Below are 288,358 nucleotides of genomic sequence, written 5' to 3' on the forward strand. Positions count from 1 at the left end.
GTTCTCAACCTGAGGCATGCCATGAATAGTGTTTAGTTTGCTGCATTCAAGCGTTTCGACATAGTGATCCAGCGTAAGGATAGAAAATGCAGAAGAGGCAACATTGTTATGAATCTGGTACACTTGGATTTGTTACTGAGATAATTGCATTTTTACTCTAATCTTGTTTTACTAGTTTTGGTTCAAGTGTGAGGGAAGCCCGAGATGATATAAATGCTAACTGTTATTTAGTGTTTATAAAGTTTCTTTTTACAAAATCAGTCTCAGGGATGCTTCTGGCAACATTTTATGTATGGAGATTATTCATGATTTTGCAGCACTAGTTCCTTTGCTACCGGAAGAAGGTATATTCCAAGCCATTTGAATCTCTTAGCACTTCAGTAGTCATCTCCTAACCTCCATAGAGTCAGTATTGTTTTTAATATTGGGGTTATTACTGGTGACTTTAAATGAGACTCATTGGAACTCATTCCAAAACTGAAATAGTCAAAAACTGATGGCTTATTCTCTGTTTACAAATGTCATCGGTGGGGGCTAAATTTAGAAGCAAGGCAGCAGTACCCTGGGTGAGTGCTCTCTTGAGATAATTTTTCATTGAAGAGAAGTAACCGAATTATTTTCCATTTCAAAGATGTTTATATTTGTGAGCAAAGGCAAAGGGGATGCACAGAGTAAGAAGCTATCTAAACACCATCTCCCCACACAGGGTGGACAAGGTGTGCTTCAATGAGCCCCAGGAGACCTGGTTGCCAGCAGAGATGGAACTGCTGGAGCGTGCATCACTGATCTGTGATCACACATCAGGGCTGAGGGGTGACTGCTTGTCTGCCTCTCCTGTGCTTGGTCCCAGGAGTTATAGTGCAGTCTCTTTGTTCCCTCCCTGCAAGTGAAAATTTTATGATAAAGGATGGTTTGTGTACTCGCCCTTCATTCTTTTGGGTTCTTCTGGTTTTATGACCACAGTGTTTCACTGTAGATTTTCTCCTGTCCTAATGCCTTCTCTTTGTCATTTATCATGCTGGCAGTTTAATAGAATTGCAAGCCTGGCAGATGGTGCTGGGACGTCCTTTCCACACAATGCTAAGGAGCTTTAACCCTATCAGGGGGCTCTTGACACACGATTGCACGAAATGGCACTAACGATCCTGATATGACAAAGCAGCAGCCAGGAAAGTAAAAGTGTACAGACATCAATTGCACGTGGTTTTACCGTCAGTGCTTCTGAGGAAGGGCCAATATGTAGGCAGCTGAGATCATGCACTTAGTTCGTAAAACTCATGAGAGGAGGTAAAGGGATGTTTGTGAAAATACCTTAGGAGGGTACAGCTTCTCTTCCAGATAATAGCAAGGACAGCAGGATCTAGCAAGGCAGAAAGAATATGAAAACAGTTACAGCCTAAGCAACTAAAGAGAAAACGTTGAGAATCCCAGACAAGGATCTCAGTGCTTTACATACATTATTGAATGTAACCGCTTGCCAACCTTTTCAGGCACTTGTTATAACAGCTTTACTATAGGCCAGGCACTGTGCTAAACACTTTGCAGGCATTGGCTTATATTTTTCTTCTCAATGACTTTACCTCTTAAATATCTCTCCTAAATCTATTCACTCCTGCGAATCTGTATTGCCACCATCCTAGGCCAGGCCACCAATACTATTTTAAAATCTTTTTACAGAAAATAAGGAGATTATGGGAAAGATCACAATACAGTAGGGAGTCCACATTTAAGGTGCACATACATACACATCCCGAGCAGACTGCCCTGATCAAGATAGGGGACATTTCTAGTGGTTTCCCTCTTCCCTTCTCAGTTATTACTCTCCCAAAAGAAAGCACTATGCTGACCATTATCACCATAGGCTGTTTTTTCCTGTTCTTGAACTTTATATAAATGGGATCACACTGTATATGTCTAGGGCCTGGCTTCTTTCATGTAACACCGTGTCTATGAGATTCATTCAGGTTGCTGCATAGATTAATAGTTTGTTCTTTTTCACTATTCTGTAGTTTTCCATTACATGAATACTAGAGGCCCCGTGCACGAAATGTGTGCACTGGGGCGGGGTCCCTCAGCCCGGCCTGCGCCCTCTCGCAGTCTGGGAAACCTTGGGGGATGTCCGCCTGCCAGACAATTTTGTATATGTGAACAGGAGTTTCTGTTCTGAAGTGCTGAGAATCAGGTTCCTCAAATGTATTGCTGCCAGGTGACAGGGCTTGGGTCCCTGCAGTTCTGTAGCTTCCAACTGTGTTCAGCGCACTGCACAAATTAGGCATGGAAGACATAATTTTCAGTTTGATGTGATGGTGAAAAATAATAAAAGGCTTATGTGCTTACATTAGAATAGAATAGGTGTTGAAGAGAAGACAAATGGTCAGTTCCTTGTTTACATAATACGTTATTTTTCTTTAGATGAAGCCTGGTAAGTCTGTCTTTCCCTGGAACTCTCAAATGGTTTCTTATGTTTTTTCAGGTCCTGTGAAGAAGAGGCTCAATTTCATGATTAGGTTAAGTTTCCCAAGTGGAACCATATAAACATTGAAATGATTGATTAGTTTTATTTAGCATTAGTTTTGGGGAAATGATACATTAATTTTTTATTTCCATGAATGTAAATGGTTTTGTTCTGAATTTGGTAAAAATTCAGCAATACATTTTAGAAGTTTGTTTATTGATGTATTTACAGAAAAATACACAAATCATATACAGCTCAACAAATCATTGTAAGGAGAACATGCCAGTGCAAAGTTGAGCACTTATACATATTTTATATAACTTTTTGTTATTGTTCTGCTTTTTTTTTTTACTTAATGTTATTTTATATAACTGGGCACTAATAGAGTCTAATGATCTCTTTCAAAAGTTATGTTATATATATATGTGTGTGTGTGTATATATGCATATATATACACACACACACATATATATTAGAGGCCTGATTCACAAAATTTGTGCAAGGGGCTTGGCCCTTGCAGCCACGGCTTTGGCCAGAAGGTTGTCCAGCTGTCCTGTCTAATTAGCATGTTATGCTTTTATTAATATAGATAATAGCTTGTGCAGTGTTTCTTCTCTTGTTTGCTACTTGAGTTTTTATCCTTTTGCTTTTTAAGTAGTCCTTTTAAAAAGACTGTTTATACAATTGACTTCTTTCTTTCTTCTGAGCTATTTTTCTGGAACATGAAATTACTTCTTCAAAAGTCATGAATTGTTTAAAGGCTCTTTTTACTCACTTTCAGATTGCTTGCTCTAATGTCAATGTATAGTACCTTGAATAATACTTATGTTTACCTGCACACTGATGGCAAACATTGGGTTTTATAATTTTAATTTTTAAAAAAATATATTTTATTGATTTTTTACAGAGAGGAAGGGAGAGAGATAGAGAGTTAGAAACATCGATGAGAGAGAAACATCGATCAGCTGCCTCCTGCACACCCCCTACTGGGGATGTGCCCGCAACCAAGGTACATGCCCTTGACCTGAATCAAACCTAGGACCTTTCAGTCCACAGGCCGGCGCTCTATCCACTGAGCTAAATCGGTTACGGCTATAATTTTAAATCTATATTATTTTGTTTCATAGGAGTTTACATGTATATATAAGAGACTTATTGTGGTCTATCTCCATCCATTATCTTCCTATGAGTGGGCTAATAAAACTGGCAAATTAATGCAGGACCATCTTCTACCTCTATTTAAGTTTGTGGGTGTATAATATAGTTAGTGTTAAGTTATTTGAATTTAAAATTAAACCATAGTACTTCAAAATTTTCATTAAAAATATCCTTCCACAGAGCTGCTAAAAAGTTCCCATAAGCAGGTTGCAGAAATCTGACCTGGGATTCTGAACTGATCAAAAGCATTTAGACTCATGACATTTTTTTTTCTATCTTCAAAAGATACAATACCATCCTTTGGGTGTCTTTTTTACTTTATATAGAAGAAGGGTAATGTAAACTAGATATAACCTATAATAAACTATTCATGGAACTTTCTGTTTTTACAAGTCAAATTTTAGAAGGCCACCTGTCCCCACAGGTTTTCAGGCTGTTAAAACCTTAGAGTGGGCACAGGGAGGAGATTTGCTATTTGTGGGAAAACGACGGGTCCCCATTCATCACTGGATGAATATGACTGGGGTCTATAACTTTTGTAAGAAAAAGAATACCAATCGTGGATACTACCTCTAATACCAAAGTGGTAAGCCAAGTCATTTTGTGTTGCAAACATTGCAATTCATGCTCAATCCCTCACTAGAGGCCGAGTATTGATATAATCAGTGTTGAAACTTCAAACGAATTGTTCCCGTAACATCTGCCAGGCAGGCTCCTCTCCTGCCAAGTGGTTCTGGGAGCGATGGGCAGGAGAGTGGAATTATTTTCGGCATACCTTTTAGCTGCCTGTAATGTGTTAATGGACTCGGTCGATAGGCAGCCATCCCCTTTGCATGCCTGTCTCGGCTGTGCAGCCAGAGTGCCACTCCTGGAGTCCTCGGGGAGACACGTGGAAAGGATGTGAAGGTGCTCTTCTTCTCATGAAACCAGAAGTGACACCTGACTAATGTGTCTAGACACAGATCTTCACCAAACGGGAAGCCCAGGTCCTGCCTCCCTTACGGCACGTGGGATTGCCGCAGGCTGTTCAGGCCACACTACACGTTCCTGACCCCTTTCCTCATTGACTAGAAGTGAAAAGGTGAAGGAAAAATGCACTTAGGGACACGGAAAACACCTCCTAAACTGACTTCATCTTAAAATGGATAAAATGTGAATAGTAAATGAATACATGGATTTTTGGAAAAAGATCCTCAGATTCATATTCTTGTTCATTTAAATTCTTGGAGTTCTTTTCAAAACTCTGTAAATTCGTTGTCTTCATTATAATATGTGTAAGAAACCATAAATTCATAGACCTTTCCTATAATAACCTAAGCACTATAGATCTAGAAAGCGTCTTAAAGCATTCAGTCCAATTTACTGTATTTATGTTATTATTTTGCTCTCAATCAGCCATGCTTGTGATAGAGTATAATCTCCATGAGGGAGGCGATTTGCCTAATTTACAGCAGTATTTAATCTGAATAAGAAAGTGCCAGGCATACAGTAGATGTTTTAATGAAATTTTGTTAAATGAATGAATGAACATCTATTTTTAAAATAAAAGGTACCATCTTAGTGCAGGCATCTCAAAGGGAACTTTAGTTTTCCCATTAGATCCATTGAGTTTTGCTTCATTTAATCTTTTTTGATGCTTACGGGAGTCAACAGGGGATGTGGTCTGTGGGGTTTTCACTGCATCAGAAAGATCCACAGTCTGGAAACACCAGGGACACAGTGATTGGATACATTCCCCTGATTTCGATCAGGCCCCAACCGCCCCGCTATCTTCATGGTAAACGGGTTTACCAGAGGAGCTGACCAACCTTCCCTAGAAAAGTGTTTCAATTGGTATTCGTCTCTCCTGCTTCTAACCTAGAACAATCCTGCGAAAACAGCTTGCTTGTTTCTGTTTGTTCCTTCGTGCAGGAGAAAAATAGAGTTTGTCCATATATTTTATATGTATATTTTTTGGGGAAACTGTTATCTTGGTCCTTCAATTTTTCTCTGCTAACATCAATCAACCATATTTACGGAGTCTCTGTCTCCAGCCCAGCAGTCTGATTTCCCATGGCTTTACGCCTTGTTTACAAGACCTTTGGTAACATTTCTCATTCTCTTCCGAAGCTCCAATTTGTTCACCGCTTGCTTAAAAGACGAATCTGCAAAGCTAGGCATGCAACAGCAAGTGCATTGGGAAAAGCAGCTTGTGCGCTGCTTTTCCAGGGAGCCCCAGGTTCCCCTTTATCCATAGCCAGGAAAAGGGATGTTGAGAAATGAAGCCTTCATGCAGATGTGGCAAGGGGAGGGGGTGACAACCATAGAGACAGGGTAAGAAACTTGATGCTTTCCAAAACTTCTCCTCTGGGCTATTTTTTCATATAAAATAAATAGCACCTTATAATCAAACTTTCAAAATATTGGACATTTTCTTGCATTATTAGTCTCTGCGTTAGAGAGTTATTGCTACCATTATGTGTGTAACAAACCATCCCCAAACTCAGAAGCTTATAGAATCAAGCTCTTACTCTCATGCTCAGGAGTCTGCAGGCTGACTATAGTCCATTGATTCAGCTGCTCCAGGCTGTCCCATCAGGTGGGTTTCTGTCTCCCCCACATGTTCTCTCATCCTCCTTGGGCCAGTTCTTAGGAAGAGGGACAGGAGTGCAGGAGGCGAGCATGTTGAAGGCTTCTGTTCGTGTGTCATCTGCTAATGTACTTTTGGTTCAAGCAAGTCACACGTCCAAGTCCAGTATCAATGGGGGAAGAGAAGGATATGGCACCCACCATAAGAGGAGGAAGGGAGTGAATATTTGCTGAACAGTAATCTGAGTAATCACCAGCCCATTTGATTGTAAAATTTACAAGGACAGGCCTTCTGTCTATTCTGCTCATCATTGTATTATCCCCAGGGCCCTGCGCATGCAGTGGCTCAATGAACATTAGTTGAATGAATGAATGAATGAATGAATGAGGAAGCCAATAATACAGATTGGGCAATAGCAAACTAAGAATAGTATTAATGGCATCTGAGGAGGATATTTTCTTTAAAACAAAAGCATGCATTTTAATAAAAGATATGTTAAAATGTATGACACAATTTGTACAAAGGTAACTGTAATGTGCACGCAAATATATTCCTGTGTCTTGTGTATTTGTCCCACTGTCAGCGAGTGTAAGAGCCACTCTTTTGACCTGATGACCCTTCCACACAGGATAAGCATGGGGGCCTCCTGCGACTCCCCGCGACTGCTGAGCCTGCATGACCCATGAGCCGTTCTGCCTGGAGCTGCCCTGACTGACCAGCCCAACCCGCCTGCTGAACATGAATCACCCGCTGCGATCGCTGCAGGCCACTTCCCAGGTTACTGTGCCCCACCAGCTGGGTCACACGGTTTGAAGCTGTACTTTAGGCTTCCCCGCTGTCTGCCGCAGTTAGAGTCAGCCAGGACAGCTCACGCTTCCGGACCTCCCTGCTGTGGTTGATCCTGACACCTGGCACCGATGGCGGAGCCCAGCTGCCGCATCACCTGCCACGGCTGGTGGCCCTGCTTGGGTCACGGACACTGTGGTTTCCCGCAGTCACTGATGAGTCGCCTTGGGAAGCCAAAGAGTTTATCGGGGCAGATCCACGTCTGGCTGTTAATAAAAGGTTGAACTATCTTAAATTTGCTCTGGATGGAAAGTTCATGCAGAGTGTAAGTTTGGGGCAAGCAATTTGTCTGTCCTGTTCAACATTATCCTTCCAGTGAGCTGCACAAGGCTGGCTCATGACTTACACAGGGTGAGGCAAAAGTAGGGTTACAGTTGTTTCTCTGGAAAATAATGCAATAGTTAATGAAGAATAATGCAAAAATAAACTGTTGCATGTACTCACAACTGTAAGCCTACTTTTTGCCCACCCTGTTTTCAGTTAGTATTCTGTGAATGTATGAACCGAAAGCCTATGCATTCTCCAAATCGTATTTAGCTTTACAATAAAATGTTTAATATGCTATAATATGATGTTATCAAATGAGTGATACTTTAAAATGAAATACATTTTGCTTTCAGAGTTCTACATTTAGAGCAGTGACTGGCATATAGTAGATACTATACAGTATTTGATAAAGTAGAATAGTTCAAAACAAGCATGAAGTGACTTCCCTGTTTTTTCCGATTTGGAACCAAGTACAAATAATCTAACTTCTGTGCCATGACTCCCTCTTCTCCCCTCAGAGAGATCCTATCACTAATATGATGTTAATGATGACGATGACAACAATAAGGTAATAATGACATCTAGGACTTATTGAGCATTTACCATGCAGCAGGCACTGTGCTAAGTGTGTTGCATGCATTATATCATTTAATTCTTAAAACAGATGGATGAGGTGGAGCATATTATTATTACCTTTTATCAAAGGAACCCATGGCTCTCTCAGATAGAAAATGATGAAGCGGTGTTTCAGATTTTAGTGTCCGTGCCTTTCAATGCTGTTTCCAACAAGGAAAGGGCTGTAGGTGGAAGTCCTCTTCAGTCCTTGTTGAGATGTTGATATCACGTGCTAGCTGAAAGAAGTGACAGGTTGTTTTGTTTTTTTAATATATTTTATTGATTTTTTACAGAGAGAAGGGAAAGGGATAGAGAGTCAGAAACATTGATGAGAGAGAAGCATCGATTAGCTGCCTCCTGCACACCCCCTACTGGGGATATGCCCTTGACCGGAATTGAACCTGGGAACTTTTAGTCCACAGGCTGACACTCCATCCACTGAGCCAAACCGGTCAGGGCAGTGACAGGTTTTTTAAAAATGCCTCTGAAAACTCATCTTTTCTGTCTTGAGAGAAAGTAATTGAGGTCTGTGGCCTTTTAACATGTTTTTTAGTAGTTTGGCCTGAACTCCAGAAAGAACCCAAATGTCCTTTCCTCTGAGGTCCTCCTTGGCTCAGACTGTCTTAAGCAAGTATGAAGAGAGATGATAATATCGTCCACAGTGAAGTTAATGAAGCACATTGGTTCTTCTACAACCAAGAATTCCAGGGAGGACTTTTTAAAGAGTTTCACTGAGATGCCAGAGGCTACGGTGTCTCTTGGGTCAAAGAATCTACACCATCAGCATCCCTGAGAGGCAGTAGAAGATGTGACTTCGTATCGCTCTAGGGAAGGGGATGTATTGAGGTTCCCTCCCGAGAACGCTGCCCAGAAGGGGCTGTGCACAGGCTGACAGCAGCTCTGCTAATCCTCCGTGCCTCTGACACTTTCCTGGATGGATTCCGTTGCTGAGCTCTGTAAGCAGCAGTTCCCTTGAGAACAGGGGAGAGAAAGGGGCCCGAGCTTACAGCTCTCTGATCTCCGTGAGACTCCTCACGGAAATGATGGGGTGCTCATCCTTCAAGATGACACCTGTGAAAGCCACATTCATCACTCACAGAAACGCTGTCCAGTCAGGGGGCAACGTGGGGCTCTGTTTTCCTGTTCTCAGCCTTAGCAGACGGCACACTTACCCAGGTGATATAATAGCATCTGCTTATCAAGGTCAGTGGGACAGTTGGGAGAACACTGTGTATCACCTGTAGAACAGTGACCAGGCCTAACTCTACCATTTAGAGAGTGGGGCAAGTCTCCTGGGCCCAGAGAGCCTGAATGTAGCCCAAGGGGCTTGCCTCCCTCCCTTCAAGGTCACCTTCCCTTACTGTACTTGATGAAAGGGGTTGTCAGTTCCTCTGGGTGGCCCTTAACCTGGCGCTTAACATCTTAGTCAGCATTACCCTGTTTTCTGCTCAAAATGACAGGACCGTGTGCCTCCCTCCATCGGAACCTGCTCCGCAGTGCTGTTCCCCCAGGAAAACAATAATTCCCTTTACTACTTTATCCTTAAATTACCCACAGAGCCCCTAACTGAAGGCTGCTGCGTGTACAGACTTTTAGCGATGGTTTTTGGGCAACAGGGGTTTTGTGTCCCACAGCACAGCATGAAACAATAACACTGGAAATGGAAAAACAGGCGACTACTGAAGAACACGCTATTCTGAAGTGTCTTGACCATTTATAGGGAATATTATTTTGGCTTCCTTACCTTGTTGGGGGTCTGCTCTCTTCTCTTCTCTTCTCTTCTCTTCTCTTCTCTTCTCTTCTCTTCTCTTCTCTTCTCTTCTCTTCTCTTCTCTTCTCTTCTCTCCTCTCCTCTCCTCTCCTCTCCTCTCCTCTTCTCTCCAACTTCTAGATGAACCTGCAATACCCAGTTCACTCTGCCTTTATTATGCCTTTATTATGCCTAGTAATTTAGTTTTCACATCTCCCTTCTTCATCCCAAATAGTTCTTGACCTGCTTTTGTGTGAGCAAAAGCTTAATAAGTAGTTTGGCTAGAGACAAGGCCTTACACGCAGGCCTCTACCCTCAACTATATAAAGAATGAGCAGGAACTTTTAAGTCACATTTCCCTCCTTAATATGGAAAGGGTCAAATTCTTTTGGAGGACCCCTTTACCGGTTTGGGTAAGAGAAAAAAATGGTGAGAAAATATATTAATTTCCACTTTCTTTCTATGTCCTTCCTGCAATCTAGAAGAAGCTCCCAGGAATAAAATTGTATCCCCTACCTCTGAGTTACATTAAGATGTTGACTTTAAAAAATTCCTACTTAAGCTTAGGGTAGAGATAAACCTTATTGAGGATATTACTGATTCTAACCAATTCTGGAAAGAAATTCTGCCAACAATGATATTAGCAAACGCGAGTGCAGCAGTTATTCTGTGCCAGGCATTGTTGTAAGCATCTTCCAAACTTATTTATATCATACAACAAAACCATTATCTGTGTTACCTGGAATACATCCCCAGTATTATCTGTGTTACCTGTAATGTATCACTTACATTACAAAGGTTCAGTGTGGTCCAGCTGACTTGTCCATGGTGACATAATTGATGACTGGTTGCGCTGGGCAGACTGGGTCCAAAATCTGTTCTTTAACTTCCGCATGATATTGACTTTCATACAAACAGAAAAGGATTGTAAGGTGTGTTTGGGCAGGGGATCTTCAGTTCTCCACACAGATCACTGTCTCTGTATATATTGTAGAAGTGAAACACTTTCTGATGGAAAAGAAATGTCAGAAAGTAATGAATAACAATTGCATATCGAATGAGCTGTTTTTGAGAAAACATGTATTTATGCCCAATTGTATCCTTTGGAAAGTCTTTGGCCTTCCTATTGTCTATGATATCCTCACCAAAGCATAGAGGGAGAGGAGTTTTCCAACACAAAAGGTCACAGATTCTTTGCTTTGCTGAAACTTGATTGATCATTTAATAATTGTTTCCATGAACCTGGAGAGTCAAGGGCGTAGGGCACAGTATTATTTGTTATTTTGTGCTAGTCACAACAACAAAACACTCTTTATATAAAATCTCAAAACTTTAAGAACTGCATTCCTGATTTGCCAGGGTAAACAATAGGTGCTTAAAGAGGTTCTCTCTTTGCATTGGCATGCTCTAGGTAACACATGAGGCTCCATGAAAAGAAGTGGCTCCTCTTGTTATGTATTTTTACAAAACTTGTAACACTAAAATATCTCCTTTGGAGGGGTGGTTTAATGTCAGTATCTCCTGGGTGAAAGGAAACTAAATGTTAAAGAGTTCCCAATCCATTTTGAGCATTTCCACCAAATTGTGAACTCAGTGGAAATTTGGAGATTATACCACCAGAGGGAGTGGGATTACATTTTTAAAATATCGTAATCCCATCACTAAACACTGCACTGGTTGATTTAGTGCTACTGTTAAAGGTGATTTCATACATGATTAAAAGCCAAAATCTGTCGAGGAAGAACAGATGCTCTGATACCTTTGACGCTGTATAATTGGATTCCTGAAACGAAGAAGTTCCTGGAAGAGCTGTTGTCAGTGCTCTGATATAAAAGACTTCAGGGGTTTGTCACTATTATCAGAATGTCAAGGAAGTGCTAAAGTGGTAGCTAAATTTAGAACACTAAGTGGGGGGGAGAGGTAATGGGGAGATAAGGACACATATGTAATACCTTAATCAACAAAGAAAAATAATCATGTCTTACAAAATATCTACTATCAGAAAAAATAGCAAAAACATATTAAGAGGAAAAACAAAACATAGTACTGCATATACATTTTATCCTAATTTTGTAAAATTCATGTATAAAAAGCACAGACAAGGAAAAAATAATTGAATTATCTAAATGCTAATAGTGACTATCTCTGTTAGTGAGATTATAAGCTATTTTTATCATGTTTTATAATTAAATAAAATTTAAAAGAAAAAAATATAAAACCAAGAAAAGCAGTTAAATTGTAAAAGAACCTGGAACTATAATTGGAAGTTATTTTCATCCACTTTTGTTTTTAATGCTATCACCTCGCTTGTTAGATGGAGAAATTTTCTTTCTTTTTATATATGTGATTCCAAAGTTCAAAATTAATTAGAGCTTGCAAATAACACAGACAACCAAATAAAATTCTACCTAAAAATTTAGAAAGAAATAGATGATCCTAGAGAGACTAAAAGGAAAATAGCTGAAATGAAAGCATATTAGTTCATTCAATGGGGTCCAGGAAAGAAAATGGTCAAGTTAATATAAACCTGATTTTCCTCTTTGCCATCTCAATCCTGTTGCACATTAGAATCACCAGAGAAAAAAAATTAAAATACCAATGATGAGCCCCACCCAAGATAATTAAATAAAAACTCTGAGGATGGAGATTCAGTCAAAACAGAGAACCTACTAAAAATTACATCAAAAGTATTAAGTCTACTTAAATGATGTGGTTATTTGTGCCCTGTGTGTGAGTTAGTTAACTTTTTTCTCTTTTTCGCTTCCAGAATTCAATTCACCCTTTTCCATCGAAATTAGAAGGTCCCTCCCAATTCCAGGGCTTAAAAGCCTAAAACGACAATAGTACTTCGTTTCAGAGGTTCAATGCTCAAATGACAATGGCATTTTAAGACTATGTTCTCCTGGTGCTGTAACTGTTGAGTGACCTGGCTACTGAAGAATGACCACACATGTAGTTAGTGACAAAGTCAGGATAGAATCTAGGTCTCCTGACCTTTCCTGCTGTTGCATGATGAGATGAGGTTCTCAAACCAATACTTTCCTGAGAAGTACAATGTCAAATACCTTGAAAGTGTAGTGTAAGCTTGGAATGTAAGTTTGATAACACTCACTTCAAAGTTTTCCCCACACTAAATTTATGATAATGTTTGAAGGGTATAAGAGGTTGGGGCCTCAATCGCCATACATCATTGTTTAGGAGAGAATCATGACTTGTTTAGTGAGGGATATTTTGACCCTACCTGGATGGAGGTGGCAGAGGTGGTATGTGCTCCAATGTAGGCATGAGTGCTGTCAACATTCATTAGACAATGTCAAAAATACCTAGATTTATTGCCTGTTAAAGAAGGTAAATGGATCTTCTTTTAAGAAGTAACCCAGAATATTTGGCTACAAGGACTTGTCTGTCATAACCAATATCAATCGATCAATCAATCATGCAGATATTCACTAAACACTCTGTGTCTGACACTAGGCTATCCATTGGGAATACAGTGAACAAAAACAGAGCCAGGAGATGCCCTTGTGAAGCATACAATCTATGAGGGAGACAGACAAATAAAGAGGGCTTTTCTGAAGAAGCGGCTTCTAGCTGAAGATGTGGAGAAAAGGGCACAGACAAAGGCTGGGGCAAAGGATTGGGGGATAAAAGGAACAACAGCACATTTAAAGAGCCAGAGGTGAGAGAGAGCATGACTTTTTCAATAATCTCAAAGAAGTCCATTTGAAACAGCTGGAATGAAGGGAACCGAGAGTTGCTGGAGATGTAGATGGAGGCCAAAGTCTGTATTCAACAATTAGGGGTATGGAATTCATGGTAAGAGCCCCAGGGAGCCTTTCAGGCATTTAAAGCAGATGTTTGTTCTAGAGAAAGTGGACGGGCTGTGGTTTGGAGAATGGATTAGAGTAGGGCAAACCAGTTTGAAAACTGTGTGGTAATCCAGGTTAAGAGGGGGAATTGCCTGGCCCTGGGAATGAAGAATGAGAGAACAAGACCAATTGGGAGCTACTATCTACAGGATTTGGTGATGTCTAACAGTTTTCATTTGAGAGAATAAGCATTTGTGAGACTGAAGGATAGATATGCCTGAGACTCCAAACTTTGATTTGGGGCTAGTTGAGAAGTATAAGAGGGTGCTGCATTTGAAGTGCATTATCAGTGTGATCCTACTCAGTAGTGCTTTAACAATGCGCCATCAGGCTATATGTTTTTGAATCTTCCTGTGGATGTGCTTCAGGCTATTGTTTAGAATGTTGCATGGAATCCTCCTTAGGAACATCCTGAAAAATCCTACTCTGAAGGCACACACCAAACGACTGGTGCTTCTCCTGACTTGTGAGCTCTGACTGTGATGAGCAATGACAGGCCCACACCTTTCTTTTTGGTTGGTGTCTGGAAAACCCCAAGTCAAATTATTTCTGCTTTTACAAAGTGAATTAGGCCTTGTGGCACTTACTGGCCTCATTCTGGCTTCATTTTCTGGTTTCTATTTTTAATTTGACTTTCTTCCCAGCTCTATAGTTGGTTATTATTATTATTTTAAACCATGCAATGTAGTATATTTATAAACCACTTCAATTTTTTTGGAGTGGAATTGAGTATAAGTAATTATTATAATATAAAAAGAACTTCTTTGTGCCAGACAATTAGGAAGCTAATTTTGGAAATATACTCCTAAGTGTTTAATTGTGAATTTGAAATTTAGAATCAAGTTGTTTTTTTTTAAAATCTAAGCGTTTCTCTTCACTTAAGAAGCAAAAACATGCATTTCTTAATCCTCTTTCCTCGGGATTATAGCTTGAGCATCACCAACTTCTTCCTTCTGAGTGAAGCAGAATTAGTAGTGTTTCTGTATTTGTAAGGAGTAACTTATCTTGTAAATTACAGTACTTCTGTAATTTTTCATATGCAAGAACATGAGTATTTTCAAAGCTTCATGAAAAAATATAAATGTGGTTATATTAGATTAGTGGTGTTCAGAGTCACAGAAATAACAACCTCTTTCCTTTCCTTCAATAGCCAGGCTCTGAACTACATACTAGAAATATGGATTTAAAAGATTTATTCTTGTCCCAGAGAAACTAGAAACCTAGGGTAGGGGGAGAGGGAGTCAACTGTATCTTCACTCTGCAGGGTAAGTGCCACCATTGGGGTAAGCACAGTGAACGCCTTAACTTTCCAGGGCTCCACTTTTTGTCTTGGTTGTGAAAACAGCCCTGCTAAGTCAAACTCACTGCATTTCCTTGTTCTGTGTCTCACGGTACCAGTGTTATGCAGACCCAGCTTGTGTGGGTGTCTGACTTCTTGCTCCCATTTTGAAGTCAGAAGGTTTGGAATTGTATGTTATGCTGCAGCTTCTATTCAGACAAAATCTCATCATTGCGGGTAACCTTTTAATGCCAGATTTTGCTTAATGAAGTTACTTCTACCACTACCTCTGTTAACCTAAAATTGGAAGATTGCATTGCTGATCTGGATTCAGGGAATTCTATTAAAGGATAGATTCTGCAGAAAGGAAATTCTCATCTAGTATCTGATAAATCTGTGTAGCAACATTAGCATTGACTTACATTGGTGGATGTGATAGAAATTAAAAAAAATGGCAACAGTGTTTTTTGCACAATCCCATCAAGAGGCAGAATCTATTTTCACCCCCTTGAATCTGGGCTAGCCTTGCAACTTGATTTGGTCAAGAAAATATTGCAGAAACAATATAGGACTAGTTCTGAATCTGGGCCTCAAGAGGCCTGCCTTGCAAGCTTGATTCTCACTCTTGGGACTTTACTGCTGTTTTTGAAAAAGCCTGGGCCAGCCTGCTGGATGATGAGACATGTGGTCCAGTCATCTCTGTCTCCCATGCACTAGAGATATGAAAGAAACCATCGTAGACTATTCAGTACCCAGTGGACTCATCTGCTGACCACAGATGCATGATCAGCCAAGCCTGGATAGACCAGTAGAACCACCCAGCTGACCAGTAGGTCATGAAAAATAATAAATGGTTGCTTATTTTAAGCCACTAAGATTTGGAGGTGTTTGACATGCAGTAAAATCCAGATAGTAGATGAGTATTTTGATGTTACTGCAGTGGAATGCAGGTGCTAGTGAACTGCAGAGCAGAGAAGAATGAGTGAAGGAAGGGAGTAAAAGAAAAAGGAAAAAGAGTAACATGCACTCACCACCTTCTATATGCCCAGTTGATATTTCTTTAAAACCTAAATCAATAAACAACTCTCCTGAACATTATAGTAGGAGATTACACATAAAGGAGGAGGTTCAAACCACCTAATTAATTATGATTGCCAAAATATTTGTTAAAATGAGCCCATGATATTTATAGCAGTAAATTTTAAAAATATAAGGCCCATAATAAGAAAATATATAATTCTATTCATTTACTCACAGCTAAAGAGAATATACATCCTTTGTTTATTTTGTCTTCCCCCTACTACCCAAAAGATGAAGGGTAATGTTTCAATTCAACTGGATACCAAATTGGATAAGTAGCCAGGTCCCAATTATACCAGAAATATAAGTCATATAATCTCTAGAAAACAGACTTCTTCTTGGGTTTCAATTTAATTTAACAGAGCCCTTGCTGGGTGTCCTTTCTGTCTGCTGAACTCAGGGTTCAGCTAAGGAAAAAGAAAGAAGAGGGAGAAGAAAAGTGCATGATCTGATTAGGAAGGGTGGGTGAAGGGATGGAGACATCGGATAGATTTGATCTGATTTCAGAAAGCCACATAGAAGGTGTCAGGGAAAGGATGATGTACTGAGAATGTAACCAACTTACCCATGAACCTTTGAACCATTGACATAGGCTCTCTAGCCTCAATTTCCCAGTTTGCATTGGGTAAGTTGTTAACTTTCTGTTCTAGAGACAAGCCAACCTATCCGGCCTGAGTGAGAGTTTGTGCCTCACACCTTCTTAAAAATAAAAATGATCCTAGTTCTTGATGAAAGGTTTTATTTATTACAATGATTCTTTCAACCCTTACCATGTTTTGATAGTTGGGTGTGTGCCAGTCCCTGCCAGTGAAAGACCCAGGTATTGTGTGGAAAAGACCACACATGGTGGGAAGAACTCTGGTGGGGTAAATACCTGACCCTCTAGGAAGGGGCGGTGCTCAGAGAAGACTACCCAGAGGAGAAATCCCTTTAGAAATAGCTGAAGGATGAGCTGCAGTGGCCAGATGAAGAAGCATTTGTTAATTTTCAAACTTGTCTCCCCCTCCCCCCTTTACATGGAAGGCAAGAAGAAACTGAAAAAAGAGGCAGGGGACTCCACATTGGTAGGTGGCAGGTTCAATAATCAAGGCTTGATTTGGGTGACCACAGGACCAATAGATCTTTGCACCTGCCCAACCAGAATCTTTAAAGTTTATATGGAGGCCATAACTGGGTTCAATCATGTATATCATTCAGATGGTCTCAAAAACACATTCCTCTCCCAAGGCTGTATTCTTAAAAATGGCTCCAGCCGTGGGAATGGTGGGCAGACCCTACATTCCAAAGACAGGGGAGAGGGTGGGGAGCCTTTGATTGCCCAGGTCCTGCGCTCAGGTCAACCGGTGGTCACCTCCTCCAACAGCCTTGTGACAACTATCCAAGCATGAATGGTCTTATCACTTAGCTCCACTGCATAGAACCAAGTGTTACTTATGCCCAGATAACTGTGCACTTTGAGTACTTTATTAGCTTAAGAATTTGAGGATTTCAGGACTATTATGAGATGTTACAAAATGTTTATGTACCCGTTGTCATGGAGTCCTGCTTTATAATTTAGAAGAACATGGAGAGCCAGAAGAATTCGAGACCTTTAGTCAGACTTCATCACATTCACAGGAAAGGAGACAATTGTAATCACAGAAGAGATTAATGTGCAGGCAGGTGGCACTCTCCAGCACATTGCACACACAGACCTAGCTGCACTGGAGAATAAAGGGCTAGAAGAGGTTTCAGGGTTTGGAGTGTGTGTGTATTCATCTTGAGGTTAATAAAACCATATCTCAGGAAGTTTGGAAAATGAAAGATTATTCATAATCCTATTCCTCTAACAATCACTTTTTGAATTTTGAATATCTTAACAACCTTTTCCCTAACAATACAAAGGCACGTTACTGAGTTGACCATCCTTACAAGACTGACTGATCTGGCCAATTGCTCTGTCTTGTGGGGGTCAGGCTGCATAAGTGACAACTTTTCAGGGGAGTCTGTTCAGCTCCTTTCTCCCAGGATCACACGTTTGTCCGCATTACTTCTGTCCCTTGCACGTTCGGGTTGCACATGCTCGATCCAAGCAGGTGCACTTTCATGTCTCAGCATCAACAGGGTAGCCCTGGGGCAGGAGGCTGGAGGTGCATGGCATTGGCAGGATGTGAGGCGCTGCCTGGCTGGGTGTGTGGAAGTCCATGGGAACCCACACAGAGTTGGTCACTGCAAAGGTGAAACTGGAGGAAGTGAATTGGAGCATAAAAGGTCTTGATGCAACCTTTTACCTTCTCTCTTGAAAGATGGACTCTTTCTGGTAAGTTAGGAGCCTCTTCTAAATCAGCTGGGGAGTCGGAAAAAAAAGGGAAGACAAATATCCACTTCAGTACTGATGGTCTGCATTTTTTCAAGTTATTTGAAGAGCAAGTTTTATTAAAGGGTATCACTGACACTGAAAATAATGATGAAATAAAACCACATGAACATATTTCTTGCAAATTAATCGTTCTTGAAGCTAAAGGCAAAGTCATTCTTGAGATTGCTTTTGGCAGTAGTTATTCAAGATGTAAATGTATTGAACATCTATTCAAGGCTCTCTGTCTTATTGATGAGTTTTAAATTTTCCGTCCTCTCTGATTTTTTCATACCACCCATCATGTTTCTTTCCAACAATTTATTTTGTTTTCAGTGTTGTTTATTGATAAATTGCTGCAGGAACTGCTGATACTTAAATATGCATAATACAGCCTTGAAAACAAAGGATAAAGAGAATAAGATTTGAAAACTAAATGTAGTGTTATGAAAGAAATTCAAACTCCTTTTGATTTTAATTTTTTAGTAACTTTATTTTTTATGTGTCAAGGTCATCTTGAACGTTGATGGTCGTCCTGTCAGAAAGAGAATTCCTAGTGTCATGTATCAGCTCTGGCCAGGATAAGATAATTGTTTTGTTCAGAACTAGAATCAGTCACATGGCCCTCACATAACCACAAGGAGGCAGGAGGTGCAATCCCGTGGTCTGCCTGAACTGCGGGAGAAACGTAAATGCATATGACCACCACAGCAGGTTGGCATTTTCAAAAAATCTTTATTGTTGAAAGTATTACATATGTCCCCTTCCTCCCCCTATTGACCCCTTCTACTCCACTCCACAGCCTACTCCAGACCTTCACCACCTATGTCCATGGGTTATGCATACAAATTTTAGTTGATCTCTTCCCACCCACTCATCCACCCCCACCTTCCCTCTGAGATTTACAGCTTGGCATTTTTAATAGGTAACGTTACAGAAGCCTTGTATGATAACAATATGCAGTAGGTTTGAGGTTGTGAGTGCATGGTGTTTTTAGATGTTTAAATTATAGTCTTATTTGTAAAATGAATATACAGCTGGTTTGAATGTATAATCACCAACAAACAGGGCTGCTCAAAAAGGTTATAAAATCTTTATTAGCTTTATATGCTATGAATCTTACTCTGAGCCCCTGTCCCTTATAGGAATAGTGAGAAATTCAATCTCAGTATTTCCGGGACTCTCTGTTGCAGGGTTATGCAGTCAGGATCTTCAGCTAAGCTCAAGCATCATGGAGACATTCTGGTCTTGAGCCCCCGGTCACTGTTGAGATGTACACTAGTCAGGCTCACATTCCATCCCTCTGGGCCAGTGGCTCTGCTGCCTGTGGGCCAAGCATGGGGGCACCAGAATCTCTGCTGAGGTTGGGAAGCCCAGGGGTAATGGCTCAGTCTCCCTCAGGACACCACACTGTGATCCCTCTGAGGCCACTCCACTTCTCTGGGACAGTGTCATCTAGCAGGACCCAAGTCCTTCCCATGCCTGCGGACCACCAGCCTTTGTCCCATTCTCAGTTTGAAGCAAACACTCTCTGCTCGCAGGTCTTCTCAAAGAGAAGAACTGCTGACCCTCGGCAGCTTCTCTTTCCACAAAACCCTTAAATTGTGCAGCTCACCTGTCTCATTGGCCTGCCAATGTGGTTCCAAGATCTGCCTCAAGTGATTATTGCCATGGTTGAAAGGATTAAAGGAGACTTTCTAAAGTGATTGCCACAAAGAAATTCCTAGTAATGTGAATGAAGTGTTAAAGTGTGAATTAACTTTAGTAATAAATAATGGTCAGGGCAGGGGTGGAGTGGGAGAAGAAAATGAATTTTTGTTGCGTACCTACTATGTGCCAGACCTTGGTAAGGTATTTTCATATATTATCTCACTTAACCACCACGACAACACTATTATGAAGAGAGTATGAGCCCATTTTACAGAGGAGAAAACTGAAGCTCGGAGAGTTCTGTGCATGCATAAGTCAAAACAATAATGGTAGCTAGCTTTTATGAAGCTTATTATATGCCAACCAGGGTTATAAGCTCTTTATGAATATAAACTCATTTAATCTTCACAATAGTTCCATGAGGTAGGTACAATAGCTACAATATTCCTATTTTACAGATGAGAAAACTGAATCATAGAAAGTTCAGGAGACTTACCTAAGGTCATACCCCTAGAAAATGGTGAGATTTGTCCCCAGGCAGAGTGGCTCTAAAGTTTATGATCTAAATCACTGTGTTATATGACTGAAGGAGAGGGAGGAGAAGAAAAGAGAAGAAGGGAGTTACAGAGGGAGGTTGGCAAGAGAGAGAGAGAGAGAGAGAGAGAGAGAGATAGAGAGAGAGGTTGAGGTTATAAATAATTTCTAGAATTTGAGTGTATTCTTTGAAATTAAGACTTTCTCCAAAGAGGTTCAATGCATTTCCAGAGTTGGGCCTCAGAAACAGTACTCAAATGAAGTCTGACTTCTTAGATACGGAGTGCTGAGCTCCCAGCCCCTTTCAGTCCTACCATGAGCTGAAAGGTAAATTAACAACAACACCTACCATTGCCTAAGGTTGGGATCAAAAAGCAGTGTCAGCATTCCACGTAGGCAGCTGGTTACTTGGCGGTTGAATACTCAGAATGGCTTTCCTGAAAATAGAATATGAAGACCATGTATTTCTTTTTTTCTTCCAAGATGTCAGTGCTTATCACCTTGTTGGCTAGGTGCCAGATGCTTTTAAACACCAACTGTGCAAACTACGTGGGGTCAACTCTTTATAAATAGTGTCGATGATTGTACAAAGCAAAACCTGGCCCTTTGGTATTAAAGCTTAAAAATTCTTGGCTCTCCAAACAGCCAAGTTCCTCTTGGCTCAAGGAGGGAGGTACATTATATTAGTTTCCCAGAGGGGAAAAAAAGGTCATATTATCTTCTTTCAGCATCTGTCATTGGTAACTCCAAACAGGTGGTTGAAAAGACTCAATCCCCAGATTTTCTGACTCCTAGTTGCTAATCAAAGTAAGGAAGACTAGATTGCATGGATCTTATTTTACTAACCCTTCCAAAGTATAAAGGCGATGTGGTATCCTATGACAGACTATCTATCCTGGAATAGAATTTATACCCAGTGATCATATTTAGTTTCTAATGTTATTACTTGGTATAGTTTTTTTCAGCATCAGACACAAATACTGTGACTATCACATGAGCTATTTTGTAAATGATTTGGCATTTTTTACAACACAAAGAGCTCAGTTCTGTATACTCAGTATAAATATCTAATCTGACTAGAACAGACTATCAAAATAAATATGGTCCAGATATCAAAAGTCCCTTGAAACCATAGACAGCTGCCCAGTGCTTACTGTATTAAAAATATTCCTGTGAAGTTGCATATAAACCAAATTTTTGTAGGTCAACTTATGATTTATGTAGGAAATTGATTTACTAGGGAAATTGGCCATGTAACTCTGGCTACTATAGGGAACCATTTTGTTAATCGAATAACTACCTTCACTCTTCATTTGTTTAATTGTATTTTTCCTTATTTTTCAGGATAGGTTTGAGGCATATTAATAATTTACATTTTGTAAACTGGAATTTTTGTATTTGCACTTGTCAAAACTGGTAGACTGAAGCAAACATATAAAAATGTTTTTTAAAATTCTCCTCTCAAAACACTTTCTATAATTTTTAATCTAAAATGACATTTGAAAGGCTAAAAACACTTTTATCAAATGTACCAAAGAGTCCTCATCACTAACAGAAATTTGCTTTTTAACGTATAATTGTAGAATTTCGATTTCATTTAAAAAAAAGTGTGCCCTAGAGCTGTCAGAGGGGAGATGGGTGAGGGTTGGGTAAGAAGGGTGAAGGGATTAAGCAAGAAAAAAAAAAAAAAGAAAAATTCATGCAGACAACAATAGGGTGATTGCCAAAGGGGTTGGGGGTGGGGAGAGGTAAAGAGGGTAGAGGGAATAAATGGTGATGGAAGAAGACTTGACTTGGGGTGGTAAACACACAATACAATATACAGATGACGTATTGTAGAATTGTATAACCTGAAATCTATATAATTTTATTAACCGATGTCACCCCAATAAATTCAATGAAAAATAAGAAAAAAAGTGTGTCCTAGAGTATAGCATCTGCTTGAATTTACTGTTTTAGTCACCCTATTATAGATGATTACAGAGACATTTGTAAATGCTCTGCCATTTTAAAATTAATTTCTAGGTCGGTCTGAGAATTTTTATAATTTCTTTTAGAAACATAGACTCTCATGGGTATAATATTTACTTTTCTTAAAAATATGTTGAATTTGCTGTTTGTGTGAATGAAATCCAGTTAAATACATTTCCACTTACTCTGGAAATTTCTGTAAACAAAGCAAAACTTGGGAAGAAAGCAAGAACTTATATAACAAGTATAATTTAGAATTTACATATATTAATTATGGTAAGATAAATTATAAACATTAATAGGACAAAGCCACTTGTCTTTAAAGTCTCTGTATATTTATATTACTGTTACATTAGAAGGCTTTTGCTTAAATTGTTTTTTAATTTTTTCTTATTGAATTTATATGTTAATATGCTACTGATTATGATGTTATTAAAACACATATTAGATGTAATATAGGCAAATTTGTTTTACAGAAACTAAATAAAAAAGACATCGATTAATGGGATCAACCCATTTTACCATGTACAATGCATACATTTTATATAAGGTTTGCCACAGAAATAAAAATAATAGAAGTTTGCTGAAAATTGCTTCAGGTGTGTGTGTGGGGGGGAGGGGGCAGGCAGTGGAAATGTAGAGGCATTATCCTTTCATTTTTGCTCTAAATGCTCAGCTCCCCACCATTGCATAGAGTTGCTTTTTCCTTTAACTTTATTTTGACCTTTTACTTCCTTCGACCCTTCCATCTTTCCTAGCCCAGAAGGCAGGTGTGGGAGGAAATTGGTTTCATTATGACCTTTCTCCCAGGCACAATTGTCTCAAAATCACTCCACTCTCAGGAATCTGTGCTAGGCTTTGTGTCCAGATAAAAACCCTTAACACATTGTGAAATGTAATACTGCATTTTATTTATTTATTTATTTATTTACTTACTTACTTATTTATTCCCCCTCCCCCTTGGCCTCTCCCAGCCCATGTAATACTGCATTTTTACATGTTTACACCTATTCATCTTTTTTAAAAAGTTTGCATATTTCTTCCTTCTGAAGGACCCACACACAACATGGAAAATGCTTGAAGGCAGAATGGTGTGATAGATTCATTGGCGGTTTCGGAGGGGACACTGAAGACCACATGCTTTTATTCCTCCCCCCTTTAGAAATGTGAAATCTGGCAGGGATGTCTGCAGCTGGCTCTGGATGGAAGGTGGACATAATGACCTCTAAGCTGATGAGCTGACACCCCACCCCACCCCACCCCCTCATACACCTTTAGTTTCTGAGATGAATCGCTGAAGATTATTTTTCAGGAGCTGTGACTGCAAACCACGAATGCAGAAATCATCCCACTGCTCTCTGACTAGCCGGTGGGTTTCCTGCCAAAGCAGAGTCACAGCCGAGGGGAGGAGGGGCGGGTGCTCACTCTGAGCACGGCCTCAAGGACGTTCTGGACTCGGATGGAAAGTGTGGAGGCTGTAGCTAAAACTTTCCCCGGCCCAGATAGTCACAGTTAGAAGGGCTTCCCCCTGATTGTTCGGCAGTAAAGAAGAGAATCGTCTCTCCTCGGGGCCTTTGGAATGGCAAAATAAACATGCCGTGCGCAGGCAGCTGCGTCTCCCGAGCCTGAGACGTTTTCGTTGGGAGGATGGAGGGCCCCTGGCCCGGACGGTCAGACCTTCGTGGTGGCTTGATCTCTTAAAGTCCTTGTGTCCATAATACCTGGATAACCACTCCATGCACCACCTGCTGGGCCTCATTTTCTTTTCATGCCCGACTATAAGACGCTGTCCTTTGGGCAAGTTTCAAGAACTGATGAACGCTCAGGGTGTAGACGTTAATCTTGCACATCAGCCTGGCCCAGATGGTGTAGGCGCCCCCGGGATCACCTCTCCTAGCGACAGTGTGCATCTCTCCGGTGAACAGCCCTTTCCCCACTTGAATCTCTCTCCCGCCCCCGACCCCACCCCTCCCCGCTGAGGCCCTACCACCATCTCACCCTCCCCTCCACTCACCCTTCCACTCCCCTCACCCTTCCACTCCCCTCACCCTTCCACTCGCCTGGACCAAACACCCCTCAGTCAGGTGGGTCGGGGGATGTCTACTCTTCCGGGAAGGGGCGCAAAAGGGTTAATGATGAGAGTCGGAGGCCCGGTGGGGCGCCCACACCCGCCCGGCCGCGGTGGGCGTCGGAGGTGAGGGGGCGCTGTTCGGGCAGCGATGCGCCGGGCGGCGGGCGGGAGAGCTGCCAGGCTGACGGAGAGGACGGCCGGAGTGGGGGCCGCCGCCGCCGCTGTGATGCGGAGCCGGTGCTGCGCCGGGCGGTGCAGTCAGAGCCCGGGCGCCAGAGCACCAGCTGCAACCTCGGCACCGGAGGCGGAGGCGGCGGCGGCACCTGCGCCAGCTCCCGGGCCCCGCGCTGCCCTCTCCGCCCCGCCAAGCCCGGGGCCGCCGCCCGGCGCTCTCTATGGATGTCAAGGCGGCCCCCAACGGGGTGGCCACCATCGAGGACCGGATCTTGCGAATCACCGGCTACTATGGCTACTACCCGGGTTACTCCAGCCAGAAAAGTAAGACGCCGTGGGGCTGCCCTGCTCGAGGCGCGGGGACGGGGGGAGGCGGGAGGGAGCGCCGTCCGGACACCTGCAGCCTTGCTGCGCCGCGGTTGCCACAGGAGCCACTGGGTGAACCGTATGTGCGCTGTCCTCGGTGCTGAACCATGGAAGAGACATGGGGGCCCCGTGGTTCGCTCCTAGGAGTTTGCAAACAGTCGCAGCCTTCGGGGCAGAGGCGCGGAGGGGACCGGGTGAGCTCTCTAGACGGCCGGCGGCCCTTCACCCCTGGCTTATTTACGACCCGCGGAGATGAACATGGCTGTTTACTTAGCGGGAAGTCAGCCCTTGGAGCTGTATTCTCCGAAAGCCCCTACTGGGTGTCGGGCTGCGGGCGGGGTGCCTGGTACGCAGGTGGATAGGTTCGGGGGTGGAGCCAGCCGGGCGGCGGGTCCAGACTTGGGTTCTGGCGCCCGCTGGGTCTGCCTGCTCTCTCCGGCTTGCGGAGACGTAGCCAGCGCGGGAATTACTCCGGTTAAAACGCCTTTGGGAGGGTCTCTATCCTGGGCAGAGCCAGAACCTGCTCAGGTCTCGGAGTCCGGAGTCCCGGAGCTGGGAGCCAGAGACCCGGGCACACGACGGGGGCGGGGGCGGGGGAGGGGCGGGGGCGGGTAGAGGCGCGACAGGGCCACCCGACCGCGCTGTCCTCCGCACGTCGCGGCTTCCTCTGAGCCCCATTCTGTTCGGTACCCACTCTCTTCTGGCTAAACAGGTCCTGCGGCGCGGGTGCTTTCCCGGTTCCCGAGCAGTTTTGAGGGGAGGGAGATGAGGTGCGCTCTACTCCGGCCCCCTCCCCCAACACACAAACCCACTGGCTGTATGTACTGGGATTAGTTCTGCCAAGCGACCGAATTGGAGCTCGCTTTTTGTTTCTCTCTTGGGGGAGTAAGCTGCGGCTTAATTCCCATGCAAGTGGGGTTTCACTTTTTCTCTTTCAAGGCATTTCTGTCGCAATGGATGGAGCTTAATTTATGTTTTTGCTTACTTTTAACCAGAAGGCTTGGAAGCTCCTGGAAGCGTTTCTGAGTTGTATTTTTCTGTGACATTTTGGGGTACAAGCAACATTGCAGTGCATCTGAAGCAGACAAACCTTGACCCATAACCAGAAAACACTTTTTTTTCCATGTAACTTTCTCCCCCACTATGCCCCATCTCTATTGAATAATAATTCGACAGCTTTCTTCCATGGGCTGTCTTTACACAGATATTTTCTATTTTAATATTTCATTTGGCTTCAGGAAAGGCCTATCGGATTTGGATGGTTTCTGTCTAGTAGCTGTTTTTAGCATTAGAGGCTTACATTATTCATTTTCCTACAAAAGTAATTATATAGTGTTAGAATTTTCTGGAAAGAAAATAACATACTGTGGAATGCGGTTTGAAGTCTTTGTACTATAGTCTCAAAAACTCATCCCTCCCCCCCCCCCCCCATTGGCAAAGGGTTTCTTTTTTAACCCTAGACACTTAAGTGAAGGCACTAGGATACCATGTGGAGGTTCTGTAGATGTCACCCATGAATATTTTAATTAGGAACCATGGATTTTGGCTTCTTAGAGAATGTAGAAGCTATCTGTGAAATTACAAAACTCAGGGTAGTATATTGTTATGATTTGTATAACAATGGAACTTTGGTTAATAAAAAGAACAAACAAAAAAGGATACTGGAAAAGTGACATTTTAAATAAAGACATGTTCATATTATCTTTTCGTACTTGCTGAAATAGGGACACAGTGTTCCATTTGCCCTACAGTAACAAGACAAAAAGAGGGATGGGCATTGGCCAAGACAGTAACCGAAGCTAAAAGGGATAAAGATGGGTTTGGCATAGTTATTTGGGATGGGCACTTAACCTAAGTTCAGGCCACGGAGTTCAAACAGTGAAGGCAGAGAAACTCACAAGGAGAGAGAATTGCATGATAGTCAAATGACTTTTAGGTTTCTTGTGCTTTCAGAGGTAGAAAGAGATTGCCATTTTGCACTGTGAAAGAATAGGAGAGGAGAGAACTGGAAGAAGGCCAGGCAGCCGAGCACCATGAAATAATCCAGCCCTTAATTCAGGCTTTAACTAGTAAACAAACACATTGAAGCAAACCAATACAATATGGTCAACTGATTTAGCTATTACCAGGAATGATCAACAGCTTGGGAGATGTCTGTGGGGATATATTTATGAAAACACGGTGGTGAGGAATATATAATATGTAAAGGCAAGGTGACTTTCCGGTTTTCTGACTGCTCGTGTATGAGGCCTTAAAGATGGGATGCTCTCCTGATACCCATGCTGTTTACCTTTTTAGAAGTAGGTGGGGACTCACCTGAGAATATGCATCAATGATCAGCTTTGTGTTAGTGCATCCTGATGCCACCCCTGCCAGTCAGGAAAATGAGTACTTGTCCAGAACAAATTCTAGTAGTCAGGCTGATATAAATTACATATATTTTATTCTGATACATATAAATGGTACGGAGATGATTAAAGCACTTGTCTAGCCTGGAGTTACTTATGGTCTGCTAAGGGAAATAGATCCTTCCTTCAACAGGTGTTAATTGAGCACCTCCTATATGCCAGGAATACATCAGTGAACAAAACAGACCAAAGTATTTTCCTTTTTAGAACTTAAGTTCTAATGGGAGCAGACAGACAAATAACAAACAAATTATCTAGCATATTTCAAGGTGGTAGCTGCTTTAAAAAACTACAACAGGGTAAAAAGGATAAAAAAAAATTCTGAAGGGGGTAGTGAATGTAGCAATTTTAAATAAGATGGTAATATAAGGCCTCACTGAGGAGGACACAATTGAGCAAAGACCTGAAGGATGCGAGGGAGTTAGCCATGTGGGCATCGGGAAGATGACATTTCAGGCAGAAGAAACAGCCAGTGCAAAGCTCCAAGGTGGAGGATACCTGGCATGCTAGAGAAAGAGCAAGGAGGCCTGCACGGATGAAATGGGGTGAACAATTGAGGAAGTGGTTGGAGATGAGGTCACTATGGATACAGGGACTTAGATGAAGCAGGGCCTTACAGGCATTGTAAGTCCTTTGGCTTGTAAGTCTTTGCAGGGTTTTGACAGAGGAGTGATGTGATTGGACTTATCTTTCAAAAGGACCAATTTGCTCTACTGGGGCAGGGGTGGAAGCAGAGAGAGTAGTTAGTATGTTTTTGTATGTTAGTATGTATTACTTGGGTGAAAGATGATCATAGTTTGAATCAGAGTGATAGCAGTAGAGGTGGTCAGATTCTGGATGTACTTGAAATTAGAGCCAATAGAGTTTCCTGATGCATTGGATATGGTATCTGCAAGAAAGAGAGGAGTAAAAAGTGATCCCATCTTTTCTGATTGGACCAAGTTTGAATTGCCAGTGGCTGCAGTGTGGAAGGCTTCAGAGTAGAGAAGTTTAGGGGGTTAGAAGCTAAGGATATCATTGATAACATTTTGGGAAGGTTAAGTATAGTTGGAGATATTGAATAAGCCTGGAGATGTCTGAATGGAGATATAAAGTAGAGATTTTCCAGCATTTGGATGCTATCTAAAGCCTAAGACTGATGAGATCTCCAAGAAAAGAATTATACAGAGAAGAGAAGAAGAGCAAGGACTGACCTGAGGGGCACTCAGACATTGAGAGATTGGGGAGAAGAAGGGAATCATTAAAAGAGACCAATAAATACCACAGGATCTCACTCATTTGTGGAACATAGAGAACAACATAGACTGATGAACAGGGACAGATCCAAAGACAGAGAAACAGCGATCAGACTATCAATCCCCAGAGGAAAAGTAGGGGAGGGTGGGGGTAAGGGGAAGAGATCAACCAAAGGACTTGTATGCATGCATATAAGCCAAACCAATGGACATGGACAACAGGGGTATGAGAACATGAGTGTGGGGGGGGGGGAGGTTGGGGGTTAATGGGGGGATGAAGACACATTTGCTTAACCAATAAAGAAATTAAAAAAAAAGAGAGACCAAGAAGGAGCTCCCAGGGAGGTAGGAGGAAAACCAGGAGCTGTGATACCCTAGAAGCCAGAGAAGGGTTTCAGAGGGAAGGAGTTAGCTGAGACCTTTAGCTGAGTGCAGAAAGGTCAAGTAAAATGAAGACTGATAACTGACCATGGATTTGGCAGTGGGGTGTCATTGGCTACCTTGACAGAGCAGGTAAAGTAGTATAACATGGATTAGAATGTGTTTAGAGAGAATTAGAGGAAGGAATTGGAAATGTGAGCATAGACAACTCTTCAAGGGTTTTTGTGCAAAGGGGAACAGGAAGAAATGGGGATAGTAATGTTAATAAGGTTTTTGTTTTTAAATGGCAGGTATAACAGCATATTTGCATGCATGTGAGAATGATTCAATAGAGAAAGAAAACTAGTGATGTTGGAGAGATAGGGTATCACATTTAGTGCACAAGGGAAGGGACATTGCTTTACTTTAGATGGATATAGGGCAGAGTGTGTGGGTGCAGGTTCTGGAAGATGGATAGCTGAGATGGTGGGAGTCTGTTGAGGTTTTCTTCTTGTTGCTTTAGTTTTCTCCAAATAGAAAGCAAGGTCATCTACTGAGAATGAGCATTTGGGAAGTTGTGATAGGGGTTGGAGGAGAGAGAAGGCGTGAATAGTTAAATAAGGAGAGTGTACAAACTGGGGAAGTACAGTAAGCTTATCTGGCTGCCTTAAAGAGCCCACTTAAAAGTTTCTGGTCACAAATTTAAAGTGAAACTAGCCACTAGGTTGCTGTATTCATGGACACAGTGTAGGCATGGAGCAAGTGAGGAGAAATATTTATCTAGAGTTTCAGGGGGTTGTGAATGTATGTAAGAAAGATATTATTATAATGATTGACCACAGAATTTAAAGCTGGTTAGTAAAGAAGAGAGGAAATAAAGGTGATTAGGGAGAGTGAAAAGTGGTTGGATCAATAGATTGGGAATCTCTGTGGGATCAAAGGCTAGTGGAAGTTAGCTGAAAGAAAAGGGGTAGTGGTTAAAAAACACAAGAGGGTTGTATACTATAAGGAGTCATTTCCTTTACTCAAGTCAAAGGATAAATCCATTTTGTTTTATTGTATTTCATTATCGATATATTTGGGGTGAGCCTTCTTCTTGTGTTTGTATAGGAGGCGGTATATTGTGTAATAAACTAAGCCATAGTGGTTAGGAAATTGACTCTAGTGTTAAACCATCCAGCAACTGGCTCTGAGACTTGGGACACTTCTGGTAGACATCAGTTTCCTTGTCTGTAAAAAAGAGGGTAAAGTCCCTGTCTCAGAGCAGCCATGCAGCAGGTCAGCTTTGACAGCCTTCAAAACATCTCACCTTGTGCGGAAGAATCGTACCCAGTAAACTCTAGTAGTATGTTGCCTCTGCGCACTCGACCTTTTATCTCAGATGGTGGCCAGTTGCCTCTCTGTTTTATGTCAGCCTTCTGTTCTTTCTATTCCCCAGTAAGTGACCAGGTTCTGTGGTTGTTTCCTATTGGTAGTTGCATAGTTATGGTAAAACCTTTTCTCCTTGCACTGATCCTATCTCTGACCATCTCATGTCCAAAAAGAACTCTACTAACTTCTGGCTCCTGTGGCTCTCTGAGTTCGCTAACTGCTGCTATGACTTACCATTTCCCAAGGTTCCAGCTTCAGCCATTTCTTCTCACTCTTTCCTTTCCCTGAGTGAGCTCATTCAGTCCCATGCTTCCATGTGTCTGTATTTCTAGGTCCACTTTTTCTGAACCCAGACCCGTATTTCAAGCTACCTACTAGAATTCCCACCTGGATGTCCTCCAGGTATGTCACACATAAAACTAAATTTATCATCCTGTTCTTAAATGTGCCTTTTCCTTATTGTTATGTTTCTTAGCTTCTAATATCTATATCCAACCAATTGCCCAGAAACCTGGAGTTATCCTCAAATTCTACCCTTTCCCCATATCCCATATTCCCTTAACTGTACTATATCTATCCTACCCAAAATAAGTGCTTTCTGTCACTATTGTGACTGCTTTAGTTCTATCCATCACATCTCAAATTCTTCTAATCCAGTGTGTACACCTTAACAACATTTAATTCCCTAGAATGCAAATCTGCTCACCTCATTTTCCTGATCAATTTCCTGAAATAAATTTTCATTTTCTGTGGACTGAAGTCCAAACTTTTGAGCATACCACAATCTGAGTCCATCTTACATTGTTTTATTTTAGTACACATTCCCCGCCTCCCTTCCCTCCAATTTCCAAAGTAATGCATGCTTAGTGCAGAAAATCTGGAAGGCAGAGAAGCAAAAAGAGATTAAAATAAAATTACACATAATTTCACCACCCAGAGGTGATCAGTGTTAACATTTTGGTTAACAGTATCCTTTTCTATATAGACACATGCAAATGCTTTTTATTTCATGCCGAACATTTCTCTTGTTGGTCTATATAATAACAATGTATGCATAGTCTTTCATATATTTAAGCACCTTAATAAACTTAAGTTGATGAATTTTTAGTCCATTTTTCCTTCTTAATTTCATATCCCATGTGTTCCCCTCCCCTGCCCCCAACCCTGGACATAGTCTCATTAAACAGCTCATTGTTCTCATACCCTTATTGTCCCCAATGTATTATGACCCCCAATGACTTCCTCTCCTGTTTCCTTCATCACACTCTGGAAAGCTCCTATTTATCTTTAAAGGTTGAATTTAAATGGGCAGACCTCTGTAAAGCTTCCCAATTGCCCTAGGCTGGGCTAATCCTCTCTGCCTGCTTCTGCAATACTGTGTCCTCACCTCTGCTCCAGCGTTTAGCACACTGTTTTGGGCTGTTTGCACCAGGCTACCTCACCCACAGAGCTGGGGAGGGCAAGGACTTATTTTTACTCATTGATTTTCCTCTTAGGGGAAGTGACTAGTACATTCTGAGTGTTCAATAAAGTTTATTGTACTAGTGAATGAAGGATTACAGTTGCCTCTGAAGAAATTGGAGAGCTAATTATTTTCACACAGAAAAAAAGAGTACAGGAGGGTAGAGATTGGAGGAAAATAAAAAAGTTTGCTAGCTATGAATGAATCAAACAGATGTGCCTATTCAAAGAATGAGATTACATCAAATGGTATTTTATGATCACTTTACCATTGTGGTAGTAACTTCTGCATTTGTGTCTTTCCTATTCTATATAATAAAAGGGTAATATGCAAATTGACCTTAACAGCAGAACAACCAGAACGACTGCTGGACCAGTCACTATGAGGCACACTGACCACCTCTCAGTCTCTTCCCCTGGCCGGCAGGCTCAGATCACCTGATAGCCACCCACTGCAAGGGCAGGGCCCGCAAGCGGGTGGGAACAGCCGACCTCTAGGTCCCTTCCCCTGGCCGGGGCCATGAGGCACTGATCACCCGATGGTGAATGGGGAACCAGGGTGGGCGGCGGCAGGGGGTGGGGCTGGCTGTGGGCAGCTGGGGAAGATGGCCCTGATTGCAGGCCAGGCCTAGGGATTGTACCTGCACATGAATTCCATGCACCGGGCCTCTAGTTTCCTTCATAATGTTTTCTGTACTTGAATGAGGGGAAAGTCAACTTTTAAAAATACAGAGTAGTGCCCTAGCTGGTTTTGCTCAGTGGATAGAGCATCGACTTGTGGACTGAAGGGTCCTGGGTTCGATTCTGGTTAAGGGCACATGCCCAGGTTGTGGGCTTGATCCCCAATAGGAAGCATGCAGGAGGCAACAGATCAATGATTCTCTCTCATCATTGATGTTTCTATCTCTCTCTCTCCCTCTTCCTTACTCCCTGAAATCAATAAAAATATATTTTAAAAAATACAGAGTAGTATAAAGTTACTATAATTATAATAAATAAAATGTAACCCCCCCAGAAGTGGTTATTATTGGTCTTCATGGTAACAATATTTATATAAGCTTTAAGCATTCTAACTGGAGTAAGTTATAAAATTGTCTTTTACTGATGAAATGAATACACCAAACATGTCTCCCAGTTCATATTCTGTTTATACCCTAATAATAAGCTTTATGTTTCTTTGTATATATAGGTAGCATTTTGTAAACAGTTATAATTACCATTAGTATGTAGTATTGAGAAATTTTTGTAACGAAGTTTTTAACTATGACATATAAGAGCTATGTTGATCCTACATAGCATTGTACATGCTATTGATGTTGGAAAATGTGGTAGTTTCTACAATGTTAATTTTTATGTGTATTTTTCATTTAAAATGTAAATTTAGATATAACTGGGTATTTATATTATAAAATACTACGTCTACTACTAGCTAACAGGTGGGTTTAACATTAAGTTCAGATATACTTTCTTCAGACTTGTTTGAGGCCATGAGGTCTAATGCAAAGTCCACCAGACTCTGCTGTGATACCTGCTAGCCTTTTAAATTTATGTAAGTTGATCTCTCAAATCAATAATTTTGTTCCTGGAAAATGGGAATAATAATAGTTGTTTCACAGATCATTGGGAGGATTATGTAAGATAATGTATATAGAATGTCTGGCACAATGCCCAGTTTAATATGGAAGCTGTTATGATTATGGAGGAAACTAGTAGAATTGGTTTCATAATATCTAAGAGCCTTACTCACTTTTTTTCTCCATATCCAATGTTGTTCTGTGAATTGTTGAAAATTGTGTTACAATAACTTGAAAGATAATTTACTAATTACTCAAGTTCAAAATGGCTTTTATTTTTGGATATTGCCTTCCAGTCCTTACTCATATCTGGCTAGCCTAGTGCTGTAACTGAAAGGGGCAGTCTTTCCTGGATTGTCCATAGGGATAGTTTACAATTGTCTAGAGGCCATTTGTGATGAGGTTATTTCCATTGGTCCAAAAAAAAAAGGAGAGAAATCTAGGGCCTATGGATGAAAGATGGGTCTGTATGTCTGGAGATTTAGAGGGGAGTGCAGGGGTGAGGGATGTGGGAAAATGAGGTGGGAGGGAATGGAAGAGAAGAAGGGTAGAATCCCAACTGAAGATGGGTGGCATGGGATGGGGTGGTTAGGGTTAGATAGGATTGGGAGGAAAAACAAGTGGAGAGGAAGTGAAGGCTGAAGATTAATTTGGGATCCTTCTGTTGGAAATTGTATTGTTCCTTTTATATGTGGAGTCTTAAAGGGGAAGTTCCCTGTTTAGTTATTGATATAAATATAAATAGGATATTTTATGTTCTACGTTAAAAAATACATCCTTATGTCATAAACACATTTATATATTTTTCATAGTCTTAAGTGTAATAGTTATAATTTTTTAAAAGATTTTAAATTGATTTTTAGAGAGAGAGGAAAGGAGAAAGAGAGGGAGAGAGAGATATCAATGTGAGAGTGAGACATTGATTGCCTCCCAACATGGGCATGTGCCCTGACTGGGAATCAAACTGGCAACCTTTAGGTGCAGGGGCGACGAAACTCAAACAACTTAGCCACACTGGCCAGGGCAATAGTTATATTTTTTTTATATTATAAAGTATTTAACTAACAGATACAGAGTAATATAGATAAAAAGAGAAATATTTTGTGACCCTAACACAGCTAATGTTATTTTGGTTAATTTCCTTCCAATCTTCCTAATGCACATATAGCTTCACTCCTTGACAAACAAGTGGAGAGGAAGTGAACTACAGTGTAGTCATAATTCTGATATGTATACAATTTTGTGCCCTGCTTCTTTTCCACTTAACATTTTAGGACAAGCATTTTCATGTTTTTTAACTTAGCTGCTATGAGAGGTTGGAATTAGATTTTCCTTTTAGAGACCTTGGATTAAAAAAATTGGGCAAGCTGGTTCTCATTTATTTGAGACTAAATGAAATGGAGAGACTGGAGTGTTAGTGAGGGCTTCTTTATTTTCTAGTCACAGGATTGCACTTGAACTTGTGTAAGCAAAAATGGAAGCCACTGGAAGGATGCTGGGGTCTCCCATAGATTTTAAGGGCAGGGATAAAGAAAAATAAAGTAAGATAATCCTGGCTGGGTGGCTCAGTTGGTAGGAGTGTTGTTCCATACACCAAAAGTTGTAGGTTTGGTTCCCAGTGAGGGCATGTACCTAAGTTGTGGGTTTGATCTCTGGTTGGGGTGTATATCGGAGGCAAATGATAGATATCTGTTTCTCTCTCTCTCTCTCTCTCTCTCTCTCTCTTCCTTCCTCTCTCTCTAAAATCAATAAAAACATATCCTAGGGTGACAATAATAAAAAGGAGGGTAAGCTTGCATAAGTTTCTAGGGGGCTGTGGTGAAAATGGGAAGCCCTTTTCTCTGCCTCTCATCTATTTTTATGGCACACGTTCTCCATTCTTCTCTCTTGCTACAGGCTGGTTTTCTCTCTTTTCTTGTCCAAATGTTTGAAAATAGCCTCTGCCAGCAGTTCCAGTGCTTATACGTCCTTTACTCAAGAGAGCAGACAGATTGAGCAAGAGTCTGGACTTAGAAGTAAGTCCAGATTCCTGGGGAAAGGGACCTGACCCAATCTGTGTCAAGTGCACACTCTTGATCCTATTGACTGTTGCCAGAGGCTCTCTCCTGTAACCGTACTGACTGTGGGGGAAGAGGACATTAAGGGAGAAAAAAAAATGATGGCCTGGACAAGATAGTTACCTAAGTAGCTATTTGGTTCACAGAGATTTGCATAGAAAGTTTTTCATATCAAATTGTAGGCTTCCTTCAAGATTGATCTTTTCTTTCCTCTGGTCCTGATAGCCCTTAGATTGTACCTAAAAATCATGCAGTGAAGTTACAGACACTGCATTCCTACAAACTGAGAAAATCCAAGGGCCTGTTTAGTGTATACAGTTTAGTGTCTCTAGGGAGTTCTGTTTAAAAATTACCCAGCCAGTACTGCAGTCTGCTTACTAAGTTTCATTGAAGTGCTATTGGTTACCTCAAGTTTGGAAGAAATATTTCCTTTTCTAGGTCAGATAGGGCAACACATCAGTTTCTTTAGACTGTCAAGGCTGACGTTTAACATTGTATATTTGAAACAGGGATTGACATTACACTATTCTGTAGTCTTGCATTTTATATATTTTGTCTTGGACTAAGGCCAAGATGGCAATAGTGAGGTGTCAATAACGGTTTGATGGTCCTGAAAACCAGGCACACGAAGAATTCTTTATCCCTTGAGAAAGCTGTTTCCTTAGGGTGTGAGAGCCTGCAGAGTTCTGCTGCTGACATCTTGCTAAGCCCCAGGTCATGTGATTTGGTGTCTCTCGTGTTTGTGTTCATTCCCACATTAAATCACAGGCATTTCAGAGGAAAGATCCAGATCGAATGAGTTGGGTGCTGCATGGAGCACCATCTTCCCTCCTGAGTTACGGCGGCAGTTCTAAGGAATCCGTGTACACACCTACTTCTTAGGGACTTTTGAGAATGAATATTAGAAGTTGAGAACTTTTAATTTCTTTTTTAAAAATTTATTGATTTTTTTTCTGAGAGAGAGAGAGAGAGAGAGAGAGAGAGAGAGAGAGAGAGATTTACTTGCTGTTCCACCCATTCATGCATTCATTGGTTGCTTCTTTTACGTGCCCTGACCAGAGACCAACACACAACCTTGGGGTATGGGAACGACACTTTACCAATGACCTACCAGGCCTGGCCAGGGTGAGAACTTCTAATTTCTCCTTCATTTTTATAGCAATTGTGAGCACTTGAAGCAGGAGCTTCTTATCTTGCCCCTTTCTAGTCCTCATCCACAGAGCAGCCTTTGTGATCTTTTAAAAGCATTCATTGAATCATGCCATTCCTCTTGGTTAAAGACCTTAGTGACTTCCTGTGTCTCTACAGGGTCTAATATGGCCGGGTTCTTCAGGTGGCCCCGCTCTCCACGCCCTCATTATGCTTTGCTCATACTGGCATGTGCTCCAGGCCCCTTTTCTTTCTCTGAGCTGGTGAACAAGCTCCCCTCTCTCCCTGGTGTTACCTGGCTGGCGCCTGGCCATCTCTCAGGTCTCATTTTAAGTGCCACTGCCTCAGAGAGACTTCTTTAGCTTTACGCCCCTCATATCTCATGCACGTTTTTTGTAGCACTTACTACAAATTGCAGTTGCTATTTATGTTGCTCTTTTTTGGGTAGCACTTACTACGAACTGCAATTACTATTTTGGTTGCTTTTTGTGTCTTTCCTGCTCCTTCGTCTCTTAGCTCCCTAAAGGAAGGGATGGGTCTATTTTCTTCAACACCCTGTACCCAGCACACAGAACAGTGCTTATACACTCTATAAATAGTTGTTGCATGATTAACCTTGTTAAAAATTCAGTAGACTTTTTAAAAAATCAAACACTTTGTGGGGAATATTTTTAGACTTACAGAAGAGCTGCAAAGATAATAGAGTTCTTGAATACCCTCACCCATTTCCCCCATTTTTATCACTACATTTCCAATGTGTATTTGTCAGAACTGAGGAACTAATATTGGCACATTACCACTAATTAGCATCTAGGCTTTATTTATATTTCCCTTGTTTTCCCATTAAAGTTCTCATTCTGTTCCTGGATCCAGTCTGGGATTCTGCATTACACTTAGTTGTCACATCTCCTAAATAGGATTTTAATACATTGAACTTGAAAAGATAATTTCAATTTTATAGGAACTTCCTGGCCTAATTTTTAGGACTTGGATCAGTTCACATTTGAAAATTGAACTGCTAGTGTTCAAGGTGACATTGATTAAATTCATGTTTGAAATGACCTATGACTTAACATGGTAATTACATAGTATCTTAAAGGACTGTTCCATAGTACAGAACAATGATTTTTAACATTTTGGGAGACCCAGAAATCTTTGAAATCTAAATAAAACTATAAATTATATCCCCCCATGCACATATATGCCAAACATTTTTAAGCTCCTTATTTTATTACACTAGAAATTTATTACTTCACAGGAAGAGGCTATAGAATTGATAATTCCAACAAGTTGTATCTGTTTTATTTTATTTTATGACGGGAGCAAAATTTAATGGCAATGCCTGAAAAAATTAAAAGATTTCAAATTTTTTTAACTAAAATAAACATAAACTCAGTTTTATTCAGAAGTGAATTTTAGTAAGAACACTCTTGCAGTTTGGCCTGCATAAGAAACTGAAATTTTGGAGTGGTCTTAGGCATGGGAATATGCAGCTCATCTTTGACATCCAGTTGACTTCATCTTGATTAAAATTTTAACACCTTCTAAAAACTCTAATTTACAAGGAAAGAGGTAGCAAATAAAGTTAGAGATCCCATAACTTATTTTGCAGGAAGAGGGTGAATTTGTATCAAGAAACACCAGCATTCTCATAAATTCTTCAAGTTGAATTAATGCCACATCCTTTCACTTGTTCTCAAGTCAATGAAGTCATCTTTTAGGTGAGATCTACTTCATCCGTGCTGTCTTTGTTGGCAGAGAAAGGACGATGGAATCATGTTTCAATTTTAAGGTGGCCCATGCAGAATTAACCTTCAAATATACCCTGTAGTGTATCCAGATGTCTCCAGATTGTTCCTCTGCACAGGTGTTCTATGACATGTTGTCATTCTGGATCCTTATTTTTCTGAGGAGCTGAGTTTCCAAAAAACCTTGTGGTTTTCAGCTGCATAATAATAGTGACTTTAAAGTTTTTAGTGAAAAAAAGTGTCGTGTTGTTATCTATAAAGTAAGCAAAGTGAAGAATCAACTTTTCCTGAATGAACTGACTTCTACAGATGTGTTTTCCTTTTCTCTCTGTTAAAGAAACAAGATTCAACTGAGTAAATTTGAAGTTTTAACTGGTTTTATTCAGCTATTCATGAGTCAAACAACATCCTACCTAGCAACTAGAAAGGTGCTCTGAGGGATTGTACAATACAGAAGGTTTTTATAGTAAGAAGGATAGGACAAAGGAGCTACTATCAAAAGAAAATAAAGGATTATTTTTAGACCAGAACATCTTTTGGAGGGAATGGCAAGGGTTTTTATCATTTATAGTACCTCTTCTTTCTATGGAGGATGGAGAGGGCTCATGTGACAGATTACTGGTGCTTGACCAGAAAATTCCAGACTGATTAAGATTACATTTCCGGGAGAGGGCGAAACTGCAGTTAGATCAGATATTAAATCTAGGTTTGGTATCATGGGCCTTTAGCATGAGTGATGCCATTTTGGCCTGCGATTTTCCCTTTAACATCTCAAAGGTGATACAAATGCCTTCCCAAATGTCATTCAAAGGTTTCAAGTCAGGGTTTCTGGAAAGATCTTAGCTTACATGTAGTCAAGGAAAACGCGCATTCTGTTCACTGGCTCTGATGGAATTGACTTTTAAGGCAATAGAAAAGGTTTCTTGTGGATCATTAACAATATTTTGAGTGTCACTATGTGCTTATGTTTAAGGTAGCAAGTTACACTGATATGCAATCTCCAGGTATAGTTTGTTAAACATTGCAACCTTTCATACCTCCTAAAAAAAACCTCACAGAATGGGCATACTCTGTAGATGACATTCATACACAAATAACAGAAAACCAGAAGTCGGAAGCAGTGTGAGATATACAGTTATTTGCTAAAAGGACAGAGCATAGTTGCTGAAATCTCCAATATTTGCATTAAAATTATGGCAAATGAGCAAGTTTGGGGAAATGACTTTATTTCATAAAGGCACTGATTCTATTTTTATCTCCTGCTGCTGCCCACAGTCTAGTTTATCTTTTTCCAAGGCACCCTGGTTCTCAAGGTCTCTCCAGGATGCATTTGTCTGCAAGTGAAGAATGCTCAACTTATATTGGCTTAAGCAATAAGGAAATTTATCTCCTTTTATAGCAGGGAGTTGAGAGGTGGGATGTCTGGCTTAAATGGTTTATGTTGTAACAAATTACTAGATTTTAACTTTTTCTTTCCTATTTTTCATCTCTTTGTTTGTGTGTTCTACTTGGTAAGATATTTTCTTAATTTTCAAACTCTTCTATTAAGTTTTTCACTTAAAGTTTCATTTAAGGTTGTAGTAGCTATCTTGTTTTCTGAATATTCCTTTAAAATTACGACATCTTATTTTTGTTTTATGGCTAGGATAGCTTCTTTTATTCCCTGAGGATTACTAATATTTTTTTAAGTTTCATTATTTTGAAGGGGCTATTTCTTCCCAGTTACTTTTTGAAATTTAAATATTATTGGCCAGTATTCTTGGATGATGGGTGATTTTTGTTTATCTGTTTATATTCTAGACTAGTATAGGGCTCTAAAACTACTCAGAAATGGTGAAAATGGTAGAGGAGGTCAAGAAATATGAAGGGTCTTACCCCATTTTCATGTAAGCCCTCTACAGTTCATGGATCCTAGTAGAAGACATGATATTCCAGGGTCAGATACAAAGGACTTTATTACTCACAGTTAAGCAAATAGCATTAGCTTCATGCTTATGGCCCCCCTTGCTCCTCAGCTACCCCAGGGACTTCCTCACTATGTAGTAGTTTTGAGTCACAGCTGAGGAATCCTGAGCTTAAGGAGTCCTAATTATTTATAACTAGAGGCCTGGTGCATGAATTTGTGCACAGGTGGGGTCCCTTGGCCTGGGGCCGATGGGGGCTGGCTGGCTGGGTAGGGACTGTGGGAGGGCTCCAGGGCATGTCTAGCCCTCTCACCCAGTCCTGATCTGCTGGACCCCAGCAACAAGCTAACCTACTGGTCAGAGAATCTGCCCCCTGGTGGTCAGTGAGTGTCATAGCGACTGGTTGAGTGGCCGACCAAATAGTCGATCAACCAGTTGGACACTTAGCATATTACTCTTTTATTTTATAGGATGGCCTACAACAAACTACCCAACCTTTGCTCCAGACATTAGCAGAAAAACCTGCCTTCTGTTCTAGAGGGAGACACTATCTTGACCTTCCAAACTGTTCATCTCAGGGTCTTGAAAAGGTAGTCCAGAAAAAAGCCCCAGATCCTGCATGAGATGTTTAGAAATGGAAGAGAGACAAATTGTCCCCCAAGAAAGGCTTGTCAAACAGCTGGGCTGTTTCCTTGGGAACCTTCAATATCATTTTCTTAACATCAGGTCACTTGGATCATAGAAAGCCTTTCTAATCTCCTGACTAGCTGCTAGCATTCTGGGAACCCAGTAGGAAAGAAGCATTGGCACCTCAGTGAGCAGTGTGCATAGATTCACTTAATTTGGTGTGGTACCCCAACATTCAACCATACCCAGTGTCCCTGTAGAGTGTAGACCAGGGGTGGGCAAACTTTTTGACTCGAGGGCCACAATGGGTTCTTAAACTGGACCGGAGGGCCGGAACAAAAGCGTGGATGGAGTGTTTGTGTGAACTAATATAAATTCAAAGTAAACATCATTATATAAAAGGGTATGGTCTTTTTTTTTTTTAGTTTTATTCATTTCAAATGGGCTGGATCTGGCCCGCGGGCAGTAGTTTGCCCACGACTGGTGTAGACTCTTGTTGGGGTCACTCCAGAGAATAAAGCACTGGCCTTTGCCAGAGTGAAGGGAGGCATAGTCAAATGCTATACAGAGTGAGGGTGGAGATTAAGAAGCCTTTAGCCTTCTTCAACAGACTAAACCAAGACCACTGATTTTAGGCTCCCTGTCCTCCCTTACAGTGGTAGCTGGTAACTTTGGAAAATTCTGTGTTGTAAATTGGACAAACATCCATTGTCTTTACCCTTAGTTTAGGTTCCTGTTTCCTTAGGCCTGAGAAGTCTTTTACCACTTTCCAGCTTCTAAAATGTTACTGTCTTCTCTCTGATTCTTGCGAATTTATGCCTCTAAAAAATTCACTAATTGTCAATTTAGTGGAATTTTCTGAATGAGCAAATAAATATGTGTGTATTAAATCTGCCATCTTTCCCAGGAAAAATCATTCTACTTCTTATTTATATTCTTTGAAATCTTCCAACATAAACTGGATCTACTATCAACCAAAACAAATGCCTTATTCATAGTGATGGAGTACATTATCTCATTTTCTCCCAGTGGGAAGCTATTCTAGATGTCATAACATGAGGGCCAAAAATGTTGTGCACTCTCTGTTTCTTGATCTGAATGCTGGCTTTGTGGATGTGTTTAGTTAATGAAAATACCAAGCATTGAACTTAAGGTCTGTGTCTTTTCCTGTATGCATGTTATATTGCAATACAAATTTTTTACATTAAAAATTATACATAACATGATTGCAGATCATAGCAGTCAGTCAATTTACCCCTGATTTTAATAAAACATTGAGTTGTAACTTAAAAACCTTTTTCAAATTTTCAAAGTAGCACCAAATAAATAATTACTTTTGGGAGTTCACTAAACTCTTAAGTGCATCCCCTAATCACTTATCCGCATGAAGAAAGTAGTTCTCAAATACTTTGCTGCATATTGGAAACTCCTGGGAGTTTTAAAAAAGTACTCCAAAGCCAAGGCTGCATTCCATTCTAATTAAAACAGAGTCTCTAGGGTGGAGACCCAGGCATCTAACGCTCCCCAGGAGTGTCCGAACAGCCAACACTGTGAACACGGGTCTAGGGCAGTGGACGGCAAGCTCATTAGTCAACAGAGCCAAATATCAACAGTACAACGATTGAAATTTCTTTTGAGAGCCAATTTTTTTAAACTTAAACTATATAGGTAAGTACATTGTTATTAACTTAATTAGGGTACTCCTAAGGCTTAGGAAGAGCCACACTCAAGGGGCCAAAGAGCCACATGTGGCTCTCGAGCCGCAGTTTGCCGACCACGGGTCTAGGGTAAGGTTTCTCAAACTATCTGCAGTGAAGAACCAGCTTCTCTTTTAAAATGTTCCACTCATTATAGATCAAAACTCTTGCAAAATCAATACAAATGAGCTGATAGAAAAAAGAATCATGCCCTGCAATATCACAGCAATGTCAACTTGCTGTAGAGTTTTTTCCGTGCTTCCTCTCATTTTCTGTATTTATCTTGCCACAGACTGTTAACAGTCCAGGGCCAGTATCCGTCTGGAGAGCACATGCTGAGTAGCACTGACTACTCAGAACACTGGGGTCCTCTGTTTCTCAGCACGAGCTGAATATCCATATCTTCTCTCTGTGGACTGAGTCTCTGGACACCTGCAGGATTGGGTTGGGGCCTGTAGTGTGTACGCCCACCCGTTTTCTGCAGCCCCACAGACACAGTGCATCCACTCTGATGCATTTCTGGGCTCTGAAAGCATGGGGTATAAACCATTGTTATAACTCATCTGTTTGCTTCAGATTTTCCAAGTATTGTTTCCCTCAGCTATATTAAGTCAGGATGAACTCTTGACTACTAAAATCTGAGCATGTGATCTCATGTATATTTGTAGTGGATCGAATCTGTGAGTTGTGTGTACAAGTGAATTTTAGAGAAAAACCCACTAAAGACTCTCAGGAACAAAAAAATGACTTCACTTTTAGTGATTTTGTACCTTGGGATAGAATGCAATGAAAACTCTCCTGTGACTTGGGCTGGAATCTCCAAAGGACAAGTGGAGCTTCCCTTGGGCACCTGTGGGGGCCCCTGTTGTGTTTGGGGCTGAATGGGAGCAAGTGGGCCACTGTAATCTGCTACCTGAGACACTTGGCCCAATAGTCTGGCACCATGGGAATTCAGCCATGTGGAAGGAACCCCATTAGTTTTATGAAGCATGAAATGGAACTCGAGGTTTGGAATTGGTGGGACCTTCATGCTAGGGAGGAGTGCAGAATGACTCAGACGGATTTTCCGATGAGGACATCTTCTCCTCTTCCCTTAGGGAGATTATTTTGATGGGGATACGACTGAATTCTAGTTGAAGCAGATTATCTGATTAAAGATGTCTCTCTCTGCCTCTGTCTCTCTCTGTCTCCATCTCTTAATACTGGCTCACCTGTTTCAGAGGAGATGACACAATTATGCTTATTAGGAACCTAAGGCCACACCGTATGTGGTTGATTTCACTCTCAGGCTCTTGCATGGTCTTTACTAAAGCTGTCTTCAATGGCCTTCTTGCTCCTCTTGACTTCTGTTACATTCTGATTGTATTTGCTGGGAGTGTAGATTTCACAGCAGCGCTCCCTAGGGGTGTCTTAGGTCTGTCTCCCAGAGAGGAAACAGAAAGGAGAGATGGGATATACTCTATGACTTTGGACTTGAAGCCTTTCCCAGCTCAGGTTTGGTTACTTGATAAGGGATGAAAAATGGAGGCTGAGTGTTTAACATACTTGTTTATGGAGTTCTATATTCCTTAAAGTCTTAGACTCCACATAAAGCTCATGCATTTAAAACTCCTAGCACATGTCACATCTGGCACACGAAAGCTTACTAGGGAAGAAAACCAGGAATGGGAATCTCAGCATAGGCTACAACTTAAGAAGGAGTTAGTTATCTTGTGGCTTTAATAGGACATTATAGCCACATATGTACTATGTACAGCCATGGCAGGATTGTAACAAATGTAAGGCTGAAGTATGTGCAGAGCAATCTCTGAGGATTGGGTAAAGATGAATGTTTATGAGGTTTAAACACCGGAGCCTTAACTTATTATAGTGCACAAAGGATTCAGGCTGTGAATTCTGAATAATGCTGCTGCCACTCATATACCACTTGTATAGCATGATGGTATAGCATATAGTATATTATTTTTACACACTATGAGGCAATAGCATGTATGATTTCATGAAAACTCACAACCTCTCTGTGAAGTGGACATTATGATCACTATGTGAAAGATGAGCAAATTGAGGCCCCACAGGGGTTACCTTGCCCAAGGCACAGCTACCAGGTGGCAGGGCTAGAGTTTGAATCCAGAGCTGCCTGTTTCACAAACCCATACTCTCCACCAAGAGTAACAAGAAGTCAAAATTAAAATTCAGATCCTCACGTGGTGCAGCTCCTCTACCTCCTCCCTAAGTTGGAGAAGAAGATAAACTGCTGCTTCATTTTTATTTTTTTAAAATATATTTTATTGATTTCTTACAGAGAGGAAGGAAGAGGGATAGAGAGTTAGAAACATCGACGAGAGAGAAACATCAATCAGCTGCCTTCTGCACAAACCCAACTGGGGATGTGCCCGCAACCAAGGTACATGTCCTTGACCGGAATTGAACCTGGGACCCTTCAGTCCTCAGGCCAATACTCTATCCACTGAGCCAAACCAGTTAGGGCTGCTGCTTCATTTTTAGCAGTGCCCTTAACCCACAACGAATGCGCAGCTCTGGCCAAGTTAGCCTCAGGATCCTCAGTGGGACCTTTCCCTCTCTTCCAAGTCTGAATTTTACCTCCATGGACACTGTGCCTGCAGGCTCTTTATAGAAAGAAGAGGTGAGATTGAACAAGATCACCTTGAGAATCAGGCTGTGTGTGTGTATTAGAATGTGGAATCTCAACCTTTTTTAGGAAGGAATTAGGAAGGGCAGTGGAGAGACAGGAAGAGATTGCCCCCCTCTTGAGCCCCACGTGGCTCAAGATTTTATCTGTATATATGAGGGGCTATCTTTCTAGTGACACAGGAAGACTTGCTTCCAGAGGGAGCTTTTCCTCTTGAGGAGTCTGTATGTTCTGCATCCATGGGTTAAAAAGAGATAAGCATAATAAAGGGACGTAAGGAGAGGAATGTGTCTCTTCCTGTGGTGAAGCACAGATGTCTGTAGTTTTGAGTTATTTGTGTCTGGCGCGGTACCTGGTAACAGTATTTGTGACTTTTACCCATACATTATTCTAAGCTGTCAATGCTTGCTCTAATATCTAATATTTCTCTAGCTATAACAAATCATTGGCATGTTGATACTGATGTTGCTGTTGTCCTTTTCAGAAAAAGTGTTCAATATTCCTTTAATATTGACTCTATGGATCCTAGAATCTCACCCTTTATTATTACTGAGGCTTCTACAAGATGCAATGCAGACCTCTATCAATAGCCTTGAAAATGCAAGTGTGGTTGTAGTGATGCCTCATTCCAGCTGAGATTTGAGTATCATTAGATTCACTCCGTTGTAGGTAAACCATGCTTGCTTCCGATATTTCTCTGCTCTGTTTCAGAATGCTCTTAAAGAGGAGAAATTTAAAAATTCTCCATTTAACTGCTGTCAACCCATATATAGAAGGAATATATGAAAATGTAGGGAAAAACACACAAATGTTTTGTGATTTTTCTTTGTAATGACATGCTATCAGCCATGTTAGTTATCATTCTTTGCTTGGTTATTTTTCTATCCTTTTTCACACTCTCAGAATAAACAACATAGAGCCTAGCATTTCTGTTATAGAGAAAGGAATGAGAGAAATACTACAGGATATAGAATTTGCTATAACCAGAAAATAAATCATTATTATTGCCAACATCCAATAGGGGCACCAAAATAACTTGGTATGCCTAGTATCTCCTTTATATAATTTTTAAATATTAAGATGGCTGACATTCAGTAGACAAAAATTTCTAAGTAATTACCTGATTTTTTAATTCTAATTTTCCATTCTTTTAGTTTTGTAGAATCACATCCCAGAATTTCAAGACAATAGCAGGTATCTTGTGAAATATGGTTACTATCTTTAATGCTCATTTTGGCCCCTAGTCCCTATAGATTTATAATCCTCACAGCTGGATTTAACCATTTTACCTCACCTGTAGATTTGCCTTTCTCCATGGTCCCTGGCAGCAGTTCTCTATCTTTTTTTTTTTAATTGATTTTTTACAGAGAGGAAGGGAGAGGGATAGAGAGTTAGAAACATAGATGAGAGAGAAACATCTATCAGCTGCCTCCTGCACACTCCCCACTGAGGATGTGCCCACAACCAAGGTACATGCCCTTGACCGGAATCGAACCTGGGACCCTTGAGTTTGCAGGCCGACGCTCTATCCACTGAGCCAAACCAGTTAGGGCAGCAGTTCTCTATCTTTAAGAGACTGGGGACTGGTTGGAACTGAGAAGCAGTAGGCCAGTGGATCCCAGGTTCAGTGCCCTGTGAACATGATTCTGATCTTGTGCCCCTTCCAAGTATGGAACCTTGCCTGTTTCCATTTGAGTCAAACCCTTCTGCATCCCAGTGGACCCAAACGCCTTGAGTGGGTGTGGGGTCTCCAAGACCCCATTACCTCGATCCTTATTTTGGTTTTCTGCCTCGGACTCTAGAGACTGATGCTTTGCTTTACACCTTGACACACGTGTTCTCATAGACTAGAGATCTGCCAACTAACTCAGGCCTTTGCCTGATTCCCACTGCCTATTGGCCAGAACTTCTAGACTGCAACTGCTCACCTTCTTGGATTGCCTTCCATCACCTAGGGGTTCAAACTTCCCTGGGTCTCCTGCTTAGCCCTGTGTTCCAGTGGGTTAGCTATAACTGTGCAGCTAGTCATTGATAATATGGTTTGTTATATATTTTCTTTTTCAAAACCTAATAATAAATAAGATTTATTTATCTTTTGTTTATCAAGGCACCCCCAGTATTTGAAATAAGACAAATTTTAAAATTAAATGGATAAAGAATAAATAAAATAATTTCTTAAATGAGAGATTCTTAATCTAAAGACATCTTTCTTTTTAATGAAAGTCTTTATAAGGTTCTTTAGCTACTCGGGGGTCACTTGTGGCCCTCAAAAGATTGAAATAATCACATGCTTAAGATGTACAGTTAAGAAAGGGACACATGACTTGCTCTTTTGAAAACACTCATGCTTTCAGGGCATTTGGATATTCTGTAGCAGCCTATTGATAACTATCAATACTAAATGATGCTCAGGTCGTCTTAAATAATGTGTATAGGGTTTCTCTGTTGGGATTCATAATAGGGTGATTTGATGGTTAACTTTCAGCTCCTGGATATGAATGACTCAGCTTTTGAGAGTCTAGACCTGTGGGAATCAAAGTCAAAGTTCATTTCCTCAAAGCCTCATTTATGTGCTTTTATAACTATAAGATTGTACTTTTTTCCTCCCTTCAGAAAAACCTTATTTTCTGATAGCAAAATCTTTACCTAATTAAGTTGCTGGGTAACAAAGCTTGTTGTTCCTTCTATTTTCAGCATATTTGCTATAGTTCCTGACAAATTTTATCCATTGGAGCTTGAGTAAATATTCTGTTACTTTGGAGTGCATGAGTATTGATTTATTCTGTACGTGATGGAGAACACAGTTCTTGGCATTCAGATGGCACTCGATCAGACAGATATTTAGTGAACAAATGAATATCATTACTTTTGGGAGAAAATGTAGTGAAGTGGCTAAAAAGAGCATTTATTTTGCATCAGTGCACTCTTGGGTATGAGTTCCAGCTCTTCCATCTAGCTTTATGACTTTGGAAATAGAAATATTAAAAGTTTTTTCCTTTTTGGATTTTGTGAGAATTAAGTCAGATAATATTTGTAAAAATATTTAGCACAGTGCCTAAGGGCAGAGTAGGTGCTTTAAAAAAGTAACTATTAATATTATTATCATTAGCATTAGTGTTAGTCTAGAGGCCCAGTGCACGAAATTTGTGCATGGGGAGGTTGGGGTGTCCCTCAGCCCGGCCTGCACCCTCTCCAATCAGGGACCCCTTGGGGGATGTCCGACTGTTGGATATCCCCTGCAGGCCTGGTCCCCCGCAACTGCCCTCCCCTGCTGGCCTGGTCACCCCCAACTGTCCTCTTCTGCTGGCCATCTTGTGGTGGCCATCTTGTGATAATGTGAGGGTGTCGCGCAAGGGTACGAGGACCACCTAAGCTTTTATTAGTGTAGATAACTTGTCTGGATTGCTTATAAGAGAGTAGAATAAAGTGTGCATATGTGGCTTTCATTTAGATCTTAGGTAATATATTTTGGGACATGTTTTAGATTATTGAGTATCAAGTGCTGGCTGTGCATTTTCAGTACCTCTTGTGAAATATTTAAAAAATACAGGTGCCTGGCTTCAATTCAGGTCTTTGGGTTTGGGTTCAGGATATGCCCTTGGGTGTGCAGGTTATGAATTCAGCTCATCTGCTTAAGAGCTCTGAGGATGCTGGACTGTCAGTCCTAGAGGTCAGAAGCCACAGTTGCCTTTTACATCTGGATATTCCTAGACTGACCTTGAACAAATGAAACTCCTTAAGCCCCTGTGTCCTTATTGAAGAATTAATTTAGATAACTTATGGGTACCTGTATGATTTTGAGTAATAGGTGTGCAACAAGTAGTTATTGTCCCCTGTGTGTGTGTGTGTGTGTGTGTGTGTGTGTGTGTACACACACTGCATCCTCAAAAGTGACCTCTATAGGAGGAGGTCATGAGAGGATGTTTCTACAGGTTGATCTGTGAGCTACACCTGGGCAATGGAGCAATCAGAGGCTCTTCACCCTTCCCTGCCCTTGAAATGCACATTCTGGCCACTGGTCCCACAGCCAGAGTCATTTTCAAGAACAGCCTTGCGAGAGTAAGGTGTTATGGAGACCGTCTGGATTGAGTACGTGACTGCACCCTGTTAAGCTTTCTATGTAAACTTTTAAGATTTGGCGGGTGGATGTGCAGATCTACTCACCTTGTGGCCACACAAGACAAGCCTCAAAGTAAATTCCCTCGTTTATTAAACCTGCCACCTACCAATCTGGATGGCCTGCCCCTTTCTTCAGTCTCTTCTTGCCCTTTGTGTTTGGGGGCCAGTTTTAGGTTTCACCAAGGAAGATTTCCCGAGTTTGTGAACCAACACCCGTACTTATTTTTCTAGTTCTTTCCTTTATGCTATTCTACCACTCACATTCTCTAGTCCAGCCAAATAGATTTATTTACAAATCCCTGAACTTGTCCTGTATTTTTCTGCTTTTCACTTCTCACCTATACACGCCTCTATGTTTATGAGGTTTTCCCTGACCCACACAATGTAAAGTGATCACTTTTCGAAAGAATTCTAATGGTTGCATTAATTTTGGCACCTGGTCATGTGCTACTTGAGACTTTTTTTCCTATTATTAGACTGAACTGTCAAATCTCCTATTGTTGCTTAACTCTCCTTGCTTCTATAGATAGAACTCCTCAGCTAGACTGCATTTTAAACAAGCACCAGACCTTGAAGGCAGGAACAATATTAAATTATATTTACACATAACAAGAGTTCAGTGAAGATGCATTTGTTTGGGAAAAAAATTGACTTTATTTTTTTCCCCATTCCTTCATTTTCATGTATGGTTTTTGATCAAGAGTTTTTTGTTGAAACTCTTAGACATGCATATTGCTGTCCCCCAAATGGACAATAATTTGAGCACATAGAATGCTGAGGGAACAGCTGAGTTTGGGGGACCCTCAGGGTCTAAGAAGTAGGAGACATTCTCCTTCTTCTTTGTGCCTGCCTGGTGAATTCCCACTTGCTCTTAAAGCCTCATTTCTGTCCTCTCCACCCTCCCAGAACCTACCCAGGGAGATCAAGTTCTTCCTCCACCTGAATTCATAGAACCTCTTTTCTGGCTTTGTATCCCTTTGTTTATTCATTTTATTTCTCTCATTGGCCTGTGAGTTACGGAGGACAGAGATTTTTAGCTTAGTCATCTTGATATCACTGGCATTAAGCACAGTATTTTGCCCATACAATGAACTCATGAACTATTGAGTCAGTAGTTAATCAGTAAAAACAATGGAACTCATATTCGAGATATAGAAATGGGATGTGGCAAAAAATGGTAACTATCAAAAGAAAAGCGTGTACCACATTTCCAATGAGTGATAAAAACAATGAGCTGCAGGAACTTGGAAAGAGTGCTGCAGGAAGCGTAGGGAAGAAACCTTGGACAAGGTAGAACTTGGTGGAGGGGTCCGATTTGGCTTCATGGAGACTGAAGGGGTCATTCCCGGCAGAGGAAATGAGCCAAGTTAAGGAACGGGCAGGGCTTTAGTCAGAGCGTTGGGTTGCACACAATAGCATGAACTCCAGCTAGTCAGTCAAAAAGGAATTTACTAAAGGATTTAGAGAGCTCCCACAATCTCTGCACCAAGAGTCAGACTTAGATGCTAAGTAGCACCCCCATAGCCTAATATTAAGGACTCTGGAGATGTGATTTTTTTTTTGGCTTTTACTTAGGAAGGTGGGAAAAATGAATGAAGTAATCAGGACACGGTAGTATTAAACTACGTTAGGCAGACATACATGATTTGGTGCCTGGGCATGTTTGGGTGACAGTGACTAGGTCAGAAAACCTGAACTAGCAGAGGGCTCTTGACAAGTATTAGGGAATGAGTTGGAGAAGATCAGTGAGAGCCCAATCCTAGAGCTCCTTGAGTAGTATAAGATGTGAGCTTTTCCCTGTGTGAGAGGGGGGCCACAGGAGCGATTTGAGTGTATGTATATGGGGGTAGGGGTGAGATATATTTTGGAAAATGTCATATTTTGGCATTTCTTGAAGGCTTGGTGATTTAGTCACAAGAGAGAGAACACTCATGAGGAAGCAGGATCAGGAACCTGGCACTAAAGTCCTTTCTGGGGAAGATTGGCTTTGGAGAGGCGGGTGTTAGCTTGGGTGACAGTGAAGGTTCAAGAAATGATGGGGTGGGGTGTGAGTGCCATCTGGCTGTGAAATCAGTCACCTCATTGATTTCCAAGTTTGATTCAGCTGATCTGGTTGGCTAGATGGTGTCCCTTTCCTCCTTCCACATCCATGGGCACTTCTCCTGAAGCTGTGAGATCAGTAAAAGAAAACCTTCCCCAAAAGAGGATGTTAATATAAGAACATTCAAGCCTGTAAAGAAGTTTTGTGAGTTTATTTGAGCCAAATTGTTGACAATTGCCAGGAAGCAGAATCTCAATGCTTTGGGATAATGCTCCAGAGAATGGCAGGTTTTCACCTTGTTTTATACATTAAAATCAAGAGGAGGGTAATGGGTTACAAGAAATCCATTGGTGATAGGTTAGAGAGGTGGGAGAAAGCAAAGCAGGGAAACCTCTGGGACTGGATAAAAAGTAAAATGATAGACACATATTTCTTTTACTTAGGTGGGTACAAGCTAGTTAGCAGTCAACAATGAACATAATTACAGTAACAATGAAGGAATGTGTGGTGTGGGTCCTAGTGACCAGGGCTTTTGGTTGTGCCCTGAGGGATCTGGAAAAAAGGGAAGTTACAAGTCACCCTGAATTTCAATGATTAATGTTATCCTCCATGCAAAAAGACAAAGACTCATTTAAGGTAAAGATTGATCTTGTCGGAAGATACCGGCCTAGGACATGACTACCCACCATAACTGCTTTTAGTTAAAGTTTTAATTTCAGACCATCCCTGTGGTTACTTTAGGTCTTTGAGTTTGCAAGACTGCCATGCAGGCCTTCCCTGAGCTCGTCAAGTGAGCAGGTGGCCCCTTTTGTCCATAAGGAGGTCTACCCTTTGTTCAAGGGCATGTGAGTATGTGTGTTCCTCTTCTCGAGCACTAGGAGAATTCCTCTAGTACAGTGGTCAGCAAACTCATTAGTCAACAGAGACAAATATCAACAGTACAATGATTGAAATTTCTTTTGAGAGCCAAATTTTTTAAACTTAAACTATATAGGTCGGTACATTGTTATTAACTTAATTAGGGTACTCCTAAGCTGGCCTTTGCTAAAAATGGCCTCAGTCTGATTGAGGTATGTTCGCTGAGGTCGACCTCTTCCAACTCTTCCATCCACACTAGTCTTGTATACTTGTTTCAGATAGACGAGTGTGGATGGGAGAGTTGGAAGGGGTCGACCTCAGCGAATGTACCTTAAAACAATGTACCTCCCCTGTGCTGCATATCCCGCGGCCCGCCTGCGCCAAGTGTCCCGTTGCCCGACCGACTGACACCCCCCACTTCTTCTAACACCACTTCTTCAAAATAGACTCGCCCAGGCCGAAAACCGACCTCTGCGCATGAGCCACGAAGTTTCAATCACACTGTACGTGCGTGCCCGCATGTGGTATTTTGTGGAAGAGCCACAGTCAAGGAGCCAAAGAGCCGCATGTGGCTCGAGAGCCACGGTTTGCCGACCACTGCTCTAGTAGAACCAAACAAACTCTCAAGAGGTGATGGAATGAATGAATAAGTGAAGGGACCCAGTAAGAGGCTGTCCTTTCCTCCTTTGTAGCTCCCTTCGGTTCTTGCTGCTGCTAGAACAATTTCCCCAGATTGTGAATTCTATCAAGTCCAGAATTCTTAGATGGTTCCCTATTCCCTATGGCAGTATCTCCAAAGTGTGGGACAAATATCCCCAGTGAAATGCAAAATGATTTAGGTGGTTCATAGGCATGGCATTAAATAATATTAAATTACATAGAAATTTATTCCTTTGAAAATTCTTTTTTAATCCTTCTGCTTTTGACAATGAGTAAGTGTAACACTAGTATATCTAACACTTTCTAATCTCCATTTTTAATAAAAACAGGCCTCAAGCTAAGTGTTCCAAAAGCAAGCAAATCATGCCAAAATTTTTATAACATTATTTTCCTTTAAAAATTTATGGCAAGTAATTTCAGTTTTTATATATGTCAGTGATATAAAAATGTTTTTAAAGTACATCAACAGAGGGTAATAGAAATGTAATAGATGGGTAGGAACATGTATCCTTTTAAAAAAATTAATCTTTATTGCTGTATTACAGATGTTCCTCCCCCCTCCCATTAACTCCCTCCACCTCCCACCCCGTGGAGGCCTTCACCACATTATTGTCTGTATTCTTTTTTTTAAAAAAGTGTTTGTATTGATTTTAGAGAAAGAGGGAGAGAGGGAAACATCAATGAGGGAGAAACATGATCAGCTGCCTCCTGCATGCCCCGTACTATGAATCAAGCCCACAACCTGGGCATATGTCCTGACCGGAAATCAAACCAGCGACCTCTCAGTGTACTGGACAATGCTCAAATAACTGAGCCACACCAGCCAGAGCAGTGATATAAAATTTTAATGTACTGGACATTAGGTGATATTTAGGAGTTATTATTAACTATTTTGGGTATGATTGTAGTTTGGGTGTGGATGGTATTGTAGTTATGTTTAAAAAATCCTTATCATATACATATATAAATGACAGTATTTGTGATCTGCTTATCACAGATGAGATAATTCAGCTGTGTGTGTGCTGGGGGAGATGGTACGGTAAGGGGACTATAGAGAAAACAGATTAGATATGGGTTGATATTTGTTGTGTTGGGTACATGTAGGTTTATGTCACTACTTTTGTATACATTTGAAAATTTCCATAAGAAAATGTTTAAAAACTAAAAGAAAATTTCAATGTTAAGTAAACCAATTGATACAAAAAAAATCTATTTATAGAAAAACAAAAGCAAATAATCTATCTATACTAATAATAGAGGAATATGCAAATTGTCTGGGATGCCATCACAGTAACAGTGACAACCAAACAGCAGGCTGCGTGGGGTGACCAGGCCAGCAGTGGGGTTAGTGAGGGATGACCAAACAACTGAACAACAGGCTGCATGGGGCGACCAGGCCAGCAGGCGGGGAGGGCAGTTGGGGGTGACCAGGCTGGCAGGGGGGGTAGTTGGGAGTGACCAGGCTGGCGGGGCGGGGGGGGGGGGGGGCAGTTAGGGGCCATCAGGCAGGCAGGTGAGCAGTTAGGAGCCAGAGGTCCCAGATTATGAGAGGGATGTCCGACTGCCAGTTTAGGCCCAATCCCAAGGATCCCCCAAGGGGTCTCAGATTGGAGAGGGTGCAGGCTGGGCTGAGGCCCCCCCCTTCCCCCTCACGAATTTCATGCACCAGGCCTCTGGTATATATATAAAAGCCAAGAAACTGGAACAACTAGAATGACCAGTTGCCATGATGTGCACTGTGGCCAGCCAACCAACCTGATTGGGGACAGGGACAGTCAACCTCCTGTGGCCCCTCCCCCTGGCCAGCCCCGCCCCCAATCTCCCTCTACTCTGATTGGGGGCAGGGCTGGCAGCCAATCTCCTGTGGCTCCTCCCCCAAGCCAGCCTGGCCCAGCCCTGATCAGGGCAGGCCAGCCGGACCACACCTGTGCACAAATTTGTGCACCAGGCCTCTAGTAACAATATAAATGGAGTGTGGATAAGGCATTAGTCAAATTCCTGAAGTCTACAAAATACTGGCCTACTGGAAATAGTTCAAGCTTCTCATTGGGGAATCCAAAGTCCTCATTTGAGTCTTTCTCACCTCTTTTCTTGTCACTCCAGATGAAACAGTATCAGTCACCAGGAGTTTCCTAGAGCACCTTGCTCTCACACACCGTCTGTCATGATGCAGACTGTTTTGTTTCTTGGAATGTCTTCCAAACATGTTTGCTTGGAAAATTCCTGCCCATTCTTTAACTCTCAGCCCAAACAATGCAATTGAAAAGAATGGAAAATTCTGAGTGATCCTGAAGGAAGAGTTGAAATCACTGGGGGCTAGTTGTAGCTTGATACCAGCATAGGGTGGAGCTGAGGGTAACCCTAAGGTTTTAATGGTGGATTGATGGCAACTTTGACTGTCGAGGGAGGCTGCAAGGCAAGGGGGAGGTGCTCCTGGATAATCCCTGGTAAGTGAGGTTTAGGCATGTTGAATTTGGGGCGTCCTCCAGGACTCCAGGATGTGATAGCAAAAGAAACTGGGCAGAGGTCATTTCTCCAACCAACCTTTGCGTATTCAGCAGATAATCACATGGCAGAAAGATCATAAAATTTTTGTGCTTCCCTCTCTCTTTCCTGTCAGTCATATTTTCAGTATTGTTTTGCTGACAGACAATGAGGCAGAGCAAAAGAAGGGAGAGGGTATGAAATGCAAATCAGTCATTTGTTGCTTTTTAGGGGTGTTGAGAAAGGCTGGGGGATGGGAGAGTTAGAAACTACAGGTTTATGTCAACTTTTTCATTATAACAGAATTATAATTATATTCCCCGTCTATTATTTGATCTGACATCAGACTGTTGAGAGATAGCTGTAGTTAATATGGCATCACCATCGCTTGTGAACTGTGGGGGTTAATTGGACACATCCTGCATGACCTAACTGGACTCTATGGTCTTTTAAATACCTTGGTGTTTAATGAAGAGCATCCATATGATTACAGCATCTCAGGGAGAATGGGGTGTGCTTTCCTCCAAGCAAGGGTCACCACCTGGGACTAGTGAATAACAGTGGTTCTGTTTTCAAGTTTCTGCAGCAAAGAACAGCATTTGTATTGGTCCGTTAACACGTCCCCAAATCTATTTTGGATCTTTGATAGGCAGCTCGCTGTACTGACATGCTGGGCAAGAAGGATTTGATCTAATTTTAGTTAGAGTAAATATGATGCTGCCCTGCCATTGTATTTGGACTTTCTATTAATAGGATGATGGTTTGGTTATGCTACTGTCTGACTCGTCTTCTAGTCTCCCCTCCCTTCACTGGCAGCAGAAATCAGGGATCTGTTCTACTGAGAGATTTCGGAGATTGTCATCATTTTAGGACAGAAGTGTTTTCTGTATGTTTAAAACTGAGAAGTGCATGATTAGTACTTGGGGGCTCCTTGTGTGCACAGGATTCAACACTATTTGCACTCTATAATTTATGACATTTGTACAGCTCACCGTTAGGGCTTGCACAAAGCAGAGAGAATGAATCTGTAGAGGGAAACCTACAAAGCAAACTGTGAATATACCCAGATGCTGCAGCTATTCAGTGACGTGCAAAATCTTGCACTAGATTGTTTTGTGTGAAACAGACTTTACTTCTCAGGACCCATTTCTTCTCAACTTTTACCAACTCAGTCCTTTTGGTGTTGACATTCTGTACTCTGAAAATTTAAGATGTCAGTTGGTGACTTGTTCTTTGGTCAAGTGTTTCTTAAAAATGTCAGGCTGCCTCTTGCCTTAGATGGATTTTGGAGTCTGCCGCTGATGTTATCTCAACTTATAAACTTTTAATGATGTGTGCTATTTTTTTATGTTTTACTTAAATCAGCACAAGATTTTGTAAATAGATTCAAATTTATTTTAACATATGAAAAGAGAGGCAACACAATGATTCGTATAGTAAATGAAACACTTTTTCAAATTGAGGCTTTTGTTTGGTTTGGGTTCTTGTTTAATGTGCATTTTTATGATTTGGTGTGAAGTTAGGGCTCATAAAGGTGATTTGTGAATGCATGAAAAAATAAGAAGAAATGCATCAGAGTTGTGCATGCCATCTCCACGGTATACTTAAATACACTCAACAGTGTCCTAAGGAGCAAAGTTAGCTTTTATCCAAATTGAAGCCAATGAGAGGTTAGCTGTGGGAATGGCTGGAGTCTGTATTTGAATTTACATTTAACATGGATTGTTGCTCCAAAGGATCCCTGTGGCGGTGTGGATAGATTTATGCCTGTCAGTTGAGGAAAGTACTTCTCATTTTTGGGTATTCATCAGAATCAACTTAAGGGATCCTTTTCACAATACACATCTCCCAGGCCTTGAACCCCAGAGATTCTTAGTCAGTTGTTCTGGGACAGAGCCCAGACATCTGTGTTTCCATTCATCAGAATCACACGGTGAGTTCTTACAGCACACTGGTGCCTGGGGTCCATCCAGAACACCGACTCAAATGCGTTGCAGTACAAGACCTGGGATATGTGTTTTGATGTTCACAAAAGGATGAATGAAAAACCCCTGGCTTATCTAGCAGGCATGGTCTTTGCAAATGTCATTTAGGGATAGTGTTGAGGTACTCATGAGAGGCCACGAAAGAAGATGAGAATTCTGTGTCTCCAGTGAGAATACCCTGAGATTGGATGGTAATGATGATGATGATGATGATAAGGATGATGATGATAACCAAGTGATTGTAAGCTTTATATCAGTCTTGCTTCTATTAGCTCTAAATATAGGACTTTTGTGCTTGTACTTCTTCATGCTTTTGTGATCTTTGTCTGCTTAATTAACATCATTCAGTAGATACCCGCTCTCACATTCTTAAAATATTTATCATTAACTAAATGAACAAATTCTCTAACAATTATGAGGAAAAAGTAAAAATCCACTGGCTTTGTGTTGGCTAGGCTGATAGAAACCAGCACCTGCTATATTTCATGATATTTTCTGAAGGATACATTTGCTATGAAATGTGAAACTTCTTTATTGGTGTGTGCAATTTTATAGATTAATTTCACTTTTAGTATGCTATTATCAATTGACCATAACAGGATGTTTATCACCATCATAGTTGTATGGAGAATCTGAGTTCCCTTTTCCCTCATCCCAGTCATATATAGAACCAGACCATGCAAAAATTGAAGGTGATGAAAGTGAGACAGTCCAGTAAGCCAGGACAAGTGGAATAGGGAAACTGAGAAGGTAGCTGAACAAACTGGCAGAGCAATTTACTGCATATAGAGAAGGTCACCTCCCTAGAAATTACATCTAGGCCTCAGTTGTATTTTAGCCCCAGACCCAGAAAAGCAGCAAAACCAGGTTGGCGACACCAGGACCAGCTGCGATGACTAACCAATCCGTGGAGACCAGGGCCTTGGAGGAGCACACCTAGAAAACTGATGAATATTCTGCTAAAACCCTCCCCTGAGACCTCTCCTAAGAGTCCACCTACGAGAAAAAAATAAAGCCTCAAGACAAAGGACACAGTACGTGCTCTCCTTCCTGGGAGCAGTCCCCATCATTCCCTTTTCCCTCTTCTTCCTCCACTTTTCCCCCACAGGCACGCATATCCTAAATTCTAAGGGGCCCCATGAGACTTGCAATCTGGGGAGCAATAGGCAGCAACAACCTGGTGCAGGCTAGTCCCCTGAACCTATTCCCAAGGCCCCCTTTTTCTGACTTCCCAGAGAGCTAGGGCAGCTCAGCCCAGGCTCTCCTGTTGCTCCTCTTATACTAAGCCCTTTCTTGTTTTACTGTCCTCAGCTTTAATAAACATTCCCTCATAGTCACCTGGATTCTTGCTGTGAAATTTTTCCTACACAAAGTCAAGAACCCACCCACTACTGGCCAGCCCTAGGCAGACCCGCTCAGGCCTAGGTCCCCTTTCAGACAACAAAAGCATTGGGCTAGGAAGATCAGGACTAGAGTTCTAGTATTTTCTTTTTCTATTTATTAGTTCTGTGACCTTGGACAAATCACTTGAAGTCTCTGGTCTCATTTTCCTCAGGTATAAAATGATAACAATATGCCTGCACATAGAGGGCTAGACCAGTTGAACTCACGAAGACCATTCCAGCTTCCAGTTCCTGTACTGAGTCTGCAGAGGAAAGATGAGTGGCCAAGGCAAGGTCAAGTCAAACAGGGTGGGCTTCAGAACCCAGGAAGACTGTGCATCCCCTCTAGTGTTGTCCTTCAAACGCTGGCTGCCTCTCCAGTCTTGTTCCTGGTTGCCATGGTTTTCCAGGTCTCCTGGTTTGTTGATTCATTGTTTTACTAAATAATGTGTGATAAAGCCTCAGTGGGACTTTTGACTCACTTGTGAGGGATTAAAGACAATTTCTCAGAATTGTTTGCTGGCTTGGAGAGTTGCAGTGCTAAAACCATGTACTTGTTAAGACATGGATATACATTTATGATTAGGAGGAGTTTTAATGAAACATTCATGACTAGTTCCTCCATTCCTCTGGAAAAGTAAATTCAATCACAGTAGGGTTTTTCACTCAATTGCTTATTAGAATGCATTCCTCTGCCTGGGTAATTTGAAGATATAGTTAGTTTCTTCTGTTTTGCAAAGATATTATTGGACCCACAAATATCCTCTGTTCTCCTGAGAAGAAAAAAGCTTTAAAAATTTCACTCTCCAAATTACTAGAGTAAAGGGAAATGATTACATCATAATATTCCCACTTGCTGCTTGAGAATTCCACAGACAACACTAACACTAGGTGAATTATTTATCATGGTGGTTTGTGCAGCATAGATTGCTGCCATCCTGCAAGTCTACTTGTCTCTTACTAGCTGCCTATGGATGGTTTCAGTTTGCCACTGTAGACGCACTCTCTGCCCTTCTCCACTCTCCTCTGTGACCTGAGAGGCTAAGCTGTACCACTGTATCTGCTAGTGTCTTAGTCTGCTCAGGCTGCCATAACAAACCACCATAGACATTTATTTCTCTGTTCTGGAGGCTGAGATGCCCAAGATCAAGATGCCAGCCATTTCTGCTTCTGGCAAGGAATCTTGCTGGCTTGCAGACACTGCTTTCTTGCTATGTCCTCACATGCTGAAGAGAAAGGACTCTGATTTCTTCCTCTCTTTAAGGGCACTAATCTCATCATGGGGGTTCCACCCTCATGACCTCATCTAAACCTAAGTACCTCCCAAAGGTCTCATCTTTTAATACCTTCATACTGAAGGTTAGGGCTTTAACATATGGATTTGGGGGGACACAAACATTCAATGCATAGTAACCAGGTTCCATTGCCCTGCCCTCTGGAATGAAGCTGTGCTGGTTTAATGGAAGGCACTGGGTAGGAAAGGCTGTAGGAGAGTGAAGTCAGGCTGCTCTTCTTCTTGTTCCCACCTGTTGGGCTGCATCTACTGTTAGGCATCCTTTACTGTCTCCAGTGATTGTCTTGTTCCCTTCCCCTTCATGCTGTCCTGCTGTCCTCCTCCAAGTCTTGACTCTGCTCCGTTCTTTTGTAAACAGCCACTTAGTAAATACCCCTCAACTCCCCATTGTAGAGCACAGTCTATTTCCTGCTGGGACCCTGACTGATTCACCATCTGAAGAGTCAATTACAAAAGATCATTTAAGAACCTGCTTGCAACATCAATCCTTTGTTTATTGCACTCGGTGTTATCCCAATATTTACTAGTACTTCTTGATTTACTCAAGAGAAATTTGGTTGAGAAGCCACCAACTTCCTTGATTCAAAAAGACATATTCCTCTATTTTCTGATTTAAAAATAACAGTCATTGCCAGGGGAGGGTGGGTGGGAGATAATCAACCAAAGACCTTGTATGCATACCAGTATATGCATAACCCATGGACACAGACAACAGGGTGGTGAAGGTCTAGGGTGGGGATGGGTTGGATGAGGTCAATGGGGGATAAAAGGGGACATACGTAATACTTTCAACAATAAAGATTTAAAAAATAACAGTCATTTCATGATGGGCATCTGACAAGATGAAAATTTTGTATTTTCTGGTGGGATGATAAGTTGCTATAAACTTGATGGAAAAAAATATGCTAATTTATAGGAAGGGCCTTTGAAATATTTAACTTGATGACCTAGTAATTTTATTTCTAGCAATCCATCCAAAGGAAGTAATTGGAATTGCAATGATATGTGCACAAATAATCACATAATATTGTTATTTATAACAATTCATAATAATAGAAATAACAATGTTCAGCAATGGGCTCTATGGCTGCGTTGACAAAAGAGAGCAGACGTGTGGAAGTGGTGTTGGGCCAGTTTCCAGTCCTGGCCTTAAGAAATTGGTACCTTCTGCTTCCTGGCTCTTAGAACAATTGCATTTGGAGCCATGGATTGCCATGTAAGAAGTCTGACTCCCCTAATGGGAGACCACATGGAGAGACCCTGAGAGTACGTAGAGGGTAAGAGGAGCCCAGTTGAGCCCAGCTTTCCAGGCTGTGAATGAAACCATCTTGTATCCTTCAGACCAGCCCAGCTTTTAGCTGAACACCATTGAATGACCCTATTTGATACTCGTGGGCAGAATTCAAAAGATGCTTGTTGTTCTGGGCCACATAATTTTAGGGTAGGTATTTATGCAGCAATAGATAATTAGACCGCTAGGAGGCCCCGTGGGCATTCAGCTCAGTTAGGCAGAAGACCCACCACCCTTTACAAGGGAACAATACTGTTTCTTTGTTGGTATTTGAATTACCTATTTTTATTTGGAACTAGAAACAGGTTGTGTTTTTTTTAGCATGTAAGAGAAAAAAACTTCAAGAAACTATAAACTTGTTAATAAACAGAATTTTTTAGGGAATGTAGAGAATTACCTAGTTTACCTAGTCTTCTTCCCATAGGTCTGCTATTGTCTGCTGACTCCTTACACCTGCAGGATAATCACTGCTGTTCATTGCTGACCTTGATTTTCTGTACTTTGATTTTGATTCTTATTTTAGTGTTAAGTGTTGCACAGGTGATAATGTAGGAGGACAATGAGGTAATTGATGGAAAAGTGCCAGGAGACACAGTTAAAAGATGGAAAACTTGCAAAGGACACAAAAATTTACCAGTGGGAAGGTAACCACAGAAATCAGACAGTGCAACATGCTCCTAGAGTCTAGGACCTAGACAGAGGTGCAGGCCTCCCAGACCCCCAAGTCTTCCACAGGGACTTCAGTGTTAGAGAAAGGTCAGTTTGGCCTGAGGATGTCCTGGGCTCACAGTTACATTTTTTGCCTCTTTGTTTGTGTCCTCTTGCCCATGGCTAAGAATAGGATAAGAGGAGTGAGGGGCCCCAGGGCATAGCATTTAAGGAGGCCCTCACTTTCAGGGGCCTGCACATGCAGAGCCAGTGGCTGATCATGAGCTCCTCCTTAAATTTTGCCCCCAAATCAGGCCCCTTTTCCAGGCTCTCCCAACTTTCTGGATTTCCTGTAAGACAGCCTCCTCACCAGACTCACTATGGGATGCAGAACAACTCTGGCATATTTATGGATGGTAACTTCAGCACCAGGTGAAATGGAAGTCAAATTTCCAAGCACCCCTGGATACTGAGAGCAGAACTACCTGTAGGCTTGCTGCAAGTTCATTTTTGGACATGTATTTTCTAATATTGTAGTTGAATATTTGATTCAATTAACCGTTCCCAACCACAGCGAAAGACAGAGAATTGACTGTACGTGGATACTCATGGTTGTCCACAAATTATTAGGCGAACTTCCCTACTTAGGTTGTTGCTCCAGGCCCCTTATGATCTTGTTTTAGTTTTTAAAAATGCCCTTATTGCTCTGGCCAGGTAGCTCTGGCTCAGTTGGTTGGAGTGTCATCTCTACACCAAAAGGTAGCAAGTTTGATTCCTGGTCAGGGCACATACCTAGGTTGTGAGTTCAATCCCTGGTCAGGGTGCATACAAGAGGCAACTGATCAACGTCTCTCCCTCTCCTCTCTCTCTCTCTCTCTCTCTCTCTCTCTCTCTCTCTCAAATTAGAGAACATGTCCTCAGGTGAGGATTTTTTTAAAAGGCCTTATTACCTGCTGTTGCAGTTAACATGGTATATGACTACACTATCATCCTACTATTAGAAACCTATTGGTTATTTAATATTTGCTCTTTCCCAGTCATAGACTAAGCTGTAAAGTAAATTTCCACACTTTTATGAATTATAATCACTATTTGCTAGAAGAGACACCCTTAGAATCCAGATTCTAGTATAATTTGACCTGCTAGCACAAAAATCTGAAATCCAGGGGATAGGTTGAATGTGTGGCTTTGAAAATGTGGCGACATAGCATTGTTGTAGCAATTGACTTAAGATTTTATAAGGAACAAATCAGGTACATGACTCATCAGGCAACAATGGCAATTATGAGTGAACTAAGTCCTAAAAAATATGAAATAAAAATATAAGAAAAATTAAATAGGACTAATAACTGATATAGTAAATCAAGCTGAAAATATGAAGTCACATTAAAAGTATGGTGTTTTATAAGCTTTATGGGGTAGCAAGCTTTCTCTTTTTGTTAATACACATTTCCACAGGGGTAGCTATATTAAGAAATCTTAGGCCTTTCTCTACTTTAGATTTACATCTTTACCAGGTTTTTTAATACTTCAATCAATTTAAATTTGTGAGGCTGATAATCCTTACAGAAGCCAGTGCCTTGTCATGGGATCTGACACTAACAATAACATCCTCAGGGGCCTACTCGTTTCACACTCTAAAGCTCAAGCAGTTTTATTTGCTACCAAAAAGGAAGTTTTTTCTCCTTTCTATTCACACTCACTTGGCAAATACTTTCAAAAGGGAAAAAATGTGAAGTAATATAGGTGGCTGGGTTCTCTGAAGAGAACAATTAATTTAAGTTCAGAATAAAACATTAATTACTGAGATGTCTGTGCTGTGAGACACCTCTGATCATTGGTGAGAAATATACCTTACATTGACTTATAATTTGTCTCCCCTATGACTTGCTTTCTGGGCCATAAAGAATTAATTCCAACTCTTACATAAAGTATACCATTTTTCTCTTAACATTTTGTCCTCAACTGCTGTCCTAAAAACTCTTCAACCTACTCTTGATTATCTTAATTTATTTACAATGAAGTGGCACAGATGATGTGCAGATGCATGTAATTATAGTAATCATTATAATAATAAGCCTATATTGAAAGAAACACTGTACTAGTTTTTTTTTTTTTATGATTTCTTTGTGTATGTGTGTGCTGGGATTGGGGGTTACATAAAACTTTTCCTAGCTAAAGGTTATAAAAATTCTGTATTTTCTTCTAAATATTTCAAGTTTTGTTTTCTGTGGATGATGTGGTATAGGCATCCAGGTTTATTATTTTTCTCACATAGATAACCAGTTGTCCCAGTATATTCATTGACTGATTCATCCATATATTGTCTAAGATATTTTCAGTTCCACCACTCCTAGGTATCAGGGTTGCATATAGGCATGGGTCCATTTCTGAATCCTCTATTCCAGTGGTCGGCAAACTCATTAATCAACAGAGCCAAATATCAACAGTACAACGATTGAAATTTCTTTTGAGAGCCAAATTTTTTAAACTTAAACTATATAGGTAGGTACATTGTTATTAACTTAATTAGGAAGAGCCACACTCAAGGAGCCAAAGAGCCGCATGTGGCTCTCGAGCCGCAGTTTGCCGACCATGGTTCTATTCCATTAAACAATTTGCTGATTCCCTTACCACACAGCCTTAACTACTATCTATATTATAAAAGGCCAGTGGCCTAGCGCCAGAATGCCAGAATGACCAAATGACTGGTCACCAGGAGGTGCACTGACGGGTCTCGCTGCAGTCTTGCGGTGCGGTGGGCCTGGGGTCCCACAATGGCGTGGCGGGTCTGAGTCTTGCGTGATTTCACACGCTGGGCCTCTAGTATGTTTATAAGAAGCCTTGCTACTCAGTAGGGTTAGCTTTCTTATCTTTTTTTTCAAAATTGTCTGTTATTCTTGGTTTTGTGCTCTTCCATATAAAGTTTAGAATCAACTTATCAAATTTCATGAACAATTTTGTTAACATTTTTGTTGGAATTACATTGATTCATAGACTAATTAGGAGTTCTTTCCATCCTTGAACATAATCTGTCTGTTTATTCATGTATTTTAAATTTCCCAATAGTGTTTTTGTAATTTCCTCCATATAATATATCTTTACATAACTCATTGTGAATGAAATCTTCTTTAAATTTTATTTCCTAATCCAATATCATGGGTATAAAGGAATGTTATTTACTTTAGAATGTGGATCTTGTATTTCACAACTTAGGCAATCTTTTTATCAGTTCTTTATTCACAAATTTTCTTGGATTTTCTATATTGACAATCATAACATGTACAATAAAGGGCAATTTTATCTTTTCCTTTCCAATTCTTATTCTTATCAATATTTTTCTTGACTTAATGTATTGCTATTATCTCTTCAGAATATTAACTAGCTGTCTTAAAATCAGGGATCCTTGTGTTGAAATTGAGTTTAAAGAGGATTTTTCTAGAGTTTAACCATTAAATGTGATGCTTGCCATAGATTATGGTAAAAATCTTATGAGGTTACCAGCAAAGTTGTTGCAGTCCAATGAAATGTGTACAACAGCAGGGCTATTTCAGCAAGCTCCAATCATTTTGCAACTGGAGCTGAAGCTGTGATCGATGTTTATCATCACATTCCTCTCTAACCCACTCTAAAACTCATTCATGCTTAGACAGTGTTTAAGCAGGTCTAAGTTGCTTGCCTGGTCAATGACCCAGATCTTTATCCCTTAGAGATTCGAGTCTTTGTCTATTTTAATTACTAACACCTGTGGGCCATAGTTACTGAGATTTTTTATTTAATATGATCACAGGGCACAGAAATACTCCAAGAAACTCACTAGTTTTCTCCTTTCATCCCTATTATGTAGTACCAGTCCTAGAACTTTATTTATTATAATCAAGGTTAATAACTCCCACCTTGATAGTGATCCTTTCTTTGGCTACTAGTCTACTGGAATGAGGAGCCCATATAACTAACTGGATGTCATAGCTTCAGGTCCGCACTGCATCCTCTGGGAGAAGCTTTCCCCTCTCTGTGAACCAGGAGTTCAGAAGCAGGTGCAGAAGCACACATTCAGCAAGTAGGTCACTGAGAGGAATGGTGACAGGGCCCAATCCTACTTCCACCTGTTGGTTCCACACCCATGAATTCTAGTTATCGGCGACAGAGCGCTCTGCTACTCCAGCCTTGATGCTATGAAGGTAATTATTTCCTCCACATCTCTGATGATTAAGTGGCACCATTTAGCCCCTGCCATCTCCAAATCCAGATACCACAGATATAGTGATGGCCAAGTCATTAGCCCAGTCCCACACAGTATCTCCTACTGTCAATTTTAACCTACAGAGGATAGCCATTGCTTCTCAGTGAGTTGATAGGCCTCTCACCTGAGCATTCTACCTTTGGGTTTTTTTGGATAATACATTCAGGTAGTGAACTCTCCAACCTCGCTTAAATACATGCTAATATTCTCACCTTTCAGGGCCTCCCGACTCCAATTTCAATATTTTGCGAGGAAAAATTAATATATCTACCTAATATACTGCAGGTTATTGTCATATTCAATTTTCAAGAGACCATTCCAGGAACATTTTTGGACTAGTCTCAGGTGATTTTGGCAAAATGTTAAGCTCCCAAATCATAGGAAAATGTTCATATACCAATAAATTCATTTTTTGTGGTCAGTTCTTTTTTTTTATTATTTTTTATATTGAATTTGTTGGGGTGACCTTGGTTCACAAAACCATTCAGGTTTCAAGTGTACAACTCAACAAAACATCATCTGCACACTGACAAACTGCCCCAAGCAAAGTCTCTTTCCATCCCCGTTTCCCCCACTTTGCCCACCTCCACCTAACCCCTCACCCCTTTGCCTCTGGCTGACACCACACTGTTGTTTGTGTCTATGTGTTATATATGTATTTTTGCTTAATCCCTTTACCTTCTTTCATCCAGCCCCCCAAGCCCCCTCCCCTCTGTCAGTTGCCATTCTCTTCCATGTATCCATGCCCCTGTTTCCATTTTGTTTGTCAATTTATTTTGTTCTTCCACATCCCAGCTATACTTGCATCTCCTGGTCCAAAACCTTGAAGATTCATTCTCATATGTATTCTTCATTCTCCAGGTTCTTACTTGCACACATTGGCAGGTCCTATGAGCATGCATCATTCCTCCTGGATCAGGGACTTTATTATTTTCCTGGAACTGCGGTTCAATCTAGTATGGAGGCAGGAAGTGCAAGTGGGAGAGCTCTTGAGGTGGACAAGCCTTACTGTGTGGAGCACCTGTCTCAGGTGAGGTCTTTGCAGAACTCTAGGTGAGAAGAGGCTGTTCTCTAGAAAGAGGGAGGGTGCTGCTTCTCCCTTCAGTCTGACATATGTTGGAAGACGCCTAGTGGCTCCATATAAGTAGACCCTGAAAGGGAGGAAGAGAGGAAAGGGTACAGTTTGTGCTCCAGCAGGGCCCCAATTTTATCTATACTGCAGATTTGTACTTACTTTGGATCTTGACATGTAAAAGGGTCCAGCAAACATTCCATCTCAGAAGCTATATTTAGGAGGTTTTAATAGCATGGCTCCCTAGGGTCCCACCAGGGAATACACATCAGTGCTTAGCAAGGCTGAGTGCCAATGTTGCTCCCCTTGCAGGCGATTGGAACAGCAAGACTTCTTTCTTCTTAAAAATTAATTTCTGGGTCAGATTCACAATAAACTCAGATGCTTGACTTACTATTCTTTTAATTGGAGAGCATTTACTGCAGATTTAACTTGCTGTCAGCTGCCCTTCGCCTGTCTTGCAGAAGCCTCTGACAGTCACACACCACATCCCTAGGTCTGATGAAACTGTAAGCTTCGTTTATGTTTTGCAATATCCTTCTTCCATAGTTCCCTCTTTTTGCATTTCTTTTCTTCACATCTGCCTCCCCCCGCCCCATTTTTTTTTCTAGGAAAACAAAGTACAAAAAGATGTAAAGATGCTTTCAGAGTTAACGTGCTTTACAATCTAAGGAGCCTACAGAATATCACGTGCCTTCTGGTCTGTGGTGGTCCTTGGAGGGGGAGAGGGGATATTTACTCAGTGATTGTTAAATGGCAGGCATTGCATTGGGCCTCTTGATATACAGTGAGTGGCCAGATTATTATGACCACCTGACGTTTGTAGGCAAATTAGCCATACACTGCATCGTATGGGATATGAAAGCCAAAGGCCTGTTTGAACACATTTGCTGTCTGCAGTTACCAAGATAAAACGTCTCCAATTCGCACAGGAACACAAGGATTGGACAGTCGAGCATTGGAAAAAAGTCATGTGGTCCGATGAATCACGTTTCCAGTTGCATCATGCAGATGGCAGAGTGAGAATTTGTCGGAAACAGCATGAAAGCTTGCACCCCACATGCATGAGTACAACTCTTCAAGCTGGTGGGGGCAGTGTTATGGTTTGGGGCATGTTTTCCTGGCATGATTTAGGCCCTTTAATTCATGTGGAACAACATCTGAATAGCACAACATACCTAAGTATCGTTGCTGATCAAGTTCATCCTATCATGTTGATGGCGTATCCCAATGGAGATGGCTTCTTCCAACAAGACAATGCGCCTTGCCACGGTGCTCGTATTGTGCAGGAGTGATTTCAAGAACATGAGGGAGACTTTACCTTGCTTAGGCGGTCCCCACAATCACCAGATCTCAATCCAATTGAGCATTTGTGAGACAAAGTTAAAAGAGCAACCATCAAATCTCACAGAACTGGACAGTGCTATGCATCAAGCATGGTGTCAGATTCCTCGCATCACCTTTCCACATCTCGTGGAATCAGTGCCAAGAAGAATCGCTGCAGAATTGAAGGCAAAAGGTGGCCCAACAAAGTACTGATGGGGTGGTCATAATAATCTGGCCACTCAGTGTATATTTTATTTAATTCTCATAGTGACCTTTCAAGACTACTATTCTTATTCTAAAGATGAGACAATCCAGTAAGTAGAGAATCTGAAAGTGAATAAGGGAGAACTACCCAATCCAAATGGTAAGTAATGCAAACTTGAATTTGGAGGAGCTGCTGCTTCAGTTGTAATTTCAGATCCCCAATCAAACTTCACTGTCCTCTCTCCAGCTTAGCTCAGCCAGGGCCTCTGCTGCCCACACTGCCCTCCACTTTGAAGTCAGAAGGTTTCTGGAAAATATCTGTTTTGTTTATTGTCTCCAAAACTGGAATTTGGGGCAGAAGATTTTCTTAATAAGTCAGTTTATCACCTGACAGTATTAGTATTGCCTGATACTATGCAAATTTATGCAAAGCACCATCTTGCCTTAGAGGACTTAAAAAGTAAAATGAGGCCACACTTTCCAGGGTAGTCTGAATGGTCACTTTCACTTCTCTATGGGGTGGGATGAACCCTTTTCTTTGAGCCTCCCTTAGACTTATGCAGTTTAGAGTCCTCCACCCCAAGCTAAGGTCTGGCCCTTTTGCACAGCGCTCTCTGAAATTCTGCCTAGAGCCAGTGATGGCGAACCTATGACACGCGTGTCAGAGGTGACACGCAAACTCATTTTTTTGGTTGATTTTTCTTTGTTAAATGGAATTTAAATATATAAAATAAATATCAAAAATATGAGTCTTTGTTTTACTATGGTTGCAAATATCAAAAAATTTCTATATGTGACATGGCACCAGAGTTAAGTTAGGGTTTTTCAAAATGCTGACACGCCGAGCTCAAAAGGTTCGCCATCACTGGCCTAGACCATGAGCAGACACTGACAAAGGTCAAAGATGGAACTATCAGTTTCAATTGGAACAAGAGCTATCCGGCATTCAGGAACTTTGTTGCAGGAAGGATGGGCTCACAAGACCCTGAGTAAAAGACATCAGGTGGTGATGTTAAGAAAGATGAGAACAGAGGCTAAAACTGGGGATAGTCAATGGTGGCAAGGGACAATTTGAGGATCTCCCTTCCCTATAATCTGTGAGGAGCCAATAAAGGGTTAAGCCTCGGACTGACCTGTTAACAAAATCACAAACAAGTCTTCTTCTTAAACAACCCAATCTGAGAGGTGGCCGCTGATTTATACGTGCTGTCATTTAAAAAATAAAAATGGGAGAATTTGCTGGAAGCCGGTCCACCCTTGCTGCTTGACACAGTCGCTGCAGGGAAGAAATATCTGCACAGCTTATGTTTCAAGGGACCTGGCATATATGGCATATGTTTGCTCCCCCTCTTAGCGCTATGTGTTTTAAACAGGACCACCTCCCCGAGAAAGGTTGTTTCCCCAGGTGTGGATTTTTCCCTGGAGTTAGGGATTAACAGGACTAAGACTGTTGGCAATAAATTTGGGACTTGTTGTGCCCACATCCCCAGGGGTCTGCCCACCAAGGAAAGCACCAAAGCCTATACCCCTGGAGACCCACCAACATAGGACAGTCCCAGGGAAGGCAAGCAGAGAGGCTGGGAGGACATAACTTTTACTGAGGAGGATAATCTCCTTCAATCACTTCCTTGTAGCTTATCAGTAGAGCAGTGGCCTTGTAATAGCCCTTATAATGGAACACAGAGATTAACCTAGACAGGATTAAACTCAACAGAACTAGATTAACAAACGCCCTAACCTTTGGAATAGAATTGATAGGATTAAACTCAACAGAACTAGATTAACAAATGCCCTAACCTTTGGAATAGAATGGATAGGATTAAAATCAACTGATATAAATACAGATGTAACAGGACAATAAAGACCGAACCTGGCTAGAGAACCTCCCTATGCTGATCAACTGAACGCTGTCTCATGTAATTCCTTCTTCGCCGACTCCGTCCACACCTTTGGGAACCCCTGGACCTGCTGGGGCTGGACCCCAACAATAATCTCCATCAGTTTCCTTAAACTACTGTAAACAAACAAACAAGCAAAAGTTAAATTCATTTAACGAATATATTCCAACATTGCTATTTAAAGTGTGGTCATCTGCAGACCATTGACATCACCAGGGCACTTGTTAGGAAAACACCCTCTCAGGCTTAACCCCAGGCCTACTGAGTTAGAATCATGCCTGGGAAATTCCCACACACCCTGAAGTTTGGGACGCACTGGTTTAGAGCATCTTCTCTGTCCCTGTCATGGGCACTGGTGATAGGGACCAGTCGTCAACCAGATGGGTAAGCTCTCTGCTGTCATGGAAAAGAGATGCTAGTGGGGTGGGGGCGGAGTGTGGAGAGAAACATACAAGAAGCAAGTAAACAAATATGGTAGCGAGATAACATAAATGGACAGGGGACACTTCCTCATCTTGTGTCAAGTGTGAAAAAAAGCATCTTCAGAACACGTTGGTGTTTTTAATTGATCTATATCCCGTAATCGGAGTAAAAACTAAGCGATTACAATCAGGAACAGAGAGCCGGGCCTTCCCTTCCAATCTGATTGCTACCCTATGAATATGGAAGAGTGGAAGCATAGATGGAAGAAGCCCCCAGCAGAGGTGGTTAAGAGAAAGTTTAATTGTACGCTGAAAGGAAATGGAAGTGGAATAGCTGTTGATGCCCCGAATCAAGCAATTTCTATGTGTAGGGAATAAGAGGCTAACCGCCCTAAAGCCTAGACATGTTAAATAAGATGTCTAACAACATGCAGTAGCTGGAATGCTGGCTCACACGGAAGGCCTGGACTTACCTGTGAAGTTTTGGCCGAGGCATCAAAATAAATCAAAAGTCCATTCCAAAGGGAATATTAGAAAGGGAAATCTGAAAATCACTTCTATGACTCATTAAGACCCTCACCTATGTCAAGGATAAGTGAATTGAGGTTCAAAAGTAAAACAGTTTTGTCTCAAAAAAAAAAAAAAAAAAAAAAAAAGAAGGAAAAGCTGCATTCTGATTTTACCCACGCAAGAGAAAGATGTAGGGAGGTTCTCATCCCTTCATCTCAAATCTGAGGCGACTCCACCAGACACCCAGGGAGCTTACAATGTGACCCTGTGGGTAGAGAGGCTTGGTAGACTGGGGTCTGTCACCCAATCTCCTATCCCCACCGAGATATGAAAGGAGCCAGAGAGACGGGTGGTAAGCTGCTGCCACCTCCGACTAATCACACTGCCCTCTGGTGGAATGTGGCTCCTAGGGACCAGATGTGGAACCAATGGCCTGGAAAAATTTTAATGGGTTTCAGCCAGCGTGAGACCTTGGCAATAAAGGCTGGGAGATGTATACAGGTGGTGGCTAGGGGGTGGGGCGTAGGGGACAGAAGTGGAGGGTGTTGAGAATGGGCAGCCAAATGCAAGGCATTGATGAGTCAACAGGGCTGCAGCCACAGGGACCCAGAAGGGAGAGTCCAGAGGACCCATAAAGATGCATACAATAGAAAGTGTCAGCTTTAAATATCCACTACAGTAGAAAGAACAGCGCTGTCTTACTATAGCACTCGTCGAGTGGGAATTTTCCAGTTCTTTTACTTCTTTCCCCTGTTACAGCTTTACTCATGGATGGGATACAGGTCAGAAACAGCAGTGGGTAGGTGCAGGAGGAAGAATTTAATACAGAAGATGTTAACCAGGCCCTCCTCTGGTAAAGTGAAGGAGCAGCTGGCCGCTGGCCCAGGACCAGGGATGGGCATGTGGAAGGGAGAAGTTCAACTTTAAATCATGACTGATCTGTTGATTACTATGTTCAACTTGACGCATTCATATAGTGAACTGGGGTTGCAATTGTGATGTAAAATGACAGCAGATTTTTAAAAAAATATCTAAGCATGACTATAAAAGTCAGAGATAAAAGAAGCTGACCAGTTTTTAAGAGATAATGGGAAAAAGCAAGATTCTGTGATTAAACCCCAGGAGTCCTACTTACTCATTTACAGGGAAGGGTTATCTGGAAGAGAGAAACCAGCAAGTTCCAGAGCAGAGTTAGCTAGGAGATGACTTGGTATGATGCCACCTTTCACTATTTTTGTCAGCATCTGGAAGCACATTTTCTATGGAATGACCACGCTGTGCAGGTGGGGGCAGTGTCATTACTGTTTATCGAAGAGTAGTCGTTTCAAGGTCTACACGGAGGAAAATTTTTCAAATACTAGTAAGAGTTAAGCATTTGTTTTAATGTATTATATTAATCAGGATAAACTAACTGTTGTCATAAACTATCTCAAAATCAGAGTGAGTTAAGATAGTAAATGGCTGTTTCTCACCTCACATCACAGTCCAATGCCGGCTTTCGTGGGGGTGGGTCCTCTGCTCCATAGTCCTTCACGGACTGTGAGGCCACATGCCTTCTATCCTGGGGCTTTAGGTTCTTCTAGATCTTTTGTTGGCTTCCCCCAGCCACAGACAGACAAAGAGAGGGCATTCAGGGATCACTGAAGGTGCCAAGAATCACGTCTACTCACATTCTATTGGCCAGAGTCAGTCATGTGACCCCACCTAACTGCAAGGGAGGCTGGGAAATGCTTAGTAACTGTGTGAGCAGCAAGTGAAGGAAAAGGAGACTTAACAGTATCTCTCATCATGCATACCTTATTTTTTAAAAAATATATTTTATTGATTTTTTTACAGAGAGTAAGGGAGAGAGAGTTAGAAACATCGATGAGAGAGAAACATCGATCAGCTGCCTCCTGCACACTCCCCACTGGGCATATGCCCGCAACCAAGGTACATGCCCTTGACCAGAATCAAACCTGGGACCCTTGAGTCCGCAGGCCATCGCTCTATCCACTGAGCCAAACCGGTTAGGGCATCATCATGCATACCTTATAAAAAGGAATGCCCATCACATCCTTGACTTCACAGATACACTACTATTGTTCAGGCGAGGCTAACTTAGCAGAACCAAGAACTGTAATTCACTTCCTGCAGACCACATGAGTCACTGAAGGCAGGCTCCTGTGGGGAAAGAGGAGGTGGGTAAGAATGACTGCTGAGAAGTACATTGAAGAATGCAGTGGGGAAAAACGCCATTATGTAAACTCAGAGTGATTCAAGTCCATTCAACCTCCGTAGATTTCTGCTTATGACATAGCACAAGAGAAGCAAAAACAAATTAAAACATTCTTTCCTTTCAGGGCATTTCACTGTAATCTAAAAATGAAGCCACTTGAAATGAAGCTTTTATTATTGACTTATCATCAACAGTTATTTCTTGCATGAGAACAATAAAATTTTTCAGAGTGGATCTTCATGAATCAACTGGTTATTATTCTTTGTATTTCATTTTCAATGTAAAATGTTATTATTGACTTTATTAACAGTTATTTCTTGGGCAAAAAATTAGAATTTTCAGGTGCGAATTTATTTTGTTAACCAATTGGTTATCGTTGCTTTGCGTTTCATTTTCCTACTTATACTATGAGACCATTGATTTCTTTTCACCGCCTTTGTTGCTATGGTCACTTTCTATATTTGGGGTGGGTCAGAGCTGAGTTAGAGTCAGGACAACCTGGGACAGGTTCCAATCTGCCCCTCCCTGGTTGCCTGAGTTGGAGCAAATTTCTTAATCTCCCCAGTGCCTCAGTTTTTTCACCTAAAAATGCCAGCAATACTAGTTCCTACCTCATAGGATTATTATGAGAATTCTATGAGTTAGTATTTATAAAGCACTTATAATGGTGCCTGGCACATACTAAGTGCTATGCATGTTTCTGGTGTTAGTCTTTGGCAAGTGGTACTTATTTTCCTTTCAGAGTGGTGATGCAGTTTCCTTTGGCATAATCCTTTAAATTAAAACACACTGATCCTGTAAAAGAGAAATATAAATAAATAAGAGCACAAGACTTGGAGCACTGTGGCTGGGGTTGTGATGCTGGTAAGCAGATTATCCAAGTGTGGACTCACTATCCCTGGGATGGTGGGTGGCTTCCTTATAAATCAGGCTGTAGATCTGGTTTGGAGTTGGTATAAACCAATTAACAATGAATGAACACCCTTTCCTGAGAGTAAGTATAGTATTTTGCCCAGCACTGTTGGAACAAAACCAGCCTAAAACTGGTACTCAACGAGTTTGGTTTCTGAACAAGCTGAAATATAAAAGCCTAAAGACGGGCCCAAATATGACCTGTTTACTGGGCTGCTAACAGTTCAACCCCTGAATTAGGAAGAACTGCCCTACCAGGTGGCCCAGGCTGCGGCAGAGGAGGGGGCTTGCCCAAGGGAGGCTCTGGGCTGGGGGAGCAGAGGGACACCTGTATGTGTGAACGGAAGAGTGAGCGGAGCGGAATGTGTCCTGTTAACCCCTTTGTGGAGGCAGAAAAGCTGTTTCTCTCTAATAAAGCTCTAAACGGTTAGAGGGCTCATTGTTTGGCCTCCTTTGCAATCTTATGACTTATAATGTCTGCACTGCTCTTTCTAGTATTAATTAGCCTCATGTGACCTCTCTCACCGGAGTGTCCTCTACAAGTTTGTTATTCTTCCATGAATCTTGGTGAGGCTTCTGTTTCTTGAGCCACCCGCAGACAATCAGGGAAAGGTTAAGGTACTTTCTCTTTATGAGGAAGAAAAAAAAAATGTGGTGGAGAACTTACTTTAAAAAAAAGTCAATTCATGGGCGATCTTAGTTGCTATGATGTAAGGGTGTGTGTGTGTGTGTGTGTGTGTGTGTAGATTGGAGGTAAGTTTTGCTGTTTCATGGCCCTTATCCTATACACCAAGTGGCCAGATTATTATGACCGGCCAGATTATTATGACCACCCTATCAGTACTTTGTTGGGCCACCTTTTGCCTTCAATACTGCTGCAGTTCTTGGCATTGACTCCACGAGATGTTGAAAGGTGATGAGAGGAATCTGACACCATGCCTGATGCATAGCACTGTCCAGTTCTGTGAGATTTGATGGTTGTGGAACCAGCTGCCTGATGGCTCTTTTAACTTCGTGTCACAAATGCTCAATTGGATTGATATCTGGTGATTGTGGGGGCCACCTAAGCAAGGTAAAGTCTCCCTCATGTTCTTGAAACCACTCCTGCACAATACGAGCACCGTAGCATGGCACATTGTCTTGTTGGAAGAAGCCATCTCCATTGGGATACACCATCAACATGATAGGATGAACTTGATCAGCAATGATACTTATGTATGTTGTGGTATTCAGACATTTATAATGATCTGGCCTTCTAGCAACTTCAACGGGAAATTATAGCTAATTTGCCTGCAAACATCAAGTGGTCATAATAATCTGGCCACTCAGTGTATAATAAAGAGCTAATATACTAATTAGACCAGATGGCGCAACAACCTTCCGGAACGACCTTCCAGAACGACCTTCTGGAAAGAACTTCCGGAACAACCAGTGGGTGGGGGGCAGGGTCTCGGGGTCTCAAGGCAGACGTGGCTGCGAGGGCCTACCCTTGCACGAATTTTGTGCATTGGGCTTCTAGTAATTCATAAGAGAAATTATACATTAAGCAAACTCCCAAAATTGTTTCTGAGCCTTTCTAAGAAATGTAGGTGAATCTTTGACATGGGACATAGTAGTCTTTCATTGTTAATTTTGCAAAGTGCCAATAATCAATCTTCCATGACTTTTCAGATATGCTTGTATTATTTATTATAGAAGGCTATTAATTTTAAATGAATGTTTCTAGATTTTAAGTGCACAAAATTATAAACTAGTAAGAGCATGTGTAATTTTTAGAAGCTGGAAAACAATAGCATAGAGTTATTTGTTTATGCTTTGTTCTGCTAAACTTATTATTATCAGGCAATGAAATAACATGTCATATTTTTGCAAACTGTTTAACAATAGTTATTAGTAGCAATTCCCCACAAAGCCAAATGGAAAATAGTTTTATTTTTTTCAAATGTTTGCCCTGGAAATGAAAACAGTAAATATTCCTGTGTGCAAAATTACTTGTCCAACATGGAAATTTTGATTTAAAAAGACATTTTCTCTATGTAGCCCAGTGGGAACATATATTTTCAAGATTCTAAGTACATACTCATTAAACATTCATAAATCAGTAAGTATCTGGCATGATAATATTTTACTCTCCATGGACTTAGGAAAATCACTTCACATTTCTTTTTTGTTTGTTAAGATTTAAAAAAAACACCTTTTTTTAGAGAGAGAGAGAGAAGAAGGGAGAGGGAGAGAGAAACATCCATTGGCTTTCTCCTGCACACTCCCTATCCGGGATGGAGCCTGAAATCTGGGCATGTGCCCCGACTGGGAATCAAACTGGCAATTTTTTGGTACATGGGATGGTACTCCAACCAACTGAGCCATAACAGCCAGGGCCACATTTCTGTTTTCTAGTTGTCTTTGGAGAAATAGAGATCATGATATTTCATTACATAAAGTCTTTGAAGCTCTTTGGGATGAAGAATATGCTACTTCTTCATTCTTTTGACATTATAATATTTATAAGTTATTAATAAAAGTTTTGAGTTAGGCCAGTCCATTATGTTGAAACTAGAGGCCCAGTGCACGGATTCATGTACCGGTGGGGTCCTTCGCCCTGGCCTGTGGGGATCAGGCTGAAACTGGCTCTCCAACATCGCCCAAGGGGCCCTGGATATTGAGAGGGCAGTTCTCGGGTGATGCACCCCAGAATCGGGCTCTCTCCTCTCTGATTCTGGGTGCGTCACCCAAGAGCAGCACCTGCCAAGTCATTGCAGCTCAGCAGCTCCTGAGTTGAGTGTCTGCCCCCTGGTGGTCAGTGCACATCATAGCTACTGGTCGGAGTGTCTGCCCTCTGGTGGTCATTGCATATCATAGCTACCGGTTGGACGGTTGGATGGTTGGATGGTCGCTTAGACTTTTATATATTGAGATAATTGCAAATTTGGAGATAATATTGGTCTTTGGGACACAATATTTTCATGTCCTTTGTAATGTCAAAATGACCCTGATCTTGAATAATAGGATGGCATCTTCATTTTTAGTGATCAGAATGTGAGGCACTGTCAACTATTTTGTAGAGATTATGCCATTTCATTGTTCTGCTTAACATTAAGCTTTTAACAATGCAGCTGTCATTTTAGCTGTGGGACCAAACATTTGTCTTGTTGGTAATTAACAAAACCTTTGGAGATCAGTTAGAAACACATGAATTCTATCGTAATAATAACTTGTTTTCCCACTTTTTGCTAAGATTGTGCAAGAAGACAGAAAAAGTGTGCCAAAAAGGAAAGCTACATTTTGAAAGAATAAAGTTATAATTTAGGAAAAATAATTTTAAGAGACATTTTATTTGAGTGATGCATAATCAATATGGAAAATATAAATAATAAAAAATAGAAAGAAAAACTTAATCACTGAACTGCTCTCCCACTCAAAAACAATGTATTAACAATTCTATGAATATTCCAAACCTTATTTTTTAGAGATCTTTTCTTTTACATGGTTGTGATATTACCATAATCTTACCTGGCTGATTTTTTTCATTTAATATAACAGCATAAGCAATTTATAGATGATCACAACCTCCCCCCCCCCATTGGCTACATTATTTATTAACAAGCACTAAAATAACAGATATTTCATTCTTATAAGTGTGCTTGATGCTCTGATATTGACTGATTCTTAGGAGTTTATTCTCTCTGCCTCGTTTATTCTCTGATCTTCTCTGCTAAATCTGTTAAACAAAACTAAGACATTGGCACATTTACTATAAAAGTCCTAAAGTTGGCTGAGTAGGATTCCTGACTCCAATAGACAGAGCAACCTAAAAATCAGATGGTAACAAGGTAATTATGTTATTTGATCACTAGTGACCCAGTGCGCAAAATCATGTGAGACCCAGACCCGTGGGAAATCGTGCGAGACCCAGGATGCCAGACCCCACTGTGCTGCTGGACTCCCCTGAGTCCCGCTGCACTGCAAGACCCAGAGTCAAGTCCCTGCCCATCTGCATGCGCCTCGCTGCACATGCAGCTCCGCCCACCTACGCGTGCCTTGCCAGGCACGCAGCCTCCTGGTGACTGGTCTTTGGTCGTTACAGTGTTAGGCAACTGGGTTTTTATAATATAGATGGGACAAATGTGTGCATATTTCTCTGTGAAGTTGATGTCTTCAAATTCAGTAGCTTCGAAATCCCAGGAGAAATGGAAACATTGTCTCTTAAGTAGGTGTGTGCTTCAGGCAACACAACCTACAATGAACAAAACGGAGCTATACTAAGCTCAAGAGCAAAGGAAACAATCAATACATTAAAAAGGCATCCCACAGAATGGGAGAAAATATTCACAAACTGTGTATCTGATAAGGGGTAATATACAAAATATATTAAGAACGCATACAACTCAATAGCAAAAACAAACAAAAAGAACCCCAAGGAACACAATAAAAAAATGGGCAGAGTGCCCTGACTGGTTTCTCAGTGGTTAGAGCATTGGCCCACCCGACTCCAGTACCAGGTTCGATTCCAGTACCTCAGTTGCAGGCTTGATTCCTGGCCCCCATTGGGGTGCAAGCGGGAGGAACCAATCAATGTGTCTCTCTCACATTGATGTTTCTCTCTCTCTCTGTCTTTCCCCCTCCCTTCTACTCTCTAAAAGAAAAATCAATGGAAAAATATCTTCAGGTGAGGATTAACAAAAAATCAAAACAAACAAACAAACAAAATTGGTAGAGCACCTGAATAGACATTTTTCTAAAGAAGACATACAAATGGCCAACAGCTACATGAAAAGATGTTCAACTTCACTAACCATCAGGGAAATACAAGTCAAAATCATAATGAGATATCACTTTATATCTGTTATATTGCAATATGATTACCACCATAAATATATATATATATAATATTGCATTGTATTAGCCATGAGAAAGAAGGAAATCCTGCCATTTGTGACAACATGGATGGATGCTAAGGGCATTAAGTGAGATAAGTCCGACAGAGAAAGACAAATGCTGTATGATATTACTTAAAGGTGGAATCATAAAAAGCTGGACTCATAAAAGACAGAGCAGAATGGGGATTACCAGGATCTGGGGGTGAGGGAATCGAGGAGATGTTTGCTTAAGAGTACAGACTTGCAGCTAGTAGATAAATATGTTTCGGAGATCTAATGCGCAGCATGGCAATTACTGGTATAATCAACAATATTAAAAACTTCAAAGTTGTTAAGAGACTAGATATTAATTGCTCTCACCACAAAAAAAGTAATAATCATGTGATGTGATAGAGGTGTTAGCTAACACTTTGGTGGTAATCATATTGCAATATGTAAATGTAGCAAGCCAACATGTTGTACACCTTAAACTTACACAATGGTATATGTCTATTATATCTCAACTAGAGGCCCGGTGCACAAAAATTTGTGCACTGGGGGGGGAGGGGGGGGGAAGAGGGGGTCCCTCAGCCCAGCCTGTGCCCTCTCGCAGTCTGGGACCGCTCGGTAGATAATGACCTCCTGGCTTAGGCCTGCTCCCAGGTGGCAGAGGGCAGGCCCAATCCCTAGGTGCAGCCCCTGGTCAGGCTCAGAGCAGGGCCAATTAGGGAGTTGAGCACCCCTGTCATGCACAAAGCAGGGCGGATCGGGAGGTTGCGATGCCACCCCTAGTCACGCTCAGGGTAGGGCCGATCAGGGGGTTGGGGCACTGCCCCCTGTCACGCAGAGAGCAGGGCCCATCAGGGGGGTTGGGGCTCCGTACCCTGTCATGCACAGAGCAGGGCCGATCAGGGGGTTGAGGAGCTCCCCCCTATCATGCACAGAGCAGGGCTGATCAGGGGGGTTGGGGCGCTGCCCCCTGTCATGCACAGAGCAGGGCCCATCATGGGGTTGGGGAGCTTCCCCGTCACGCACAGAGCAGGGCCGATCAGGGGGTTGAGGAGCTCCCCGCTGTCACTCACAGAGTAGGGCCGATAGGGGAGTTGGGGCACCGCCCCCTGTCACACACAGAGCAGGGCAGATCAGGGGGTTGGGGCGCCGCCCTCTATCACCCACAGAGCAGGACCGATCAGGAGGTTGGGGTGCCACCACTGTCACACTCAGGGCAGGGCTGATGGGGAGGTTATGGCTCTACCCCATCACACACAGAGCAGGACCCATGGGGGGTGGGGGGTTGGGGCGCGGCACCCTGTCACACACAGAGCCGCAGGGTGATCAGGGGGTTGGGGAGCTTCCCCCTATCAGGCACAGAGCAGGGCTGATCAGGGGGTTGGGGCGCCTTCCCCTGTCACGAACAGAGCAGAGTGGATAGGGAGGTTGTGGCCCCACCCCCTGTCACACACAGAGCCGCAGGGCGATCAGGGGGTTTGGTCGCTGCCCCCTGTCATGCTGATCCCGGTGCCGGGAGGCCTCACGGCTCCGCTGATCCCAGTGCTGGGAGGCCTCGCTGCTCCACTGATTCCGGTGCTGGGAGGCATATTACCCTTTTACTATATAGGATAGAGGACTGATGCACGGGTGGGGGCCGGCTGGTTTGCCCTGAAGGGTGTCCTGAATCAGGGTGGGGGTCCCCACTGGGGTGCCTGGCCAGCCTGGGTGAGGGGCTGAGGGCTGTTTTCTGGAAGCGAGTGACTGAAGCTCCCAACCGCTCCTTGTTTTCTTTTTTTTTTTATTCTGGGCCAGCTTTAGCTCTGAGGCCTCGCTGCTGAAAACATCGATACAATGTTGCGGTCCAGCTGGCTTTCAGTCCGGCTGGTTTCTGGGGTTTTGTTTAGCTTCTTATTTGCAACATAGTACATAGTTGCTTAGAGTTGCAGCTGAGAGGCCGGCAAGTTAGGCGGGGAACGTTGGAGTCCGCAGTCACTGAAGCAAGCCTTCCTGCTCGCTTCAGTGCATGGCTGCCGGCGGCCATCTTGGCTGACAGTTAATTTGCATAAGGATATGCTGATTAGCCAATGGGAAGGGTAGCGGTCGTACGCTAATTACCATGTTTCTCTTTTATTAGTGTAGATTTAAAAAACTAAAAGTCCACCTGCAAAGGAAAAAAAGGAAAGATGTATGTGTGTGACAGCCCCACATGTTACGGTGGTAAACATCTGCAGTGTTCCCAGCTAAGCACAATGTGAAAAGATAGTATATGGTAGTTTGTGAAAACCACTGTTCTAAATGAAGTTTCAGGAATTTTTAGACTTTAACCTCTTTATCTATAAAGGTCTAATTTTGTTATCAAGCTAACCACTTATGGTCATTAATTTTGTTCATTTTAAATTGAGTGTTCAAGTTCTTGTAATCTGTGTGCAGTTTTCAAATCAATGTCACTGTCATTTTGATACATATTGAGCACATTTCATTCTAGGTTGTGTGATACTTACATAAATAGTTAGGTGTTTACCTTCTCAGGTCCTCGAAATGTTTTCTTCATTGTCCATATGTTATTTCCTTGCAGGATTTATCAGTAGCTTTTCTTGTAAGGATGCTCTGTATCAACCTCAAAATCTCAGTGGCTGCAACAAAAACACATTTTTTTTCTTGCTCGCTGGCCTTCAGGATGTAGACCTGATTCAGGACTGCTCCGTGGGTCTCCTTGGGGTTCAGGTTGAAGAAGCAGTGACTACCTGTGGGTTTATTTTCTCTATGGCAATGGCAGAAATACAGGAGGCCAACCCAAAGGCACAAATACATGTTAAGTCTCTGCTGGTCTGACTCTCACTAACATTCCATTGACCAACGAGTCACATGGCCAAGTCACAGGGTTAATGGGTGGGGCAGTGCATTCCACACACTATCAGAATATGCCAAGGACATATACTATTACTATAGGGGGATGTCAAAATAAGACCAATACTTCAATCTACCATACAGTATTTAACATGTTATATTTGGGTCTTACGTATTTTTTCTTTCTTGGCTTCCATTTTTGTAGATCTTCCTGCTCTCCCCCACATCCTCTTCCCTTTGAGAATCATCAGTCTGTTCCATTTCCATGCCCCTGATTCTATTCCATTCACCAGTTTATTCTGTTCATCAGATTTTTTATTCATTTGATTTTTAGATTCAATTGTTGATAGATATGTATTTGTTGCTACTTTGTTGCTCATATTTTTATCTCCTTCTTCCTCTTCTTCTTTTTTGAAATTCTTTATTGTTTAAAATATCACATATGAATCCTTTTCCCCCCATTGACCTCTCCCCACTCATTCCCACTCCCCCAGCACATACCCTCACCCCTGCTACTGACTGTGTCCATGGGTTATGCTAATATGCATCATACTCTTCCTCTTCTTAAAGAATACCCTTCAGCATTTCTTACAATACTGGTTTGGTGACGATGAACTCCTTTAGCTTTTTCTCGTCTATAAAGCTCTTTATCTAACCTTCAATTCTAAATGATAGCTTTGCTGGGTAGAGTAATCTTGGTTGTATGTTCTTGCTATTCATCACTTTGAATATTTCTTGCCACTCCCTTCTGGCCTGCATAGTTTCTGTTGAGAAATCAGCTGACAGTCGTATGGGCACTCCCTTGTAAGTAACTAACTGCCTTTCTCTTGCTGCTTTTAAGATTCTCTCTTTGTCTTTTGCCCTTGGCATTTTAATTATGATGTGTCTTGGTGGGTTACTCTTGTTTGAGGTCCTCTGTGCTTCCTGGATTTGTAAGTCTATTTCTTTCACCAGGTGGGGGAAGTTTTCTGTCATTATTTCTTCAAATAGGTTTTCAGTATCTTGCTCTCTCTTCTTCTGGCACCTCCATAATTTGGATGCTGGTACACTTGAAGTGGTCCCAGAGGCTCCTTACACTATCTTCATATTTTTGGATTCTTTTTTCTTTTTGCTCTTCTGGGTGGATATTATTTACTTCCTCATATTTCAAATCGTTGATTTGATTCTCAGGATCCTCTAGTCTACTGTTGAATCCCTATATATTATTCGTTATTTCAGTCAGTGTATGCTTAATTTCTGCCTGGTCCTTTTTCATTTTTTTTGGAGTTCTCACTAAGATCCTTGAAAGTCTCACTAAGTCCCTTGGAGGTTTCTAGAATATTCTTGAGTAACCTTATAATTGTGGTTATAAACTCTATATCCAGTAGTTTGCTTTCTTCCATTTGTGACATGTTTCTTTGTCTCTGCATTTTGGCTGCTCCCCTGTGTTTGTTTCTATGTATTGGGTAGAGCTGCTAAGTCTCCTTGAGTTGATATCGTGGCCTTGTGTGCTAGGTGTCCTATAGGGCCCAGTAGCTCTGCCTCCCCAATCACCTGAGGTGGACACTCTAGGTGCATCCCTTTGTGGGCTGTGTGCACAGTCTTGTTGTAGTTGAACCTTGATTACTGTTGGTGTCACTGGGAAAAATTGACCTCCAGGCCAACTGGCTGTGGGGACCAGCTGTGATTACAGTGGGAGAGCTGCTGTGCAGGACACACCCTTATGGGGCAGGACTTGCTTCAGTGGGGCTTTGGTGCTCACTGAGCCTGCCTCTTGAGTGTGTAGTTTATGGATGTGAAGTATTGTAATCTGTTATGGTCTGATACTGACCACTGGGTACACTGGCTCTTGGGTCTCCAGGGAGGTGCAAAGTCAGCCACTGCCTGGGACCACCCAGCAGGAGCTACAGAGAGATCTGTAGATTCCTCCTCTTTGTATCCTGTTTGGAAGTGCCCAGACAAGGCCCAGCTGTGCAGCAAGGCAGGCTGGTGCTGGTTTTGGGTCTTGGGTCTTTTATTGATAGGTTTGGGACTCCCTGACCCACCTGCAACTTGTTTGACAGGTTTTAGCCTGAGAAAGGACAGGCCATTCATATACAAAAACAGCTGTGCACAGTTTGGGTGGGGTTGTAAATTGGGTTGGGTGGGGTTATAAATTGAGTGGGGTGGAGTCTCAGGGAATCACCAGGGCAGAGCAAAGAGAAATGGCTGCCAGTCAGCCCTGTGACCAACTGGGGAGGTCCCAGCACGGGAACAATGACAGCTGCAAGCACCTCCATCTGGAAGAAAGCCACCCTCGAGTTCCTGCCCTGATGCCAGACAGTCCAGTTTCTCCTTGTATGTGTCTGGGTCCCCCAGAGCCTCGCCCAGGACTGGAGCTCAGAGGAAGTGGAACCTTGTAAGTTCAGTTCATGGTGCTGGCCTTTTAAGAGGAGCAGCTGGGTCTCCAGCAGCCTTTGTGTCACTGAGCCCCAGACCACACTGGTTTTTACAGCCCGTAGTTCTGACTGCCTGTAGGGACGTCTTTTCCCAGTTCTGGGACCCTGGGCTGGGGGGCCTGGTGTGGGGCTGGAAACCCCTGCTCCTCCGGGCAGCCTCCACAGAGATGATCTCCCACCTGGTTAAAAAACACAATGGCACACGTGGGTGCCGGACCAGCCCATTCTGCGCCTCCTACCAGTCTCAGTGTGCTTTCTTCTTTACTTCTCTAGTTGTAGGACTTCATTCAGCCAGCTTTCTGGTGGTTCTGGATGATGGTTGTTTGTATTTTAGTTGTAATTTTGATGTGGTTGTGGGAGGCAGCGAGTACAGGCGTTTGCCTATGCTGCCATCTTGATTCCAAGGCAACTGATTTTTTCTGTGCATTTTTAAATGTATTTTCATCACTCATATTCTTTTTAAAAATAGCTTTACATAAGTTTTACGGAAGTGGTGTACTCACAGCTACTCCTCATCGAAGGTTTGAGTTGGAAGATACTTGGAGTTTCAGTTCTATCATTCTGTAGATAAGAAAACAGGTCTAAAGAGGTTCGGTGACTGGTGAAAGAACGCAACTAGTCAGTAACAAGATATTTTAATGTGCGAGGTGGGGAGCAGGACCTTCTAAAGTTCTTTTTTCTACTTGACCCATATGCCCTATCTCATTCTGTGCCAGTTCCCAATACCATTTCCCAGGAGGAGTCTGGCTGGCCGGCCTGCACTGGAAATGCTAACACAGAACAATAGACCCCCTGGAGCAGAGGGAGCATGAATGAGCCCACCTGCAGGCAGCAAGTGTCTGTCCTCCCCCAGCACACGTGACAGATCACAGGACTGCGGGGCTCTGGTTAAGCCTGGGGTCTTCTGAATGTCAGGCTGACAACCTCTAGCTGAGGGTGCCTTTTAAAGCAGTTTCACGAATCCTCATAGTCTCTGAGAGGTTATAGCAAGGTATTTTGTGTGGAAATTTGGGCCTGGTTCTGAAAGCCTTTCTGTGTAGCGAAGAGTCATGAAATTAGAAAGTATGAGGTGATTTGCATACGTGCTAGTGCAAATGAATGTGCTTTAACTGAGCAGCCAGAGCACATTCACCTTGTCAGTGTTTATGAAGTTGTTAATGTGTAATATCACTCATCTCACCTGTCGTCGGAGATTCCTGTGAAACTGAGTATTTCATCAACATCAGATAATATTTATTGAGTCGTGTGTGCATGGGTATGTGTGAGCCCCTCAGCTTGATGCTTAACTGCTTCCTTGGTCTCCTTCCATCTGCTATGGCCAGGAGCAGCTGTTTGTCTTCTCATTTCATTCTGCACACGTGGTGCTTTAGAAGCACACTATTTAGATACATCTGAAAAGGGGTTAATATCTGAAATTTATAAAGAACTCATATACCCAAAACCAAACAATCCAATTAAAAATGGGCAGAGGACCTCAATAGACAGTTCTCCAAAGAGGACATGCAGATGGCCAATAGACATATGAAAAGATGCTCATGTCACTAATCATCAGAGAAATGCAAATTAAAACCACAATGAGATAACACCTCACACCTGTCAGAATAGCTATCATCAATAAATCAACAAACAGGTGTGAGCGAGGCTGAGGAGAAAGGGGAACCCTGGTGCACTCTTACTGGGAATGCAGATTGGTACAGCCGCTATGGAAAACAGTATGGAAGGTCCTCAAACAATTAAAAATTGAACTGCCTTATGACCCAGCAATCTCACTTCTGGATATATATCTGAAGAAACCCAAAACACTAATTTGGAATGATATATGCATAGTTATGTTCATTTACAGTATTTTTTTTTACAATAGCCAAAATATGGAAGCAATCCAGGTGCTCATCAGTAGACAAGTGGATTATAAAGCAGTGGTAGATGTATACAATGGAATATTACTTGGTCATAAAAAAGATTGAAATCTTACCATTTACTACAACATGGATGGACCTAGAGCAGTGGTTCTCAACCTTGGCTGTACATTAGAATCACCTGGGAATCTTTTTAAAATACTGATTTCTGGGCCTCATCCTCCGGAAATTGTTTCTTTGTTACTAATGTTGTGGCCCCACCCCATAACAAAGAAACAGAATTTCCGGAGGATGAGGCCCAGAAATCTGGATTTTAAAAAGATTCCCAAGTGATTCTAATGTGCAGCCAAGGTTGAGAACCACTGACCTAGAGGGTATTATGCTCAGTGCAATTAGTCAGTCAGAGAAAAACAAATACCATATGATTTCACTTATATGTGGAATCTAAAGAACAAAATAAAGGAATAGATAACATTGAAATAGGTTCATAGATACAGAGAATATGTTGATGGTTGCCAGAGAGAAGAGGAGATTGGGGGTCTGGGTGAAAAAGGTGAAGGGATTAAGAAGTACAAATTGAGCCCTAGGTGGTTTGGCTCCGTGGATAGAGCTTCGGCCTGTGGAGTGAAGGGTCCCAGGTTCTATTCCAGTTAAGGGCACATACCTGGGTTGTGGGCTCGATCCCCAGTAGGGGGCGTGCAGGAGGCAGTCGATCAATGATTCTCTCATCATTGATGTGTCTATCTCTCCCTCCCCCTTCCTCTCTGAAATCAATTAAAACATATTTACATTTAAAAAAGTATAAATTGATAGTTACAAAATAGTCATGGGGATATTAAGTACAACATAGGGAATATAGTCAATAATACTGAAATAATCAGGTATGGTGTCAGGTGTACTAGATATATCAGGGGAACACTTTGTATATGATTGTCTAACTATGCTGTGTACCTGAAACTAATATAAAATAATATTAAATGTAAACTGTGATTGAAAAATAGAAAAATAATAAAAGCAATTAAAAAATAGAATGACACTATTTACATCAAAATTTGAAAAAAATATTTTGGAGGAAGAATCAAAATTCAGTTTTGCTTTGTTTTTTGCAACCCGAGATGCTCCTTTCATTACCTACTCTGTGCCTAATGCTTTTGTTAATGAGTTTTGCTATGTTCCCTTGATGTCAATTAGAAGAAACAAGTGGTATAGATAGAAATGCATTATCTTCATCTTACTTGATAATACTTCTAATTGTTTCTAACTTTGACTGTAAAAACGTTGCATAAAGTTAATATTCATAGATCAGCATTAGTAGCAGTTTATTCTGTAGCTGAGGTGATCAAGCAAAAATTCGTAAACCTGATGAAAATAACAAATAATGGCTATTTATCAGAAATGACAACCTACAATTAGGAGGAGGGGGTGAGGGGAGGGAGGAGAGTTCTTACTCTGCAGAAAAGAAAGTTAAAGATTTTGATTATTAATTTTATGTTATTAATTTCATTGCAGAAAAAATTTTAATACTATAATTTATGTATCACTTTCATTCATTTGGTTTTATTTAGAAATCAACCTCACATTTCCTGTGTTCTTTTATCAAAGAGGTGAGATTTGGTATTTTCCATCTAGTGGCTTGTAGTTCTTTGGATTTCTGGGCGATTTTCCTGTAGCTGATATCTCTGACTGACTTTATAATGCTGTATCATGGATCATCACCCAGCCAGATTAGTTAAGTGATTTGAATGTGTGAAGTAGGCCAGAATGACTTCATTGTGGTCAGTTGGGTGGTTGGGAGTAAACACAGTGGCAAGCTCTTGAATCTTTTTTTTTTCTTCCTTTACACTCATTGGGGCCTCAGTGACTGCTTCCTAAATGAATGGAGTCTTTAGTTTCTCTCAGATTACCAAAGAGAAACTTGAGGGCTGAGCGCACATATGAAAGCCATAGACAAAGCATAAAAGTATATTTGCCAAAATTTTTCTATTTTTCTATGATCTGAAAGAGAAAATTGGAGAACAATTTCTCCTCTCCTGCTGAGTCCCTGTTCAGGGCATTCCACTTCCTGACAGTCAAAGAGTGGCTACCAGCACATGCAGTGCAGCAAATTGCACTAACTTTGAGTGTATTTCCCTAGTGTTGCTTCACAGATAGGTTTTCTTTCTTCTGTGCAAGTATGCATGGAGATACACAGGGATAGACAGGGATAAAAGATAACACATGCTATGCAGAGTGAAACAAATTATGAGAACATACTGTGAAGCACAGATACATCTAGAAAAACGTAATTATGCAATTTTAAAAATATTAAACAATTTTATCAAGTGACAACCTATAACTTCAGGAAAACAATGGGTGGCCGATTTTATATATATATGGAAGTAACCTTTAGCCTTCTTTTCTATGCTGATAGAAAACATCGCCCTACTCATTCATTTCTCCACGCAGGTTCTTGCAGTGTTTGTGCAGTTCCATTACAGCTTCATGGCCCCTTTGGTCTGAAGTGACTTGTGAGCTAAGAGGCGTATTTTCAGCCCCACTTATGGAAGGCAGAGGAATTTAGGACTGCACATTGTAAATTAGTTTCTAGACTTATTAAATGGAACTTTGGGGTATGGACGCAAATGGAGGCAAAAATGAGTGAGGTGAGATTTTCAGCCAGGTACATTTATAATTAACTAGAGGCCCGGTGCATGAATTCGTGCACAGGTGGGGTTCCTCAGCCTGGCCTGCAGAGATCAGGCTGAAACCAGCTCTACGACATCCCCTGAGGGGTCCTGGATTGCGAGAGGGCAATTCTCAGGTGACACACCCTGGAATCGGACTCCCTCCTCTCCTGTGCCAGGTGCGTCACCCAAGAACCCCAGCTGCCAAGTCACCGCAGCTTGGCAGCTCCTGCGTTGAGCATCTGCCCCTTGGTGGTCATTGCACGTCATAGCTACCGGTTGGACGGTCAAACAGTCGGACGACACTTAGGCTTTTATATCTATATATAGAAAAGGCTAATATGCTAAGTGGCCCTCCTACCCTCTGACTCATCACGATGATATGCACTGACCACCAGGGGACAGACATGCAACACAGGAGCTGCCGAGCTGCAGTGACTTGGCAGCGGCAGTTCTCAGGTGATGCACCCTGAAACCAGAAAGGAAGGAGCCTGATTCCTCTTGGGGCCACGTGATTCCACCTTTGGCTGTGGGTTATGTTGTTGCTGGGGCACTGTCAACCCTGAATCAGGTTTACTGCACACTTGCATTTGCGTTCCACACCCTGTACGACAGCAACTTTGCAGAGTGCCCTCTCTCACTCTGGGACCCCTTGGGGGAATGTCGGAGAGCTGGTTTCGGCCTGATCCTCGCAGGCCAGGCCGAGGGAGCCCACCTGCTGGAGGGACCCTGCTCATTCCACAGACACCGGGGAGGGACCGCAGGAGGTTGGCTCCAGGGCATGTCCGGCCCTTCTCACCCAGTCCTGCCCCACCAGCCACCTTCTAATTAATTTCCTTTCAATGTGCATGAATCCGTGCACTGGGTCGCTAGTATATAGAAAAGTGCAGAGCCAGGGGGAAAAAATCTGACTGAGTAGACTCAGAGGCATTAAAGTTAGGAGGAAAGTCACTAGAAACATATAAGGTAAATTTATATTCTCCAAAAGAATCTTTCATGCTAAAAAAAAGCTGTCAGAGGCCATGAAATAACACTGGAATGGAATGTGAGACACGGAGGGACCTGTGACACATCCGCAGGGAAAAAAGCCTGATTTGAAATTTAACATTGGCCAGTGAAGTTTTGAGCACGTGAAATTTTGAGCATGCCTGTTCGTCACATTAAGAAATCTGAAGTGAAGAAATCCTAGTTTCTGAGTGTGTGGGACAAAAGAAAGAGTTTTGCCTACCAGGCCTTCCCATGTTTTTAAGTGCACCAAGAAAGACAAAATTGGTATCCGATATCATGCCTTGCGGGGTCATGAATTGCCCTGAAAGTTCCAAGCTTTTACTGAATTACAGAACACACCAGAATCCATCTTTATTCCTTGACAGGGAGAAAGGCATCAGTCAGATCTCACTTGCCGGTCCTTGCACAACACTGTGCGTAAAACCCCGCCTTTCTAGCTCTGCCCCTGCACCAGAGCCTCAGCTCACGAGGAAGAGAGAAGTTAGGAAGTGGAAACATCACCCACGAGGTTCAGCCATGCCCTTGCCTTTGCTCCCACCCCTCAGAATGTTTGGTTTTATACTTTGTTTTTCTGGCAACCTTGATCATTGGTTATGAGAAGGCCCTTACCTTTTTTTTTTTTTTTTAAATATATTTTATTGATTTTTCACAGAGAGGAAGGGAGAGAGACAGAGAGCCAGAAACATCGATGAGAGAGCAACATCAATCAGCCGCCTCCTGCACATCTCCCACCGGGGATGTGCCCTCAACCCAGGCACACGCCCTTGACCGGAATCGAACCCGGGACCCCTGAGTCCGCAGGCCGATGCTCCCTCCACTGAGCCAAACCGGCTTTGGCAAGGCCCTTATCTTAATGATAACAACTAACTAGGAAGTACAATCTTTCTGCTTCTTAATTGCAAAAGTAAACAAACCATGCCCAACATCCCCCCCTCCCCACTCCCCTCACCCAACCCTTAAATGCTGCAAGTTGGCCAACAACCACACTGCACGACAACCTAACAAACGATGTCCTGCCATTTAGCCTTTGCACCGCCACCACTTGTCAGGCGGGAAGAGCCGCCTGACCCGGTGCCCTTCCCTTGGAATTGCCCTCTGAAGGGCACTTCTGTGCCGCCATGAGAGGCACTTTAACAGGCGGCTCACTCAGTAGCGCCGGCTTCCGTTTCATTGTTCCAGTGCATCACCTGGGACCTCGCTTTCGTGTCTCCAGAACGGATCTCTGGGTTGGTGTTTTAACAGTTTAGTTTTTGTTTCTGTGGGGGTTTTTCTCGTTGTATTTTCTCTTCTAGGTTCAGAACGGGGGCCCTTGACAAGAAGGCAGATGGTGTTTTTAAATGATTAATGCAAAGCATCAGTAAAATATTGAAAATATGACTGCTCTTTTCCAAAGAATACTCACCCTCAGGCTATAGGAAATTGTGCTCAAAATCCATTTAAAACTTGTACTACGTCGGTCATATAAAGAAAGGGACAGAAAATTAATTTTTATTTCTCCCAAAGCGCTGTTATGGAACCTCTAAGCCACCCGGCAATGTTGTGCCCAGTGTCCTTGGTCCACCTCTGCAGACTTTTCACAGGGCCCTGTGGTTGGTGATGACGTGGCCCTTCCAGCACCGGCTTAGTTTTTCTGGCTGAATGCCAGGCCCTGTGGTTCTGTGCAGCCTTTGTTCAGAGATGCCAGAACGAGAATCCACAAAGTCGCCTTCCACATGAGAAAGGCAGGTTGCCATTCACTACCTGTTAAAAGCTATAGGTACATGATGGATGTGTGACATTGAACTTATGGGATTTGTTTATAGCGTTTGGGTTGATTGCATCTGCGCAGATTGAGGACCCGATCTTGCATTTCTGTGGTGGAGTGTTTCACAACCTGGCATGTACTGCTCTGTGCCTTGGCTGGGGCTCCATCTATTTGGAAAGTCACTTTTTTCTAAGGTGCTGTGTGGATGCAGAGTGGCCCTGGTGGCCCCTTGCTCATATTCTCACTACTTATCAATGCTTCAGTGTGGCTAGGAAAGCACTTATCCCCCCCTCCCCTCCCGCCACTTCCTAACTCCCACCCCCATTGTCCAGAGGACTCTGGGCAACCAGACCTCTGTTCGGCATCTAACACCTTTGTTGACTGTAAGTTCTCAAACTTTTAGAAATTGTACTCAACTTCCTGTCATACACGTATCCCACATTAATTTAATATTCACTGTATGAAAATATTTTTTTAAGTTTCCCTTGGAAATTATTTGGCAACTCATTTAATTCATTGTTGAGAATGATTTCTTGGCAATCATACGTATTCGGGAATTCTTGCAAAATGAGATAATCTGACCAATTAATTATTTCCAAATGTAATGACATTTTAATGAATATTAATTTTAACAATTAGTGCTGTTGACACAATGTTACATTTTACAGACATTTAATGAAACATCAATGAATACTGATTTAGCAGTTTTCTTATTTGGGAGCCAATAAATCTCCCCCCAATTTTCAAACATTTTTACAGGCTTCAAAAATGCTTTTGTCTATGGTTCCCAATGCGGAATGGGCTTTGTGGGCAATAGCCTCCGAGTCCAGCTCTGACTGACAGGAGCCTGGAGCGGGTGATCTTTACCTCCCCTGTGAGGTCTTCCTGAATCTCCATTTCCCGCCCCTGGTTGAACCCTTTTCTAGGACCAATGACAGCATGAACGTCGACTCCCTTCCAGGGCATCTGCACCCTTATCCACACGTGTGTCTTGCCCTTCAACCTTCCAGAGACATCAGATCACAATAGTGCAGCATTCGTACATTTCCCCCAAACTGGATTTTTCTGTCTTGAGTAAGGACATGTTTAGAAAATAGGTGGCTTGGCCCACTTGTAATCATCGTTCCACCACATCACATACTCCCTGAGGCCAAGGATACAGTCTGTCACCAATGCCTAGAACAGTGCCCGGCACATAGTAGACACTCAATGCATATTTGTTTTAGGTTTGTACATATTTAAATAATTTTATAATAAAAATAATTTAAAAGAGTGCTGAGGATTTCCAATCATTGTTTTTCTTTAAAAATGGTTCCAACTCTGAGAATCATTGCTTTAAAGAAAATATCTACAAAGCTATACAGCTCTGCTCACCCATGAGACCAACCTTTAGGGTTGTGCAGAACACTCAGCTCCTTCAAGTAGCGGCCTCAAACCTCCTCCCTGTTTTTAGAAAGGGGTCTTTGCAAGAGGCTTGTGTAACTGAAGGTCCTTTGGCTTTCCTTGCTCTAAATCAAAATTTCATCCGCCTCAAAGAAAAGTCAAGTGTGAACACTTCCCTAAAGTGGCATAAAAATACTTGTTATTTTTAAATGGTTCCTTTCCCAGTTTTTACCCAAGTAGGGTTTTAAAAATTCTGGAAGTCAGTAGCAGCTTCCTGACTTGATAAAAAAGCAATTCCTGAAGGGAGGGGTGAGCTTACGTTAGGAAGGGCCGGGAGGACTTTTCATTAATTTCAAATACTTATGCTGAGAATGACTGTTCTGTAAATGAGCTGTGAATGTGTAGCTTCCCCACTTCATGTCCAAGAGGACTGCTGTCTGAATATTAGTTTGCTTTTACTTGGAACAGAATGCTTTAGGTAAATCGACTTACATGAGACTAACCAAGATGGCCCTTGTTCTTAGAACCACAGGGCGGGGAGACCAAAAGGTGTGTGTTTTAGTTGGCCATTGCTGCATGACAACATCCCAAAGCCTAGAAGCTCAAAACAACAATTCAAATCAAAGATCTCAGCTTTCATCTTTAAGAAGCTAGCAAAGGAAGAGGGCATAGAGGGGATAAATGATGTTGGGAAAAATGAAGTAAAAGAAGTAGCAAAAAAGGAGAAAATGAAACCAAAGTAAACAGAAAGAAGGAAAATATGTAATTGTAGTCGAAGTCAATGGCATAGAAAACAAAGCGGCTGCCCAGAAAAGTTCCCTAACTATTAAGGAAAGTGGGTAAGCAGAGGGAGAAAGCAGAAGGGAGCCACTACATTCATCACTTTTTAGCATTCTGCTTATAAAGTGGTGAACAGGCGTGAAGGGCATGGTAGAGCACTGGACAGAGTCTGGCCTGGCTTCCGTACCTGGTTCTGCTTCTAATGGCCTTATGACTTTGGACAAGTCACTTACCATCTCTGAGTCCCCTGCAAAATATGACAAATGAGACAATGCCTGTGAAAGCAATTTACATAAAACTGCTGGGGGGGAAAAGTGAAGTATACATTGGGTCAGGAGAAATTTGGAATTACTAGATAAACTGAAGCTTGGGGATTAATGTGTGGATTTTACTTACACATGTCATCTTTGTGTTCTTTTAGAATAGATAATCAAAATTTTAATGTAGCACCTGATACAACTCAAAATGCGGTAGGGTTACAAGCTTAAATATGCAGAGGAAATGTAATTCCATTATTTTTGTTTATAATGAATCTGGCCTTCCTTCTCACTTGTGAGGGAATGAAGAAAAAATAGGTGTGAACCCCACATGAAACTGATTGGACTACCATTTAAAACAGGCCTTTTAGATCCCTTCCTAGTGCTGCTCTGAGGGTGGTGTGTGAGATAATTCTTTGGGTGGAAGTTCATCACGGTTTCCCTAAAGTTTGAGGGCATGTGGAGAAAGAGCAATGAGTACCTGGTCTAAAGGTGTCTGAAGGCCCAGTGGTTTGAAAAGACCATGGCCTGAGGTATCTGGGGAAAAAAGGGAGCAAAACCTACCCCATATTCATCTCTCCAGCCCTCAAAGGATTTAGAAGATTCCCTCTGAGGCACCGGTGTTTTTCTGTTAGGCTCATGCTGCTGAGCCAACTGTTGGGGAGACCTAACCAGGAGAAAGAGGCTGTGGTGGCTCCTGTAGGGGAGCCCTCAGTGATAGCAGGGGAAGGCGGGGCTTGGGTGTGGCTGAACACTGTCCAAGAAGGTTGTACATACCCCCTTGCAGATACTGCCTCTTCATCAGAGGCTGTCAGTGTGAATCAGAAATAGTCCATATCAGAACGAGGCCACAGGCACACAGCCCCACCATGCACACGTGGCTCTGCCATAGAAGCAAAATCTTTCCTCTCCCTCTGTCCTCAGTGATAAAAACAAAACCCCTCAGCTCCAAAGTCTGAAGGGAGGAGTGAAGACAATGACAGTAGCAATGTACAGGGCACAGGTTTTACCTGCTTTCTTAAGATCATGCACCCCTGCTCTCCTGCTTCTGCTGTAGCTACAGCAGGATCCTATGTACTTTACCGAGGTATCAGTTTCTTAAAATAGGAAATGGTTGTTTCAGATCCTGACACTGGCCTCCCTACAGACACTGGGCTTTCTATCTCAATGTCAAGCATCCACCTGGTAGGAGCTGACTGCTGGATTCTAGCTGTCCACACCTTCTTCCACACAGCTGGAGCTGGAGCTGGAGCTGGAGCTGGAGCTAGAGCTGGAGCTGCACTTGTGGAGGGGGCTTGTTGATAAGGTTGGGGACTCCTTTATTTGGAGAGCAAGTTTGAGTTACCCTTTTAGGCAAACTCTTAAGTCAGCAAATTGTGAAAAAGGATTAGTTAGGAATGACTCCAATAAAGCCAAAACCATTAAAATGTAAGACATTCTCTTAAGAACCTTCCACTTTCATCTCTCCCCAACAAACTTTATCTCTCTGCTGAGAGTTGCTTTTTAGGGATTGCATTGAGTACCTCAGCTCCATCAGGAAAGTGGACGTGCTTGGAGGAGACTGATGAACTGTCCCGGGAGCCTGGAGAAGGGGGGCTCATCAGAAATCTTAAATTTTCGACCTAAATTGCTGGAAACAGTAATGGGTTGCCTGGTTAAGAAAGGGGAAAAAAATCACCTGCACACATACACAGATACAATGTTTTTTAAGAGCTTATTTTTAGAATCTCAGTGTGTGGATTCAGTGTTCCATATCGACTTAATACAATTTTAATGAAGGCCAAATTCTATGCTTCAAAAAACCACCCCTACCTACATAAACGCTATATGATATTTTCATTGTGAGCATCGAATTTTTAATATATCTCCAATTATTTTTGAGAACTAACATCCTTTTATTTTTATCCCATTCCTTGTAATGTAGTTCAGACTTTTTTCTTTGTGTTACAGCCTCATTCTGCATTCACCTGCAAGGCACCCAAATTAAATATTAACCAAAACAAAAGCACAGGCCAGAAGCCCTAGGCATTCATAACTGTATTTAAAGTGAAGTGATTTGTTTTGCTGTTGCCTTTCTGGAATATTCAGCTCAAGTAAATTTCCATTTAGACAATACAAGTAATGACTTTAAACAGCGGAGTGGGACATTTATGAATAGTAGTCAGGAAAGGGAAAACATCGTCTCTGAGCGAGCACTAGTCTGAGGCCATCGCTCTGAGAATACCTGCCTTGTCACTGCGTGCCTCAGTTTTCTCATCTGTAAAGTGGAGATAGTTACTACTAACTACCTGTCGATGTCAATAATGTTGGATATTTATTTATCTAAAGTGGAAATAAAATCTTTGCCTGCCTCTTCTTAGCCATGTTACTCAGAGAAAATAACCTTCAGCTTTAGTTCTTTCTTAGGAAAAATGAGGATAATTATATGTGCTCTATGTAGTTTTTATGAGTTAAATAAAATAATTTACATAAATCCTCTTGTGTCATGTTTGACACATAACTTTGTAGTATATTATTACTGCTGTAATAATGATGACGTTGATTTCCTAAGTTGTGTATATTATGAAAGAGGAGACAGAGGGGACCTTAGCAGGTGAGCAAAGGGCTGTCAGCTTCCAATTCAAAAGGACTCTAGACTAATAATGAAAACCAGCCAACGGAGGGACTGACAATAACAGCAGAAACTGCTCATAAATTAACACCAGGGCTTCTACACAGATGCCACTGCATGTTGCATGGTGAGGGACCTGGGAGTGAGTCCTGTGTTCTGGTTCCTCCTCTCCTGGGTTCTCCAAGCAAACATGCTAAACATTGGCATTTGTGAAAGAATGTGTCCTGAAATGTAGTGATGTTATGTTCATGGTGGACTGGGGAGACCTTGGTGTGTCAGCAAAGGAGACAGCTGTGGACTCTGTAAGGCTAGGAAGCTTCTGTGAGCTGGCCAGCTTATGCCCATCTCCCACTATGGGAAAATGGGAAGCAAATGGGAAAATTTTTAGACCTTTACAATTTTTAATTGCAGAACCCAGTGCTTTTCAAAGACCAATTCTTTGTTCCCCATCCGTCACAAAACAGTACGTGGTCCTGCCGAATATGACCAGCATGTGGCTGAGTCACATGGGACTCATTATGTGAGTTTGGCATTCTGAACTGGCCTATATTCTCCTCAAGGATACACGTTCACTGATCACTTACTTGGATGTCGTAGCAATGTCAAATTGCTATGAAATTTTCTAAATACCTGCTCTCAGTTTCTATACTGTATTTACTTTGGTGTAGTCTGCTAACAGATATTTTGAGTGGTGCTGCCCAAGCCTATCATAACCTTACTTCCAAACAAAAATAATAATGACAGCAGCAAAATTTAATGAAGATGAAATTTCAATCACAAAATAGGAAATTTAAAGAGTGTTCATATTAACCTAACTCAGCTGCCCTCTGTTTTATGTCTGAGTCTTCTTGGCATTGTGGAAAGAGTATGAATATTGATGTCAGACTTACCTGTATTTTAATCCCAGCTCAGATGAGTACCTGCTGTGTAACTGATGGACAAGTTATTTCTCTGAGCCTTTGTTTCTTCATCTGTAATATGTGGACCTTAAGACCCACAGCATAGAATTGGGGTGAGGATTAAGTACTTTGTGTTGGTAATGTACCTAGCACAGTGCCCAGGTAGGAAGCTAGCAAAGAGGTGTGTTTTGTATTGCATATGTGGGAATGAATTTACAGCCTAAACTTTGCAATTTTAGTTGACTCTAGGTGCAGCCACATATTGCATTTCTCTCAAAAATCCAAAATGGCCTTTCTGTGTGAGCTTGGACTAGATTCATTATATTTAGATGCAACAATTCTGATTGTACCTGAATTTAAAAGTTCTAGATTTCTACAGGCCTAGTTTTAAGTAAAATAATGTACATACTATAGCTGGAACACTGAAATATAACAAAAGTTCCCAAAACTTAACAAGTCAGAAGCTTGTTAAAATGCAAATCCCCAGCCCCAGCCCACAGCACCTCTGACACAGCTGTTCTTTTTTTTTTTCTGTCACGAACTTTTTTCTTTTTCTTTTTAAAAATTTTTTTTATTAAGTTATTACATATGTGTCCTTATCCACACGTTACCTCCATCTCCCCCACACAGCTGTTCTTAAGCGAGGCCCTGGAATTTATAAGCAACCCTGGCCTCATGTCCAGATGATTTTGATACAGGTGGTTCCTGAGTCTATCTTAAAGAAAAATCAACACTAAGAGAGTGGCATGAGGAATCCTTATACTGAATCAATCCTATATCTCCTGTGGTGGTGGTCATACAAATCTACACATGTGATAAAATTGTATAAAACTAACACAAACACACGATCCAGACAGTTAATGTACTATAGAAGCAACCTCAACATTCAGATGTATTTAGTAGTTTGAACTTCACTAGTTTATATTCCTGATTTTTCTAACCTACCAGAGAGTTTTTCTTTTTTAAGAAAAATATATTTTATTGATTTTTTACAGAGAGGAAGGGAGCGGGATAGAGAGTTGGAAACATCAATGAGAGAGAAACATCGATCAGCTGCCTCCTGCACACCCCCCACTGGGGATATGCCCGCAACCAAGGTACATGCCCTTGACCAGAATCGAACCTGGGACCCTTCAGTCCCCAGGCCAACGCTCTATCCACTGAGCCAAACTGGTTAGGGCCAGAGAGTTTTTCTTTAAAAAAACAACCAACAAGTTAGCCAAGTGCTGACTCGGTTAAGCTGGCTTCATTAGATTTCTATATTTTCTTGGTCAAATGCAGAATCCTACAACTTGAGCCTAAAAATATCATGCTTTCACTTTTCCGTATGCAGGCTTTCCATCACTCTGAGTTAAGTGGGTGGATTCAATGTACCATTTAAGTTCACTGGGCAAAGCAAAGGTTCCTAAAAGTGGATTCTGCACTGAAATAGACATTTTTTCTTGAAGTGTATGCTAGACACCATTCGCAATCAATACTTTAATTCTAATGAAGATTGTTCAGAGATATGGGGTCTCTGTGGCAGTTGTCATTATATGTGGATGCTTTGACTTGTGTATAATTGACTTATGCATAATTACGCAGAGGATAGCCAGAGCTGGATATTTAATGTCATCAAAGAATTACTATACACATTTTGCGATGGCCTAATAGTATTGTGGTTAGGCATAAGAATAGAACTGTAAAATTTTAAAAATGCATGTTGAAATATTTATGAAGTGATATAATGAAGTGGGATTCACTTCAAAATATTCTGGGAATAAGGGAAATAGATAAGAGTATAGACAGAACAAAATTGTCCATAGGTTGCTAATTATTGAAACTGGGTGATGGGTGTCTGAAGTTCATTACACCCTTTTCTTTACTTTTGTATCAATCTAAACTATTTCATATGAAACTGTGAAAGAAAAAGGTAGTCAAAATGCGAAGCAGCAGTAGTGCTGTATGTAAGACAAAGTCCAGCCCTTTAGGATGCTTGTTGGAAATTTGGCCTAAACCTGTACAGACTTCACATTTTCATTTCTGGACATAATGGTATCAGAAAATTGTGCAGTTGGAATTTTTCCACTGCTAGTGGCAATGGGGTTCTTGGGGCGCTGCTGGAATAAGAATTTCTGGAGGCCCCACAGGAGGATGAGAGTAGAAAGCTTTATTTGCATGGAATTCTACTCCTCGGTTTCCAAAGTCCCATGTCCCTAAAACTAGTCCTGGAAAAGGTGCAGTTGGAGGCCAGCAGAGCTAAAAGCAAAGCCAGTGTCCAAAGTTTCTGTTCCACGGTGGAGTTGAATCCTCCACAGCATCAGACTGATTCCATCAGTCCATGTGTGTGGGGTCAGGAGTCAGGCTCAAGCAAAAAGGGAGAGAGAGACCCCCTTTGTTTAGAATCTCAAATATCAAATCTTTTCATGTTTGCAGTGGCCACGCCTATCTGCCTACTCTGGCCAATGCCCTGTTCCCAGGTATGACTGACAGGCAAGCACCCTCTCTATGTCATTTAGACTTTACAGGGCATGCGTGTATTCTTTCTTTGTCCAGGCCCTTCCCCCAGGATCTGTGGGGAACAGACCTGGACAGTCTTAAACTGAAGCTTTCTGGCACAAATGGCATGCCTATATTATCCTGCCTTTCCTCTGCTCCTTTCTGTTAGTTAACTAATAACCGGGTTAATTACAATGGTATCAATAAGACATTCCTAAATTTCTCACTGCGGAAGAATGCACTGACTTTAGCAGGTCCATGGTGGCATGGTGTCCCATGCATCCTCCTGCAGTGAGCATTTGCCCTCTAAAGTTCTTGGCTTTACCTCCTCCATCTTTTTATTTAAGTGCATCCAAAAGGCAGGCCTTTGTTCTGAGACAAACTTCAAGAGAGCAAATCAAGTGGTTTAGGGGGCATTATTGCTCACGTGTTTATTTCCCTTTTATTTTATTCCCCAGGGCTCTGGATATCCAAATGGAATGGGTAATATTATTTTAGAAGTCTCAGTATTTAGTAAAGTGGATTTATCTTGAAAGTTTCCACACTAAGGATTTCCTCCAGGTTCCTCTCCCTGTGGGGGCAGGAGATGGCATGAGGGCGACTGGACTGCCTCTTACTGAGCTGCTGCAAACCCTGAGGGACAGGCTTGAACTCAGACCTGGCCCACACACTCCAGACCCTACTCTTCAACCCTTCATAATTACCTTCCTGAATGTGTAAAGCACATTTTCTCTATTCTTGCATTTCTGGATAATAATGGTATTTGCATAATATTTATCCTTTGAGTTATTTTGGAATGACACAAAACTTTGGAAGACAAAAACCAGCAACCCCTTCCCCCTCACAAAACCCCACAAAACAAACAAACAAAACACTAGACTTTCTAAACCTTAGCATTCTTCCAGCAAGCATTCCTGGTGGATCTTCTGTGGATAGAGTCTAGGCAGCTTAAGGGTTTCCACATATTTGGAGACAAAATATGCATGTTATTGGAACAAGAGAAAAACAACAATTAAGTAATTTACCCACAGTCCTGAAATGGCCCAAATTATGTCAGTAAGTACTTGGAAAATGCAATATGTAACCAATAATTGTAGTGCATGGTGGTGTTTCAAACAATATTTTAAAAATAGAGTTTTGTGGTTTTTAATAAATTATTCCAAGTAGGTGTGACTGTCTCGCCAGAGCCAGGTTACCGGTGCCTTGCATTTTAAATGAACAAGAGCAATAGCTGCCATTTGCTGAGAGCCTGCTCTATGCTGGGTACTCTGCACCAATGATGTTTCCCCGTTACACTGGACCTGTCAGGTAGGAATTATTACGTCTGATTTGTAGATGAGGAAACTTGGCCGGGTGAAGGGGATTACGCTTCAAGCCCAGGGGTGGACTGAGACTGAGCGTCAGTCCTCAAGCGTCCCTGCTGGTCCCATCAGCCACACAACCCACAGGGGCAGCCTGATCCAGAAAGGGAGGGCCTTTGGATTCTGGCTCTTAGCCCAATGTTGCTTGTGAATCCATGCCCTTCCCAATCAGACCTAGGAACCGTGTGATTGAAAACAAGTAATTCTCCAAACGAACTTCTACCGCACAAAGAAACCTTCCAGTAGGCAAAGGAAGGGAGAGAGAGAGTCATTAGCTAAGTGCTCACCCTTAATGTGCTGTGGCTCCTTCTGCTCCCTGGGTCCCTAAGAGCACTAGGAGGGAGCTCCTCTAATAGGACCCTGTGGTGGATGGTGGTGGAGTGTCTCTTGGAGATGTTACACCACCGACGAGTGTAAGTGCACGAGCACCTGGAACCCTGAGAACTCTGTCCCCAAAGTGTCTGCTCCCCAGAAGCCTGTTCTTAGAAGCCAGAAGCCCCGCCTCCCTGCAGGGTGCATAAGCCTGGGAGAGTCTTTCTGTAAGAAGAGGCACCATGCCACACACACACAGAGCCTGGCCACCACCTGTGGGCTGAGTACAAAAGAAACTTTGCATTATTTTTATAAGTTGCAAAGTGAGAGTGAGAGTTGTTTCTTTGAGTGCAGTCTGGAGGAAAGCTGTCCAGAACTTAACCGATATTTCTCCTGAATTACACCATTGCCAAAAGCTTTAAAAAAAAAAAAGGAAAATTTAAACATTTATGAAACAAAGCCTGTCTATGTATACTAAGGAATTTGGCATGGCAAATCTAGTGGAATTAGGGAGACCTCCAATAATTTTGAGAAATAAACAAAACAACAGTTACTGTAGCTGAAGAGCAGGTTAATTAAATCTGCCTGTTTGTTTGTTTGTTAAACATCTTTGCATGTGATGATCCCCTCCGGAACACAGGCAGCCACAGGATGCCAGAGCAGTGTGGCAGGATACAGTAGGGAGGCGGAGTCAAGTTCTGAGCCAACAAGAATCCACATCCAGGAGGGAAGCAGAATCAAAGGAAGAATCGGACGGAAACTTAGGTCCAGGTAGTCAGGGTCCCGGATGTCCATGAGGGCAGAGAGCGGTGGGAGCCAGGTGGATTTGCTTGGAGGAAAGGCTGTCATAGCAGCAGTAATATTGGTGACTTCTCTTCCTAGGACAGAGGTTGTTTTGCTTTCTGTCCAGATTTACACTCCCTGTGATACTGAGATGGACACAAGCCATATAAACAGGAGGTCAGCAAAAACTGGTGGAATCAGTGAGGGGGTGCAGGTGAGGTGGTACCTACCTGTCAGGAGTCAAATAGATCCTAATGTCCTCAAGGTAGGGAGAGCCTGGGAAATTAGCTTCACAGATGACTGAATCTTCACTTGCAGGCATAGTTAGGGCACCTCTCAGAATTTTTTATGTGAAAATACGTTATCTTTATTTTTCCCTTGTTCAAAGTTTCAGTGTGTGTGTAAATCTTTGCCCCAATAGAATTTCTTTCTTCCAGTCACCTCTAGTACTTGCTGATCCTTTCCCAGGTAATGAGTACTGTAATCTAATAAGCCTTATCTCTATTTACTTTGGACTGAAAGATTCAATTAGTTGCATTTGGGGAAGATTAATTCAACCGCTCTGCTCTTGGAGGCAGTCAGAGCCAGGTTTCTGCTCATCTGCGGTTTTGTCTCCGTTGTCCTGCTACATTCTGTGGAGCTGTTAGCATTTCATCACTCTTCGAGAAAGCCCAATACAGCAGGGCTTACAGTAATAAAATGTGCATTATGTTACTCGAGGAGAGTCTAGAGAGAGGATAATATAGCAGAATCTGAGATCTGAACTTAAGTATTCTAAAACCGGGAGCCTTTGATCTAGTACTACTGTCTACACCACATGCATTTAACCCCTGACAGCTGACTGGGTCATTTTACCATTGCTGCAACCTTTCCAGTTATCTGTTCACAATTCTGGATATTGCACATTCTTTAGGTGCCAAAATTCACTGTCTAGAGCAGGGGTGGGCAAACTTTTTGACTCGAGGGCCACAATGGGTTCTTAAACTGGACCGGAGGGCCGGAACAAAAGCATGGATGGAGTGTTTGTGTGAACTAATATAAATTCAAAGTAAACATCATTACATAAAAGGGTACGGTCTTTTTTTTTTTTTTTTAGTTTTATTCATTTCAAACGAGCCGGATCTGGCCCGCGGGCCGTAGTTTGCCCACGGCTGGTCTAGAGAGTAAAGAGATGATGCAGAGCTTATGTCCTTTCAAATAAAGTATATTATCAGGTAACCCCAGAAAGAGAGAAAAACACCCTGAGGAGTTGAAGCAGGTGCAGAATAGGGAGTAGGTTGTAGGGACAGAGATCTACAGTTATCATGTATCATCCCAGGCATTTCTGGTCACTGACTATAACCAATTTGGAGGATTGACAACCAGTCAATAGAAAAAAACATAGATAGAGGAAACCAAGATGGCGGCATAGGTAAACACCGGAGTTTGCTGCCTCGAACAGCCACTTCAAAAATACAACTAAAAGACGGAACGGACATCACCCAGAACCACAGGAAGGCTGGCTGAGGAGAGATTCTTCAACTAGAAGGAAAGAGAACAGCATACCGAGGCTCAGAGGAGGCGCAGTGTGGAAAATACAAAGGTATGGAGGTGTGTGTGGAGCGGGCTGGTGGCTGAGGGAGAGGTTGTCATTTTTAATCAGGAGGGAGTCTCAGACTCTGAGCTCCAGATCCGGGCGAGTCTCTAGGGACTCAGACTCAAACGGGAGAAGCGGGGATTGTCTGGCATCAGTCGGAATGAGAGGGCAGCTTTCTCTCCGAGGTTTGCAGCGGTTGCTGGGATTCTGAGAAGCAGAGCCTCTGGGAACGGGACTGAGAGCAGCCATAACTGCTCCCTCCTCCGCCCTGTTGATCCCGTGTGACCCGCCCCGCCCAAGCCCTGTGCAGAGCCATTTGCCGGATAGCCTCAGGCACAGGCTAGATTAGCACCTCTCCAGAGGACAGAAGTTTTCCCACTGCAGACACAGCTGATTCTCACAGCTAGTCGGCCTGGAGGTCAAATCCCTCTAGTATTAACTACAACAATCAAGGCTTAACTACAACAAGACTGCGCACAAAGACCACTAGGGGATGTGCACCAAGAAAGCGTAAAAAATGCAGAGACAAAGAAACAGGACAAAACTATCAAGGGAGGATATTGAGTTCAGAACCACACTTTTAAGGTCTCTCAAGAACTGTCTAGAAGCCGCCGATAAACTTATTGAGATCTACAAGAAATCTAATGAGACCTTCGATGCTGTGATAAAGAACCAACTAGAAATTAAGCATACACGGACTGAAATAAAGAATATTATACAGACTCCCAACAGCAGACCAGAGGAGCCCAAGAATCAAGTCAAAGATTTGAAATGCAAAGAAGCAAAAAACACCCAACCAGAAAAGCAAAACAAAAAAGAACCTGAAAATACGAAGATAGTGTAAGGAGCCTCTGGGACAGCTTCAAACATACGAACATCAGAATTATAGGGGTGCCAGAAGATGAGAGAGAGCAAGATACTGAAAACCTATTTGAAGAAATAATGACAGAAAACTTCCCCCACCTGGTGAAAGAAATAGACTTACAAGTCCAGGAAGCGCAGAGAACCCCAAACAAAAGGAATCCAAAGAGGACCACACCAAGACACATCATAATTAAAATGCCAAGAGCAAAAGACAAAGAGAGAATCTTAAAAGCAGCAAGAGAAAGAAACTCAGTTACCTATAAGGGAGTACCATACGACTGTCAGCTGATTTCTCAACAGAAACTTTGCAGGCCAGAAGGGAATGGCAAGAAATATTCAAAGTGATGAATGCCAAGAACCTACAACCAAGATTACTTTATCCAGCAAAGCTATCATTCAGAATTGAAGGTCAGATAAAGAGCTTCACAGATAAGGAAAAGCTAAAGGAGTTCATTACCACCAAACCAGTATTATATGAAATGCTGAAAGGTATCCTTTAAGAAGAGGAAGAAGAAGAAAAAGGTAAAGATACAAATTATGAACAACAAATATGCATCTATCAACAAATGAATCTAAGAATCAAGTGAATAAATAATCTGAGGAACAGAATGAACTGTTGATTATAATAGAATCAGGGACATAGAAAGGGAATGGACTGACTATTCTTGGGGAGGGAGGGGTGTGGGAGATGCTGGAAGAGACTGGACAAAAATCATGCACCTATGGATGAGGACAGTGGGTGGGGAGTGAGGGCGGAGGGTGGGGTGGGAGCTGGAAGAAGGGGAGTTATGGGGGAAAAAAAGAGGAACAAATGTAATAATCTGAACAATAAAGATTTAATTTAAAAAAAAGAAAAAAAAAGAAAAAAACATAAGCAAGCATCTGACACCTTGGAATATCTTTCATATAATCTTTTTAAGAAGGAAGATATGAATCATTGACTTACAGAAAATATGTATAGTGTTTCTCTCTGTAATTTAGTACGTTGCCTATGGAACCAAATTTTGGCTTTCAAAGCTCTGTAATAACTTCATGATTTTATTTTTTTCAAATGAAGTATTTTAAAACTTAAGACAAGTTCATATTTACACTGCAATCTCTTAAAATGTCCAACTGTTTAGCAGTAGCCAAAATTTGGGGGGAACCATATTCTGGCATTTTATCATTTTACTAGAGGCCCAATGCATGAAATTCATGTGAGAGTAGGCCTTCCTTCCCCTGGCTGCCGACACCGGCTTCCCTCTGGCACCTGGGACCTGAGCTTCGTCTGGAAGGACGTCCAGTCTAATTAACATATTATACTTTTATTATTATAGATTTTATCAGAGACATCTAAAATGCATTCTGCATACCTTGTGGGAAAAGACTCAGGCTCACAGTCAGATAACAACTAAAAACAGTAGCCGTTGGAGAGCTCAGGGCTCCTGGTTTCTGAGTGCCAGCCCAGGCGGGATCCACCACCCACTTGTCGCTGTTCAGTTGCTCTTGGCCTTTGTTGGCATCTATTGAATGTGAGAGAGACTGCTGTGCGGTCATGGCAACACAATGGGGGTGGCTTGGTGGTCACTGTGCTATCTCAGTGACATTCTCCACTTGTGGATCTCAAAGATTTTCCTGCATGGACCCTGCAAGCATAGAAGTTGCTGGTATTGTAGGTGGTTGAACTTTCCCCCCCCCCCCGCCTCTATATATATTTACTGTGAAAAAATAAACTAAACATTTTTTCTTCCTTAAATTTCTACTTGCAGGTGAGGTTTTTTTCTTTTATGGATTATTAATAGTCAGAACACTGAGAGATGTGTTGCAATTCTAAGCAAAGGCTTAGACTTTGACTCGAAAGAGAGCCCAGCCAGAGGCACTGTACTATCTGTGCTTGGGCTTCAGAGAAGCAAGTTCAGTTCTGAGAAAGGCAAGACACTTAATTTGGTAACATTGTTTAGAACCCTCTATGACTGATGGTTTTCAAAAAATGGCTTTAATGTTTCCTCCCAAGTTTTTTGCAATGTGACTTTGCTGTTTCTCCATTGAGAAGTAGAGTCTATTTTCCTGTCTTTGAATATGGGCTGGTCTTTTGACTCGTTTGACTCAATAGAATGTAATGGCAATAATGTTATACAACTTCCAAGGCCTTAACAGGCCTTGTACTTTCTGCTTTAGACCACTTAGGACAAGAACTCTGCCCTGAGACAATCATGGAGGAAAGCCAGTCTGGCCTACTGGAGAGTAAGAGGTGAAATGGAGAATGAGCATCCGGCCCACAGCCGACAGCAACTGTTAGATATAAATGAGGCCGCCTTGAACCTCTGGCCCACCAACTGTCTAGCTAAATGCAGCTGTGAGTGAACTCAGATGAAACCAGCAGTGGAACTGCTCAGCTACCATGCAGAATCATGAGGACAAAAGAAAAAAAATGTTCTCTTAGGCCAACAAGTTTTGGGATCATTTGTTATAAACCATAAGCTAGCTGAAACACTGAATAAATAATTTCTAAAATAGAAGCATTTTTTTTCATTTGATGGCTATAGGGCATCAGTGAAAAGAGGGAAAGCAGGGCACAATATTCAAGAAGAAAAAACTGCAACAAAGTCATCAGAGCTTTATGCACCCTAGATGAGAAGTCAAATTCAGAGAGTCTCAAATGCTCCAGCGTGTTGTATTGTATACGCCACAGATAGCAGTACTTGTCATGTGGCAGGTACTTCTGGAAAAGAGTCTGTTTTGTTTTGTTTTAAAAAGCAAACCAAAGGAAAACATTGGTTCCATGTAGAATAATAATGATGCCTCAGGTAGCTGTTAGAAATTTTCCGCATTGGAAATGAGTGTTGGAAGGTAGAGGGAGCCAGCCATTCCTCAGAGAGATGCTGATTATGTGCTGCATGAGAACTTATTTTATACTGAAGGTTCATGGGCAGTGCAACCACCTGGGAGTCATTAATTTGAAATATTATACCATTAGAGCTGGGTATTAAGCTAGTGAGGGAAAGGGTAATTAAGGATTTTTCTACTTTAGGGTTTTTTTCCATTTCCTTTTAATGGGATTTTCTTCCTTCCTATCAACTTTTCTTTTTCCAAATCTGTTATTTTCTCTGTCGCATAAGGATGTGACCGAACAAAGAAAACTGATTTAGTTCTTATTGTATAAATATCTGGAGTGATATTCCCTGTCTTGTTCCAGCCTAATATTCTCTAATCCTTCTTACATGTGGATTGCCTAGGATAAGTCTAGTCGGGGGGGAAATCTACTAATTCAATATTTTAGTAAATGTTATCCTATAGTAAGACAGTGACAGAAAAAATATATATGTATGTGACTTCATTTAGTAAAATAAATTTTTTTAAATTTATTTCAGAGAGGAAGAGAGAGGGAGAGGGAGAGAGAGAGAAAGAGACATCAATGATGAGAGAGAATCATGGATCGGCTGCCTCCTGCATGCCCCACACTGGGGATCGAGGCCACAACCCTGGCATGTATCCCAACTGGGAATCAAACCGTGACCTCCTGGTTCACAGGTCAATGCTCAACCATTGAGCCATGCCGGCTGGACATAAAATACTTTTATATCTGTGTGTGTTTTCTCTGTCATTATGTGCAACTTATTTTGGGAGTAAAGGGAGATGAAAGAAAGAAGTGTTATTTAGTATCTCCCATGTGCTAGACATTTTATTTATCCTCATTGGATCCTAATAGCAACGCAACCCTGTGATGGAAGGCTTGAGACTCAGAGAGGTGGCACAACTACCAACTGGCAAGCCAGGATTCAAACTCAGGTCTGTTTGTTTCCCCAGCACACTCTCTTCCCACAATTCCACGATCCAGGCATACCTTGTTTTATTGTGCTCTGTTTTATTGTACTTTGAAGATATTGTGATTTTTACCAATTGAAGATTTTTGGTAACCTGGTGTTGAGCACATCTATAGGTGCAATTTTTTTCAACAGCATTTATTCACTTCATGTTTCTAGGCCACATTTTGATAATTCTCATAGTATTTCCAACTTTATTATTATTATTATTATTATTATATTTGTTAAGGTGATTTGTGATCAGTGATCTTTGATGTTACTATTGTAATTACAATTTGCTGAAGGCTCAGATGAGGGGGTTAGCATTTTTACCAATAAGCATTTTAATTAAGGTATGTACATTTTAAAAGACATAATGCTATTGCACACTTAATAGGATTGGGAAACAAAAAAAAAATTGTATATGCATTGGGAAACAAAAAAAAAAACATGTGACTCACTTGGTTGCGATATTTGCTTTAGTTGCGGTGATCTGGAACTGAACCTGCAATATCTCCGAGGTATGCCTGTATTAAGTGTTTGCTGAACCCCAGCCTATATCTCAGACTTTCCAGGGATGGGGTACCCACTGCTTCATAAGACAGATTTCCTGAATTTTAAATAAGTCCATTTGTTTCTACAAAGACTTTCCTTACATTGTATGAGGATGTTGGGTGAGAGGGTCTTGAATTGAGTGGATATTGTTGATTAGATAATGATCTCGAAGTTCCCTTCGATCTGTTTTTGATTCTTAAAATAGCTAGTTTAAAATTTTGGGTGGTAGCCATGCAATAGAGTGAAGCTAAACAGTTCCTTCAGAAAATAACAGTATCATCCTTTATAATTCACTGAAATTACTGTCCACATCCTAAGCTAAATCATGCCTTCACCATGAATTGATAATCACTGACACTGAATAAAAAGTACTTGGAAGTTCATTATACTATCTTCTCAACTTTTATTTATGCTTTAAAATTTCCACAATTGAAATATTAAAAATGTTTAAAATTCAGTGCTTGTATTATACGTTACCAATACATCAATAGAAAAAGTGTCCTAGTATTTTTAAACACACATCAGTCTTGAAAATGTAAGGTGTTCATTTTTTCTACCAACGTATACCTCTCAGTTCAGTCTGTTTCCTTTGGGTCTGCTGGACTGTCCCCCAAAAGTTATCCTGGATATTTCTAAATCCATTGGTCGATTGAAAAATCTCTCTACTTACTTTTGACCATACAAGTTGATTTCAATGGTCATGGACAATAAAAAAAAGAAAAGAAAATTTACATTCCATTGTAGCAGAAATGTATATATTTTTAAAATTACAGTCATATTTCTGTCTTGACTTCTGAATAGAAACCTTTAATTTTTAAAGTATATACTTTCCAAATCAGTCAGCTGAGAAGCTGGGGTTCCTGACGTCGCCTACACAAACTTAGGACATGGCCGTTGGATCGAGGCCCATGCTGAACAGTAGCAAAGCCAGCAGCCCAGGTCCTGATGTAAGCAACTTCTGGTGATAAGTTACCTGTGTTCTACAAATCTGCAGGCAGGATTTTTTTCATCTTTACATACTTATACATGATTAGTGCTCTTCCCGTCACCTTTGGTTCTGAAGCTCACTTCATAACCTTTTCTTTAAAACCTTCATCACTTTTCCTACAAACAACAGGTGGCTTGTTTTCAAAATACAATGTGAATTTTAAAATAAATTTTTAAATTTTTCAGACAGTGTGTGCAAATGATTTGTATGTGTTAGAAATGCATGTTGACTTTTACCTGTGCGCACAAATGTTCTGATGTGTGATATTCTGGGGGACTCTTTTTGTAGATAGATTTCGTTTCAATGAAGGTTGAGGATTCCTAGTGCACTTCCACAGCCCAGGTTAGCTGGGTCTGGGTTTTCTTCATTCCAATTTGTAAAACCTGCTGCTCTGGCTGAACTTCCTTAGCTCTATTGGTGAGGACACCTGCCTGGCTACTGCAATTGGAGGGCTCAACTCTGGTTCCCAAAGACTTGTTGGTTTAACATATTGATTTATACATCTTAGGATGAAGAAGCTGACACATAGAGCAATATGTGTAAACATTTAGCGTATCCTGATTACCACCAACTAGAATTTTTCACTTCTACAGCATCTTGGAACCAAAAAGCATTTCCTATCATGAGTAAGTGTGATACTAATTCACATATAAATCATGACTTTACTGCCCTTGTTTATCAAACATTAGGTTGCAAATTTAGTCTGTCAAAGGGCTTATTTATCAGAGAAATGGAATCTGCATTCAAGTCTGGCACCATGCATCATGCTTCCATTGCAGCCATATTAAGGGCAAAGCATACATAGAGGTGATATTTTGCTCGAGATAGATTTTTTCCTTCGTCATTTTACCAGTTTGTCCACCCACTGTTATTTTTCAAAAAATAAAACTCAAAACAGGAAAATTTAATATCATGAAGCTACTAAACACTGATTTAAGTAAATGTAGAGAAAGATTTAAAAACTAAACATCAAGGCATAGATAATGCCTTTCACACTGATCTTGCTGCTACCTCTTAAATTTTAATTTAATCCTGGTTTTGGCCTTAGACCTGTGTGTATTGGTTCTTTATAACTCATCTTAAATGTTATCTTGGAATTAAAACTTTCTTTATTATTTTAATAAAGAATACCTATGCTGTAGGTTCAATCATTTCAAACCCAAGAATAATACTGGTATGACACCAAAACTTCATCAGCTGTGTATAGCCAAATCTCAGCAGACTTGCAGTTTTTCTCTGCTTTTACCACATGTGGGAATATTTCCTGCATCTTGCAAAGATGTAGGAAAAGCCCTGGATAAAATGCAGTGTTCAAAACACAGACTTGGGAGAGTGAGGTATGGAGTCTCAGGAGCAGGAACGGACCATCTGTCAGTCTCGGCTGGGGCAACTGCCGGAATCATTGGACCCAACTGTGTCTGCCCCTGGCTGCTGTTGGGTGGGAGGAAGCCAGCGCCTCTGGCAGGAGAAACTCCAGAGTCAGCTTTAGGGTCCACAGTGGATGGCAGGTGCCTGGATTAACCCTTCACCAAGGCCTACCCTAGGAGGAGAGAGGCGATTCCACAAAGGAATCAGGGGACTTGAGGAAATAATGCTTGGAGTATTTAGTGGAAACCTCAGATATGTCATCTCCAAACGGTGAATGCTTGGTACCCATTTCTTAGAGAAGAGGCTGTGAAAGGTTGAGCATTGACCCCTGTCCTGAGGATTCTGGTTTTCACCTGGGATCTGCTGTGGGTTGTTGAACAGACCCAACACTCTGGGTTGTCATCCTTCTCTCAGTAAAATGAAGAGGTTTCAATGAGTGATCTCCTCTGTCTCGTCAAGGTCTCTCCTATGAATCTAAGAGAGAATATGTCCCCTCCTCAAGAAGCATCTCCCGCTGCTACTTTAATTTAAATGTCATACTTACCCTTAGGGAATCCACCCTAACTGTCACCACAACCTCTAACATATGACATTTTGATTCAAAATCCTTTTGAAACGGTGCTGGTGTCTTATTTGTATCTGTTGTCTAAACTCATAGTTGCAGCTGCAGATATTTTTGGCAGATTTATGAGATAAATTTAGATACCTACTGCTGCAGAAGCGTGTGCATCTAAGTAATGAAATAGGGAAAATAAAATAAAGCACACCCTTATTGCTGCCATTTATCAGAGATGCCCCTACATCAGACAGGGATATTTTGATTGTTTATATTATCCACACAGAAGAGTTCCTCATAAGAACAAACCGAAATAAAAGTCACCTCCCCTATTTCTGTACAACTGGTGACCTCAGTTATGATCTTTCTATTATCTTGTTGGATATTTAGACTGAGGTTGACCCAAAACAAAACAAAACAAAACAAAACAAAACAAAAAACAAACAAACAAAAAACACACACATGAAAACACAGTCGACAGATAATGAGATGAGCCTCTGGAGCCCTGGGAGTGAAGACCACAATCCTAGTCAGCACTTGAGAAGATGAAAGTACTTAAGTCAATGCTGGATGGACAGGACATTTTTAGTCAAGAGACTTTGCCATGTGCTCAAGGACATGTGTCTCAGGCCTACCAGACACTGGGACCGGGGTGGCCAGCAGGGGATCCAGGCAGGAGCTGTTTCACTGGGGGAGGTTCAGGGATGAACCTTTCTCCAACTCCTTTTACAATCTCCCCCTTTCCCTCCTGAGTCGGTAGGTCCGGAATTCTTTCTATTGTTTGCTCTCAACCCCACCCCAAACTATGATTTGAGGGCAGAAGAACCCAGACCTTTCCAAATTATTCTAAAAATGTTGAGTTTGTTGACAATTTTTTCTTCGAGTTGAAACATTTTGAGTTTTACCTTCTTTGTATTTGGTTACGATAGTTTAATTTGCAATTTTAAGGGGTATTTTGAAAATATTTAGTGTGTTGCAAGTTTTCAGGAAATTCAAAACAACTCGTGGGTAGTTGTTCATTAAGATCTGCCCCTATACTGCACACAGACGGGAAGAGACAAGTTGGGACAAACCACAATTCTCTCCCCAAATAACTTAGAAAAATTGCTACTAAAGATACATATATGGAAGCAGATGTGACTTACAGTCGCCAGTCTTTTTTTCTAGCAATTGCTAAGTAATAACGTAAAATAACATAATTAACACATTAGCCCAGAAAGGATAAAGCAGTGAACTGCCTTTGTTTCATTACACCATCCCTTCAAGGTATAGGCTAGGATACAAAAAAAGAGATACATGGCCTGGTATTCCCAAACTTCCTATTAAGGTTGAAGTTTGGTTTCTGCACTTTTTTGACCTCAGTAGGATTCACTTACCTGGAGATGAGCCCATGGCTTCTACTGGAATGGGACCTTTACTGCTCTCTGCAGACAGCATGGAAACCCTCACACAGTGGTGCTCACCATTCCTGTCTCCTGGGGACACGCTCCTCCTGTAGCTCACACTATAGTCTTTTTATTCCCCTATACCTCACAAACTACTGGCTTGCCCCTGGCTGCTCTTCCTCCCTCTTTTAAAAGTACATGTTTATATTACATTTCAGGCACACAACTATGCCATCTCGCACCCCTCTTCACTGCTGGACAACCCCCTATTGTCTGCAACAGTGAGACCTGATTTATAGCCTCTCTTCCCACTCCAACTTCTGTCATATCCTCAAGCACTTACTACTAAGTGCCAGACGCTGATCTCAGTGGCTGTGAGAATGACCCACCCAACCGATTAGCTTCATATTTCCTGGGCTACCTTAACTCCAATGACTGTGATCTCGGTACCATCTCAGCCACGCACTCCCAGGACTACACACTCTCTCCTCTCATTATTAGGAACCCCTCCCTTCTTAAATCATTCATTCATTCATTCCATTCTTTGACCTTATCCCTTTTACCTCATACATATCCATGCATTTCCTTATTATTTCTTCCAGGCCATCATTAGGGGACCATATAATTTATTGTCCAAAAAGGATCTTGTGCAGGTGAAAGTGGACACACAATAATTGGTCCTGGGCAAACAGAGATGCATAGTCACACTTGTCATCACACAGCAAAGTAACCTTTCTTTCCTACCCAACCTGTGGTGAGCCATCTGAACTGGTTTCTCACCGGCCCCCTTACTTCTTGTATTCTTCTGCCATATGGGTCTATAAAACCCATGTGTTCCGTTTGTATGTTCTTCTCCTACAACCTTGCAGACTGGTTCACCTACAGATTTAGTCCCCTACCTGAGCCCTCGGAGTCACTCTTCAACAGTTTTCTTATCTTCAGTCACCTTCGTTTTCTATTCTTCTCCAAAATGATCCCACACTGTCACTGCTCTTAGGAGAGATCACTCTATTCAATCCTTGCAAATGAGCTAGAATCCTCTGCTATTGAGAGAACTGAGATTAGTAGCTGTAAACTCCCTCATCTTGCCATTCCTCACATTTCACTACAGATTTACTCCTAACATGCCTATTCTTGGTCCCTTAAGTCTCAGAAATGTGTGTCTGTTCTTCTGCTCAGCCACTGTGGGTTAGATACTGCTCTTCTGAGCTTACACCAAACCCTGTGTGTGTGTCTATCACTAATCTCCCATCTGCTGTGCTGTGTACCTGTTTCTCTACGTGATCTCCAGAGCCAGAAACCTGGATTCTTGTTTAAAATTAGAAACAGCAGGTTTCTTGTCTGCTTTTCCTAGTATTATGGTGAATAAGTGTGAACCAGTTTTTAAACTCCAACAGTCCAATATTGAGAATTTAATATGATTCGACCTGTTGTTTCATTCAGGGACTCTTAACCACTTTTTCTTCATCTAATCCAGTGGATGGTGTTCTCATGCACCCAGCCCTGTCTTTTTGTTGTTGTTGTTAATCCTCACCCAAGGATATTTTTCCATTAATTTTTAGAGAGAATGGAAGGGAGGAGGAGAGACACACAGAGAGAAACATTGATGTGAGAGAGACACATCAACTGCTTGCCTCCCGCACATGCCCTGAACAGGACTGGGAATCGAGCCTGCAACTCAGGTACGTGCCCTTGAACAGAATCGAACCTGGGCCCCTTCAGTCTAAGGGCTGATGCTTTATCCACTGAGCTAAACTGGCTGGGACCCCAGCCCTGCCTTTATCCTGCATTCCCTATCTCAGGAATTGGCATTATCATCCATCCAACTACACAGCCAGATAATGGGCAGTCATCACAACTCTACCACCTTGTTTACTTTCCACATTCCATCAGTTTCCAAGTCTTACTGACTCTGTTTATCAATACCTTTTGAATCCATGATCATCGCTCTCTTGGTTCAAACCAGTATCATCCTTGGCCTGGACTGAGTGCACCAGCTCCCAAACTGGCCTCCCTGATGGAGCTCCTCACTGATGGAGCTTTTCTACTGCAGCCAGAGAGATCTTTTCAGAATCTGGTATTGATAGTCTCCTTCTTAGAGCCCTCCAATAGCTTCCCATTGGCCTTAAGATAAAATCCATATTCTTAATTTGGTTATAAAATCCTGAATTATCTGCCCACTTCTACAGACTCATCTTGAACTTTTTCTATGACAGCTACGCTGGCCTATTTCAACTCCCTGAACGTGTGATCTTTTTGCCGACCTCTTGGTCTTTGCACATTTTGTTCCAACTTTCTCACCACTGCCTGTCTAGCCAACGTCTATCTTTCAGGGCTCAGCTCACGCTTTGCTTCTTCAGAGAAGCCCTCCTTGACTACCCAGGGTAAGTTGGGTCCCCTGTCATATGCTCAAATAGCATCTGAATCTCTTCATCGTTCTTATGAACTTAGTCAAAATTGTTCTTATCATCACAATATAAACTCTTTGAAGTAGAAGTCATTTCTGTCACATTTACTGCCATTTCCTCTGTGCCTGGCATAGGGCCTACCACACGGCAGACTTCAACCAACATGTATTAAATGAAAAAATTTCACTCTTCATGAACACTTTCGGCTTTTGAGATAATGCTGTTAGCTTTTTCCTGTAAAATTCTCATTGCCCTATTATCGATTTTGTCCTTTTTTCACTCACTTTAATGAAAAGACTAGAACTTAAGCTAGGGCAGTGATATTTTTTGGCAAAACTTGTATCTTTCCTAGTTTTTTATAGCTAGACATAGACATAATATCTATAACATGCATACATAGCTATTATTAGTAACGGATTACGGCAGAAGTCGCAGTTGATTCATTGCTATGTTAAGTCTGATCCTGAAGTCGAGAACAATAGGTCTGATCTATCTGGAACACATTCATAACAACAGGCACCTTAAGTTTTAGAGATGATTTTTTTTAGTTCATTTGGGGGAAACATGAGATGGAACGGAGCACTAGGCATGTTGGCCATATCTCTGTGCCTTGAGTACTTGCTCTTTGTTTTTAAGGTGGGGGCGTGAGGTGGAAGAGATAAAGATGAAGCATGAAATAAATTGAAGGCAGCTCTGCTAACTTCTAGTTGGGGAGAAAGATTGATTTCAAGGAAACATCTAGATAAGAAAATAACAGTGTTTCAGTGTCCCAGTAGGAAACAGATGCCACAGTCAAAAAGACTTAACTACAGAAAATGTAATAGACTATTTTCAGAGGTGTGGACAGTGTTAGGGGACCAGCAAGGGGTGGTGAAATATCCAGAGTTTAGTCTCAGTGGAAAACTGTTGTAACCCCTTGGCCTGGCGGGGAGGGGGGGGGGGGAGGGGGTAGGTGGGGGGAGAAAAAGATATTACCCAAACCCTGAGAGACCTGGATCATGGGAGTGGGGCCACTCAGCAGGAGCTGTGGCTGCGGAGGAAGGGAGGAATGCAGCTCCTTCCCTCTCCTGCTGTAGCTTCCCACTGTCCAGACTTCATATCTGTGAGTGAAAGGGCCCACATGACAGAGGTCAGCTCTCTGGGATAGTGAGTAGAGCAGAGAAAGGCCGAGAATGGATCTGGGGGGATGGGGTCAAACAGAGAGCCAGCACAGGTAATAAATAATTTAACTAATGTTGGGTTTTATGAGAATAATTAAAGCAATGCTTCTTATTGTGCTAAATAAATGAATTAGGACTTACCATAGCTTCTAGTTCCTTGTCTCCTTACACAATTAATTGAGAAAAAGAAGATTGTTTTGATTCCACATATACTCCGTCCATACTGTTGAGTTCCAGTAGTATTTTCTTTTCTTTGTAAATCAGTTGTTGTGTTTTGGGTTTTTGTTTTTGTTTTTGGCACTAATAGCTAACACTTATTAGTGCTATCTCAGTGCCAGACACTGTCCTTTAATTCTCAGAACAATTTTAGGAGCTAGGTATAATATTGCCTAATTAGTAGGCAATGCAGAACTGTCCCTTACTTATTCTTTATGCTTATTCTTTGTGCTGCTGAGATACTGCTGGTGACTTTCTGTTGCTGCCTGGCCTGCACTGAGGTAAGGCACTGGCCAAGGAGCACTTCTCACAGCCACTCTGCTGCAAGAAGCCCCGCTGGGCAGTTTGTATGCAGTGAGCTTCTACTGTATATTCCTAGGTAGGACATGACTACAGGGAGGGCTCTTTCTCTCTCTCTCTCTCTCTCTCTCTCTCTCTTTCTACCCCCCCCCCCCCCATGCATATAACACCAACAATAAATGAGACTTTTGGCTGACTTCCTATGTAAATGCACACAGGGCCACAGCACTGAGCTCCTTCTTTGCACAGAGGCCTACGTTTCTGTGTAGGGACAAGGTATCTAGCTAGTGAGTCACCACTTGTCACCTTGGCCTTCTCATGCTTCTTTCTCCTTAACACATTCTTTCTTGTCTCTTGCAACAAGAGCGACAGGAGTCAGTGGGGGAGGAGACACCCCTTCTTGTCAGGATACATGAGAGCAGTAGCCATAGCATCCTGGAGTGGGGAGGCCCATCCAGCCCTGTGGGCCAGGGCACCTCCTGGTATTTTGTGCCAAGTTTTGTGATTTCCCCCCCATTTTTCTGTGACAACAACCCAGCTTTCATCAGAATAACTGATCTTGCCATTGACTATTATTGTTTAAATGGAAGAAGCTGAAGCCATAGAGGTCAAGGTCCCACACAACTTGGACTAGAATCTGGCCTTTCCTAGTTCAGAGGTTTCCATACATCAGACAGTCTTTCCACACAGGAAACCAGGACTTGTGGGCAAGATGCTAAACTTGCTACCAAACTCTTTGTAGTCGGGGAAGTTAGAACACTTATTCAAGGTCATACCAGGAAATTTTGGATCCCTACATTTCTTCACACTAAAAAAAAGTTTTTAATGCTCCTGCTTAAAGTCCTGTGTGCTGGAGAAAAGGTGAGGAGGAATATTTGGGATCAGGGTCTGATTGTTTGGGCCTCTGGTGGCAGCATGGAAAGTTCCAGCAGGAAACCCTAAGGATCTTTGGGAATCTAGTTCACTGCACCAGCCCTGCTCCCTTTTACAGAGAATGAGACAAGACTGTTCTTTTGAAGAAGAAAATGATCCCTTTGGGGACTTGTTCCCAACTGGCAAACTATGGCAATAAAGAGTTTTGAGACAGTATGAAACTGGTTTGAAAGCTATCTGGGTAGTTTCAGCTTCTTAGAGTGATTTCCTTTAGAATGAATGGCAAAGGATTTCCTGAGTTGTTTTGGAGGTTAATGCTAATCTACACTAAAAAAAGGGTAATATGCTAATTAGACCGAACGTCTTCTGGACGACCTTCCAGATGTCCTTTCTGACAAAGCCGGGCCGGGGTGAAGCTGCCCACTCGTGGTCCTGGGCACCAGTGGCTGTGGCTCAGCCTGGGAGAGGGAGAAGCCACCTGCCCCCGGTCTCTGGTGCCTGTGGCTACCGCCTGGGCGAAGCCAGCCCGGGTCCCGATGCCTGCGGCCAGCCAGAGGGAGGGAAGCCTGGGTCCCGGGTATGGGGCCAAGGCAGAGGCGGTTAGGGGCGATCAGGCAGGCAGAGGTGTTAGGGGTGATCAGGCAGGCAGGGAGGCGAACGGTTAGGAGCCAGGGGTCCCAGATTGTGAGAGGCATGTCCGACTGCCAGTTTAGGCCTGATCCTAAACCGGCAGTCAGACATCTCCCAAGGGGTACTGAATTGGAAAGGGTGAAGGCTGGGCTGAGGGACCGCCCCCCCCCCCCCCCCGCACAAATTTTGTGCACTGGGCCTCTAGTAAAGGATAAAGCGTATGAGAGTAGCTTGCCTTTGCTAAGTTTAACATCCAGGGGAAAGAGAAGAGTTTAAGGAGGGAGCTGTGCACAAATTCAACACATAATTATATAGGGCATAATGATCTGGTATTGGATTAGTCCTGTCCATAATAGCTCACCTCTCTCACTGGCCACCTATTGGCAGTTGCCACCACCTGTAGCCCTGTGGACAGAGTAGGTAGTGATAGGAACAACAGAATTACTCATATCTATCTGTTTGGCTACTTGTGAGCAGCTTATCTGAGGACTGTGCTGTTTGCTATTTCCACTTGCAAACTTGCAAATTATCACTTGTTCAGGGTAAATAGTAAAGGACAATGATTTAGCTTAATTTGCCACCTATCATATTAGTAATAAGAAGGGAACAGACAGTTGAGCATCTACTATCTACCAAGTACTACGCTCACATTTGCTCTGTGATCTCTTTACCTCTCCGTGAAGATGGTGCTCTTAGCCCCACTCCACAGATGAGGAAAATGGCGCTCAGAGAGGGCTCTATAGCCGGTCGATGGTGAAACCTAGATTTGGATTAGTCCTACTTGACTCCAAAGTTGTAGTTTCTTTTTACTCTGCTGTGCCATCTGCCTCAACAGAAGAGCTGGTGGGTGGTTTCATACCTATGTGTGCAAAGTTAATATAAACTGTAGCTTGATATAAAACATGTGTCTAAAAAGTAAAGACAACATATCCCACAATCCACAGAAAAGGTAGGATCACGACTCAGAAATTCCTCCTCCTCATTGTCGTGTCCACTGCCTTCCTTTTATAGCTTCAGCAGGTGATGGTTGTCTCAGGTGCGTGGATGCACTCATCCATAAAATGGGGACTAGACTGAACCAGCTCTTGGAGCACTGCAGATAAAGTGATTAAAGAAAAGCACTTTGAAAAGAGAAAGTGCTCTGTTGGTGCTATTCTTTGCTGGTCTAAAACCAATTAGTTTGAAATCTGTCTTAGTCTTAAGATGTTTAAATTAGATGAGCAGTTGACACATTTTTTACTGTTTCTGTGAATGTGCACTTTTCTGAAAGAGGCACAAAGCAAAAAATTGATAAATTATTATTACCAATTTGTATTAATGAGATCTCTTATTCAGCTAAATTGAAGATGTCAAAAAGTTACATGACTGTTTTTGCACGAAGACCTATCATATGGGAAGACATAAACAGTCAAGACTGGTAGCAGAATATTATTTAAAATAGAAGGAAGTAAAATGAATAGAATAGGCTCAGGTTTGATACGAGTTTTCTGTGAAGCATCCTGATGTCCAGACTCTCTAATCAATCATGGTTTTGTCTCTCATATTGAATAGGTCGCTGTCACATCCCAGGGATGCTGAAGGTATACTGAATCAGTTATTCTGTACAATTGAATCTTAATTTTACAGAAAAATCTCACATTCTGGAGCCAAACAGAAGTGAACCTTGGAGTATACATTATGTTTGAGAAGATCTGCAATTTTTTAAAGAGAGCTTTTTTAATAAAAAGAACTTTGTGCGCCTTCTTTTTCTAGTTCTGTGGGTCTATGTGTCCTTAAAGTAGATCAGCTTGTTCTCTATCAGTTTGTTTGTTTACTGCAAAAAAATAGAATTACTTCAACTCTTTCCCCCAAACAGGGCTGCTCTTTGGTTCTGCTGGAGTTTTCTTGATGGCTTCCCTGGAAGGATCTCTCTTTTAGTATGATTAAATGTAGCCTCTGGCAGGTCTTGATTTGGGAGAATGGCTCCAGCTGTTTACCTTTAAGGCTTGGTTAAATATGTAAGAATGTCTGGCCTGGTTTCACCAGCCACACTTTTCTAGCTGAGATGTTGAGATTCTTGAGTTTGGGCTTATTTCCTTGCTGACCGGAGTTTTTTCAAACATTTGCTCTTCACGTTGGGCGATAGAGTCTAATGTTGAAGTTTGTTAAGATCAGGCATTCAAGTCCTCTTCATGCCATTTTCCGTACCTCTCTAAACACTACCCTTCAGGATCTCAGTGTTAAATCATGGAAGAAATTGTCTCTAAATCTTCCATACTTTTGTTCTTAGGAATCAAGTGCACTTTTCATTAAATCAAGAAGATAAGTATTCATGGTTGCAAATGTCCCTCTGTACGTGTGTATCTATATCTTTATCTATATCTATATAGCTACAGCTATATCTATAGCTACATCTATCTATATAGAGAGAACAGTTTTCAATTCATTATATATTTTATATTTACATATATTATAGAATATATATTTTATATACTACACATATTACATGTATATTTATATAGAGAAATTTCTATTTTTAGGCACTCTACCTGCTGTTAAATATTTTCCTTTAATAAAAGATCTATAATTTACACTCACAGAAGATGAATTTATATCTAACTTTAAAAAAGCTAGAAATATCTAAAAGGCAATTTTTTCCATCAGCTTACTGATTTTCTAGATCTAATTAATACAGTTTAAAAACTTGTCCAATGGCCGAAACCGGTTTGGCTCAGTGGATAGAGCGTTGGCCTGCGGACTGAAGGGTCCCAGGTTCGATTCCGGTCAAGGGCATGTACCTGGGTTGCGGGCACATCCCCAGTGGGGGATGTGCAGGAGGCGGCTGATCGATGTTTCTCTCTCATCGATGTTTCTGACTCTCTATCTCTCTCCTTTCCTCTCTGTAAAAAATCAATAAAATATATTTTAAAAAAATAAAAAATAAAAAATAAATAAAAACTTGTCCAATGAAGCAGCACGTTCTCCTTGTACTTTTGGTTGGCATCTACTGTCATCCTTCTGGGACTCATTTATAAAAGCAATGTTTGTGCTCTGAGGCCCTGAAATGAGATTCTTTCTTTGGGGAGCTCTTTCCAACTTAACCTAGTGAGTTGTGTTCTAAAGCTATTATCTACTCAAACCTCAACAAAAATTATTTTAGAAGATATTGGAAAATACCTCCTAAAATGAAACATTTGCACACTTTGTTCCATAATAATGGGTTGGTAAGTAAATTAGAGCAAACGAACAAACAAAAATAGACCTTCTTTGGGACTTAGGCGAAAGCATCAAAAAACTTTAATAAAAATATGTCCATCCTTCAAAATAGCAAATATACTTCTGTGAACTTATCTTAAGGAAGAAAATGATCATGAATGTATCCTGTACCTGTGATCTTTATCACAGTAAGTCTATACTGGTGAATATTGAAAATATCCAAATGCCTGTTACTAGGGTATGAGCTAAAGAAACCTGGTGCATCCTTACACTGGACCCATGACAAGGGGAAACAATAATAGAAAGCAGCAAGCACTTATATGTTAACAAGATGGCAGTGTTATCGGTGGGGAGAGGTCCCCATCCCTGCTGGTTGTGCATGGGAGTAGGCTTCTTGCAATAGCCCAAGAAAATGAATTTTCTGAGACTCGCACAGGAGTACCAGTGGTTTTTTATTTGTGTGAAATTAAACCCCTGAGTTTCCAAGGTCCCATTTCCCTTTGTTCTGTCAAGGAAGAAGTCCCATTTTGCCGTGAGCAGGGTTAAAATCAGAGCCAGTGTCCAAAGCTTCCATTGTATGTTAGGGCACAGTCTAATCCAGCATCGGACTAGTGTACTTGGTGTTTCTCACGGCAGTCCCTCAGTCCATTGTGTGTGGGGTCTGCCTGGGTGTAGGCCATGTGGTTATGGAAGGAACATGGATGAATGCAAATAGGCAGGAACAAAAGCAAAGGAAGGAGCCAAAAGAGCCACAAGTCAAAAGAGAGAATTCCTTTGTTTGGGAGATTATGTATCCCCAAATTTTTGCGGGTTTGCATTGGCTTCACTTCTCTGGCTAATAATCTCTGTTCCCAGTTTTAACTGACAGGCATGTTCCCTAATCGCCCCAACTTCGCTGTGCATGTGTCTCTCTCCCCTTTGTTGGACCCCTTCCCCCAGTGTTTAGCAGGGAATGGGCTGCTGGTTCGCTGGGGAGTGCATAGTTGCAACTTCATGGGGAAGCTGCCCAAGTGACATGCTTATGTCTGGACTTCCCCCTTCGCTCCTTTCCTATTATTAATAACTAGCTAATTGAAACGGTATCACTGGGTGCTGTTCTATGTAGTTTATTTGTACTAATTAAAATAATTCTCTTAACAATCCCTATGAGGTCAATGTTATTACCATCCCCATTTTACATGTGAAGGACTGAAGTATAAGAATTTAAGGACCTCATCAAAGATCACATAGCTAGTGAATTGTGAAACCTGGATTTGGATCCAGGCAGTGTGGCTTAAGAGCTCATGCCTTAACCATAATTTATGCTGCTTTACATAGATAAAGTATCTATATGGCATGATTCTACATTTATAAATGTGTGTTTGTCTATATATAACACACATATACACATGTAACATATATATATGCATATATATACATGTACACATGTATATATATATGAGGGTATAATAAAATAAATTAAACAATACATATCAAACTGTTAACTATCTCTGGGCAATGAACTTTTTAAATGTTATTTTTGCTCATATAGAATTTCTAAATGTTCCATAATAACCATGTTCTGAGCCATTAAACAAACTTTAACACCTTTTTAAAATATTGAAATCATGCTAAGCATGTTCTTTGAACATAAATGAATTAAACTTGAAATTAATAACAGAAATATATCTGAAAAAATACTTAAATATTTGGAATTAAACAACACCCTTCTAAATGATCAATGGGTCAAAGAGAAAGTCACAAGGGAAATTAGAAACATTTTGAATTGAATGAAAATAAAAACACAACATATCAAAATTGATGGGTATAGCTATAATGATACTTGGGCTAATTTATATAATTAAATACTTGTACTAGAAAATAATAAAAATCTCAAATTAATGATCTAAGTTTCTACCTTAAGAAACTTTTAAAAAGACAAAGAGCAAATTAAACTCAAGCAAGAATTAAGATGTAATAATAAAAATAAGAAATGAGATTGAAAACAGCAAAACAGTAGAGGAAATCAATGAAACCAAAAATTGGTTCTCTGGAAAGATCAATAAACCTGATAAACCTCTAGCCAGACTTACCAAGAAAATAGAAAGAAGACACAAATTATCAATATCAGTAATGGAAAAGGAGACATTGCTAAAGACCCATGAGATATTAAAGAAATAATAAGAGAATATTATAAGCAGGTTTATGCTCATAAATTTGATTAGATGAAATGGACAAATTCTTGGAAAGACACAAACTATCAAAGCTCACAGAGGAAGAAATAGAAAATGTGAATTGCCTTATGTATAGTAAATAAATAAAATTTATAGTTAAAAACCTTCAAGGCCCATATGGCTTCACTGGTGAAATCTATCAATTACCTAAGGAATAAACAATACTAATTTTACATGCTCTGTTCCAGAAAATAGAAGAAGGAACACTCTAAATCTTTCGATAAAGTCAGCATCATCCTGGCACCAAAATAAAAGACACTGGGAAAGAAAACTATAAACCAGTATTACTAGACAAATGGCTTTGGGTAGCATGGATGTTTTAACAATATTAATGTTTTTGATCCAGGAATACAGAATATCTTTCCATTAATTTGTGTCTTCTTTAATTTCTTTCAGCAAGGTTTTATAGTTTTTGGTGTATAGATCTTTCACCTCCTTAGTTAAATTTATTCCTAAGTATTTTATTGTTGTTGATGCTAATGCAATGGGATTGTTTTCTTCATTTCTTTTTCAGATAGTTCATTTTTAGTGGGTAGAAACGAAACTGATTTTCCTAAGTTGGTTTTGTATCCTGTGCAACTTTACCAAATTTGTTGATTAATTCTAATGGTTTTCTTATGAAGTCTTTAGGATATTCTCTATATAAGATCATGTTATCTGCAGAGAAAGACAATTTTTACTTCTCCCATCATATCTATCCAACCAAACCCTATAATATCCTTCAAGACTAATCTCTCATGGGACATCCTTTGTATGGCCTGCCACTCCTATAGCATTGGCTATCTCTTATAAAGAATTGGTCACCTTTGACATCATATGATACTAGAGGCCCAGTGCAGGAAATTCATGCACTGGTAGAGTCCCTAGTGGCTGCCAGCTGCCAGCTGGGTACTCCCTGCCTTCCCCCAGCTGCCTACCCTTCCCCTGGCTGGCCCTGCCCCCTGGTCTAACTCCTGGACGAATTCCAGGTAGAGGGGATGATTTGCATACTATGCTTTTGTTATATAGGATGAGTATTTTTTCCTCCCCTATTTGCTGTAACTCCTTAAGGGAAGGGGCCGTTCTCTAAACTTTTGAATATCCCCTAACAGAACCCAGCTAATTATCTTTAATATGGTGGGCCCTAGATCGATATTAGTTTGATAAGGTAGTAAAGAAAGGTAATCTTTAAAATGTAATCTTTTGTGATTAAAATATCATTGTGCTGCCAGATAAACATAAATGGTCAGCAGATCACATAAATGACTGCAATTAATATTACCTTTACATAGCCAACATAAGCTTCTGTTTCTCTGTTAATTATTCACACTCTAGTATTAAAATTAGCATCCCTGTTCTTAATTTTCCTAATGAGCATGTCTGGATCTGACACCATAACATCTATAAAATCCTTTACCATCTCAGAACTTTCACCCTTGGCTGTGGATGGCAGTTCCCTTTGGCCTTCAATGTATAAAAAGAGGTTAGGTGTCAGTCTATCTGCCTTCCGTTTGGTTTGCTACTTAAGAGCTGGTGTAGCAGAAACCAGTGTGAAGTTTCATCTTTCTGTTCCCTCTCTTTTTATCTTTCTTCCGTCCTTCTTTTTTTATCCAAAATTCATTGATTGCTTATTGCAAGGCAGACACTCTGCTGTGACCTCATTTATATCAATAAATAAGATGTCATTGCTCTTCTGTGGTCACAGTCTAGAGGACAAGGAAGACATGGCAAGTAAACAAAAACCCGAAAATGTGCTAAGTTGTCTCCACTTTCTCATCTCCTATTCTGACCTCAATCTATCCCAGTTAGATTTTTGGCCCTATATCGCTGAAGATATTGCACTTTTTTTTTTTAACATCTGTCTCTCTCCACTAAGTAGTAGTTACATGAGAACATGGACCTTACCTTTATTATTTGCTACTGTGTGCCTCACATCTAGCACACAGTAGGTGCTCAGTAGTTATTGCCTAGTGAATAATTTACAGTGAGGATTTGTGTAGTGTTTGGGCTGTTGACAGAATCAACTAACTCATTCTAAGAGATGCTGGTTTGGCCAGATAAAACATTTCATTTTAGGCTTAAAAGCTGAGGTAAGGAAATTTAGGATTAGAGAGAGGGAGTGCAAAGGATATACTAGAAATAGGGAGTAGAGTTGAAAGATGGAGAGGTGGGAAGGAGCATGACTTATGTGAGAAGTAAATGGAACCATCCAGTGTGGGCAGGGATGAAGTAGTTAGGATGCTAAGACATTTGAAGTATATCTTTAAAGTATTAAAGGTCTTAAGCCAAAGGAATAATATACCCAATTTTCATTTTCAAAAGATCCCTCTGGGAGCAGTAGGGAAAATGGCTTGGGGGGCAGAGGTGAGGAAGTGAGACCAGGCACAGGGAGTGTTTTGTTATTGTTGTTTTAATAACTGCATCATTCCTAAAGGTATGTGAGCATTTGAGATGGCTTAGCACTCCTCCAGGTAAATAATGATGTATATCTAGTGGGAATAGGCTAGAGACTAGTGGGATAGACCCATAAATTATTCAAAAGTAGAGTTGGGCATATAGGGGTTGTGGACTGGGGATGAGAGAGAGAGAGTAGTTGACCGTGGTATGGAGGTTTCTAATTTGATTGCAGGGTGCTGTTAACTGAAGTCAAGAATTTAGGAAGTGAGAGAAAATTAGTTCATTTTGAAGAGTGCTGAATTTGAAATACAGCATATTCAGATGAAGAAAGAGGAGACACAGAAAATAATAGTTGTCCACTAATTCAAAAGAATATATGCACCCCTATGTTCACTGTAGCATTACTCACAATAATCAAGATATGAAAGCAACTCAATTGCTCATTAATAGGTGAGTGGATAAAAAGGTTGTGGTACATATACAATGGAATGTTATTCGGTTATAAAAAAAGAATGAAATCTTAACATTTGCTACAGCAGGATAGACCTAGAGGGTATTATGCCAAGTAAAATAAGTCAGACAGAGAAAAACAAATACCGTATGATTTTACTTATATGTGAAATAGAAAGTACAAAATAAATAAACAAAATAGAAACAGACTCAATAGACACAGACAACAGACTGATGGTTGCCAGTGGGGAGGAGGTTTGGGGGGCTGGGTAAAAATGGGGAAAGGTTTAAGAAATACAAATTAGTAGTCACAAAATAGTTATGGGGGTGTAAAGTACAGCATAGGGAATATTGTCAATAATATTCTAATAACTATGTATGGTGCCAGGTGGGTATTGGAAGCATCGGGGGGACCACTTTGTAAACTATATGGTTGTCTAACCACTAGGCTATATACCTGAAACTAATGCAAAATAATATAGAATGTAAATTAATTAAAAAATTAAAAATCTCAAAAGAAAAATAATAGTTTTCTAATGCCATGTTTTCATTTAACATCTTAATAAAGACATTCTTTGTAGTAATTGACTGGCAAATAATATGTACACAGTACCTTTGATGTCATCTCAGCTAACTTCACTATGCATGATTACTTTCCCTGGTACTAAACATCTTATTGCCGTGGCACTATTTTAACCAGATTTTTCTTGTTATCTATTAGATTTGAGAATGAAAAAAAAAATCTAAATTAATTTACAATAATAAATAATGAGAAGCCCAGTAGGAAGAATAGCAGGAAAACAGGGTTGCAGTTGAATAGCAGACCATTGGTTACATCTACATGAAACCTGGCCCATTTTGACATCTAAATATGGTTGCTCAGATTAAGAGGTGGTACCAACTTCATCATAAAGAAAACACATTTCGGAGATGCAATCATCATTCATTTCCTCCTGGTCCTCTTTAAGGACGTTTTCAATAGAAACTATAAACATGGTTGTATTCTGCTATTATCCCTGTCTGAGTTAGCAATATAAAGAACCCATCATCTCATCAAAATAGCCCACGGTACCCTGTAATTTATAAAGCTGTCTCATGGTGATGCCACAGTTAGATACCGTCCATTCTGCAATACAATTTGGAGTTGTTTTATCAAGGTCTTCATATGATACTCTTAGCTGCAATCAAACCTAATTTATTCTCTATTTTGCTTGCAAAGGAAACACTGGGTCCTTCATAGTAGTTAGAAACAAAAAATAAATCAATCCCTTTTCCCATCTATTTCTCAATCTCTCTGTTTGATAATTTCCATCTATTCCCACCCCCCTCCCCCTTTCTCTCTTTCCCTCATTAATGATCCTCCTTCTGAGGCCTGTCTCCTTGACTTGTAGATGACAATGTTCTTTCTGTGTCTCCTCATTGTCCTCCCTCTGTGTCTGTCTATCCTAATCTCTTCTTATAAGAATACCAGTCATATTGGATTAGGGTCCACCTTAATGACCTCGTTTTAACTTAATTGCCCTTTGTAGACCTTATTTCCAAGTACAGAGACATTCTGAAATACTGGGATTAGGACTTCAACATGTAAATTTGGTGGGGGTGGTGGGGGAACACAATTCAGTTCATAGTAAACCTAGACAGAAAATAATTCTTAATACATCTGAAAATGTAATTAATGAAGACCATAGTGATCACTTTTTATTATCCAGGGACCCACATTTTAACATTGACATGAGATTATCAAAAGCCCTGAAAAGTAAGTGAATATCCTTGACATGGGTCAGAGCAGAACGGGTCTTGTGCCAAAATGACACTCTCCTTTGACCTTCAGAGCCAAGATCAGCATTGTCATATAACTTTGATTCTGGGTGAGCTTCTAACTGCATGCTTGCCTGCCTGCAGCCTGTGTCAAAAGCAATTTAGAAAAAAAGGCTCTCGCATTGAACCTCTGTGGTTCCAAGGCAGGAAGAGTGCAGGAGAGTGGGGAGCTGTTAAAAAGGCAACCAGAGTCTTTTAATGGCTTTTGGTAATCGGCCCAGCTGTACTAATTTGATTTTTTTGAACTGAAAACCCCAGGATACTGCCCTGAACGACTGAGCTCATCCTGGAAATAGCATCCTTTCAAGTGTGGCTCCAGGGACAGCCTGCATATTATAAATAGCTTTAGGAATTAATTTCAAGATATGGGCCAGGTAAGTAAGAAGCTGACTCCTTGATAACATTAAGACATTTCCAAGATGCATTGACTGTTTTCATCTCTTGATAGATTTTTAATTGAAATAATGACCCTGTGATATGAGAATTAATGCTTCCTGAAAATGCTTGATTACTATCTAGAAACTATGGCTCAACATTACTTATTTGAAACTCAGGTGTCTGGTAACCCCATCCAGCCTGAACACAACCAAGAACCAAGAAATAACCACAATGGTCCCTGGACAGCAAATCTTGTTGCCACAGGGACTGATGATAACACGCTTTGTTTCTTGGAGATCTGCTCAGACCCATTCTTATCACTTATTTACTCTTGGCTTTCAGGTAGTTCAGATGGCCGTGGTTGTCTAGTTTCCAAGCCCAAAGACCAGGCACCTGAGGTCGTAAGGACTTCTAGTGGACAATATGCAGCAGTGAGAAGAGTCATTGGGCTGATCATAGGGAAAATTTCAGGACAGTCTCTAATAAACAAATAATTCAAAAAGCAGTGAATTGGGAGGTTGTCAGTATATGAGGCAAAGAGCTTTCTCATGTCAAATGGCTTTTGAGTGTGTCACTACATTATATCCTAGAACACCAACTGAGATTTGTAATGATGACCTCAGATAATTAAGGAGAGTGTGATCATTATGGAGAGAGTGCAAAGTTAGTAATAACACTGCTTACCCTTACTTGCAGTTAAGATATAACCCACCTCATTTATAGCCTTTTGAAAAATCTGGTTCTTGTTTCATAGATCATCTATACTGATTCATTATAGATGAATTCTCATCAAAATTCTGAAAGAAATATACATGCCACAAAAAATATCAAGTAGGAATTTTCACATTGTTCTGATTTATAGTTCAGTCCTGAAGTTCAAAACAAAAAGTGCTAAGTATCCCATGAGTCACCACGACTGGGGCTGGACATCCCCAGTCCCACTCCACCTTCTTCACCACTCCCCTCCCTAATCAGTTAACTAAGGAGCCCCAGAATCTGCCCACAAACCCTGAAGAGACCCCTGAGAGAGAACAGGGGCGATGTTCTTTTCAAGTAAGTCAAGTGAGGCGAGGGGGTTCTGGAAAAGAATTTCCTCGTAGAGACCAGGGTGCTTTCCAGAGGGGAAGGCTGGAGATAGTTTTTTACTCAACCTGCCGACCCATAAGAATGTCTCTGCCAGGAGAGTGTCTGGGAAGACCTCTGCAGGTGCTGCTTGGGGACAGGGTGGGGGGGATGTAAACATAGATAGTGTCTTGTGTCTGTTCTGGAGAGGCTATACCAACAGGGGTGGGGAGTGCCAGGCCAAAGATGGTGTCAACCACCCCTTACCTCATCCGTTCTCCAAGGCTCTGGGAAGCTGTGGAAGAGAGATGCTGTGATTCTCATGGCTGCTCTAAGGGTACAAGAAATCATAGAGGGAGAGTTGTAGGGACCCACAGGTGCCCCTGGAAGTGGCAAGGTTTCTCTGATGAAGGAACCTGAAGAGATGAACACCACCCCAGGAAAACCACCCCTATCCAAGCCCAAGTCCTTTAGGGTTGGGGCAGAAGGTGAACAGATGGGGCAGAAGTCTTAGAAAGCAATATTGGGTTGACACTGGGAGTGTCTCTGGTCTCTGTTCTGGTTCACCTGGGAACCATCAGATGCTGGTGGGAGAAGAGGCATCTCAGAGGCAGGCCATCCCCTCCCCGCGTGAAGCCCTGTGGGTTAGTCTAGGGCAGCGGTTCTCAACCTGTGGGTCGTGAACAATGAAAATACACCCTGCATATCAGATATTTACATTACGATTCATAACAGTAGCAACATTACAGTTATGAAGTAGCAACGAAAATAATTTTATGGTTGGTTGGGGGTCACCACAACATGAGGAACTGTATGAAAGGGTCGCGGCATGAGGAAGGTTGAGAACCACTGGTCTAGGGAGTTTGGTCTCTGATGAGGGGAGGGCTGCAGAATCAAACTTAGACGGACACTTCTTAACTGGAGGGGGCCAATTTTAAAAATCAGAAGTGACAAAAAATTTATCATTAAGTTGTAGAAAAAAGTGTAGTCAAAAGCAGCCTACATGTTTGCAGGGAAGGAAGAAGATGTCTGTGATTCTAGGAGCTCAGGTTCCTTAGCCAGGTCTGCACTCAGCCCTGGGACAGGTCGGAAGAAGCGGCCTTACAGACCCAGGCATTGCATGCCCAGAGTCACTGCTAGTTAGCTAGGGGAAAAGGTGCTTCTGGGAATGGTCCGAGATGTTGCTCAACTTGTTTAAACCTGGCTTTTAAAGTGTCTTCTTCTATTTCCACTGTATTTTATTTTTAAACTTGCCACAATGGCAGAAAATTCCACTGAAATGATTTTGAGGATTTTTGTTCTATCTTTTTTTTTAGAAAAAGAAAAATTCAAATGTGAGCTTGTGAAGAGTTTTTAAAGATGCACATTCCTTTCTCCTAGCTTCAGTTGATGTTTTACTTCTGGGGAAAATAATAATACAACAGTTTTATACTGGAACTCCTGAGAAAACAAATTAGCCATATATTTATCTGAAGAATAGCTGAGATATTTTTTCACCGTATAACAGAGTCCCTTTCGCAGAGATCGAGTTCATGACTAGAACCCTGTTAGCTGTGCTCTGACCTCCCCAAATCTACATGCTGTTTGGTTTTGGTTTTGGTTTTGTTTAAGGCTATTGCCATATTCTCCGTGCTCAGATACACCATTGAAATGTACTGTATTACTAATTAGCAGCGTAATGGAAACTATTATTTTTCCAACGTTATAGATGAGGGCATTGGGACAGAGAGGTGAAGTACCTTGCCCACGGTCACTCGGCTTGCTAAGTGGAGGAGCTAAGGGTCAAGTTCATGCAGTCTGGCCAGTTATATCAGCCTCAAAGCTGCACCAGTACTACATATGATCATTTAAAAGTTCTCTGCCAATTAATACACAAAGATTACTTCTTATTGATGTATTTTGCATCTCTTTGATTGCATCAAAGGAAAATGGTGGTTTTCATTCTGAGTTCAGTTAATCCATGGTTCGGAGCTGGGCTGCCCAGCTGACTGCCTCCATGCTACCTGTTAAATGGATGTCTCCCACCATTCCAGGGACAAAAGCAAGATAACATCCTGGGACACCAGTCATTCCTCAGCAATTATGAAATCATAGATACAGATGATCCCTGACTTATGATAGTTCAACTTATAATTTTTTTAAAAAAATATTTTTTATTGATTTCAGAGAGGAAGGGAGAGGGAGGAAGAGATGGAAACATCAACGATGAGAGAGAATCATTGATCAGCTGCCTCCTGCAGCCCCCCACTGGGGACTGAGCCCACAACCCAGGCATGTGCCCTTGACCAGAATCGAACCTGGGACCTTTCAGTCCACAGGCTGATGCTGTATCCACTGAGCCAAACCAGCTAGGGCCAATTTACAATTTTTTAACTTTACAATGGTGCAAAAGCAATATGCATTCAGTAAGCATCATACTTCAAATTTTGAATTTGATCTTTTCTCTGGCTAGCGAAATGTGATATGATCCTCTCTCATGTTGCTGGGCAGCAGCTCCCAGTCAGACACATGATTATGGTGGCAAATAACCTATACTCTACAGTGTACCATTTAGTCAGCATTTTGGGATATTGTGCTCTGAGCATGTTTAAGGTAGGTAGGCTAAGCTATGATGTTTGGTAGGTTAGGTGTATTAAATGCATTTTCGACTTATGATATTTTCAATTTACAATGGATGTAGCAGGGTTAAAAGAAGGAGCTGACCAGTTTTAAAGAGATAATGGGAAAAAGCAAGATTCTGTGATTAAACCCCAGGAGTCCTACTTACTCATTGTGTCTGTTACAGTGAAGCGTTATCTGGAAGAGAAAAACCAGCAAGTTCCAGAGCCAGAGTTAGCGAGAAGATGACTTGGTACGATACCACCTTTGACTATTTTTGTCAGCATCTAGAAGCACATTTTTTTTAAAAAAATATTTTTTATTGAGGAAGGGAGAGGGAGAAAGATAGAAACATCAATGATGAGAGAGAATCATTAATCGACTGCCTCCTGCACTCCCCCTACTGGGGATCAAGCCCACAACCTGGGCATGTGCCTTAACTGGGAATCAAACCGTGACCTCCTGATTCATAGGTCAATGCTCAACCACTGAGCCTCACTGGCTGAGCAAGAATTTTTTTTTCAATAAGAGCTGAAAATACAAATTTTCATATGAAATCTCCCAAATAGTATATATTGGCAACCTACTGACAAAAATAAAAACACCATTTGGACCGACAGAAACATGCCTGTGGGTTGTGCAGCGCCTGCGGGCTGCCGACTTATGATCTCTCCCTGCCCATGGCCCAGGATGCTTCATGTCCTCTTGTTGTGGAATGAGACGCGATACTGACCTGCCACTCCTAACGAGGGCCCAGCAGCCTGTTATACCAGCAGACCAATTTGTGGCAATTGTCAAGTTCGTTCTTAGTTACCTGTGGCACTTTCCATTGCTGGAACCCCGCGGAACCGAAGGGTTGACATTTGTCCCAAATGTGTCACTGACAAACTGGAGAAATCAGAGCAATGGTGTGGAGATGTGGGGTGCGTGCCACTGTGTCCTGGTTCTGTGGTCCCTGCACTGTAGCGACAGTCACAGAGGTGCCGTTTTAACAAGGTTTCCAGGGCACGCTGATGCTCACAGAGGTCTGAGACTCGCTGCTTTAGAGTTTAAGGCCCTTATTATCCTGTCACACGGGGCACATTCACCTCTGGATCCACAGCCTTCACATTCCTTCACACACAGCCGCTACGAGCTTGAGGTCCCGACCGAAGTCCTTTAAGAAGCAGACTTCTATTATCAGTAGCACTGGGATTGACTTTTACTGATTTATTACTTACTGGATTAAAATCATTGCATAGCCAAGGCCATGTTGAAAGGTCCTAATCCTAATCCTAAACATAACCCTGAACCTAACCCTAACCCCAAACCCAAACTTAACGCTAACCCTAACCCTAGCCCTAATTTAAACCCAGACTCTAACTACAAAGTTAACTCTAACCCTGAATTTAACCCTAACTTGATCCTAATGATTAGTTGTGTGCCCCAGAGGCACCTGATGGATTTGGAGGTGCCTGAAAGGGCAATGACATTATGACATTGACTGGGTGACCATGGACAAGTCATTTCACTCTGTGGACCTGGACCTGTACAGGTAAAAAGCCTGAAAAGGCTGCTCCAATGTTCTGTAACTATTTACATGGTGACAGGATAGGTCTGCCAAGTTTAATTTTCCATGAAACTGTTGCCTGTGGCCACCTACAGTGCAGAAAAAACTGAGCAATTCAAACTGGCAAGTGTTAGCCAAATGGATGTACTAGTTCTCCACTGCTGCATAACAAGTAATCCCACCGTGTATAGCAACAACTATTTACTGTTTCACACAGTTTCTGTGAGTCAGGAATCTGGGAACTGGGCATGGCTTCATTGGGTGGTTCTGGTTCGGGTCTCTCATGAGCTTTCAGTCAAAATATCTGATGACTTGATTGGTCTGGAGGATCTGCTTTCAAACTTACTTCTGCTGGCAGGAAGCTTCAGTTTCTCACTGCCTGGGCCTCTGCTCAAAGCTGCTCACAAGAAGGCAGCTGGCTTCCTGCAGAGACAATTGTCTGATAAAGAGAACGAGCAGCAAGGACAGTGTTGCTTATCACCTAACCTCAATAGTGGCATGCCACCTCTGCCCTTTTCTATTGGTCACCTAGTTCAATGTGGGAGGGAACTACATGAGGTGTGAACACCAGGAGACAGGACGCATGGGGACCATCTTAGAGGCTGGTTTCCACAGCTGGACCATGGTTCCACAGTGGACCACGTAGCTGTTGATGGATTGCTTCACAAATTGTGATGGGTGCAGGTGTCAGAGTAAAGGTGGACCCAGCAGGAACTGGTCAAGAGCCAAGCTTTTTGCTAATTGTGATGCCTTTGAATCTAGTCCAGATACTGCCTTTGATGTTTTGTTTACACATCACTGCCCCAGCGTGGATCAGTTATGTGTGCACACACACGCTTGCCTGAAGATGGTGGCCTGCAAATGTTCACCAGCCAAAAAGGCCTTACAAATCATGCTTCATCGACCCTTTTTGGCCATGCCCATCCCCTCTAATTGAACACCACTTTGAAAAATATATTTTTATTGATTTCAGAGAGGAAGAGAGAGGGAGAGAGAGGGAGAGAGAGAGAGAGAGAAACATCAATGATGAGAGAGAATCATTGATCGGCTGCCTCCTGCATGCCCACACTGGGGATTGAGTCTGCATTCTGGGCATGTGCCATGACTGGGTATTGAACCATGACCTCCTGGGTCATATGTTGATGCTCAACCATTGAACTACACCAGCTGGGCAGCCCCATTTTTCTAGGATGCGCAAATATATTTGTTTATTCCTCACAAATAGGTATGCAAACCAAACCAAAAAAAAATCTCTCTGGAGCATTTACATGTTAGCATAGCTGAGCTGAGACACAGAGCTCTCCACACTTCCGGTGGGCCTGCCTTTTGGTAATTTGGGATTGAATCAGCAGGTATTAATTTGTGTAGCTATGCTTACAACTAACGATCTCACCACATCTTGCCTCTTCAGGAGGCTTCTTGGAATTACTTTTTATTTTTACAGCACATCTGCTCCATCGTGAAAGTAATTTTTTCATGCTTGTATTACCAAAACACTTTATTCTTATTTTAAGGGGGGGAAGTTCATTAAGCAGAGACATTAATTATAATTCATCATTGAATTGTTTTTCTCAGATTTAAGTAAATAATGATGTTAGAGCTGAGTTCCATACCCTCAGGTATAAGTATTCATGTGGTGGTTAACTGCCAAGGCTCTGGGAAAAGATCACACAGAATCGAACCCTGACTCTACCATTTATCAACAGTGAGGCCATGGACAAGATAGTGGACTCCTCTGTGCCTCAGTCTCCTCACCTGTAAAATGGGGGTAATAATAGTACCTAATTCATAACAGTATCTAGCACATAGGTTGTCACTTAATACGGCTGCTCCCTTTAAGGACTCTGGGTAGCAGAGGCAGCTCCTTGTGGGAATTACACGCCTGAACTGCTGAGACCCAAGGACCCTTTCCTGGCCTAGACCAGGGACAGGTTTCCAGTCCCAACCCCTTTGCTGTCCTGGGAGCCAGGCACACTGTTCCTTCTCATTTTAAGGGTTTCCCTCCTAATTACTGCAGGGAACCAGTCGCACACGTGGAGAAGGTAGAAAAACAACAAATCTCTGAATTCTAACACCCAAAGGATGCTGCTCCATGGGCCCTTGACTTCCCTGATGATGATACTCAAGAACTTGTAGTCTCATTTTCTCTTCTTAAGGATGGACATTGAACCCTCTCTGAATCTCCTCTTCTTGCTCTCTGGGTCTTGCTGACCCCTTTCTGTTTGAAGGCTCTCCTTCTTAATCTACAGTCCTAAAATGTTCAATAGGGAACAAGGGGTAGAAATTATCTCATTTGTTTACTAGAAATATGTATTGAGTGTTTACTATGCGGTAGGCACTGTCCCTGCGTTTGTTTGCTTGCCTTTGCCCTTGGGGCTGGGGTGATAGGGACAGGTGACATCCATATCTACAGAGCGTTGCCCACTGAGTCAAGATTTGTTACCCTTAGCATTACTCCAAAGAATCTTGGCAACCAGAGTCACATCGGCTTTAACTGGATCTCAGTTTAGGAATTGGTGTTGGAATTAGGAAATCAGTGATGTGCCGTCAAATTTAAAAAAATAAAAAAAAAAATGTTAGGAAATCCCTTGGAACCTGATGGATAAGGGCTCCACTTTGCCTGCCTGCTTTTTTATTTCTGCTAAGGGAACATTATCCTCTCTAATTGATGAGTATCTCAAATGTATGCAAATGTGCAAAGAAATCAACTGTAGACCTGACCAATACCATTGTCACTGTGACAAACACTGAATCAAAGTTGTTTCAACACAGATGTTTCTATTTGATTAAAAGGCACTTAATGAACTGGAACATTTAGAAAGCTTACATATTTGGCATCCATCTTATTAATAAAGTATTAGGAGAGCAAATATTTCGTATGAAATCATAGCTAACTGCTTCTCTGAAAAATAGAATGAATGTCTCCTTCCATGGAAAGACTTTCATCTGAGACTCAGTGCATTTAATGGATATTAAGTTATAGAACACTCTTGTCAGATGACTCTATGTGACAACTATGGTCTCTATTTTGAAGACGGAAGAATGGAGTCACCAAGGAGAAAAGCAACTTGCCTGAGTTTTCATCATCTTAATAACTGCTTCTCATCGAGCCTTTACCTTGTGTCAGGCATGCTGTTAACATGCATTATGTGCATTCTCATTTGATTTTAAAAAAAGCTTTGTGAATAGGTACAATAATTAAGACTTGGAGAGTTAAGTAACTTCCTTAAAGTGGTACAGTAATTTACCCGAGTTTATACCACTGTGCTATATGTAGTAAACTAGTGGCAAACACACCATGGGAACCTTTCTGTTTTGGTACCTCTCTAACCCTGTGTTTCTTTATCTAATTATTTTAGAATGTTTTCTAAACATTCCCCAGAATAACGAGTTGTCCACCAGGTATTATGCTAAATAAATCACAGAGAGGGTCTGATTTCTGAGTCAAGCTGCAGCCCTTTGGAGAAGATCTATCCAGCCCCAGTTGGTGGGATGAACTTTCCACAGCTGCACAGAGCCTCCTGTGCAATGCCATTTGTGACCCAGGAGAGAAAAGCAAGGATAAACACCAATCCTGTGATTGGGGGGAAATGATGCATGCGTGGTATTATGACAGTCCAGCAACCCTTAGCCTGAGGAGGCAGGGTAAATTATATCACACCCCAAAAGCCCACAGAAATCACTAATGGCAAATATTGGGTCAATATAGAAAGTCCATGGAAAGAGGAAACAGACCGATAGCATGAGATAGCCCTCAGTTCTGACTTGAAGCTTCAATTGCCAGATCAGAAGGATCAGTGTTGCAAAGTTGTGCTCAACACATTCTACCAAAGACATCATCCTAACCAGGTCAAAGCTCAGGAAAGGACTAAGCAGCCAGTGCTGGGAGTCTCCTGGCTCTCCCCCTACCATCACCCAAAAGGGGAAAGACAGAGGGAAGAATACAGACCTGACAACTAGTTTCAGTGGAAAAGACCTGGGCAGAGAAGAAATCAAGGAAAGCAAACAAAAGCCACTTGAGTCAGAGACCCAGATGATGCTTAAACTTGTGGTTTGTGATTCATTAACAGCTTTGGAAGTGAGCCTTGAGTAAGCACCTGCCATGTGTAAGTCTCTGTGCTCAGTGCTTCGAGGGAACAGGCAGGTATACCCATTACAAAGCATGCTAATAGCCAAGATAAATAATGAAGCCAAGATGGACTGTGATAATTATGTAAGTCATTCACACTAAGAATGGCACAGAAGCACAGAATGGGGTGGGAGAGATAAATTCTTACTCAGGGAATTGCATAAGATTTGGCACATGCTATTGGGCAAGGAACATCAAGCAGAAAGAACAGAAAATAAAGGCACAAATATGAAAAGGTTTTTTTAATATATATATATATATATTAATATATATAATAAATATATATATATAATTTATTTCAGAGAGGAAGGGAGAGGGAGAGAGAGAGAGATAGAAACATCAATGATGAGAGAGAATCATTGATCTGCTGCCTCTTGCAAGATCCCCAGCCCACAACCCGAGCATGTGCCCTTGGCTGGAATTGAACCCGGGACCCTTTAGTCTGCAGGCCAATGCTCTATCCACTGAGCCAAACCAGCAAGGGTGAAAAGTTTTTAACAATGTTTAAAAGAAGCCAGTAGTCCAATTTGGCAGCAAATACCACCTACTCCCTGACATATATTCCTTCAGAGCAACATTTTCAGGATATAACCAGAGTTCTCACTAGGAAGACAATAAGGAAGCTAAATAAATTTGTATTTCCAGCAATTCTATTTTGTATCTAAATTGGTGATGAAAAGTGAATCAAAAGCTTCTGTAACTGCTCTCACTATAAGTTTGGATATGGAGCTGACAGCTCAGTCACTGGTCCCTGCAGGCCTCACTGGTGCTGACCAGTGATTCTGTCCACATTTGCCTCAGGTCCAAGGTGAGTGATGCCGGGGTTCACATTGCTCTCTGCCACTTGTTTCTTTAGCAGAGGGAATAGCCTTGGTTTTGCTGAAACCTCTCTTTGAAAGAGTCTCCCTTGGGAATTTTTTCCCCACTGAGACTTGACTGCTCTTGTTACAATGAAATCAATGAAATACTCCTTCATGCCGTACTTTATTGGGCCTGGCAGGATATTGCAAACACGTCAAGGCAGAGATTCTACTTTTATCTCTTCTCTAAAGCTCCAGTACACTGAACATGTAATTTATTTAGTAGTAACTATAAAAGGCCTTTGAAAGTAATCCTTGTAAATGGCCTTGTGACTTCCATGATATTGAACTTCCACAGGAATATATACTTGAGGCTTTTTAATATAGTGAAGGCCAATGCTTCTAACAGTCTGAAGGAGTTGCCTAAAATTTAAAGAAATTACTCAATGGAGGGGAAACTGCCTGGAGAAAAGAATCAAGCAGAATCTTTCATGAGGTAGCCACAGCACTAAATAAGAAAGGAAATTAGTGCTTAGTTAAACTGTTCTGGATTCGAATGAACCATCAGCTTTGGTTCGATATCCCAAATCATTTCTCCTCTTCTCCTCATACTCATAATTACAGGGCCACAGCAGACAACAGATTTGAGTACATTTAATGTAAATTGGACTCGCAAACTCTCAACATTAAGTATTCAGTTTAGTCAGTTCTACATGCTAAACTGTGTGGGAATTTTGCGATTTGCTTTTAAGTGAGGCAACAAAAAGATATATTTATTTCACCAACTTATTTTGAAGGGTGTTTTTTGTTTAATTGTTGGTTTTTGATGTCTAGGCTATTTCAGTCCAACAGGCTCATCTTAAAGATGAAGAAACTGAGGCCCAGAGAGATTAGGCTCACCTGGCAGCCCAGGTCCCTAGCATCTTATTCTGCTGCCATCTCTGTTGACCTTGGTAAGATTTGTCAGTGAAACAGCGAGTATTGTTTATCGCCACATTATGTTACAAATAATCTCTATTTTTAAACATAGCATCTCCATGATCATTGTTCTTCTGAGTAAATAATTAAGATGCAGTTGGTGCTTCTTACATTAAACAGAAAAAAGGCTTACATTCTGTAACTACTTTCCTCTCTAAGCCTAGTTAATACTTTTTTACAGGACCTCTATTTTTTGTTTTGTTTTTTAGAACACTGTATTTACTTTTACTTTTGTGATAATGCCTTTTAGCAAGAAAAATGAATTTTTAAAAAGGCCAGAAAGCCATTATATTGGTGTGCAGAGTCAGCCCCCACTAACCAGTTAATTCATAGCTCACATAAACTTCTTTTTTCTATCATCTCATAAATTCTACAGTGTATCGCCTATCTGCCTTCAATAGTCTATGTAAGTTCTATTTTTATGTTAATATCATTTGTAAAACTTTACCTGATTCCTTTTGAATATCAAGTGGTGTTTTAAAGAACAGAACATAAAAATATTTATCTTTTCTAGATACTATTTTGAAAGAGATAACCTATGTGAACCAAACTTATGAGAAATATGTTATCTAAAACTAGAGGCCCGGTGTGCGAATTCATGCACAGGTGGGGTCCAGCCGGTCTGCCCTGATGGGGGCTGATCAGGGCCGGGCCAGCAGGAGGGGGGGCATGGGAGGTTGGCTGGGGGCTAATTGGGGCTCCGATCGGGCTGGTTGGTCGCTGCAGTGCAGGTCATAGCAACCGGTCATTCCAGTAGTTCCGTTGTTCCTGCTGCTTGGCTTTTATATATATAGATTATATGTCAAGGCTCTGTGTGATTATATTTGCTGTATAACCTTAGTCATTTTATTTAACTTCTCTGGTTCTCAATTTTTCCATCCATATAATAGGGATAATGCCTCACCAAAAAAGAAGCAAGTAAAATATCCTTTTAATGCTCTTAAATAGTATTGGGAACATGACAAAAGAAGGTTTTTACTGAAATTTGTTGCGTGTGAGGACTAGTACCAAAATATAACAAGGACATTTATTCAAAGCCAGAATTTAAGAAGCAGAAAACACTTAACTGCTGCAATTGGTTCAAGCCCATGTGTCCACAGTGTTCTCTTGGCTTGAAGCTTTCTGCCATTTCTTATCCCTTTCGAAAGTGTGGAATAATTTTTTTTTTTTTGCTTGGTACTTTTTATGATTAGGGTTTAAGTGAGCAGAGGTGGGTTCTTTATCTTTCCCATATTTACTCAGTGGGACTCATGGAATTTGAGTTGCCAAAATATTGGGAACACCATGATCCATCTGGAACATTTACAGTGCATATCAGAAGATAAGGAAACCAGAGCAGACCCTCGGAGAGAAACTTGAACCTTCCTTCCCCTCTTGGGCCCACCTTTCCTGATTAGGGACTTGATGATTTATTATGAGTTGCTATCGTCAAAGGAAGGGGTTGTATTGAGAGGAAAAAAGAGAAGATCTTTAATATGGAAGAAGGGGCTGGCCTTTTTCAGCTTTGAGGGAAAGTTTGTTCTTCAATCTGGACTTGAGATGATGCCTCACATACCATGATGTCAATAGGCACCATGAGCTGAAGAGAGTTTCTTAAGGTCCTCTGGATAGATCAGCCTGCATCTTCCCCTCATTACTGCAGAATATCTGGGAGGCCAAGTTTTCTAAGGCAGGAAGTCTGCTGGCAGAACTAGTAGTAACTTTATGTACTGGTAGGTTCATGATGAGTAGACCTAGTATATAAATAGATTTAGATCACTGCTATTTGTGTAAGAATTTGGGGTCAGTGCCTGGTCCTCTGCCACATCTCCTGATAAATCATCAGGCCTCTCACCAAGAAGGCCATAATGTTCCTGGAATTATTTTAATATGGAATTGGGAGAGCCTTTATATGAGATCATTTTTCAGAATTTTGTCTGACACTGATGATACAAATAAATATGTTCTTTATTTGACTTGGGTGTTGGTGAACAGTAAGCCAAGCATAATCATGAACCAACATGAAATTTTATAGATCCAAGCTAATCTCCATGAGAAGGTACTGCATTAACATGGGGCTGGGGAGATGGGGATTTCTCAATTAATCTTCTTTTAATTGTATACTCATAGAAAAAGGAATATGAGAAAATGGTTTCACAAGAGAAAAGTGAGAAATAGAATAGCTTGTGTCATTAATAAGGCAGGATACATTTTGGGCAGAAAACAGGCAATGTAGTGATTCAGGGGCATCTCTCATTATCCCCTGCCAGGTCAAATTCTGTAACTGACTCAATCTTCAATGTAGCTAATGAGGTTGTTTTTCAAATTGTTTTCTAAGAGCTGGCAATAGCTCTTAGGTCAAATGTCATTAACATCCCTTGCTCAGGGCCACTGAAATGGTCCTGACACTTCCATTATCAAGTGACAGGTCCCTAACTCAAACTGGATTAAGGAAAAAAAAACAAAAACAAAAAACAGAATTTATTGGCTTATGAAACCCAAAAGTCCAGGGGTTATATTGAAATTCAGGTGAAGCCTATACTAATGCCAAAACAATGATGACCCTTTCTCTCTTCACTTTTCTTTTATGGCAAAATGACTCCAACAACTCTAGCCTCACATTCTACCAATTTAAGCAATCTCAACAATTAAAGAGTATCTTTCCCATAAGGTCTGGCAAGAGTCCTAGGCCAGCCCTCATTGGTATACCTTGAGTCTTGTGAGGCTGAGTTATGGAACAGACTGATTGGTCAGCAATGGGTCATGTGTCCATCTTGGCTTAAATTAAATAAGGACCGAGTAGAATCAGTAGAACTTAGCCTGTCTCTGGAGTTAAACTTCCTCATTTTACATTCCAGCTTCATCACTTGTATGAACTTGGGTTAATAATTCAGTTACATATGCACTTGAGTTTCCTTATCTATAAAATGGGATAATAACAGTGTTTAGTTCATAGAATTGTGATAACAATTAACAAGAGTGAATGTATATAAAGCAATTCAAAGAGTTCCAAGAAATTGCCTTTCCCACAAAAACTGGTTGATTATGATGCCCCACCCCTTAGTTCCTGGTTTCCCCTACTCCCACTCTATTGGGGTCATGTCAGCTCTCTGGACAGTCATCCTGGGCAGGATCACTTTTAAGACCAGCAAGCCAGCTCCCTCACTGGTCCCCAGCACATGTGGTTTTTCCAAGTGTAGGAAGAAGGGCTACTAGGTCCCAATGCTGTTCTTTATACTCACAGAGGGACAGCTCCAGACACAACATTTCACCTTTGAACTTCTCTTGGGGGAGGCAGGGGGCGCTCAGGCTGCAATGCTTATGAACCCCAGACCCCAGTGAACACACATCAAGTGCTGCAGTGATTCCCACTGTCCCTCCACCTAAAATGAGGGAGAAGCACTCCCTTCTACCACCAAAGGGTGAGGGGTGAGGGGGCCACAGCACAGACCATGGACAACTCTCTCCAGAGTTGTCTCTTTTATAGGTGGGCTTAGGTGATGTGCCCCAAGTTTAGCATCTGGGGACACTTGGCAACTTCTGTATTATTTTCTGCTTTGGTGGCCTCATTCAAAACCGAAGACGGAAGAGTTCAATCTTAGGATTCTACTTCAGCAGTTATTATTATCCTCAGCTCCCAGAATCCTATAGGAAAAAGAAGCACTTGAGCTGGAAATTCATTGACTGGTTTCGGAGCACTATGACTTACAATCCACTCAAAGGAAGTCACATGACTTCTCTAAGCTGTGGTTTCCTCAACTATAAGTTGTGCTTACTATCACTTGCTCTGTGAAGGTCCAATAAGATAATATGCAAAAAGTCTTTTAATTATATGTAATGAATTAAGAGAAAATTTTCTTGGCCAGAATAATAATTTGTAATTATTTATTGTAATATCCCAAATTAGAATTTTTGCCTAGTGATGCTGTAGTTAATAAACACCAGTCTGTGTTTTTCATTTTGTTGATATAATTTTTCTGGAAAATAAAACATTTAGAATCACTTTATATAATGTAAAAATAATGAGGGCTCGGTTGGCCTAGCTGGTTCATGGAAAGTTTCTAATAACTGGTAACATTGCCAGATTTTGCACATAAAAATAAAGAACGCTCAGTTAACTGTGAATCAGATAAACAATGAATTATTTTAGTATAAGTCTATCCCACATAGTGTATAAGATTTTTGTCTATTAACCCCACTAATAGGTATCAGAGGACTATGAATCATGACCTAATTTATTTTCATAGTTCCTGATCCTAGTACAATGCTGGACTCATCGCACGTGCTTAATACATGATTCCAGAATAAAACAATCATTAGAATATGTATTTGGACAACTGTTGGCCATGTGATAAACTACTTTTACTGACCCTTTTGAGCTTTGGTTTCCTCATCAGTTAAGCAAAGATAACAGTAAGTGCCTTACAGATCAATGGAAGGGTAACATGAAATGGTCTATATGAGCCATTTTACAAATTGTTAAAGCAATCTACAAATGTGCTGCAAATCCCTTATAAATAGCACAAGGAGTAGAGCTGCTGAGAATGGTATTTTCCAGGTAGCCTCTGCAATAAAGAGTAGAAAGTAAGTTTTCTAAATATTTCAGTAAGACCTACATGTTCAGAAAGCAAATCCAATGTGCAGAAAACAATTCTGCTCAGGCTGTTTTGATTCCCCCCGCCTCACCCCCACTCTCCAGAGGAGGCTGTGCCCAGGGTTTATCTGTTTAAGTTTGCATTAGTGTCCGCAGGGCATTAAACTGGGCCCAACTCCTGGTTCCCTGGGATCCCTACATGGCCATCCCTGCTCTCTGCGTGTCTCAGGCTGTCTAATTTGGTGATTGTGACACAACCATTAAGGTTTGCTGTGTAAGTTCTGGATAATTTTCTCAAAGCATCTGTTAAAACCATGCAATGCCTACTTTAACAAGTTAACAGTAGAAGCTGGAAGTGAAAGCTGTTTTACTTCTCCTGGTGTAGCCAGGAAGCTATGAGTCAAGACTCGATGCTCCCTTGCTTTGCCCACATTTTCTCATTCCGTTGAAGTGGCGCGTGGTTTTTAGGTGCCAAATGTGTCGGCATAAGTATGTCGACAATCTTGGCCACATGATCAATCTGTTTTACTTGTGTATTGATAATAAGCTCTAAATGTCAGATAAAACACCTAGGGCTAGTTTTAAATCCTCTCTTGGATCTCACTTCATAGGGTTTTATTATTGAAATGCAAAAAGAAAATAAACCTCATCATAAGACATCATGATTACTTACCCTACGGACAAGCAGACTCCACTGCATTTAGGTAGCATCTTTAAAGTCCTGTCCGTTGCCTACACATTAGGTGTTTATTTTCTTTTCTGGATGACAGAAACATTTAATTTTTGAGAAAACGAATGAAATTATTATGATCTGTGAATGGCATGCCGTGTGTCCCAGGTTCCCTACTACACTGCTTGGGTAGCTCCTCGTCTGAGCTGCTGCTTACTAGAAGATTTCACTTCCCCAGGAAGGCTTGTCTGAGCCCCCCGCCTGGTTAGAGCCCTGCCACGGCTCACACAGCCCCACCCTCCCTTTCCTGTCACACTGTTCACCTGCACTATTGCAATTGCCCATTTTCTGGTCCATATTTCCCTTTATACTGTGTGAGGGCAGAGACAATCTCATTTTCCCACACCCATGATAGTGCCTGGCACATGCATGGTATTGGGCAAATGTTTGTTGAGTGAATGGCTGAACAAATGCATACACATTGTATATAAAAGACATCTCTGATTAGTGTAATTAGAATGAGCTCATATTTCCAATATGGGATTTCCCTGCATGGGAAGTCTGACCTATAAGTCAGCATCAGAAAACTGAGGCTCAATCAAATTATTGGATTTAAAATTGACATGATTTTTGCAAAATGTAGAAGACCATGTTTTCATAATGTGCAATGCAGTGGCTGTGGTTCTGTTTAGGGATGGAAGAGGAGGTAAGAGAAGGCAGAAAAGGGGTTAATGCCTAGCCAGCTGTGGCCAGGAGGGGAGTGGAGGAGGCTGACCTCCAACCACATGGAATGAAGCAAAAGGGAACCTTGTCCTTGTCCAAGATGGGAGTGGGGCTGCAGGTGAGGGGTGGGGGCCTGGGATATATTGACAAGGGAGGCAGAGAGGCAAGGATGGTCCAAAGCAGCAAGTAGAGGAAATGGGATTCAAAAGAAACAGCAAGAAATGGAGAGTCGACAGGTGAAAGGTAGGGCCTGGGAAATCCCCAGATACATTGGCGCACAGGGTGTCTCCTCTGGGAAGACACAGCCAGCCCGCCCGGTTCATCAGCTTCCCTGGGAGGTTCATCTTCTGGAGAGGAACTGTGCTAGTCTTCTCAGGGAGCACTTGTTTTTGTTGTCATTGAAAGGGGCTAGAATTCCCTTCATATGCTTCTCAGGGGGTGGGAAGGATATATACAACAGAGTTCTAATGTTCACACTTTTGAGCTTTTAATCATCAGAACTTGATATGTAAGTCTTGTAGCACATGTGACATCAAACTTTCCACTCTGCAGTTTGCAATTTCCTCTTCATAATTTCGTAAAATTACTTTCTCACCACCATGCTAAGAGGTACATGGTGTCAGAACTCTACTGGTTGGAGGCCAGGGGATTGTCAAGGGCGGGGAAAAAGGAGACATATGTAATACTCTTTGTAATACTTTAAGCAATAAAACAATTTAAAAAAAAAAGAACTCGACTGGTTGATGCTCTAAGTGGATCAAGAGAAATGTTATTAAAACAAGAGAATGGGTACAGAGTTACAGTTTAGGAAGATAAAAAAAGTTTGGAGATGGATCGTAGTGATGATTGAACAATATGCCAATCATCTGAACAGTACATTTAAAAATGGCTAAAATGATAAAGTTTGTGTTATACTGCAACACCACAATATGAAATTGTAAGAGAATATCACTAAGATCTTGATATGAGGAAATGACAGTTATTTCCCAGGTTTACATATAGGAAATCAACAGACAGAAAGACAAAAGGAACATTCGGGGTCAGATGCTCAGTCAGGCGGTAACCCAGCCACTACGCCCTCAGAATCCCAATTTCGGGGACAGTGTTCTTTTCAGGCAAAACTCCAAATCGAAGCCTATCTCTTTTCTATGTGTAATTGAGATTCCAAAACTTCCTGATGTTGTCTGTAAAAATGATCAATTTCACAGCGTGTGCAGTGGATTTTTAAAACGATGTCCTTTGACAAAAGCCCTTAGTCCATAAGTGAAATTGTCATATACAGGGTGCCTCAAAAAATGTATACACACTTTAACAGCTGATAGTTCAATTTTGAAAATGAAATGTATTTTAATAAAACACTTCTTTTATAATTATTCAAAGTGTGTGTATACATTTTGGGGGGGCACCCTACATTCTATTGAATTTCTCTCAAAAAGCAGCATTTAACACTGCAGAAGTTGAGCAACTTTTATGTTTTTAAAAAAAGTTAGTTTCTATTTCTTTTTTTCCCTCTCACTTATATCTTTTACTCCAGGGAAAGTTTCAAAGTCATTGTTAGTACCCCCAAAATATCCTGCCCTGTATCTAGGCATAATTCTGCAAATCCCTTGCTTAGAAGAAACAAAACTACTTCTCATTGTCATGGTGATGCTTAGGAAAGGCAACCGTTTAAGGAGGCGAAAGTGAAGGACCATATTGAGTTTTGTAAGCAAAGTCTATAATTTTAACTTGTATTTCGATGGAAATAGAGGGCTAGTTGGTATGAAGTTATAGGTCTTCATAAAACTTAAAAATTTCACACTGAAATCACCTAGAGACTGTCCAGTCCCATTTGCTCATTTTATATTTGAGAACACCCAAAGCTGGGACGTTTAAGTGACTTCCCAAGATCACCCAGCTCCCTCCTTTCACATCACCTTACAAACCCTTCTTATGCACTTGTTTACAGCAGGCGCCAAGTTCCCTAATGGCTGGCATACCACCTAGAAGCATTATGGGAAACTGTTCTGAAATCCTGACCACCACTCAAATGTTCACTCTGAGAGAGAGAGAGAGAGAGAGAGAGAGAGAGAGCGCATATGCTGTTTTACTCTGCTGTGACAGCTCATTTCTTGATTAAAATGGTTGCCTGTGGTAGAACACTCACTCTCTCTCTCTCTCTCTCTCTCTCACCTACTTTTAACTCCGTTTACTTCCAATTTTTTCACGATAGTCTTAGAGTTATTATAAAAATTATTTTCTCTCATTCATCTTGTTTTCATTTTCTCTTCCTTGGAAAGGAACAACTGTACCATTGAAATCCCATTTGATAAGCAAGGAACTGATACTAAAGGGATACCTGTATGAAGGAAGGCAGGAGAAGGTTTGGTGGAAATGAAACAGAATAAAGATGCAGGGCATCAACACTGAGCCTTCAGGTAATACACAAACGTTTCCCTAGGTCCCCCTTCAATAACTACCTGTAACTTTTTCCTCTTTCTTAAATTTAATCTACTTTTCTTTAACTGCAAACTTTCGAGATAAATATAAAACTGTTTTTAGCCAATATTCCCTTGTTTGGCTTCCGCATTGCAAATGTGCAGTATTTTAGCAATACGATACACTAAAGGGGATTTTAGTACCAATCTGTGGTCAAACCACAATTTATAGCTTTGTTTATATGGAAAAATGCAATTAGAGTTGGGCAAAATTCCATTTTATAAGTGGGATTCTGCCTAGGATATACTAGTATGCCTTGAGTTTGAACAAAACTCAATCCAAAAATATTTTTTGAGAACCTTAGGTGAAAGGCAACATTCCAGGGCCTATAATGTTCTGCAAATGAAATAACAACAACAAGCTACAACAACGAATCCTTACAGCATCCATACTAGATACATGTTACTTTCCTCCTGGTCAGTGAAGAAACTGAAGTTTGGAGAGGAAAGATTGTGCAACACTAGTGAGAGGTAGAGCGGACAATTCATTCCAGGTTGTCTGACTTCCAAGTCTGGGCTCTTTCAACTGTGTGATGGTGCAGAAATTGTGCTTAAGGAAACCATGACAGAAGCCACGCTGGGCCTTAGAAAAGCCTTGGAAGCTAAGCTGTCAGCCACTTCTGGGAAAAGATAAAAAGTTGTGCTAAATCTCAGAAAAAGTTCTCTCAGACTGTAACTATGCAGTATTAGAAATGCCTCTTAGTGCATCTATTCCAAGTGACTAAAAAATCAAAGAGAATCACTGGAGCAACTGAGATCCCGGGAAGACAGGGGGGCCTCTGGAGCATGTGACTGTGGGGTCCATTAGTGAGGAGAGAAGAGGATACAGACAGGGTCACTGACTGACACTTTCTCAGGGAGGCCTACGACACTCTGCTTGTAACAAGACTGTAAATGTCAAGCCTCAGATGTCTCACTTTGATCTAAACCCCTGATGGAGCCAGACCCACAATGAATTTTATAATTACCCTATTAAGATTTGGAAAGCCGATTCTCTCCCCTGCCCCTGCTGATCACACCAACTCAGCATGTCTGTTCATGGTCTCCATTCAGAAGGCAGCAACAGGAGCAGGAAAACAGTCCTGTCCTTGCCGTCCAGATCTTAAATGTTGACGCTCCTTAGCATCGACGCATCTGGTATTCACGAGAGACTTACATGTAACTGCCAGTGCGGTTCCCATTCCAGGCTCACATTTCAAAGGTGCAAATGTGAGGAAATTCCGGATGCATCTGCAGTTTGCTGACTTTCCTGCTACTCAACCAATTTCACAAGTATTTATTGAACAGTGAGTATAGACCCAACATCTTTTCACAGAGCCCTAAGTGATTCGAAACAAGTAGAAATGGATTCTTCTTAATTAAGGCATTTTTTTTACTGCTGCCAATGTATTCATTTAGTCATTAAATATTTCTTGAAAATGTGTGAGGATTAAGACATATACACATTAAATGTATTGAAGATAGTAGAGCATAATCAGGCGCTATACTTGGTTTCTCCTTAAGGGCCAGGCAGCTCAATGAAAGCTACTAAGGGACAGGAATGGCCAAAACAGAGCCCATCCTATTAAGAAGTGGACAGCCAGGGGGGAAAAGTAGTAAAGCAGAAATTACAAGATGGTGTAATTAGGTGAGTACAGCATTCATAGAGGAGGGCAAATGGTCAAGGAATGCCCTGGAAGGTGGGCAATACTTGGACTGAATCTTAAAACTTAAATATGAGTTCACAGAATGTAGGCCCCAGGGCTGCATGGAGAGAAGTGGCCAATGGCATGGCTGGAGAAAAAGGCAGATTGTGACTTGCTTGCAACAACTTCAAAAGTCACAGCTCCCTGCTCTCGAACTGCCCCACCAATTCCAGCGACTGCAGCTGCCCCAGATTTTGATCTCTGCCTCCTCTACTCAGTGATACCTCAGAGCTCTACTCAGATTCAGCTTTCTGCACCACAGGGAGGAAATGGCCCCCAAGCAGAAGTGGAGCTCAAAGAGCTGACCTTGTGACCTTTCTTAGAGAGTGCACTCTTGCGCCACCTATTGGCCAATGCCTGAAAACAGTCACCTCGTGTGGTTTGTCCAGTTTTGTTTAGTTTGCAATGGGAGGGAGGACTAGTCTTGCATAAGTTACTTCATTCATACCTGGAGCTTTCCCATATATTTTGAACAGCCCTTCACTAGACCCTTATGCTGTCTACCTCCCAATTTCTCAAACATCTGCCCCCAGTCCTTCTCCTTCCCCTTCCTTCACCTCCTCTTTGGCGAAACTGTTTTCATAAGTCACCTGTGACATCCTTATTGCCCTAGTCAGTGGGCATTTCTTCCACCTCCAATCTCCCTGACCTCTTGGAAATATGTGAAAGGTTAACTGATATCTCCTTTTTGAAACTTTCTTCTCTCGGATTCTCACCTCTATGACTGCTTCTGCCTCTGACTCCTCCTGCTCTGAACTAGTTGCTGTTCTCCATTTCTCTACCTTCTGATAACAGGACTATTCCACAGGGGGCTCATCCTGGACCCTCTGGGCATCTACTACATATATTCATAGGTTTAGATATTTAATTTCTTGCCTTGTCTTTTATGCTAATGATTCCAGCTTTGTGAGACCAATCCTGTCTCCACCCAAACTCTTGTCAGATTTGTCCAGTTGCCTAGTAGATATTTGTATCTGGATATCCCACCTCCAAACTGACCTGGCTTTTGTCTCCTTTTTAACCTTTATCTTATACTCTTCTCTCCTTTGTCTATTGTTCCATCTACACTGACTTGCATTTAAATTTCTAAAGCACAACAAATTCTTTCCCATCACATGTTGTTCCTGCTTCCTGAATCACTCTTCCCTCTGTTTTTGCATGTCTATCTTCTCCTCATTCTAAGGTCTCCATTTCCCTTTAATCTCCTCAGACAGACCTCCCCTGACTACACAATCTACCTAAACACCACCCTATTATTCTCTATCATTATTCCCTCTTCTTTCACAGGACTTATAATTTGTGATTATTTGTTATGTACTTGCTTACCCGTGTTGTATTCATATGTCTATGTATTTGTTCACTTATTCTAAGCTCCGCAAGGATGAGACCTTGTCTGCTTTATCAATTAAGTTCTGTTTGGCATCTAGCTCAATGTCTGGCACATAGTAGGTACTCAGTAAATATTGGGTGTGCGAGTGAGCGCATAACCAGACTCACTATCCTTTTCTTCTCTACAGAAAGGTCCTCCACCCCAGGTTTCCTGTGCTAGACATTAATGTTAGAGACACATACATATAAAGCATAGTCTTTCATACTTCTGCAACTTCTTATCAATTAATAAAAAATAATTCAGTTTCTGAGACAAAGTATACACTGAGCTGAAAGAAACCAGGGGGGTTAGAGTCTGTGGGATGGGGCTTGAGAAAAGGAGCCGATCACAGAGTTTTTAAGGCTGAAACCACCATTAGTCTGGTAGCCCAAATTGCACGTCATTACAACTTAGTTTCACTATTGTTGAGTCCAGATGGTACAGTTGACCCCACAGACCATGGGCTGTTTTCTTGCTGGTTTTGGCTAGTCTCCCAAGAAGTGATTGCCCTGCAAATGGTGTTCCTACTCCTGGGGTTTTACAACTTCTCACACCCTCCAGGCTCAGGTTTCTGCAGATCTTTATTTCCATTAAGCCTAAGATTTGTCAGTGTATTAGCCTTTTCCATGTTGGGCTATAATTCACCTGTTTTCCAACCTCTTTGCCCCAATATACTGCTAACCATGGCAGAGACACTGGGCCTTTGCCCTCTTTGTAGCCCCCATATCCTAGTTCAATGTCCAACACATAGGAGGCCCCTCAGAAAATGTGCATGAATGAAAGAATACAGTTTCCTAAGCCTTCTCTAACCAAAACAAATAGTGACCAGGAAAATGAGTCTCTGGGCAATAGGTGTATGGCCAAGGTTAAACCAGAGTTTTCTGTCTCTTTGATGTCAGATAACTTTCATTTTCACATGGCAGCTCCTCTCTGTGCAAACCTGGAGACAGGGAGTGTGTGGCAGTCAGTTGTGCAAAGAAAGAGCCAACAGGACATAATGCGGGGAATTGGAGGCATAAAGATGGCAAGAGGAGATGGACTCAAGGAATGTTTAAAAGATAATGCCAGCAGGACCTTTTACCTTATCCCAGGCCCTGCAGAGTAAATTTAAGTCATTTTCCAGACAGGGTGAACGTTGGAAGCATCTTCCACTCCATTAGATAAAATTAGAATTCGAGAGTAGAGCATGCCTAACTACAAGAGCTGCCTCTACAGGAGAATTTTAAAATATATTATGCTCAGTTGTCAGTACCGGTGCATTAAGCATTCTGTCACTTGCATAGCTGCTGTAATTTGCCTCACATGGGTGAATACAGTACTCCCAGGGGATAATTTACTCTCATTTGCTTACCAAAGGAACAGAACTTTAATATATATGCCTCATCTTTGGCCAAGATATGATGTTTATAGTGAGGATTTTGATTGAACATTTGCACCAACCATAGGAGCAGGGAGGTGATTAACATGCTAAATCTGGTCTGCTGAATTCTGGGTAGGAAGGTTTCAAGGACTTTAAAGAAAGTTTTACATCATCTCCTATTAAATTACAGAGCCACACATGAAACTTTTGCACGGTGAATAAAGGATTATCTTCTAACAAAACTACCCTGAATTACCTGGCTCTGCTGTCTTTTCTCCAATCCATCCTGCAAATCTTCATTTAGTCCAGGATTTGTCAGTGTATGAGGCCTATTTATGTTGGGTTAAAATTCATTTGTTTTTGGTGTTTTCAGAATCTATGTTGAGAAAACATTTCCTTTCTCTTTGCGTTTGTGCTGTCTGCACTTCCTGGATGCTCTTTCTCACCTCCCACGTCTTTCTCGGTAAATGCTGATCCTTCTGCCTGTACTGCTCAACCAACAGTACCCTTTCCACAGTCAATAGTAACCGTCCTGTCACAAAAGCACACTTTGTGCATGGTCTTCTCTCTCACTCACTTTCTTTGACTTCCACAGTGTTACATATTCCCCCACCTTTTTGGCTGCTTTTTTTGTAGATTCAAATTCCTTTTTATTATTGGTTTCCTTGAGTCTCAGCCCTAGTTATCTGCATTTCTCAGTCAACATTCTCTGTCTGGATGGTCTCATTCCCTCCTGTTTCCTAGGGCTACCGTAACAGAGTACCACAAACTCAATGGCTCAAATACCAGAAATGTATTGTCTCACAGTTCTGGAGGCTAGAAGTCCAAGATCAAGGTGTCAGCAGGGTTGCTTCCTTCTGAGGCCTGTGAGAAGGAATCTATTCCACGCCTTTTGCCTATGGCCCAGCTCCAGGTGTTTTGCCGACAATCTGTGGTATTATTTGGCTAGTAGAAGCATCACCCCATATCTGCCTTTGTCTTCATGTGTTTTCCCTGTGTGTGTCTGTGTACAAATTTCTCATTTTTATATGGACACTGGTCATATATGGTTAGGGCTCACTTTAATTTGATTACCTCTTATATCTGCCCAAAATAAGGTCAAGTTCTGACATACAGCAGGTTAGGACTTCAACATACAAATCTGGGGGGACACAATTTAACCCATAACCTCTGCTATAGCTTCAATGATTAGTCCATGTGCTGGTGACTCTCAAATCTGTGTCTTCATCCCAAACCTGTCTTTTCAACTCCAGACCTGTGTGCCCAACCGCCTTCTGTCCATCTTCCCCTGGATGACTTTTATGCACCTTAAACTCAACATGTCACCTTCTCCCTGAACTAAGTCTTCTTTCTAGCCCAATAAATGGTGTCTGATGTGAATGGAACTAGACCTTGGGCCCTGACAGTTGGTTTTAGGCCTGGAGCTGGACATTAAAAGGAGAGTAGGATCTAGGTAAGTGAGAAAGAGGCTTGTATGACTGTGGAGCTGGCACTGGCCACTGTGGGTTTCATTCACAGACTGTCAGCCCACCCACCTGATAGGTGAGGGCACCCATAACAATTGTGAAAATGACTTGATGCTGGTAGCTTCCTTCATATGCCCCAAGACAAAAACTTATAGTTTTGTTATCAATGGAAGTGGAGTTTTTGGGGTACCGTAGGGAAAGGAATTTCCTGAGGCCCCCCTGGGAGGATGGGGTTTCACAGAAAGCTTTATTGATGATGTAAACTTAAGGGAGTTCCCCTCCTAATTCCCATCTGCATTCGTCCTTCCATGGGAAAAAGTTCAATCTTGTCTTCAGCAGGGCCAGATTTAAGGCCACTGCCCAGAATTTCTGCTCCATATTAAAGTCCAGTGCAGTCCAGCATCTGGCTAGTCTAGCTTATGTTTTCAGCTGCAGTCCATTGTCTGCATGGACATGAGCCACATGGTTATGGAGAGAGAACAGGCAAGCACACAGACATGCGTGGGTCATGGAGCAAGAGCGAGCAAGAGCACAAGAGCCAGAGAGGGGACTCTCTGTCTGGGCGTTAACCCTTCCAAGATTTCACACCCTCGCAGTGGCTTTACCCTCCTAGTCAGTGATCTTTTTTCCAGGCTAGACTAAGAGACAAGCACCTTCCCCACGTCATTGCACAGGTGCCTGCCGGCCCCTTTGTTCTATCTCTTCCTCCAATGTTCTGCAGGGAATAGATGAGTGGTTCCCTGGGGAACATGAAGCTGCCCAGATGACCATGCTTATAATGTCTGGCCTCCCTTTTGCTTTCTTTCTTTTATTAATATTAATAACTAGCTAATTACAACAATAACAGTGTCGTTTAGATTGTGGTTTAAGTCAGTAATCAGCTGCCTCTGCCAGCTCTGGACTTGCACTCCTCCTGAGTGACACATGTAAACGCTAACAGCATTAACTGTACCCTGGCATACTCAACTGCATTTTTATTTTTTTCCCCTCATAAAAAGGCATAGGTATTTTGTGAACTAATCCATAGGCTAATGATTTAAGAGCCAATTCCCACATAAAAAGACATCTGTGGACCACTGGCAGTGGCCAGGGGCTGAGCAGTCCGCTGGCTCCTTGACTAAAGGCTGGCTTATCCACCCATTCAGCATTTAACGCTCTTTATGGAATTACTTATAATTGGCCCCCCCCTCTCCCCCCAATCTAGACCATCAGAAAATGAGGGCAGTCATCATGCCTTCTTGTCTTTCTTGCACTCAACTGAGGGCTAAACACATATAGGCATCAATAACTTGTTCATTAATGGGTTATCAAAGAATCAGGCCAATTGTCACAGGCCTTTGGTTTATCCTGAATTGGTTTTGACTATAATGAATTGTGAATCTGCCTTATTAATGCTTTGTCGAATCCATCAATCAAGGTTCTCACCAGGGCCATTTGGAAGGGAATGTATTCCAGGGAGCCCTAACAGAGAGGGATTTGTAAGTAAAAGGTTTCCACAGTTAGTAAAGAATATTTTCCAAGATATTTAAGGTAACAGTGACATTGCAAGAAAATGGTAGTGATGCTACATGGTGCATAGAAGGATCTTAGTACCCTTTATATGTACTTGTATGTGGGTCAATACCCTGGTTCAAATGACAAGGAAATCAATACTTTGGGGGTAGAAGAGACAAATTCTCTACTAGAAGAAAGTCAATGTGAAGGTGTAATGAGAAGCAAACAAGATGAATTAAGGGAGCAAACTCAGCATATGAGAAACCAGAATTAGAAAACAAATCACAAGTAGTTACTTACTTTGATAAGTTATTCTTTCTAGCATAAACACTCCCACTGCATCTAATATATGATTTAAATACTATTACATTATGTATGTGACTTAAGAGTAGTGCACACGGTGTTATAAAAAACAAATACTTGCATAGTCGTAAGGCTCGCATCTTACTTCTTAAGAGAAAGGGGAGGGGGTATTCAAAACTACAGCTTCCAGAACTAAAATTTTTATAGATTTACACCAGACCAGGGCAGCACTTTTAGTTTTATTTCTTCATACAGCACAGTATTTTCTTACCTATTTTGCTTCAACTTATTGAACTGATCTCTTTGGGAAATGTTCTGACCTGGATCCTAAATTTCTTTGGGTTTTCTTGGGTTGAAGTAAATATTTTGGAATCATCAGGACAGGCCTTTTTACTGTAAGGCTAATAAATCTCCATTTTCTGTTGGCATCGGGGTGACAGGAATGACCTGAGGAGAAGTGAGGTTGGTGCATTGTAGAGATGTTCCTTCTTCTCCTTCATTCGGGCATCAGTCAGCAATCTTCCAGGGGGAAACTTGCCCCCAGGTGTTCAGCAAAGGTAACTTGGATAGCTATGTCCCCTTATGAATGTATGCCATTGGGTTCTTACAGGGAAGCTGGCAAGAATTCCAGAAAATTGCCGAACCGGTTTGGCTCAGTGGATAGAGCGTCAGCCTGCGGACTCAAGGGTCCCAGGTTCGATTCCGGTCAAGGGCATGTACCTTGGTTGCGGGCACATCCCCAGTGGGGGTGTGCAGGAGGCAGCTGATCGATTGCTCTCATCGATGTTTCTAACTCTCTGTCCCTCTTCCTTCTTCTCTGTAAAAAATCAATAAAATATATTAAAAAAAAAAAAAAGAATTCCAGAAAATCTTCCTAAATGCTCTCAATGGTTCCCACTCTGAGCTCAGAGACTGTCCTCTATAGAGGTGGCTGCAATCCAAAAAGAAGTGGTGAAGTTGCCAAGTGGGAGGGGATTGGAGGTATGGATAAAAAAAGATGAAGTGATTAAGAAGTATACATTCTAGTTATATAAACAGTCATGGGGATGTAAAGTACAGCATAGGGAATATAGTTAATAACATTGTAGTAACTATGTATGGTGTCAGGTGGGTACTAGACTTATTGGGGTGATTAGTTGGTAAGTTACCTAAATGTCTAATCACTATGTTGTACACTTGAAACTAATATAATATATGTCAACTGTAATTGAAAAAACATTTTAATTAAGAAGTGGTAAGTAAAGACATCAGAGAGAAAGGGGAAAGGGCAGCTGAGGAGGGAGCTGCGGAGTTGGGTCATGTTAAAGCCCTGATTGTCAGCATCAGACAGGGCTCTTGATTGGAACCCTCAGAAGTCAGTTAACAAAAGGGAGATTTATTGAGTAGATCTGGGGGGTGAGACTCAGAGAACCTTGAAAAATGGGTGGGGAACTAAGAGGACATGACAGCTGAGCAGCCAGAACAATCTGCCAGGATGCTACTGTTACTATCACTACCTGATACCCTGCAGCTCATGAAATAGCAACAAGCTGGCTTCCTTGAGATTCAAAGTTCTGGATAGGACAGTCTGATTGGCTGAAACTAAGTCATGCCTGCACCCTATTGCCAGGGGCAGGGGGGATTCTTTGGTTTCCTTTAGCTTCCTTTGTGGGGTGTGGTATGGGACATTGTTTCCCTAAATGGGAAGGAAATTGGGTGCTGGGCATTAAAAATAGGACAGAGGGCCAACGTAACCACATTAAAAACACTCGGGGAGTTGTTAACTGGACTTAGAGATTTTGTAAAAAAAAAATACTATTTATTCTTTTGCAACAACAACAAAAAACCCCACATTCTATTATCTAGGAAATTATTTAAAATCAGGACTATCACCAAAAAATTGTAAAGGCAATTTTGTGGTATTCTGCTGATTCCATCTATAGGATCAGCCAAATACATTCAAAATATTCTTATTTTGGGAATACTTAAAAACCCATTTCAGATTTCTATGAATATTCAGAAGAAATCACCTACGTTAACCCATAATTTAATTTTACCAATGACAGAAGGTATAACAGGCTCAATAGTCAGAGACTGGGTATGAGCAAGATAAGAGGTAGCTGAAGTTAAAAAAAAATTAGACATAATAAAGCATTGGTATGATTAGGGCCATATTGAGAAAGCACTGAGGAAATAAAGCTTGATATTGGAGGGAGACTTAGGGCCAGAAATGTTCTAAACAAGCAAGTATTAAGGATGATATTTTATTTGGGGGAAGGGAGCCATAATCAATGAATCTTGACCCTGACCTGTTCTTTAGAATACAAATCCAGAACATGTGTTTGACAAGTATGAGGGTTGCTCAAGCAAGAATGTCGTTATTGGGGCTGGGGGTTGGGGGGCAGGAGAGGACCATCTGATGTGACTAATGAGAGTCTTCCAACCCGTCACTCCTAATACAGTTTACTCTCAATACCTATTAAAATCTGAACACTGCTTATCCACAGAATTTGCAATGCCCAGGCACTCACTGTGGCATAGAAAATAGATATAATTTATTTATGATCCTTGACTGCATCCCAAGTGACATTCTTAATATTTATTTTTGTTAGGACTGGCTTTATATTAATCGAACTCCAATACTATATAGCATGGGGCAGTGTCTTTATTTACAGGATCGAATATGACTGTTTCATGGCCCAAGCCCTGACGTGCCTCTGGGCCTGGCTCTGAAGTTTCAAGTTTGCCTTTTTAGGACAATGATTGAAATATCTTTCCACAAATCAACCAGTGGGAGGCAGCTGGCAGCAGGCAATGGGCTTTGAGCTCTATTGCATAAGGAAGTACAGAAGCAAGGGCATAACACGTCAGTGAAAACAAAGAAGAAAACGAAATTACTATTTGGCTTACAAATCCAACACTTGCTAGCTACACATGATATATCAACTTTTTAGTAACTATGGCCAATATTTATCTCAACCCCATCTCAACTTGCTATCCAACCTATTTTTGGGCTTTTTCCTTTCCACCTTCTACAATTGCCAAATGATCATGAAATGAAACCTGATATTCACCCAAGGATACATGAGAAGGCACAACTCATGTAAAAATTTTAAAAAAAGATATTTGAAAGATAAATTAAAAATGACTTGGAGTATCTGAGTGTGAGTGCCTTTTGAAGAGTATGAATAAATGAGGGTTCACTGAGTTCCAGGCAGCCTCTTTTTATCGACTTTGAAGTATTCAATCAGAAACCGTAGTAAATGGTACAGTATACACTTTTAGATATGTAAAATAGTAACATCCATTTTGGCACTTTGATAATAATATTAACATAGCATTAATTTAAGCATAGCAATCAGCATGTAATTCTTCTGTTGATTTTTTGAGTAGCTGTACATTTTTTGTTTAATTCCAAGATTAAATAATAATTTTTCATCAGGTCATCTTGAGGCACTATTAACAGATACTACAGCAACTCCATTTTCAGATACCTCTCTACTTATTTTTTCCCAAGATTGAGAAAACCATATATGCTTTCACGGAGAGGCCTGGACTGTGGAGCTAACATTTGCATCTAAGTTGCACTGCTGTTCTGTTAGGTTCTTGAGGCTCAGAAATGCAAGATTACTTTGGACATCACTGCTTCTCGACGTTCTGATTTGATTCCTGCAAGTGATTACTCACACAAGTACATAACCCGATGTATTCAAAGCCAAATTAAAACCAAGATGTCATTGCTATTTCAAGATTTTGCTTTCCATTTGACAGTTTCTACCTCCTTTCTGCCATCTCAGAAACACCAGAACAAGACATAGCCCCCATAACCCAGCGAAAGTGATAGCCTCTGTTCTCCACCTTGTATCAGCAAGACTATAAAGAAGCTCCCAACTTACAAGGAAGAACAAACACAGATGCCCCAGGGAGTGGTCAGAGCAGGCTACCTGTCTTGGAGCTGGTGTCCATCAATGTCCAAGTTGATTCTGATACTCTGTGTCTAATGATCCCAGTTGCTTCGCAGCAGGTATTTTATGAGGTCATGCTGTGTATAGAATATTTTATCTGGGCTTTATAATTTATTATAAAAATTATAGGATATATAGATAACAAGAATAATTATAGATGTATGTATATACATGGGTTTATATGTATACATATATCTCCTAGCTCTGACCTACTAAGAAGACCTATTTTCAGGGGTGTCCCACTAACAGTAAACACACGGCCAGTTGTTGGTTTCTAAATACCATTCCCCAATGAGAGGAAATAGGGGTCTGGGAGAGATGAATGATTCTAGGAGTTGGCAGGGAAAATAAAAGATGAGTCCAGAGCATCTTGTAATGGCAGAAAGTAAGGAAAAGCTCCAAAAACAAAAAGAATGGGAATACATCAAAGGAACTCAGAAGTCAATCTCCCAATGGTGAAAGATGAAATAACTTGAGCAAAAGAATAAACAATCCAGGTTTGATCATAACTCAAAGTAGAAAATAAATATACCTGAATCCACACTGAAATAGATAAATGATTGAATAAAGGGAATAAAAGAGAAACATCTTCTCTTCACAAGAATTCCAAATAATATGTGCAGACACTCTCCCTCAACACGTCCCCATTCCCCACACCAAGTGTGGGGTGGACGTAGTTACCCGCTTCCAAAGAACAAAGTATGAAAAGGGGAGAAGGACAGGGGGGAACCAGGCCAACACTGCTTTGGCTGGGTGATCAAGGCTAACATCACCAGTAATAAGTCATACTGGTAGCATACAATGACTGATATCACATGATAAGGACACTTCACCTCTGTTGTATTTTTCCCCAAAACACAAAGCCCCAACATAACCATGAGAAAAGATATCTGATAAACCCCAATTTGAGGGACGTCCTACAAAATACTTCCCCAGCACTTCTCAAAACTGCCACGGTAATGAGAGACAAGGACAGACTGAAGTACTGTCATAGACCGTGGGCGGCTAAGGAGACATGATGACTAAATGTAATGTGGTGTCCTGGATGGGATCCTGGAATAGAGGAAGGTCATTACTGACACAAGCTAGTGTAATCCAGAGGAAGTTTGCAGTGCGGTTGGTAGTAATTGCCAATGTTAATACCTTCATTTCGACAAATGCCCCAGGGGTATGTAAAATATTAGCGCTAAAGGAAACTGGATGGAGAGCACATGGGAACTCTGAACTATCTTTTGACCTCTTCTGTAAATATACAAGGATTCCACACTTGAAAGTTTACTTAAAGAGAGAGAAGAACACAGTCTCTGACATCAGGCAGCTTACACAGATGGAGAGTCAGAGCATCACACAGGAGAAAGGGAAGCATTGGGGCAACGAGTGCAGGGGGCCATCAGTGAGCTCAGATGGCACAAGTTCAAAGAAAGTGTAGGTGCATATGATCTACCGGGGAACAGCGCATGAACCAATCAGAACCTGGTCAAGGATTTTAGCATTGGGCTAGCTTTGGAGTGTTCCCGATAGAGGAACCGCCGTGGAAGGCTTGAAGCTGTCAGCACTGAGAGTAAAGGGTCAGAGCACAGCCAGACCAGCTTCACTGAAATGGAGTATTCAGGTTGGGGTAGGGCTGGCTATGTAAATTGAGGTCCCAGTGCAAAATGAAAAGGTAGGGCCCCTTGGACAAAAAGCAGAAAATATGGCTGTTTTCTTTCTCTCTCTCTTTTTCTCTGTATATCTCCGTGTGTGTGTGTGTGTGTGCGTGTGTGTGTGTGTGTGTGTGTGTGTGTGTGTGTGTCTATCTCTCTCTATCCATACCCTGGCATTTTTTGCTATTTAATATCTGCTCCCTTGGACACTGGATATTTTCTGGGTGAGTGCAGGCCCCCACAGATACTGGCAGCCCCACCCTGGAACCTCAGCACTCTGCATTCCAGCTCTCAGGGTTCTGTGAGATTGCCAGGCAGGGCCAAAGGTGAACCCACCCCAGGAGGTAGGGAGACAACAGGAGCATGCATGAACTGAGGCTCCGAGCCCCTGCCTATGCTCCGTTATCCCATCAGAAGTCACTTACAAAAGACAGTTTAAGAGATGAAAGTATTAAGAATTTCCAAGTGGCAACTATATGTCACCACCCTTGGATATGTGTGGTGATGGTGGGGGTGGGGGTGGGGGGGTCCTTTTGAGCACAGAGTCCTGTGTGACTACATGGATGCAGGCACATGAAGCCGACCTGAGTTGGGGATTCGTGGGAGATTAATCCGGATTGGAAGGGGCTTAGCCTGTGGAGGATGCTGAAGGCTGAGTTTTGTCTGTAACAGTGGACAGAGGCCAGAGGTGACTGAGGAGACACAACGAAATTGGATGTTAGTGATTAATCTGATGGAAAGTGCATCGTGGATTTGATAGGAGACACTGTTGGCAGGTTTACCAGTTAGGAATGGAGCAGGCAGCCTTGGGAAGGAGAGGAGGAAGTCAGCAGCATAACAACACTTCCCTTTCCTTGAGGCAAACGATTAGATAGTGTTAACAGTTCTGATTCAGAACAGATGTCTCAACCCAAACATCATATTCTAATGTTCATTTCTAGTTAGTGGATTTATCTCAAAAGACCCTCATCAATGTAGCATTTTCTTTTTAGGAGCCCCTTTTATAAAATTAGAAACGAGCTCAATGAGTGTTCCATATGGGCTGTGACTGTGGCTGCCATGTATTTCACTGCCAAGGCATTTTAAGTCTGTTTCCAATTTTTTTCCTCCAGGAAGTTCTGAAACTGGTGTGAACCCTTTCTTCCCAGGTACCTCCAGATCATCAGTCCCTCGATGTAAACCAGGAGCCAACTGCCCCAGTTCACACAGCGGCATCAGTAGACAGCTGTCCCCTCTGTCTGTCACCGAAGATTCTTCTGCTCCGATTCTTGAACTTCAGAGCCGAGGATCCACTGGAGTTTGTGGACACAGAGTTGAGAGGCAGAACAAATCAGGTATGGTGCTGACCTCTTAATAACAGTACATCCAAGGAACCTTCTAACCAGCCGTCAAAGATCTCACCATTGTCACAGAAGAGAGACGTTACCTGGGCGTTTAGGAGTGGTGAGGGGAAGGTTTATCAAGCAAGAGGAGATGGAAGAGGGAAATGTATAGATAGGGTCAGTCCACAACTTAGGTTGGTTTGGCTTAGGATTTTTTGACTTTAAGATCATGTGAAAGCAATGTGCATTCAGTAGAAACTACATTTTGAATTTTGAATCTTGATCTTTTCTGGGCTAGTGATATGTGGTACGATACTCTTTCCTGATGTTGGACAGCGGCAGTAACCACAGCTTCCAGTCAGCCATGCAATCATGAGGGTAAACAAGCTACACCCTACAGTGTAGTATTAAATGCATTTTAGACTTATGATATTTTCAATTTACGATGGGTTTATTGGGATGTAACCGCATCGTAAGTCAAGGAGTATGATTTGTACAACCTCTTAGTGTGCACAATGTAGCAGAGAAACTGAATATCAAAACCTATTGTTGAAGAGTTTAACATGGTTCAACAATGACATCTAATGGTGTTTATAAGGTAACTGGTTTTTCTCATCTTCAAGGTGTCAAAAGCCAGCATCTTTTATCACAGCCCTGGGGTTACTAACAGCACAGTGTGCCCAGTCTGAAAAAAATAGAAACACCAGTAAAATCAGACTCTGCTCTTGCCAGTCCTTGGAGCACCTGTAGTTTCCCCAATTTTACACTTCCTTCAGGACACTTGTCACTTGCCTCCCTAATCAGCATTTGCTGATCAGTCAAGACCTTTAGCCTTTCCTCTCATCTGCATGACCACTTACCAACTCCTGGGCTACTTGAATTGCTAGATAAATATATAACTATATCCACGAGTTTCCTAACAAATTTATCATTTTTAACATAGCCAACTCTGCTAGGCTACTGCCCAATACTGGTTTTTTATTTTGGTCATCTTTATGTCGTCCCCAGAGAATGTTCTCAATCCCCGAGTCCATACTCACTTCTTCTCATCATATGACCACACCCTACCTTCCCCAAAAGAGCAAAAGAATTGAGTGCTATCAGATGCTTTTCTCTCTGCCTCAAAACATCTGTTCTCTGGTTGCCTATTGCTGTCAATGCGGGACCACCTTTGACTTACATGTTTCTACCACTCTGCTGTTAACTCCTTTTCCTGTATCCAGGGTCACCTCTCCATCTCTTCCACTGTCGTTTTTCAATTTCTCCTCCATTTGTTCCCTCAGCTTGGCCAGAAACATATTAAAATGTCCTGCAGACTTAAAAACAGTAACAATAGCAAAAACAGAAAAATAATTGGGTAGTGAAAACAAAACAAAAAAACTCCAGAACTTTGAGAAAACTGGCTTTAAAAATAAAGAGAAATGACAACACAGGGAATACAATTAGGGTGAGATAAACCAAGGTATAGAGGAGGCCTGAAAACCCCTGCTAGGGTCCTACTAATTTGAGCAGAGGTTTCTTTATATAAGCAAAGATATTTTTCAGAAAATGACAATATTTTTAAATGATATGAACTCCAAGACTCAATTTTCTTTTAAAGTGAAAAAAAAACGGCATCTTAAATCTTCAGAAACTTTTAATTGGCTTTAATACATTGCAGTAATATTCTTTTTTTTTTTAAAAAAAATCTTTATTGTTCAGATTATTACATTTGTTCCTCTTTTTTCCCCCCATAACTCCCCTCCTTCCAGCTCCCACCCCACCCTCCACCCTCACTCCCCACCCACTGAGTTCATCCATAGGTGCATGATTTTTGTCCAGTCACTTCCCGAATCTCCCACACCCCTTTTCCCCCCAAGAATAGTCAGTCCATTCCCTTTCTATGTCCCTGATTCATTATAGTCACCAGTTCATTCTGTACATCAGGTTATTTATTCACTTGATTCTTAGATTCATTTGTTGATAGATGCATATTTGTTGTTCCTAATTTGTATCTTTACCTTTTTCTTCTTCTTCCTCTTCTTAAAGGATACCTTTCAGCATTTCATATAATACTGGTTTGGCGGTGATGAACTCCTTTAGTTTTTCCTTATCTGTGAAGCTCTTTATCTGACCTTCAATTCTGAATGATAGCTTTGCTGGATAAAGTAATCTTGGTTGTAGGTTCTTGGTATTCAGCACTTTGAATATTTCTTGCCATTCCTTTCTGGCCTGCAAAGTTTCTGTTGAGAAATCAGCTGACAGTCGTATGGGTATTCCCTTGTAGGTAATTGAGCCTCTTTCTCTTGCTGCTTTTAAGATTTTCTCTTTGTCTTTTGCTCTTGGCATTTTAATGATGATGTGTCTTGGTGTGGTCCTCTTTGGATTCCTTTTGTTTGGGGTTCTCTGCGCTTCTTGGACCTGTAAGTCCATTTCTTTCTCCAGGTGGGGGAAGTTTTCTGTCATTATTTCTTGAAATAGGTTTTCAATATCTTGCTGTCTCTCATCTTCTGGCACTCCAATGACTCTGATATTAGTCCGCTTAAAGCTGTCCCAGAGGCTCCTTACACTATCTTCACACTTTCGGATTCTTTTTTCATTTTGCTTTTCCAATTGGGTGTTTTTTGTCGAATCTTTGGTTTGATTCTTGTGCTCCTCTGGTCTGCTATTGGGTATAATATTCTTTATTTCAATCCGTGTATGCTTACTTTCTAATTTCTTTATCGTAGCATCGAGGGTCTCATTAGTTTTCGTGAGGCTCTGCACAAATTTATGGCAAGCCCTCAAAATTGCGATTCTTAGCTCCATATCCTCCATTTCTGTCATTTTTTTTGTCTCCGCATCTTTTATGCTTTCTTGGTGTACCCCCTTGTGGTCTCTGTGCGCAGTCTTGTTCTAGCCAAGCCTTAATTGTTGTAGTTAACACTAGAGGGATTTGACCACCAGGCCGACTGGCGGTGGAAATCAGCTGTGGGAAAACTTCAGTCCTCAGGGGAGGCGCTAGTCCGGCCCTTGCCTGAGGCGATCGGCAAATGGCTGTGTGCAGGGTTTGGGTGGGGCGGGCTCAACAGGGCGGGGGGGAGGGAGCAGCTATGGCCGCTCTCAGTCCATCCCCAGGGGCTCTGCCTCTCTGTCCCAGCAATCGCTGCAAACCTCGGAGGGGCCGTAGCCAGACAGTCCCGCTTCTCCCGTTTGAGTCTGGGTCCCTAGAGACTCGCCCGGATCTGTAGCCCAGAGTCTGAGACTCGCTCCTGATTGAAAACGACAATCGCGCCCTCAGCCGCCAGCCCGCTTTGCGCGCGCACCCTCACCACCGCACCGCCGTACCTTTAAATTTTCCACACTGCGCCTCCTCTGAGCGTCGGAATGCTGTTGTTTTTGCTTCTAGTTGAAGAGACTCTCCTCAGCCAGCCTTCCCGTGGTTCTGGTTGATGTCCGCTCCGACTTTTAGTTGTATTTTTGAAGTGGTTGTCCACGGCGGCAGTCTCCGGTGTTTACCTATGCCGCCATCTTCGATTCTCTGCAGTAATATTCTTATTATTCCAGTCATCTGCAGAACAGAATGTTCCAGTTAATTAACTATGCTGGTTAATAAAGACTTGCCCTGTCTATCATATACACATTATAAATTTCAAACACTCTACCATTAAAGATCATATGGGACATAATTTACTCTTTCTGTAATGTTCAGAAGGCATTTGGGATATTGCAGGGCACCAAAGAAAAAAGAGAAAAGAATAATTTGAAGAGCAGCTCACCAGGCTTTCATGAACATTACAGTAGTCAGCCTCAAAATGAATCCCATAATATAGATATTATCGCTGTTTGACAGATAAAGAAACCAAGACTGGAATGAAACATACATGCAGAGCCATACAATGGCAAGGCTGGGACTTACATGTGTGTTTCCAAATTCCAATGGCCTCTACCATCAATTTATATGGCTCCAATCAAAGTTCATAAAAATGGATGGAGTTCCTGGTAAATCAATCTCAAGGATATATGCAAAACTATAAATCTAAGCAGAATTATGTAAAAATCATGTTTAAAATAGAAAAATAAATGAATTCTGGAGACTCAATCTTCCTATAGTACCTGTAGAGGGTAAAATTAAAGAATTAGCAACAACTAAATGTAGTTAGCAGAAGAACGGGCCAACACTATGGGAGGATTTAGGTGACTATTGATGTCATCAGAAGTCCTGTCCGTGGTATGATGGTAGTGCAGAGCAATCTTTATGAAGGCAGATGTCAGCTCAAAAGGATCCTTAAAATCTCTGTAGAATCATTTCTCCTTTTTGAGATAGTCCCTGAGAAAAATGTGACCTGAAATGTGATCCCTTCAGTGTCACTTCTCTTAAACATCATGCAAGATTGTCATTCCTCCCAACCATTTCTGAAACTTCCAGTGCTTGAACAGAGTGCTCAAGCCTGAATCCCAGACAGAATGAATATTCAGAATAAAAAGGTTGGACCCTGAGGTCATACTGACTTGGAGTTAGCCATGGATAATCTTCAGCCAAGTCTCAGGTTTTTTATCTATAAAATGGGAATGATGACACCTATTTAATGGGGTAGGTTTGTGTTCCCTTCCCAGCCTCCCAACATAAGAGTCTCTTATTCTGCCCTCTTATTAATTCTAAGTTTTCCCCCTCCACTTTCTGCATAAGCCACATGATCATAGAGGGAATTTGCACAACTGTTTTCAAGGAAAGCTATTCACTGTCCACTGTCAAGGGAGCTGGCTAACTCATACTTCCAGACTCAGCTTAATGTCATTGCATCATGAAAGTTTCTCCTGATCATCTCCCCGTAATAAGTGCTTGTCCACTGCCTCTGTAATGGCCTTGTATCTGCCAAAGTTGGCCCTTATCACACTGTCTGAGATGTGCTTTCTGGCTTTCCACCAGGCCATGAACTCAAGTCTTTCATCTTTGAACCCCTGGGACCCAGCTAGCTAACTAGCTTCTGATAGCCTCCACAAGATTTGGTTTTCATCCTCTGGAGACCTAGATGCAAGAAACTCAGTACTGTTTGTAGACTTGGAAGTCGTGTAGTAACTGTGTTCATCCTTACTTGGTTTATAATCCCCAGTGAAGAATTCACTTTCCATACTGTGGACGCCTGCTCTCCAAATAATTATATCAGGAGGCCTTAGCTGGGTGGAAAGCTTTATCCCAGTGGGGCATTCACACCTGGCTTATTAAGCCATAGGAATGCATTCAGCAGGAGAGCAAGCAGGTTCTACAGATGTAAAGCGAGAAACCCATCTACCTGCAATCTGTGGACTGCACCACACTCTTTACCAGGATAAAACATTGTGCTTCAGGGAGGTACTGCAGACACAAGAGAATCTTGCAGATAATTCTGCCTCCCTTCCCCCAGGATTCTACCACCTGACATCTCAGCACTGGGACTCAGGGGGACCTTTTCTCTCACTTAACTTCCTGACAGGTACATACACTTATTGTTGAACTTGTTTCCCCTATCATGGCAGAAGGCCTTTAGGATTGTCACTTTCAGGTGCTTTGACTATTTTAGTGTGAAAAAAAAAGCTACTAAATATTTTTAGTAAATGTAAAAAACAAAATAGAACTCACTGTGCTTCCAGGACTACATTAAATAGTCATTTGTCCTGAGGTGGGGAACGATTTTGTGTAGTCAGGACTTCCTCTATTTTTGGGGCACATTGTTTTCCAATTTAATAGTAATCTTTGCTGCAGTTTTTTTAAAAAAAAAAATTCAGTGGAATATAACCACAAATACTTATTTCTCACTCACTTTTCTCATCAGCAGATACAAGGCTGCTTTGGGTGGGTTCTGCTTGTTCTGCCACATAGAACAAAAGAGCAGCAACTCTTTGGTACTTGCCATTCTGGAGACAGAGAGGACTCGCAAAAGAGCTGGTGGGACCTTGTGATGCCTCTTAAAAAGCTCTTCTGGGAGGTGTTACACTGCCCATGTTTGATTAGACAAAGCAGGTCGTGTGGCCAAGACCAAAGTCTTTGGGGCTGAAATGTGTGATGCTTTTACAAGGAAGAGGGTAGAGTGCCCTGGGAAACAGCACAGCATCCACCACGTTCATGAACATTGTCATGGCCTGGATGGAAGACCAATACATACTGTACCTTACAGACCGAGATTCTGGAGAGAGCATGAGCCAGTTATAAGTCTCTTCAAATGATGAACCACTGGTGATTCTGCTGCCTGCCTCTTTGATTGCTGTTTCATAACTCCATTCCCACACATTTGTATTCCTTTCCTGTTTTCAGGGGATGATGGAACACAGACTAATCCCGAGAATAGCAGCCAAGAAAACAGAATCAAGGCTCGCTGCCTGTCCTGCTCATCCGTGGTTCTGAAGGCTGTCTGGGGACTCTTGATCATCTTGTCAGTGTCATCGTCTTGGGTTGGAACCACACAGATTGTAAAAATTACTTATAAGAACTTCTACTGCCCATTTTTCATGACTTGGTTCTCAACAAACTGGAACATTATGTTTTTCCCAGTCTATTATTCCGGTCATCTAGCCACCGCTCAAGTAAAGCAATCGCCAATGAAAAAATTCAGGTAGGTTTTGTTAAATGGCCAATAGGAGGTGTTCTAAAATATGTTCATGCAAATATGTATGTTTTCATCTCTTTGGAATATGAGCGCAGTTGACTTGGGGAGTGTGGAGATATAGGATCTAAGGTTGGTAATGAACACTAGGAAACAGGATAATTCCTCCCCTAAAAAAAAAACCAAACCAAACCAAACCAAACCAAACAAACAAACAAAAACAAAAAACCATTGTGTGTCTACAACATGCTAGGCACTGTACTGGAGCTTTGCATATCTTGCCTTATTTAATCATCATTGGTGATAACATCCACCTTTTACAGAAAGGTTAAATGACTTGTCCAAGGTCACACACTTATAAATAGAGGAACCCAGATTTCTATCCAGACCTATTTATCTTTGAAAGTCATGTTTTAAAAGTACACCCAGTGTCTCCATCCCAGAACAAAAAACTATATTAATAATTGAATTGTTACAAAAACATTTGCTCAATGTTCTGGACACTGTGGCGCCTAAGCCAATGAAATGACCTGATTCCCTGCAAAGGGAAGTTTGGCCCTGGAATACTTTGAAAGATGCCGTTCTCTGCTGGCTAGGAGCACATGTCTGTTGGTTTGCAAGCCATGAACTTGATAGTGCCATGGTTCTAGCAGTTTCTCTGTGCTCACCCTGGCTTCTACAGCCACACCTTGGAGCTCAGGATGCTGGCAGGGCCCCTGTCGTCCAGCCCTGCACAGCACTCAAGCAAGGCAAAAGCAGCTTTTGGGTCAAAATTCCTCTGCTAAGGGACAGCTTCTCGGAAAGGAAAAGCCCAGACCTAAGGAATAACTTCTAGGACAGTCACTCTGAGCACCAAGGGAAGCAGCAGTCAGACCCCCCGTGGATGGCAGTGGGAAAGGGACAGTTCTCTACACCAGCTTGTTGCTCCTCAGCTGAATGACTATCAGTTTGCCTTGCAGGAGCCAAAAGAACCTTTCCTTCTTGCCCAGATCTCTAAAGAACAGAAGGAAGGGCTATTATAATTGGTGATTATAAGGCTATTTTTAAAAATTTTACCAATTGGAAAGGGTGTATCTTCAACTTCTATTTTCTATCACCAGCTTGGAGTTGCCTGAGAATGGTAAAGTCACACTGTGAGCTCATTTCCCATGCGTGTCCATGAAAATTCAATTATAATAAATGAAAAAGAACAATTTAAAAATAAATATGTTCGGGGGAGAAAATGGCGGAGGCTTAGACGGACGTGTTGGTGCTTTGTCCCGGACCAGATAGGGGCGAGCAGCTGAAACGGGTAACAATCAGCCCGATCAAGCTGGGGAGGTTCAGCTGAGAGACAGTCTGCAGCCAGGAAAGACAGAAAACTCCTAAAAAATGCGGATGGTTAGAGATTGAGGCTGAAACCTCCCTCTGGGCGCCAGCGCAGCAGCGAGGCCGCGCCATCTCAGGCAGCGTTTACCGGCATCCAGAGATCGGCTACTAACCCGGCGGCTACTAACCCGGAGGCAACGATTTGCAAACAGCGCGACTGCAAGAGCCAAGGGGAGACGTGCACCCCTCCACGGAAAGGTTAGACTTACCTCAAAGGTGCGGTTCGCAGTTCAGGTTGGAGCGAGGAACGCGCGCGCGGGCGCAGGGGGAAATCTGCGTCCGCCAAAATCCGCGCTCTCCAAAATCCGTGCCTATAGAGGCCAGCGTGTCTCGTAGGGGGGGAGGGCTCCCGCAGGGCTGCTGCCAGAAGGTAACACTATAAATGAGCCCATGGTTGGACTGGATGCAGGGGGGCTGCCTCAGAGTTTCCCTGATAGCCGGCTGCTTGTTGGTGCCAGGGGCTTGAGCGCGCGCGCGGACACTCCGCACGGTTCTGGAGGGTGGAACCCTGCGAGTTCGAACAGCTTCCCAGGCTCTTGTTTGCACACTTCCTCTTGCTTCTGTGAGTTTGATTGTTGAGCCCAGTGCATGTGAGTGCCCAGTTGGGGTCACTAGCAGAGCTTGTAGGGGAAGATTGTTTTTGGGGAGCCTGGGAAACAGAGCTGGGAGTGGCGCCGGGGGAACCACCTCTGGGCGGAGCTGGTTCAGGTACAATAGGCAGCTCCTGGTCGGAGAGAACTTATAGCCTCGGAGGTCAACCCAGACACACTGCCACCCAGAGGCAGAGCCACGAACTGACTCCTCTGTAAATACAGATAAGGCAATAAGGACTGTGGCTTACAACAAGGAGGAACAGTGTATCAGAGGGAAAGTCAACATTCTCCTGAATTCCGGGCATGCCAATAAGAAGAGTAGAAGATCTGAAGCACCTGCATTACTGCACATTTTTATTTTTATTTTTTTAAATTACTTTTTCTCCTTTTAACTAAGAAAACATTTTTTTTTCATTTTTCATTTTCTCCATCACCCGATTTTGCCCTTTCAGCTACTAAATTTTTATTTTTAACTAGTATTATTACTGCTACCATTTTACCATTTTTTAAAGTGTCATTTTATCTTGTCTTTATTTTATTTTGGGACTAATGTTCTCCATTCTATTTTCATCGTTCCTTTAGCAACATTTTTCTCTACCTCAATTTGCCTCTGTGCTAAACAATCTTCCCCACTTTTTCCCTTTTGCTGTCCTGTTTCTCTTACCCTACTCCAGCTTTAGATCTTCCCTATTCTTTTTACCCTCTGTCAAAATTTAACCCTGCTTAAATATCCTATGTCCAATCCACTGTTCTAAATCCTTATACACCTTTCCCTTATCTTCCTTCACTATCCATTTTTTTCTCTCTCTTCTTCTTCTTTTCTCTCTCTATTGTTTTATCGTTGTTTGCCTGATTGACGAGTATATTGTTTTTTTTTGTTTTGTTTTTTATTGTTTGTGAGGTTAGACTGCTTATTCTTTTTATTTTCCTGCCCCTCCCTCTCCCCCCCCCCCCCCCCCCCCGGTTATTTCTGCGCTTCTCTGTCCCCTTGCGTCGCTTGATATTATTGGTTGTTTGTAGTTTGTATTCATCTCCAGGAATCTGTTGCTGCAATTTGTTGGTATTAGTGGCGGACCTATAGGAGTTTTCTCCTCACATAAATAGTCTCTCCCCCTTTTACACTTCACTCTCTTTTCTCTCTTACTTTTTTTCTTCTTTCTTTCTTTTTTTTTTTTTCCTCCTCTTTTTCCCCTCCCTTTTCCAATCTCATTTTTGCACTCCTTTTTTTCTTTCTTTCTTTTTTCTCTTCTACCTTTTTCTCTTCTTTCCCCCTTATCTCCCAACTCTCTTAGCAAGAGTGGCCACCTTTATTTGGGGTTAGTAATATCGTAAATACAATAGTGTTCAGTGCCTGGTACGTTGTGCCTTGTTGTGTTGTATTTTGTGCCTCTAAATCAACGCAACAGATTTAAGCAACAGCGGCCTCCTGATCACCACACGCTCTGCCTGGGGAACAGTTGCTGCGTCTGAAGCCTCCCTCCACCAGCCAGAAGAGCCACCACAACTGTGAACAGCACCCATCAGAGGCCCTGCTATCAACAGAGGAGCCGCTGCTACCACAACCGCCCAAGGAGCAACCACAGACCGAGGAGCCACTGCCACCCAGGGAGCAGCCACTGCCACCCAGGGTCCAGCCACTGAACGATTCAACAACTAGTAATGTCAGTGAGATCAAACATGGGTAGACAAAGAAACCCCCAAAGGAAAGAAAAGGAGGACTCGCCAGAAAAGCAGCTAAGTGAGACAGAGATATGCAACATGACGGAAAAAGAATTCAGAATAAGGTTCCTAGAGTACATGCACCGGATGTTCAAGAAGCAAGAAGAAACAGATGAAAAACTCAACTACGTATGCAAGAAGCTAGAAGAAACAGATGAAAAAATCAACAACTTAAGTAAGTCCCAAGAAGAAATGAAGAGCGACATAGCTACAATAAAAAACACCATTGAAAGTATCAACAGTAGACTGGGAGAAGCGGAGGACCGAATCAGTGAATTAGAAGACAAGGAAGCAAAACACACTCAAACAGTACTGCAAATGGAGAAAAAAATTAAAAGACAGGAGGAGAGCCTAAGGGAACTTTGGGACAACATGAAACGAAGCAACATACGAATAATAGGGGTGCCAGAACAACAGAAAGATGAACATGGATTAGAAAACCTATTCGAAGAAATAATATCAGAAAACTTCCCTGAGGTGGGGAAGAAAAAAGTCACACAAGCCCAGAGAGTCCCAAACAAGGTGAACCCGAAAAGACCCACACCAAGACACATCATAATTACCATGGCAAATGTTCAGGATAAAGAGAGAATCTTACAGGCTGCAAGAGAGAGGCGGAAAGTAACATACAAGGGATCTCCCATTAGATTATCAAATGATTTCTCAACAGAAACACATCAGGCCAGAAAAGAATGGACGGAAATCTACAAAGTGATGCAAAGCAAAGGACTGAATCCAAGAATACTCTATCCAGCAAGGCTATCATTCAAAATTGAAGGGGAAATAAGAAGCTTCACAGACAAAAAAGGGCTAAGGGAGTTTATCACCACCAAGCCAGCCATGCAAGAAATGCTAAAGGGACTGGTGTAAAAGAAGAAATATCAAGCTCAGAAAGAAAACAGCCACACACACACACACAAAAGAAATGGCTACAAACAAGTACCTTTCAATAATAACTTTAAATGTAAATGGACTAAATGCTCCAAATAAAAGACATCGAGTGGCTGAATGGATAAAAAAACATGACCCATACATCTGCTGTCTACAAGAGACCCACCTCATTGGAAAGGACTCACACAGACTGAAAGTGAAGGGATGGAAAAATATCTTTCACGCAAATGGAAAGGAAAAGAAAGCTGGGGTAGCAATACTTATATCTGACAAAATACATCTCAAAGTGAAGGCCATAACCAGAGATAAGGAAGGCCACTTCATAATACTAAAGGGATCAATACAACAAGAAGATATAACCCTGGTAAACATATATGCACCCAATGCAGGAGCACCCACATACATAAGAAAACTTCTGGAAGATATCAGGGGAGATATCGACAATAACACAATCATAGTAGGGGACTTTAATACACCACTGACATCACTGGATAAATCCGCTAGACAAACAATCAGCAAAGAAACAGCAATCCTAAATGACTCACTAGATCAGATGGACTTAATTGACATCTTCAGAACACTACACCCCACAGCTGCGGAATATACATTCCTCTCAGGTGCTCATGGGACATATTCAAAAATAGACCACATATTGGGTCACAAGCAAAGTCTCCACAAATTCAAGAAGATTGAGATCATAAAAAGCATCTTCTCAGACCACGATGGCATAATGTTAGAAATAAACTACAATAAAAACAACCCAAAATACTCAAACACTTGGAAGCTGAATAGCATGTTATTAAATATTGATTGGGTTACCGATGACATCAAAGAAGAAATTAAAAACATCCTGGACACTAATGACAATGAAAACACAACAATCCAAAACCTCTGGGACACAATGAAAGCAGTCCTGAGAGGGAAGTTTATAGCTCTACAGGCCTATCTCAAAAAACAAGAAAAAATGGTAGTTAATCATCTAACTCTACAACTCAAAGAATTAGAAAGAGAGCAACAAGAAAACCCCAGAGTGAGCAGAAGGAAGGAGATAATAAAGATTAGAGCAGAAATCAATGACATAGAGACCAAAAAAACAATACAGAAAATCAATGAAACCAAGAGCTGGTTCTTTGAAAGGATAAACAAGATTGACAAACCCCTCGCCAGGCTCACCAAGAAGCAAAGAGAAAGGTCCCAAATAAACCAAATCAGAAATGATAGAGGCGAAATAACAACAGACCCCACAGAAATACAAATGATTGTTAAACAATACTACGGGCAACTCTACTCCAACAAACTAGACAACCTGGAGGAAATGGACAAATTCCTAGAAAAATACAACATTCCAAAACTCAATCAGGAAGAATCTAAAAACCTCAATAGGCCAATAACTATGGAAGAAATTGAAGCAGTCATCAGAAAGCTTCCAGCAAACAAAAGCCCAGGGCCAGACGGCTTCACAGGGGAGTTCTACCAAACATTCAAGGAAGAACTAAAACCTACCCTCCTCAGACTACTACAAAAAATTCAAGAGGAAGGAACACTTCCAAGCTCATTCTATGAAGCCAGCATCACCCTAATACCAAAACCAGGTAAAGACATCACAATGAAAGAGAATTACAGGCCAATATCCCTCATGAACATAGATGCCAAAATCCTCAACAAAATCTTAGCAAATCGGATCCAGCAGTACATCAGAAGGATCATACACCATGACCAAGTAGGATTTATCCCAGAGATGCAAGGATGGTACAACATCCGTAAATCAATAAATGTGATACATCACATAAACAAATTGAAAGAAAAAAACCACATGGTCATATCAATTGATGCAGAAAAAGCATTCGACAAAATCCAACACCCATTTTTGATAAAAACTCTCAGAAAGGTGGGAATAGAAGGATCATACCTCAACATAATAAAAGCCATATATGACAAGCCCACAGCCAACATCATACTCAATGGTCAAAAACTAACACCATTTCCCCTAAGAACAGGAACAAGACAGGGATGCCCACTCTCACCACTCCTGTTCAACATAGTACTGGAAGTATTAGCCATTGCAATTAGGCAAGAAGAAGAAATAAAAGGCATCCAAATTGGAAAAGAGGAAGTAAAACTGTCCTTATTTGCAGATGACATGATATTATACATACAAAACCCTAGAGACTCCATCAAAAAGCTACTAGACTTAATACATGAATTTGGCAATGTAGCAGGATACAAAATTAACCCCAAGAAATCTGAGGCATTTCTATACACCAATAGTGAACTTTCAGAAAGAGAGATTAGAAAAACAATCCCATTTACCATCGCACCAAAAAAATTAAGATACCTAGGAATAAACTTAACTAAAGAGGTTAAAGACCTCTACTCAGAAAACTACAGGACGTTGAAAAAAGAGATAGAGGAAGACATAAACAGATGGAAGAACATACCATGTTCTTGGATTGGTAGAATCAACATCATTAAAATGTCCATACTACCCAAAGCAATCTATAAATTCAACGCACTTCCCATTAAAATACCAATGGCCTTCTTCAAAGATCTAGAACGAACTCTCCAAAAATTCATCTGGAATAAAAAAAGACCCCGAATAGCTGCAGCGATCCTGAGAAAGAACAAAGTAGGTGGGATCTCAATGCCAGATATCAAACTGTATTACAAAGCCACTGTTCTCAAAACTGCCTGGTACTGGCACAAGAACAGACATATAGACCAGTGGAATAGAATAGAGAGTCCAGAAATTAGCCCGAACCAATATGCTCAATTAATTTTTGACAAAGGAGGCATGAACATACAATGGAGCCAAGATAGTCTCTTCAATAAATGGTGTTGGGAAAATTGGACAGATATATGCAAGAAAATGAAACTAGACCACCAACTTACACCATACACAAGAATAAACTCAAAATGGATAAAGGACTTAAATGTACGACAGGAAACCATAAAAATTCTAGAAGAATACAAAGGCAACAAAATCTCAGACTTATGCCAAAAAAATTTCTTCACTGATACAGCTCCTAGGGCAGTTGAAACTAAAGAGAAACTGAACAAATGGGACTACATCAAAATAAAAAGCTTCTGCACAGCAAAAGAAACCATCAACAAAACAACAAGAAAACCCACCTCTTGGGAAAACATATTTGCCAACGTCATATCTGATAAGGGCTTAATCTCCAAAATTTATAGGGAACTCATACAACTTAACAAAAAGAAGATAAACAATCCAATCAAAAAATGGGCAAAGGATCTAAATAGACACCTTTCAAAAGAGGACATTCAGAAAGCCAAGAGACATATGAAAACATGCTCAAAGTCACGAATCATCCAAGAGATGCAAATCAAAACAACAATGAGGTACCATCTCACACCTGTCAGAATGGCCATCATCAACAAATCAACAAACGACAAGTGCTGGAGAGGATGTGGAGAAAAAGGAACACTTGTGCACTGCTGGTGGGAATGCAGACTGGTGCAGCCACTATGGAAGGCAGTATGGAGGTTCCTCAAAAAATTGGAAATGGAACTCCCATTTGACCCTGTGATCCCACTACTAGGAATATATCCCAAGAAACCAGAAACACCTATCAGAAAGGATATATGCACCCAGATGTTCATAGCAGCACAATTCACCATAGCTAAGATCTGGAAACAGCCTAAGTGCCCATCAGTAGATGAATGGATTAGAAAACTGTGGTACATCTACACGATGGAATACTATGCTGCTGTTAAAAAGAAGGAACTCCTACCATTTGCAACATCATGGATGGAACTGGAGAGCATTATGCTAAGTGAAACAAGCCAGTCAATGAAGGAAAAATACCACATGATCTCACTCATTCATGGATAATAAAGACCATTACAAACTTTTGAACAATAATAGATACAGAGGCAGAGCTGCCTCAAACTGATTGTCAAACTGCAGTGGGAAGGCCAGAGAGAGTTGGGGGGCAGGAGGGAGGGGAGTAAGAGATCAACCGAAGGACTTGTATGCATGCATATAAGCATAACTAATGGACATAAGACACTGGGGGGTAAGGGAGGGTAGGGGTTTGTCAAGGGCGGGGGGGAAAAAAGGACACTTATGTAATACCCTTTGTAATACTTTAAGCGAAAAAAAAAAAAATAAAATAAAAAAAAATAAAAAAAATAAAAATAAAAATAAAAATAAAAATAAATATGTTCTGGTTCGGAGGAAAGATAAAAGCTTTATATCTATTTGTGATTGCTAAAAGATATTTTGTATTTGATACCCATCAAAAAAGATATGATCTTGGGGCACAAGGTACTTTTTAATAATACTATTTAATAAATGATCACAGAGAGCGTGATTATCAGACTAAAATTGTCCTTATTTGAAAATACTTGTGTGCACCCAAGGCGGGCGTGGCTGCTGGAATGCTCCTGTGGTTTAGACACACATGCTGATACAAACAGCAAAAGTGAGTAGGTGAAGTAGGACCTCAGAAGACCTCAGAGCAAGTCAAATGGGTTTCATTTAACATAACCCATTTCCAAGAGGCCGCTGCTGACAGAGGTGTTTTGGCAATAAGCTTCATCTTCACCACATCTCTCATGTCAGACTAACTCTGAGTTTAGAGAGTGAAGCTGACCCTTTCTAAAACCGAACCAAAGAGCTTCTGTTGTCCAGCCGGGAAATCGTCTTTGAAGGGAATATTCCCCAGGGCCTACCTCCAGATGAGAAGCAAATGCTAGCAGAAAACTCTGAGATCCTTGATCTCATTTCTCCTGTAGACCCATCAACACCATCGGCCAAGAAGATAACTGGGCAGAAGAAGGGGAAAATGAAATTAGTGTGTAAGACCAGGAACAGAATTTGTCCCATGGCACCAGACCCTCTCACTAGTTTCTTCTTTTCTCTTGAATAGCATGAAAGCATTCCCAGTTTTTTTTCTTATCACTAACATGGAAAGACATTTTAATCAAGGATCAAATCTCGATGGTAACAGCTGTCCATTTGGAAGTCGTTTTTGATATTTCCATCATTCCATTTATATACTACCAAGAGAATTCAGTCGCCTCAGGTGAATTTGAAATTTAAGAAGAAAAAGAAAACACAATATACTATAGTTTGAACACGAGTGTTTTCTTCAGGAAGAAAGTCTCTAGAGGGAAAGATCTATTTGTCTATGTCAGGCACCGATGAAATGACACCAGAAAAAGGTCAGTAACTAGCAAGTACTGTAAGGATGATGGCTGTGATTAAATTATCAGTGCCCCAAGTTCTAAGCTTCAGTCCAAGTTTCTCCCCCTCTCAATGCCGCTTGTCTAGAAATTCTGATCCCATCATCCCGAGGAGAGACGCACTTTATTTGCTTCTCTGTAGAAATAGATTCTTTTTTGAGTCTTTGCATTTCTTAGCACCTTAATGCTTAAATAGCAGAAGGTTCTACACGGGTGAACTGGTGTTTGACTGGAGAGCATTTTCTTATTCCTGCAACAGCAGTGACAAATGAAGAGAAGGTTGGCAGCGAGAGAGAAAGGGAAAACGAGTGGAACGATTAGGTAGTCAATAGCTGGGGGACAGGGTGAGCCAGGTGAAAAGAACGGTCTCTTCAGGCAAGGGTGGGGGCCCTCCCACAGCAGTGCTTTGCTTGCAGGGGGCTCTGAGTGTGTGTGTGCTCACGCACGCGGGGCTGCGGCTCTCCCTGTCCATGTGCTTCCGTTGGTCTTCCCCCTAGGGGTCTAACATTCGCTTGCGTATATACAAAGTCTTTGCTCGAGGGCACTCAACCCAGCCTGGTGGGGGGCTCTGGGAAGGAGGAACCATCACTGGCTAGGGCCAGTGATAAGAAAAGACATTCTTTAATCAGAAATGGGTTTGTTGTGGTTCTCCATAAATGTGTATATTGAAGGCATTTAGTAGTTGTAGATGTTAGGACTAACCTACAACTCTCAACTCTAGCTCTCCCTGGCAGACTCTCCGGGAGCAGATCCCTTGAAAATACAGAATACAAACCGTGTGCCCAGGATGTTCTGAGGGAACGGCTGCTTGTTCTATGTGTGGCTCTAATTCTAGTGTCTCCGCGGTTGTAGGGTCTGAGAGAGGCCATCTATTTTCCTGTGTGTGAGAGCACATGTCATTTGTGTTTCCTTTACAAAGGCTTTGCCTTTGGGTTACTTAGTCCCTTCACTAAAGTTTTGTGTCTTTCAAGGTAAAGTTTACCTTTGGAGAATCATGTTTTCGCTTTATGAAAATTCTTCTCTTTGGTGGTCTCCCGCATGAAACTACACAGTTTCTATGTGTGCAAATTGCATTTTTAACCTTCCTGGGATCTCTAGTTTGCAATTCCCAGCATTCTCAGCAATATTTTCTATGAGATTTATGTTGAAGGCCACACCGCTGTGCTTAGAGCCTGGCCATGTTGTCACTTCCCCCACCATGAGGTTCTCCTGCTTCATTCATGAGACTAGCATGGCTAAGGATTACTTTGGTTTGCAATACTTTGAGGCACAATTATTTCTCTTCAGAAAATACTAGAAGAAAAACTAGTACTAGTACCTTCTGGAACCATGTAAATATATTTCATTATAAATGTGCAAACGTTAGTAACCTGTTGCTTTGAACAAGACATTTAAATTACTCTGAAGGTACAATGCTTGGCAAATGATAGTTGACCAACAGATGTCTGAATGTTCATGAACAACTGAGTGAGAGAAAAAATAAAGCCGAAATCTCCCAGTGGCAGGCCTGTTTTCAGTGTATAGTCAAATAAGCAGTTATTCTATCACTTCCAATACTGCCTGTCTGTATCACTGGCCTGAACACTTTGATTAAAATTGCCCCTTGGGCTAAATAATCAATTTAGTCAGAAATCAAACAAATCAAAGTTTTAACCAAAGTGACTGTTTTTGTACAATGAATCCAGATGATTCCTCCAAAATAGCCGAATGTTTGTATACAGCAAAGTTATATCTTGTTGAGTTTGTTTTTATTTTCTTTGTGTTTTTCTTTTTCTGGTTTAAAATGCTGAAGAAAAAAAGAAATTAGCCAATTGGGCAGATATATTAGAAAGAAGCATAGTGTCTTAGAAATAGTAGAATCCCAAGCCATGTGTGTCATTGCAGGATATTGAGGCTGAGAATTGCAGCCTGTTCATGCAGTAGCAGCCATCTGGGTCCTGCCACGTTCTCCCCTTGGGAAAGAATCTTCTCTTTTTCAATAGCTAATAATCCCAGAAACCACACATTTCTCTATTTCTCTGGGCTTCCCTGAGATTGTTGGGCAACAGCAGAATGGCTGCCCAGTGGTCTCAAGCGCATATCTAAATAGGAGAGGCCTAGCTCTGTGCCTGGGAGATGCAGGCTCTTTTTCGTGGAACCCTTGTGGCCTGTAGGTGGCAGGACTGGTTCAGTATGTTCCACAGATGACCAATGAGTCCTGAATGTTCTGTGCTCTTGCCTGGAAATGGGTGTCAACACAAGATGTCACAAATAATACCTGACTATTCACCTCTTTTTCTTTCCTAGGGAATGCAGTCGGATTTTTGGGGAAGATGGTCTGACGTTGAAGCTCTTTCTTAAAAGGACTGCTCCCTTTTCTATTCTGTGGACTTTGACGAACTACCTGTACTTACTGGCTTTAAAGAAGCTGACAGCCACGGATGTCTCCGCTCTGTTCTGTTGTAACAAAGCCTTTGTCTTCTTGCTGTCGTGGATCGTGCTGAAAGACAGGTTCATGGGAGTGAGGGTAATGGCACATTTGATTCAATGCGCGAGGCTGCCCTTGGTCATAAATCCTGGCATCAGGAGAGCTGCTTTGTTTCATGGAGTTTCTGTAAAACTTTCCTATTAGTTCCGAGTACAAAACGGAATTTGAAGATGGGTTAGGATGCCAAGGCAGTTGCAACATCATGAAAGGATAAAGAGATTTCCATTGGGCAGTCAGCTGATTTCAACAGGAGGCACTAAAACATGGAAAATAGGTTCTCTTTTTTTAAAGAATTAAGGGTATGATCAACTCCTTCTGTCCTTAGGAAAGAAGGTCTGAGCAAATTAGCCACAGTAAAGATTATGATTTGGTGTGTTTTTTTTTTTCAATCAGCATATGTTGGGATAACTTCCTCATGTTTCTCTCCCCCAGAGATGGAGTTAATTAGTATCAGTGTAAGTAGACAAGATAAACAAACAGTAGTTAAAGTCCCTGGTGATGGCACAGTGCTAGGCCATATATCCGTGTGACTAGTCTAGAAATGGAACTAAAAGCAACAACTTGTACTTCTTGGTACAAATTAACTGAACTGCATTAAACTTCAACCAACCACTTCAATTCCGAGTTTATTCCTTTCAAAAGTAACATGGATTTTATAAAACTGTTTTTGTATGCTTAGTCTATATTAGATTGATTGAAAGACATGCAAATTTAAGGAGTCAGATCTCATTTATACAATCTAGCATGCCACCATGATGGAAATATTGGGGAAATAATTCTTTAGAAAGAGGTGTAAATGAATAGCCTTTCCCAGAAGATAAACATCACATAATTATTGTTCTCTGAAAGAGATGTCCATGATTGTAATCAAAATGTTATTCTTGTTGCAATGATTCCAGGGCCCTGGAATACTGACGTTACTGTCTATATTAGAAAGCTTATGATCGCCATAACCCTGAAAGCTTTTAAAAATAGCCAATCAGCAAATTCTGGTTGTATCATTGGAGATGCTGCTCAGAAATTCAGGACTAAAGATTGACATGAACAAGAAGTAGGAAGCTATGGCAGAAGACAAGATGAGAAACTGAGTCAGCCCATGATGCCATTAGAATATACCCACACATTCCACCAGCTAATCTTAGATGTGACACCAAAGGGAAGCTTCATGTTTTATACGTGGAACATTGGTGCTGGCTGTTCACCATCAGTTACCCTGACAAGTCCTTGAGAGCAGGGACCTTCCCTATATTGCTCACTGCTCCATTCAGGAGGAGCTACATGGTTTGTGGGGCCCAGGGCGGAATAAAATGCAGGGTCCCCTGTTAAAAAGTATGAATAATTTCAAGATTAAACCATTAAACCAAGCAGACCATTAAACCAGGAATGGGGCCCTTCTAGTCATGGGGCTCTATGCATCTGCACAGGTCACATGCCCTGTGCAGGGGACAAAGTAGGGGCTCAAAAGATATTTGAAGATATAGTAAATGAACTCATGTTTATTAAATCTTTCTCTTTTCTACTTCCATCATGGATTAACCATGAGAATTTGTCAGAAGAGGGCGAAATAGAGTAGCATCTGAATACCAAAAGGAAGTCAATACATTGACTATTAGATTGACCAGTGAGAAAACCAATTGCATTAGAGTGAATGAATGCATCTAACTATGGAACTTCCTGATGCAAGTTCAATGCATCAGGAGGGTCAATGTTTATTTGAGGTCTTTTAAGAAAAAAAAATCTCAGCTGTGTAACATTTAAATCACAGATTTGGTAAATCTGCCTGCAGCGGTTCTCAACCTGTGGGTCTCAAACAATGAAAATACATCCTGCATATCAGATATTTACATCACGATTCATAACAGTAGAAAAATTACAGTGATGAAGTAGCAACGAAAATAATTTTATGGTTGGGGGTCACCTCAACATGAGGAACTGTATTAAAGGGTCGCGGCATTAGGAAGGTTGAGAACCACTGGCCTAGAGGCTACAAAGCATTGCCATTTTAAAATTGGTATCTGTCTGGGGTTGAGTGGTGGTGCCCAATAAGGGGTCCATGTCCTAATCCCAAGAACCTGTGAATATGACCTGATTTGGGAAAATGGTCTTTGCCAACATAAATAAGGATCTTGCAAAGAGGAGATTAACCTGGATGATCTGAGTGGCCCCTAAGTCCAACAAGTATTCTTATAAGAGACACACACGGAAGAGACACGCAGAAGAGGAAGAGACAATGTGACCACAGAGACAGATTTTGGAGTATGTGGCCACAAGCCCAGGGAAACTGGGGCAGCCACCAGAACCTGGAAGATGCAAGGAATGTATTATCTCCTAGAGGTACCCCTGGGAGCATAGCTCTGCTGGATTTAAACTTCTGACCTCCAGAACTGGCAAAGAATATATTTCTGTTGGTTTTAGTCACCAAATTTGTGGTAATTTGTTACAATAGCCTCAGGAAACTAAACAGCATCTGTAAGTAATAAGACCTGATAGAAAAAATGTTGAGGAGTCCATAAGTAATTGTTATAAATATATACACAAAGTAAGACATCATAGATGGCAAAATGGTAAGCATTAGTGTCAGGCATGTTGGTAGAAGTCAGATACTTTTCTTGTTAAATGACAGGAAATGCTTCTCTTCTTACTGTGAAGCATTGGGAAGGGTGTAAGCCATGTTTCAGAAGATTGTCAAGGTGTAATTTTAATGATGCCCAGAATCAGGTCAGGGAATAGGAGAAGCACCAGAACGCATTCAGCATTTTGCCTTTTGACAATCTCAGCAATTCTTTTCCTCCTAAGACATATTGAGAACATGCATAATTAGGTCATTTGAGAAATTAAAGGAGGGCAAACAGAATACTGACAGCGTAAACACAGCTTTTATTGGCCCCGTCCATAAATAATCTAAGCACAGCCTGTAAGTGCCACCTCACTAGGACTTCTCTTTTTCTAAGTAGTTAAAGGCTCATCAGATTAAAATTAATATTTCTAACTGATTCTTGAGGCTTCGGTAGTTTAGGAACAAATCATTTTTGGATTATAATTCCATTTGCTTGACCCCAAGAATGATTACATTTAAGATGAAATATATGGCCTGTTTTTTATGTCAAATAACACCGTGAACAGAATGAAGGATGCCTTAAGTTATAATATCAGTAAAGATGGCTTTACCTGGAGCAACGGTTGGCCAGAATTATCAATGCTCACATAGAAATTAATTTTGTATTATAAATAATTTACTAGTTTGTTTCTTTGGACTCTTGATTGACTTATAGATGGAAAGGTAATCTGTTATACATTTAGTTTTCTGTTATGAAATCATTTCAGCCAATTTTCTGGTAAACTCTGGTGTGTTAGGAAACTCATAAATAGTTGCTTACAGCTGATATATGATCATCCCATGGGAATTTATCTAGTTCTTTAAAAGATCATTTTTTAATTGCAAAGGTGTGGTGGGCTGTTTCTGTTTCCCTCGACCCGCACGGGAAAATGACAGGTTCTTGAGCGGAGGAGCTGGGGATTAAGAAATTAAAGAAAGACCAAGATGCAGAAATAGATTTTAAACTGGGGCCAGGTGGGCGCCATCCTCTCTGATGGAGAGGCGGCAAAGCGGCCTGAGACACACAGCAGGTTTATTTTGAAGGCCTAGATTTACATATTTAGTTCCGCCCCTGCCTGATGAACATGTCCAGCCTTATTGGGGAAGCATGTTCCCAGGGCGTGGCTCTGCCTACGCTCTGAGCTCAGCTGACAATAATAAGAAACTGCCTAGATGCTTCCCAGGCGGCCCTCTACACAAAGGTGTTGGTGAGAATCCAGTTCTTGAGCTTTGGTGAAAATGGGTGTTTTCCCATCTCCAAGATCTTTCCTTGGGTAGCTAGCATTCTTCAATCCATGAGAGGCAGAGAAACCACCTTAATAAAAAAGGGTTTTCTTAAAGAAAACAAGCCACTGGGTTGGTTTCTCTTCTCTGTCGCTGGTATCTATTTCCCTCCAATGAAAAGTAAATGTCACACTAGAAAGTTAAAATATTTTCTTTCAGATCTTGCCCCTTCCTTATTTTTCATATTATTAATTGATTTTTTTCTTTTATTTTTTAAAATTTCCTTGAACATATGAAGAAAATTGATGGGTGGTAAATGGTTCAGCAGACCCCAGGTTTCTTTGTTTTTAGCAGATTTAGGAGATGAATTCATGTTCCTTTAGCTTGGCACCCACATATTTTCTAGCTATAATTGGATCCCTATACAGTTAACTTCTCAAACTGTGGCTCCTTTGGAGCCTTTCCTACATGCGCCAAGAACCAACTGGAGTATGTCAGTTAGAGTGAATCTCTCATTGCTTAAACTGCACTTCTCTGAATTAAAACTGGGCTCCAGAGCGCTCTAAATCAGGACACTGGAGCTGAGCTGCTGCTTATTTGTGCCAATATCATGCATTTAGACATGATTCAAGATAACCTTTCGTTTCCATCTTGTCTTTGGTTGACATCTATGCAGTCGCTGTTCATTCAGGTTAGTGCAGAATCCTCTGTCCAGAGCCTTGATGGTTCCTCAAGGAGGCAGTTGAGGATGGACAGTAAGACTCATCTTTTTCAACCCCCTCTTGGGGGAAAAATTATTTATGAATACAGGAAGTGTGGGGGCTCTGATTTATGTCCAGAAGGAATCCATAACCCCTTCATCAAGGTATAGTCAATAGATCCACTCTATACACCCCCCCACCCTCCACCCCACAACACACACACACACTCTTTAGTCTTTCCTTCTGGCATTTCTTTTCCTTCTTTCCATCTTGGTCTCATTGAGATCATTTTCAGATGGATTTCATTCATATAAAAATAGATGTGTATGTGTGGCAGAGAGTAGGGGGTGGGAATCTTGGTTGTAGGTTCTGCACCCCTTGAGCCTGACCAATTCTAGGGATCTACCTTCCACCTGTCACACACACAGTGGACTGCCCACCTCTTTCATTTTTCTCACTTCAAATCCTGACCAATTTCATTGGATCTGAGTAAAACAGATGATTCTTTTCATGGAACCTAAATGTAACATGTAAATATGTTTTATGATTTCATATAGACATGGTTTCTTGAAAATACTCTATCTAAATATAATCAGATAAAATAGGATGATCATTGGAGCAGGTCTCACTGGCCAAGCCATTGATGCGTATCTCACCTTTGGCTGCTGACCTTTAGTCTTGAACTTGAGTACAGCCCTGCTGGCAGGGCAGCTTTGAGGCCTTTCACTTTAGAGGCTGCTGTCAGCTTGGGCCTCCCCCATGCCCCACCCAGCTTCAGGAACAGTTGACCACAAGGTAAATTAAGGAAAGATGTTGGGGTTACAAATAGAAATAGAAGCAATTAAAGCCTCATTTTAGTACCCTGAACCCTAGAAGGGCTGATATTGTTATGGAAATAATAATTCCGGAAACCATTTGTCAAGGGGAAACCCAGTGAATGTAATGAGGCTGGAAATCCTCATGAAGATTCAGAAAAGGGCCAGACCCTTGCGATTTTTGAGGGCCTGAGCCAAAAGAGGGGGGGGGGAAAGACCATACAAGAAAACAAAAACAGCCAAAAGCCAGATGCTTCTCTAGCCTTTGTACAAATGAATTCTTTAAGGGGTGGAAGAAGCTAGCTTTCATGCAGGGTCACGGGAGGTCTACAGCACAGTGAAATCCCCAAATGTTAGCCTTCTGTCCTTCTTGGGCTTCAGGAACAGGCTCCAACAGCCTCATGGTCCCTCCAATTGGCCCTGCAAGTTGATGTGGAGGCTCTCAGAGGGGGTTGAACCTGCAAAGGAAGGTAACCATCTGCGGAGGTGGTGTCGCTCATGTGGCCTGCTGGGATAATGGGCTCAGCATGATGTGCGAGGACTGAGAGGGTCAGAAAGTTAAGAATGAGGCATTGTCAGTTTTATGGTCACTGGTTACTAACCTCCTCACGCCAAACAGATTCAGGTGATGGTAGTGGTGGGATTTCTGTCTTAGTTAGACCCCTCTGGCTGGTGATGGGCTGGAACTGGAATAGGCTGTGAGAGCCGAGTGTCTGTGGAGCCAAGGGGGTGGCCCCAGCAGGTGGTGCGAGTTTAACACAAGAGTCCTTCATGTGCACACTCAAGTGCTTGGATGCATTTCTGTGTTGCACCGTGTGGTTGTGCACATAGGAGCACTGTTGACACAATATTTAAGGCACTGGCTTCCTGCAGGCACGTTTCCAGTGTCCTGAGCCCAAGAAGAGTCGTCTGAGTTTTTCTGTTGAGAACAAACTATTAATCCTTCCTTACTGACTGATCAATTCTGAAAATGCATGTGACTCAGATCTGTGCTTGTGTCATTTGTTCTCTGGAAGTTTGAAGAGTTGAACCCATGGAGCCAGGCAGTGCCACTCTGGGACCATCCGAACGACGCTCCAAAAGCAACTTTCACCCAATACTCTCCTGCATTTTCTAGATTAGCCGAGATCCCTTCCCTTCTGTGTAGATAGGAAAGTCTTTAAAACGTGGCCATAGAGAACTTATTCTATCGGATCGTTGTGGCATTAAAATTAAAATGTGGAAAATAATTTAACTTAGCTTTCTCCCCAGGAAACCTATACATATAACCTATAAATGATTCATCTATAAATGGCTGTTCATACCAGAGAGAAGAATTTTTTTAACATCTCAAATATTCAGATTTTCACGTTTTAGAACTTAGCTAACAGTGTTGTCTGACCCCCTGAAGTGAAAAATGCTTCTCTCCATGAAGGCAATTGAAAGAGACACCGCTGTAATTGATATGTCAATTTAAGTGGCCCAGCCTAATATCTTCACAAGCACTTGAATATAAAATATAATGGAGGTTTCAAAGAGGCTTACCATGGTTCTAACTTTGAATTGCTAAAAATTATGTAATCTTTGTCCATATCTAATTTCTACCTTGAGAAAAAATTTATAATAGTAATATTATGCATATAAATTTTTACTAATGGATGACTCAGAAAAAGAATAGTTTCCAACCAGGCCCAGATCCTGGGGATAACAGTATTATTTTCATCCCTTTCTAGATGGTGATTTTGTTTTGTGCTTTTTGTTTGTTTGTTTGTTTGGGCTGATTGTTTTCATAATTCCCTAAACCCAGAATTATATATGATAGAATACTTTTAGTAATTTTAAATATGAAACAGCACATGATGTTAAAGTTCATTAGGATTAATATTGTGTTCTTTTAACCCTGTTTTGTTTATTTGACCAAGAAATACAACGAATACTTGGCCAAAAACAAAACAAAACAAAAAAAACCCCCCACAAATATCAATTCAAATTTATTATCTTACAAGTTCAGTCTTACGGGGAGATCTGTGTGTGCACCTGAACACTTTAACCCGTGGACATCATTTAAACACAAAACAAATCAGAAGATGCCAGCGTTGAAAGAGCCTTTTCATTCTCTGAAATCAGACTTCCCAGAGAAACCTCTCAAATCCCTGGCTGAACTGTAAATCCGCAAAACGAAGAAAATGATAGCCCTCACAGAATTTCCAGGTCTAGATACCCACCTCCTCATGTTTACTTCTGAGTCTATGGCTCCTTGTTTAGAAAATTTCCTTGAAACCTCATGGTGTGTGTATTAAATTCTATTCCCCATAGTTTGAGGCATTGTCTAACTAGAACACATGCCTGGAAGCTTCAGAGAATATGATATTCACTCAGCAAGAGAAACACCTCCCATCAAGCAGCCTCCCGGATAACACTTTATGAAGACAGTTTTTCACTGCTGACACGTCGCGTCTGTTCTCAAGTTCTCCTGCTGTTTTTCATAAAGGACGCTTTAGTATGGAGCTGGCTCTGAAGCCCACTGTGCACTTGCTCTTGGTGGTCATTAACAAAAGAATTGCTTCAGCAGCATCTAAATTATATGTGTCATCATTAACATACATTGTGCTGGCCTTGAGCAAGTCTGCAGTTATATGTTAAAGATCTACATTTTGTTGTAATAGAGAATTCACTAATAATGTTCAAAAGGGCAAAAAAACCAAACATTAATCACATGTGAAAAATATGTTTGAATGACATATGAGGAAGCTATCTACAGAGAAATTGATTTACTTGGTAATACTCAAAACTAAAGCTTGACAAAATTAATCGTCACATATGCTTAAATTTCTGACAAAGTTGTATCTTGGTTTTAAAGTTGGTGAGACAACCCTTAAAATGCCTGAATTGCTCAAGTTCAAGATAATTAAAGAAACAAGTGTAAACCAGCATTTCACAAAGGGCTGGACTCCTGTTTTAAATATACCGAGCATCATATCAATTTATAGTAAATCATTATGACTATAATCAAACTATGAACATTTCACTTTATGCAATTAATACTCTAGAATAATTAAATAAAATTATCATTCTGTGGTTTAATTTACATGAAAACAAAAGGAAGAACCGGCCTCCATTTGATATTCCAAGTGACAGTGCAAGCTTGCTCCTTATAAACTACTAGTGGCCCGGTGCATGAAATTTGTGCACGCGGGGTGGGGAAAAGTCCCCCAGCCTGGCCTGTGCCCTGTCACAGTGCAGGAGCCCTGTGATCCATCACCCCAAAGAGGTAGGACCCACCCACCCATCTGGGGCTCCTCGATGGATTGCCCCAAAGAGGTAGGCCAGAGCCAGGGATCCCGCCTCCATGCTGTGTGGAATTGCAGGACCCCCAGGCCTTGTCGCGTGGAGGCCTCCACTGGGCCCCAGGCCTCCTGGTGATGGATTGTGATGGTGTGACGCAAGCCCCCAATGCTGTAAGTCTCCACCCACCCGTGCCTGCTGATCAGTTGTTACACGTGAGGGCATCACAACCATTAGCATATTAGCTCTTTATTATATAGATTATGAAATTACTCACTTCTGTTTTCCCCTTGCCCTATATGTTGCCTCTTAGCTGCATCAATATATCTCCCTAATCAAATCTTCATTATGTGGAGGTATTCAGAAACATGCATTGATCCAAGGGGCTGATTAAAATGTATGCTAAAATATTTGAAGAAAAAGAATACAGTATAGATGAAAAGATTAGATAGAACTGATTTCCTATTGACCTTATTTCACCAATATCGGTATAAATCTCTAGAAAGTTGAACTAAAAAATTACAATAAAATTATTAGTCTTTGATTTGAATGTGAGCAGCTTTTATATTCTCTGCCTGTATGTCTCATGAGTATACCAATTTCTTGTTAATACAGACCCTTCTACAATTGTACACAGATGTACACAGGTAATTGGGTTTCAGAAAGCAATTTAGCAGCTTTCGTGAAGTCTTCAATTGCTTGCTCAGGGATATAGAGTCATCAGTTGTTTTTTAATTTATTTGCATTCTATTTGACAGATAGTTGCCACAATAATGGCAATTACGGGCATTGTCATGATGGCGTATGCAGATAATTTCCATGCTGACTCGATCATAGGAGTGGCATTTGCAGTGGGCTCAGCCTCCACATCTGCATTATATAAGGTACGTGTGTAGTCTATTGTGATTTGTAGCTTAGACTTAATAAAGTAAGGAAGGACAAAGAAAATCTTGACTAGAAAAAATAAAGATGGTTTCATGATAAAAGCCGTTTACTGAGTACTTGCTAATGCTGGGCACTTGCCAGAAAATTTCACCTGTATTAATGCACCCTTATGAGACATAGGTGCTTCTCCTCCATTTCAAAGAAGGAACTGGGTTGGAGGATGCATTTAGCAACTTCCATGAAGTATTCAATTGCTTGCTCTGGAGTATGGAGTCATCAAAAATTTTATTTCTTTGCATTTGGTGTGTTAATATTGTTTGAATGACAGCTGAGGAAACTAAGGCTTTGAAACATTAAGTAACTTGCCCAAGGTCATACAACCAGGAAATGATAGAGCCAAGGTTAAAACTTGGACTGTTAACTCCAAAGCCCTTGCCATGGCCCCAGCCCTCCCAAATCATCAACCAGGTGTGTAGGGGCTGAGAAAGACCACGCTTCTCTTTATGTTTCTTTAATTGCTACCAGTGGCCATTATTTTAACTCCAATTGAGGTGTTAAAAATAGTAAACAGACTGTCATTTGAGAGGTTACCTTTTGCTACATATCAGCTCTGTGCCACAGAAGCTCACGTTATAGCCAAATGAAAAGTCTCTTTTCCTCTCTGAAGGATACTCTGGGTCTGCACTAAGTCCTCACCATTCTTTCTCCCCTGGAGCTGCCTGTCATCAGTGAAACTTCTGTTCAGAGCCATCGCCCTTAACTTCAGAAGTGAGGACTAAGAGAGCAGACCTCAAAGGTTATTCCCCGAAGCTCCACATTTCAGAGCCAACTTTCTGGATGGAGCTAAAGGACGATTGCACTTTCATCTCTCTTGGTGTGTCAGTGAGAAAATTCTCTCTGAAAGGCAGAAAATGCCCTTTGCTACTCTCCTGGATGCCTGTTCTGATTATTCACCAGCCCTGCAGCGCAGAGGACACTGAGTCTATTTCCATACTGACATTTCTTGGCCCACTGATTCTGTGTGACAAACTTGACAAGTGTTCACTCAATCGCCATTAGTGTCTAACCTGCCCCCAACTGAGACTCCACTGAGGTGTCTGATGTGACCAAAGAGTAGCACGTGATCAAGGTCTCTTGACTTCGTCTCTCGAAAGAAAAAAAAAGAAAAAATTCCATTAAAATTAAAAGCAATATCTGGCATTCTCCTGACAGTGTTTCAGATGGCTTCATTCAGGGTGTGGTTATATTGGCTGAGATGCACAAAAGTATATGTGCACCTTAGAAAAGATCTGCTCCGTTCTCCACTGTCTGAGGGTTAATAAAGGAAGCAGAGGGGTTAAAAAGCCAAGAAATATGGACTAGAGTCCTGGCTCCCTCGCCCCCCCCGCCCCCCGCCCCCCCCCGCCCCAGCCGATGTGTGACTTTAGGTTGACCACTCATGCCTCCTGCCCATCTTTCTCTGTACACAGATTTAGAACCCAGAGGAAAAAAAAAAAGAGAGAATTGTTAATCTGGAGAATAAACACAGTGTTTGTGAAAATATTTTAAGCTCTGAGAGAAAAGTACTTGTAAATCCAAGGCATCATTATTATTTCTCTCAGCACATAATGACAGGCTCTTTCTGTCCAATATAATTTTCAGTATCTGTCAAAATAAAAGTGAAATGAATCCCAGGCTGGAAGGGAAGAATTGACGGCATTTCAATCGAGAAGATTTCTCAGGGTTTCTCTGCTTTTGTTTATTATTCATCCTGTACCCATCTCTGGTCGTGTGCATAACACAGTGTGCAGTATCCCAGTGGTTTCCAAACCCACAAGGAATTTGTTTTATGGCTTTTGCTGCTTCCTCTGAAGGCTATAGAGCATGTTCATTCCTTATCTCAATAACGCCTTAGATGTCATTGTTGAGATAAGGAATTAAGGAGCTAAGAAGATGGCAGGTAAGAAGATATGGAGGATGAACACTGGGCCAGTCAGTTCCCTGGGCAGCGAGCAGACCTTGCCTTTCTGATGCAGCCAAACTTCGGACAGTGTGGCTTAAGAGTTTCCTTCCCATTCCAGGTTATGTTTAAGATGTTTCTCGGAAGTGCCAACTTCGGCGAAGCGGCACACTTTGTCTCCACGTTGGGTTTCTTCAATTTAATCTTCATCTCCTTCACACCCGTCATCCTGTATTTCACCAAGGTGGAGCACTGGTCCTCCTTCGCTGCTCTGCCCTGGGGCTGTCTCTGTGGGATGGCAGGGATGTGGCTGGGTAAGTGACCCCAGGCTTTGCCTTCCATTCCCTACGTCACTCGACCTTCCCTTGGATAGTTGAGTTTTCATATTAGATTATTCCCTTGGGTACCTCTGTCCTCTAGTTCCCAAACTTGCCTAGGGTTGGTTCATGTTATTGAATGTTTAGAAGGTTCTTTGCGGGCTATCGCTTGATTAGATTGGAGCTCTCCAACTGGTGTGCCTCCTATGGGTTACAGTGTGAGCCGGAGGCCCAGGCCACTTTGATCACCACTGGTCTTCAAGCAGCCTCGTCATGCTTCACGATGCACTGTATAATGTTACTGTGCTCCAAGTGTGCCACGCTGTGTCAGGCAAGGGAGAGGGGGCCACTCTCATTCAAGGAACTCAAAGTGTTTCAAAATGTCTGGAGCACCCGGTGCAGGCAGAATGAGGAGGAAGGAAGGAAGGAAGGAAGGAAGGAAGGAAGGAAGGAAGGAAGGAAGGAAGAAGAGGGGAAGGAAAGAAGGAGAGGACATTCAGGAGGGAAGTGGGGTATGGAGGACCTGGGAAGCCAGGTGGAACAGGTTGAATTTAAAATCCATTTACTAATCTCTCAGCAGGGAGATGACAGCCTCACATCTGCAGCTTACACAGCCCACTCTAGCTGTGTATAGAGAATGAATTTGAGATAGCAAACCCTCACAAAGCAGGGCAAGAAGGCAGAACTGGGCTTGGTGGCTCAGCCAAGTAGGCTGCCCCTAGTCAATGACCAAGAAAAAGTCACCCAGACTCTTTTTAATATTCTTTCTCCCAATTCCCTATATGAGTGTCGGCGTCACCTGAGCAACTAGGGGCTCCTACTTTCAGGCTGTGCTCCTGCTGTAGCTCGATATTAGAGGAACCTGAAAAATAATAAGCCTGCTCTTCTCTGGCCAAGCAGTCAAACACATCCACCCCCACCCCCATGTCAGGCTCTTTACTCAGAATCGAATTGTTTTCATTCTGCTCCTCTCTCCTCAGACCACCTAAGACAGCCCCCTCTGCCCACTCCACATTTACCCACAAGACTTGGCCTGCAGGACATCTGCCAACCCTCACTTGATTTTCTTTATCAAGGTGACATCATCGGAAGCATAACCTGAAGCAGCACTGTAATACTTAGAAGGAAAAAAATGCCCTTATTTTCTTTCCCCATAGGCACGGGGTCTTCTTTTTCTACTCTGGCCCAGGCCCCTAAGGGAAGGTCTTAAGCAAGACAGGAAACGCAACAAGAGGATAATCAGATACTAATTGTTGGTCCTTTGAATTCTACTTTTGAAGGCCAAAAATATGTGGTTATGACCTGTTATAACCTCTGCTAATTTCAGTAGAAATCAATAGGAGTGTTTCCATAAGATGAAACATCCTAATGGACAGTACCTAGATGATTTCCGGGCCAAAACCAGTCTAACTGGGAACAATCAAAATTTCACTGACTCGTGGCCCCATCTGTGGGCACATGATCTCCAGCTTGCTGCAAAGTAGCCCTCCTCCAGCGTGTAGCCCTGGACATGCTCCTGAGCAAGCCTGCTTGGGCTGGGTACCACCTGTGCGGCTGGACACTGTGGTCCTGCCCCAAGCAGCGAGGTCTTCACACTCCACTGGGTGCAGTACGACAGCATAGTGAATTGATCATTTCACCGTTTTCCATTTGCACCATACACCCCTTGTTAGCCAATTGGCGAGAGCTCAGGCAACCAGAGTGGCAGAGGAGGAGAAAAGAATAAGACTACTTCAGGAGAGATACCCATGCATCTACCTCCAAAATCAGAGGATTAATTGACCAAAGGTACAGACAGTTTAAAAGGCATTGACATTGATTTTTTTATGCTAAGAAGGAAAGCACCAAGCATATCAACTCCCCTTTATCCTCCAATATTGTCAATATCCTCCTTAATTTTACAGTCTTCAACATCCTGGTGAATGTCGGCGTGGTGCTGACATACCCGATCCTAATCTCCATTGGGACACTGCTCAGCGTTCCTGGAAATGCAGGTACTGGTACGATTTGACATGCGCACAGTAAGTCTCCTGCTTGTGTTTGTTTTACACCCTGAGTTGTTTCTTTGAGCAATTGTGAATTATGTCCCTCGCCTGGGAAGATGTTTTTAAATATGAAGGTAGCAGACAACAGAATAACTCTGCAACAGATTTAAAATTTGCAGCTACAAACACTGTCTTTACTTGGTTGTGCTTTTAGAATTAAATACCAAATGTATCATTTGAGTTTCATGTAATCTCCCTGACAACCTATTTTGTGGTATTTTTAGAGGAAATCTTATGGAAACAAAAGGCATCCCAGCATAGGACTCTCAAGTAAACGTCACTAATGAAAGTGTAGGAAATGCACAGGGTGTTGGCTCCCCATCAGACCATCCATGGGGAGCTGGGGAAGCTTCTCCCGCGGGCACAGCAGATGGCTCTCTCGTACAGATATAGGAAAAAGCAATTTGATTCACTTCAGGGACAAGAGGAGAAGCTATTTTTTTCCAGGATAATCTTTCTAATGAAATCTTTCAGTGGAACAAGTATTGGAAGTAGGTTATCTGGATGACTCTACAGTCCTTCTAACTTTAAAATTCTATGATTCCAAGCCTTGGATAGCCATCTTCTTTGTCTCAGGACAATAAAAAGAAATGTTTCTTGAGCACTTACTTTGTGATCAGGATTGTAGAAGAAACAGGAAAGTGATATTATTGTTCCCTTAAGAAGCATATGCCTGCATTTGGAAAATAATACTTCCATGCATGAAATAACTTAGAACTCTACAAAGTAATTTATGATTAAATGTCAAATTGTGTAATAGACTCCAAGGACTATAAGATAATCAGAGGAAAGGAATACTAAGGAGGATTGGAGTTGTCAAAAAAGTTTATTCATTCATCCATATGTTCATTCATTCAATAAATGATTTCTGAGCACTTAGGATACCCAGGAACTCTGATAACACTGGTGATACATCCTGAATAAGGCATAGTCCCTGATTTCAGACTATGTATTAACAGAGGGAGACAAAAGGAATTGAGTAAATACAATGTAGAGAGAAGTGCTTTGACAGAGGCATGTATTGAATGCTCTTATAGGAGGGGCAACCAAGAGAGCTTCCTGCAAAAAACCTAACCAGGGAGATCTAATGGGGAAGGGGGTTAGCTGGATGAAGTGGATATGAGGAGGGAAGGGCATTCCATGGAAAAAGAACAGCATGTGTATGACCAACAATTCCACTATTAGGTACCTACCCCAAATTGAAAACAGGGACTCAAAAATATCATTGTACATGAATGTAAATAGCAGTATTATTCACAATGGTCCAACGTGGAAACACCTAAATGTCCATCAATAAGTGAATGGATAAACAAATCATGATACATACAATGGGATATTATTCAGCCATTAAAAGGGAGAAAGTATGAATACATGACACAGCATGGATAAACCTCAAAAACATCATGCTAAGTGAAAAGAAGCCAGACACCATTGATATGAAGTATCCAGAATAGGTAAAGCCATAGAAACCAACAGTAGATTGGTGGTTGCCAGGGGCTGGGGGCTGGGACTAGGGGGCTGCTTAATGAATATGAGGTTTTATTTTCAAGTGATGGAGATCCTTTGGGAGCAGGCAGAGGTGATGGTTGTACGACATGATGCATGCACTAAATGCCACTCAATGCACTTTAAAATGGTCGATATTATGTTACATGAAGTTCACCTCAATTGAAAATTTGTAAAAGAACAGCATGTGCAAAAGACCTAGACATTAACAGGTTGGCTCATTTGTAAAATCTTCAGTGGGGCAATGAAACTTGGAGAAGCATGAAGGGATGCAGAGGAAAAATCCTAAGAAGTAAAACTGCAGAGGTGATGAAATCAGCTCATAGGGGCCTTGAAGGATAAGTATGATTTAGTGAGAAGGAATGAAAAGCAAAAGAAGGGAATGCCACAGATGATGGTATAAAAAAAGGAAAGATGAGCTTGAAAGAACAAGAAAGACCTTTGGAAATCTCTAGAAGTAGCACAAACTTTGGTCTTTTCTTTTTAAGAAAGCTTAGAAAGAGTCATAGACAGTGACTGACCTGATATTTCTTATTTAGCTGTGGATCTCCTGAAGCAGGAGGTGATCTTCAATGTCGTGCGCCTGGCTGCTACCATCATCATCTGCATTGGATTTCTGCTGATGCTATTGCCGGAGGAGTGGGATGAAATCACCCTGAGATTCATCAACAGCCTGAAGGAAAAGAAGAGTGAGGAGCATGTGGACGACATCACAGAGTCCAGTGTCCACCTGCGAAGCAGAAGCAGGGTCAACGGGGCAGTGTCTATACCACTGGCTTAAGGAGGGACACATTTTGAATGCACGTGTATGTATATTCTGTGAATATAATAAAATTTTCTCACTACCTGTATACTCACGTGATGGTATTAACTCTGAATTTGGATAAGTCATCTGAAATAAAGCCAACAATAAAAGTTTACATTTATATGCTTATCAAGGAGGTGTAAATAATCATAATAAATTTTTTTATTAAAACATATTCATCCTTGTTCTATTTCTTCTGGGGCTTTTGGGGGGGGGCGGATTTTTCCCTAATTCACAAAATTTTCTGAAAACATTCCATTCTATTAAATTTTTATGGATCTGTGTCATTACCTTTTTCCCACCTGGAACTGAGACCTTTTTATTCAGAGAAAGTTGTATAAGAGGCAAACACATGAAAAGAACACACACTTTATGTATATACTAGAGGCCCAGTGCACAAATTTGTGCACAGCTGGCGATTGGGCAATTGGAGCCAGCCTGCATGGGGGGAGGGACTGCAGGAAGTTGGCCAGCAGTGGAAGGTTGGCTATGGGAGCACACTGACCACCAAGGGTAGCTCCTGCATTGAGCATCTGCCCCCTGTTGGTCAGTGTGCATCATAGCTACTGGCCAGTCATCTGGTTGTCTGGTCATAATGGTCACTTAGGCTTTTATATATATAGATTTAAGTCCAATAAGAGCCTTAAATTTGAAATCTGGAAAGTACTAGTAAGTAAACATATCAACAGAGCACTTTCTTTCTACATGCAAGACCTACATTAGGAACTAAGAAGAGGTGAGGATGTAGAAGACCCCATCTGTACGTTCAACATGCTTGCAGTAGTACAGAGCATAAGGGAGGTTACAAACACCTCTAATAGGAGGTACACGTCTGAAAATGGCACAGTGGTGATAGATAGAAATCTGTTACCAACCATCTCAAAACTCCTTCACCACCAAGTTTTTGAGAGTCATTTATATTTACGGTCACTTCTACAACTCCCATTCACTCTTCAACCCACTGCAACCCACCTGCTCCCATCATTCCCCAGGAAGTTCACTCCCCAAAGTCACCAATGACCTCTCTCTTGAAAAACCATATTGACACCATTCAACCCCCACTTTATTGTCCTCTCTGAGCATTTGACATGATGACCATCCCTTTCTTCCTGAAATAGTCTCTTCTCCTTGATCCCACTATAATCTCCTAGTTCTCTTCCTCTCTCACTGGTTGCTTCTCTGGGCTCCTCTTCCTAGGCTGATCTCATCATTGGCCTTCTTAGCACCTCACTCCACATTTTCACTTGGGGATCTCATCTGCTTTCATGAATCAAATGTCATTCAGGTGGTGGTGGCAGCTTCAAAATCTTTATCTCCAGCCCAGATTGGTCCCCTGAGCTTCAGATTAGACTATCCAAATGCCTTCTGCAAGCTCACTTGGATGCCTCATTGTTCACTTTAGATTCCAGAATACAGTTGAATTTATCATCCTTCCTCTCCCTTGTTCCCTGTCTAGGTTAATGGTACCACCAATCACTAGCTGCCCAAGGCAGGGATCAACCTTAACTTCTGCCTTCCTCACCCCCCATTTCTAAACCATAAGTCTTGTTGCTTCTCTTTCTTAATATTTCTCAAATCTATACACTTCCCTAATATGTTACCTATTCTCTGCCCAATCATCTCTTTCTCTGATTAATGAAAGTCTTTGCATTAGACTCTAACTCCCAGTCTTGGCTCTTTCATCCCTTGGCTCTTTTATGCCTTGCAGATTGACTTTTCTAATATATAAATTTGTTCATTCTACTCCCCTGTGTAAAATACTCCAGTGGCATCTCATTGTCCTTAGAATAAGGCCCAACCACCTTTGCATGTCCATTTCACAAATTATATTAGATCAGTCTTAGCTAAGGGCAGGCAGTCTTATAGATGAGATTAGTTAAAGGCCAAAAGAGGCTAAATGTGACACAGCCTTTGTTGTGTTTCTACAAAATGCCAACTTACTAAACTGATAAAAGGCATTTCTTCCCTAAGAAGCTGGTTAGGGCAGGTAGCAATTTAAAATAATCTGCACTTTCTGGGAAATTTAGTGCAAGAACCCAAGCCTTCCCAGTATTTTTATTTTATTTTTTGCTATTTTTTTTTTCATTCAAATGTCCCCAAAAGTGTAGGTGAGACAATCCCCGGGCAAGCAGAGGGGACTCAGGATTCCACACCTGCTGGCTGGGCATCATGGTCAATTAAAACCTTGACATTTTTTCATTTCTCTGTCATTTTTTTTTTTTTGAAAAGGCAATGCCAGTCCCCTGACATAGATAGATTCCATGATATTAACTAATATAATCACCAGGGTACACTTTAAGCTTCAAGAAAAATGATACAAAATAAATGAAATATATTATTAATAAATGTGAGTTAATTCATAATCTAAGTGGAGTTGGTTTTGACTATTTAAATGCCATATTGGCACAAACATTGTTCCTGTTTTGTTTTTAAATTACTATCAAACAACAGTAATCACTGACTAAACCACTCCGGCATCTTGTCATTACTTAGCACTATATTTAAAACTGCATTTTGACATGTTTAAAGAAATGAGTTGTTTCGCTCTTTTGGACGATTCATTTTGAAAAATGGAGTCAGCTACCCTGGCAAGCACTAATTCAGCCCATGACTTATCACTGTCATCAGCTCAGTCTATATTAAGAAACACTCCCATTATGGTATTCCTTCATTTACCCATTCAAAAATTCTTAAGTTCCACTTCCAGCTCTGGAGTCGGGTGTGATGTTAGGTGACCACCACTGGCCTCTGCCTGCCTCTAGAGCAGTGCTGTCAGATAGAACCCTGTCATCCCAGGAGGGTCCTCTCTCTGCACTGTGACTAACAGGACACGAACGTATAGGAAATGGTCCCTGCTTCTGGGAACTTCAGCCTTCACAGGCAAGTTGTTACCACAACAGTTAAAACTGCAACAACTCAGAAATCTGTTTAAATCACTTTGGGAAGGTGAGATATTCCCTTCAATTCAGGTAAAGTCATCATAAATAAAGATAATAATACCTTTCCTTGCTTCCTCTCATGGTCATTGTGAGAGTCAGAAGGGATCATGTAGTTCAGTCACTGAACGAATATGGCTGTGCCTCCTATGTGCCTACGATGCACCTTCAATGAGTCCAGTTCTGTTGGGTTTGGAGGGTACTGACGTGGTCCCTGCCCTCATGGGTGGAAGTGCATTGTTGGGGTTACTATGATCTTGTCTCTTCATCCAGACCCGTTCCTTCCGGAAGCCCAGGCTGTGACTGAGCAAGCAGCATAGTTCAGGAATTGAGAGCATCCATGTTGCAACCCAGCTGCACTTCTCAAAGTGTGACTGGCTAATTACTCACCTCTCTTTGCCCCTTGATTTCATCATTAGTAAAATGAGGATATTAATACCTATCATTTGAGGTTGTTAGTATCTATAATGATACTAGCATAATATGCAAATTGACCATCTGGACTACCAAGCTATGACATACACTGGCCCCAGGTCAGCCAAGGCTGGTGGGATGCTATGGGTCAGAGCGGCCATCGCCCCACGATAGCCCCGCAGAGGGAGGCCCAGCTACCTGGCTGGCGGCGCTGCGGTGGGTGGGTGGGGCCTCCCTCTGTGGGACTGTGAGCTTAACGCATTGCCAGACAACCTAGAAGTATTAACTACTGATAGGATTTCCTCTCTCTGCTTATCCTCCTCCAACTCCTTCTCCAGAGCACTTACCCACAGAACTATGCTCAGCAAAGTCACAGAACCTGGCGTGCAGAAGGGAATTTTACCCAAAATGAACCACAGCGACAGGAGGACACTGGAGGAAGCAACACAGGCTACGTGCTCCCATGTGCCCGGTTCCCCGCGGCGCTGCATCAGGGCACGCTGGCCCAGCCAGCGGAACTAATTGCCTGACAAAAAGCCAGCCTGGCGACTTGGGCTCCAAAATTGAAATCACCTCAACCCCGTTCTGATCACTCCACAAACAAATTATAGGCAGATCAATGTTTCTCCTCCAGGCTTTGCACGCCTGTTAAATTTGTGCAGGCGCTTTGTCAAGATGCACTAGAGGACAAATGCTTCGGAGGACAGTGCAAGCGATAGAAGCGTGAACAATATAACCGGCCAAGCACTAGAATGTTTCTGATATTTAAGTACAAATCCTCTTTCTTATCCATAAACCCTTGTCGCAAATACAAAGAACACCTGGTATAGGAGATGCCGGTTTATCTGGCAGGCTAGGAGTCTCTATTAATTCTAATTCTTTTTATTTCTTTCTCTCCCCCCCCCTACCCCCCCTACCCCCGCCCCCCCCCCCCCCCCCCCAAACCTGTAGCAATTGAAGGTGAAGTAAGAACAGAAGAGTACAGGAGCTGATGATGATGATGATGATGATGGTGATGTTGTGTGAGTGTGTGTGTGTGTGTGTGTGTGTGTGTGTGGAGGTGGGGGCGGGGCGGGTAGTACCAAGAAACCAGGGACAGAAAGAGCAGAAGCCCCTGTTTTAAGGCTCGGGTGAGCCAGTGTGCCCCCACATGTACGCCACAAAAGCAAAGGCTATTTTGTTATTTTCTGCTGGAAACAGCAACACCAGATCCTCTGGGAGCTGTGAGAACCTTAAGAGCAAGAATTCCAACCTGGAATCCAGGAATGGGTGTCAGTGGTTGTTCCAAAACCCCCTGGCAGAGTTTTCAAAATGGTGTGAACTTACCTGCTTTATTCTGGTGGCATAAGTTCGGAGAATTTGGAGGCTCTAAAACCACACTGTTCAATCCATTAGTCACCAGCCACCTGAAGCTGCTGAAATATACTAGTAGCTAGTCCAAACAGATGTGCTGCGTCAAATGCACCCGGTTTTGAAGACTTAGTATGGGGGAAAAAAAATGTAGACTATTTCATCACAGTTTTATATTCATTACATATTGAAATGGGAATATGTTGGATATGTAGGGTTAAATAAAAACATTATCCACTCATTTCACCTGTTTCTTTTTACCTTTTTAATGTAGCTACTAGAAATTTAAAATGTTCAAATTTGCTACTGTAGCTCACATTATAGATTGCCCAGCAATCTAGTTTTTGTTTGTTTGTTTGTTTTATTGTCTGAAGTTTTACATATGCCTCCTTTTTTCCTATTGACCCTCCTTCTCCCCCCTCCCCCCGCCAGCCATTCCAACCCGGGCAAGCCCCACCGCCCCAGTGTCTGTGTCCATTGGTTATGTTAATATGCATGCATACAAGTCCTTTGGTTGCTCTCTAACCCCCCCTCCCCCCCCCCCCCGCTCCCCAGCAATCTAGTTTTAATAAGCCCTGTTTGAAATGAACCAAGCACATGCTCACATGATGTGATTCCCATGCATGCTAAAGTTTAAGAACCACTAGACTAATGACCTCTGGATAAACAGGAAATGTACTCATTGATCAGAAATTGAACCGTCATATGTGAATGTGACCCCCGTCCTGCGTGGTTCAGCGTTCCGGCTCTGGAAGAGGGGCCGCATGCAAATGTAAGAGACGAGACAAGAAATAATAATTTGGAAATTAAGGAGCCAGGAGGAAGCCCATCCCAAGAGGAAGGACTCCAGCTGGGCTCTGGCCTTGCCATCCTTTTATTCAATTTGGGATACACCTGTAGCCCTTAGGCAGGCAATTTCCAGTAACAGACAGACTATCTTATCCGTAAGGATTTACATGACTATCTGGTGGGGAAGTTGCTTCAGCTACCATTGTCTGGACTAAACAGTGGGTGCATAGCCCTGACCTATGCCAGGGATCAAGGTTCACCAGCACTCCGGGCTCCTTGTCCACACCTCTCTGCTAGAGAAGACAATAGGCAGTTTTCCATAGTCGTATGGACCAAAACTCTCACATTATGAAGACTAGTGCAATCTTTCCCTCAGAGGCAACTCTGGGAAGCTGAGTATTAATGAAAAGGTTGCTTAGTGAGCCTGAAATCAAAGCAAAGAGAGTCAGATGTATGATTCAAACTCTTCCCTTCTGTTTTTTACTTCCATTTCAACCCCTCCTTCCTGTGAAGATGAGCTCGTCCTTGCTGAACTATAGCAGGTGGTAATGAGAGGAACCTAAAGAAGCAACTGATACAATTGCTGCCATCTTAAGCCATTTACACAGTCCACTTGTGGAATGTATTCCGCCAAATCCCAAGTTGAAATTCTCTGCAGTTAATGATAGTCACAAATAGACATCATAGATTTGCCAGCACTTGATTTATAGACACTGTTTATGACCAAGATAGTCATTATGGTCCCCAGAAGTGTCCAGCAGATAGACCTCTTTATGAGCTTATTTGCTACATAAATTCCTTCTTAACTCCTTTTCCACTGAGGGAAAAGCTAACGAGTCAACTGTTAATCCTTCCTTGATTACTTCCCTTACATATGGATTTTCTTCTTTAATAGAATTAGGAGCTCCTTTCAGTGATGCACTGAAATTCAGTCTTTGCAAAGATCTCTGTACAACCAGTGGCCTTGGCTTAACGCACTCTTACAATCCCAAGGACACAGAAACAAGGCACTCTCCATCTTTTGCATCTTATTGGTTATGTGATTTATCTGGACACATTCACCAAAATTTCCATCTTGTTATACTTTTCATTTGCATTAACTCATCTTAATGTTAAAATATTTCCAGCTTTCATCTTCTTTCATATAGCTTTCTATAAAGCCCAACTTTGACTTGTAATTTTTAAACTTGACTTATATTTTTACCTTTAATAATTCTATTTCTGGATAGGTAAACACTGGAGATTGCTGCCTCTCACAACCACTTCAAAAATACAACTAAAAGATGGAAAGGACATCATCCAGAACCACAGGAAGGCTGGCTGAGTGGAAATTCTACAACTAGAAAGAAAGAGAAATCCATACCGAGACTCAGAGGAGGCGCAGTGCGGAGGTGAAATACTAAGGTGCGGAGGTGCGTGCAGAGCTGGCTGGCGGCTGAGGGCGCAGTTGTCGTTTTCAATTGGGAGGGCGTCTCAGGCTCTGAGCTCCAGTTCCGGGCAAGTCTCTAGGGACCCAGACTCATACGGGAGAAGCGGGACTGTCTGGCATCGGTCAGAACCCGAGGGCAGCTTTCTCTCCGAGGGGCTTGCAGAGATTAATGGGACACTGAGAAGCAGAGTCTCTGAGGGCAAGACTGAGAGCAGCCATAATTGCTAACCCCGCCCTGTTGATCCCGTGGGACCTGCCCCTGCTGGATCGCCTCAGGCAAAGGCTAGATTAGCACCTCCCTAAAGATCCAGGAGCCAGGAAGCCCAGAGGTCAGAATGGGACCATCCAGTTTGCAGCTCCATGGAACCATAAAAGACACACTCAGGGGGCAGACTCAGTGAGCACCAAAGCCCCATCAAAGCAAGTCTAGCCCCAGAGGGGTGTCTCCAGCACAAAGTTCTCCCACTGCAGACACAGCTGATTCTCACAGCCAATTGGCATGGAGGTCAATTCCTCCCAGTGATAACTACAACAGTCAAGGCTTAATTACAACAAGACTGTGCACAAAACCCATAAGGGGGTGCACCAAGAGTGTCTACCTCAGGTAATTGGGACACTTAGCACAGAAAGGCACTCTATCGACACAGCGAAGCATAAAAAATGCCGAGACAAAGAAACAGGACACAAACGACAGAATTGGAGGAAAGCAAACTGCTGGATATAGAGTTCAAAACCACACTTTTAAGGTCTTTAAAGAACTGTCTAGAAGCTGCCGATAAATGTAGTGAGATCTTCAAGAAGACTGGTGAAACCCTCGATGTTGTGATAAAGAACCAACTAGAAATTAAGCATACACTGACTGAAATAAAGAATACTATACAGACTCCCAACAGCAGACCAGAGGATCGCAAGAATCAAGTCAAAGATTTGAAATACGAAGAAGTAAAAAACACCCAACTGGAAAAGCAAAATGAAAAAAGAATAAAAAAATACGAAGATAGTGTAAGGAGCCTCTGAGACAGCTTCAAGCATACCAACATCTGAATTATAGGGGTGCCAGAAGATGAGAGAGAGCAAGATACTGAAAACCTATTTGAAGAAATAATGACAGAAAACGTCCCCTACCTGGTGAAAGAAATAGACTTCCAAGTCCAGGAAGCGCATAGAACTCCAAACAAAATGAATCCAAAGAGGACCACACCAAAACACATCATAGTTAAAATGCCAAGAGCAAAAGACAAAGAGAGAATCCTAAAAGCAGCAAGAGAAAGAAAATCAGTTACCTACAAGGGAGTACCCATACGACTGTCAGCTGATTTCTCAACAGAAACTTTGCAGGCCAGAAGGGAGTGGCAAGAAACATTCAAAGTGATGAATACCAAGAACCTACAACCAAGACTACTTTATCCAGCAAAGCTATCATTCAGAAGTGAAGGCCAGATAAAGAGCTTCACAGATAAGAAAAAGCTAAAGGAGTTCATCACCAACAAACCAGTATTATATGAAATGCTGAAAGGTATCTTTAAGAAGAGGAAGAAGAAGAAAAAGGTAAAGATACAAATTATGAACAACAAATACACATCTATCAACAAGTGAATCTAAAAATCAAGTGAATAAATAATCTGATGAACAGTATGAACTGGTGATTGTAATAGAATCAGGGACATAGAATGGAAATGGACTGACTATTCTCGGGGGGGCGGGGGAGGGATGTAGGGGGGGAGGGAAGAGATTGGACAATAATTGTGCACCTATGGGTTAGGACAGTGGGTGGGGAGTGAGGGCGGTGGGTGGGGTGGGAACTGGGTGGAAGGGAGTTATGGTGGGAAAAAAGAGTAACTAATGTAATAATCTGAACAATAAAGATTTAATAAAAAATAATAATAATAATTCTATTTCTGTCAGCTAAGACCAGTTTAATTCTCTCCTTTTACATACAAGTTTCCCCTTTCCTTCAATAACCCCTACACATGATCCTGTATCCCTCATCAGTGCTGAGTAGACACAGCAATGTTTTCTGCTTTGTGTTGATCACCTACTTCTTTTTGTGTTTTAATATGTTTTTATAGATTTGAGAGAGAGAGGAAGGGAGAAGGAGAGAGAAAGAAAAATTTATAGGCTCCCACCTGTACACCCCTACAACCCAGGCCTGTGCCCTGACCAGGAATCAACTGACGACCTCTTGGTACATGGGATGATGCCCAACCAGCTGAGTCACGCCAGCCAGGGCTGATCATACTTCTGATTGCTAGGTTTTTCTCTTGGAAATGTTAACATCATCTATTATATTTTAGCTGACTCTAAAGCTCTTCCTACCCTTGGCTTTGAAAGAGTACTATCTTCAAGATGCCATTGCTATTACCAAATCTTAAAACTGGTGTTAACTTTTTTCACTCAATTCTCAGTTTTCCAAGAGCCTCTCTGGCACATCTGTACCTTGTCTACGTCCCTATCTTCTCTCTTTACATCTACAATAAAATAAAAGTCCACATTCATGATTTTGATCCTTTGGTTCTACATGTTCTTAAGTGCTCTTCAGATTTCTGTGTGTAAAATTAGAAAAAAATCATGCAGTTCCTTATGTGTGTATTGCACCTTCTCAAAGGAGGTGGATGGAGATAATAATTAACTTCACATTTGTTAAATATGTATTAAAATGTCAGAGCATGAAAGTGAGGGACCCTCAACTTCAGCTTCACTAACCTCATAAAAAAATCTACCTTTATATCTCATTAAAAAAAACAAAGATTGTAACAGTGGCCTGCCCAAGATTGCTCAGTAGCTTGTGGTAGATCGCTGGCCTAAGCAGGCTAACTCCTGGTTCACTGTTTGTGTGTTCTTGTTTTTTTGTTTGTTTTTCAGTAGAGTTAACATTCCATCTTATCATGGGCAAGGGCATTCGTTTTCATAAAAATAGTAGCATTTGTTTTTCTTCTCAATTAGTGAATCATGTTTGCCATTGAATTTCAAGCCAATGCCTACAAAAAATGAAAAATTGATAAGCAATATTTTTTGCTCTTTCCCCTCTAGCCAGTGTTCTTCTGCTATCTTTGTTCTTCTGTGAATGAGAAAGGAGAGCAAGATTCTGCTGTTACAGATAAGTTGTGTACACAGCAAAGTACCTTGTAAGGAAAACATCCTTTCCTTAAAACAGCACACCACTTATAAATCAAAATACAGAAAAGTTGAAAATTAAGCTAGAACACAGAACATCACTTTGAAATACCATTTTCACAGTCGTGATTGTTAAAACCTTGCAGTTTGTGAAATTATTTTTTTCTTCAATGGGAATGCCTTGACTCATGAAACATTCCAATGTAATTTCACCATCCACTATCTTTTAACCCAGGTGCACAGTTAACTGAGTGGTCAATTGATCAAATAACAGCTGACTGGCCAGAAAGTTCCTCTGAGGTTTGCAGATGGAAAATGAACTGTTGAGTCTTTCCGCTGCAGGTTAAATGCCACATAAATTATTCATGATATTGCTGGGAGGCGTAGTGAGTCCATAAATCATAGGAATGCCTCAGTGTTAGTTGCTCATATCCATGAAATCTGACTTGCTATGGTTGATGGCGGGGCTAGAGAGAAACAAGAGGATCTGCTGTCAGGAGCAGTGTGATTAAATCAGAGTCTTCCGGATCTATGGCTGTTTTTACTCTGACACATGCCATTTCTTTTTCTACTGTGACCTGCCACTATGCTCTTGGTGGTAAAAGGAGGGGCGGTTAAAACCTAAAATGAAGTGGTCTTACTCTCGGTCAGTGAAGCATGCACACACAACCCTAGAGAGTGTTCAGCCAGTCTTTGCTTCTGGTCAGTGAAAAAATTCCTAGCCACGTCAAGGCCACGTCAATGTCACATCTCTAGGCTGTTCAGTGTGTCTCCAAGTGCTCTCTCCTTGGTACTGGGTCTTGGTCCAGTCTCTTGAGCAGAACCTCCCAGTTAACCTGCCATCAGAAGATTCCCCTTATTCCCTCCTCCTCACACCCTCTATCTCTCCCACCACCCCCAGGTTCTCAGTCCTTTTCACCCCCTACCCCTTTCCCTCACCAAGGTCCTGCCTTTCCTGTTTCTTACCTCCATTGTGAGTTCTAAGTCATTTTGTGTCTTTGTCTAGTGTCCATGAATGGGTAGGATAGTGAGGGGTCAATTCACATCAGCATTGCAGTAAAGGAGAGGAGGGAAGTCCTCAGATAAAGGATCTGAAAGACAACTAGCACTTTTCAGTTACAATGATTAAACCCCATCCACCTTATCTTCTGCAATGTATCTTGCTAAAAATATCTGTCTCCTTCCTAGCTTTGCATTATATCCTGAGGGTTCACCTATCTCCATGGCCTTTGTAAGTGACAGTCTCCATCTGGGGAGAAGCAGAAGAGATAAAAAGCTTTCCCTCTCCTTCCCTCATCCTTCTTCCCGCTTCCTCTCCCTTCTCCCTTCCTCTATTTCTCTTCCCCCTCCCTCTGAAACCTCAGTCCCATTTTTTAAGGCTTTCCAACTTTATATTCCTTCTACCTTAATCACAATCTCCATTCCCACACATATTCTCCAGATTTCTGTCTACATAAATGGAAAAAATGCAGTTCTTTGTGTGTGTATCATACCTCCTCACACTTGTTAAATAGGTACTAAAACATTGGAGCATGCAAGTGAAGGGCTCTGAACTTCAGATTCATTAGCATCATAGAAAATCCACCTGTGTGTTTCAGTAGGGGGACATGGAACTTGGAATCAAATGTAAGGAAACTTAACATCTCCTTGTATCTGGGGGAAAGCACAAGTAAGGGCAACCACTATAACAATATGAAAAGTATGCATAACTTTCAAGCCAGGAGACAGAGAATGAAGAAAACTCAATTATTCAATCTTTTTATATAGAAAAGAAGAATGAATCAGCACAGGTCATTCATTGATGCACGCATTTGCTCACTCAGTGGAGTTTTACTGAATGTCAGTTAGATGCCAGACACATGTCCCTGCTCACATTCATAGCAAAACATTTAGGAAGTGCCTGTTTCTCTAATCCAGGAAAACTTAGAAAATAATTATCTCCTTGTTTATAAATCTCTCAGTCTATTTTATAATCTATTAAGTGAACACTACTTTTAATAGTTGATCTATTCTATAAGCACAAAGGCTATTCTGGCTCTCTCCTTCCCAAAACACTCATTTGTTCCAACATTTGGCTCTGTGAAATAAAAATGAGCCACAGGGACTCCCACTTCATCGCTACCATGTGACAATATATTTCTTCAACTCAAGTGTACCTTCCCAAGCACGCCTTTCAAGAGTCACTGATGGCCCTGACTGGTTTGGCTCAGTGGATAGAGCGTTGGCCTGCGGACTCAAGGGTCCCAGGTTCGGTTCCGGTCAAGGGCATGTGCCTGGATTGTGGGCACGTCCCCGGTGGGGAGTGTGCAGGAGGCAGCTGATCGATGTTTCTAACTCTCTATCCCTCTCCCTTCTTCTCTGTGAAAAATCAATAAAATATATTTTAAAAAAAAAAAGAATCACTGATGGCTTCTGCTTCTTTTAGTAGGAGGGTTTAAACTCCAAAATTCAAACAATACAAATTTGTACAGAGTATAAAGAGAACCAAGGTAGGATTCGGATGTCTTTACAACCAAGGGAGTACACAGGGCATCAACAAATTTGGAGGGAAATATATATATATATATATATATATATATATATATATATATATTCACATTTTCTACACTTAAAAAAAATTACAGATCTCACAAATGTCTTTGAAGACAAAAAATTTTTTCAAAGTCCTTTGAAGGATGGGAAAGACGATATCTGAAATGGAACTCTCAACGTACAGAGAGTTTTACTTCACAAGACCAATTTTCTTGGCTTCTGTTTCATATATCAATAATCTCCACATTTTGACTATAAAAACTTCTGCTTCTTCATCAAGTACCATGGCAACATCATCTAAAATGCTCTGAGGTGAACTATGAGCGATAACCTTAGAACAAACAAAATCAACTAATGTAGCTTCTTCTTCACCTATGTATTCTATAATTTTCTTATTGATCCAAGGTCTAATTCGTCTTTCCATCAATATAGAGTCCACAATAGACCAATCCAGGTGATAGGCAAAAAGCGCAGGTTTGGCTGTAGGAATTTTCTCAATGAGACTCTTCATGTGTTTGCACTTTTCTTCAGTGTTTACCGTGCCTTTGGCAGCATTTTTATCATCTTCACCATAATCCAAGGGAACCAGTTTCCTTTCTCTGGGTACATCATCACTGTCTTCATCCTCAGATTTGTTAAAGACACTATCTACAGGGAGTTCCTTTCTCTTCACAGAGTTAGGTTGACCAGGACTATTGGGAGCACCCAGTTTAAGTCTCAGTCCTATTTTTGGCCTATGCTCCTCAGGTTGTTGTTGACCTGGCGAATTTTCTTGAGGAATAAAACCACAGGGAGACTCATCCCCAGGAGTGCTGGGGGTTGCATTGCCACTGGCAGAGGAAACAGATGGGGCAGAACCGATGGGCTTCAGAGTTGGTTTAAGACAGGGCTTCTGCTCTGGCTCTTCTTCCTCTTCCACAGGTTCCTCTCGTTTTTCTTCTTTTTCTTGCGTTTCTTCTTCCTCTTCTTCTGATTCTGGTTCTTGCATAATTTGTGGTTGTCTGCGCCTCTCAGCCTCTTGTTCCATCCTCTGAAGCCCTGCATCTGGATCCGGATGCCCTTCTGCCAGAAGTCGCTGCCTGGTTTCCTCTAGCTCTTCCTTCTCTCTTTTCCTATCCCGTTCATCTGCTTCCATTTCCTTTTCCCTGTCACGCAGTCTTTTCTGAAGAGCACTTCCTCTGTAATATTTGGGATCATCTCTATCATCATCATAATCTTCTAAGAATTCTTTTAGTAGTTTAGCTTCTTTTGCCATTTCTCTTCTCCTTTCCTCTTCTCTTTCAGCCTCTTTCCCATACTCCTGGCTTTTCTTCCGTTCTCTGATTTCCCAATTCTTAACGCGCTTTTGATAAGCAGCTTCTTTCTCCCAGAGTTTTCTTTCAAGTTTTCTTCGTTCATACTCTTCTCGATCCCGCTTCTTGTATTTTTCTCTTTCTCGCTCCCGTTCCCTTTCACCCTCTCTTTGTCGTTCACGTTCTCTTTCTCGTTCTCTCTCTCTTTCCCGCTCCCGCTCCCTTTCACGATTTCTGCTCTTTTCTCTTGATCGACTCTGATCCTTATTCCGATCGGAACTCCTTTCCTGATCGCGGTCACGAACTCTCTCCTTTGTCCGGTCACGATCCCTATCCCGTTCTCGTTCCTTCTCCTTTTCTCGCTCACGTTCTCTTTCCCTTTCTTGTTCTCGCCTTTCTCGTTCCCTTTCACGCTCCCTCTCTCTTTCTCTCCGTTCTTTCTCAATTTCTTGTCTTTCTTTTTCTTTTTTGCCTTTCTCTTCTTCCAGTTTCTTGTGTGTATCTCTGAATTTGCTGATCTCTCGGGATATCAGGTCTCTTTTGTCTTCTTCCATTTCTATAGCATTTATATCTTCCTTAGTGATGTGTGGATACCGGTTCAGAGGTGCCACTGGAAATCTGCGGAAAATCTCCTCCTTCTTCCTGGGGTGAGAGTCAGATTCTTGTGAAGGGGCATTGAGCTCACTGAAGTATTCACATAATAAAATTTCAATGGCCCCTTTGATCATCTGATCTATTCTCTTAGTTTCTTCATCTAAGGCTTCTTCGTCATCATTAGTGACAGTTTCTGGCCTCGCAGTCCCATTAGAAGCTTTCTTCTTTGCTTTCCATTCATCCAGTTGTGCCTTTGTCTTTGCATCAACTTTAACAAGCAGTTTCTTCTCTCCAATCTGCAGGTCATGCAATAACCTGACTGCACGGAGGGTAGATTCAGGCTCCTTATACTCACAGAATCCAAAGGCTTGAAGTTTTCCAGATGCACCTTGTACTCTCTTCCAGCTTAAAACCAAGCCACATTTAGCAAGGAGCTGTCTTAGGAGCATGTCTGAGGCTTTCTCAGAAATGTTGCCAAGAAAAACAGTAGTAGTAGGACCATAATTTTCATCATTTTCCTTTGCCTTTAAGCCTGGATGATCCTTTCTTGCTCCCAAATGCTTTCCAACCATGGATACAGTGGGTACTCGGACAGTTGGACCAGGATCCATAATGCTCATTGGTACAAGAATCATTGGGGTTCCTGGAGGTACAGGTGAAGGAAAGCCAGGAAACTGTGGTGGTGGAATCCCTGGTGGGAGTGCTGGGATTCCCATGGGAGGGCGATTCAAATGAGGGGAGAAGGACATTCTTACTGCAGATGTCTGCCGCCCAGACAAGGGTACTGTCTCTGTGGCCCTCTGGGCTCCTGGTTACAGGAGACTCCACCGGCCCGAGGTTTCTGGGCGCCACTCACAGGGAGACTGGTTCTGAGGCGACCACTCGCAAAGGCCACAGTGCAAACACTGCCACGCTGCACCGGGAGCTTCTGGAGGTCTTCCTTTTCGGCACCAGATGTTGGGGTCCAGCCCCAGCAGGTTCAGGGGTTCCCAAAGATGTGGACAGAGTCGGCGAAGAAGGAATGACACAGAGACAGCGTTCAGCTGATCAGCAGCCTAGCCAGGTTCTCCAGCCAAGTTTTCTAGCCAGGTTCTCTATTCTCCTATTACATCTGTATTTATACCAGTTGATTTTAATCCTATCCATTCTATTCCAAAGGTTAGGGTGTTTCTTATCTCCATTCCAAGGTCACTACTCTACTGTTCTGTTAAGCTACAAGGAAGTAACTGAAGGAGATTATCCTAAGTAAAGATTATGTAGTTTAAGCATGATTGTTCATAGTTAAGGTGATTAACTACCCGCCTGGCACTTAGTTAAGGGGTTTTACTGATTTATTCCCTTCCTTAGTCCTGTTAATCCCTAACTCCAGGGGAAAATTCCTATCTGGGGAAACAACCTTTCTTGGAGAGGTGACCCTGGTTAGAACACATAGCCCTAAGAAAGGGGAGCAAACATATTAAGAACATTATGCCATATACGCCAGGTCCCTTGAAACATATGCTGTGCAGATGTTTCTTCCCTGCAGCAACTGTGTCAAGTAGCAAGGATGGACCAGCTTCCAGCATCCATCAACAGATGGAAGGGTCAGTCTCCACTCCCCTTGAATTCAGGGTGGCTCTGACTTGCTTTGACCAATGGAATATGGGAGAAAGGATGCTGTATAAATTACAGGCTCAGGCCTTAAGACAGTGGTTTTCAACCTTGGCTGCACATTAGAATCACCTGGGAATCTTTTTAAAATCCTGATTTCTGGGCCTCATCCTCCAGAAATTCTGTTTCTTTGTTACTAATGTTGTGGCCCCACCCATAACAAAGAAACAGAATTTCCAGAGGATGAGGCCCAGAAATCAGGATTTAAAAAAGATTCCCAGGTGATTCTAATGTGCAGCCAAGGTTGAGAACCACTGCCTTAAGAGGACTTGAAATTTGCACTTTTACCCTCTTTAAAGCCTTCATATGCAAAAAAAGAGAAAAAAAATGGTCAGGGCTATTCTGCTGGAGAAACAAGTTGAGCAGAGCTGAGATCTTCAGCCAATAGCCAGCATCTAAGCACCAATATGTGAGGGAGGTCATCTTGGACATTTTAGCCCCAACTAAGCCAGCCAAATACAGCCACTTGACTGACCCCAGAGGGAGCAGAAGAATTGCCCAACTGAACCCACCAACCATTGAGTTATGAGAAATACTAAATCCTTATTGTTTTAAGCCACTACTCGTAGGTTATATAGCACAATGTACCTGAAACAGGCCATCTAGACACCACAAGGACTCTTAGGCCAAATCTTTGACTTTATAAAAGTCAACTCCTGAAGGGACATTCAGAACTAGAGCTTGTTTTTCAGAAAAACTGTCCTCAGTGGCACCTGCACAGTTTTCCCCAATAGGCTTGGGTTCATGTGAGAATGTGAGAGCTGTGAAACAGCACAAATATCAAGGTTGAGGCCCTCGTTTAACAGAATCTAAGGCCAGAGAGATCAAGAAGCTGGCTCAGGGTCACACAGCCTTCTAGTAATCAAGCTGGGACTTGAATTCAAGGTCCATGATTTTTAATCTACTGCTTTTTGCAATAAACTAAACAGCTTCCTACCATTCCACAAAAAGATTTCCATCACATCAGAATTATAAACAAAATAATAGGACCAGGCAAAATAATAGTCTCAGAAAAGAATGGTTGTCAAATACTGTGCAGCCCATTAGGCAAAATGTAGTGTGCTGTAGTATAGCAAGCACAGGCTTTGGGGGTCAGAATATCTGGGTCTATGTCCCTAAGCTACCACATATCTCCTGCGTAACCTCTTTAAGCCTATTTCTCAACAGTGAAGCACTCCCAGGGCTGTAAGCATGAACATCCTTTACAACTGCTGAAAGCACTCTACAGATTCCATAGGAACTATTAATAGGAAAGCAGCCTGTACTTATGGCTTGACACCATTCCCTTAGACTCCCAGGAGAATTTCCTGAGAGTTGACTTTGGATTTGAAACTTGCCTCCACTGTACAAATCAGGCTCAAGGTTACTGAAAAGAAAGCTGAAGCCTGGCTGCCTCGCCTAGGAACCTTGTCCTAGACTCCAAGAGCAGGTGGTATGACTGCTGGGGACTGACTGAGCTGGGAGAGATGGACAATCAATGACGCCCACTCCACACTCCACCCCATTTCATGCTGGTGCGCTCATGAGGAAGTATGGCCCCGAATTACCCCAAGTAACAGGGTTTAGGTAAGATCCAAAGCATGATTCCAGGCTGCAGAGCAGTTTTAAAGGCTTCAGACCACATGCTGCCTCTAGAGCTTGCAAGCACATCCTATAGCAGTGATGGCGAACTTTTTGAGCTCAGCGTGTCAGCATTTTGAAAAATCCTAACTTAACTCTGGTGCCGTGTCACATATAGAAATTTTTTGATATTTGCAACCATAGTAAAACAAAGATGTATATTTTTGATATTTATTTTATATATTTAAATGCCATTTAAAAAAGAAAAATCAACCAAAAAAATGAGTTCGCGTGTCACCTCTGACATGCGTGTCATAGGTTCGCCATCACTGCCCTATAGAATACCTATCATTCCCTTGGGCCCCTGGATATAAGGAAGTGTGGTTGCTCAGACATGTGTTCAGAAACATGACCAAGCTTGCCCTTATCTCAGGCACTGGGAAACATCAATATCTCTAGGACACAGGGTCTGAGCTGCCCCTTGATAATCACCCTTTTTCCCCCCAAGGCAGAAGAATATCCCAATCCTATTGGGAGTGAGGGATGAGACCTTACAATTTTCCCAAGGGGAAATACGTGACCTCCACTTGCATATCATTTACCCTGCCCCACCTCAGTCTACTTTGGGCAGCCATTCTTATTTTTACTTCCCAACTGTGCACATTCTCTGTGCCCCAGCAACCTGACATGTTTTTGTTGTTGTTGTTGTTGTTGTTGTTGTTGTTGTTTTGTTTGTTTGTTATTGTTTTTGTCAAGCAAGATGTTGCTTTACATGGCTAACCCCATGGAATATGTAAATTTGCAAATCAGGATCGGAAGGAGTGACTGTCCCATCAGTGTTGTGTGCGAATGAGAGAGGTGAAAGGGGTTTAGTGGCAGAAGGAGGAGATGTGCCAGGAATCTATGAGGGTGAATACTTAGCTTCATGATGCATCACAGCCCAGAATCAAAGAGGCATCAAGAAGCGCTGGGGGAGGCTCCCATGGAAACTGCTGTGGGCATGGGGACACTCAATATTCAGGAAAGACAAAGCTTATTGAAAGAAGAGGGAGAAAGGACTCATTTGATAGAAATGAGTTGGGAGCAGTGAAAGACAAGATATGCAAGGCAAGGTTGGGCAAGACTATGGGAGGCTATCAAGGCCAGATGTAGAGATACCAAGTTTGGGGGATTTGGGTCTAAGGCTTGTCAGTCTCCCTTTCATTAGCCCCTTCCCTTCATCTTCCAACCTACTATAACAATTGAGTTGCTTAGTCTTCCCTTATTAGAATGCAAGCTCCATTGGGCATGTATTTTTTTCTTATTTTGTTCAATAATGTATCTCCATCCCCTAAATAAATACCAGTAGGTGCCTAAGAAATATTTGTTGAATGAATGAACAGATTCAATAATATGTATCAGGTTGAAAGGGAAAAAGAAGACAATGACCTTTTTATCACATTGAGAGTCTTTAATGTGGAAATAAACGGAAGAGTGACAAAATTCAATTTCCTCTAGGGGCTAGATTTGGAATAAAGATTGTTTTCGGATGATAGATATATAACTTGCTGTAAAATCTGAGAGGCACTACCACCTCCAGACCTTCACTTTCTTATCTCTTCCCATAATAATGTAAGTCTACTTCCTATAATAAATCCCTTGTCCTATCATTCTTGTATGGACTCTGTGCTCCTGCTAAAGTTTCCATCAAACCTTGATTAAAAAAGTTGTTGATACACAGGTGTGGGTAGGGTTAAGCACTCCTTCTGTTGGTCCCAGAAGAACAGAAGGATGAGGATAGGAATCCAGAATTGGTTCTCTGGCTAGATTTAAAGGCATTATTGGTCATGTTTCTATTGGTAAAAGATACTAAAACAGTTCATGGCATAGAGTGACAAAAAGTTACCTAAAGTACTGTCTGTATCACTTGGAGTCAAATTCCTACAGAAGGTAAAGGCTTTGGATGGTCAAGTAGTTGCTGCTATAGAACCTTTTAGTGAAAATATAAGGACTATGGGGTCAGTTAGTTGCTCCAAGTGAGCTGGAGAGATTAAAGAAAAAACTGATGAGTTTAGGGCTTTGCATTTCCAGCTAATTATCTGTGGAAGTTATCAGAAAACTTCTACGACTGTTCTGAAAGAAACTATATCTCCATAGCCACAGGATTGGATTTTTTAAAAAATTATCTTTATTATTGACAGTATTACAGATGTCCTCCTCTTCTCCCCCATCCCCAATTGACTTCCTCCAACCCACTGCTGCCCCCTCCCCAGGCCTTTACAGGGTTGGATTTTTGAAAGCCTAAAGTCCAATTCTGCAGATGGGATGCTTCCCTATAAGATAGAGTAAATGCAAAAAAACAGAGGCAAATAACAGCGCCATTTCCTTATAGGCTGAATGCTCGTGCCTGAGAAGCAAGAGGTAAAAGTGGACATGGCTCCTCTCATTATTAGATTTAATAACCTACCTAAGGAGTTCTGGCTCTTTATGCTGATGCTGCAACCCTGAGTTTAATGGTTCTGTAAGGCATCCTGCCCAAAAGAGAAGTGGTTCATCAGTAAGCATAATCTGTGCTCCATTAAATTGAAGCTGGGACTTTCCTCTAGTCAATTTAGGTTCTTCATGCCAATGAACCAACAGTCAGGACTGAGCGCCTGATTTTTATTAACTATGTCAGTTGGTCTTCCTTGCCATCTGGCTCCCAGTAGAGTTTGGCCAATGGGAAGCACTGGCAGAAGATGCAAAGGATGGGAGGAGAGAGGATTGAAGTATTTATTCACCAGACTCCCTCACTTCTAGGTCATGGGTTGACAGTGTCTGAATTTCTTCCTCTACCAAAGACCACAGCTCCCATTAGGTGGACTGTAGCTATAAGTTTCTCTGGGTTCTAGAAATCACATCTTTCTTTTGACCCTTCAAACTTAGGCCTTGTAATGGCTTCCTGCTGCTCTTAGACACTGAGTGCTTAACCCTACCCACACCTGTGTAAATAGTCTCTTCATCACCCATATTTTAATACATGGACCATCTTGACAGCTGCCTGGATAATACAAGAAAGTTGTGATCTGCATCTCATTCTGGTCACCTTATTTAATTTTCTCATTAGCTCTCAGAATCATTAAGTTGATTGCCTTGGACTTTCTAAGTACCTAGTCATATCATCTATGAATAATTTGTTTTGATCAGTAAAAGAAACATTGTTTCAACAAGTAGCAAAAGAGTTAGGCAAAGATTTCTCAGAATACAAAAAGCAAAACTATAAGCAAATATGAAAGCTTATACTTCATTGAAGTTTTAAAACTGTTGCTTTACAAAAGATGCTCTTAGAAAAATGGAAAGGCAGACCCAGTCTGGGAGAAAATATTTGCAAAGCATATATCTAATAAAATACTTTTATCCAAAAAACATAAAGAACACCTAGAACTGAAGAATAAGAAGACAGAAGAAAATTTTTTAATGGGCAAAAACAAACAGTTCAATTGGGCAAAATATTTGAACAGATACTTCACCAAAGAAGAAAGATGGATTTCAAGTAAGCAAATGGAAACCCAAATTAAAATTACAGTGAGAGTGGCTAAAATTTAAATGGCTGAAAATACCAAATTTTGTCCAAGATGTGGAATAGCTGAAACTCTCATATATTGTTTATGGGAATGTAAAATAGTACACCACTTGGAAAAACCAGTTTCTTAAAAAGTTAAATATACATTCAAAATGACCCACCAACTCTACTTTTACACATTTACCCGAGAGAAATGAAACTTCTCTTGTGTATCCACATGAAAATGTGTACACAAATATTCATAGCAGCTCTAGTCATTTCAGGCAATGATTGGAAACAATCCCAAACAATCCCATCAACAGGTGAATGGATAAATAAATTGCGGTATATTCATACAATGGAATAAGACAACAATAAAAAGGAATAAACTGCACATACACGCAACAATATGAATGAATCTTAAGTTCTTTATGCTAAGCTAAGAAGATGCACACAAACGAGTATATACCTTATGATTCCATTTCCACGAAACTTTAGAAATAACAAATCTAATCTGTAGGGACAATAGCAGATTCGCAGTTGCCTGAGGCTACGGATGTGGGAAATGGAGAGAATGACTAGGCTGCGGCACAAAGAACTCTTGGGGGAGACAGAAATATTCTGTATACTAATTGAGGTGGTAATTACACAGATGTATACATTTGCCTAAACTTGTTGAGATGTACAGTTAAAATGTATGCATTTTATTGTTTGTAAACTATCCTATATAGCAAGAAGGCAATATGCAAATTGACCAACACTCCAACACGCAAGATGGCTGCCCCCATGTGGACACAAGATGGCAGGGGAGGGCAGTTGGGAGGGACCAGGCCTGCAAGGGAAGGCAGTTGGAGGCGATCAGGCCTGCAGAGGAGGGCAGTTGGGGGTGACCAGGACTGCAGGGAAGGGCAGTTGGGGGGGACCAGACCAGCAGGGGAGGGCAGTTGGAGGGGACCAGGCCTGTAGGGGAGGGCAATTGGAGGGGACCAGGCCTATAGGGGAGGGCAGTGGGGGAGACCAGGCCTGCAGGGGAGGGCAGTTGGGGGCAACCAGGCTAGCAGTTGGACATCCCTCAAGGGGTTCCAGATTGGAGAGGGTACAGGCTGGGCTGAGGGACACACCCCTCATGCACGAATTTCATGCACCAGGCCTCTAGTATTTCAATAATAATGTTGATCAGGAAGAAAAGAAGCAGAACAAATTGTTTTAACATCAGCATACTCAGACACCCTTCTCTACAAATCATCTGTGGATTGCCATGTCAGTTGTTCAGCAGCAGCCTCTGGAACTGGCTTACAGCCAGTACACATGCTCCCAGATGCAGGAACATCAGTCACGATGAAGAGATCATATTTCAGCTCCTGTTTGGGAGATTTGATACATTTCACGATCTTAAATAGGACACTACCACCGGCAATGGAACACTGCATTCCACAGATAAAGAACTGCAAGCTCATCTGTATCTGACTCTTTCATACAGTTTAACATCAATAATTTTTCTCCTGTTATCAGACAAAATTCAAGGAAAGCTATGCAGGATAAAAATTACAAATAAGGATGTGTTTCCAGATTTAGAGATGGCTAGTTACCTCTAAGACAAGTAATATCAGAAAGACAATCTTCAGATTCTAATACAAACAGCTATAACTCAGGCTCTGACTCTAACTGAGCTTCACCAGTTCTCAAGGCAAACCAGTCGCACCCAGCAAACAAGCACCATCCTGAACCAAGACTTGGTCTTTAACTAAACGAGCTTTTATTTTTTAGTTATTGCCATTTATCTTTTTAGGGGTGAAGTGATGAAGCAAAATCTCTGTTAAATAGACCATAAAGTTTGTCTCTAGTCCAAGAATTAGATATACTAGCAACCTAGACAACATTATCTAGGGCTTTTTAAAAAAACTTACATGGAATCTGGCCTAGGGCCAAGGAAATGATATTAAGTTGGCACAGAGTGAGGCCATGGGGCAGATGGCATTTAAGAGAAGAGAGTTGGCAGAGAGGCTGATTAAATGCATAGTGGAGACTTATTTTCCTGGAATTCAATCACTTGAAAGTTCAAATAACAGATTTTTTTTTCTGTATTATTCAAGAATATCTGATGTTCATACTAAAAAGGCAAAGGTATTTCAAGTGGTGTCTGAACCAAAGAAAACCTTAGATTTAGTATAATTTAACATTAAATATATTTCTTATACTCCAATTCTTTGGAAAATTGTGTTTTATGATAATAATTCTCAATAAACCAGGATATCCAATTTATTAATCTCTAGGAGATCCTTATAAATTGGGACTATATAACTTTTATTTCATCCCAATACCTAGCACAGAGCTAAGCACAAAATTTGCATTCAGTAAATGTTAATTGAAATAAAGTTAAAGCATGAAAAATGATTCTATTTTTAAAGGAAAAAATATATATGTTTATATGTCCATATGAACATTAAAAAAATATGACAAGATGCACACCAAACTGTAACCAAAAAACACCTCATGGATTTTACGCAATGGAGGGAAATGTAACATTTCCTTTAATACAGAGCACAATGGTCAAAGTCATAGGCTCAGAGTCAGACTAGGTTTGAATCCCAACCCTACCACTTCTCAGATGAGTCAATGGGCAAGTTCTTAACCTCTCTGTGCCCTCATTCCCTCATCTCTGAATGGAGGTCATCATGGTTCCAACCTCACAAGGTTAAGATGAAGATTGAGATAATCCATACAATGCACTTCAGTGTGCTTGACCCTTAGCAAGCACTTGATTAATGTTCACTATATTAGTATTTTGTTTGATTTCCTTTGATGATCAAGCAGTACTTTTAAAATTAAGAAAAAATATTTCACACCAAAATAATTTTAAAGAAACAAATTATAATCCAAGAAGAAGTAAGCGATGAAGAAAAACGACACGTAAAAGGAAATGGGGGGAGAACGGGGAAGAAGAGAAAATAGCTGTCTATCTCATCCTGAAGAAATCTCTCCTGAGCCTTCTGATTAGCTACAAGGTGGACTGGTTGCTCCATCCTTGTTGCATGGCTATCATCTTGGACTTTCCTTTCACCTTCATCCTTGGGATTTCTTTTATCCATCACTATACTGAATCACATTTCCCTGGGTCCCAGGTTTACTCTTTCATTTTTGTAGGGCATATCCACCAGCATCTTCTCAAGAAAAGGTGAGATATGGCATGGCCGAAAGGTCTTTATTATACTCTTACACTAAAGTGCGCTTGTTCTTAAACAAGCTTCAGTGTTGTTGTTGTTTTTGTTTTTTGTGGGGTTTTTTTATATTTTATTGATTTTTTACAGAGAGGAAGGGAGAGGGATAGAGAGTTAGAAACATCGATGAGAGAGAAACATCAATCAGCTGCCTCCTGCACACCCCCAACTGGGGATGTGCCCGCAAACAAGGTGCATGCCCTTGACCGGAATCAAACCTGGGACCCTTCAGTCCGCAGGCCGACGCTCCATCCACTGAGCCAAACTGGTTAGGGCAAGCTTCAGTATTCTTAAACCTTGTTTCATTGTCTTTTAGCGTCTGACAAATCCTTAGAAAAGTTTAGTACCATCCTGAATCTTTGTGTAAAACTCGAGTTTTCTCTCTGGAAGCTTTTGGGCCATGTGCTCTGAAAGTTCACAATGACTGGACCGAGTACTTTCATCCATTGTGCTGGGCACTCGGTAGACCCTTTCAGTCTGGCAACTCATGTCTTTCAGTTCAGGAGATTTTCATAAATTATTTCTGCGAAAACTTCCTCTCCTCTGTTTTTATCTCTCTCTTTCTCTCTCTTCTGGTTTAGTTCTCTATTGTTCCCTATTTTCTATATCCTTATCTTTCCCCCTATTTTGCAAAAATTTCAACTTTATTTTCCAAAATTTCTATGGAGTAAAATTTTCTCCTATGAGCTTTGTAATTTCTAAGAGGTCTTTTCTTGTTCTCTGAATGTCCTTTTTAAAAATATATATATGTTTTAATTGAACTTTTAGAGAGAGAGAAAGGGAAAAGGAGAGATAGAAACATCGATGAGAGAGAAACATCAACATCGGTTGGCTGCCTCCTGCATGCCCCCTGCTGCGGATCAAGGCCCCAACGTGGGCATATGCCCTGACTGGGAATCACACCCTAGACCTCCTGATTCATTGGTTTATGCTTACCTGCTAAGCCACACTGGCTGGGCTGAATGTCCTTTTTTTAAAGAAAAAACATAGCGTTTGCAGTCTTTTTTGTTTGTTTTCTTTTTTGTTTTTGTTTGTTTGTTTTAGTTCCTATCTTTCGTATTAAAGGCTTTCCTCACATGTCTGGCAATCCTTCTCCGTCCATATTTAAAAGTGGGGCACTAAAATGTTGACTAGGTGTGCTTGTTGATTGTGAAGAAGAAGAAAATGGCAAAAAGAAACAGCTGCTGTTCCTGCAGAAGAAGTCAGGAAGCAAATGAGTCACAATGAGAACTTCCTAAGCATACGGGCCAAGTGGCCCATAGATTAAACCTATTTCAATGGGTGTTCCCAGCTCTTCTGTTCTACTGGAATGGGGTAAGTCAAGTATTTCTTAACACAAGATTTCACTCAGTTTTAGAGTTGTAACACAATTGATTTTTCTATCTTCTGTTATGATACCTCATCATGGGTGTTCAAACACATGACACAGTAGTTCTAGGCCATGCTGGCTTCCTGATAGGCTGGTCCATCCAGCTCAGTAGCAGCTAGAGATCATGTCCATTTAAAGGCTGTGAAATGTACTGTTCTAAGTGAGGGGTCTCCACCTCGCCAACACCGATGTCCTCATTAGTACCCTGGTGAAAGGGCCAGAGATGGAAGTAAAGCCTGTAACTGAGCAGTCAGGGTAGATGCAGCACAGACCAGCCATGGCCAGGGAAGTCGTTCCCCCATTTTCTGGGCTGGAAGCATGCCACACACCCCTTGTGGTACATTTCCCCCAACACACATTTTTACTTTTAAAAAGCAGCTACTGAATCCAAGATTTTCTTCTAATTGAGGGGAGCGGGGCGGGGGCGGGGGTGGGGGGACTCCAAATGCTTCACTTGGGTCTTTACCATGTACATGACAATAAAGACAATTACAGACAAACAGCTGTAAGACGTGGACTGGTCACTGCTTTTCTTCTTTATGCTTATAAAGCTCATTAGGAGCTTAATGAGAATTTACCAGTGTTTTCTCTTTCTGTTATTCTGAAGTACTGGTGCTAATGAGAAACCCAGAGTTCTTTCCCCAGAGCCTGGGCAGAGGGGAGGGGAAGCCCGGTAAGATATCCAATCTTCCAATGAATCCTTACAAGGGCCTGTTCTACCAAAGGTTCTGCATTGAGTGTGTAGAGCATGGTGGTGAGGAATGGTACAAAGAGGAGAGTAGGATGTAGTTGCTACTCTTCAGAAATGTGCAACTTACTCCACAATGAGACAGATAGAGCTGGGATTCTAGACTAGTCAGAGCACTTGAATTCATACCCTATTTATACATTCTGTGTGACTGGATGAGAGACAGTCTCTTCAAGCTTCCATTTCCCCATAAGGGATAATGACAGGACTGCTGTCATAGTATTATTGAAAGAATTAAATGAAAGACTATATTTTAAAAGTTTTGTAAAGTGTCTAATAAATAGCTGTGGCTCAGAATCTGTTCATTGTTATTATTATTGTAAATAACCAAAAGCAGGTGAGAATCACACTATGATAAAAGTCAGTATTTTGCATAGCAATAGGCTTTGAAGGGGGTTGGCCCCCTATAAGATTGGAAGTATCATAAAACATTTGACAAGACTAAAAGCTGTAAGTTCTCCCCAAATAAGGATTTCTCTTCCCTTCAATGGACCTGAATTCCAGCCCCATCTCTAGACTGCTGTGTGTCCCCACCCCACTGTGACTTTGAGTGTTCCCCACCCCTCGGCTCTGGCTCTAACCTCACGGTATTGTTTCCTAAGGCTTTGTCCCTCCAAATACAACGCAGTTTTCCTGGATATTAAACTTCTCAACTCCAACTCCACTGCTCCCTGACCACAGGGCTGCCTCGGCCAGCTTTCCACTATTCGCCCCCGCACCCTCATTGAGCCTTAACATCTTTCTTTCTTCCTTAAAATCTTACTTCTTTCATGCAGACTTTTCCCCCTCCCCTCCAGAAACAAAATAAGATCAGAAATGGGACCAAAAGTCTGGGCAACTACTCTTTTCTCTTAGGGATATTTCCATGTGTCCTTTGCTGACCTGGCAAAATTTGGGAGTTGGAGAAAGGCTAGTAGGAGTCCCTTCTAGGTGAGTTAGCCCAGCATTCACATGCTCCAAGCTCCTGTGCTTGCCCTTTAGGGAAAACTGTAACTAGTATTGGTTGTATCTCACTTTTTCAGAGTGGAGGGGCCCATGAACTTTTTTCCTGGACCCAGATGTCAAGGAAACGTAGTGATGGTGCAGCGAAAATGACTGGCACTGCCAGAGAAGCCTGCCTCCGGGCCCAAGGTAGCAGCTGCAGCAATTCAGCCCTGGGCTCTCCCGGTGGAGTTCCAGCCCCAGGACACATCTGGATGTTGTAGGACAACTCACCAGGCTGGGCAGAGAGTTAATGAGAACAGAATGCGTGGGAATGTCATCAGATTACTTGGTGCTTTGGGGTCTATTCTGGGCCTCAGCCAGATCTGATTGCATAATAGAACCATTTGACATAATTGAAAATGGAAACTGACAGTTTCTTTGCTTGTCCGGGACCTGTGGCAGCTGGCATGAGAGACAAAGAGGGGCCCAGCCTCATCTGGAAAGAACCTGGGAAGTGCAGGAGAGAGGGGGCTGCTCCTGGCACTTGGCTGGCCCTGGAAGGAAGGCAGGAGCCTTGCTGTTGTTCTCAGCTCTGTGCCAACATCTCCTGTCCTGACTCTACAGCGGTCAACCTCTGCAGCCCGCAGGGCCCAACCTCTCCACGTGGAAACTGAAGAGATGAGGTCTTAAAGCCTCTCCCAGGCTGGGTCTAGGGAATTACGAAGGCTGTCTGACGTCTGAGATGCCTCTGTTAGTTCAGGCTCCGCACCTCGGTGGAAGTCAGATCTGACATGGCCACATCTAATTGAAAACTTAGGGTTGAAATACTTCTATTACATTGTGGTTAAGAGCACAGGCATTGAAAGTATCACCCCATGAGTGGTTACTTGATGATTATAAGGGGGATAAATCAGCTTTGCATTTGGAGGGGGAAGGGCATCCACTGTGACCTTCTTAACCCACCGTCAGTCCTAGCCCGCAGCCTCCCCAGGGTGCAGCGTGCTGTATGCAGGACCAATTAGAATCAGAGTCTCTAACTGATCCAACCTCCATCTCACAAGCTTTTAGACCTAACTCCCAGTTTACAGAAAGCCCAGGGGCTGGAGGAACAAGTTTAATGACACCAGGAGGAAACCATCAGATCACAAGACAATTGATTCCACAGTCTCTTCAACAAGCTAGTGACACATAGAAGGCGGGAGGATTGCTTTAGATAAAGGGTTTGACATTTTTGAGTTATAACAACTAAAAACAACAACAACAAAGTCTGGGAGTCAGACAAGGGAGGCTTCATCCTATCTTTACCACTGACAGGCATGAGGACAAGTTACTGGACCTCTCTGAGCCTATTTCCATACCTGCAACATGAGGGAGGTTGTGAAGATGGACTGAGAAGATGCAGGAAGGCCTTAGTGCAGTACCTGGGCCTCAGTACTGGGAACTCAGAAGTGGCAGCTGCTAGTATCACACCAGAGGTCTACTTATTGACTAAACTGTCCCCGTGCAATGCCCTGCAGCGTGGTGCTACCCTGGCCTTCCTGCTTACCATCTATCAACTTCTTTACATAATAATGCCTAACGTAGCCTATTGGAAAGGTGATCTCCCCAAACATGAATGTCCCTCCTCTCCTCTGCCTCGCTAAGCTAAGGCTGGAGATGTCACCAGAGCCTGCCTGTGCGGGAATAGTAAGAGCATGTTCCGAGGACACTGTTGGTGCCCTGCCGGGTCCTGGGCCTTCACTATTTCAGAGCAGACTGCCAGCCCTCATCACTGTGTTTCGGCTTCTCTCACTGCCGGAGCCCATGCTGACCTCGAGGGTGTGCCCAGCTGGAAGTGCCAGGGAATTGAGACCCCTCTTCCCGTTCTCCCCTCAGCAGTTCTCAACCAGTGACAGACAGGAGGGGTATACTATCCCTCCCTTACCCCTCTGGAGAGATAGCTTTCAAGTGTGTTTCCCAGAAATCTATAGCAGGATTAAGATCTACTCGGGGGTGAAACAAACTAGGTAACATCCCCTTTATTAGTTTTTCTCTCTTCCCCGAATTACTTCCCCACCTGCCACCTGTGTTTTCTGGAATCACCTGCCCAATAAACCACTTGCACTAGAAGCTTTGTCGGAGGGAACCCAAGACACCAGATGAATGAGTTTGGATTTTACTCTCAGGGCAGCAGGAAGCCATTGGCGTGCGTTAAACTGCTGCTATCGGTGTCATTCCAGAGCGAGCTCTGCGCCGCTCCTTGCCCATCCACCATCAGTGCTAGATTTTGGACTCAGTGAGAGTAGTAAGTGTTGTGTCTCATTCACATCAGATACTCCCCACGTAGTGCCTGTCACAGTGGGCTGCCTCCAGCTCCTGCTCCCACCAGGAGGGAAAGGCAAGGAAGCTGGAGGAACGCCCAGAGACTGTGGTTACACAGAGCCTACACATTGCAGCCACCATGGCTGCAAACAATTCACTACTTTTGCTGCTTGGAGGTGTCTGAAGTCTAAGAGTAAAATCCCGGGGAGAGCAGCATGCCAGTTAGAGTAGGAAGCATCTTGAAGGGACGAAGGTCTGAGGGAGCATCTGCCTGCCTGTGAGCCCAGCGCCAGGGGATCTAGCTTCCACGGGATAACTGAGAAAGCTCTGGAAAAGACCCGTGGAAAACTGCACAGCTCTAATTAAGGGAGTCCTTTGCCCCCTGCCTTGCTGCAGTGGCCGTGCCTGTGAGCATGCTGACGAGACCCAGAACGAGCCATAAGCAGTGAGGTTAGGCAGCTAGCCAAACTGCTGGCAAAACGTGCACTGCTCTTGGAGCAACTTCAGAAAGAATCTGGGTCCAAGGTGGTATTACGATGGCAGACCCTTGGGATAGTCTTTCCAGGGAAACCTGAGACCCCCTGACAATTCTGGGCAATATTTTTCCCTTCTTATGAGAAGCAGACGAAATAGACTGAACTTATTGTTCTATTATTCTTTTGTTCTAAAGTAAGATATTTCAAGATCCGTGTCCTTTATTAGGATACAAGTTGGAAGCAAGGAAGCCAGTTTAACATTAGCAAACCCTTTTATTCTATCCCTTTGTTTAGCAGTGATTTGCTTTCTGTTTAAATTAGGAAGGAAGGAAGGAGGGGAGGAAGGAAAGAAGGAAGGAAGGAAGGAAGGAAGGAAGGAAGGAAGGAAGGAAGGAAGGAAGGAAGGAAGGAAGGAAGAAAGTTGCCCCCTAAAGATCCCAAAAGAGATCATAGAGTTAAATTTGGATGTCATCACAAGCACAATTTCTGCCCAGAAGGAAAGCGGTAAACGAGGTCAGAGTGGCCACCTGACTGTGCTGGCCAGAGCTCAGCCACAGGTAACAGGAAGCCTCTGTACTCATTACTTTGCCAAGTGACCTGAGCCAGATCAGGGTTCCTGGCCACCTGGACGAATAAAGGCAGAGGGCCAGAGCAGTGAGGGTGGTATCTTGGTGTTGCTTGGCATTACATTTAATGGGAAATAAAGGGAATAAAAAGGGAATGAAGGGAGGGGAAATCTTTGGGGAGATCTCTTTATTTGATGACCTCTAATTTCATCTCAAAACAGTTTTTTAAATTTACTTATTAATTTGAGAGAGAGAGAGAGAATATCAATTTATTGTTCCATTTATTTATGCATTCATTAGTTGCTTCTTATATGTGCCCTGGCTGGGGATCGAACTCACAACCTTGGTATACTGGGACAATGCTCTAATCAAGTGAGCTACCCAGCCAGCACTTTCAAAGCAATTTTTAAAAGAGCCAAGTACAGACTTTCTCAGAACAGGGAGACATCCTTATTTGGGCAGACACAGAGTGGATGCAGTTTACATCCACTGACAACTGGGGCTTCTGAGCTTGGGCACTACACTGGCCAAACTAGCATTCAGTTCAGTGACACCAACTGAAGCTTCACTCTGGGCCTCTTTGGGCCACCCTGAACTTCTGGTTCACTATACTCCTCTCCACCCTGTCCTCATGCTGCCTTAACATTTATAAATTCACATCTTCACCTCTGGGTCCACAGTTAAATTTCTTTAAAAAAAAAAGAAAAGAAAAGAAAAGAAAAAGAGGGACTCAAAATTTGGTTTCAGTAGGTATCAGTAAGAGCAGGCACTTGTCTTAGGGAAAAGTGTGTTATTTAATTTAGGCCTATATCCTGAATGACTGTTTAGACTAGACAGGGAGCATGTATTGAAGGTTAAATTTCAGTGTAAATTCTTGAGACAAACATCCATGGACAGCAATTACAATGTAATCTTGTAGGAAGGAAAGAAGGAAGGAAGGAAGGAAGGAAGGAAGGAAGGAAGGAAGGAAGGAAGGAAGGAAGGGGAGGATCTGTCAGACTGAGGGCCAGAGCAGTGAGAGTGGCATTACATTTGAAGGGAAATAACAGAATAAAAGGGGAAATGAAGGGAAAGGCAAAGGGAAACCTGGTCATTATAGCCAAAGGTTGTTTGCTCCCAGTAAGAAATAAAATACAGAAAAATGATTTGGCCTAAGATAAATCCATTAGCAATGCATTTTAAGAAACTAATGCACTGGCTATCTTCAGAGTAGCAGGCATGTGATGGTTTGATTTTAGCATTTAATTCAATGATGCACTTGCAGACTGCATTAAAAGGGTAAAAAATATATATTTGATTCAACTGATCTTATTTAACAGCTTACACAAGCAGCTTCAATTCACATTTTTTCCCATTTGTTTTGCTTCAGCAATTCCAAACGAAGGAGGTCTAATTGCACGGTCACCCTCCCACCCAATGTATGAGTAAATATAGAGGGAAATAATCACTGGGAGGCAAATTAAGGTTTGGTCATACATCAACTCTGCTTAGCTGGCATCTAAGCACATAATTCACATTACTGAAAAGCCTCCAGTGATGGCTTATCCACTACCGATCAATTGCAGAAAAGGCTATAACTTTATTAGAAGCATAATTTAAGAAATCCCTAACACTTAAGATTTACACCCCACTTTCTAAATGGCCAATGCTTAGTAATTAACCCATGTGTGAAATTAAATCCAACCCTAAGGAAGATTTATACAAATGTTGTTTTCAATTCTGTCCAAACCCTTCTCAAAAAAACCCATAAGCTGAAGGATCAAAAGGCAATTTAACCAACCTGATCAAAGCACCACCATCCAATGCTAAGGAAAATCATCTTAGTGGCCATCACCTGCCTATTCTAAAACATCCAGCCCAAGCAGTGTGATTCAGTGAGTGAGCCCAGACCTATGAACCAGGAGGTCACAGTTCGATTCCTGATCAGGGCACATGCCCGGGTTGTGGGCTTGATCCCCAGGAGGGGACATGCAGAAGGCAGCCGATCAATGACTATCTCTCATCGTAGATGTTTCTCTTTTTCACTCTCTGAAATAAATAAAATATCTATCTATCTATATATATATATATATATATATATATATATATATATATATTTAAATACACCTGAATTTATATATTCATAGTCCATTAAAGAAACATTTTTCTAATATTAGGTTGTTGAAATTTCAAAATTTACTATTTGTGAATGTGCATAGCCATCAAGCATTTGTGTGGTTTTACATTGCCTGTAGCTGCTTAGAACCTAGTGCTACTGCTACTGCTACTACTATTGCAGTCACCATTCATTACCTGTTGGATTCACGTGATGCCTGGTGAGCTACCTGCAGAAAAATCTACCTTTCTTCCCCCAGGCTTCTTATCTCCAAGAGCTATCTGATCCAGGGAGTGTGGATGAGCCTGGGAGTGTGGATAAGCCTGGGAAGTCCATCGAAACTAAGACAAGAGCTATCAAATCACAATCCCATGAACAAAGATAAGTAAGGTTTCCACACAGGAGTGGGGATGGGGAGCTTTTGTCTTGCTGGCTCAGAGGAAACATTATAGTATAAATCTGGTTATAAAAATTGTAAGGAAGTGTAAAGGGCACCTCACCACTCTCTGATTCCAAACTTAGACTTAAAGCACTGTATCATTCAAATGTAGACTTTCTCTTAATATCAAGCAGAAACATCCATACATCTCCTGTGACCCTGTATTAACTTTACTATAGAATTTTTTTTTAGAAAGTAATCAACCCTATTTCTTCTTTTTATTTCTTTATTGATTAAGGTATTACATATGTTTTCTATCCCCCCATTGCTCCCCCACCCTCCGACCCCCACTCATGCCCTCACCCCCTGGTGTCTGTGTCCATTGATTAGGCTTATATGCATTCATACAAGTCCTTTGGTTGATCTCTCCCCCTTACCCTCACCCTCCCTCACCTTCCCTCTGAGGTTTGATGGTCTGATCAATGCTTCTCTGTTCCTGGATCTGTTTTTGTTCATCAGTTTATGTTGCTCATTATATTCCATAAATGAGTGAGATCATGTGATATTTATCTTTCTCTGACTGGCTTATTTCGCTTAGCATAATGTTCTCCAGTTCCATCCATGCTGTTGCAAATGGTAAGAATTTCCTCTTTTTTACCGCAGCATAGTATTCCATTGTGTAGATGTACCACAGTTTTCTAATCTACTCATCAGCTGATGGGCACTTAAGCTATTTCCAAATCTTAGCTATGGTGAATTGTGCTGCTATGAAGATAGGGATGCATACTTCCTTTCTGATTGGTGTTTCTAGTTTCTTGGGATCTATTCCTAGGAGTGGGATCACTGGGTAAAATGGGAGTTCCATTTTTATTGTTTTGAGGAAACTCCATACTGTTCTCCACAGTGGCTGCACCAGTCTGCATTCCCACTACTATAGAATTTAAGTCCACTAAACAAGCTTCCTTAACAGTGTTGCACAATTCAGGAGAGAACCAAGAACAAAAGCAGAGATTTCTGGCTAAGAATGCAGCTTTGTAGCTTTGCTCCCTCCAGTTTGAATGCAAAGGCAAAAAGGAGTGTTAGGAGTGGGGATAATAGGTGCTTAGCTCACTCCATGTCTCAAAGGAAGGTGTTCTCGACACAAGGCAAGAAAGCTCTGAGCACTGGAGCTTGTGCAAGGACGCTCCTTGGGAACGCCATGGTCAGGTTGCAAACTGGCAGCTTTTGTCCCTAACCTGCGGAATAGCACATGTGGCTATCAGTTCCTGCTCCTCCCCCACCAACTTCTCTTTCCTCTCTGCCCTGTGTTTTCATAAAGTTTTCTTTGGGCACTACCTTTAAATCCCTTCTCTGCCTCATCTTAAGAGATTTATAAATTTATATTCTTATTACGTATTCATGAACCCTAACTATTACAAACGACATGGTATTTTATCATCTTTTCTACACAACAATGCATATCCATAACCATTTTGTTGTTGTTGTTGTTAATCCTCACCTGAGGATATTGTTCCCTTGATTGATTTATTTGTTTTTTTAGAGAGAGTGGAAGGGAAGGGGGAGAGACAGAGTGAGAGAAACATCTATGTGAGAGAGGCACATTCATTGGTTGCCTCTCATATTCGAGAGGTACATGCCCTTGACCATAATCCAACCCCGGACCCTTCAGTCCAAGGGCTGATGCTCCCATTGAGCCAAGCCAACATGGCTAGGGCCATAACCATTCTTGAACTGGGGAAGGATCATTATAAAATGTCACAGATAGTCTGAGGAGTGGGCAAGATTTGGGTAGGTGAGAGCTTTTTAATGTTTTTCAACTGTTGTGATTAATAAATTATATCTTATAAAAGACTCTATAGATGACATTAAATTCTCCTTTTCCTCTTTTAATAAAATTGAAAATATTTTTATCATCATTCTAATAAAAATTCTTCCAACACATGAGCACTTTTAAAATGATAGTCCATAAGCATTGATGTTAAATAGACCCAACTTATTTACCCTTTCTTCATTGTTCTTTTCTATACTTAGGTGTAAACTCCTTTAGACAGGAATATGTCTATTTTAATAGATTCTGACCAGTGGGTAATAAGGACTGTCCTGTTACATGGAGACGTGTAGCAATACTTCCTCGGGAGAAGAATGCTGGCTAAGAGCTATAAACAGAATCAATTGATTCTTTCTTCATGAATTATTGTCAACCCCATTTTATAGATGAGGACATTGAGGCACGGAAGTGTTAAGTAATCTGAGCAAGTTACAAGGTGTGAAGTGGTGGCTAGTAATAAAAAGAGAAACAAACTTAGAAAACTGTGGTACATCTACACAATGGAATACTATGCTGCTGTAAAAAAGAAGGAATTCTTGCCTTTTGCAACAGCATGGATGGAACTGGAGAGCATTATGCTGAATGAAATAAGCCAGTCAGAGAAAGATAAATACCACATGATCTCACTTATTTGTGGAATATAGAGAACAACATAGACTGATGAACAGGGACAGATCCAAAGACAGAGAAACAGCGATCAGACTATCAATCCCCAGAAGGAAAGTAGGGGAGGGAGGGAGTAAGGGGAAGAGATCAACCAAAGGACTTGTATGCATGCATATAAGCCAAACCAATGGACATGGACAACAGGGGGATGAGAACATGAGTGTGTGTGTAGGGGGGTTAATGGGGGGGATAAGGACACATTTGTAATACCTTAACTAATAAAAAATTTAAAAAAAATCAAAAGGAACCAAATTTTCCGCCAAAAAAAAAAAAGAGAGAAACAAACATGGCGTGAATCTTCATTTTTAAAATAATTTCCTCAACAACTAACCAACTTCCTTACAAAGACTGATATTCTCCACACATACAATCTCTCAAAATTAGATAATAGTAAAGAATATGAGAGTGGAATTCTCCCTGATGCAGATCCATGAAGTCCCCATGTAATTTCTCATTCATTTGATGACTTGCAATACTTTACCCTGCCCTTAGAAATACTTAAATTGGTTGTATCAAAAAAAATATGCTCGATATTGTTCAAATATCTTCATCTTTATCATAATTTTGTTTGTAGATACTGTTAACATATGATTCTTTCTTACAAGTCTCTCTGCCACAGAGAACATGGTTGTAAAATGCAAAGGGAATTAAGTAGGAAAAGGTTAAGCTCAAACATCTTTTTAGATGAACTCTATTGGTTATCAAGACTTTCCAAACCCATGTTAGCCTCTTAGATAATGAATTTTGCAAAAATGGAAAACAAATTTCTTAAACTTCACTACAAGGGTGTGATGAACATGAACAATTAGAACATGAAAGTGAGTTCTGTTTCTAAGTATAAAAAAATAAAATAATAATCACCCATAATTCCACCATTCAAAAACCCCCACTCAGCATTTCAGTACATTTATTTCCAGTGCTTTTTCTCCCCTACTTTTTAAAACATAGTAAATAGCCTACCTTTTAAAACACAAGGTTTACTTGAACCATTTATTCAAGAAGTTTGTCCCATTGTCTTGGAGGAAAATTCCTATTGTCTCCCTATCCTCCTATAATGTATTAATCTCTTCTAAGGCAATTCAAGTTTGTTGGGGTCCAGCCCCAACAGGTCCAGGGGTTCCCCAAAGGTGTAGGTGAAATCGACGAAGAAGGAATGACATGGAGACAGCGTTCAGATGATCAGCATAGCGAGGTTCTCTAGCCAAGTTCTAGCCAGGTTCTCCAGCCAGCTTCTCCAGCCAGGTTCTGTGTTTTATTTTCTTGTTACATCTGTATTTATACCAGTTGATTTTAATCCTATCAATTTCTATTCCAAAGGTTAGGGCATTTCTTATCTCCATTCCAGGGAGTAGAGATTATGTAGCTTAAGCGTGATTGTTTGTAAAGTGATTAACTACCAGCCTGGCACTTAGTTAAGGGGTTTTATTCCCTCCCTAACTCCGGGGAAAAATCCCTACCTGGGGTAACAACCTTTCTCGGAGAGGTGACCTTGGTTAAAACCAGGGGTGGGCAAACTTTTTGACTCGAGGGCCACAATGGGTTCTTAAACTGGACCGGAGGGCCGGAACAAAAGCATGGATGGAGTGTTTGTGTGAACTAATATAAATTCAAAGTAAACATCATTACATAAAAGGGTACGGTCTTTTTTTCTTTTTTTAGTTTATTCATTTCAAACGGGCCGTAGTTTGCCCACAGCTGGTTAAAACACATAGCGCCAAGAAGGGGAGCAAACATATTAAGAACAGTATGCCATATATGCCAGGTCCCTTGAAACATATGCTGTGCAGATGTTTCTTCCCTGCAGTGACTGTGTCAAGCAGCAAGGATGGACCGGCTTCCGGCACAAGTTATTGACAGAAAAATCAAATTACTTTAGCTATTCTGCTGTTTCTTTACCTATTTGGAAGATAAATTCTTCAGTTAAAATTAAAGATTGACTAAGGCCTAGATTATTAGCATGCATCCCTCCTGTCCAAAGGTGATTTAGCTATTCTTACTTAGTTGGTAGTTCTTACAGGTGGGGTTTAAAGGTACATGCAATGAAAGGGTCAAGTTTAAGACTTCTCTAACCCTCTGCTCTCCATCTCTGTTAATGGCCTTCCTGGGGTTAGAGATTTGTTTAATGTTCAATAGAGGTTTCTATTGCTACCACTGAGCCTTTCATAAAGTAGCATAACCAAGTCAATGTTTAACTGAATTCTTTGGGTCTGAAATGACAAAGTGGGAGTTAGAGGGAAGTCTCCATGGAAACCAACCTCCCAGGAAGTGGCCAGAAGGGTTAGTGTGTGGTGAAGTAGACCTACAAAGATGTCAGGAAGGAAACATCAGCTTTGGAAAGCAGGGCTAAACCTCTGAAATACCTTGATTAAAACGACCTATGTTAAAGTCCCCTCGCCACTTCCCTCATGGTTTTCCTTTGACTGTCTTTAAGGTAAAATGGGCCTGAGCCACTCTAAGCCTCACCCTAGAGTGATCAAAGTGGCACCTTTGCAAAACAAAGAGGAAGAGACACCCTCGGCTGGTCCTGCAGAGTTTGCATTCACTCAGAACCTGGAAGAAAAGAGAACATATTCGCTGGCCAGAAGGCAGGACCGGAGTAAAGCTTGGGAAGGGCAGTTGCCCCCTCTACGAGAGACCTGGTATGGAAGATATTCTGCAGGTAAGCATGAAGCCCAGCGTGAGATTTGTGTATTTGTGCCAAGCAGAGCTATTGGTAGGTTTACCTGTCTAACCCCATAATCTCAGAAAGTTTCTCAATTACTGAAACATAAGGGAACATCTTTTGATGGGAGATTGAATGTTTGTCAATTGTTAAGTATTTTGGATACATTAGAATGGGTGTGTAAACAGCATAAAGGGCTTTTCTCTCTTTTTAAGTATAATTAATATCTTTTTTTTATTGTCTAATGTTTTACATATGTCTTCTTTTTTCCAATTGACCCCTCCCCCCCGCAAGCCATTCCCACCCGGGCAAGCCCCCACCGCCCCGGTGTCTGTGTCCATTGGTTATGCTAATATGCATGCATACAAGTCCTTTAGTTGCTCTCTAACCCCCCCGCTTTTTGTCTCTAGATCGATCTATTCTTGTTCATCAAATTATGTTGATCATTATATCCCACATATGAGTGAGATCATATGATATTTATCTTTCTCCAACTGGCTTATTTCACTTAGCATAATGCTCTCCAGTTCCACATGAGAAGGAAAAATCCTTTTGTTTCAGTTTAGTTTATAGTGCTTTCAATGTTTATACCTAGCTTTGCCAGACAATTACATTTATTTAGATAAAGGTGTGATACCTTGTGACCATCATGTGTTTCCATCAGATTCTAAATTTAAATCATCCTCCCCAGTAGTGTTTAATGCCTCAGACTTTGTTATTTTGAAAGCAGCACTGTAGGAGTTCACTCTAATGTGAATTTGGAAACCGCCCCAAACAAAATTGATTTATTGCAGTACAGATGAGTGGATGAGTCACCCTGTCCCCAACTCCATATTCTCATGGTCATCTGCAGGACTAAGGACATTTTTTTCCCATTAAGATAGGAAGCTCTAAGCCTGAAGTGGCTATAAATTATTCTGGGATATTTTCTAACTTGGGAAGAGACGTGTACATGAATAATGTAAACATACTAGCACATATGTTTGTATGTAATTTTCTTTTTTCTTCACATTCTGGATCAATAACACATTATCAAGCTCCCATTGTTGGTCAACTTGGCCAGAAAGCCTTCTATCTATGTTGGTACCTAGGAAATCTTACCTAGAATGACTTTCAGGGCTACTTTCTATAACTGACAACCTTTGACCCATTCCCCATGACCTAGGTTTTTATGTTCTTCAACTTCCTAAGGTCATGAATGGGAATTTTCCTCTTAATTTTATTGAATAAGTCTTTTAAAAACAATCTAAATCCTTTATCCAGTTTTAAGATTTTGGTATCTGAATGGTAAAAGCTGATTCTAATGGATTAGAGTCACAATTGGGAAATGTTCTTATTTTTGAAATGGCAAAATCACATTAAAAATAAATAACTAGGGGATAGTGAGCAGTTTGACCACTATTTTCCAGGGGCCCATATTCTAACCACAGCTCCACCAAATACCAAATAGTATGACTTGAGCAATTTACTTCCTCCGTTTTCTTCAACTATAAATCAGGGATAAAAATAGCTACCTGACACTGCCTATGCCATTTCAGGAGAATCAAATTAAATAATGAGGTGATACCACTCAAATCATAGTATATAATTACAGAAGAGTCAGGCTACTGAAGAAAATTTTGCTGAAAATATTTAGATTTTTAAATCCCACATGTGTTTAGTTGCCATTGCTATTGTTTCTGTCTTGCTCACTATGCTGGCATCTCTTAAAAGAAAATAAGGACAGAGCAAAGTGCTTAAGGTGGTCATTGAAGTGTCTTAAGAATAGAAATACATAATTATCCAGGAATTTTTCCACTTAAAATGCAACACGGAAGGGCACTTATGTAATACCCTTTGTAATACTTTTAGCAAAAATTAAAAAAAATAATAAATAAATTTTAAAAAATGCAACACGGAGCTGTAGGACAGTCTACACAAGAATCTAGAAATCAGAATGCTTCCAGCCTGTTACGAGGAAAGGACAAGAACTTCATTCATGCAGTGTTGGTCATGGTAGCAGTCCCAAGGGCTCAGGAAAATCAAGCTAAAAAAATCCAATTCACAATGGAGCTCTTGAGCCTCTGTTTCCTAACAAGGTTGTTTTATCAAGAAAGAATATGGACATGCTATATTACAGTAGGGACTGTGGGAATGTCTTTTCTTAGTTAGGGGGACTATTTAATTAGGAACATACAATGCTTAGCGTTGCATACTCCTAGTAAACACTTAAGCTCAATTTCTTTTTTTTATTATTATTTCTTTTTTTTTTTGCTCCATTTCTTTTTTAAAAAATATATTTTATTGATTTGTTACAGAGAGGAAGGGAGAGGGATAAAGTTAGAAACATAAATGAGAGAGAAACATTGATCAGCTGCCTCCTGCACACCTCTTACTGGGGATGTGCCCACAACCAAGGTACATGCCCTTGACCAGAATCGAACCTGGGACCTTTCAGTCCGCAGGCCGACACTCTATCCACTGAGCCAAACCGGTTAGGGCATTTGCTCCATTTCTTTATTACCTCGCTACCTAATATCTATCTATCTATCTATCTATCTATCGATCTATCTAGTTCATCTAAAAAGAGAATTTATTTTTATTTCTTAAAGCTATATTTTATCCTGATTTCCTATATTATTTGGGGGTGATTTAATGAAATTAAAATAAATCCATACATTTCTATTTTTCATGCCAAATCCTGTGTTTGAATAACATTTGTCATCAATACATTTCTTTAAAAATATGTTTTTATTGATTTTTTAGAGAGAGAGAAAGGGAGAGGGATAGAGAGTAAGAAACATTGATGAGAGAGAAATATCAATAGACTGCCTCCTGCATGCGCCCCCCGCACCCCCCCCCCCCCCCCCCCCCCCGGCCCCTGGGGATTGAGCCTGCAACCTCGAGCATGTGCCCTGATCCAGAATTGAACTGTCAACCTCTTGGTTCCTGGGTGGACACTCAACTGCTGAGCCATACTGGCTGGGTTGTCATCAATATGTTTGGGGAGGAAATGAGAAAAACAGAAATTAAATTCTGCATCTAAGCTAATATTTTGCATTTGCTCTCATGTAGGGTTCCTGCTTTATATGTTTCATCTCCACATTCAACCCATAGGTTAGACATACATTTTTTTAAAAAAAGGTACAAAATTGGTTAACAAAGTCTAAAAACTAATTGTTAAACTTATTTAATAGTAAATTGTTTCTAATGTGTTTTTTCTTGCTTCTCCCCCAATCCTTCAAGTGCCCAGGGCCATGTATTTTGACATCCCACTGGAACAGGGAGAAACAAGTATTATTAAAAGGCATCCACCCCGAAGACTTCAAGTAAGATAAATTTAAAAAGCTTCATAGGAATTTAATGGTCACATCCCTTTTTAACTATAATCATAAAAGAGGGATATTAAAAAGGACCAAGCAAACGAGAATGACAGTAATGTTAAAGAGAATGTTATCGATGCAAAGACCATCTTTCTTTCGGTTTCCTTTTGTAATGATTTCACCTTTTAAAGCCACTACCAAAAGGAGAAAGTATAGTACCAAAGACATAGCCATGATGAGGCTCAAAGGACCTGAAACCTGCATTGATTAGTTGAGTGACTATGGGAAAATCACTTGTAATAGACAATGATAACAATAACAATAGCTAGTACTATTTAATTTTCACCTACTACAAGTCAGAGACACCCCAGACAACTTGATCTATGTCATCCATTTAATCCTCATACCCCTCTATGAGAAAGGAAGTATTATCTTTGCTGTATACATGTAGTTCAGAGAGTTAACAAGGACAACAGAGACCACATATCAATCAGGTCTCCAAAGCCCTTTTTCTTAACTGGGCAGAGATGATCTCTACAGCCCTTCTGTCCCTACCCTTTTATTGTTTTAAGTGTCAACTGGTTGTTGAAATTGAGAACATTAGATTTCAAGGCAGCAAAGCAAATTTTAAATGCACTCACCTTAATAAATATTTAATGAATTTTCTCGAGAGAACTGTAAAGTCTCAGAACTCTCATTGTAGAAGGGGAAAGAGATATGAGTGGGTCTTTGAAAATAAGCACCAGCTGAAAGCAGGGCTGGGGTGGGGGTGGGGGGGAAGAGGGGTGTCTCAGTGAGCAGGATCTATCACTGACATTTGAAAAGAATCAAAGCCAAATCCCAGCTGCTACACAATTCACCCAGATGACTAGACGAATCCCAGGTGTATTTGAGCTCATTTGTTAGGCATTATTTCTGTTTCAGTTGGTTTTTATTTACCTGTTTTCTCCAAAAGCTCACAATCATTATTTGATCTGATTATATCTTTTGGTCACACAAAAAAGCATCTTTTCCCAAACGATTAAAAGCCTTAAAATATTGTTTAATGAAAAGTAACCAGTGAAAAGTAAGTGTGTAGCAGTCTGTAGTTCACAAAGTACTTTTCATACCTAGCAATCCTGAATACGCTAAAAGAGTACATTGATCCATCAAGCTCAAAAAGAGGATTCTGGTATTTCAAAGACTGCATCCCCACATCCTAACCAAACCACCTTAAAAAGAAAAATCAAGACAAATGAATTATTTGAGCGCAAGGACCATGTGTTATTCAGTCTTATATCTTCAGTCACTAACACTTAATACATACCCCTCAATATTTTGTGAATGAATGAACAGATCAATGAATAAGAAAGAGACCCATTGTCCCTCATGGGGAAAAAAAATCAAAGTGCACTCCCTACTGGAGACCTGTAGCATCGGTAGATTGGAAGTCCAGTTGTCTAACCAACATAACAAATGTGATGAATAGTAAGGATAGAGGAGTGTTTTATTGAACCCCAGAGTTGGGAGGCACCTGCACTTCAGGGAAGAACTGTGCCTTGGAACCTGAAAGGCAGAACTTCCTATGTGTCTCCCCTGTGCTATTCTCTCTGCATTTGCTTTATTCCCTCCCTGCAAATCAGCTTTCTCAGCTCCTCAAGACCATCGGTGATATGTGACCATTAATTTGCATCTTACAGTTCCAGTCAAACAGTGTGGCCTGGCCCTCTTGGCTCCAATTCCAAATTCCTGAGAGAGAAAAACATCTTATTGGCTCAGCTCTGCTCATGATTCCAGGTTTGGTCCAAAGAGCTATGACCAGGGCGTATGCCATGCAGTGGAAATGTAGATTCTGAAGGCAGCTCCCTGAGAAGAGGGAAATCACTGGGAACTTGGCAGGTATCTGAAAGATATAAACTATAATTATCTTTCACAAATGAGACTCAGCACATTTTCCACTACAAATGGGTTTTTGAGAGAATAATAAATGCTGGGTTCCCATGACATGCTAATTAATAGCTTAATCCCTGGCAGGGGAAATTCTAAAAGTATTTTTTAAATTATTAAACCAAGTTGAATCGCACCTTAAATAATTTGACTTGCATATTTGGCACTCCCTACTTCCTGAACATCTACTCCTCAAGCAAAGAGCAGGTCATGAACTCGGGTTCTCTCTAACTTGGAGTGGCTTGGATCTGAGAACCTCTTCCAGGGAACGCTAGCAAATGTGCCTGCCCCATGCTGAAGAGTTGGCCATCACTGTCCCTTCTGGCCTGATTGACCTTCTCATCCAGCTACCTCAGGTCCAGCCTAAGATGGAGATGTCCACCCCAACCCCCCCCACCCCACTCTATAGTGTTTCCTCAGGTAATCTCCAATGACTCCCTCATCTCCAAAGATTTGCTCAAATCTCACCTTCCCTGGAAAGCTTATCCTGACAATCCATTGACAATTGCAACCCTCACCCTAGCTCTCCTGATTGCCCTGGCCCTTCACTATTCCCCCCCCCCACCCCCCAGAACACTTATTTTCATCCGACACAAGCAATTTACTTACCTATTATGTTCAGTGTGTATTTTCTTCAGTGCCTTTTCACCCTCCCCCAACCCCAATGCTAGAATATAATCTTCACAGAAGCAGGGATTTCTGTCTGTTGTCTTCAATATTGTATATAAGTATCTAAAACAGTACATGGCAGGTAGTAGGTGAGCAATAAGTATGTGTTGAATAAATGTTGAATAAATGAATGAATGAATGAATGAATGAATGGAGAGGAGAGAAAGATGAGCATAAAGACTGGTGATGAGAGATACGGAGGACGGTTCTGACCTGGGTGGTCTATGTTTTGGGTATTAGACAATTTGTCACAAACTTCTTTTTCTTTACCTTTTTTGGTCCTTTGCCAATTTTCTATCAGCTTTTTCTTTGTGATTCATACGAATTCTTTATGAGACCTGGTCCTTTTTTAATTATCTGTGCTGCAAATATCTTCTTTTCACCTATGGTTTGCTTTTTCATTTGGCACATGCACATGCACGGGTGTGTGTACACATAAATTTCCAGTTTTAATGTCAGATTTCTCAATCTTAACCTTTATGTTTTGTATTTCTTGTATTTTGACTAACTATTCTCTTTCCCAAGTTCGTAAAGATATTTTGTATTTCTAAAATTTTTACTATTTAACTTTTCACACTTAGGTCTTAATCCATCTGAAATTCATTTGTGTGCAGGTGTGAAGTTGAAATCTAACTTTACTTTTTCCCCATTTGATTAATCTATTTCCCAAGCAATCTTTACGGAATCATCCATTCTTTGACCATTGATTTGAAATGTTACTTCTGTCATATATCCAATATCCAAAGCTTCATGAGTCTGTTTCTGGACTCTCTCTTCTGTTGCGCTGGTCTACTTGGTATCTGCACGGGAATTCCACACTGTCGTAACTATTAACTTTAAACCGAGTTTTTATATTCAATAAGGAAAGTCCCCTCACTTTATTCTTCTTCAAAATTATCTTTTGCTATCCATAGCCCTTTGCTCTTCCATGTGTAGTTTGGATCTTCTTGGCAAGTTCCACAAAAAAATCTTATCAGCATTAATAGATTAACTTGGGGAAGATTAGCCAGGTTTACAATATTGAGTCTTCTAAACCATGAGCATGGCATAAATCTCCATTTACTTATATTTTCTTTTAGATATTTCCATAATATTTCATAATTTTTCCACAGAGGTCTTGTGTAATTTTTTTTGTTATATTTCTTGGTACATCTCTCAGCTTACATGTTGATGCAGCTTTTTTTCACCAGGAAAAGGGGTGAAGAATAATGCAGCCCATAAGTTGAAACTGTGAGCCTGGCTCTAGTTTCCCATCTTGTATGGAGCACTCTTAGGTCCCATTTAACCTATAGAAATAACTCACAGCCATCAGGAATCCTAAATGCCTTATTGATCTGCCTCCCCCAAGTTTCCTATTCTGTTTTCTAATCCAGGGAGATACATATCTTGTATTAAAGACTGACCATATCTTTTTGGTTTCCTGCTTTATTTTTTTATTGCTATATGTTTGGAGCAATGAATGTTATTAAAATGTGAGCTCCTTGCAATGCCTTGACCAGAAGTTCCCCCTTGGCCTTACAATTTCTTCCTCCAAGGCCATTTTGGACATCTTGACCTTTGTCCCAGAGCCTTAGAGGACACATTCTTCAGTCACGGTGCCAAATGAACGTTATGCTTTCTTCAAGTTGTCCCCGCTCACCTTTCTCCTACTAGTAAATAGGAGCTCAGGTTAGTGTTTGTCACCACTAGCAGATTGAATTTCCTGTCTCCTATGTGACACTTCCACTGGCAAACCTGACAATTTGTTTTATTTGAGAAACCAAATAATCCAGAAATCTTTAGACAAATAATTTTTTTAAGCATCATTCAGACAATTCTCCAAGTAATTCCTTCAGTTGTATTCTCTCTGAAGATAATGAAGTGAGGCATCCCATTTCCCAGGGAGGGAAAAGGAACTAAATATGAAGCCAGAGTTCCGAGGCCACTTCACTTGACTACTTTGTTTAGAGAAGCCAATTTTCCAACAATTTTTTCTGCAGTGCTTCCCAGATCAAGTAAAAAAGATTGAACAGAGGGATCCTATTTGCAATGTTAGTTGCTGCCATCTAGTGTCCTTTGGGGAGAAATAGTGTGAGCCCTTAGGTTCTTTTCAATGGCCAGGAAGAAAGTAATTGCCTGCAGAGAGTACTTGAAGGCACCTGCTCCTTAACCCTTATTGGAACTGCAGATTGAATATCAGAACTGCAGGTACATCAATCAGACTCCTTGGTATTTACCCCAAATGAATCGAAATCTCATATCCATACAAAAGCCTACACACAGATGTTTATAGCAGCTTTATTCATAATTGCCAAAACTTGGAAGCAACCAAGATGTCCTTCAGTAGGTGAATGGGGAAATAAATTGTGATATATCCAGAAAGTAGAATAATTTAGCATTAAAAGGAAATGTGCCTATCAAGCCATGAAAAGACATGGAGGAAACATAAATGCATATTACTAAGTGAAAGAAATCAATCTGAAAAGATTGCATACTCTGTGATTCCAACTTTATGACATTCTGGGAAATGTAAAACTATAGAGATAGCCATGGAAATACTAGTTGTCACCAGGAGTTTAGGGGGGCAGGGGGTGAGTAAATAGGCAGAACACAGAGGATTTGGAGAGTAATATAACCACTCTATATGGTACTTCAATGGTAGGTACATGTCATTATACATTTGTCCAAACCCATTAGAATGTACAACACCAAGAGTGAACCTTACTGTAAACTAAAGACTTCGGGTGATAATGATATGTCACTGTAGGTTTATCAGTTGTGATCAATGTTCCATTGTGGTGCAGGCTGTTGATAATGGAGAGGTTGTGTGCAGAAGGTATATGAGAGCTCTACTTTCTGCACAATTTTGCTGTGAACCTAAATCTGCTCAAAAAATAAAGTTTATTAATTAAACATACACACAAATATACGTATATACTATTTTACTTTTGCCAGAACATAGCCCAGATCTGTTGAATCTCAATCCCCAATGAATTGCTCAGGATTTTTTCTTTTAATTCCCAGAGTTTCTAGTGATAAATCAGGTTTAGGAACAAGTAGTAGAGGAAAAAAGCATGAAGTTCATAACTGGACAGACCTGAGTTTGAATCCTGGAGTTTCCACTTACTAGCTATGCAACTTTGGACACGTCACTAACCTCTCTGACATGGGGAACCATCAGCATCATCATCCACAGGGTTCCCATGACAACTGAATGAGATGACATATTGTGACCCTGAGCACGATGGACAATAGCGGCTGCAAAGGCATTTGGGCCTAACCACCAGAAAGAACCGGATCCTGAACCACGCCAGGGGATAGCATAAACACTTCTTGTTCTTTCTTCACCACCACCCCCCCCCCCCCCGAACCCCTTAGTTATTGCTGATTCTCCCTCCCATTTGCCTGGATATCCCTTGATCCTTGGTCTCCATCCCCCTTCCTTTTCTACTCCATTCCCCTCAGGGTTCTGACTTGACCAGCTGCTGCTTCCTCTGCCAGCAGGTCCCATTTGTCCTGCATCTTTATGTTCTGCAGAGAAGAGAGACAAACCTCTCTCTTACTAGTATTGATCACCTCTCATTAGCTCCTTGCTAAGTCACTATGTTAAAAACAAACAAAAAGCTACTTCTTCACGTTAGGCTGCTTTAGCAGAAAGAAATGCTGGCTGCCCTCCCGAGAACAGCCCAGGCCCAGGCCCAGGGACCAGGAATGGTCCCATAGGGAAGTAGCAGGGGGCACATGTCGCTCTCCCACTATGAGTGCTGGATGCTCAGCGTCCATTTCCCGTGGTCTTGCTCCGTCTCTTTTCACTCTTGAAAGCTACACTGGCTTCCAGGACTACACCTTGATAATACAACAAATCAGACTACAATGAAAAATAATTTCAAAAGATGTTAGGATTTGCCTTCATGTTGGACTAAGGGAGTAGTGCTCACATTGTTTGCTGCAGCACATGGCATCCCTGGTTCTCTCCTGCTTCCCGAGCCATCACTTCTGTCTCCTTGGCCATTTCGTCTTCACACACCAGCCTCTCAGTGTTGGACTCCTTGGCGCTGCTCTTCTACTTCTTGACTCACGCATGACTATGGCTTCAGTTTTGCTTTACCCAGGAATGACCCCCAGCACAGACCTGTCCTCTGAACTCCATGCCTGTTCAACACCTCAACATCTACTCAACATCTACACTGATATGTCTCAAAGGCTTCTCAAACACAACCTGCTCTAAACCGAATTTGTATTTTCCTGCTATATTCCACCTAAACCTGGTCCTCCTCTAGAATTCCCCATCTCAGTGACGGATAACACTATCTGTACCTTGTATCTGAATATCATCTGGACACTTCACTCACCCTCACCAGCCATCATGAATCCTGTTTGGTCAGTTTTAAATATTTGTAGAGTCCATCATGTGTCCTTCCAGGAGCCACAGCCGCCCCCCCACCCCCACCACCACCACTATTCTCTTTAGTTTAGTTTCCACACTGCAGCTACAGTGATCATTTTTAAAAACAACTGTAGCAATCATGTCACTACTTTGCTTAAAATGTGTCAATGGCTGTGCATAGTCTTAAGAAAACCAACATCTGATACTACCCTATTAGGCCTGGCATAAGCTGACCCCTGCCTCCCTCTCCAGCCTCATTTGAGCGGCTCTTCCTCTCACTCTGAACTGCAGCCAACTTCTTGCAATTCCTTCAATAGCTCATGCGCTCTCCTCACCTTAGTCCCCTTAATACTTCCAACCTTCCAACTTCCGCTGAAAATTACTTCTTCAGCAAACTTTCGGGGACTGCCTCCTTACCCTTCTCCCTCTTGTATTATTTTTCTAGGGCTACAAACATGAAGTGTAAAAACTGTGTGACTTAAAATAACAGAAATGTACTATGTCACAGTTCTGGAAGCTAGAGGTGTGAAATCAAGGTGTTGGCAGGGTAGGTTTCCTCTGAGGGTTGGGAGGGACAGTCTGTTCCCTGCCTTTCTCTTAGTTTCTGGTGATTTGCTGGCAGCCTTCGGCATTCCTTTTCTTGTGAAACATCACTCCAGTGTCCACCTTGATCTTCACATGGTGATCTTCCAAATTTCCTCTTTTTATGAGGACACCAACATATTGAATTAAAGGTCCAGCCTACTCCTGTATAACCTCATATTAACTAATTATATCTGCAAGGACCCCGTTACCCAATAAAGTCACATTCTGAGGTACTAGGGGCTAAAACTTCAACATATAGATTTGGGAGAAGGAACACAATTCAACTCGTAATACCACCCATTTCTGAGGTGGAGTCCTCTAGGAATAATATATTGTCATAGTCCTGCCCTGCAGACCTTTTTCCTCCAGTACTGATTAGTTTGTGATTCTTAATCAAATAATGACACAAGCAAAAGTTTATTTGCTCCTCCTCCCCCATAGACTGTAAGCTCCACGAGGGACCATGCCCATTTCTGTTGACCACTGTACCCCCATGCTTGGCATATGGCAATTGTTCAATAAGTATTCACTGAGTGAAGCAATGAACGCCATGGCCCTCCAGGTCATTGACTGCATGGCAACGTGAGCAGTGCAGCCTTTATGTCCCTGCCTACTCAATCTCCTCCCAGTGCTCTAGCTTCTGGAGCAGCCAGTCATCTGAGGCAAGTAGGACTGGAGGCAGATCTACCTGTTCATCAGTTGCTGCCCAATTAGTGACCCCTTGAAACTCCAGCATCACTTTCCCTATGAAGCCAAACCCCCGCTAGGACAAGTCATGTCTAAGATTTGTTAGCACACTGAACTTCCATTTCACCGATTATTATTGAGGAGGATAAGGGAGCTTCTCTGAAGATGTTAAAATACCTCACTTCTCCAAGAACCAGAAGAGTTCAGCTGGGTGGTTAATGGATGAAGAAAAAAACTTCTTGGTGCTTCTTTCATCTCTAATACTCTAAGATCCTCATTATTCGATAACTTTAGACATGGTCCCTCAATGCAGCTAGAAAAGGATTCTTAGTCTTTTAACTCTCTGACCACTATTTAGATCAATAAGTCACTGACAACAGTGCAATAGAACCATACGGAACCCAGAATACCACTGTAATCCCATTGAAATTGCCTTCTCCGTGTGCTCTCAAGAGCAAGTGCTGCTTTCGAAAAGTGTTAAGATAGTTTAATGCCTGGCTTTTATGTTTCATCACCTCATGGCTCGAGGAATGCTGAATGCTCTAAATGTTGGGCTTCTAGAAGCTTGAACCCATTGACCTGCCACAAGTAATTACTTCTGAAAGGATCTTGAGCCAGCGAGAACCCAGGACAACTCACAAAGCAAAGGTAAACTGCAGTGATACTCGGAGAGGGTGGGCTGTCCTTTTCATGTACTCCCTGCACAGAGGACTTCAAAGCAAATCACACTATTACGTTATTCAGTGTTAGAACTTGATAAACCCCTCTGTCTTCTCCTGGGCCTGCCTCCTGCTGGCAACTGCTCTTGCCTGTCAGGTGAACCCATGGCCCTTCTCCGCTTCCTAGTGGAACAGGGAGAAGAAGAAGAGACAGAGAAATTGTACTTGGAAATTGGTGATTCTAGAAGTGTTCAAATATGTGGGAAAGTCCAGCATAACTCTTCCCTTTCATTTCTTCCACTCGGCTAAAACTTTCTCTTTGCTCTCAGTTTTCAGGATAAATCTCATACTACAACGCACCAAAAAGTCATCCTGGAAAGGGCCTACTGTAAAATTCTTTCTTTTTATAAACTTGTCATACTCTGCTGAGAAAACTTCCCTCGTGCAGAAATGTAAAATGTGAGGTAGAAGCAGATTTCTAACACTTTCTACTCCTGATTCATTTCGGAACCAGCTAGATACTGCTGTGTGCTGGCTCACTTGGTAGAAGATGTCCAGGTAGTTTTGGATCCTCACGGCCATGTTTGTGATGCTGATAGCACCTCCGGAGATGGCCTCTCCCTGAGGCTCAAATCAGTGAACATAGTCATTGTCCACAGGTCACCAGAAAACATCACTGAATGCATCTGGTGGTGAATGAGATGCATTCACCCCTGATTGCCCTCAATGACTGTCAGCACTGTCCCACTGGGGTTTATGGGAAGAGCATCAAAGTCACAAATAATCAACTTCAAGTCCTTCCTAAACTGTAACATACCAGGACTTATGTTGGTATATAGGGGAACATTCTCTATAAATAGGTTCTAATTTCATAGCCAGACAAGTAGTCAGTGGTAGAAGAGACATGGAGAAAGAGAGAGAGGTTGGTCTCATCAAACCAGAACACATTTCTGGAGAGATAGTAATAAGCATCTATTGATAGGGGAAGTGATATCTTGTCAAAATGAGATGTGAAAAGATATGTCCATTCAAGGTCTGAAACACTCCACAGGAACCTTAAAAAACTACATTGCACACATTGCCAACTGCCATTCCACTCACTGGTAGCTACACAAAGGTCTTACCTGGGAACTGCAGTGGTTCGCCTTTGATATCAGAAGAGATCTCTATGGATTACGATTGTGGATTCATCTTGTTCTGTTCCAAAAAGGATTTCAAGTTTAGATTGCAGAGTCCGTGACTAGTTATCTCACAGTAATGAAGGTGTCATCTTTTGTAGCAGGAATTGGAAAAGAAGATGCCAATTCCAATGTATACTTCTGGGAAAAGACAATATTTACATAAGATGCAAATGCTGGAAATAAACCGGAAAAGACAAGAGGTAAATATGAGAAGAATATCATATTTACCAAATTCACTGAACATGATAACTGCCCTGGCACATAGATGTAGTTAAGGGTTCATCTCCAGTCTTTTTAAATCTAGCCATTAGATCCAAAGATTCAACTACTGGAGTTGGGAAGAACCAGCAATATTCCTTCTCCTACCAACTAAGTCTTTCCTCTGTTTTCAATCCTCATAGGATGTAGCTGTGTCTCAGGTCTCTCTTTTTAAACTCTTGCTTCTATGACATTCTGGCTCCAGCAGAAAAATGGGGTTAGATCAGTTTTCTTGGTTTAGTAAAAAAAAAGAGGAGGGTAAGCAGTGTGGGGTTGGTCTTTATTTTGATACTGAAGCATCTCTGCAATGTATGCCATAGAGCGATGGTCGGCAAACTGTGGCCCCTTGAGTGTGGCTCTTCCACAAAATACCATGTGTGGGCGCACACGTACAGTGCGATTGGAACTTCGTGGCCACACTCAAGGGGCCAAAGAGCCGCATGTGGCTCGCGAGCCGCAGTTTGCCAACCACTGCCATAGAGCGATCTTACAAGAAAGACCTCTTGTTACAAAGCCATGTACAGTATGGCTCCTTAATTGTCATATTCCAAACTTCTCACTCCAGTGAATAAGCCTAAAACCACTGTCTGCTGTTATTCCAAACATATCAACTAGCCTTCGGAGAAATGCTTTCACAGAAGTCCTCACTTTTTTGAGACTGTGGATATACTCTCCCTTCTCCTAACAAACCTTTGCATAAAGAAAAACTCTGTACCTTCTAATAGGAAAAAGAGAGTCCTATTCTGATTAGGGGACCACAGATGCCCACGGATGATTACACAGCTGGCAAAGTGGCTGACCCATGGACCTATTCTGTGGAAGTAGCTGAGAGTGGAGATGGGGGTTGGGAGGACTTGAACCATTTATAACTGATCGTTTTCAGGCCCAAGTGGAGTTGAAGAAAAGTCTTCACAGGGAGGCGAGGATTAATAAGGAGAAACCGAGGGACAGCACAGCCAAGAAAATCCTTGACAGCATCCCCAGAGATGACGATGACTTTCTAGCCATGTTGCCTGATGAAACCTTAAACCCAAGTCCAGGTGAGTCATGCATTTTTTTTTTTTCAGTAAAATAAAGTATTTCAAGTGTTTCAATCATCACCAAATACCCTTTTCAGGGGTAAGGGTAGGAACTTGTTAGGGTAGGAGGTCAGTAAATAGCCTGAGGTCCTGGCTGATATTTACTTCCTGGAATATAGTGGGTAGGTTATCATGTAATTTGGATGGCCCGGAAGAAAAGGCAGAAGTTTAAGCACTGTAATAAGATGCTTCTTTCTTTACAGAGGTTTACTGTACTTTGTATGCATTATTGGCAATCCTCACTCTATCCCTAGGAGGGAAAAAAGGCCAAAGAGTCTCATCTTGTGGTGAAAGAGAATAAAGCACGTGGAGGAAATATTAAACTGGAAATTGGTATCAGTTGGTTGGGTGCCATATGCAGACACTCTCACCCCCGGCCCACTCTTTCCCCCCACAGCACACTCGGAATATCTAAACTGAATCCAAGCCTGCTCCTGCTGCATCCATGCATTCAACGAGGTCTCCGTGCCCTGGGGCCTTTCCACCCTTCTGTTCCCTCTCCTTGCAACTGGTCAGTCGCTAAGTCCTGTTGAGGTCGCCTAGCACTGAAATCTCCCTTCTGTCTCCCATTCCCCGTATCACCTTTAGGCCATCGTGTCATACCAGGGCTATTGCGACAGCCTCCTGACTGCACTCCTCGCTCAGGCCTCACCCTCCCACATCAGCACTCCACTTCAGTGGTTCTCAGTGTGTTCTCCAGACCTCCAGCACCAGCCTCACCTGGGAACGTGTTAGGGCCCCAGCCAGAGTGACTGAATCAGAAACTGCAGGGCTGGGCCCAGCAATCTGGGTTTAACACCCTCTACCGAGGTGATTTGATGCCTGTAAAGTTTAAGAACCACAGGTCTATTGTCCACAGACCAGCAGGGTCTGCATCACCTGGGAGTTTATTAGAAATGTGGAATTTCAGACCCACCCCAGACCGACTGAATTGGGCCCCGCATTTTGTCAAGATTCCAAAGCGATTCCCCTGCACAATAACGTTCTAGAAGTACTGCACTCAGAATGTAGTAACCTTATATAATGCAAATCTGACCAACTCACTGTCTTGCTAAAAGAAATCCTTCCATGAGTCTCCATCAGACTTAGGACAACGTCTAACCCCCTCCCTGGCTTCATCTCCTGCCATTCTACCCAGCCCCACACCGCAGTCAGCCCAGATTGCTCACAGCCTCAGATTGCTGTGTGATTTCCAACAGATATCTGCATAGGTAACCCCTTCGCTATGTTGCCCCACCAATTAGAGCCCCATAAAGTTTGCCCTGTCTGTATTGCTCCAGGGCAAGCCCACCCTTGCAAATGTATAAGATTGTCTACACTCTTAGATTGCCCTGCTGTGGGCCAAATCCCCACCTCAGCAAGACTGACCACTGAGAGCTCTAGGGAGATGCTGGCCATGCCTCTGGTGGTCTTGGGCTTCTAAGAGCAAAAATAGGCAGCTGAAAGAGATCTTGCTCCTGCTCAGAACAACAAGATGCTTAATCAATACGTTAATGAAATAAGAACAGGCTGAATAATTGAAAATCTACTTGAGGCATCTATGTAACCTATACTCCTGAGTCCCGGAATAAAATATGCTGTGTAATCATGCAGAAAAACAACTTTTACAATTAAAAAAAATATTGGCAAAACAACTAAGAAAAGTGCCTCAGCTACCGTTAGATATGTAGACTCATTGCTTGAGATCAGGCCAAGGAAAACCAATGCAGGTGTAGTCTTTGGGAAATGTTCCAGAATTGGAGAGGCTCAGGGGAGACTGTGATCATGGTGATGGGGTTTTCCTGCTTTCCCCATGCTTTTCCGAGCTGCTTCATTTTGCTCTGGCAAAGGTTTATGGAGTGCTCACCTATGCCAGGCACTGTGGTCTGCCCTTAAATGCATTACTGCATTTAATCCTCACATAACCTATAAGGTAGGAGTTACTATTAGGCCCCATGTAACGGAGCCAATATTCAAGGCCAAGTCCTTCTGACTCCCAAGTGTGCTCTCTCACCCACCCTCTTGTACAGCCTCGCTGGAGCTCCGTCCAGGACAACCGTGGGAAATTCTGCAAATATAGAGGTTGTGACTCCTCAGCCTTATCTTTCAAGAGAAGGCTGCCCTCTGCAAAGCCTATAGATTTCACCATGGCAATAGGCATATGCTGGATCAATGATTCCTTTTTACTTATTCCCAAATAGTGTCTTTGATTTCTTCCCCTGTCTTCTAAAAGCAATTCTCTTTGCTTTCTCCTAGAAGTGGAGTGTAGCCAAGATCATAGACTCACAAGAGGATCCTGCTAGTTAGATTCTGGTAGTAAAGATTCCTCTGTACCCATCTCCTCTGATTTTATGCTGTATTTGCCTATTCCATTCCCTCTTTTGGAATTGACGTGAGTTCAAGTCTCTTTCTTTCTGCAGCTTCTTTAAAATGAAATCACCCACACTTTATATATATTTATATCATAAATTATATATACTGTATATGTGTATATACAAAATGATACATAACTTACACAAAGTGAACATCATTTTTTGGAGCTTAAAATTCTATGAGTTTTAAGATGTTTGTGTTGCTCTTGCCCTTTCCAGAAACCATAATATAGTGGGTAGAAAAAGCCATGGACTTGGAATCAAGGTCTTTCATTTGAGCCTCATCAGGACATTTATTAACTGTAATAAGTGGGAGCAGGGACCTTCTCTAGCTCCTAGAACAGTGCCGGGTACATAGTATCTCTCAATAATTATTAGCTATATATTTGTCTACATGAGATTATTCTATAGACAGAGAGATTACAGCTAAATTATAGTCATTTAACCTCTGCAAACCTCAATTTTCACATCTGTAAAATGAGAATATAAAGCATGTCACCAAGTAGGTTTTATGTAAAATTAATATAAATCTGTGTGAAAGCACATATAAAATGTAAAGTGTCATGTAAATGCATGGGAATATGGACAAAACTGAAGAAAGATGGAACTGATATCTTATAGTGAAAATAACTATATACCTCAGGGAAGTGTCATCCTAAATACATCATTTGTCACCTTCACAATTCTGGTCTTATCTGGACACCTGTGCTATTATTTACTTAGTATTTTTCTTTAAGCTTTCTTCTAAGAACAAGGGCAACTTTCCTACATAACCATAATACAATTATTACACTTACAAATGTTAACATTCATACATGCTATTTTCTAATGTTTGGTCCGTATGTAAATATCGATGGTTATCCCCATAATGCCCTTTATGGCTACTTTTTGTTTCCCTGTTTGTGCTTTCTTTTTTAGATCCAGGATCATACATTGCATTTTATTTTCTGTTTCTCAATATCCTTTTTTGCTTGTTTGTTGTTTTGTTTTTTTAGAGAGAGAGGATGGGGAGAGAGAGAGAGAGAGAGAGAGAGAGAAAGAAACATTGATTTGTTGACCACTTATTTTTGCATTCATTGGTTAACTCTTGTATGTGCCCTAACCGGGATCAAACCGGTTACCTTGGTGTATCAGGGCGATGCTCTAACCAACTGAGGTATCTAGTCAGGACTTCTTAGTCTCCTTGATTTTATTCTTTTTTTCTTTTCTCCTTCCTGCCTTTGTTCTTAGGAGATTTGTGGTGATGTGTTCTGGGGGTCAGTGACTCTACAACTAATTCTCAAATGGTTCAACTGAAAAGTACATATATAGTGACAAAATGTTGTTGGTGAGTTGGAGTGTACAGGTATATATACAGGTATAATATTCTTGTGCCTTTCAGAACATTTAAATTTTTTTTTTAAAAAAGGGAAAGAGAAACATTTTTAATGCTTCCCCAGATGGAATCCTGTATATGTGTACATATTTTTAAAATTACCAAACAGATTATTCTGTGTTCATACAAAAACAGGCACTTAAACAAATACACCATTGTCAGGGGGGAAATTAATTAAATCAACTTTTAATTTTTTGTAGGAAATTCACAGAATGCAGAATTTTTAGAACATCATTCAAGGAATGACAATGGTCCCCAGAAAATTGGCAAAATGGAAACATGGCTTCGTGAACAAGAGGCCCGGGGACAGCTACTCTGGGACAGCTCTAGCTCTGACTCTGATGAGTTGGGGAAAGTCACAAAGAAACAACGAGCCCTGGTGAGGACAAGGACAGAGAGAATCCCACCTTTTGACGAGTTTTTTGATCGAGAATAAGAATGCTATTCACTAACCTAGATTCTCAGAGCATTAAAGGCTTACTTTCCCGTAAAAACTCTTCAAGTTAGTATATGAATTATTATGAGGGAGCCAATTCACTTGCTTTTTATTTGAAGTCTTATGATTAACAGGTGTGGCATAGTTTGTTAATGATGCTGCAAAACCAACTGCCTTGACACATAGGGGCATAAACAACAGCCACATGTTGTTACACTCTTCTGTGGGTTGCTGGGCTCAGTTGGGTGGTTCTTCTGCTGGTCCCTTGTGAAGCCTTTCATGAAGATGAAGTCAACCAGCAGCAAGGGCTTGACCAGGACACTGAGACAGCCTCAGAGCCTCTTCACATGGTCTCTCCATCCAGGTAGTGAATGAGGAGCCCAGGACTCCAAAAAACAAATGTTCCAAGAGGAGGAAGCAGAAGCTGCCAGTCCTCTAAAGGGTAATCATGGAACAGGCTCTGCATCACTCCTACATTCTGTTTGTTGAAGCAAATCATTCTCCAGATCACAGAAAATGAAAAAGGGCTTGAATTCCAAACTGTGGCCCACTGGGGTCCATCTTTGAGACTTGCCCCTACACCCTATTTTTAAAAAGCAAATTATAGCTTGTAAAACAAAGAGATGAGAAAGTAGATTTGATACAAATAAAGATGAGTTTTTAAAGATGCTACATTAGAGACTAAGCTCACTAAGTCACAGTCTTGTGAGTTAGCAGTTTATGATCTCATAACTGAGAGGTTATAGGAAACAGGTGGAATAATGTCTAGTGTGAAAGGTTGTTGTGAATTAAAGCTCGAAGTTGAATGAAGAACTCTTAAGAGTATGAGGTGATCTTAGAACTCTTTAAAACTAAAAGGAATGATAGAAATATTCAATACAAAAGTTACTCCATTTATAAAAATTAGATTTTTAGGTAGCTTTAAGAGTTTCTTTGGTGTAAAATTGGGCTGTACTTTTAGCATACTCTAAAAGTACTTTTATGCCATCCAGAAGCTTCTAAAATATTAGTAAAACTTAAAGCAAAATAAAAACACCCTTTTAAGCCTTATTTAGGAGACCCCCTCTCAAAAAAAAGAGGGAGTTACCCCCTGAATTTGATGTTCAGTGCATTTATGTCAGTCACAAAGAACCCAAAAAGAAAGACTGCTGTGTCAGGGGATAAACAATCATGTTTCCTTCAAGGACAAAAGGCCTCTAGGTCACCCCTAGGCATTGTTACTCCCAGTTCTTTGCAAGAAGTATTCTTACTTTTTCTGTGGTATATAAAAAGCATATTTCCTACAAAGGAATACATAATGGTTTGACCAGTCAGCCTTCTTGAAAAAGTAAACTCCTTGAGAGAAAAAATGAGTCCAACCTATTCATAATGAATATTATGGTTTACCTGGAAGGTTTACAACAAAGTGGGGACGTCAACTCCCAGTGTGGAAGATAGCAGAGCTTAAGTATATCTTCATCATGGTGGTCTGTGACTTGAAATTGGAATGACACCTCCTTCTAGAACTCACTGGTTTGTGAGCTCCATGAGGGCATGGACCATGTCTCCTCCAGGTGGCATCCCCACATCCTAGCACAACACCTGGCACTAATTAATAAACGTTTGTTGAATTCATTAGCTTATGTGTTGAGCTAACTAGCTAATTAGAGAGGCACTTGTTTCTTTCCAGCTGTGCAGTTGCTCCCTCTCATTTCCATCATTTCCCACGAGTCTGAAATGTACAAGGCTGGTTATACAGTAAAGAAAGGAAAATGTCTTCAAAAGCTCATGAAATGTATACATCTAAATGGATGGCATGAATTAGACATTGCCTTGGGACACAGGAGCTAGACACCATAGTGAGGATGCCATAGCTCAAAAATTTTTTCAAAACTCTATCAGAGTGTGTTAGCTGCAAAGGAAAATCAATCATAATGGTGAAAACTATAAATTTCAGCCTAGAGGCAACGTTGTCAATCTTCTTCAACTGAAAATCTCCCCAGCTTTGGAAAGGAAAATGGCTTGTCAATGGCCAAATGCATGCTTCTCTTGTGAAAATAATATTTTCCTTGTAGCTCTGAATTTTTCAAAAGAAAATCTTTTTGGCACACTTTTGGAAACGTATTTTTCTCAATTGTTTTCTTTTTTCTTTTTTTTATGCAAACAGCCATTTGTCTTCATCTATTTTGATGATAATTCTGAGTTATTTTACCTGCATTTAACTAAAGAGGACTCTTGTAGAGTCACCTGTGAAATAGTCTTATAAACAAACAGATAATGTTTTCTGCTTGCACCAAGCCTTTAAACACAGAAAACAAAACTCCAGCTTTTTAGGCCACTTCCTTTCTTACCAGGAAAGCATACAATCATCAAGTCATAATTAATATCAAATATTTCCTGCCTCAAACGAACAACAAAAGCTCATTTCCACATATTGCTGCAAAACCTCGCTTATTTAGAATACTTACAGGGAGGGCTTTGGAGAAAGTGTGTGAAGGGGTAGGTTGGGGAAGGTCAGACCATTAAAAATCTGAATTACATCTCATTTTTTAAAAAATATATTTTTATTGATTTTTTACAGAGAGGAAGGGAGAGGGATAGAGAGTCAGAAACATCGATGAGAGAGAAACATCGATGAGCTGCCTCCTGCACACCCCGCACTGGGGACGCGCCCGTAACCAAGGTACATGCCCCTGACCGGAATCGAACCTGGGACCCTTCAGTCTGCAGGCTGATGCTCTATCCACTGAGCCAAACCGATTAGGGCTACATCTCATTTTTTAAAAAAGAAGTACTATTTTTATTTCAGTACAGGATAAACAAAACACATTTGAAAAAAGTCAATAGTTGAGATTTATTTTTTTAATATGTCTTTATTGATTTTGAGAGAGAAAGAGAGGAAGGGAGAGAGAGAGAAACATCTATGTAAAAGAGAAACATTTGTTGGTTGCCTCCCACACACACCCCTATCAGGGATTGAACCAACAACCTAGGCATGTGTTCTGACCAGAAATCAACAGGCAACCTTTGGGTGCACGGGACAACGCTCAACCAACTTAGCCAGACTGGCCAGGGCTGAGGTTTATTTTTAAATGTATACTTCAAAATAAGTCTGCAACTCATTTGTTCATTCATTTAATCATGCATTCAACAAACAGATTTGAGTATCTACAACATGCCAAGCACTGTTCCAGGTGCTGAAAATACAGCAATAACCAAGACAAAGTCCCTACACCAATAGGTTACATTCCAGTGGGGAGACCATGAGCAGAGGGTCGAATACATGATACAATTTCAGATAATATCAAACATGATGAAGAAAAATAAAGCGGATGAGAGGACAGGCACAGGTGGCGTGGACTGTTTCAGGCAGGATGCTCAGGGAGGGAGTCTCTGAGGGAGAGACTTGAATGAAGGGAGGGTGTGAACCACAAGAAGACCCATAGAAAATGTCTTCCAGGCATTGGAAGAGCAAATACAAAGGCCCTAGGGTGAGATGAGCTTTTAATATTCAAGGGCCAACAAGAAGGCCAGGATGTCAAAGTGAAGAAGGGGATGACGTACATCAGAACGATCATCAGGACCCAAATGGTGAGGAGCCCGGAGGACCACAGTACAGAGATAGGTGTTAAGTGTAACAGAATTTCAAAGACAGAAGGAGCTGATCCTAATGTAGACTGACATCTCCAATTTGATCATGAACAGAGGCAAACAGACCCACTGAAGTCACATGGCCATAGCTGACTGACCTAGACCTGACTCTTGACCAGTGAGCCAGTCAGAGAAGGCCTCAGTCTCTGCTGGTGGCAGGAACCACTGTGAGAACATTCAGGACCGATGGATAGTACTGTTTTGCCTGTGGGCCAGAGATGCAAGAACACTGCCCTGCAGTAAACAGAGAAGTAGAGATCAGGGACCCATGGAGGCCCCCAGCATATTTGTTCCTCGCTCCCCCACCCTAAAACCCTCCTGCCCTTCATTCTGATACTATATCCTTATAGTAAGTTCCACCTTCTGCTTGGGCCAGCTCCAGCTGATTTCTGTTTCTTAAAACCAAAGAATCTCAACTAATAGCTATTTGAAGAACACCACCCCCTTACCTGCTGGTGTAATGCTAAAGGCTGTGTGCACTGGAACTGGCAAGAGGTCCAGCTTCCAAGAGGAATTGTGAGATCTCTGCCCAAATCTGTGCTTAGTGAAGCCATGTCAGCTATGGTGGGAGTATTTACACCACAAAAATTGGCAAATGTGACAAACCAGGGCTTATTTTCAGAGAGCTGGATGGCATCACACCTGTCTAGAGATAAACACCAATGGGCTCTAGAGTCACAGTTCATATCCCAGCTCTGCTGCTTCCTGTCTTAGGTAAATTATTTATCCTCTCTGGCCACAGCTTCCTCATTGTAAAATGGAGATAATCAGTGTCTACCTTATAGAGACAATGAAATAAAGATCATACAGGTAAAGTGCTGAGAACAGTGCCTGACACACAATAACTGCTCAATACATATCAGTTAACTAGCAGTATGATTCTTGTTGAAATTAGAAATAAGAATATTTTTTGTGGTTCTAAAAGTCCAATTTGTTCAACAAGACATGAAACAAAAGCCAGAAGTACATAACTACGAAACTGTGAAAACAAATTCATCGTGATTCACAGATAATGTGATTGTAAGCTAGACCACCCAACAAATCAATGGGAAAACAATTTAGGATTGATAATGGAATTATATAGGTATCTGAATAAAAGAGATATATTTTTTAAATCAATAGCTTTTGAAAACCATTTCTCAGAATTTATCCAAAGAGAATAAACATACTGCAAGGGAAGCCCGGGTCCTGGGTGCCAGAGGGAAGGTAAATTGTGATATGCTAAAGAAATGCACTGTGAACATTATAGCAAGCAAACACACACACACCAAAAAACAGGAATAGCTAATAAACCAAAGAGGAAATAAAATAAATCATAAAAATTACTCAATCCAAAAAAAGTCAGAAAAAGAGGAAAAGAGTGAACAAAAGAGAAAAAGCAAAAACTAAATCCAAATAGCAAAGTGGCAAATTTAACCCATGATTTAAGTGCAGAGATGGTCAGATTGAATACCAGTAAAAGAGCAGGAACCAAATCTATGCTATCTACAAGAAGCAAACTTTAAATATAATGACACAAGCAGGTTAAAAGTAAAAAGATGAACAAGGTATGCCATGCCAACACTAATCAAAAGAAAGCTGGAGTGTCCATATTACTATTCAATGAAGCAGACTTCAGAGCATATAAGAGGCATCATCACAGAGAGGAAGAGGGAGGGGAGAATGGGTGAAAGGTGAAGGGATTGTGAAGTAGCAATCAGTAGTACCAAATAGTTCTAGGGATGTAAAGTACAGCATAGGGAATGTAGTCAATAACCCTGTATGGGGTGAGGACCACTTTGTAAAGTATACGATTATCTAACCACTATGTTGTATACCTGAAGCTAATCTATAATAATCTACACTAATAAAAGAGAAACATGGTAATTAGCGTACGACCGCTACCCTTTTCATTGGCTAATCAGTGAGTATATGCAAATTAACTGACAACCAAGATGGCGGATAATTTGCATATGTCGGCTCCAAGCCACAGACTGAGGCTTTAGGCCTAGGCCGGGGAGGAGCCAGCCAGCGATCAGCTGTGGCGGGAGCTGGGGGTGCCCTGGCCCAGGCCTAAAGCCTCGGCCTGAGGCTTTAGGCCTAGGCCGGGGAGGAGCCAGCCAGCGATCAGGCTTTAGGCATGGGCCGGGGAGGAGCCAGCCGATTGTTGATGGCGGCGGAGGAGGGGACCCAGGGCGGAGCCAGCCAGCAATTGTTGATGGCAGCTGCGGGGAGCTGGGGGTGCCCCGGCCCAGGCCTAAAGCCTCGAGCAGAGGCTTTAGGCTTGGGCCGGGGAGGAGCCAGCCAGGGATCGTTGATGGCTGCGGTGGCGGGGACCTGGGGGTGCCCCGGCCCAGGCCTAATGCCTCGGCCAGAGGCTTTAGGCTTGGGCCGGGGAGGAGCCAGCCAGCGATCCTTGTTGGCCACGGTGGCTTGGAGCTGAGGGTGCCCTGGCCCAGGGCTAATGACTCGCCAGAGGCATTAGGCCTGGGCAGGGGCCAAACCAGCAATTGGTGTGAACTACAGAGGAAATACCTTTCCTGACTGCTGATTGGCTAAGCTCCCTGTATGCCACTGGTAATATTCTTACTAACTTGGGTAATAAGAGTCCAAAAAGTGATCTAGGGTTTTTTTTACCACACTCCTGGAGAAAAAAATGAAGGTCTGCTGCTGGAGGGTTAAGAAATGTCATATCCTGTCTTAGCCAGTTTGGCTCAGTGGATAATGCCTCGGCCTGCCCAACGCGGTTTCTGGGTTCAATTCTGACCAAGGGCATGTACCTAGGTTGCACGTTCCTCCCTGGCTCCGGCCCAGGTCAGGGCTCATGCAGGAGGCAACCAATCAAAGTGTTCCTCTCACTTTGATGTTTCTCTCTGTCTTTCCCTTTCTCTTCCACATTCTCTAAAAATCAATGGAAACATATCCCCAGGTGAGGATAAAGAAAGAAAGAAATGTCATATCCTATGAAAGACACTTCTTGAAAATGCCTAAAGAAAGTTGTCATTTTTTCATGGTGAAGGGACTGGAGTCCGTGTTGATGAAAACACCTTGGTGGCTGCAACAGTGCGGTGATGGGGCTGGTGCCTTCCCCTGATCAGCCCGGTCAACTCCCACAAAGGGAGGCCAGACTGTGGCTTAGGCCCACTCCCTAAGGGGAGCAGGGAGCAGGTAGTAGGACATCCCCTAGGGCTCCCAGTATGTGATAGGGGGCAAGCTGGGCTGAGGGAACCCCCTCCCCAGTGCACAAATTTTTGTGCACCGGGCCCCTAGTAAAAGTATAATATGCTAATAGACTGGACATCCTTCCAGACGACCTTCCAGAGGAAGCCGGGGCTGCGAGGGAAGCCAGTGCCGGCCGCCGGGTGAAGGAAGGCCTACTCTTGCATGAATTTAGTGCATCGGGCCTCTTGTAAAAAATAATATTGAATGTAAACTGTAATTGAAAAAGAAAATAAAAAAAGAAAAACATCTGAGAGTGAAAAAAGGACTTTAAGTAATACTGATATTTTTCAGTTCAGTAAACATACTGCAAAAAGACTCATTTCTTTGAATGAGATCTACCTATTGCAGGCCTTCTTCAACCTAAGGGTTGTACAAGTTTGCCACCTACTGACCTTTTGCTAAAGTACCTCGTGCTTCTCAAAATATTGCTAGCGATCAAAATTCTTTGTCAGCAACATTCATTGAATGCATGCAACTATTTCCCAATAAAATGTGAAGCATTTTTAAAACTTTTATTTTAAAAATCCTATAAGGAGGAGCATTCAAAGCTCAAAGGTCCTACCCAAATATTAAACAATGTTCAGTGTTCGTGCTCATTTGAAGGTCCTCTGCTGACCATTCTCATTACATGTACTGCTTAATGAAAAAACAACAACAAAAGTAATCAGAAAACCTTCGGGATAGGGAGGACATTTTTCTGACACTCGGTTCACTTTGGTGCTTCTTTTCTGGCCTGCTTTCCTCCCTGGGGTCTGAGTCTGCTGCCAGCCACTCCTGGTGGCCCTTTCCTGGAGAACAAGTCCACAGAGAGCCTGACCTCTGTCTTGTTCTGAGCTGACTTCAGCTTTTTCCATGATTCTTTGCAAAGTTTTTGTTATCTAGTTTATGGCTTCTTTCCTGATTTCCAATTTCAGAGATGTTCCTAAAAATAAGCTATAAAGGGAATACTGAGGCTTTACAATAATATCTAATTACTAGTAGGCTGGGAGCTCTTAGAGCAGTGGTTCTCAACCTTCCTAATGCCGCGACCCTTTAATACAGTTCCTCGTGTTGTGGTGACCCCCAATTTCATTGTTACAAATTGAACATAATTAAAGCATAGTGATTAATCACAAAAACAATATGTAATTATATATGTGTTTTCTGATGGTCTTAGGCGACCCCTGTGAAAGGGTCGTTCGACCCCTAAAGGGGTCATGACCCACAGGTTGAGAACTGCTGTCTTAGAGGCAGACACAGAAAGCCATGCCCAGTTATTGTGTAGTGGTCCCCTGCAGACCAGCTGTGAATGTCTCAGGTCAAGATGCATCACCCCCCAAACTCTGAGGGCAGAGTCTGTCCCATTACAAATCCTCCCTTCTCCACTCCCATTTTTAATCTTTTCCTCATCCCTATTTTCCTTGCAGAACCTGTTAGGCTACCCTGCATCTCTTCCCCTTACTCTGCACGCTAGGATCTTCCCTGTAAATACTGAACAATAAAATTCTGTCCATTTGTCTAAGGGTGGAGGGCAGCAGGCCCAGAGGATTTCTGAAATCCCTAGTAGTTATCTAATTCTATGGTGATAGGCCAATCCACTGCAGAGTTGATTTAAAACACCTTAGTATAGCCCTCGCAGGTTTGGCTCATTGGATAGAGCGTCAGCCTGCAGACTGAAGGGTCCTGGGTTCAATTCCAGTCAAGGGCACATGCCAGGGTTGCTGGCTCGATCCCCTAGTGGGAGGGCATGCAGGAGGCAGCCCATCAATGATTCTCTCTCGTCATTGATGTTTCTATCTCTCCCTCTCCTTCTCCCTTCCTCTCTGAAATCAATAAAAAATATATTTCTTTTGAAAATTAAAAAACAAAACACCTTAGCATAGATATAAATGAATTGTAAAGAATCAGGGCATCTTGGAGAAATGACTGATTCCAGTAAGCAGCATGAATGTACAAGATGATCATGGGCCACTTTGTTGTTCAAGAAAGAAAAAAAAATCATCAAATACTCCTGTGATCATCTTTAAAGTTTACAGTGGCCACCTGCAGGGGTTCCAACTAATCAATGGTGGGAAAATTTGAGCATGAAAAACAAATAACTGCAAGGGATCTACACTAATAAAAGAGAAACATGCAAATTGGTGTCACTCCACTACGCCCACCAGCCAATCAGAGCGACTATGCAAATTAACCAAACAAAGATGGAGGTTAATTTGCATATGCAGGCTCAGAGCAGAACTGAAGACTGAAGACTGAAGAGGCTTAGCTTCTCCGCTGCAGCTGGACCAAAGGCCTGGGTCCCGGGTGCTGGAGGAAAACTGGTGCCAGCAGCCAGGGGAAGGAAGGCCTATTGCGCGAATCTTCGTGCAACTGGTTTCTAGTTGAAATATAAAATATAAAAACACCATTACTTCATAACACTCAAAAGATGAATATTCTGATTACTTTGGAGATTGCTACCACACCAACTAATTTTTCTTAAAATTGTTAAATAACAAACAGGAAAGAACTGGCAATTAATCCCATTTTTTCCTGTAAAAATTGGATTTCAGCATAATCAAATAGTTGATAAAAGAAAATTCTTTGTAGAAACAGCCCTACTAATAAGTGCAAACAGAATACTAGCATTAGAGTAACATCACTTTGCAACCTCTAATGAAATAATGGCTCTAAGCAATAGATGTCAATTGATGTGAACATTTTTTCCCTGAAAAGCTAATGGGAGTTTTGTAATGGAGAGATCAGGCTGACACCACCTGCGCCCACGACCAATCTTTTTATTGTTTATTTGGTGCATATCACACACTGTGAAGGATCTGAGATTTCATTCTATCTGTAAGCTAACAAATTAACCTGCCACAATTTCATGGAAGCTGACAGAAGATACAGATAAGATACAGATTCTGGGTCAGAACGTTGTGATGGTTAATTTTACGTGTCAACTTGAGTGGGCCATGGGGTGCCCAGGCATTTGGTTAAACATTTCTGGGTGTGTCTATGAGGATGAGATTAACATTTGAATCAGTAGACAGTAAAGCAGATTGCCTGCCCTAACGTGGGTGGGCCTCATCTAATCCATCAAAGGCCTGAAAAGAATAAAACGCTGAGTAAGAAAGAATTCTTTCTCTGCACATGACTGTTTCTGAGCTGGAACATTGGTCTCCTCTTGCCTTCAGACCAGCTGTCCTGCCTCTCGGGCCTTTGGACTTGGACTGCAACATACACTACTGGTTCTCCTGAGTCTCCAGCCTGCTGATGTTGGCCTTCTCAGCTTCCATAAGCACATGAGTAAATCATTCTCTCTCTAACTCCATGTGTGTGAGTCAGTGTATGAGTGTGTGTGTGTGTGTGTGTGTGTGTGTGGGTGGGGGGGGGGGGGGGGCGTGTTTCTCTGGAGAATCCAGACTAATCAGAGACCAAGGGCAGTCTATTGCTACAGCAATAGCAGTAGCCAGAGTATTATCATTTTTACTCTGGTTCCCTGAGCGTCAGTTCTAACAAAGAGGGTCAAATGACCCTGTGCACACAGTGGGCTGCTTTAGAGGAAAGGTACCCTGAGCTTAGGGAATTCTGGTATTTTATGTTATCCAGTAAGCTTGTCTGCCCTCTTGCTCCAGTGAGAGACACTATCTATTTCTTCCAAGACTGCTTCAAGATACAAACACCCTTGAAAAAATAATGCAGACAAAGCCTCTTCTTGCAAAACATTAAGGAATGCAAAGCCCAATGGAGAATTCTCACCCAACAGCCTAATCAGCTGATCAATCTTAACATCAGTACAAATGGGACATCATATGTCTCCCGATGAGGTGCAAGAAGTACAAAGCACCACCTAGGACTTATTCTTGCCAAAGAAGTTTTATCTCAATCTAATCGAGCCTGGAGCTGGTTTGCAGGAAATGCAGGGAATAAAAAAGCAAGTAAGGAACAAGTTGGACAAGGAGGCAATTAGCCAAATCTAGAAGATAGGAAATGGTATGCAATAAATGACCCAGTTTCACCAACAAATAAATGGAATTTTAAAAGGTGGGAGAAGAAGAAATAGTTACAGATAAAAAGAGACTTAGAAAATAATACAATGTGTGGTTCTTGTTTGATTACAACCTAAACAAACCAATTGTAGGACAAATTTTTAGACAATGGGGAAAATTTCAGCATGGGGGGATTAAGTATTATTAAAATTACATGACAGAATTATTGTTAGGGATGATAATGGCATTGGGTTTATGTCTTTGAAATTCCTTGTATGTTAGTTAATGAACTATTTATGGCTAAAATGATAATAATGTAAGCATTTGCTTTAAATTACTTCACCACCACCAACATCAACAAAAGTGGAAGGAAAAAGATGAAACAAGGTTGGCAAAATATTATCAATTGTTAAAGCTGGGTTATAGTACATGAATGTTCATAATACTCTTTTCTTCTATGTAATTTTGAAATTTTCTAAAAAATTAATAAATAAAACTGTGGAAGAATGAAAAAACATAACCCCCAAAAGTGAGATAAATTAACTACAAACATAAAAGGCTGTAGGCGGCCCTGGCAGAGTTGCTTTAACTTACACTTTAGTGGAACATCTCAGGTCTTCAGAAACCTGCCCTTTAAGAGAATAACTTCCATTTTTCCTTCTCAATGTGAGCAAAGCTCATATCCTTTGCTCAGTGAAAAGATAGACTTCCTATGGAAAAAGTGAGGTAGGAAGGGAAGGGAAGGGAAGGGAAGGGAAGGGAAGGGAAGGGAAGGGAAGGGAAGGGAAGGGAAGGAAAGGGAAGGGAAGGGAAGTTGGGAGAAATAGAGAAGGGAAGGGAGAGAGAATAACACAGATGTATCCTCATCTCATGGATTTTATAGTCTAGTAGTGGCAATATCCATTAATCTAATAATCACAGAGATTGTTTAATTATCAGTGGAGATAAATGCTATGAAGTGAAAGAAGAAATTTCTATAAGAACAAATAACACAAGAACTTGGGAGGCAAAATCAACCTCCCTAAGGGGTGACCCTTGCTGGTGCTGAGACCTGAAGGGTGAGTGGATGTTAATTAAGCAAAAGGGTTTGGGGAGGGCTGTTCCAGGACAGCCAAGCAAGAAGGCCTCAACTTTAGGATGCAGAGAGAAAAGTACACAAAGAAGGGAGGCTAGGAGATTCTTTCAGTGGCCCCACCAGAGGTAATGATGGCTTACACCAGAGTGGTGGCAATATCTCTCCCCTTGATTTTTTTTTTTTTTAATTCTCACCCAAGGATATTTTCCCATTGAATTTTAGAGAGAGTGGAAGAGAGAGGGGAAGACAGAGAGAAACATCGATGTGATTGGTTGCCTCCTGCACAAGCCCCAACCAGGGTCCAGGCCAGGAAGGAGCCTGCAACCAAGGTACGTGCCCTTGACTGGAATTGAACCCTGGACCCTTTGGTCCCCAGGCCAACGCTCTATCCACTGAGCCAAACTGGCTAGGGTGAGAGATATTTAGGAAAGAAAATTAACTGGACTTGGTGATGAATTAGATATGATGATAAGTAATAGATGTTTCATATTGTACTCTTAGAATTATTCTGCACCATTGTTAGAAGAAGTGATCAAGAGGACATGACTGCCAACTGACCCACAAGCTGGACCCAGGAATCAGGCTCTTTGTACCTTTTCCCATCCTTGGAAGTTACATCCTGCTTACTCTCCCCACAGTGGGAGTCAGTTCAATGACACAGCCATGAGAAAGTACAGTGTCGTTAAGACCATCTGGACTGAATGTGTGACTGAACCCAGTTAAGACCAATATATAAGCTTTTAAGATTCTAACTTAGTGGATGCAGAGGTCTACTCATCTTGCAGTCAGCCAGGCAAGCCTCCTATGTAAGTTCCCTTGCTTGTTAAGCCTGCTACCTACCAATCTGGAGTCATCTGTCTCTTCTTTCAGTCTCTCTTTACCTTCCATGTATAGGAAACAGTTTCAGGTTTCACCAGAGAAGCTCCCAAGATAGCAAACCAACAGGTATCCACTTAAAGCACTGAGTTTTGGGGGCTGCTCTGCCAGTGAGTGTACCACTGGATATATTGAGTTGTAGGGTTCCAGGGAAAGGGACTAGGAGCTGATGTAAGTATTTTATCTGAAGCCTGGGGAGACTATTAGGAGAGAACTGGAACTGCTGTCTAGCCTCTCAACATCCTACCTACTGTGCCCACATGCAGTGATGCCCACTGCCCAGGCCCTAAGGAAAGAGGAATAGACCAAAGTCAGGAGATCTGGTTTGAGTTCTGGTTCTGGCTCTTACAGGAGGAGAGACATTGGTCAATGCAACTTTATGGATCAATGCACTCAAGTGCTGCCATTGAGGTCTATGGATCAAGGGACCCTTGATTCCTATAATGGGCACCTAGGCTGAAATCTTGAGGAAAAAAAGCTGGGAGGAGGGGGAGGCATCAAGAGTAGTGGTTTAGATCTGGACGTGATGAGCCCTACATAATCCTTTGGGAACAGACTGGTTCTTCTTCTTGTGAAATCACCCAAATGGTCCTTTTTATTGTAAAGAAAAGAACCTTTGTGAAATATTTCCATCTCAGAAGAGGGTATTTGCTTTTAAATTTGTATAACTCGAACCTGGCAGCAGTGAAGGTAAACCCTGGGTAATATCTGAAGTTACATTTGATAGATTATAAAAGAAGAGTAAAACCATTTAACAAAATATGTATTTCATGTGAAGGATCAATGAAACCAGCAACTAGGCAGCAGCAAGATCCCACACTCAGAACACAGGGGAAATACTATACTCTGGTCACCCTGTACATCCTCATTCTAAAAGACCACCTGCCTATCAAAGATCCTTACCCTCAGGTGAAATAAACCAATCTAATCACTTTAATTTTTCCCCAGAGTACCGTTAGCATAGAGATGTCATTGTCTGATAAATTGTCTTCACATTCATCACCGGCCCCTATTTCTATATTCTGCTTTAACATTCAAAGAATAGGTCTGCTAGAATGAAAGTGTCCTATTGTTCAGATTACTTTCACTCATGACAGTGTCTCTGTTTTTCTGAATAACATCACCTTGGGAAGGGAAAACAAAGTCAAAATACAAGAGGTTGGTCAAGACAGTGTTTATTGCACAAAGCACTGGATTGAAGGACAAAAGGCCAACAGTTGAAACTCTTCATGACTGCCGCAGTCTTTTCGCAGCAAGAGTTCAGGAATCTGGAGAAGGGGCTGACGCATAAATGGATACACTAGACAAGAAATATAAATTTGGAAGGCATGGGGGAAAGCCAGGCGGAGGACTCACCCTCTAGTGAAGTGGGCTCCCTCAATGTCCGGACCCATGGCTTTTTATTCACACATTTTTCCCTTTAGCAAAGCAAACACACATATCAAAGGTAAGGTTTGGAAAACAGTAAAAGATTATCAGGTTAGGGGAATTGCCTGCAGCTGTTCAGCCAGCAGCAGGGTAATATAATGCCCACCAGCCTTTTAGGACTTTTCACATTTATTATGATCTGCTGGACTTAGCCTCCAGCACATGACCACTTACTAGATGTGTGATCATGCGCGAAGTGCACACTTTCTGCGTCTCCCTTTCCTCCTCTGTGGAACGGTGATATTAACGTCACCTACCCACCAGGTGATTTATGATCATGGAATACAACACTCTTTGTGAGAGCACGCAACATAAACAAGTGCTGGTTGATAGCTTGCTTGCTTTCTGCTAATGTTTTCAGTCATCTGTCCTTGTTCCACAAGGAAAACTAAAGAAGGAAACAGATTTTTCACCAGCGATTGTGGAGCACATGTACTCAGTCTGTCTCCAGTCACTTCTCAGACTTAATTAATAAAAACACCAGGCAGCCAAACTAAAGTCCTGAAGACCTGGCCCATGGTGTTGGCATCTTAGGGGGGTGGGAGTGGGGTGGAGGGGCACTTGCTGTAGCTCTATCTGATCAATCAGGGTTCTAGCTTTGATGCCACCCCTTTTCAGACACATGAGCACAGACTTGACCCATGAATATTGATGAACAGCTGGCACATTTGTCCTGTAATTGCAGGTGTTGGCAGCCAAGTTTCAACACACTGATTTGCTTGTTGATTTTGAAGGCTTGGACAGGTTCTAATGACCAATTCAACCTTGCATAGGACCAGGAAAAATCAACTGTAGCTTCTAAACTAGAACTCCCCTGGTCTTGAGTAAAAAGCATGCCAATCCAATGTTTCTCAAGGTGTGGTCCCTGGGTCACCCACTCCTGACCTGCTGGGGATCTCATTAAGATGCAGATACTGAATCAGAATCTCTGAGTGTGGGCCCAGGTATCAGCATTGTTAACCAGCACCACAGGCGTTTGGATGCTCATTCCATTTTGAGGACTGGTTAAACAAACCCAGAGTCAAACTACTAAAGCTATCCTATATAATAAAAAGGTAATATGCAAATTGACCATCACTCAACACACAAGATGGCCACCTCCATGTGGACACAAGATGGCCGCCACAAGTAGGCCTTGAGGCGAGGGCTGTTGGGGGCGATCAGGCCTGCAGGGGAGGGCAGTTAGGGATGACTGGGCTGGGAGAGGAGGGCAGTTGGGGGGGGGGGGGACCCAGGCCTGCAGGGGAGGGCAGTTAAGGGCAACCAGCCTGGCAAGGGAGGGCAGTTGGGGGCGACCAGGCCAGCAGGGGAGGGCAGTTAGGGGCAATTGGGCCAGCAGGGGAGCAGTTAGGCGTCGATCAGGCTGGCAGGGGAGTGGTTAGGGGGTGATCAGGCTGGCAGGCAAAAGCGGTTAGGGACAATTAGGCAGGCAGGCAGGCGAGTGGTTGGGAGCCAGCAGTCCTGGATTGTGAGAGGGATCCCAGATTGGAGAGGGTGCAGGCTGGGCTGAGGGACACACACACAAACACACACCCCTCCTCCATGCACAAATTTTGTGCACCAGGCCTCTAGTATAACAAATAATATTTCAAGCTAGAACATTTAAGTATATTGAAGTGTTGAGTTCCAATGATAAAAAATGAGTTCAATCTGAGAATTTTAAGCTGTGGCAAGCCCTATCCAGTTTGGCTCAGTGGATAGAGCATTGGCCTTTGGACCAAAGGGTCTCAGGTTTAATTCCAATCAAGAGATGAACCTTGGTTGTAGATTTCTCCCAGGCCCAGGCCTTGGTCAGGGCTTGTACAGAAGGCAACCAATCGATGTGTCTCTCTCACATCGATGTTTCTCTCTGTCTTTCCCTCTCTCTTCCACTCTCCCTACAAATCAATGGAAAAATATCCTCAGGTGAGGACTAACTAAAATAAAATAAAATAAAGTAAAATAAAATAAAATAATAAACTGGTGGAAAACTCTGATTTTCATAATTTTACATACATCAATTAAGCACATTGGTTGCACTAAAAAGGGCAGATCTGTCTATTATGCAATGAAATGATTGACTTTAATGGCTTCAACGGGGTGTTACATTGCCTCAGATAATAAAATTAAGCAGAGCAGATAATCACTTGCCAAGTCAATCATTAACTAACAATTGAATGTGAATCTTCACTTTGCATTTTTACTTGTCTGTTTTAAACTTAGAATTTGATTTTAGCAGGAAAAACACTTATATTACATTGAGCAGCAGAACTATTTTAGGCTTCATTAAAGAAAATGTATACCATCTCTTCCCCTTCCATTTCCCTTAGTCAAGGTCAAGAACTTGGCTGGTGTAGCTAGCATAGTCAGTGGGGCAGGGGCCAAAGAGGTAGCCGATATGGTTAGGACATTGGTTACACACAGGAGAAATGACAAACTAAGCAAACATATTGAAGCTAATGGGAGCTAAGTTTTTCAGTGCTGAGGAAGGGCATTACAAATAGGTAAAAGAGGAAAGGATAAAAAGCCCTGTGGTGTTGGATTGGAATTGAAGGTATCAAGTGTGAGTTCATGGTATTTTAATATAGATAGATGATAGATAGATAGACAGACAGACAGATATGGATATATGTGAGTGTGTACATACATATTTCCTACTCTGCTGAGAAGAATTAAAAGTAATTACACACCCTGCAGGGCTGGCATGGCTCAGTGGTTGAGCACTGACCTATAAACCAGGAGTTCACAGTTTGGTTCCTAGTCGGGGCACATGCCAGGGTTGTGGGCTCGGTCCCTGGGTGGGGCAGGCAGGAGGCAGCCAATCAATGATTCTCTTCCATCATGGATGTTTCTATCTCTCTCTCTCCCACATCCTTCCTCTCTGAAACCAATAAAAATATATTTTAAAAAGAAAGTAATGGCATCCCAATATCAATGAGCATTGAGATCATGTTTTCTAAATTACATTCTCCCTTAAAAGGAACCAGGACTCTTTAAAGAAATAACTGATTCCAGGGCTGTGGCAGGAAATGGCAGGTAAGCCTGGAACATTGCGTTGTGCCAGAAAGTAAGGAAGTGCTTCAAAGAATGATGGGGACACATTAAAACGACATAGGAACCAGCTTGAGAGGGCTAATAAATAATCATAGTAACAGGCAATAATACATGGAACAAAACAGAAGCCCATAATTCCATATTTATATAAATAAACGAGAGGCCCAGTGCACAAAATTGGTGCATAGGCAGGGTCCCTAGCGGCTGCTGGCCGCCGGCCGCCGGCTGGGGCCTTCCTTCATTCCGCACCACCCCCTAGTGGTCAGCGCACATCATAGTGAGTGATTGAACAGCGGTCTCCTGGTCGACTCCCAAGGGGACACTTTGCATATTAGGTTTTATATATATAGATGAATTACTATATAAATAAATGAGGAGAAAGGAAAAGTTCTACCTTATAAGAGAATGCCAAATAAAAACATATAAAGGTAAACCCTGGCTGGTGTGGCTCAGCTGGTGTGAGCGTCATCCCATACACCAAAGGGTGGTGGGTTAGATTCTGGGTCAGGGCACATACCCAGATTGAGGGTTTGATCTCCAGTTGGGGCATGTATGGGAGGCAACTGATCAAGGTTTCTCTCACACATCAATGTTTTTTTCTCTCTCTCTCCCTCCCTTCCTTTCTCTAAAATAATATACCCATGGGTGAGAAATACATATGTATAGAGTGGGGGGGTAATAATGAAATTATAAAATTACCATTTGGCAACTGTCATTATAATAATTGATTTAATCATGAATCGTCACTAGCTGTTAAAACAAGTAGGTGAAAATTTGATGAGGGGCAGGATACTTACATAATCTCATAGCATCTCTCTACAAGATGCTTATTCGTTGCTTATTAATAAAGAAGTACATACTAGTTAACAACTTTATAATAGAGTATCCAGACAGACACCATCTTAACCAAGTGATAAAAGTTAATATCCAGAGTAATAGCACAGGTAACCATTATGTGCCTCCTAATACTATACACTGAGAGAATACAACATCACTTCTGTAATATTCCTGCCTTAGATGAATAATCTGAATCCAATCATGAGGAAACATCAGACATACCCAAACTGAGGAACACTTTACAGAGTAAATTTTAAAAACTTTCAATACCATTAAAAATAAGAAAACACTGGGAAACTGCACTTGGTTGAGGGAGACGAAAACCAATGATAACTAAATGTAACACATGATCCTAGACTGGATCCTGGACTTATGAAGAATATTATTGGGTAATTACTGAGGTAATGGGCAAATTTTTAGTTGGTTCTAGGGCTTAGATGATAGTATTGTGGGAAAGTGTCTCTTTTTAGGAAATACACTTTGCAGTATTAAGGGGCAATGGGATGTCATGACTATAACTTTCAAATGGTTTAGAAAAAATAAATATATAAAGAGACAAGAAAGATAAGGCAAAATGTTAATGTAGAGGAGGAAAAACTTGTCCTCTATCTTCTTATGTTATATCTGAGGCCTGCAAATTAAACTGACCGAAGACAGATTAACAGGAAAAAAAGATTTATTCACATACACACGGGAGCCTGCTAAAGAAGTAGCTGGCTCTTTATATGATTTAAGTTGAAGACTTATATACCTAACTTAGGGGGAAAGGAGAGGGGAGAAAAGGCTTTTCTGGGAAGAATAAATAGGTTTCTTTAGGAAAGACAAATGGGTTTTTAGGATAACAATCAAGAGATAAAGAAGTTAGCCAATAATGCTTGTCTATACAGATATGAATGGTTTTTTGTCTCCTTCACAGCCATAGAACTGCCCCTGGAGAAGGAATTTGGGGAAGGTTTTATTCATGTTCCTCTCTGTGGGCATAGATGTGCCCATAGAAGAAATTTATTGCAGCTTTACTTCCCAGAAATTATTGCTTTTAGTTAGATAAGGGAAGCTTCAAGAAGACTTCTTTCCATCTGTTGATTCTCAAATGTCTTAAGTTTAAAATAATATTTATACCAACTCTGGAATTCTGAGTGGGTCCCTACGAAATGTTGATGAGAGACATATAGGAGTTCTTTGTACCATTTTTTCCCCCCAAATTCTATGTTAACTTGAAAGTATTTCAAAATAAAAAGTGTTTAAAGCATGTATGCTCCAGCCTCACAAATGGGGAATTTAATTTTAAAAAATACTGCCAGCCCATCTACTTTATTAAAGAGGTGCCACCTCTGAAAGGCAGATTGGAGGGAGTCAATGGGGAGAAGAGGGGGACATCTGTAATACTTTCAACAATAAAGATAAATTTTTAAAAATATGTAAAAGAAAAGATTTAATTTCCATAAATAAGTGTCTATCATTGAGGAAGAGAGGCTTGTAAGGAACATTAGTAACTCAATCCACGTGGAACAAGGCAGTAGCCAGGATGGCCACAGCTCTTCGGGAAGAAATGCAGCAACTTCCTGTGGGACCCCGAGCTCAGGCTGAGTGTAACACAAACACTTAGCCGGTTTATAACCCTGGCCAAGATGATCTGTGTCCACAGTTTGATTTTCTTGCCATATTCCGATCTTAGAAATTAGCATAATGTTCAGGTCTTCGTGCTAAAATAACACGTTTTTGTTTTTCAATTTTGTAAAATAAAGGTCCCCATATTTCCACTAATAATAATATAAGCAACTCACATGTACTAAATACTTACTCTGAGTCAGGCCCTCACCTAAGTATATTCTGTGCTTTGTTTTGCTTAATCATCTTATTTCCCTGTGAAATAAGCATCATTACTATTCTCTTCATTTTAGAGATAAGGAAACCAGACACTCCGAGTGATGTAACTCTCAGGGATCACAGAGCTCTAAGTGGCTGCATCAGCATTTGAAACCAGGCTTTCTCATATCAAAGCCCATAAACGTAACCACTATATAAGATGCTGTGTGATGCCTCAACATTCTGTGGTTCCCTCTAGACTCCAGCTTATAACAGGGTCAAAATCCTGAGATGCCCAAATGGAAAACAATGTAAGGTAACCATCTCGATACAAACCTAAGAGGGGAACAGCTCTACACAAAAGGGCTACCTTACATCATAGCTGACTCACATTATACTGTGTAAGGCCTTTGGTTGCCTCACTGCTGTGGCAAACTGATGAGTATTTAATTTTAGTTGCTTTGGTTAAAGGGCAGGAGGGAGAGATTGTTCACAAAAGACAATGAAAAATACTCATCTCCGATTTTAATTAATTTCCCTTTCTATTTTGAACTACAGAATGGACTCGATCATCATTCTTTCTTCCTCAGTTAAATGTTAAATGTGTCTAATAGCTACTCCCAAAGAATATCTACTAAAATAATATGGGGACATCCAAGAGCCAGGACCCCACTAGAAGAAAATCATGAGCCTTACCTCCTAGCTCAGTCCCAGGAGCTCTCAAACTTTCTGCTTCAATACACAGTAGTCAAAGTGGTCCACAGACCCTGGAATGTTTTCTGGAGGATCAGCTGGAAGGAACCCTACTCATTTTTCTTTCAGGAAAGAAAAAAATATCAGGCTCAAGTAACATTATTATAGGATGCCACTGACTCTAATTTATAAAAAAAAAGAATACCTTTTGTGAACTTTTATGTGTCAGCTGTTATCAGTAATAAGTCATAGGTAGTAGCTATGTGATATATGTCATATACTAGGAGGTACATGGTACTGGTAGATTGTCTAGGTTAACTCTCCTTGTTGCTTCCTTATAGGGTTATCACATTTTCCCCATCTTCTTTTGCAATTATTTCATTTTACCTAGATCCCTACCATAGCATATCTGAGAGAAGGATGACAGAAACATAGAAGTCTGCTAGAAATTGCTCCAGCCCAAGAATACTGAAATCAACAAATTAACATATCCATGACTTCATATAGATACTATTTTCTTTATTTTTTAAAATGTGTTGAGAACACTTAAAATTCTAAGTATACAATACAGTTAACTATAGTCCCAATTGGTATATACAGGGGTGGGCAAAAGTAGGTCTACACTCTGTACCAATGTGTGCTCAAGTATAGGAAGCAGACTACAAGAATGTGTGAAGAATGAAGGCCAACAATGAACTGTAAAACTACTTATGCCCACCCCTGTATTAGATTTCCCAAACTTACTGATGTTATGTAACTGAAACTTTGTACCCCTTGATCAACATTTTACATTTCCCATACACACACACACACACACACACACACACAGCCTCTGGCAACCACCATTCCACTCTCTGCTTCTATGAGTTTGATTGTTTTAGTTTCTACATATAAGTGAGATCATGCAGTATTTGTCTTTCTAAGTGATTCATTCTATGTCTTTCTATGACCAAGGGCTTCTCTGATTGTAAAACATTATTATTCAGGCCCAGGTGGCCTGACTTTGGTAACCACATTGGACTCAAAGGTGACAGAGGTCAAGGTCCAACAGGATCAGAGAATGGGTTCCACAGCCCACATGGCACCACTGCTTGTATACACTTATTCTTGGATCCTACCCTTGCATTCCCAGACCCCAGAAAGCTGGACAAGTTGATGCCACAAGTGTCATCTCCAAGCTCTGCCCTTGATCTCCCTATGTGAAATAGGCTCTAGTAATAATGAAAATAAATTTGAGTACCACATGTTACAGTGACTGGTATTTAATCATCACCATAAACATGTAAAGTAACTTTTATTATCCCTTTTTCTGGGTGAGAAAGTTGAGGTTTACAGTACTTAAATAATTCACCCGAAATAAAACACAGACATGATTCTGAACCCAAATCTCTCTGACTCTCAGACGGTGCTTTTAACTCCAAGACTTAGTTTTGATCCTACTGAGCTCTTCCATTGTCCTCCTAAACCTAGAACCTTGCAGAAGCTTTGGTTTTCTGCTACAGCACCCCCATATCCCATCAGTCCTTGATGGGAAGAAACACAAGGTGGCTAGTATTGAAGCCTCAGTCTCCCTACAAGTCTCTGACCCCTGCAGGCATGCCATATGCATGCATATGGGTTCTTTGGGAAACAGACTCCGAAATGGAGATCAGCCTGCAGGAAGTCATCAGGAAGCACTCTTAGGAAGCAGCTGAACCGAAAGGGAAGTTGAACTGAGAATCAGCCTCCTTGAAGGCTCAGCCAATCCCATGGGGAGTTCTGGCGCCCAGAAGGCCCTTTAGAATTGGGGCAGGGCAGCCAGCCCTTTACAGGCCCACCTCAACCTCACTTTGAAAATGGGCTGCTCTGGGAAGGGCATTACATTGGGTAAAGCCTCTCTCTTTGGCTGAGGTACTTCCTGACAGCTGAGGACTGTGCCAGCAGCACTCCCAGCAATGGGGGAAACTGTGGCCCCAACACACACACACACACACACACACACACGCACACACACGCTCAAAATCCAAGGCACTCACCAATGTCTTTTACATTTTCTTATTTTAGGAGAAAGGACAAAGAGTTGCTACAAAATGCTGATTATGAACTGAAAGGAGTATTATTAGGCTGCTGACAAGATCCAGCTACATTTGCATCATGAGTATTGCCCGGTTTTAAACTGCTTACAAGGAGGGCTTCTCCCTTGCTTCCTAATTAATCTTTCAAAATTGGCCTCCCATAGCTTTGACTCACCAGATATCTGAAGGCTTTTAAGTGTTCCCAAGCTTCCCATTAGAATTCTGCAACTGCTGTCTGCGCGAAGAATACAGATAACGCCAGGGCCCCTTCGGCCTTTAATTAGTGCTTCCTCTTCCCTTCCCTAGACATCTGCTGTCTTGGACTTCACACACTATTTGATGCTAAGAGTGGAGTTTTCTTCTACAGTCACAGGTGCATTTTCTGGCACATAGTAGGTGCTCAGTAAATATAGGTCAGATGAGTAAACAGTGTGCTCTAGTTGGGAATTTAAACATCTTTTCTGATGCTGGCAATGCTCCACCAGTGTTTGAGCTGCATGGTTTCCCATTGACTGCCCAACACAGAGCCATTTGCCAGGAGTTATGCTCAGACTTGGAACCAGAAGGATTACTTCCCAGGCATCCCTCTACCTGAGTATCTATAATAATAAAAGCGTAATATGCAAATCAACCGAATGACCGAACAGTGGAACAACAGTCCAGACAACCTTCCAGACGAAGCTGGGGCTGTGAGGGCCGAGGCAACCGGGGCTGCGAAGGCTTACTCTTGCACAAATTTTGTGCATTGGGCCTCTAGTCCAAATATGTAATCTGGTAGTAGTTCAGTCAAATCCCGGAGGTTTAAGAAAAAAGAAGTGAGGCTCACACATAGTTACTACTACCTAACCATTCAGTACTTTGCAATTAAGTCAAACGTACAGAAAACTCAACAACATTTTCCTCTGGGTAAAGGCAAACTAAACTTCTCAAAGAAGCCACCTTTCAAAGTAGATGTAATGATTTTAGCTGACATAGAATATATGCCTTCTTATAACATTTAAAAATATCTCTTTGTAAAAATAAAATCATTCTGGATTCAGACTTAGACTTTTCTACTTTAATCCACAAACATCACTAATATTCTTTTTCCTTCTTCTGCCTGTTTAAGTAACCCTGGCTGGCTGGATCCTCTTTGCTTCTATTTTTCTCTATATAAATCTGACTCTGTTTTTGGCCTTGATTCTCCTTGCTGTCAGTAGGCTGATTTGACCGAAAAGTGCATTCATGTCCTTGGTTTTGCCAGCAAACTGACTTTAAGCTGACTTGGCAAGGTTCTCTGAGTGGGGAAGACAGAAGACGTGGTGTACCGGGTGGACAAGGAATAGGAAAATTTGAGTTACAGATTAGAAAAACTTGAAAATGTACACTGAGCTTTAAAAGCACTGTTGGTTTTAAAGCACTGAAGTTATTTTTTATAACTGAAGGTATATGCAAGTGATTTTAAAACAAGTGTCCAATTGCCTTGTTTATAAAAAATTACTTCTTTGCGGCTAAAATATATAAATTCAATATCTCAATTTCCATGAAAATTTCTTGTTCAAATTCTTAGGTCTAATTTACAATTTGGAGTTGATTGTATCTGGATTTATGTGTCTGAGCAATTGACATAATAAAAAAATATTTACATTCACAACAAATTAAGGTTTTTGCATCTTTTTTTAAAATACAAAAAAAAATAATTCAGAAATATCTAGGGTTGTGCTGATCTACAAATTTCTTACCTTGTCAACATCTCTGGCAGCATAAAAAATAATTTAGCGATCACCTCTGCATATCACACAGAGCTTTAGGTAGGTCTGTGAGTCCCACAAGAGCCATTCAGTTGGCTCTGTCTCCTCAGTGCCCAGCAAGATGCCAAGCCTACAGCGGGTTCTTAGTACAGAACATTAGCAGATGATGCAAATTTCAAGAATGATGTAGGGAAGGAGGGAGAAAGAGCGGGAGGGAAATACAGATTGCCTGCCAGTTCACACTTTGGACTCCTGATGATTTTAAGTCTGAATATTTTTTGTAGTGCACTTCACGAAGTATTCTGCATCAAGTAATGCATTTATGTTATCAGCATTTATTTGATGCCAGATGTGTTCCAGGCACTGATCTAGGCAGTGAACAAATACAGCCATGAACAAATTTCCTACTGTCGTGGAATTACTCGAGTGGAACCCACATCACTACCCTGAGAGGCACATATTGATAACACCGTTTTTATGAGTAGGAAAGTAAAGATTTTCTCTCACAGTATGCTTGGCATCCCTGACCTGTCCAGTGTTTTAAGTGGCGCAAGTTTTGTGTAGTAGCACCCTACTCTATTTGAAACCAGCTTTAGAGACCGGCACAGTCATTTAACATAGTATCACCAGCAGCTGATAACCTAATTCAAGCAAGTTTCTACCACCAGGAAAAGGATCTAATACACAAAAATAAAACACACACACACACAAACACACACACATATGTATATATGTGCACATATATAACATACATACATATATATACACATAACACACGCATTATTCACACATATATACATATATACACAAAAATAATTTCCTAATGTTTGCATTTTTGAGACTTAGCATTACAAATAAAATATGTATAATCTGATTTTGTAAAGTGTTTTAAAATATTTTACATATTTTAATTAGACTTTAAACTTGAATCAAGGTAGTTTTTCTATAAACTCCTTTCTTTCCCATAAAAACATATTTCTATAGGCTTATTTGAAGTTTGATAAAGTGAAAATTTACTGGAAATACAGCAAGAGAGTTATATACTAGAGCACAATACTTCAAAAGTTTAAAAGTAAACATAAATAATCTAAATAAGAGTATTCATTTCCATTTTTATAGAATGAGACAATATGGAAGGCAAGTTTTGCTTTAAAAAGAAATCAATTTCAGTCCCCTTGAAAGATATTACAGGCCTAATTATTAGAAACCAATTAGATGTTAAGAAAAACCACTTAATTCTAAATGCTTTAATGGATTTTACAAATTGGACCTATTAAATAATTCAGTAGGATTCATTAAAGTTTTAATTTTATCCAACAGAATTAAACATACTGGACTCTGCCTGTCCCCTTTGGGTTTCATCAAGCACCAGGTCAGATAGGAAGAAAACTAGGAGACTCAGGAGTCCTGGGTTCAGGTCTCATCACTGCTGTGACCTTAGACAGAGATGACATTTGTAAGTGTTGGTTTATCTTTCAATCCCAAAGGATCTTTTTAAAGACTGAGTAAAAGTAGGTGGAACTACTTTGACAACTGTAAGGAGTCAATCTCACCGCATGCTATTTATTTACTACTAGTGGCCCGGTGCATGAAATTCATGCACATTAAAAGAGAATTAATGAGAAGAAATACTTTAATATTGCTATTTGCCCTTTCTCTATAATAGAAATGTCAGAGATGAAAGTTAGTAAAATGTATATAAAATCTCTCTCCTGTCAGAGTCTGGGGCACGCCAGGGGACCTAGAGTCAAGACCCCACCCACCACCCTCAGTGCTTCGAAAACACAGGAGACCCAGACCCGGCTGGCCCCACCCCCGTCAAGCCCCTCCGGGTGGGGGGCACAGCCTCAGGTCCCCCAGACCAGCACCAGGGTAGGCGATGCAGCCTGAGGTACCCTGTCAAGCCCCGCCAGGCAGAGGGCACAGCCTGAGGTCCCCCAGCTCAGCGCTGGGGTTGGGGGCATGGCCTGAGGTTCCCCCCGTCAAGCCCCATCAGGCGAGGGTCGCAACCTGAGGTCCCCCATCAAGACCCACTTGGACGGAGGGCTCAGTCTGAGGTCTCCCGGCCAGGCGCTGGGATGGGGGGACGCAGTCTGAGGTCTCCCCGCCTGGAGCCGAGGCTGGGGTCCCCCATCAAACCTCACTGGTGAGAGGCTTGGTCTGAGGTCCCCCATCAAGACCCACTGGGCTGGGGGTGCGACCTGAGGTACCATGTCAAGCCCTGCCGGGTGAGGTAACACGGCCTGAGGTCCCGGTCAAGCCCTGCTGAGTGGGGGGTGTGGCCTGAGGTCCCCCGTCAAGCCCTGCTGGGCAGGAGTTGTGGCATGAGTACCCCCTCAAGCCTTGCTGGGGGAGGGAGGGCGGGGCACAGCCTGGGGTCTCCCAGGGCAGGGGCGCAGTCTGAGGTGGCCCGGAGCCAGGGTGGGGGGCACGGCCTGAAGTCTCCTAGCCTGGAGCTGGGGTGGGGGGCATGGCCTTAGGTCCCCCGTCAAGCCCAGCTCTCTCCCTACGCGCCCCCCCCGCCCTCCGCCCCAGCAGTGTCATACCAGTGCTGAACGGGGAGGGCAATAGAGTAATCTATATAATAAAGAGGAAATATGCTAATTTGTCCATTACGGTGTCCAGTCACGACCAGTCTGTGGTCAGGGCCAGGGGCAGCGACTTCCGCCCCCAGCGCTAACGTCAGGCTGCCTGCGTGTGCCCAGCAATGAAGAGAGGACATTAACCACAGGTCTCTCCACCAGAAGCTGAGGGGATCACATCCCAATAGCTGCAAGCACCCTGTGATCAGCCAGACCCCAGTGATCCTCTGCTCAGCAGGTTGTGCAAAGATGTCCAGGTGTTCTTGTCTCCAGTCAGGTGCTCCTTTAAACAATGAGAAAATTGGACTCACTGGTTTGAGAACCACGATTCTGTAGCTCATACTCTACATACACTTAGTGTAGCTGCCGTACAAAAACTCATAAAATCATTTCCCGATTTTATGTAATCTTGGCAATTCTAGTCAGCCGTGTGGTTTAGGGTTTCTTTATAAATTCAACTAATGGCTGTGATGAATTTATCCTGAATTATTTATGTCTTGATCCCCTTTAACCACAATATTGGGGTGTTTCAATATAGGGTGGCCCTTATCCTTTTCCCACCTTATTTTTTTAAATGTATTTTTGTCAATTCCAGAGAGGAAGGGAGCTAGAAACATCTATGATGAGAATCATTGATCAGCGGCCTCCTGCATGCCCCACACTGGGGATCCAGCCTACAACCCGGGCATGTGCCCTGACCAGAAATTGAACTGTGACTTCCTGGTTCATAGGTCGACACTCAATCACTTAGCCACACTGGCCGGGCCCCCCACCTTGTTTTCTTTAAAAAAACAAAAAACTGAACCAAAAAAAAAACTTTTTTTCACTTGCTTAACCATCTCTATTAAAATTGTGTCCCTAACTCAGGACCTTCTTTTGATTCAAACCTTCCACCTGAACAGGAAACACCCTACAACAGCACCAAATTACAGGTGCTAGGAAAGCAGCAATAAAATGGGGGGGAAAGTCACCTAGAAGAAAAAGCTTTGCTGAGTGCACTAAGTATGGTATTATCATCAGCCAAGTCACTCAGGGCATTTCTCGCAGTTTTCTTATAATGTCCTTGCAAAGGGAGGTTGCTGTAATTACTCCATAAAAATATGAAGACCAGCCCTGACTGGTTTGGCTCAGTGGATAGAGCGTTGGGCTGCAGACTGAAGGGTCCCAGGTTCCAATCCGGTCAAGGGCATGTACCTTGGTTGTGAGAACATCCCCAGTAGGGGGTGTACAGGAGGCAGCTGATCGATGTTTCTCTCTCATGGATGTTTCTAACTCTCTATCCCTCTCCCTTCCTCTCTGTAAAAAATCAATAAAATAAAAAAATATGAATACCAGGCACAAGGAAGCTAAGCAACTGGTCATAGGTAAATAGTGCAGAAAACTGGAAACTAAAGGCAAATATCCCAATTATGGGGAAACCCTCCAACCATCTTGCTGTCCTAAGGACAAGTTATGAAAAGAAATGCAAAATCACTTTGTCTTTCGAGGCTGAGAATGCTATTGAGTCTAAAGCCATTAGTTCAGCATTTAAGACTTGAATCATTGATGGCATGACAACTATGTCAAGGCCTACTGGTATCTCCTTGAAAGTATTGTGCTTTTTCCAAATAACTTGGTTAAGATTTGGGAATTTTTGTTTAAAAATGTGTTTGGGAGAGAACATCTATAAGGTTTCAGTTTCTTTAAGGTAGTCCATGGATCAACAACCGTTTGGGGAGTGGGGAAGATTGTGACCCTATATGACCACCTATTTTTTCTCTCCTGCTCACCCAATTATCTTATCTGCCATGCTTCACTGATTATACTTCAAAAACCCACCCCTTCTTCTAAGTATTTATCAACTCTTTTTTCTTACATAAGAAAACACCAGGCACTTGGGATATACAAGGCAGCCCCCTGTTCAACCTTAGCTCTACTCTTCCACTTTTCTCTCCATTTGCACCTCCAAATTTACCGACTTCGGTATCTACTGTCCTTGTAACAGAAATCCTTTATCCGCTTTGAGTGATCTCTTTTCTAGTCCTATTTACTCTCCATTTCTTATGCATCTCAATACTGCTATCAAAAACAATTTCCTAAACACTGAAGCATTAATACTGGTTATATAATGATTAAAGATTATTGTGTAATAGTACTGTAGTTTTGTTATTTAAAATTAGGTCTTACCATTTGAAATAAGTACTAAAATATTTATAGATAAAATATAATCTCTGGGATTTGTTTGGAAAAAAATCTGAGAAGGGCAGGTGGGGAATGGATGGGACCAGACAGACCATGGGTGTTGGGCCTGGTTAACTACATAGAGAGATCATTATATACTTCTACCTATTTTAGTATTCTCCACAATGAAAAGACTAAGTTTGCTCTCTTCACTTGCTAGTTTAGGCTACTCTCATAAGAGCTAATGAAATATGTAGATGATTTGCCATTAAAATGGTGCTATAAAACCCAATATCAAAATACATTATAAACTACTGTTACATATATTAATAATAGTCACCATTTATTATTTACTCTACTAGGCTACTAGGCACTGTTGCATAAATGATATCATTTTTACAATGAGCTTACCAGGTAGTTACCACTAAAGACTCAGAGAGGTTAAAAAAGCTTGCCCAGTATCATCAGGATGGAAATAAACCCTCTGAATGTTCATTATCTGTTCCAAATATGAAGAAAATAATGATTCCCACAATAACTCAAACACAGTGCTCACATCCATAACGATGTACTTCATTTCCAAATAATCATAAACCATCAGGTAGATTTGGCCAAAGACAAGGTTGAAATCAGTTTATATTTACCTAGTTAAGTCAATACTTGATGGACTTACAATTTTTATTTGCATTTACAATAAAATCAAGTATAACGCTAGCTGACTGCAAAGAGTCACTATTTACAGCCACAATTGGAGGGGGGAGGGAGGTAGCACAGTTTAAAGGCAGCAGGTTTAGCTTTAAGACAGCTGTTCAGCCTCCTTAAAATTATGAAACTAACCATGTACAATCATGGGAATCTGGCCCTAAAAGTGATAGCGATCAATCCCCTATGTTAGAGCACTGAATCCTGAACAATTCATAAACATACATGAAATTTAGGAAGTACTTTATACCTTATATCAGTTTGCAAAGTTTATGCAATTGTGGATTGTATTATAGAAACAGTTCCTTAAAATTGTCAATATTGTTTCCTTAATGGAACCACTGCATTCCTAAAAGCACATGCTTTTTTTTACAAATTATTAATAATGGCTTTAACGAAACAAATGATTATTTTCCTCTGGAAAAATATTTATATCCCAGGAAATAAAACTTCTTAAGCATGCCTACTTAAGGAGCAAACTTTTTTTTCCCCCAGTTGTTGCAACCTGCTGGCTTTTAAAAAGGGTTTCTTTGGCATGAAAGTGAAACATAGGAGACATACAAATCTTTGCAGTTTTAAATGAACAAATGAGGGTGCACACTTCCTGGAACACAAATCTCACTAAATAAGATTATTTACTGAAAAAAGAGAAACCTCAGTCAAGGGGGAGAGAAAAGGCTATAAGACATTTTGAAATTATTGATTCACCGCATAACAAATCCCATAATAAATGTCTTTATACAATTTCTTTAAGAGCCAGGTCCTTCCCCTAGCATATGGTAAATTATTTTATTTACAAAAACATACATACAGATTCTCAGGAAATTGAGGTATCAGAAAATTGAGATATAGTCATACAGCAAAAGAGGTAGTCATGAAAATCCATAACTAAAAATGAGCTTATTTCTTAGCACTTTAAAAACCTTACATGATAACTTCCGTATTGTTTACATTTTTTAAAGTAGAAGATAGATTTTGGCACTTTGGTGGTCTGTTACTCCGCCATCTTTTTCATAAGAAGGTTAAACAGTGATTGCTCTCAACAGAACACGTGCTCTGAGCTTTTTCCCCAGCAGTTTTCAGGCTGTACCAACCCTGGCACTCCCAACCCCACTCTGTCCTTTTGATGAATCACTTATTAGATGACCAGCTTGAACCAAGGGTGACACACCGTGGCCAGAGAACATAGAAAAATTAATCTGGTTCTCTCAGAAACAAAAACACTTGCCTTTGGATCCACGATTGATCTTCCAGGATTTAAAAAAATAGTAAGTATAAATATGATATTCCTCCATGTTCCGGTATAATCACTGGTAATGAGAAATCGACCTGTTAGAGGTCAAAGGGTTTCAAATTCATCTAAAATGAGAAATTATTAGCTAAACTATGTAAAATGTTTTAATGCTAAAAATATGACAATCTCATCAGAAACCAATTTTTGGCATTTGAGTTTGTGCATCTCTGCAACTCCAAGAACTTCCAAATAATAAAATCCAGAAAGGGCTACTTTCCTCAGAAGCACTACATCGTAACATGGGCAGGGAGAGAAGTGGTCAGTCAGAAACTGTTTTAATGAAATAGATTGTCAACATAAACAGTGCAGCTACACTCTTTTGCTCAGAGACAATTTTCAATCATGATCCTTGTTTCATATTTCAACAGATAGCCTGGTCTTAAAACTCCTATCCAAAACATGCTTTCCTCAGCTTTTACTGCTTAAGTATTATCTAAAGCTATGTTGTCCAATACAGTAGCCACTAGCCACATATAGCTATTTAAATTTCAGTTGATTAAAAATTCAGTTCTTCATGCTAGCCACTCTTCATGGGCTCAAATACCTACATGTTACTGCGTGCTAGCATGTTGGAGAACATAAAGAACATTCCTACCATCATACAAAGTGCTATTAGCACTGATCTGAAGAAAGTGCAGTGTGCCATATGCTCCTGAGACTTTTCAAACTCATCTTTTTAAAAAGTTGTTTAAAAGTATCACTATATTTCTGTGCTACAGGTTAATACTGATCTCTGTTCATAGGTGTGAAAGAAGAGTATCAAATTTCTGCTCCTTATTTAGACAATGTATGAAGTATTTAAAGTGCCATGTGAGGCACAAGTAAAACATGAATTCAGATATTTTCAAAACATGACTATA

The 288,358-nt window shown here is 41.6% G+C and overlaps 2 protein-coding genes and 1 pseudogene across 3 annotated transcripts; 2 read left to right on the plus strand and 1 right to left on the minus strand.

Annotated features, from left to right (window-relative positions):
- Nucleotides 1-24,819: 24,819 nt before the first annotated feature.
- On the plus strand, nt 24,820-199,304 carry SLC35F4 (solute carrier family 35 member F4). Its single transcript, XM_070403765.1, has 8 exons — nt 24,820-24,947; nt 164,106-164,291; nt 170,530-170,827; nt 182,884-183,103; nt 192,423-192,548; nt 194,610-194,802; nt 196,710-196,799; nt 198,896-199,304. Exons 1-8 carry the CDS (start codon nt 24,845-24,847, stop codon nt 199,135-199,137), a joined length of 1,458 nt encoding a protein of 485 aa, XP_070259866.1. The 5' UTR covers nt 24,820-24,844; the 3' UTR covers nt 199,138-199,304.
- A 12,506-nt stretch (nt 199,305-211,810) lies between these two features.
- On the minus strand, nt 211,811-214,373 carry LOC139002613 (RNA-binding protein 25 pseudogene; annotated as a pseudogene).
- A 22,819-nt stretch (nt 214,374-237,192) lies between these two features.
- On the plus strand, nt 237,193-257,260 carry CCDC198 (coiled-coil domain containing 198). 2 transcript variants are annotated; one of them, XM_070419112.1, is made up of 6 exons: nt 237,193-237,570; nt 240,799-240,881; nt 249,670-249,756; nt 251,047-251,148; nt 252,090-252,246; nt 256,212-257,260. In XM_070419112.1, the coding sequence occupies exons 1-6, from the start codon at nt 237,348-237,350 to the stop codon at nt 256,445-256,447; spliced, it is 888 nt and encodes a 295-aa protein (XP_070275213.1). In that variant the 5' UTR covers nt 237,193-237,347; the 3' UTR covers nt 256,448-257,260. The 2 variants fall into 2 exon arrangements, with proteins under 2 accessions (XP_070275213.1, XP_070275217.1); XM_070419116.1 differs by having other exon boundaries at nt 251,050-251,148.
- The last annotated feature ends 31,098 nt before the right edge of the window (nt 257,261-288,358 follow it).

This window comes from Myotis yumanensis, unplaced genomic scaffold (assembly GCF_028538775.1).
Source record: "Myotis yumanensis isolate MYYU_CA2020_CCGP unplaced genomic scaffold, mMyoYum1.0.hap1 SCAF_1, whole genome shotgun sequence".
Classification (NCBI taxonomy): Eukaryota; Metazoa; Chordata; class Mammalia; order Chiroptera; family Vespertilionidae; genus Myotis; species Myotis yumanensis.

Excerpts from the sequence above, each read along its gene's own strand:
- SLC35F4 (XM_070403765.1), top strand. The coding sequence starts at position 24,845 with ATGGATGTCAAGGCGGCCCCCAACGGGGTGGCCACCATCGAGGACCGG. Across the intron at positions 183,104-192,422 it reads ACAGGTTCATGGGAGTGAGG|ATAGTTGCCACAATAATGGC; the intron begins GTAATGGCACAT and ends TCTATTTGACAG. Across the intron at positions 196,800-198,895 it reads CAGCGTTCCTGGAAATGCAG|CTGTGGATCTCCTGAAGCAG; the intron begins GTACTGGTACGA and ends TTTCTTATTTAG.
- CCDC198 (XM_070419112.1), top strand. The coding sequence starts at position 237,348 with ATGGGCCTGAGCCACTCTAAGCCTCACCCTAGAGTGATCAAAGTGGCA. Across the intron at positions 240,882-249,669 it reads ATCCACCCCGAAGACTTCAA|AAGCTTGAACCCATTGACCT; the intron begins GTAAGATAAATT and ends TTGGGCTTCTAG. Across the intron at positions 251,149-252,089 it reads TAAACCGGAAAAGACAAGAG|GCCCAAGTGGAGTTGAAGAA; the intron begins GTAAATATGAGA and ends GATCGTTTTCAG.